At 42.2% G+C, this 288,358-nt stretch overlaps 11 protein-coding genes and 3 long non-coding RNA genes across 32 annotated transcripts in view; 6 read left to right on the top strand and 8 right to left on the bottom strand.

The window, feature by feature from the left end:
• Positions 1-18,431, top strand: part of LOC138357388 (uncharacterized) — a gene marked incomplete at its 5' end in the record, with an annotated part of 19,409 nt that extends 978 nt beyond the window's left edge. The window contains 4 exon segments of the mRNA XM_069314145.1: positions 1-1,122; positions 1,281-1,576; positions 6,000-6,197; positions 16,661-18,431. The exon segment at positions 1-1,122 is cut by the window's left edge and continues 978 nt beyond it.
• A 38,092-nt stretch (positions 18,432-56,523) lies between these two features.
• LOC123746069 (vascular endothelial growth factor A) lies at positions 56,524-71,087 on the bottom strand. 6 transcript variants are annotated; one of them, XR_006771448.2, is made up of 10 exons: positions 70,851-71,087; positions 68,916-69,078; positions 66,449-66,571; positions 64,773-64,935; positions 63,833-64,044; positions 61,084-61,182; positions 59,181-59,279; positions 58,829-58,914; positions 58,230-58,543; positions 56,524-57,755 (listed from the first exon to the last, which is right to left on the bottom strand). XR_006771448.2 is itself a non-coding variant. In XM_045727310.2 (9 exons), exons 1-9 carry the CDS (start codon positions 70,874-70,876, stop codon positions 58,522-58,524), a joined length of 993 nt encoding a protein of 330 aa, XP_045583266.2. In that variant the 5' UTR covers positions 70,877-71,087; the 3' UTR covers positions 56,524-58,521. The 6 variants fall into 6 exon arrangements, 4 of the variants coding, with proteins under 4 accessions (XP_045583266.2, XP_045583267.2, XP_069170238.1 ...); XR_011224974.1 differs by having other exon boundaries at positions 64,842-64,935; positions 70,851-71,086; XM_045727310.2 differs by having other exon boundaries at positions 56,524-58,543.
• On the top strand, positions 69,099-132,441 carry LOC123746070 (uncharacterized). 6 transcript variants are annotated; one of them, XM_069314140.1, is made up of 6 exons: positions 69,099-69,489; positions 102,986-104,822; positions 126,308-126,466; positions 127,641-127,779; positions 128,849-128,938; positions 130,668-132,441. In XM_069314140.1, the coding sequence occupies exons 2-6, from the start codon at positions 104,664-104,666 to the stop codon at positions 130,883-130,885; spliced, it is 765 nt and encodes a 254-aa protein (XP_069170241.1). In that variant the 5' UTR covers positions 69,099-69,489; positions 102,986-104,663; the 3' UTR covers positions 130,886-132,441. The 6 variants fall into 6 exon arrangements, with proteins under 6 accessions (XP_069170241.1, XP_069170244.1, XP_069170245.1 ...); XM_069314143.1 differs by lacking the exon at positions 69,099-69,489 and adding an exon at positions 79,732-80,352; XM_069314144.1 differs by lacking the exon at positions 69,099-69,489 and adding an exon at positions 89,172-89,827 and having other exon boundaries at positions 126,308-126,439.
• On the bottom strand, positions 89,038-119,824 carry LOC123746071 (uncharacterized). Its single transcript, XR_006771449.2, has 3 exons — positions 119,458-119,824; positions 118,242-118,310; positions 89,038-89,175 (listed from the first exon to the last, which is right to left on the bottom strand). It is a non-coding gene; the product is annotated as an uncharacterized lncRNA (long non-coding RNA).
• Positions 132,442-135,595: 3,154 nt separating the features above from the next.
• Uch-L5 (ubiquitin carboxy-terminal hydrolase L5) lies at positions 135,596-149,076 on the bottom strand. Of its 2 annotated transcripts, none has more exons than XM_045727316.2 (7): positions 148,921-149,076; positions 144,465-144,528; positions 142,566-142,671; positions 139,807-139,994; positions 138,475-138,672; positions 137,378-137,477; positions 135,596-137,183 (listed from the first exon to the last, which is right to left on the bottom strand). In XM_045727316.2, the coding sequence occupies exons 1-7, from the start codon at positions 148,997-148,999 to the stop codon at positions 136,923-136,925; spliced, it is 996 nt and encodes a 331-aa protein (XP_045583272.1). In that variant the 5' UTR covers positions 149,000-149,076; the 3' UTR covers positions 135,596-136,922. The 2 variants fall into 2 exon arrangements, with proteins under 2 accessions (XP_045583272.1, XP_069170237.1); XM_069314136.1 differs by lacking the exon at positions 148,921-149,076 and adding an exon at positions 148,787-148,838.
• Positions 149,077-151,470: 2,394 nt separating this feature from the next.
• On the bottom strand, positions 151,471-162,642 carry LOC123746077 (uncharacterized). The gene is made up of 10 exons (XM_045727320.2): positions 162,505-162,642; positions 160,371-160,504; positions 159,533-159,751; positions 158,205-158,319; positions 157,862-158,025; positions 157,408-157,483; positions 155,485-155,623; positions 154,261-154,420; positions 153,926-154,044; positions 151,471-152,011 (listed from the first exon to the last, which is right to left on the bottom strand). Exons 2-10 carry the CDS (start codon positions 160,440-160,442, stop codon positions 151,951-151,953), a joined length of 1,125 nt encoding a protein of 374 aa, XP_045583276.1. The 5' UTR covers positions 160,443-160,504; positions 162,505-162,642; the 3' UTR covers positions 151,471-151,950.
• LOC123746075 (uncharacterized) lies at positions 162,021-167,364 on the top strand. Of its 2 annotated transcripts, none has more exons than XM_045727317.2 (4): positions 162,021-162,273; positions 162,532-162,786; positions 163,465-163,655; positions 164,026-167,364. In XM_045727317.2, exons 2-4 carry the CDS (start codon positions 162,553-162,555, stop codon positions 165,755-165,757), a joined length of 2,157 nt encoding a protein of 718 aa, XP_045583273.1. In that variant the 5' UTR covers positions 162,021-162,273; positions 162,532-162,552; the 3' UTR covers positions 165,758-167,364. The 2 variants fall into 2 exon arrangements, with proteins under 2 accessions (XP_045583273.1, XP_069170235.1); XM_069314134.1 differs by having other exon boundaries at positions 162,021-162,277.
• A 1,565-nt stretch (positions 167,365-168,929) lies between these two features.
• On the bottom strand, positions 168,930-174,061 carry LOC123746076 (kalirin). Its single transcript, XM_045727318.2, has 4 exons — positions 173,830-174,061; positions 172,283-172,542; positions 171,631-171,836; positions 168,930-171,162 (listed from the first exon to the last, which is right to left on the bottom strand). The coding sequence occupies exons 2-4, from the start codon at positions 172,523-172,525 to the stop codon at positions 169,740-169,742; spliced, it is 1,872 nt and encodes a 623-aa protein (XP_045583274.2). The 5' UTR covers positions 172,526-172,542; positions 173,830-174,061; the 3' UTR covers positions 168,930-169,739.
• A 2,060-nt stretch (positions 174,062-176,121) lies between these two features.
• On the top strand, positions 176,122-185,074 carry LOC123746074 (uncharacterized). Of its 3 annotated transcripts, none has more exons than XM_069314132.1 (4): positions 176,131-176,271; positions 178,921-179,039; positions 180,207-180,678; positions 181,297-185,074. In XM_069314132.1, the coding sequence occupies exons 3-4, from the start codon at positions 180,209-180,211 to the stop codon at positions 183,905-183,907; spliced, it is 3,081 nt and encodes a 1,026-aa protein (XP_069170233.1). In that variant the 5' UTR covers positions 176,131-176,271; positions 178,921-179,039; positions 180,207-180,208; the 3' UTR covers positions 183,908-185,074. The 3 variants fall into 3 exon arrangements, with proteins under 3 accessions (XP_069170234.1, XP_069170233.1, XP_069170232.1); XM_069314131.1 differs by having other exon boundaries at positions 178,921-179,043; XM_069314133.1 differs by lacking the exon at positions 178,921-179,039 and having other exon boundaries at positions 176,122-176,271.
• Positions 185,075-197,315: 12,241 nt separating this feature from the next.
• Positions 197,316-222,792, top strand: AGBE (1,4-alpha-glucan-branching enzyme). 3 transcript variants are annotated; one of them, XM_045727322.2, is made up of 16 exons: positions 197,316-197,680; positions 198,855-199,024; positions 199,983-200,098; positions 201,868-201,894; positions 205,043-205,171; positions 205,457-205,601; positions 207,352-207,442; positions 209,211-209,420; positions 210,069-210,140; positions 211,271-211,442; positions 211,587-211,796; positions 212,433-212,604; positions 213,962-214,146; positions 215,131-215,238; positions 216,160-216,300; positions 220,417-222,792. In XM_045727322.2, the coding sequence occupies exons 1-16, from the start codon at positions 197,577-197,579 to the stop codon at positions 220,456-220,458; spliced, it is 2,094 nt and encodes a 697-aa protein (XP_045583278.1). In that variant the 5' UTR covers positions 197,316-197,576; the 3' UTR covers positions 220,459-222,792. The 3 variants fall into 3 exon arrangements, with proteins under 3 accessions (XP_045583278.1, XP_045583277.1, XP_045583279.1); XM_045727321.2 differs by having other exon boundaries at positions 217,545-222,792; XM_045727323.2 differs by lacking the exon at positions 201,868-201,894 and having other exon boundaries at positions 197,317-197,680; positions 217,545-222,792.
• LOC123746079 (uncharacterized) lies at positions 221,991-237,683 on the bottom strand. The gene is made up of 19 exons (XM_069314380.1): positions 237,236-237,683; positions 236,253-236,466; positions 235,772-235,906; positions 234,865-235,022; positions 234,642-234,775; positions 234,262-234,432; positions 233,906-234,094; positions 233,437-233,559; positions 232,913-233,012; positions 232,430-232,632; positions 231,958-232,123; positions 230,733-231,022; positions 229,013-229,106; positions 226,980-227,218; positions 226,419-226,607; positions 225,821-225,943; positions 224,948-225,042; positions 224,578-224,731; positions 221,991-224,299 (listed from the first exon to the last, which is right to left on the bottom strand). The coding sequence occupies exons 1-19, from the start codon at positions 237,237-237,239 to the stop codon at positions 224,192-224,194; spliced, it is 2,889 nt and encodes a 962-aa protein (XP_069170481.1). The 5' UTR covers positions 237,240-237,683; the 3' UTR covers positions 221,991-224,191.
• A 7,987-nt stretch (positions 237,684-245,670) lies between these two features.
• LOC138357386 (uncharacterized) lies at positions 245,671-253,240 on the top strand. Its single transcript, XR_011224972.1, has 4 exons — positions 245,671-245,856; positions 248,737-248,900; positions 250,149-250,247; positions 253,142-253,240. It is a non-coding gene; the product is annotated as an uncharacterized lncRNA (long non-coding RNA).
• Positions 253,063-256,510, bottom strand: LOC138357387 (uncharacterized). The gene is made up of 5 exons (XR_011224973.1): positions 256,226-256,510; positions 254,950-255,146; positions 254,648-254,701; positions 253,770-253,835; positions 253,063-253,209 (listed from the first exon to the last, which is right to left on the bottom strand). It is a non-coding gene; the product is annotated as an uncharacterized lncRNA (long non-coding RNA).
• Positions 256,511-262,005: 5,495 nt separating this feature from the next.
• The window catches only part of dlp (glypican dally-like), a 160,935-nt gene continuing 134,582 nt past the window's right edge, over positions 262,006-288,358 (bottom strand). For 2 of the 3 annotated variants that reach the window (XM_045727330.2, XM_069314129.1), the window contains exons 2-10: positions 275,837-275,998; positions 275,218-275,452; positions 273,273-273,429; positions 271,214-271,379; positions 270,291-270,421; positions 268,612-268,788; positions 267,722-267,825; positions 266,845-266,984; positions 263,731-264,432 (exon numbers count right to left, since the gene is read on the bottom strand). In XM_045727330.2, the coding sequence (XP_045583286.1) occupies positions 263,876-264,432; positions 266,845-266,984; positions 267,722-267,825; positions 268,612-268,788; positions 270,291-270,421; positions 271,214-271,379; positions 273,273-273,429; positions 275,218-275,452; positions 275,837-275,998 (1,829 nt within the window). In that variant the 3' untranslated portion in view covers positions 263,731-263,875. Of the gene's footprint in view, positions 264,433-266,844; positions 266,985-267,721; positions 267,826-268,611; positions 268,789-270,290; positions 270,422-271,213; positions 271,380-273,272; positions 273,430-275,217; positions 275,453-275,836; positions 275,999-276,436; positions 276,544-288,358 lie in introns of those variants that run through there. The other variant, XM_069314128.1, reaches the window with a different exon arrangement.

Genomic DNA, 288,358 nt, shown 5'->3' with positions numbered 1-288,358 from the left:
GGAAAGCGCAGAGAACCCAGTGCTATAGGTCACAGTTACAGTTACAGTCATCTTGCCCCTGGCCCAGCTCAGAATACATCTCCAGTTCATAACCACAGTCATTTACATCATCACCACTTCCACAATCATGCTGCATGGTTCACCAACAACAGACAAATGTTCAGTGGCCACCCACAAATGAATGGCCATGGACAAGTTCATCAAAATGGTCACATGGTGTCAAATGGAAATCCTGAAGAGCCATTAGACATCAGCCGTGAAGAAAATGATAGAAATTCTACTGGTGAAACTGAAACAAATATGAAGGGTTCACAAACCTCAATTTCTCAGCTGTCTAATGTAGCATCCTCAGGATACCAAAGTTTTGCATATAGTCAGTCCTCTAGCCCAGTGGATCCATCAATAACTCACCACGATGCTGCAAATAATAATAATACTAATGTAGCAGGGAACAGTAGTAGTACTAGTAGTAACAACAGTGGTGGAATGCACGTATCACCTCATATGACTCCACAGTTGACAGCTCCTTTGGCTTTTAACAACCCTATGTATCACCTCAATGCTGCGACTAGCTCTCCACGACCTGTCCCACATCGCGGAGTTCGTCTGTCTCACCATCACCACCATCATTTACACCAAAGTGCACAGCAGCAGCAAAGCCCAGTGAGCTCTTCTCTCAGTTCTACACACAGTGTTGAGGATTTGCAGTCTGCCCCAATGATGGCTCCTAGTTTGTCCTCGGCACGTGCTCCCCAGCGTACCCATTCATCATCGAGTGAAGATAGCACATCACTGGCATGCACACCACCGCTAGAGCACAGGGCATTCAAATCGGGTGCTCCTCGAACCAACCCTCGATGCTTACCTCCTGGATGGGGTCAGCCGACTGTGGTACCTGGTGTAGCTCCTGATCACCACCATTCTACATCAGATCTGCTAGGAGGGGCACAATGTCGAAGATCAAAAGTGAATCGTCGCCAGTCTGCAGAAGTTGGCAGTGGGAGGCGACAACGGTATCAGTATGACAGTGACTCGTCCAGTGATGAACAACCACCCCCACCTGCTCGAGTTCGTCCCACTCGCACAAACCATAGGGTATCTGAGACCAAAACTCTTGATGAGGTTAGTATTACTGTACATATAAAATTTATATAAAATGCATATCAAATTGCATATAAAATGACAAAAGTTCAGTATAATGTTTAGAGTTCATTTTAGTGGTACAGTATTTTAGTCATTGCTGTACACTGTATTCTGTAAAAATAATTATATTATTCCAGTATGAGCAAGAAATCCTTGCACTTCGCACTGCCATGGAGGAAATGCATCATAAGTTGGTTGCTGCTGATGAGCACATACAGGTTCGTTCTGGTGGCCCTGAAGCCTCTTCTGAGATTGTTACATCTGCCCTACCCCACGATTCCCATGCTCTTCACCATTCTGGTAACCCGAGCAGTAGTCCAGTTCAGACATCAGCCCACCTTCAACATAATAGACACAATCACCAATACCCACAACCTCAGCAGGTGATTGATTCGGAGGGTCAGGGAACTCAGATGAGAGAGCTGCTTCAAAAGTAAGTTGCACTCAGAATTGTTGTTATGCATCTGTGAATGAAGAGGATTTGTTTAATGATTCTGATTTTGGACCACGTCCTCAAATTCTAGTGCATTTTCTAGTTAAATGTAAAAGCACTTTATTTACTATATCTTGCATTTAAGTTATTAAAGAGTCACATTGCAGCATAATACATAATGTAGTACAGTAAAGCCTTATTTTAACAACAAATTGTAATAAAAAATACTCAGTCAAGAAACTTGTTGGAAACAGGATTGTAGTAACCTCGGTGTGGGGCATTCAACCTCATATCCCCTGCATTATCCAAGGGGACCTTTGATAAGCCACCGGCTTCTTGTCCTCAGTGCTACATAGCCTTCCCAGCTTGGTACCCATTTGATAATTACTTCCTGTCCTCATCGAGGCCAGTGGTATTAGTTGCCCTCAGGTATATTATAGTGGGCTGGGTACTAATGAACAAATCCACAAGGGCCATGAGGAGGCTTCAAACCTACGCACGTGATGTTCCCAGAAGTGCCTTAGTCAACTGTCCCACAACATGGTTAAAAGAATTGGAACCTGCAGTGCTACTGACCTCACGAGGATTCCGAAACTTCTCCGAAGCACAATCGAGGTTTCACACAGTCGTCCCCCCATGCACTTGGGCTCTGTCAACCAGATATTCTACCTCTATGCCCTTACTTCAATACACACACAAATCACAATAGAGTGATATAGCGTGCATGGGGGGAGAAATTGTGTGAAACCCTGATTGTGCTTCGGAATCCTTGTGAGGGCAGTAGTACTCCAAGTTGCAGTTCTTTTAACTATGTCGTGGCACAGTTGACTAAGGTGCATCTGGGAACATCCTGTCTGTAGGTTCGAACTCTCATCATGGCCCTTATGAATTTGTTCATGTGATATATCACCCTATTGTGATTTGTGTGTGTATGGCTGGGTACTACAGTTGTTTTCCAAAAGTTTCTTTCCAATAAAGTTTGAATTAGTCTTGACTGGGGCCTCCTACTGCCCAGACATCAAAGCCAGGTTTGTATAGCTGTGTAAAATATAAAAAATAAATTGGCCCAATGACTGAGCTTTCCGAGGATGCAACCCACAACAGTTGCCTAATTTTCATCTACCCTATTTATTGCAAGGTGAAGAGCGTCATCAGGTCTGGGGTCCCAAGCTGTCGGTGTCAGAGGGCTTGACGACCGAGTGGACAGCGCTTGGGGTTCGATCCCTGGCGGAAGGCGGAAACAAATGGGCAGAGTTTCTTTCACCCTGATGCCCCTGTTACCTAGCAGTAAATAGGCACCCAGGGAGTTACAGCTGCTTCCCGGGGCTGGATGTGTGTGTAAAAGTTAGGATTAAGGACTTGCCCAAAATTCTATGCGTGCTAGTGGCTGTACACGAATGTAAGAACTCTTGTATATATAAATAAATAAATATATAAAAAGGTGTAAGGAGAGGTGTCAACACAATTTGTTTTACTGTGGGATTGAATCTGGAACCTTTCAGTTATGAGCAAGCCATGCAGCCAACTGTAGTATAGGTCACCACACATGTACAGTGTGGTGATAGAAGTGACAATGAGATTGGCATGATACCCAGGAGTTGTAGAATAATTGTAATGGGGTGGGGGGGGGGAGTAGGGTATTATCAAGGGGAAAGTGCCAAGCCGTAGTGCTATATGGCCGTATATATACGGCTATATAGCACTTGGAAGGGGTCAGGATAAGGATTTGGGATGAGATGGAGGGGTAAGAATGGTGCCTAGTCACTTGGACGGTCGGGGATTGAACGCCGACCCGCATGAAAAGTGATTTCACTACCGTCCAGTCAAAGTGGTTGGGGAGGGGGGGGGGGGAAGGGTAGGTGGTTGAACAAATAGCCTTGTTATCATATTGGACATGTAAAGTTGACTTGACATACTAGTGGATGTTTAAAAAGCAATAATTTTTGTTTTTACTTGATATTTAATCTTTCATAGAATCAGATAGCAGGGAAACAAAAAGGCAGCAACAATGGATATATATATATTTTCTCATTAGAGCAGTGATACATATAAATTACATAAGACATGGCCACACTGTATGAAACGTACTGCTTTGTTAAACGGGGAGGGGAGGAGGAAGAGAGGGTGGGGGGAGGAGAAGAGGGGGGGGGGAGAGGAGAAGGGGGGGGGGGGAGAAGAGAGAGAGAGAGGGGGGAGAAGAGAAGAGAGAGAGGGGGGGGAGAGGATGTTTGATTACAAAGATTGAATAAATTAAACATTTTCCGAATTTGTTCAATTGAACATTTTCCAAAATTTGTACCTAATTTTCCAAATTTGTTTAATTGAACATTTTCCGAATTTGTTCAATTGAACATTTTCCGAATTTGTTCAATTGAACATTTTCCAAATTTGTTCAATTGAACATTTTTCAAATTTGTTCAATTGAACATTTTCCAAAAATTTTACCTCTTTCAAATTTGTTCAATTGAACACATTTGGAAAATTTGAGGTAAATTTTGGAAAAAGTTCAATAGAACAAATTTGGAAAATGAGGTAAAAATTTTGGAAAATGTTCAATTGAACATTTTCCAAAATTTTCACAATTTAAAAAATGTTCAATTGAACAAATTGTGAAAATGTTGGAGAGGGGGGTGGGGAAGGAAGGTGGTAAGGTAGGGAATGATCAAGGGAAAGTGCCAAGCCATTACGACTATACAGCACTGGGAAGGGGTCATGATAAGGATTTGGGATGGCAGACGGGAATGTTGCCCAACCACTTGGATGGTCAGGGATTGAGCACTGATCTGCTTCATACCTGCATGAAGCAAGACCATCGCTTTCATGTCCAGTCCAAGTGGTTGAAGGAGAGGAGGGGGGGGGGAGGAGGATTATCAAGGGAAAGCGCCAAGCCATAACGACTATATAGCACTTGAAGGGATCAGAATAAGGATAAGACGAGGGGAAATGAATGGTGCCCAACCACTTTTTTTTTTTTTTCCCCCTACCACAGTCGTGGCCACACATTTACAATACTAACCAGTATACAATTTCTTCTGTCCTCCATGGACAGGGTTAGAGATTTGTTAAACATATAGTTCAGGGGTTTATTGAACAATCAACCACAGGTGATTCGGTGCTTTTAAAATGCTAAGCTAACCAACATACTGTTACATAAATACATACAGAGTTACGTCTGCCTTACATAAAGTATTCGATGTGTCTTTTACATGGTGTCATTAATGTGCATTTACAAAGGTGAAATGTAATTCTGATCAGCTTCCATATATACTTTATACACACACATGAATTCACATACATTTGTCTCTCTTACTCTGACAGGGTGAGATAGCTGATAGAGAAACTAGCGTGCAATTAAGCACTTAATCACTGAAGGTGATTAAGGTGCTTTTACAAGCTCAGGTTATATAGCTACATCACATACATTGTATAATTCATACATGGTCAATCTTGGGTACAAGTCCCAAGTACAACAATCTTGGGTACAAGTTACAAGTCCATTATCATCAAGTGTTCCAGTACTCTTAGTAATTACAGAGTTCAGCAAACCTTAGCCCAGGAGGGCAAAAAGTCAGTCAGTATGAGACATTCTATAATATAATGTTCAAGAGAGTTATCTTGAGGTTATCTTGAGATGATTTCGGGGCTTTAGTGTCCCCGCGGCCCGGTCCTCGACCAGGCCTCCACCCCCAGGAAGCAGCCCGTGACAGCTGACTAACACCCAGGTACCTATTTTACTGCTAGGTAACAGGGGCATAGGGTGAAAGAAACTTTGCCCATTGTTTCTCGCCGGCGCCTGGGATCGAACCCAGGACCACAGGATCACAAGTCCAGTGTGCTGTCCGCTCGGCCGACCGGCTCTAGAGTGCATGTTTACTCTTTCACAAAGTTGACACATTGTGTACTCGACATTTGGGTAACCAACCACACAACCCAACCACTTGGACGGTCGGGGTATTGAATGACGACCTGCATGAAGCGAGACTGTCGCTCTACCGTCCAGCCCAAGGGGGGGGGGGGGAGAGAATGAAGGTGAAGGTGGCTGCCTTACGATGGTTCTGGGTTCAAGGCCCGATCTCTGACAAGGCCTCTGTTGGTGGCAGCGCCTTCATGTACCTGCAAAAAATAAAATATTAAAATATTTTTAAAATAAATTTAAATATTAAATAACTTTGTTAAAGTCTCACTTGAGTGCGAGGCCATGAGATGAAAGTTTGTTAAAATGAAGTTTTACTACACTATGGTAATGCTAAATTTATTATTTCTCAAGTTAAATTGTATGATACATGGACACAGTATTTCCTCACATCAGTATCACACACACACACACACATAGTAATCAGTCCTATTTCCAGATGTATAACCATATATTACTATTATAAATCATAAAAATGAGAAATGTAACAAGTAGTTTTCCTTATTCCAGGCTACAAGAGCAGTTTCGAAAAGAGCAAATGAAAATGACAGAACTAATGTCAGAAAAGGATGCAGTAATTCAAGCACAGGAAGACAGAATCAATGCACTGGATCGCACGAATACACAACTTCTTATGGCTCTCGAGCAGATCAGAGAGTTGTAAGTCAACCCACAACGCAGAGTTCCCAAGACTTCATTAACTCACCAGTAGGCATTGCTAATTGTTGCTTTGAAAGCATGGCTCACTTATTCCTATGTAGTTTGGAATTTCTTTTCATGCCAGTCTAAAAATGATTTGGGAGCAATTCTCAAAGATCCATTTTCAACCCGATTGGATATAGCACAAGTACCGATAATTTTTTTTTCCAGTAAGAAGTTAAATTTGAAAATACTGTACCTGTATGTACTGTTAATTTGTATAAATTAAGCTTTACACAAATATATACTTTAATTTAAAACAAATTTCAATTTTTTCCATTCCAACTGCTTGTTACCAATATTGCAGGTAGTAAGCAACAATCACTTCCTAAATTTTGCTCATGTTAGTTGCTTATCGCCAAGTTCAAAAAGCATGGCATATGTGTAGCACACTTCAAATGAAGTACTGCACTGTTTTCTACTGGGACTCTGGTACAAGAGACTGGTGCTTGCATGTTTTGTGTATGTGTAGGTCTTTAATGCTGACTTTTTATTTATATTAAACTGATAGAAATCAAGCTTTTGGGTGCATATGAAGTGCATTTCTGAGCAGTACACTTGGTTGCTTCTTGAAATATTAATCTACTAACCCAAAGTAAGCCAACATGCAGTCAGTGCAGGTAGTCTTTCCAGCCAAATAGTGAACCTTTCAAATTGTCTGAATCAACAGCTACAGTAAGCCAGCTGCAGAACTGTATCGGGTAGCAGAAACCAACCGCCTGGCCAAGAAGACGTAGGTCATGGGGTGGCTTTTGCAATATCCCATCTGGGAAGTGCCTCCTTTCTCTAACAGAAAGTAAGAGGAAAGCTTCAGTATATTGTTACAACCCCTTTACCTAAGGATATACCAAGGTTTTATAAACTTTACACCTTCACTGTAATAGCATATAGTACTAGGTGTTCAATGCAGTAGCAGCCCAAGTGCTCAAATTCAGGATTCAAGTAAAGATTCACCTGTGCCCCAGGTGAATGCCCCAGTACACGTGGAAAATATTAGAGGGGCTGGTCCCAAACCTGCACACAGAAATAACATCACATGAGACCAGAAGACATGGCAGGATGTGCAGAATACCCCCGTTGAAAAGCAGAGGTGCAACAGGTACTCAGAGAGAACTCTATCAACATCAGAGGTCCGAGACTGTTCAACACGCTTCCACTACACATAAGGGGCATAACTGGCTGACCTCTCACAGTGTTCAAGAGAGAACTGGATAAGCACCTCTAAACGATACCTGATCAACCAGGCTGTGACTCATACGTCAGGCTGCGAGCAGCCGCGTCCAACAGCCTGGTTGATCAGTCCGGCAACCAGGAGGTCTGGTCGACGACCGGGCCGCGGGGATCGCTAAGCCCCGGAAGCACCTCAAGGTAACCTCAAGGTAGCCCCTCTGAATCTGACGTCAATAAATGCAAAGCAGAGAAGCAAGGCCTTAAGATCAAAACAAGGTCATTGCATAAGCTTGTTATAGAGCAACCGCTTCAAAAGCCAGGTGCAAGCAGTGGTTTAAGCACAACAAACATCACACACAGGTTCATCAAACATCTGGATCAGAGGAGCTCCAGGATAATTCAAATGCCTAAACAATTCGTCTAATTACCCAAAGCTTCCTAGCATTACATAAGTAATGAAGAAATATGTTTGGAGGGTCTGGGTAATATGTGACCTTGCCTAAGTATTTTACAATAGGTTGATAGACAGTGAGTGGTGTCCGAAAACTAAATGTGTACTGTAGTGGATTTAAAAAAATAGCTAGGATACTGTAACAAATGTGCAAGGGGGGAGCAAAAAAGTTGGATGACAAAAAGTTGCCAGTCTAAACAGTGCAGACGACAAAATCCAAGATGGCTGCCGGCAGGAGGAAGAATATAACAAGAGCTGGATTTTGGTGGCTTTTCATGATGACAGTATTAGTGCGAGTTGTCTGCACAAGTTGGCAAAATTAGAGATTGTTGTAATTGTACATCAATTACAATTGTTGTAATATGATATGGGAATAATCGGGAATTCGAGGGGGTCGTAATGACCACTACAGTAGTAGTAAAGTCTTAGCTCTTGAGAGACAATTATGCAAGGACAAAAATCTCTGGGAAGCCAAAAGTAAAGTTCGAGGAAAATAGTCTTGAAAATTGCTTTTGAAAAAGTTAAAGCAAATCAAAACATAAGTAAATACAGTAAGTTAAGCAAGGAATTAACAGGAAAAAAGAGCTTTTGTCAGTACAGATGGCGGAAGTTCCAGGGGGAATAGAATAGTGCAATGATACGCAACTTACCTATGCACAAGTGGCCAGGGAGGAAGAAATAATAGAAGTGGTAAAGGTAGCAGAAACTGTAGCAGCCAGAAAGCACAGACATTAGGCAAGTTAGAAAGGAATAGGCATCAACCTGAAACTGGTGCAAAACAAAGTTGATCGAAGTCCCTAATAATTTTTGGTTGCAAAGAAAAGGAAACAACATCTAGGTCAGAAAGAGTCACCGATGAAAACAATAGTAGATAAAATTGTTGGGCTAGTGGAAGGTTTTACAACCTAAGATAATGTCTGTGACTACAGGAGGATTGGCAGGTACGAAAAAGGGAAAGATAAACCATTGAGGATCACCCTAAATGGACCTAAGCAGATGGAAGAAGTACAGGACTTAGGAATGTTAGGAATTACAAAGTGATAAGGAGGAGAAATTATGGTCATTAAGGAGAGATCTTTCAAAGGAAGACAGAGAAACTGAACTTAACACCGCTGAAGCAAAATGTCTAAATGAAAGCAGGAACGAAGAAGTAATCTTTTTTTTTTTTCCTTCAAGCAGATAGGTACAAAAAGGCAAACCAACAAAATCATTAGAGGGGGAGTGATGAACAAGGGGACAGGGAACATGTTCCTGAAAATTGTATATACAATAAAATTGTATGATGGTGTAAGAATAAACACTGGAGCTAAGTGATATAATAAACTGAAGATGTCACAGACATTGGCATTGTTGTCAATTAACAGAGATTGTTGCACTAACAGAGACGAAACTCGATTATACTGTATTTTAAATGAGGTTGTATTTCCAAGGGACTTCTCAATTTGGAGACGGGATAGAAAAGGTAGGGAAGGTGGGAGGCATTGCCGTGCTGGTTAAAGAACATCTATAGGTAAACAAATTAATGATTGCCAACCTATGAGAAGTTGACATAATGGCACTGGAGGTTTATAATTCAGCTGATAAACATAAATGCCTACAGACCGCCAGCATCCAGCACATGGACAAAGGAGGAGCTGGACAACAAACGAGAGGGTCTCATAATGATCAAGAGAGATTATAGTAAGAGTGGATAAAGACAGATTATGACTGTTGCCACTCATGGATTTCAAGTTGAGGTCCATAGACTGGGAGGCCTATAAAGCAAGAACAGAGGATTTTTGGACTGGTAGATTAGTAAACCTCATTCTGGAGACATGTATCAACACATTAAACAAGTTATGGGAACAAGGGAAGGGAAGGTTCCTGCAATGTTGGATTTGATATTCACTAGGAAAGGAAACAGATTTGACATTCAGTACCTTTTTCCCCTTAGGCAGAACTATGTCCTTTTGGAAAATAAAGTATGCAATGCATTATAATCTAGAAGAGAATGAAGTTGAAAAACTATTTCAGGAGAGGTCACTGAAAAACTTAGAAGTACTTAATGAATTTGACTGGAAAGACTTGCCGTTAGACAAGGAAGTAAATAAATGTATGTCAAGTTTTGTGAAATGTATGATTAAGGCACAAACAAAATTTACACGAGATACAGAACTAGGAAACAGAGGTTCAGCAGAAATTGCAAGAGGACAGAGACTAGACATAATGGAATCAATATAGCAAGAGGCTAAACCCTCAAACATACCAGCAGTACAAAGAAGAAACAGCTACACAATAGTGAGAAGTGACAAATAAATTGAGGAAGGGATTGCAAACCAAATGTAAAACAGAACTAGGCCTATTCTATAAATTCATTAAAAGCAATTGCAGGAACAGGAAAAAATTTCAGAGGTTGAAAATATGAAATAGATTCACTGAAAATGAAAAGGAAATGAGTGAAACATTAAATGCGCGCACACAGTTCCAAAGTGTGTTTGTGCAAAATTAAATTTTCAGAGAAACAGACACAATAAAACTTCCAGACAACAGAACACGCACAGATGTTTAGAGATGAAGTGGAAAAAATGTTCAAGGAATTAGGAACAAAGCAGTTGGCTGAGATGGAGTTTCACCATGGGTTCCGAGAGCATGCCACACATGAGTGCAGCATACCACTTCAATTGATTTTTAGTCATCTGTGTACAGGATTCCTGGCAGATATATAGATATATCTGATATATAGAAAAAGGTTAACATGGTACCAATCTACAAAATTGGCAGAAGGGAAGACCCCTCTTAATTATAGACCTGGCTACTACAAGTGTAGTCAGAATATTGGAAAAATAATTAAAACCAAAAGGGTAGAACACAGAAAAATTATATAACAGTATGGTTTTTTGATCTGGAAGATTCTGTGTAATGATCTACTTAATTTCTATGATAGCCACAGAGATTTTACATGAAAGAGAGGGTTGTGTTGACCACATTTATCTGGGCCTTAAAAAAAAAAAAAAAAAAAAAAAAAAAAAAAAAAAATAATGACAATCACACATTAAAGACTGTTCTGGAAACTGGAACATATTCAAGGAGTGACAGGGAGGCTTCTAACAGGGACAAAAATTTTCTAACCGACAGAAAATGAAGGCAGTAAACAGAGGCAATGTGTCGGACTGGAGTAATGTCATTTCTCACAAATGGAGTACTGTACTACAGGGTTTAGTTCTTTTATTATCGTAATGTTCAGCATCTACATAAACAACCTAAAAAAAGGAACACAGAATTATATGAACATGTTTGCTGATGATGCTAAGATACTAAGTAAGATGCGAAACTTAAACTATTGTCATGCCCTTTTAGCAGACCTGGACAAAGTGTCTACAGCGCCACTTGGCAAATGGAATTTAACCCTTAAACTGCGCATGGCATATGAGTAAAATGTCCCACGGTGCACATGGCATATATATATATACACCACAGAATGTCAGGCACGATTCAAATGACCCACGGCTACACGGGGTTCACATTAGCTTCCTCAGGGCTCTTGTAAACAGACGCCATTTTTTTTTAAACCGTGGGCAATATTTTCCGGTGTGAGAGCCACAGTACTGTGGGAGGAGTGATGCTGAGGGACGGAGGGAGATTGCATTGTTTACCGACTGTGTACTCGCCTAGTTGTACTCACCTAGTTGTGTTTGCGAGGGTTGAGCTCTGGCTCTTTGGTCCACCTGTTATTGTCTGCATTCACCATACCAGTTTATTGATTCTCTATGGTGAACACAAATGTAGATACTTATATATAATGTGTGTATTAGTGTAATAACAGCAAAAGGATTATGATGGGAGGATACATTTGGGTGACGGAGGTGAAGTCGTCTTCATGATTTGTCTGGCTGTGTAGACAGAGGCCACTATGCTCTTTGGGCACCCTACAAGCTTAGGTGTACAGTTACGGTGCATACAACATGTTGATACTTATATATAATGTGTGTATATAGTGTAATAACACTGCACACACAGTTTTGTTGGGGGACAAAGTTTAGTGCGTGTGACTTTGAATGAGTGAGGGAGCCGCCAGCTGTGTGTAGCGACAACTCTTAGTGCCTGAACTAACTATCAGGTTAGTTGTACAGTTGTGGTGAACAAAACATATACATACTTATATATAATGTCTGTATATAGTGTAATAACACCACAAACGGTATTGTTCGGGGAGAAAGTTTAGTGCGTGTGACCTTGAATGAGTGAGGGAGCTGCCAGCTGACTGTGTAGCGACGTCTCTTAGTGCCTGAACTAACTATATCAGCTTAGTTGTACAGTTATGGTGAACAAAACATGTAGATACTTATATATAATGTCTGTATATTGTGAATAAAATATAAAACAGGATGGTGGGAGGAGAAAGTGGGCGAGTGAGGCGTTGTTGAGGGAGTGGCAACGAGTGGCTGGCTGGTGTGTGGCGGTCACTCCTCGTTGCTTTTCGACTCAATACCAACTTAGTGGTTTGTTATGGTGAACAAAACATGCACACACTTACAGTATATATAACCTGTGTGTAGAATGTAATAACAGCAAAACTATTTGTTTATTGTTTTATGAACATAATAATTGAATTCCCATTATTGTAGTAATGGGAATCAATTATCATTTTCCTTATCAAAATTGATAAGGAAAAATTCTTTAGACCTGGAAATTCAAATGGTCATAGATTTAAGCTAACTAAACAAAGCTGCTGAAGAAATATAAGAAAATTCCCTTTCAGGAACAGTGTTAGACGAGTGGAAAAAGTGAGAATGTTGTAGAGGTCAAAACCATCAGTACAGTAGTTTCAAAGCGTTATATGACAGTGCCAGGAAGACCGGACACTACAAGCGTAGCTTTCATCCTATAACTACACTGAGGTAATTACAGATCAGTCACTCCCAAAGGTGGAGGCAGCAACTTTGAAATTAAATGGAATATTGAAGGCTGAAATTTATTTAGCAAATTACCAATTAAGACAATATAGTTTCTACCAGGATGGAGTAAAGTGTCTACCTAGACACTTTACTCTATCCCAAGGTGGCCACAGTAGAAATTTCCCCAGGAGATTCCATAACTCCACAAATCTTTTATTCTTGGTACGGTACCCCTATCTATCTCTTCCTTCACACCCTGCCACTGCATATATTGTTGCATTCTTCCAAGATGTTGGTAGTCTGCTGCTACTGTATGACTTTTTTAAATCCTTGTTCACCCTCCTTGTCAATGATTCTCTGGCATCCCACTAACATAATAGTAGCACCTATATTTCAGTCACTCTCCCTTTCCACTTGTATCACCTCTCGCAAATAGAGTACTTCATTACTACAGCCATACCACATACACCATCTGCTTTTCTTAACCACTGCACTGCGTAACGCGCCTTGAGGCTCTCAATGGGTGGTGCGCAACGTGCCTCAGGGATCTCATAGGTATAGCATATCATTCATAACTCCCGCGGCTACATGGGGTTCACACATCAGCTTCCTCAGGACTCTCCTGAACAGAAACCATACCTTGAGGTTACCTTGAGGTGCTTCCGGGGCTTAGCGTCCCCGCTGCCCGGTCGTCGACCAGGCCTCCTGGTTGCTGGACTGATCAACCAGGCTGTTGGACGCGGCTGCTCGCAGCCTGACGTACGAGTCACAGCCTGGTTGATCAGGTATCCTTTGGAGGTACCATTTATACAAAAAAATCGTGAGCAACATTCCCGGGTGTGAAGGCCTCAGTACTGAGTGAGTAACCAAGGCTGGCACATGCATCATGAGCTAACAGCATTGCTATTCAGCTTGTACCACAGCATCGCCTAAAAATGTTCAAATACATATGTATCTGGTATTATTTAGCCATGATAATAGTACAGAAGAGTCTGACTGTGATAAAGACTGTGTACAATGTTCGGATATCAGTGAATAAATGCTGTTCAAGATGTTCACAGTGCTAGCCACAGCACACTGTCATTATTTCGTCCATCTAAAATTCTTCAAATGACTTCTGATGTTCCATTACAAAATAAACATGGGTAAATTATTCACTTACATGATTTAGTGACCAGGATTGTGGTGAGAATTAGCGATATGGGAGTTGTAGTAGTGTTGGGGAGGGAGGGAGGGAGGATAGCGTTGTCTGTTAGCTGGCATGTGGCAACATGTTACCCGATACCTGGTTGATGGGGTTCTGGGAGTTGTTCTACTCCCCAAGCCCGGCCCGAGGCCAGGCTTGACTTGTGAGAGTTTGGTCAACTAGGCTGTTGCTTGGAGCGGCCCGCAGGCCCACATATCCACCACAGCCCGGTTAGTCCGGCACTCCTTGGAGGAAACAATCTAGTTTCCTCTTGAAAATGTCCACAGTTGTTCCAGCAATATTTCTTATGCTCGCTGGGAGGGTGGTTAACAACCGCGGACCTCTGAATTTTATACAGTGTTCTCTGATTGTGCCTATGGCACTCCTGCTCTTCACTGGTTCTATTCTGCATTTTCTTCCATATCGTTCACTCCAGTATGTTGTTATTTTACTGTATAGATTTGGTACTTGGCCCTCCAAACAATGTTATTGTCTGGAATCACGATACCAGCTTAGTGGTTCGCTATAGTGAATACAAATATAGATACTTATATATAACGTGTGTATAGTTATATATAGAGGGGAAGGGAGATACCCACAAGGCTGGAATACAAAACAACAAGAAGCACACAGGTACTACACCACACAACCGCACTACTACCAAAACTGGACGAACCACTACCAAAACAATACACCCTGGACATGGGTTGAGAGGGGGGAGAACTACCAAAGCCCACAAGAAGTGACCCGCAATATGGGAAATCATTCATATTTGCAAACATATGAGGTCTAAAATCAAAGTCAAGAAATAAAGTTCATAAATGGCCTTCTAATAGAATCAAACTCAATATTTGGTGCATTTACAGAAACCCACACAAAAGACTACATGGATAGTGAAATCTGGATCCCAAATTATAATCTATATAGATGTGACAGTAATTAGGTCAAGTGGAGGAGTGGGTCTGTATATTAAAGCGTTGGCATGCACAGAGCTCTTTAACTCTACAAATAAGGTGGTCGAGTTACTTGGAATCAAGGTAGATGTAGTGTAGTGTCAATGTAGTGTAATAACAGCAAAAACAGTTTGATTGATCGTAGAATATATTACATATATCACATATATGAGCCCCATAATTTTCAGCATAGCGATATTCCACACATTGAACTATATAAATTCCACAAATTACACACTTTTGAATATTACAGCAAAACACCAGAGAAGAAACAAATGAGAAACATCAAAATAATTGTGAAACATCATATTCACTGCAACTGCCGCCCCACAGGGTGGCGGCGCCTAAGGGCCTTGAGCGCTCCATCGCTCAGCGCCCATAATTTGCTCAAATTTCCCAGCTCCATCACGGCTTAAGTATGTCACATACATTATTTTTTTAGTTACCCATGATCAAAGACTATTTTAACAATATAAGAAGAGAGAATACTATTTTGGAAAGAATTTATTTTCTGTGCACCAGGGGTTTGTCATATTTTAATGTAGAGCAGTGCAGTGGTTAACCTAATTTTTACTGCTTGTACTCTTGAGCACTATGCCCCCCCCCCATCCTTATTCATGCACAAGTTTCACTTCCATATGTCAGTGATAGGACTAATATACTGTTGTACCTGTCGTCTTAACTCCATACTGACATTCTTTCCTTTCATTATATTATTAACCTCTCTCCATTTACACCGTCCATACTCACATTTTTATTTAACATGCCCCTACACACACACACACACACACACACACACACATACATACATATAAGAGTAACAATTTTCGTCATGTAGAGCCAACAAGTTGCAAATCGAGTGGAAAGCTCCAGAGCAGATAGTAACCTGAACCAGGAGCAAGGAAGATAACTCTAGGTATCAATCGACTCTTAGGACAATCTCCTTGATAATGGTCCAGGATGGACCGAAATGTCGTTGTCTCTTCAATTTCTAGTGTGTGGTTTGGTCAACATTTGTCAGCAATATTATTGTGACTTCATCTGCATAACTCTAGGTAATCGAACAGTTCAGGAGACAGACTTGTTGAAGCAAATCAAAATGCTATAGCCTATGCTAAGCAATTAGAACCAATGACCAGCAGCAAAGTATAAAGAAGCCACCCAGTAGAAGTTCCTAACCAGTGGTCAGTAGATATCGTCTTGACAAGGAGCCACCAAGTGGGATAGTTCAAAAATGTAATCTTAAGAGATTGAAAAGCAAATCTGAATTTTCTGGGAAGTAGATAAAACAATATATATTCACATTTCAGTGTTTTTGTTGGAGGGGGGGGGGAGGAGAATTTCTCTCATTTCAGTGCCTTTTACAGTGAATATGTTGAATCTTTATTTTTCTCTGTAGCGCTCTAGTTTTGCTGCTGCTGTGCTTTACTTGCTAAGCCAATAGTCAATCTTGTGTGTGTGTACTGTACTGTATATGCAAGTAGCAACTGCTCGCTTATCTAACCCAACTTGAAGATATAGAATCCTTGTAATGTGTTATGGTAGCCCCTGAAGAATGGGAACTTTTGAGGGGACAACCAGGCAACAAATAAAGGGAAAATGGTTGACAAAATATTGGTCAAGAACTTGTTTATTTTTAAGCAGCACTCATGTCTTGTGATGTTTCCCAAATACTGTACAGCTGTATTATGTTGGCAAACATTTAATTCCTCCCTCACTAACTTTCCCTCAATTTTTTCTCCCTCCCACACTAACTGAATAATAAAATTGTTAATCTACTCAAATATCTGTTATGCTCGAGACATTTGTAAAATCTTTCAAGACAATTTCTATTGCAGGAAACTAAGAGAACAAGTGAACTCACAGCAGCTGGGGCCTCAGGAAGTTTGTCAGTTGTCCGATACAAGTGACTACAAGAGTAGCTCCTGTTGAACATCCCCGAGAAGATCAGCTGCATTGAATATCCTCGAGAAGATCAGCTGCATTGAACATCCTCGCGAAGATTAGTTCCAATGAACACCCTGGAAAAGAGTAGCTCCATTAAACATCCTGTTGATCACCAAGACTCAGTCATATTGTAGTGGAAACATAGGACTACATTAACAGTGAATACCTATATTTTACATAAAAAGGAATATCTTACAAAATACTAGTTCTGGGTACAGAAAATATTAACCAATTATAAGGTGTACTATACTGGCATACCCACAAGATATTATTTGTATCAGTCCACCACTGCTGACACTGAATAATGGTGAATGCTGTAAACTTGTCTCCTGACGATAAATGTTCCCCCGTTTCCTTCACATCACATGCTGCCTCAACTTGTGTATGCTGTGTGGACCTTTCTAGTTTTGTATTCAGCCCTGTGCATCATCTAGTTTCTTAGATTATGTAGGAAAGTCAGTAAAGCTATATAAGCTATATTATGTATATGTTGAATTATTTGAATAGTTATTAAAGTTTATAAATTTCAATTTGACTTCATTCATCTCAATTTATTTTAAGCTAATAAGACCAGACAAGTCATAAGGCTTTACAGCATGAAACTTACTTTCTTGTATTAAAAGAGAACCATTACTTTTAAAAAGAGTGCTATACCAGATCTGAAATTGTGCAGGAGCTGGCTTTGTAGTTTGTTATCCAGAATACTAAATTTAACATTGGTAAATATATGTAAATATGTATTAGTCTGGACAACTAGTTTCTCAACCAGCTATTCAGGACCTGCACGATCCAGGAGCTGGTGCATTTCTTTGGTATGTATCAGTTACCAAGTCCCATAGCCAATGCTGCCTTAATGTTGGTATTATTATTAACGTCATCACAGAGAATGGTACCCAAAAATTAAGAGAATTGGGAAAACAATGAATTAAAAAAAAATAAGATGCTAACTCTGCAGGCATTTTCAAAGAAAAAACAAATGTAGCTGTCTCTAGTTCCACGAGATCTTGTCCCCTCCCGATGGATTTGACCAATTCCATTCTGTGTGGTTACCCATATTTTGCCTTGTTCACTATTTTTCCTGTGCACAAATATCATGCAAGGCTGATATTTTCTATTGATATATCAACTTCACCTCATACCTTCCCATTATTTGTTTTGTTGTCTATACCTTTATACAGTAATATAATCATTGCCTCATTATGGGAGGCATTTCTAACCAAAGATTCACATTTATATGTTTGGATATAGATATATAATTTTTATTATTGGTAGCAGTTCAACTATGTCACATCAAGGGCTTTACAAAATACTGAAACTATATTTCAAGTCATAATAGCAAATCATTATGTCATGGATTGAGGCAGTACATGGCAATTACTATTGTCAATGCCCCTGATGCCATGAGTATGCATTAGCCCATTCCAAAGTGTTAATTATGTCTTGTATATGGCAGATGTACTCTTATTTGTTTCAGAGTGTATTTATTTGATTTACTATTTGAATGACAGAAGACAGTTCTGTAAAATGTATATAATGTAAATTTTATAAATTATGTACACTGTTTGGTACCTGTTTCATGATCCTCGTGCACATTATGTTGTCTCATTTAGACATGACTTAGGTTATCCTGTAAATAAAGGTGTGAAAATAAATCTGTGCTAATTTCATGTTTATTTTATACTTTCCAGTCAGAACTGAAGAAAAGTCATTTCAAACCTAAATATGACAATTTTCTAGTACCCCCATAAAATTAGTGATTTAATTTCACAAAAAAAACAATTACAGACTGATAGCACTAGTATCACACATCATAAAAAATCTTTGAGTGCCAAGAAGTGGCTTTAGGCATTGTATGTACTAGCTCTACCTATAAGTCAAACAATCCTTGTAAATATTTATTGTATGTATGTACCTTACCTAAATAAAATTGTATTGTATTGTATTGTTGTTGTAAGTAAGATCACAAAATACATGGAATCGCAGCATCTCCAGGACCCTGGACAACATGGTTTCAGAACAGGGCGCTCTTGCCTGTCACAGTTGCTGGACCACTGTGACATGGCATTAGATGTCATGGAAGACAAACAAAATGCTGATGTAATTTACACAGATTTTGCAAAAACCTTCGACAAATGTGACCATGGTTTTATTACACACAAAATGAGTTCAAAAGGAATTACCGGAAAAATAGGCAGATGGATCTACAATTCCCTGACTGACAGAACCCTATGTGTAAATCAACAAAATAAAATCCGGTCCATCAACCGTGAAGAGCTCAGTCCACCAGGGTACTATTCTTGCTCCAGTACTTTTTCTCATCCTCATATCGGACATAGACAAGGACAACCTTCAGTACTGTATCATCCTTTGCAGATGACACTAGGATTTTTATAAGAGTAAACATCATAGGGGATACGGCAAACCTCCAATCAGATGTAAATCAGGTCTTTCTATGGCTACAAAAAATAATATGGTGTTTAACGATGATAAGTTCCAGCTCATGCGCTATGGAAAAAATGAAAATATAAACGGAAACCACATATAAACCTCTGTCAAATCATAACATAGAACGAAAAGGCAATGTAAAGGATTTGGTTGTACTCATGACAGAAGACTTTACCTTTAACGAACACAATAAAGTAGCCGGCATATATGCAAGAAAAATGACAGGTTGGATAACAAGAACCTTTCACACTAGAGATACTGTACTGATGATGATACATTTCAAGATGGTAGTGCTCTCTAGAGTGAAATACTGTTGTACAATGACAGCCCCTTTCAAAGCTGGAGAAATTGCTGACCTGAAGAGCATGCAGAGATCCGTTACTGCTGAATCCACTCAGTAAAACATCTAAATCATTGGGACTGACTAAAGAGCCATTTTAGTTTCGGAGGGCCTAAATCGGTATTCTCTTGAGCGCAAGCGAGAGAGATACATAATAATTTACATGTGGGAAAAACAGTAGAGAGGCTGGTCCTAAACCTGCACACAGAAATAACATCACCTGAGACCAGAAGGCATGGCAGGATGTGCAGAATACTGTACCCACATTGAAGAGCAGAGGTGCAATAGGTACTCAGAGAAAAGTACCAACATCAGAGGCCTGAGACTATTCAACTCACTTCTACTACAGTACACACTAGGGCCATAACTGGCCGACTCCTCACAGTGTTCAAGAGAGAACTCGTTAAGTACCTCCAAAGGATACCTGATCAACCAGGCTGTGATTCATACGTCAGGCTGCGAGCAGCCGCATCTAGCAGCCTGGTTGACCAGCCCAGCAACGAGGAGGTCTGGTCGACGACCAGGCCGATGGGACGCCGAACCCCGAAAACGCCTCAAAGTAACCACCCCACAACACAACCCATCACCACCACCCACAACACAGCCCATCATTAGTGGGGTGGTTATGGTGGGTTTTGTTTACTTGATTTACCCAAGGGCCACTAACCCTTACCTTACCTTGATGTTACCTTGAGGTGATTCCGGGGCTCAGCGACTCCCCGGTCGTCGCCCAGGCATCCTCGTTGCTGGACTGATCAACCAGGCTGTTGGACGCGGCTGCTCGCAGCCTGACGTATGAGTCACAGCCTGGTTGATCAGGTATCCTTTGGAGATGTTTGTCAAGTTCTCTCTTGACCACTGTGAGGGGTCGGCCAGTTATGCTCCTTATGTGTAGCGGAAGCGTGTTGAACAGTCTCTGGCCTCTAATGTTGATAGAGTTCTCTCTAAAGAATACCTGTTGCACCTCTGCTCTTCAAAGGGGGTATTCTGCACATCCTGTCATGCCTTCTGGTCTCATGTTATGTTATTTCTGTGTGCAGGTTTGAGACCAGCCCCTCTACTATTTTCCATGTGTAAATTATTATGTATCTCTCCCGTCTGCACTCGAGAATACAGGTTTAGGCTCTTTAGTCGGTCCCAATAGTTTAAATGTTTTACTGAGTGGATTCTAGCAGTAAAGGATCTCTGCATGCTCTCCAGGTCAGCAATTTCTCCAGCTTTGAAAGGGGCTCTCATTGTGCAGCAGTATTCCACTCTAGAGAGCACTTGTGTCTTGAAAAGTATCATCATCAGTATAGCGTCTCTAGTGTGAAGGTTCTTGTTATCAAACCTGTCATTTTTCCTGCAGTTATGACGGCTACTTTATTGTGTTCTTTAAATGTAAGGTCTTCCGACATCAGTACACACAAATCCTTTACATTGCCTTTCCGTTCAATGTTATGATTTGACAGTTTTGTACGTGGTTTCCGTTTTAATATTTTCATTTTTTCCGTAGCGCATGAGCTGGAACTTATCTTCGTTAAACACCATGTTATTTTTTGTAGCCCATAGAAAGACCTAATTTACATCTGATTGGAGGTTTGCCGTGTCCTCTATGTTGTCTACTCTCATAAAAATCCTAGTGTCATCTGCAAAGGATGATACAGTACTATAGGTTGTGTCCTTGTCTATGTCCGATATGAGGATGAGAAAAAGTACTGGAGCAAGCACAGTACCCTGGGGGACCGAGCTCTTTACGGATGATGGTCCGGATTTTATTTTGTTGACTATTACACATTGGGTTCTATTAGTCAGGAAATTGTAGATCCATCTACCTATTTTTCCAGTAACTCCTTTTGAACATATTTTATGTGCAATAACACCATGGTCACATTTGTCAACGGCTTTTGCAAAATCTGTGTAAATTACATCACCCTACTTGGATCTTATCTGGAGAGGGTTCTTGGATTAGTTCTACTCCCAGAACCCGGCCTCAGGCTCGACTTATGATAATATGGCTGTTATCTATAACACTCCAAGCAACAGGCTGTTGCTTGGAGTGGCCTGCAGGTCCACATATCCACTACAACCTGGTGGGTCTTGCATTTCTTGCAAGAATTTATCTAATTACTTCTTGAATACATCCATCTTTGTTTTGTTCCAGCAATATTTCTAATGCTTGCTGGAAGGGTGTTGAACAGCTGTGGGCCCTTGATGTTCATGTTCTCTGATTGTGCCTATGGTACCTACCTCTACTCTTCATTGGTTATATTCTGCATTCCCTTCCGTATCTTTAGTTCCAGCATGTTTTTATTGTTGAAAATTTGGTACCTGGCCTTCAAGTATCTTCCATGTATATATTATTTGATACTTTTCTTGTCTCCTTTTCAAAGAGCACATTTTGAGAGCTTTGAGACGGTCCCAATAATTTAGATATTTTATCATTTCTATGCTTGCCATGGATGTTCTGTATTCTTTCTAATTCAGAGATCTCTAGTGCTCTGGAAGGGGGAAGTGAGTACCAAGCAATACTCAAGACGTGACAGCACCAGTGATTTATTAAATAATATTAGCATTGCTGTGGGGGTCTCTGGATTTGAAAATTCTCATAATCCATTCTGTCATTTTCCTGGCCGCCACTATATTTGCTCGGTTATGTTCACTAAATGTCAGGTCGTCAGACAACATAATTCCCAGATCTTTTGCATGTTGCTTTCCTTCTATGATTGTGTCCAATTGTCCTGTGTACCCTGTGTTTCGTTTAACATCCTCATTTCCACCATACCTAAGTACCTGGAACTAGTCACAATAAAACATGTAATTTTCAGTTGCCCAATTGCAAACTTTATTAATATCTGCCTGCAGTTTCAGTGTCTTCTACAGAGGAAATTTTCATGCTGATTTTTTATCATCTGCAAAGGATGATTTGAAGCTGTGATTAGTATTTTTTATTATATCTGAGATAAGAATGATAAATAGCAGCAGTGCAAGGACTGTATCCTAGAGTACAGGACTTTTCTCTACACTGACTTTATCTTATTTAATTGACTATCACTCTCTGCTTATTAAGTTGAAAATTCAATGCCTCACTTTACTCTTTATTCCTATTGCTCTCATTTTATGGCTATCACTCCATGGTCACATTTGTCGAATGCCTTTGCAAAATTCTGTGTATGCAACATTTTCATTTTTTTTTCTTCTAAGGCTTCTGTGATTTTGTCATGGTGGTTGAGTAACTGTGACAGACAGGATTTTCCCGCTCTAAATCCATGTTGTCCCGAGTTGTGTGGTTCATTATTTTCCATAAACTAGAGATTTTATTCCTAATCACTCTTTTAAAAACTTTTGTGTGTGATGCTAGTGCAACTGATCAATAATTTTTCCCAAAGCTTTACTACCTCTCCTTGTGCAGAGGAGCTATATCTGCAGATTTAGGTGTTGCTGGTATCTCCCCTGTATTCAAACTCTTTCTACTTATTACACTGAGTGCCTGTGCTACTGGTACTTTACATTTCTTTATGAATATTGAATTCTGTGAGTCAGGGCCAGGGGCTGAGTGCATGGGCATGTTGTCAATTTCTCTTTCAAAGTCTTCTGAATTCGTGTTAATATCCGTTATATTACCTGCAGCTTGGATGTCATTCATAAAGAAGCTGTCTGGATCTTCAGCTTTCATATTGTTTATTGGCGTGCTAAACATAGTCTCATACTGGCTTCTTAGAATTTCACCAGTTTCCTTGTTGTCCACTGTGTACGTACATACAATTGTAATTAAAGGTCCAGTACTGGTGGAGGTTTTTGTTTTTGCATGTGTGAAAAAATACTTTGGATTTTTCTTTATCTTTTGTATAGCTTTCTGTTCCAATTCCATTTTCTCAGATTCTTATGATCGCTTCAACGTTTGCTTTGTTGAAAGCAAATATCTTTCTTCGATATCCCTGTTTAGGTTAATTCCCTTTTTTGTGATAGTCATGTCATTAAGTTATTAATAGTCATTAAACATTTCTGTTATTTTTATTCCTTCTCCTGTACAATCGTCTGCATTCTCTTTCTTGAGTGGTCCTTTTTCTGACCCTCCCCACAGGCACATGATTCAAGCAGATCTTGTAAGCTTCAGCTGTCAGTTGAGCTATTCCCTGTGTGGGAGTTTTGTCGCTTAAGACCATCTCCCATTGAATGTTTGCAAGGTCTATATTTATTTTTTCCCCAGTTGATCCTCTTATTGAATTGACAATACCCCTTCTTGCGTGTTGGTCCTCTTGGACATACTACCATTATTAATGTTAGTTTGCACTTCAATGAGCCTATGGTCTGAGTATATAGTATCTGAGATTGTAATATGTCTAATTAGTTCATCGCTGTTTGTGAATAACAGGTCTAGTGTGTTTTCGTTCCTAGTTAGTTCTGTAATCTGTTGACTGAGTGAGAATTTGTCACAGAATCTCAAAAGTTCTCTGACCTGTGGTTGATTATTTCCAGGTTGGTTCCCTGTTATGATATTTTTGTTTGCCATTCTCCATCTTAGACTTGGTAGATTGAAATCTCCAAGGAAGATAATATTGAAATGGGTTTGCAAGGTCCTCAAGGATGTTCTCTATTTTGTGCATCTGCTCTGTGAATTTCACAACCATTGTATCTGATAGTTTATGTATTAGAATAATAATTCTAAAGCCAATTTCATCCCCTGGGAGGGGGGGGGGAGTTATGTAGTGAGTATATTAACTTATACTGTTAATTGTATGTTACTGTATGTTAATTGGGAATATATTTCCCAATTAACATACAGCACAAACTTAATGACACACGCCCCAACAGACAACGAACCATCAATCTTGCCTGTACAGATATCGACGTGTCGGACCTTAATGATGTAACTGAATGGGAATTAAATCATGCACTAAAGATGGGCAAATCAACTGCTCCTGGAGAGGACGGTATTACTTACAGTCTACTGAGATTAGTCTCACAAGTACCAGGTAATCCACTTTTAATGTTGTACAGAATGAGTTTAAGTGAAGGAGTATTACCTGATGCTTGGACAAAGAATGTCATTGTTCCTATCCTCAAACCACACTCAGATAATTATAGACCCATATCTCTAACATCGTGTGTTTGTAAAGTGCTTGAACGTATTGTTCTTAACTGACTTATGTATCGTGTACAGGGGCACCTGTCACCCCAACTGTTTGGATTTATGCCTGGGCTCAGTACACAACACTGTTTTGCTGAATACTTCCCTTCCTGATAGTTCCCTTCCCTTCCCATCTCCCTTCCTCCCTATGATCTATCTAAAATTTCATAAAATACCAAAAAAATATTCAACAAAATAAAAAATTAATAATGCTTACCTTAATTTTATAATTTGGAGTACTATATAATTGGGGGATTGGTTTGGTGTGTGCAGTGTTGTTTATGTGCTAATAGTTTTTTTTTTTTTTTTTTTGGGGGGGGGGGGGGGGGAGTAGAGAGGCAAAGGTGAAGCGAAGTATTTTTTTTTTGGGGGGGGGGGGGAGTAAAGAGGCAAAGGTGAAGGGAAGTAATTGTTTTTTTTTTTTTGGGGGGGGGGGGGAGTAAAGAGGCAAAGGTGAAGGGAAGTAATTGTTTTTTTTTTTTTGGGGGGGGGGGGGAGTAAAGAGGCAAAGGTGAAGGGAAGTAATTGTTTTTTTTTTTTGGGGGGGGGGGAGTAAAGAGGCAAAGGTGAAGGGAAGTAATTGTTTTTTTTTTGGGGGGGGAGGGGGGAGCAAAGAGGCAAAGGTGAAGCGGAGTAATTTTTTTTTTTTTTTTGGAGGGGGGGGGGGAGTAAAGAGGCAAAGGTGAAGCGGAGTAATTTTTTTTTTTTTGGAGGGGGGGGGGGGGGGGGAGTAAAGAGGCAAAGGTGAAGCGGAGTAATTTTTTTTTTTTTTTTGGAGGGGGGGGGGAGTAAAGAGGCAAAGGTGAAGCGGAGTAATTTTTTTTTTTTTGGAGGGGGGGGGGAGTAAAGAGGCAAAGGTGAAGCGAAGTATTTTGTTTTTTTTGGGGGGGGGAGGGGGGAGCAAAGAGGCAAAGGTGAAGCGGAGTAATTTTTTTTTTTTGGTGGGGGGAGTAAAGAGGCAAAGGTGAAGGGAAGTAATTGTTTTTTTTTTGGGGGGGGAGGGGGGAGCAAAGAGGCAAAGGTGAAGCGGAGTAATTTTTTTTTTGGGGGGGGGGAGTAAAGAGGCAAAGGTGAAGGGAAGTATTTTTTTTTTGGGGGGGGGAGTAAAGAGGCAAAGGTGAAGCGGAGTAATTTTTTTTTTTTTGGGGGGGGGGGAGTAAAGAGGCAAAGGTGAAGGGAAGTATTTTTTTTTGGGGGGGGGAGTAAAGAGGCAAAGGTGAAGGGAAGTAATTTTTTTTTTTTGGGGGGGGGGGGAGTAAAGAGGCAAAGGTGAAGCGGAGTAATTTTTTTTTTGGGGGGGGGGAGTAAAGAGGAGGGAGGTTACCTTGAGGTGCTTCCGGGGCTTAGCGTCCCCGCGGCCCGGTCGTCGACCAGGCCTCCTGGTTGCTGGACTGATCAACCAGGCTGTTGGATGCGGCTGCTGGAGAGGCAAAGGTGAAGGGAAGTAATTTTTTTTTTGGAGGGGGGGAGTAAAGAGGAGGGAGAGGCAAAGGTGAAGGGAAGTATAGAAGTGGGAAATACAGTGAGAGGTATGAAAGCAGGCGGCCTGTCCGCCTTGCTGACACGATGGTAAGGAGGGTGGGGCACTCAGCGCGTCAGCTGTGCCTGACGGCTCTGGAGGCTGGTGACCATAGGGATGTGTACTCACAATCAGCTTAATGCTATAATTAAAGACACCAGAGTTATAAATTGAGTGGCCATTCCATTGGAGACTTTCAGCGCCGTGGAGAGGGGGGGACCTGCTGCCTGGGTAACAGCTTCTCCCCCAAATCAACCTACCCTGGCTTTGCGCCCTGGTGAGGCCACTCCAGACCGACAACCAGAACGCAACTACATAGTCTCCTGAGACTGATGGATGCCTACTATATAAAATGTATGTATATATAATACATACTTGGGCTGCCAGCAACCCCCAACTTGCACTACAAGTGTGCACTTGACATATGGTAAGTAGCTGCTGGCAGCCCTAGACTTGGGGATCGGTCTGACCCCACGTTCTTGTCTGGGGGTCACTTTGTAATTAAACCTAATCTCCATAATAGTAAATCATCAGCAGAGATCATCTAATTACAGAATAGTGCTTAGATACCTTGCCTTCCCAGCTAATTTATCGGCCTGGTCGTGAAGATTAATTCCAATATGGGAAGGAAGCCATACCAAATTAACATCCATATTTTAATCTTTTAACATTTCAATAAGCAAATGACATTTTTCTAATAAATTTGAATGATTCTTGTCGCCCCTCTGGATGATGCCGTTCACTGCTAAATCGATTGCATAAATTGCACGTAAGCAATCGCAATATATATTAATTTGCCCAAGGTAATATTGAGCCACTTTAAGGGCGCATGCACAACCATAGAGTTCTGCGTCTACCGAGCTTGTATTGTTTGGGAGTCGGTATTTTAACTCAATAAACCTATTCGATACCTACGGTTTTTTGACGATTATACCGCATCCGGCAGCTCCATTTTCACTCACCGAGCCATCAGTGTATATTTCAACCACGTTGGGCACTTTCAGAGACCTGATTAGTGAATAGAAGATGCTTCTCAACTATTGGGGTTGATATTATAATTTACTTTGGCCTAGATCGCGAACCACGATGTTAAATTTTCCTCGCTATTTTGTACACCCATCATGGACCGAGTTATATACGCCAGTGGCAGCTGGTGGTGCGGTCTGGGCATCCTCAGAGGACTAGTGGTCCGGCAGGCAGGTCTGGAGGAGTTCCTCGCCCTGGGGCCTCTCCTCGGGGGCGGAACACGGCAGGCAGGTCTGGAGGAGTTCCTCGCCCTGGGGCCTCTCCTCGGGGGCGGAACACGGCAGGCAGGTCTGGAGGAGTTCCTCGCCCTGGGCCCTCTCCTCCGGGGCGGAAGACAACTGCAGGTCATTGTTGACCTCATCCCCGAGGTCGGTTGTGTGGCGCTGCGAGGACACGCCAGCCGCGGCTGGTGGTGCGGTCTGGGCATCCTCAGAGGACTAGTGGTCCGGCAGGCAGGTCTGGAGGAGTTCCTCGCCCTGGGGCCTCTCCTCGGGGGCGGAACACGGCAGGCAGGTCTGGAGGAGTTCCTCGCCCTGGGGCCTCTCCTCGGGGGCGGAACACGGCAGGCAGGTCTGGAGGAGTTCCTCGCCCTGGGCCCTCTCCTCCGGGGCGGAAGACAACTGCAGGTCATTGTTGACCTCATCCCCGAGGTCGGTTGTGTGGCGCTGCGAGGACACGCCAGCCGCGGCTGGTGGTGCGGTCTGGGCATCCTCTGAGGACTAGTGGTCCGGCAGGCAGGTCTGGAGGAGTTCCTCGCCCTGGGGCCTCTCCTCGGGGGCGGAACACGGCAGGCAGGTCTGGAGGAGTTCCTCGCCCTGGGGCCTCTCCTCCGGGGCGGAACACGGCAGGCAGGTCTGGAGGAGTTCCTCGCCCTGGGGCCTCTCCTCGGGGGCGGAACACGGCAGGCAGGTCTGGAGGAGTTCCTCGCCCTGGGGCCTCTCCTCCGGGGCGGAACACGGCAGGCAGGTCTGGAGGAGTTCCTCGCCCTGGGGCCTCTCCTCGGGGGCGGAACACGGCAGGCAGGTCTGGAGGAGTTCCTCGCCCTGGGGCCTCTCCTCCGGGGCGGAACACGGCAGGCAGGTCTGGAGGAGTTCCTCGCCCTGGGGCCTCTCCTCGGGGGCGGAACACGGCAGGCAGGTCTGGAGGAGTTCCTCGCCCTGGGGCCTCTCCTCCGGGGCGGAACACGGCAGGCAGGTCTGGAGGAGTTCCTCGCCCTGGGGCCTCTCCTCGGGGGCGGAACACGGCAGGCAGGTCTGGAGGAGTTCCTCGCCCTGGGGCCTCTCCTCCGGGGCGGAACACGGCAGGCAGGTCTGGAGGAGTTCCTCGCCCTGGGGCCTCTCCTCCGGGGCGGAACACGGCAGGCAGGTCTGGAGGAGTTCCTCGCCCTGGGGCCTCTCCTCCGGGGCGGAAGACGACTGCCGCCCGCGCCACCATTGCTTGAAACAGATAACCAACTTGATACCCAGGTGACTTAGCAATATACACAACGCCAAGTACTGCCCGTAGGCTTTCAGTACCTAGTATATTGCAGCAACCTGCTCCACAACCATTATAGAAAATCTCCGTCCTTGGTCTAAATATTGATTAGGAATCATAATAATAAACTTATTTTTATTTTTATTTTTATTTAAAAATTATTGTATTACATTGTACCTAGATATGAAGTAAAAGGGTCTGGCGAGGATGAGGGAAGAAGGGACTCGCCAGCGGAGACCTTCGAGAGCTCCCAGGACCTCTGCATCCCTACGGAATGGATTATACATCAACGAGTGCTTGACCAGGAACAGACAGCAACTCCTATACCCCTGCGTCAAATCCGTCAACATGTAACGGGGGGTGGGGGAAATAGCTCTATCTTGTCCATTATTCCACCCCCCCAGTTAACTAACGAGGCCGGGGGAAACAGCTCTCTCTAGTCCGTTATCCTTACCTTGAGGCTACCTTGAGGTGCTTCCGGGGCTTAGTGTCCCCGCGGCCCGGTCGTCGACCAGGCCTCCTGGTTGCTGGACTGATCAACCAGGCTGTTAGACGCGGCTGCTCGCAGCCTGACGTATGAGTCACAGCCTGGTTGATCAGGTATCCTTTGGAGGTGCTTATCCAGTTCTCTCTTGAACACTGTGAGGGGTTTGCCAGTTATGCCCCTTATGTGTAGTGGAAGCGTGTTGAACAGTCTCGGACCTCTGATGTTGATAGAGTTCTCTCTAAGAGTACCTGTTGCACCTCTGCTTTTCAACGGGGGTATTCTGCACATCCTGCCATGTCTTCTGGTCTCATGTGGTGTTATTTCTGTGTGCAGGTTTGGGACCAGCCCCTCAATTATTTTCCACGTGTAAATTATTATGTATCTCTCCCGCCTGCGCTCAAGGGAGTACAGATTTAGGCTCTTTAGTCGGTCCCAGTAATTTAGATGTTTTACTGAGTGGATTCTAGCAGTAAAGGATCTCTGCACGCTCTCTAGGTCAGCAATTTCTCCAGCTTTGAAAGGGGCTGTCATTGTGCAGCAGTACTCCACTCTAGATAGCACAAGCGTTTTGAAAAGTATCATCATCGGTATAGCATCTCTAGTGTGAAAAGTTCTTGTTATCCAACCTGTCATTTTTCTTGCAGTTGTGACGGCTACTTTATTGTGTTCTTTAAAGGTAAGGTCTTCCGACATGAGTACACCCAGGTCCTTTACATTGCCTTTTCGTTCTATGTTATGATTTGCCTGCGTTTTGTACGTGGTTTCTGTTTTTATATTTTCAATTTTTCCGTAGCGCATGAGCTGAAACTTATCCTCGTTGAATACCATATTATTTTCTGTAGCCCATAGAAAGACCTGATCAACATCTGATTGGAGGTTTGCCGTGTCCTCTATGTTGCCAACTCTCATGAAAATCCTAGTGTCATCTGCAAAGGATGATACAGTGCTATAGGTTGTGTTCTGGTCTATGTCCGATATGAGGATGAGAAAAAGTACTGGAGCAAGCACAGTACCCTGGGGGACTGAGCTCTTCACGGTTGATGGGCTGGATTTTATTTTGTTGACTATTACACATTGGGTTCTGTCAGTCAGGAAATTGTAGATCCATCTGCCTATTTTCCCGGTAATTCCTTTTGAACGCATTTTATGTGCAATAACACCATGGTCACATTTATCAAAAGCTTTTGCGAAATCTGTGTAAATTACATCAGCGTTTTGTTTGTCTTCCATAGCATCTAATGCCATATCATAGTGGTCCAGCAACAGCGACAGGCAAGAGCGCCCTGTTCTGAAACCATGTTGTCCGGGGTTATGGAGATGCTGTGATTCCATGTATTTTGTGATCTTACTTCTTAGCACTCTCTCAAAAATTTTTATGATGTGCGATGTTAGTGCTATCGGTCTGTAATTTTTTGCCTCTGCCTTATTTCCTCCTTTATGGAGTGGTGCTATCTCTGCTGTTTTTAGTATGTCAGGGATAATGCCAGTATCTAGGCTTTGTCTCCACAGAATGTGAAGGGCCTGCGATAGTGGTTTTTTACAGTTCTTGATGAATATGGAGTTCCAAGAATCCGGGCCTGGTGCAGAGTGCATAGGCATACTGTTTATGGCTTCTTCAAAATCTAGTAGGGATAGGGCGACGTCTGATATGTGATTTGATGTTGGTATCATATCCATGAAAAATTCATTTGGGTTATCAATCTTTAGTGCATTTAATGGCTCACTGAAAACAGAGTCGTACTGCTTCCTCAGTAACTCGCTCATTTCTTTGTTGTCATCTGTGAAAGTTCCATCTCCCTTTCGCAGGGGCCCGATACTAGATGTGGTTTTTGATCTTGATTTTGCATAGGAGAAAAAATATTTCGGATTTCTCTCTATTTCACTGATGGCCTTTTGCTCTCTTTGCCTCTCCTGGGTTTTGTATGATTCTTGTAGCTTGAGTTCAATTGTTTCTATTTCTCTACCTAACCTTCTTCGCCGTTCTTGAGATAGGGTGCGACTCTCAAGTTGTTCCGCGATTCGTTTTCTTCGCCTATATAAGGAACGACGTTCCCGTTCCAATCTGCATCTCTTTCTCTTTTTTCTTAGGGGTATGCGGTTTGAACATATTTCTAGAACATATCATATCTAGAACATATCCCGTCCCCAGTTAGCTAACTATTCTAGAGCACTCCCAGAGATCCTAAGGCAACCTCTCTCGTTCAACACCTTGTAACCTAGGTATTTGACTACCTAGGTGCTAAGACTACAAGGCGCCGTCACTTGATCAGTTACCCGAAACTCTAGAGAGAACTCTAGAATACAGAATCATTGCCACAAACGTATAAGAGAAAACGAGAGGAAAGAAATGAATAGTGAAGCAATTAGTGAGGGTTTGGGGTGAGAGGCAGAGAGGTGGGAGGAGCGAGGAGGGTCATTAGTTGAAAGTGAGAGTTCAGAGAGGGGTGGAGGGAGAGGAGTAGATAGGTAGAAGTAGAAGAGCAGATAGTAGAAGAGTAGATAGTAGAAGACGAAATGCTGCCACCATCCATTCATGATTATTACATACAAGACAAGGAATGGAACTTGCCTGTATCACAAAATTCTCAAAGGATGTTATCATGAGTTCATTATTAGTATGTTCCCTCTGTACCATGTATCAACTCCAAACATGTACTCATTAATATCTTGAATCTAGTAACCACCGAGGCTTTCTCACCTCAACTCAAAGCTCTAAGGAACAAAGACGATTTAAATAATAAGTTCATATATTTCACATACTAAGTATCATAATATAAGCAATCCACTTAAAATGTTAAAGATTAATATTCAAAGTGAGTCATCCTCCAAGAATCTGAGAACACTACAATTGACTGCCCCTGATCTTCACACAACACTTGTAAAACACGACCAAGTCACCTTAATGCTCAACTCACCAAGTGTGTGCCTATAGCTGGATAGAGAGGGGGGGGGGGTCTGTAGTTGACGGAGACTCCCGCCCTGCCGGCCGACAGCCTCCCTGCTAGGGCCGTCTGCTCTGCTGGCTCGTCTGTTGTTCTCTTAATGCTTAATGCTCGATAGCTCTCTGAGTTTATATTGGGGAACCTAGTAGCTAACTCCGCCCACAAGTAGATAGCCTCCGGCTCTCTACCAAGCCACTCCTTGAACGTCGGCCTGTTTGAAGGCTAACAGGCTACCATTATAAGCTTAGCGGAAGCAAGGTGAAATTCTCATGATCTGACCTCAGGTCACTTGAGGTCATTAACGCTTTGAGGTGTGAGATCTCAGGCAGACAACTGGCGCCTTCTCTAATCCCTGTCTGTGACTCATGTACTCTATGTATGTATTAAACTAAACCAAACACTTTTACAGTGTTACAAACAAAACCCAGATGCGATTCATCAGTGCTTTGTTAGAGATGGACTGATAAAGGTGAGAAAAACCGCAGAGGGCAAAATGTTCACAATTACTAAAGAAGAGAACCTCAACACTTTCCTCTCCCAATGTGGTCTGTCTCACCACATTATCACTCCCAGTGAATTAACTTAATTAACCCCCTGTCAACTAGTGGGGCTAGGTTTCCTAAGTCTCCTTGTTTCATTTTCTGACTTAATTTTTAACTTACTCTTAACTAGTCATTTACTGAAATTATTTAATTGAGTGCATTAATAGTTCTTCAGGTCTTATTAATTATACAGTCATAACTGAACTATTTATAGTTAATAATCATTAGCTTAAATTTGCCTATGCTTATTATTCAACTTTTCTTTGATTTCATTTATTACCTAGGTTGCCTAGCCTCGCCATGCTCCCTTACTCCATTGTACCCCTGGCTTTGCCTGCATCTCAAATTGCAAATTGTTACTTACAGTGTACCTGAGAGTACTTGTAAGCAATCTACCTCATTTTTCATTTTTGCTCAATTTGTTTTTGTATTGCTTAGTCTTGTTTATATTTTTGTTTTGTATTTCTATATCTTGTGTTTTGTATAGTCCATGTTTATATGTTTTTTCTTTAATCTCATTTATTACCTAGGTTGCCTAGCCTAGCCATACTCCCTTACTCCATTGTACCCCTGTAAGCCCCTTTTGTGTTTGTTTTGTACAGTATTGTGTACATTTTTTTCCCTATTTTATAGCTTATTTCTACCTTGTAATTTGCCTTTCTTTCCTTGTTTTTCCTGCATTCAGCTTTTTTTATGCAGACAAGTATAGACCCAGAACTTAACCTCTTATCCACTATCTATGACAATAATCACTTTAATGATCTAAATTGCAGATATTTTGCAGCACATGATGTAAACAATGTATTAACTCATAATCACAATATCTCTGTAATCAATTTGAACGTTAGATCCCTAGGTAAACACTTCGATGATGTTAGTGCCTTGATTGAAACTATTGACAACAAATTCTCTTTTATTATACTTACTGAAACATGGTTGAAAGAGGATACTACTCAACTCTTTAACATGCCTAACTACTCAGCAATTCACAACTGTCGTCAACTTCAGAGAGGTGGTGGCACTGCTCTTTACTACCACCAAGAACTAACATGCTTAAAAGAAATTAGAACTAGAGACTGCTATGGGGAGTATATCTTCGCCAGCTTCAGAGTCAAGGGTGCCGAGTCTGTCCTGTCTGTGGGTGCAGTTTATAGAATTCCTAACACTGATGTGTCCGAATTCAACTCAAACCTTAGAAATCTAATACTTGATAACAGACTGAACAAAAACCACCTAATTATCGCAGGGGACTTTAATATTGACCTCTGCGAGCCAGAACACCCTACTGCTGTTAGCTTCCTCAACTGTATGAATTCCTGCTTCCCCATACCCTTAATCACTAGACCTACTAGAATCACTGATAGCACTGCCACGACTCTAGATCACATCTGGACAAACATAAACTCTCCGCTTACTTCAGGTATAATCACCGATAGCACTACAGACCATTACCCCACATTTCTCTTAACTAACATTAGTAAACCACCTCTTGAGTCAAGAGAGATACGTTTTAGACTACACAATGAAACTGCTATAGACAATTTTATAACTGCTGCTGATAATGTCAACTGGGAGTCCGAGTTAGGTAACATAGAGGACATCAACCTAGCAGTGCAATCTTTTCTTCAAAAAACTCTTAGCCTTTATAATACCCACTGTCCTATGCTTACAAAACAAGTCACAACCAAAAGGCTTAACAATCCCTGGCTTACAAAGGGAATACTTAAATCTATTAATAAAAAACATGACCTTGAGAAGAAGTATAGGTTAGGAATTGTCTCCAAAGAATTCTCAAAGAATTACTCATTATTGCTATCTAAGATAATTAGACGAGCCAAAACTAAATACTACGAAGATAAATTTACCCAAATAAAGAGCAACATTAAACAAACTTGGAGAACAATTTCACAAATATTGGGATCAAAGAAGTCTTTAAATAACAAACCGACTCTCCTGTCTAATAACGATGGTCAGCTTTCAGCCTCTGATTCTGCTATTGAGTTCAATAGGTTCTTCTCTTCCATTGGTTCATCCCTTGCAAATGATATTCCATCTTCCAGTACTGACATTAAGGACTATCTTACAGGTAACTATCCACAGTCTCTGTACCTAAAGCCTATTAATTCCACTGACGTCAATGAGATAATCCTTTCCCTTAAAACCAAGTCTGGTGCCCTTGAGGAGATACCAACTTTAATTTACAAAAAAGCCTCCAGATCTTTAGCCCCTGCTATTGCTTTGCTCTTCAACAAGTCACTTGAACTCCAAACCTTTCCAGATATTCTAAAAAAGCGAGAGTAACGCCTGTCCACAAATGTGGTGATCTCACAGATGTTAACAACTACAGACCTATATCAATCCTGCCAAACTTGTCAAAAATTTTTGAAAAACTATTCTATAAGCAGCTTTACTCATATCTAGCCAAATTCAATATACTTAGCCCTTGCCAATATGGCTTCAGACCCAAAAAAAGCACTAACGATGCACTTATTAGTATGCTTAACTCGATTCATACAGCTCTTGATAAAAATGAGTTCCCTGTTGGGTTATTTGTGGACCTGCGTAAAGCTTTTGATACTGTCAACCACCAAAACCTTCTTCTTAAATTACATCATTATGGAGTCAGAGGACACTCCCTACAATACCTCAAATCCTACCTTACTGACAGGCTCCAGTATGTTTCTGTGAATAATACAATTTCTCCCACTCTACCCATCAACATTGGTGTTCCCCAGGGCAGCATACTTGGTCCTCTCCTCTTTCTCATCTACATTAATGACCTTCCAAATGCCTCCCAACACCTTAAACCAATTCTATTTGCTGACGACACAACCTTCATTTACTCCAGTCCTGATCCCCTTGCTCTAAATGCCACAGTAAATACTGAGCTAAATAAAGTCCATCTGTGGCTAACTGCCAACAAACTCACCCTTAACATTGACAAAACTTTCTATATTCTGTTTGGCAATAAATCCTCTAATCAAATAAATCTCAAAATAAACAATACCCAAATTTGTAACAAATTAGATGGCAAATTCCTTGGCATTCTCATTGACCACAAGCTGAATTTCCAGGGGCACATTCTAAACATATCAAAAAAAGTTTCAAAAACTGTGGGCATTCTTTCTAAGATCAGATATTATGTACCACGCCCTGCCCTGGTGACTCTCTATTACTCCCTTATCTATCCATATCTCAACTATGGTATTTGTGCTTGGGGCTCTACTACCCAAAATCACTTACGTCCTCTAATTACTCAACACAAAGCTGCTATTAGGACAATATCCAATTCTGGCCCCAGACATCACTCGGTACCCCTACTTAAATCTCTGAATATATTAGACATTAAGTCACTGCACATTCTCTCCTGTGTATTATACATATATAAAACGCTAAACTATAATGCCAATCCTGATCTCAAAAGCTTCATAGAAGGTTGTAACAGAACCCATGAGCACCACACCAGAAATAAATACAGTTTTGATATTCCTAGAGTACGACTTAATCAAACTAGAAATGCTCTACAAATCAAGGGGCCCAGAATGTGGAATGACCTTCCCAACCATGTTAAAGACTGTACCTCTCTCAACCAGTTTAAGTTAAAAACGAAGCTATACCTAATAAATTCCCTGTAACCTACCTTACCCTTCTATTGTCAACCAATGTCTGTTTTTCTTTAAAGAGCGCTGTTTGTCGACATAATTGTATTTGTGCTGCTTTTTCATCTATGTTTTCATTTCTTGTTTTCATTCTACTCAGTATGCTCAATTAGTATTAAGCTTATCATTTAAGTTTATCATGCCCGAAACGCTTTGCGTAATAGTGGCTTTAGGCATTGTATGTACTAGCTCTACCTATAAGTCAACCAATCTTTGTAAAAATTTATTGTATGTATGTACCTTACCTAAATAAATTTATTAATATATTTATATTATTTATATCTCCGCCTCTCCTCCAGCGACGAATCCGAATCCGAAAATACAGGAGAAGATGCCCGTAGGGTCGAGCCTTGAACTGGGGACAGAAGAAGACAAGGGGGGGGTGAGAGAAAAAAGATTTGCAGGAGAAATAGTGCCAGGGCTAAACCCAGCTGCGTGTCGTTTGGTTGCGGTAGGGTCAGGAATGTATAGGATGTAGAGTGTTGGGGCAAGAACAGAACCTTGGGGAACCCCCGCATGTAAGTTGAGTAGTCAGAGTGTTGTCGGAGGAACTTAATTCTCATTGTCCTATTGTCTAAGTAGTTAGAAAGAAGTTTGGTGGTGATAAGCCTTCCCGGTTTGGTGCCTTCTTTTGATAATTACTTACTTGGTGGTGATAAGAGGAAGAGTAAAGTTGTTGCATAGTTTGAATTTTAGGCCGTCATGCCAAACTGTGTCAAAGGCCTTCTCATCGTCCTTAGTGATGAGTGCAGTCTTAAGTCTTTGGTGCTGATTGATACTGAGGTAGTTGGTCATGATGTTTAAGGCGTCGTGAGTGGACCGGTGAGGCCGAAATCCAAACTGTTTGTTAGTAAGTCATTGTCTTCTAGGTGGGTTCTAAGTCTCTGGTTGATCAGCCTTTCAAAGACTTTGCCAAGTGTCTCTAGAAGGCTGATGGGTCTGTAGTTCTTTGGGTCAGTGTGGGGTTTCCCTGGTTTTGGAATAAGAACGGCTGTGGCAGACTTAAAGTTGAGAGGGAAGTATCCAGAGGCAAGGGAGGCGTTGAATAGGGTAGTGATAGCAGTAATGATAGAAGCAGGGAGTTGTCTAAGAAGGATATGTCCAATGCCAGACGCACCAGGGGCTCTACGATGAGTGCCCATGAGAGCTGTCTTGACATCAGCTAGAGTTAGGGGAGTCTGTAGTTCAGTGTTTGAATTGAGATTGCCAAGGTGGATGAGGTCGTCTGGTGTAGTTGCGTGTCTATTTTGGTGTATCCAGTCTTCGACTGCTTCAATGTTGGGGCGGGCAAATGGTTCAGGAGGATGTGGGTGAAAGATTTGTTCCCAGTGGTGTTTAAAAATGTTGAGTACTTCATCAGTATCAGTGATTTTGTTGTTATTATGAAGAAGGTATTTAAACGGTGTGTGAGTTGATCCTTGTAAGCGTTTGATTTGTTTCCAGAATTCTAAAGGTGTCAGTTTTCTGTGTTGTTCTGCTTGTTCTATAAGGTGTTTCCAATGTTTTGTGTGATCTTCATCTAGGCTGTTAAGGATGTGGTTTTTTTAATGCTGTTAGGTCCCATAGTATTTGTCCATGACGATGCATGTTTTGTAAGAATCTAGTGTGATAGCAAGCTAAGAGGCGTTTTGAGCGAATGGAGGGGGTGAAAGTGAAATGTGGTTTGTGTGTTGTTTTAGGAATGGAGATGTTTGCTGCATGAATGATGGTGTCTTGTATGTTGCGTGCTTGTGAGTCGATGTCAGTGTGATGTTTGTCATTGTATTCATAAGTGAGATCGGTATCATCAATGTGTTGTTTGAACATGTCCCAGTTTGTCCTAAGGTATGAGAATTGAGGAGTGCTGGGGATGAGAATAGGATTTGTGGAGACTGTGAGAATTAAGGGAATATGATCAGAACCCGTAATGGGCCCTGGTGAAATGAAGTGTTGCAAGTTGCTGCCTTGTCTGTTGGTGAATATGAGATCAGGCCTGCCAGAACCTGCGTGTGTGAAACAAGTGGGGAAGTCAGGGCCAAGAAAGAATAGATGTTTTTGGGTGTGTATTTGGTGAAGCTGTCTGTCATGCTGATTTGTGGTATTGTGGTGGAATGTAGGATGTTGTGCATTGAGGTCTGCAAGCAGAAAAACAGGCAAGTGAGTGTGGTTGAAAAGAGTTGTGAACTCTTGCATGGGAATGCCGGTGTTAGGACGGGTGTAGGTTGTGCAGATGATGAGAGACCCCATTTGTGTGTGAACTTTGATGGCTAGGAAATGTTTGTGAAGCCAATGAGTGTGTAAGAATTCGTGTTTGTATGAAGAGCGGATGAGTATTGCAACTCCTTCATATGCTTCATCTGGTGACTGGTAAGAAGAGTACCCATAATGTTTAATTTTATATGAGTTCGTAATGTATGTGCTATTTAATAATAGCACATCAGGTCTCTCGATCTCAATAAAATCTGACACCATGTGTTTAATGGAGAAATATGCCCGCACATTAAACTGGATGATCTTTATGAATTTTTAGGTTTTGATGGGGTGCTGGTGGGGTTTTGTGCATGTACAGGAGCATGAGGGTTGCGTGATTCAATGACCTGGGCAGTTATTGAGGAGGGTGCATCTTGGAGGAGGGTGGTAGGAATTGTAGGATATTTACAGCGGGAGGTGGGAGTAAGACAACGGGTTGCTGAACGGGCTCGGGACGAGACGAGATGAGTTACAGAAGAAATGACTGAAGTTGTTGGGGGATAGAGGGAGGCAGAAGGCTTGTTGGCAGGGACCGGGTGAGAGGTATCAGAGGTTGTAGTGTTTGAAGTCAGATTGGAAGTGGAGGGGACAATGTTGGGAGAAGAGGTTGAAAGTGCCTTTGACATGGATGCTTCAGTTTGGGATAGTCCAGGATGTGCTGTTTGGTCAGTGGTACCGTTTTCTGTAGCAGTCAGGAGTGGGTTGGGAGGACGTTGTGGGGAAACTGTAGTATTTTCTTCAGCTGAAGTCATGGTGTTTTGTGGAATGAGGACTGTAGGCGAGAATGGAGCAGAGCGCAATAGTTGAGTAGTAGGAACAGAGATACTAGGAAGGCCGTTATGAGTGAGAAAGATAGGAAGATAGTCAGCAAAGTCACGGCCATCATCCTTGGCCTTCAAGTAAGCAGCTTGTACACAGGCAGTTACTCGTTCATATGAAAGGTTCTGAAGAGGAGAATAAGGTGGAGGTGGTGGGTGAGGGAAGAGAGGTGGAGAAGTAAGTAAGTAATTATCAAAAGAAGGCACCAAACCGGGAAGGCTATGTAGCACCATCAAATACGCAAAATAATCAGAGGGCGCTAAATATCACCAAGGATGCCAATACGAGAACAAAAACGCATAAGGCGAACGATATCAAAAGTATCCGAGTCACCAAGAATTCTATCGAGGGACAGGTGACCGCGAGGGGCGGTCGGAAAGCAAGACACACGCTCGTCCTGGAAGTCAGGACATTCAAGAAGGACATGCACGACCGTAAGAGGGACAATGCAACTAGGACAATAAGGAGCAGGGCGGCGCTCCATCAAGTGACCATGGGTTAAGCGAGTATGGCCAATACGCAACCTCGCCAGAGCTGTTTCCCACCGCCGGTTACGGTGGAAGGAGGACGGCCACGAGGAAACACAACATTTAAGAGTACGTAGCTTGTTACCAGTAACAGACAACCAAGAAGCCTGCCAACGGGTAAGGACTGAGGAATGGATAACCGGGTAAAAGTCGGAATACGGAATGCCTTTACGAGAGATGGGACAAGAGCGGACAGCTTCCTTAGCGGCAGCATCCGCACGCTCATTTAAAGACACGCCAATATGGCTGGGAACCCAACAAAACTCAACCGACTTAAATTTACTGTGAACGAGAAACAGCCAATGCTGGATCTCGACAACTACCGGATGAACTGGATTAAAGCACCCGAGAGCCATGAGGGCACTACGAGAGTCAACAACAACCACAAAGGAAGACTGACAACGAGAAAGCAGGAGACGAAGAGCATAGAGAATAGCATAAAGTTCTGCTGTAAAGATGCTAGTCTCCGGAGGCAAGCGACACATATAAGTGCGATCAGGAAAAACAACAGAGTAGCCAACACCGTCCGCTGACTTAGACCCATCGGTGAAGACAGAAACGGAGCGGGAGTGAGAAGAAAAGTGCTCGAGGAAAAGGCGTTTTAGAACTGTAGGAGGGGTAAAAGCTTTAGTGATACGAGTCAAGGATGTACAAAACCGCGGAAGAGGGACCCTCCACGGGGGCAAAGAAGGAACAACACGAGGAGAAACATCAGAAATACGAATGGAAAGAGAATCCTGGAGGCGAGATAACCGGACAGAAAGAGGGAGGTGGTGAAGAGGAACAGGAACCGCAGGAGGGGTAAAAGTTAAAGCACGACAGAGGCGAGAGGAAGGATGTTGCAAGGACCGCGCAAGATAGCGAAGACAGTAGCGATCACGGCGGTCCTGGAGAGACAGGAAGCCAGTGTCAACATACAAGCTAAGGACGGGAGTCGAACGAAAGGCACCAGAACTGAGGCGCAACCCAGTATGGTGCAAAGCATCAAGACGGCGAAGAGTAGAAGGAGAAGCAGACGAGTAAGCAGGGCAACCATAATCGAGCTTAGACAGGACGAGAGAGGAATGTAAAGCAAGGAGAGTGCGCCTATCTGCCCCCCAAGAAGTATGGGACAAGACCCGAAGGAGGGTAAGGGACTTAGAGCACTCAACACGGAGGTAAGAGATATGGGGAGACCAAGACAAACGAGTGTCAAGGAATAACCCCAAAAGCTTCGCGGAATCTTTGTATTCAAGGGGATGACCAGAGAGGTGGAGAAGACTTAGTTTGTTGTGCAGTATTGTGGAGATGATGTTGCTGGTGAGGTGAAGCATTAAGGACACTGGCATAGGACATGGAGGAGGCTGATGCTGCTTGGTGATGAGATAAGTTATGGGAGGTTGAAGAAGAATGAGGGTGCGCTTGAGTGCGAGGTTGGTTATTGCGAAGAGGTTTTAGGGTTTGTTTTCTCAAAGGGCAAGATTTGTCAACTGCTGAATGATCTCCTTGGCAATTAATGCATTTTAAAGTATTGGCAGAGCACTGAGTATAAAAATGGCCTTCTGCAGAACATTTAGAACAAATTTGTGGGCTTTTACATTTTCGGGTTTCATGACTGTATTTGTAGCATTTAAAACATTGCAGCAAAGGAAGATAGTCAACTGGACTAATGAGATAGGGAGGAGTGCTGGTGTTGAGGATTTTTATACCATGATGCAAGAGTTTTTGAGCTTCTGTAGGGGAGGAACACTGGATCTTGAGGTGTTTTGTATTGGGCACTGGATATATTTCCATTACAGTAATAGCATTCCTGTGTGAGATGTCTTGAGAGAGATTAATAGTGTTAGGTGCTGATAGGACAGAGCTGTCGACATTTCTTACAAGGACGGAGCATTTAGTTTTTTGTTCAATTGTGAGGACAGGAGTCAGTGAAGCTTGTGTGAGTTTCGATAAAGCAGGTTCCCTGAAACAGGCAAAAAGGTCGTCTTCTGAGGCAATGAGAAATTTGATGGTGTTTGTGTAGTAGGGCTCCTTGTTCCTGGTCGGGAAACTACTTTGGCGGGGACTGTTAACGGCCAGTGACCCCGCCATTTCAAACACTACACTGCTCTACATATCTGACATCATAACCAAACGCCGTTTCCTCGTTGACACAGGTGCAGCGGCTAGTGTGTTGCCTCCCCCACTGGTCAAACCATCCCGTACTCCTGGTTTGGACTTACGTGCCGCCAATGGTACGTCCGTCCGTACATATGGGACCCGCGCCCTGGTTCTCGAGTTCGCCTCTCTGGATCGCTTTACGTGGACTTTCCTCATAGTGGATGTGGAACAACCCATTCTTGGATGGGATTTCCTGCAACACCATCGACTTATTGTGGATCCCGCAGGTGCAGTACTTCGAGCCTCTCATAGTACCTCTACACAAGTTAACATCGTCACCCCAGTCGCATCTACGGAACTTCAAGCACTCCTGGATGAATTCAAAGATGTGACCCAACCCGCCAGCCCTCGACCAGAGGTGCAACATACGATTACGCATCACATTACTACAACGGGAGCACCTACCTTCGCCAGACCACGCCGCCTGGCACCGGAACGACTGGCGGTAGCACGTGCTGAATTCAATAAGCTACAGGAGGCAGGAATAATCCGCCCTTCGAACAGTCCATGGGCTTCACCTCTCCATATGGTCCCGAAAACAGCCCCAGGGGAATGGCGCCCTTGCGGAGACTACAGGGCTCTCAACGTTCGTACTCTGGCGGATCGCTACCCAATACCACACATCCAGGATTTCTCACAGGGATTGAGCAACGCAACCGTTTTTTTCGAAAATTAACCTTGTGCGGGCATTTCACCAGATCCCTGTGGAACCGGCAGACATTCCGAAAACAGCGATCACAACACCTTTTGGACTGTTTGAATTCGTCCGGATGCCTTTTGGTCTACGGAATGCAGCCCAGACATTCCAACGCTTCATCGACCAAGTAGTTAAGGACCTTCCTTTTTGCTACGCCTACATTGACGATCTGCTGGTGGCTAGTACATCACCAACAGAACATCTGCTACACCTCCGACTCCTTCTCACCCGTCTGCGCAACTTCGGCTTGCAGCTCAACTCCGAGAAGTGTATTTTCCATGTTCCAGAGCTGGATTTCTTGGGACACCGTGTGTCAGCAGCAGGGGTCCAACCACTAGAGAAGAAAATCGAGGCAATCAAGGAATTCCCGCGCCCATCTACTCCAAAGAAGTTGCAAGAATTTCTTGGTGTAGTGAATTTTTATCATCGATTCATCCCACATTGTTCGGACATCTTGCGACACTTATACGACCTCTTACGTGGTCGGAAACTCACGTCCCGTCTTCCGTTGGAGTGGACTCCCCAGACAGAGACAGCATTCACTGACATAAAACACAAGCTGGCGGAATTCACCTTACTCGCACACCCAGTGTCTGACGCTCCCACTAATCTATCTACCGACGCTTCAAACACAGCAATTGGTGCTGTACTACAACAGCTCATTGAAGGAGAATGGCGCCCAATTGCATTCTTTTCAGCGCGCCTGTCACCCACTGAAGAGAAATACAGCACTTTTGATAGGGAACTGCTCGCCATCTACTCAGCCATACAACATTTCCGGCACTTTCTCGAGGGGCTGAACTTCCACATCCTCACAGACCACAAACCTCTCACTTATGCGCTGGCGGCCAAGGGTGATGCTCACGCTCCTCGAGTAGCCAACCACCTGGGATTTATTTCCCAATTTACCTCGGATATCCGTCATGTCAAGGAACTAATAATGTCATAGCCGATGCACTGTCTCGACCCACCATAAACCACGTCGTGACAAACCCAGCTCAGGTGGACTATTGTGTAATCAGTAAGGCCCAACGGGAAGACCCTGATCTGCAGCGATTACGAACATCTGACACAGCTCTCCGGTTCATCGAGATTCCCATGGAAGGTGGCGGAAGTATAATCTGTGACACCTCACGGACGGGAGCACTTAGGCCCTACATTCCTGCCCAGTTTCGCTGGAAAACGTTCTCAGTATTTCACTCCCTAGCACACCCAGGAGTACGTGCTTCCCAGAAACTACTAACGGAGCGTGTTGTATGGCCAGGAATCAATGCCGATGTTCGACGATGGACTCGCTCATGTCTCCAGTGCCAGCGAGCGAAAACACATCGTCACACAAAGAGCCCTCTTCAACAGTTCCCGTTACCTTCTGACCGTTTCGAGGTGGTGCATGTAGACATCGTTGGACCATTACCGTCGGCAAGAGGATATTCTTATCTACTCACCTGCATCAATCGATTCTCCAGATGGCCGGAAGCAATCCCATTAATCAACATCTCAGCTGAGTCAGTGGTCCAGGCTTTCCTCTCTGGATGGGTCGCCCGTTTTGGCAGCCCCTGTCATCATCACCGACCAAGGACGACAGTTCGAATCATATCTATGGAAGGAACTTATGGAATTCCTCGGCACCACACATAACCGAACCACAGCATACCACCCTGAGTCGAACGGAATGGTAGAACGCTTTCATAGACAACTAAAAGCTGCCCTAAGAGCTCAAGCACGCCCTGATGATTGGATCGACAACCTTCCATTAGTCTTGCTTGGCATCCGTTCGGCCACGAAGGAGGGCAGTGGATTCTCGGCAGCAGACTTAGTATACGGATCTAGCCTGCGGCTTCCGGGTGAATTCTTAACCCCAACGCCACTTATCACACCCCCAGACCCCACTTTTGTCCAGAAATTACGGGTGGCCATGACAAACATTCGGCCTACACCACCACGCCAACCGACAACTCGTGCTACATATGTGCCTCATGAGCTCCACACAACTGAACACGTGTTTGTAAGAGTCGACGCTGTTCGACGCCCTCTACAGTCACCTTACGAAGGACCATTTAAAGTGGTTTCTCGAACACCGAAGTTCTTCACCACTGAACGCCGAGGACAGCGGGTAAACATCTCCATCGATCGCCTTAAACCAGCACACTGTGACGCTGCCCCAGACATCCCTCTAGAGACACATCCGCCGACTACGCAGTTCACTTTTCGCCCACAGTTACAAGCGGCACCGCCACCTACGACAACGGACGACCCTGTACGACCTCCCACTCTACAACCCCAGTTACCAGCCGCACCACCACCTGATCCTACGACGACGGACGATCCTGTGCGACCTCCTACCCTAAGAACCCAGTTAGATGACATCAGCGAAGAGGAGGAAGTTAACTTTGATGGTTATGTAACGCGAGCAGGGCGTACAATTCACCGACCAGCTAAGTTCCTTGATCAAGTATTTTTCCTTTCATCCCCTGGGAGGGGGAGTTCTGTAGCGAGTAGATTATAGCGAGTAGATTATCCCAATAATATACTCGCTCCAAATGCATTGTTAATATTCCTGTCAACCTTTGGAGATGAATGAGGTGAGGCGTTGCCCGGGCAACACGGTGAGGTGTTGCCCGAGCATATAAGCAGCAGAATAGCAAACATTAACTCACCATTTGGTCACCACTTGGTCCGGGAGACATCTCCCGTCACGCAGGGTGCAGTTGCGCCTCCACAGATCTCCAGTATCATCTTTTGATACTGGTAATGGCTCGAAAGGGCCACCACTTACGGGCTATTCATGCCCGTGCCACCTCTTGGGTGGCTTAATCTTCATCAATCAATCAAACATTAACTGACGGGAGACATCTCCCGTCACGCAGGGTAGTCGCACCTCCACAGATCTCCAGTATCATCTATTGATACTGGAAAGGGCTCAAAAGGGCCACCACTTATGGGCTATTCATGCCCAAGCCACCTTTTGGGTGGCTTAATCTTCTCTCTCTCGTGTTTGTCCACCATCTGGTCACCATTTGGTCCGGGAGACATCTCCCGTCACGCAGGGTGCAGTCGCACCTCCACAGATCTCCAGTATCATCTATTGATACTGGTGATGGCTCAAAAGGGCCACCACTTACGAGCTATTCATGCCCGTGCCACCTTTTGGGTTGCTTCATCTTCATCTTAACACATTCATAAGGGAGACATCTCCCGTCATGCAGGGTGCATTCGCACCTCCACAGATCTCCAGTATCAGCTCTTGATACTGGTAATGGCTTAAAGGGGCCACCACTTACGGGCTATTCATGCCCGTGCCACCTTTTGGGTGGCTTAATCTTCATCAATCAATCAATCAAACATTAACAAGTCTACTTTCAAGTGTGGTCTCGAGCAGACACTTGCGAGATACTGTACCGACGCTCAGTGCGCTCAACTCACACCAAAGTATCACCTGTGTACTTCTGTATATTCGAACAAATATATATATAGTCTCTTAGTGTCTGTGTTTATTGTCACCATACTTTACGTAACAATAGAACCGTTACACCACGGAGACTGTGAAATTGACGCTTTCTCCTGATCGTTCTCTTCCCATCCCCTTTCCGCCCTATGGTTATATCGGAAATTGCCTAAAATTAACGAAAAAACTACATTAAAAAAAAATCCTAAACATTTAACTTAGAATCTTTTCCGATGGCTTCTTCCAAGATCATCTTGGGGATAGAGTTGGGGTTTATCTTCAGGGCGGTCATTGATAGTCTGTAGCTGAGTGATGTACAGAGTGTAGTGCTGGGATTAGTGATGGGTGCAGTAATGGGTTTACTGGCTATACGGATGGATGAATGGGGGCGGCAGTTGTCTTCCGCCCCGGAGGAGAGGGCCCAGGGCGAGGAACTCCTCCAGACCTGCCTGCTGGACCACAAGTCCTCAGAGGATGCCCAGACCGCACCACCAGCCGCGGCTGGCGTGTCCTCGCAGCGCCACACAACCGACCTCGGGGATGAGGTCAACAATGACCTGCAGCAGTGTTCCGCCCCCGAGGAGAGGGCCCAGGGCGAGGAACTCCTCCAGACCTGCCTGCCGTGTTCCGCCCCCGAGGAGAGGCCCCAGGGCGAGGAACTCCTCCAGACCTGCCTGCCGTGTTCCGCCCCCGAGGAGAGGCCCCAGGCCGAGGAACTCCTCCAGACCTGCCTGCCGTGTTCCGCCCCCGAGGAGAGGCCCCAGGGCGAGGAACTCCTCCAGACCTGCCTGCCGGACCACTAGTCCTCTGAGGATGCCCAGACCGCACCACCAGCCGCGGCTGGCGTGTCCTCGCAGCGGCACACGACCGACCTCGGGGATGAGGTCAACAATGACCTGCAGCAGCCTTCCGCCCCCGAGGAGAGGCCCCAGGGCGAGGTACGCTTTCATTACTGGTTGATAGGCAACGTTGACGATGACTCGGAATCCGACTATGAGTAGGACCCTGACTTCGATCTTGACTTCGACAGTGACATGTAAGCGGACATGTACCCGGACATCTCCGTGCCCGTTGCGACGGGACGTGCAACAACGATGTACCGGGACCTACCCCTAATAATCCCGATCCTTTTCCAGTGATATATAAGCGTAATAGCTTGCTGCTTTCCCCTAATAATGCCCTCCATTTGGATTGAATGGTGGTTATCAGTGGTGTTGTGGTGGTGGTGATCGAGGGTGTTGTGGTGGTGGTGGTGATCGAGGGTGTTGTGGTGGTGGTGGTGATCGAGGGTGTTGTGGTGGTGGTGGTGATCGAGGGTGTTGTGGTGGTGGTGGTGATCGAGGGTGTTGTGGTGGTGGTGGTGATCGAGGGTGTTGTGGTGGTGGTGGTGATCGAGGGTGTTGTGGTGGTGGTGGTGATCGAGGGTGTTGTGGTGGTGGTGGTGATCGAGGGTGTTGTGGTGGTGGTGGTGATCGAGGGTGTTGTGGTGGTGGTGGTGATCGAGGGTGTTGTGGTGGTGGTGATCGAGGGTGTTGTGGTGGTGGTGGTGATCGAGGGTGTTGTGGTGGTGGTGGTGATCGAGGGTGTTGTGGTGGTGGTGGTGATCGAGGGTGTTGTGGTGGTGGTGGTGATCGAGGGTGTTGTGGTGGTGGTGGTGATCGAGGGTGTTGTGGTGGTGGTGGTGATCGAGGGTGTTGTGGTGGTGGTGGTGATCGAGGGTGTTGTGGTGGTGGTGGTGATCGAGGGTGTTGTGGTGGTGGTGGTGATCGAGGGTGTTGTGGTGGTGGTGGTGATCGAGGGTGTTGTGGTGGTCGTGGTGATCGAGGGTGTTGTGGTGGTGGTGGTGATCGAGGGTGTTGTGGTGGTGGTGATCGAGGGTGTTGTGGTGGTGGTGGTGATCGAGGGTGTTGTGGTGGTGGTGGTGATCGAGGGTGTTGTGGTGGTGGTGATCGAGGGTGTTGTGGTGGTGGTGATGGTGATCAGTGGTGCTGTTGGATGGTGATCGGTGGTGCTGTTGGATAGTGATCGGTGGTGCTGTTGGGTGGTGATCGGTGGTGATCAGTGGTGCTGTTGGATGGTGATCAGTGGTGCTGTTGGGTGGTGATCAGTGGTGCTGTCACAACACTACCCATAACTACCACCACCCCACAATACAACACAGCACCCCCGGTCACCACCCAACAGCACCCCCGGTCACCACCCAACAGGACCACCGATCACCACCCAACAGCACCACTGATCACCACCCAACAGCACCACCGATCACCACCCAACAGCACCACTGATCACCACCCAACAGCACCCCTGGTCACCACCCAACAGCACCACTGATCACCACCCAACAGCACCACTGGTCACCACCCAACAGCACCACTCATCACCACCCAACAGCACCCCCGGTCACCACCCAACAGCACCACCGATCACCACCCAACTGTACCACCGATCACCTCCCAATGGCACCCCCGGTCACCACCCAACAGCACCCCCGGTCACCACCCAACAGCACCTCCGGTCACCACCCAACAGCACCCCCGTTCACCACCCAACAGCACCCCCGATCACCACCCAACAGCACCCCCGGTCACCACCCAACAGCACCCCCGATCACCACCCAACAGCACCCCCCGGTCACCACCCAACAGCACCACCGATCACCACCCAACAGCACCACCGATCACCACCCAACATCTGTTGGGTGGTGATCGGTGGTGTTGTGGGGTGGTGATGATGGGTTGTATTGTGGGGTGGTGGTAGTTATGGGTAGTGTTGTTATCCAGGCTGCTGTTCACCACGGGTGAAGGCCGCTGTTCACCACGGGTGAAGGCCGCTGTTCACCACGGGTGAAGGCCGCTGTTCACCACGGGTGAAGGCCGCTGTTCACCGCGGGTGAAGGTTGCTGTTCACCACGGGTGAAGGCCGCTGTTCACCGCGGGTGAAGGTTGCTGTTCACCACGGGTGAAGGCCGCTGTTCACCGCGGGTGAAAGCCGCTGTTCACCGCGGGTGAAAGCCGCTGTTCACCACGGGTGAAGGCCGCTGTTCACCGCGGGTGAAGGTTGCTGTTCACCACGGGTGAAGGCCGCTGTTCACCGCGGGTGAAAGCCGCTGTTCACCGCGGGTGAAAGCTGCTGTTCACCACGGGTGAAGGCCGCTGTTCACCGCGGGTGAAAGCTGCTGTTCACCACGGGTGAAGGCCGCTGTTCACCACGGGTGAAGGCCGCTGTTCACCACGGGTGAAAGCTGCTGTTCACCACGGGTGAAGGCCGCTGTTCACCCGCGGTGAACAGCAGCCTGGATCACAACACTACCCATAACTACCACCACCCCACAATACAACCCATCATCACCACCCCACAACACCGCCGGTCACCACCCAACAGCACCACTGATCACCACCCAACAGCACCACCGATCACCACCCAATAGCACCACCGATCACCACCCAACAGCACCGCCGATCACCACCCAACAGCACCCCCGATCACCACCCAACAGCACTACCGATCACCATCCAACAGCACCACCGATCACCATCCAACAGCACCACCGATCACCACCCAACAGCGCCACCGATCACCACCCAACAGCACCACCGATCACCACCCAACAGCGCCACCGATCACCACCCAACAGCACCACCGATCACAACCCAACATCTGTTGGGTGGTGATCGGTGGTGTTGTGGGGTGGTGATGATGGGTTGTATTGTGGGGTGGTGGTAGTTATGGGTAGTGTTGTTATCCAGGCTGCTGTTCACCGCGGGTGAAGGCCGCTGTTCACCACGGGTGAAGGCCGCTGTTCACCGCGGGTGAAGGTTGCTGTTCACCACGGGTGAAGGCCGCTGTTCATCGCGGGTGAAGGCCGCTGTTCACCGCGGGTGAAGGTTGCTGTTCACCACGGGTGAAGGCCGCTGTTCACCGCGGGTGAAGGCCGCTGTTCACCGCGGGTGAAAGCCGCTGTTCACCGCGGGTGAAAGCTGCTGTTCACCACGGGTGAAGGCCGCTGTTCACCGCGGGTGAAGGTTGCTGTTCACCACGGGTGAAGGCCGCTGTTCACCGCGGGTGAAAGCTGCTGTTCACCACGGGTGAAGGCCGCTGTTCACCACGGGTGAAGGCCGCTGTTCACCGCGGGTGAAAGCTGCTGTTCACCGCGGGTGAAGGCCGCTGTTCACCGCGGGTGAAAGCCGCTGTTCACCGCGGGTGAAAGCTGCTGTTCACCACGGGTGAAGGCCGCTGTTCACCGCGGGTGAAAGCTGCTGTTCACCACGGGTGAAGGCCGCTGTTCACCACGGGTGAAGGCCGCTGTTCACCACGGGTGAAAGCTGCTGTTCACCACGGGTGAAGGCCGCTGTTCACCCGCGGTGAACAGCAGCCTGGATCACAACACTACCCATAACTACCACCACCCCACAATACAACCCATCATCACCACCCCACAACACCGCCGGTCACCACCCAACAGCACCACTGATCACCACCCAACAGCACCACCGATCACCACCCAACAGCACCGCCGATCACCACCCAACAGCACCACTGATCACCACCCAATAGCACCACCGATCACCACCCAACAGCACCGCCGATCACCATCCAACAGCACCACCGATCACCATCCAACAGCACCACCGATCACCATCCAACAGCACCACCGATCACCACCCAACAGCGCCACCGATCACCACCCAACAGCGCCACCGATCACCACCCAACAGCACCACCGATCACCACCCAACAGCGCCACCGATCACCACCCAACAGCACCACCGATCAGAACCCAACAGCACCACCGATCACCACCCAACAGCACCACCGATCACCACCCAACATCTGTTGGGTGGTGATCGGTGGTGTTGTGGGGTGGTGATGATGGGTTGTATTGTGGGGTGGTGGTAGTTATGGGTAGTATTGTTATCCAGGCTGCTGTTCACCATGGGTGAAGGCCGCTGTTCACCACGGGTGAAGGCCGCTGTTCACCACGGGTGAAGGCCGCTGTTCACCGCGGGTGAAAGCCGCTGTTCACCGCGGGTGAAGGTTGCTGTTCACCACGGGTGAAGGCCGCTGTTCACCGCGGGTGAAGGCCGCTGTTCACCGCGGGTGAAAGCCGCTGTTCACCGCGGGTGAAAGCTGCTGTTCACCACGGGTGAAGGCCGCTGTTCACCGCGGGTGAAAGCTGCTGTTCACCGCGGGTGAAGGCCGCTGTTCACCGCGGGTGAAGGCCGCTGTTCACCGCGGGTGAAGGCCGCTGTTCACCGCGGGTGAAAGCCGCTGTTCACCGCGGGTGAAGGCCGCTGTTCACCGCGGGTGAAAGCTGCTGTTCACCGCGGGTGAAAGCTGCTGTTCACCACGGGTGAAGGCCGCTGTTCACCGCGGGTGAAAGCTGCTGTTCACCACGGGTGAAGGCCGCTGTTCACCACGGGTGAAGGCCGCTGTTCACCACGGGTGAAAGCTGCTGTTCACCACGGGTGAAGGCCGCTGTTCACCCGCGGTGAACAGCAGCCTGGATCACAACACTACCCATAACTACCACCACCCCACAATACAACCCATCATCACCACCCCACAACACCGCCGGTCACCACCCAACAGCACCACCGATCACCACCCAATAGCACCACCGATCACCACCCAACAGCGCCGCTGATCACCACCCAACATCACCACCGATCACCACCCAACAGCGCCACCGATCACCACCCAACAGCGCCACCGATCACCACCCAACAGCACCATTGATCACCACCCAACAGCACCGCCGATCACCACCCAACAGCACCGCCGATCACCACCCAACAGCACCACTGATCACCACCCAACAGCACCACTGATCACCACCCAACAGCACCACCGGTCACCACCCAACAGCACCACCGATCACCACCCAACAGCACCACTGATCACCACCCAACAGCACCACTGATCACCACCCAACAGCACCACTGATCACCACCCATCAGCACCACTGATCACCACCCAACAGCACCCCCGGTCACCACCCAACAGCACCACTGATCTCCATCCAACAGCACCACTGATCACCACCCAACAGCACCACTGATCACCATCCAACAGCGCCACTGATCACCACCCAACAGCACCATCGATCACCACCCAACAGCACCATCGATCACCACCCAACAGCACCACTGATCACCACCCAACAGCACCGCCGATCACCACCCAACAGCACCGCCGATCACCATCCAACAGCACCGATGATCACCACCCAACAGCACCGCCGATCACCATCCAACAGCACCGATGATCACCACCCAACAGCACCACCGATCACCACCCAACAGCACCACCGATCACCACCCAACAGCACCACTGATCACCACCCAACAGCACCACTGATCACCACCCAACAGCACCACCGATCACCACCCAACAGCACCACTGATCACCACCCAACAGCACCACTGATCACCATCCAACAGCACCACTGATCACCACCCAACAGCACCACTGATCACCACCCAACAGCACCACTGATCACCATCCAACAGCGCCACTGATCACCACCCAACAGCACCATCGATCACCACCCAACAGCACCATCGATCACCACCCAACAGCACCACTGATCACCACCCAACAGCGCCGCTGATCACCACCGATCACCACCCAACAGCACCACTGATCACCACCCAACAGCACCGCCGATCACCACCCAACAGCACCACCGCCGATCACCACCCAACAGCACCACCGCCAATCACCACCCAACAGCACCGCCGATCACCACCCAACAGCACCACCGCCGATCACCACCCAACAGCACCACCGATCACCACCCAACAGCACCACCGCCGATCACCACTCAACAGCACCGCCGATCACCACCCAACATCACCACCGCCGATCACCACCCAACAGCACCGCCGATCACCACCCAACAGCACCACCGATCACCACCCAATAGCACCAACGATCACCACCCAACAGCACCGCCGATCACCATCCAACAGCACCACCGATCACCATCCAACAGCACCACCGATCACCATCCAACATCCAACCACCACCCAACAGCACCACCGATCACCACCCAACAGCACCACCGCCGATCACCACTCAACAGCACCGCCGATCACCACCCAACAGCACCACCGCCGATCACCACCCAACAGCACCACCGCCGATCACCACCCAACAGCACCACCGCCAATCACCACCCAACAGCACCGCCGATCACCACCCAACAGCACCACCGCCGATCACCACCCAACAGCACCACTGATCACCACCCAACAGCACCACTGATCACCACCCAACAGCACCACTGATCACCACCCAACAGCACCACTGATCACCATCCAACAGCACCACTGATCACCACCCAACAGCACCACTGATCACCACCCAACAGCACCACTGATCACCATCCAACAGCGCCACTGATCACCACCCAACAGCACCATCGATCACCACCCAACAGCACCATCGATCACCACCCAACAGCACCACCCAACAGCACCACCCAACAGCACCACTGATCACCACCCAACAGCGCCGCTGATCACCACCCAACAGCACCACTGATCACCACCCAACAGCACCGCCGATCACCACCCAACAGCACCACCGCCGATCACCACCCAACAGCACCACCGATCACCACCCAACAGCACCACCGCCGATCACCACTCAACAGCACCGCCGATCACCACCCAACAGCACCACCGCCGATCACCACCCAACAGCACCACCGATCACGACCCAACAGCACCGCCGATCACCACCCAACAGCACCACTGATCACCACCCAATAGCACCAACGATCACCACCCAACAGCACCGCCGATCACCATCCAACAGCACCACCGATCACCATCCAACAGCACCACCCAACAGCACCACCGCCGATCACCACTCAACAGCACCGCCGATCACCACCCAACAGCACCACCGCCGATCACCACCCAACAGCACCACCGCCGATCACCACCCAACAGCACCACCGCCAATCACCACCCAACAGCACCGCCGATCGCCACCCAACAGCACCACCGCCGATCACCACCCAACAGCACCACCGCCGATCACCACCCAACAGCACCACCGCCGATCACCACTCAACAGCACCGCCGATCACCACCCAACAGCACCACCGCCGATCACCACCCAACAGCACCACCGATCACCACCCAACAGCACCACCGATCACCACCCAACAGCACCACCACCGATCACCACCCAACAGCACCGCCGATCACCACCCAACAGCACCACCGCCGATCACCACCCAACAGCACCACCGATCACCACCCAACAGCACCACCGATCACCATAGAACAGCACTCCACACCCTACCAATCACCACAGTACCACGTTAAACGCTTCGGACAACACGAACTCCAAGAATTGTAGTTCGTGTTGTCCCCACTTCACACATATATATAAATAGATAAGAATCCCCCATTACTCAAGACTGTTTCTGGTGCTCATTAAGTATTACGTCTTCCTTCACTCGATGTGGTCTCATCTACGACGTGTGCCGGGGGAAGAAGAGATGATTCACCTTTAAATACTGTAGTCACGCTTTTTGTAACGTAAATATTATATTCAATATGTCTTTAGTGTTAAGCCAAGTTTTTATTTTATTTTGCGTTTTTTTTCTTTAATGTGAATGAGACACACACCACCTCACCTTTAATGTGAATGAGACACACACCACCTCACCTTTAATGTGAATGAGACACACACCACTTCACCTTTAATGTGAATGAGACACACACCACCTCACCTTTAATGTGAATGAGACACACACCACCTCACCTTTAATGTGAATGAGACACACACCACCTCACCTTTAATGTGAATGAGACACACACCACCTCACCTTTAATGTGAATGAGACACACACCACCTCACCTTTAATGTGAATGAGACACACACCACCTCACCTTTAATGTGAATGAGACACACACCACTTCACCTTTAATGTGAATGAGACACACACCACCTCACCTTTAATGTGAATGAGACACACACCACCTCACCTTTAATGTGAATGAGACACACACCACCTCACCTTTAATGTGAATGAGACACACACCACCTCACCTTTAATGTGAATGAGACACACACCACCTCACCTTTAATGTGAATGAGACACACACCACCTCACCTTTAATGTGAATGAGACACACACACCACCTCACCTTTAATGTGAATGAGACACACACCACCTCACCTTTAATGTGAATGAGACACACACCACCTCACCTTTAATGTGAATGAGACACACACCACCTCACCTTTAATGTGAATGAGACACACACCACCTCACCTTTAATGTGAATGAGACACACACCACCTCACCTTTAATGTGAATGAGACACACACCACCTCACCTTTAATGTGAATGAGACACACACCACCTCACCTTTAATGTGAATGAGACACACACCACCTCACCTTTAATGTGAATGAGACACACACCACCTGCAGGGATAGTAGCTGCGGTATCTCTCAACACGTCACTAATAATACCTACCTAGTCGGAATTATCCCCATTATTCCCTTTATCTACTTGCTACACAGTTTGTTAGACACTTATGTAAGGAAACATAAGTGTGGAAAAAATAAAGTGACCAGGCCGACACCAGAGCGCAACTCCATAGTCTCCTGAGACTGATGGATGCCTGCTACTCCTACTACTACCATGTAAGGAATATAACAATATAACATATAATATAACAGGAATATATAATATATTCCTTACTATGTAAGGAATATAACTACCTCACTAGATTTATACATAATAACCAACAACCATTTGACAGGTTTGCAGTTACCTAACAATGGACTGGACTTACAAGCACAAGTCTTTGCTGTTTCCGTGTAACTAGATGTATATATGTACAAGTATATATGAGAATGTGTACATGTATATATAACATTAATAATTTTGTAACTAGTGTAAAAAAAAATGTTATTTGCTTGGCTAAACGAACTAGAGGGTTCAGTTCCTAAACCGAATATGTGCCTCTGTAATCCTTTACACCACCGCCCACGGGATGAGTATGGGGTGCATAATAAAGAAATCACGATTCCACGAGCGCTATGTCATGGATTCGTATCCTGGCCGGGGCGGATTTACTGGGCGCAAATCCTTAAGTGTAGCCTCTGTTTAACTCAACAGTAAAATGTGTACTTGGTTGTAACAACGATTCTTCGTAGGGGTCGTATTCCAGGGACCTGCCCGAAACGCTACGCGTACTAGTGGCTGTACAAGAATGTAACAACTCTTGTATATATCTCAAAAAAGAAAAAAAAAGAAAAAAAAAAAAAAAAAAAGAATTCCTGTGTAACTCTTAAACATAGAAGGCAACAAAACTCTTCAATCATCCTTTATAATATTTAATATGGCTTCATTTGAAATATGTGTGCATTAATCTCAAATTATTACCTGTATCCTACTGACTAGCAACACAACACTTTCCCTCTCCAAGATATCTCTATTCTTCACTCATACATACATTAATACACCTTCAAATTGATTGATGGTAGAGAGGCGGGACCAAGGAGCAGATCCTGCTTTGCAAGCTCAACAAATCCACAAGGGCCGTGACGAGGATTCGAACTTGCGTCCGGGAGCATCCCAGACACTGCGAATACTCGTCAACTAGGTGAGTATTGGCCCCCGCCTCCCTCACTTGCACATATATATTCCCACGTTATACATCTCGATCCATCAGTTACACATCTAAGATTCCTCACTCAAGTTTTAGCTTGAACAAAATTTCTACATATAAAAATACATTACAATAAATATATTTAAATACTACTATAAAAGATTCACTTACACTTATTCAGTTTAGTAATCAATTTGTGTTCAGCAATAAATACTTTATTGATGGCCAGGCGAAAGTGGAGGAGAAGTCCGTATACACACATGGGTGGAGGCTTGTGGCAGTGAGCAAGTCCGAACTAGTATGCAGGCGAAGAGTCACAATAACGTGGCTAAAGTATGTTGACCAGACCACACACTAGAAGGTGAAGAGACGACGACGTTTCGGTCCGTCCTGAAGCATTCTCAAGTCGATTGTGGTCTCCGAACTAGTACTTGTAACAGTGAGAGAGTCAGTTACTACATGTTCATTGGCCCCCATCTGCCACAACCTTTACCCAGTTGTTAATGAAAACTAAAGAAAATTACAAGTTTTAGGGAAAAAAATAAATGATTCAACACACAAAAGTAATGTACTTTACAGCTTTCCCGCCGAGCAAGCGGGCTCTTCTTATAACTTAAAATAACCTATTACCTAATTAATCACAGCTGTAAGGAATATAATAGTGCAATACACAAGACATACTAACATTTTAATCAATATTTATAGATTCCAATATCTTCCATATTTTCCACAGTAGGGACATTAGTTTAATATAATTCCATCGAGGGGTCATCCTGTGGTTTCGGGGTTGTTTCTCACACTAAAAGTTCTCTTAAGTTATGGTTTAAAACAAATGTGGCTCATCTTCTGTGGGTAGTAGTGTTGTGGCCATGGAAGAGAGCGACGAGATCTGGAGGTTCATCCACACGGAGGTCTGGAATACGATTCAATTCCTCAGACATCTGCAAGTGGACAAGGACAGCTGTGGGTCAAGAGCTGAGCATCAGGGCAGTCCTGAGCCCTGTTGAGCCATGCAAGACACACTGGACGCAGACGGCACCACACGAGGTACTCTTGCATTACCTCACGTTCATACACACAAGAGTGACACAATACAAACACCAGCATACTTTCTCTTTCACAGGTGTACGATGAACAACCAGTCGCTATAATGTTGTGAGACAGATGCTAGTCAATAGTCTGAGAGGTGTACTGTACTGGAACTTAAAAAAAATAACACTACTTATTCAAAGTTTAAAGTTAAATATAGTTTTCTATCGTAAGACATCAACATTTCAGAAGATGCAAACAAGAAAACACATCTTTACAAAATGTATACATCGTCTTTTAATAAAAGTAAAGTTTTAACTCTCACAGAGAGCGAAACAAATTCACGACTCAAAATCTGGTCGTTTTTACACATCCGTCTTGCTTACCGAACACGAGAAAGTGGAACAAGATACAACACTTGGAAGAACTCTTTCCAGAGTGTCCATGTTCACTGGAATGTTTTGCCGGCGAAGATAGTACTGTGAGATTCTGTCAAGTCCGTTACTGAAGAAGTCTGAGGCAGAAGTTTTTGTTGAGGGTTCTCCAGTCGTCAATTAGCACTGACAAAACAGTCGAATGAGTGAGTGAGTTAGTGAGTGAGTGAGTGTGTCAATTGCGGCTGAGTCACTGAGAGCTGTCTCACTGTCTTTGACTCTGGGTTAGAAGTGGCAAAGGTCTTTATACGCGAGGATCTGCACACCTAGAAGAACAGGACAAGAGAGTGCTGTTAGATAAGTGTGCGACACTCAAGTCTGCTGGCAAGATACGAAATGGATATAGGAAGGTATATCAATGTACTTAAAAGCAATGATTAATAGCATTTTTCCTCCAGTCTTTTAAAAATATGAAAAACATATAATCCACAAGTGTCATAAACAACTTCAAACAACATATATAATCAGTTCAACGATTCATTTTTACTTCCAATGTAATAATCGTGTTCCGTTTTGTCATTTGTTGCTTAATGGAGAGCGTTGGGTCTTACCTGCAGGTGCTGTGGTCGAAGACCCTGCCAGTGGTACAGTCAGACACATCACTGCACACACACCCACACTGCTTCTCGTCCCACACCTGTAAAACACCTTACTATAATTACTATGATACACAAAGTACCTTTGCTCTATTACTAAAAAAAAAAGAGTAACCTTTTATTGCTTATAAGAACTGTAAAATCGAAATAAATTAGTATCTATACCTGCTTTAGATAAACTACCAGCAAGTAATTGTAAAAGTACAAAGTAGTTAGTAGTTCTTGCTCAGTCTAACTACAGTGAAGAAAATTACAATTGCCTATAAACCATTTACTTTCGCATTAAATATTACCGTAAACTACGTACCTTGCCACTGGGACAATTCATGCGTTTCTCAGGAGGGCAATAGCAGCTACAGGCGTTTGCATCATACTTCTGGTTCTCTGTGCAGTGTTCAGCACGGACCTGTTCAATAAAAAAAATTGTTCATGTGACTGGGTCATACCTCCTAGCAAGTCTCTCTCTCTCTATCCACATGTATTGTGGTATATGGTGCTTTGTGCCATAAACAGCGGCAACAAAAGTCCAAGCAATAATCAAACACTTTTCGGGGCCAGTCTCGTCCAAATTTGCACCAACATTACCATGGGGTACGTGCCCAACATGGTTGGTGATGTCACAATTTAAGAGAGAACAGTGTGCTTCGATCACATTCTGACCCCACCACGATTTTGACACTGGCTGCCAGCTAATGTCTGGCTAAATACTTTGAAAACACAAATTTCAAAATTATTTTTCTTGTAGTATTATAAAACATTAGGCATAGAGTGCCAGAAATCATCCTCTCAATTTATGGGCTATTCATGCCCGTGCCACCACCTCTTGGGTGGCTTAATCTTCATCAATCAATCTTTTCAATGTTCTTTGCCCATCATTACAAAAAGACATGACTTAAAGATGTCAAGACTAAGACTGGACCAATCCGTATAGCTCCCCTTCTTCCCCAGACCCGTCCACCAGAATAGTCTGTAGGGTGGGGGGGGGGGGGGTAGGAGAGACCTGGGCAATGCCGGGTACCCCTAGTATATAACACGACTAGAAACTATCATTCAACCCATCCTCCTGCAATGATAGTATGTAGACCAGACCACACACTAGAATGTGAAGGAACGACGACGTTTCGACTTGAGAATGGTCCAGGACGGACCGAAACGTCGTCGTCCCTTCACCTTCTAGTGTGTGTGGTCTGGTCATCATACTTTAGCCACGTTATTGTGACTCATCGCCTGCTGATAGTATGTACAGTAATTATTTGATCGAAAGTACCAATATGTAGTGATGGGTCTAAACCACTTTTGTACTATTCAATATATATTGCCAGGACAAAAATAAAGGTAAAATCCAAACTTATATATTCCTAAGTCTAGTGTAGCACGTGTATGTACTTGCTAGGAGGGGTTAGGTCTTATATTTCCGTTCCACTTACAAAAAAAAAAGTTTCTGATTTGACCAAAATCAATAACACAACAAGTCAACTTTCTGGCGGTTCATCGCTACATAATGAGACACTTTCCATTGAAACGTTACTATAAGCATTTTCGTTTTAGGAGGATGGGCTGCATATTCCGTGTAACCGGTACAGACCTTAATTTCAGCACTGTGATAGATTTATGCAGGCTTATGACGTGCATAATTGACATGTAAAAGTTTCAGTGGAAACATTCATATGAATTATAGAGTCATCTTCAAAATAAATAAAACGGACATATACATAGGAACACACGCAACCATATATTCCCAGAGCCATATATATATATATATACGTAGCCATATACATATAGATACTTTATATGTACCTCTATGTATATCTAGGTAACACACACACGTATAAAGAGGAAGCTACACAGAAAATATCGTACCTTACACTCACAGAAAATATCGTACCTTACACTCACAGAAAATATCGTACCTTACACTCACAGAAAATATCGTACCTTACACTCACAGAAAATATCGTACCTTACACTCACAGAAAATATCGTACCTTACACTCACAGAAAATATCGTACCTTACACTCACAGAAAACACCGTACCTTACACTCACAGAAAATATCGTACCTTACACTCACAGAAAATATCGCACCTTACACTCACAGAAAATACCGTACCTTACACTCACAGAAAATATCGTACCTTACACTCACAGAAAATACCGTACCTTACACTCACAGAAAATACCGTACCTTACACTCACAGAAAATATCGTACCTTACACTCACAGCTACACTTCTTATGTTCCTGGACAGTAATGGTTCGGAAAATCTGGGGTCCTGCCAGAGCGCTCGTCCGCTTCTCTATCGCCAATACCTGCCCAGGCAAAGGAAAGAAATTATTTGTTGCAGATACAAGTTAAAACTAAATATTTCCATCTAGTAGATGGACTTACAACTACGTCAGTAACTACTGAAACATAAGACAATATGTGAACAGAGATTTTGTTCTTCTTTACAGAGAAGTTGAGAAGTTGCAGAGAAGTTAAGAAGAAGTTGCAGAGAAGTAAAATTACAGAGAAGTTGAGTAGCTTTAGTGTTTGTATAAGTACATTGAACTAAGTACTACATTATCATTTGACTGATTCCTCATTTTCTCCCTTTTCTTAAATGGGTTAACGTGCAGTATGATCTGCATTTACACATAATTAAATTAATTGCAGAATGCCTATTGGCTAATAAGAGACGGCTCCTATTTATATCCCCCTAAGGTCATTCATATACATGTCTAAACTACGCTTGAAACAACTAGTCTGCCATACATCAACACAATTGCATGATAATCGTCATCAATCCATGACGATGGACTAAGTTATGCCCCAGCTCGAACAATAACAGTCTCCGTGGTGTAGTGGTAAGACACTCTCCTGGCGTTCCGCGAGCGCTATGTCATGGGTTCGTATCCTGGCCGGGGAGGATTTACTGGGCGCAATTCCTTAACTGTAGCCTCTGTTTAACGCAACAGTAAAATGTGTACTTGGATGAAAAAACGATTCTTCGCGGCAGGGGATCGTATTCCAGGGACCATAGGATTAAGGACTTGCCCGAAACGCTACGCGTACTAGTGGCTGTACAAGAATGTAACAACTCTTGTATATATCTCAAAATAAGGAGCAGGGCGGTGTTCCGTCATAATTTAAGGATGGGCGGCCAAACGTAACCGAGGCAGAGCTGTTTCCCTCACCATCTATTACGGTGATAGGAGGAAGGCCAAGAGGACAGGTTACCTTTAAGAGTGCACAGGTTGCTACCTGTAAGGCCAGACCAATGACCCTGCCAATGGTTGCGGATTGAGGAAAGAATGATTGGGCAAGTAAGTAATTATCACATCTTTACCACTGTGATCATTGCTGTCTTATATGTGCTGTCAATCTGCTGTATGGTGTCTATAAATCTTGTTTAAATTACTAATCAAGCTGTCAATGTAATCAATCAGAGCTTTAATATAACAATGTGCTTTAATATACTTACTAAGCTCTCTCATCTCATTTTTCTCTTGCAATGTATCTTTATCATTTATCAATTCTGATAGAAATTACCTACTTAAAATTATCTGTTAAGATTAAGGACCTGCCCGAAACGCTGCACGTACTAGTGGCTTTACAAGAGTGTAAATACTGTACTATCCAATGTATTCTCACAAACCCAATGTACCTTCTTGTATATATATAAATAAATAAATAAATCAAATCAGGTACCAAGCCGGGAAGGCTTGAAGGAAGACTACTAATAAACATCAGCTTTTCTATGATCTTCTTGAGGTTATCTTGAGATGATTTCGGGGCTTTAGTGTCCCCGCGGCCCGGTCCTCGACCAGGCCTCCACCCCCAGGAAGCAGCCCGTGACAGCTGACTAACACCCAGGTACCTATTTTACTGTTAGGTAACAGGGGGCATAGGGTGAAAGAAACTCTGCCCATTGTTTCTCGCCGGCGCCTGGGATCGAACCCGGGACCACAGGATCACAAGTCCAGTGTGCTGTCAGCTCGGCCAACCGGTTCCCCTTGATCATGTAATATCCCCCATATTTAACATTTGATGTGATATCTAAAAGACCTATCAATGTATAATAAAATATATCAATACATAGACATTAAGATTTTTTTGTTAACTTGCTGACATTATAATTATAAGTTGTGTATCATAGATGTAATTGTTAATGTAAAAATCTCCATCTAGGTCTGTTTAAGACCTAGATGGAGAGTTTTTGTGCCATCTGTAATTCTTTTTTCCACTACCGTTCACAGGATGACTATGGGGTGCACAATAAACTAGTTGCCCTAGCAACAATCAACTAGAAAGGAAACTCGACAGGTATCAGTGGTAAGGACGAGCATGAAAGTACAGCACTAATTCTTCAAGTGTCAATAGCAAGAAAAACAACGTGCAGGTAATTCTACACAGACCCCATATTACGAGCATGGCTGATAAAAGATAAAAATAAAGCTCACAGGTAGTTAAAAGATGTCAACAATTTTAAGGAAGAGCATGTACACAACAGACTGCGCCAGGCTCCGGCCCTGAGTACAGCACCAGACTGCGCCAGGCTCCGGACCCTGAGTACAGCACCAGACTGCGCCAGGCTCCGGACCCTGAGTACAGCACCAGACTGCGCCAGGCTCCGGGCCCTGAGTACAGCACCAGACTGCGCCAGGCTCCGGACCCCGAGTACAGCACCAGACTGTGCCAGGCTCCGGACCCCGAGTACAGCACCAGACTGCGCCAGGCTCCGGGCCCTGAGTACAACACCAGACTGCGCCAGGCTCCGGACCCTGAGTACAGCACCAGACTGCGCCAGGCTCCGGACCCTGAGTACAGCACCAGACTGCGCCAGGCTCCGGGCCCTGAGTACAGCACCAGACTGCGCCAGGCTCCGGACCCCGAGTACAGCACCAGACTGCGCCAGGCTCCGGGCCCTGAGTACAACACCAGACTGCGCCAGGCTCCGAGTACAGCATTAACCAGTACCTTGAACCTCTTGTTCTTGGTTTGCGTGGGACGGCACTCCAGGTAGTGAGAGTCGCAGCACCCGCCACACTGCTTGATGTACACACACGACGGCTTGAGTGTGACCGCGTGGGGCTCACTGTTGGGCAGCTCCACCACCACCTTCTTCGGGTTGCACTGAACCTTTTTGTCCCTCAGCAGGGCTTGCAGTTTCTTCTGATCGTTAGCTGACACTATGTGAGAGGAAATGGTATATTTTAGACCCCCAGTTCGAGCCCCTTCCCCCCCTGTAACATTTTTTTGAATGAGGATATTAAACTCAAGCTTGACAAAGCTCACTATTAAAGCTTGGAAAGCAACAATATTCAAACAGACTTTGTATGTAAATATACAAAAGGAGCAAAAGCAAGATGAATGGTGATAATCTTTTAGTACCATATATAGCAACTTTTGGATAACAAAAGATACAGTTACAGACAAAACATGACAGGTATCGTTCAGACCCTTACCATGACCCGTCAAGTTAGCCATGGTGTTGGTGTCACTGTACGAGACAGCCCAGTAATAATGGGGGGTTCATCTTCATATTAACATAGAATAAATAATATATATGAATATATATTATATATAAAAGGGTACCCCCACTCTAGTGCAATGGGGTGGAAAGGGGGTACTCATAGATGATAAAAAGACATTCGGAGATCTTACTCTCTTCCTGAACATTTGTTAAAAATTCTCCCTTACCCCTTATTCCCTCCCAAGAATATTTAGCAAAAAAAAAAAGGGGCCTTGTGTGGTAATACGAGAATGAGACGGAGCCAAAACAGTGATCTCACAACTTTACAGAAGCAGTCGGTCAATCTTCGTATCTTGGAAGACTTGAGAGAGGTATTTTGTGGGGGATGTCTTAGCACTAATTCTACCTGATGGACACTACGTGCAGCTGTGACACGCGACTTACGGTCCGAGTTTCTCTTGCGTTTCGGACCCGAACGGTCTGAACTTTTGCGACGGTATCTTAGCAACGTACTTTCTGTCCGTGTGGCTGGAGGTTGATTGACAGTTTTCCCGCGGCGTCCATTGCATCTTCTACTCCACCACAAAATGGCCTTGGTGCTCGTCTCCTGTAACAACGGAACACCAATAAAGCATAAATAATACTTTTCTTCAAACTTCCATCTGGGTATAAAAGACATATCCCGCCAAACACACATACCGAAACTACGACGTTGGTACAACGTTTCAACAAGTTTTAACACCTTCTAACCAGGTTGTACAAGTTTTAACACCTTCTAACCAGGTTGTACAAGTTTTAACACCTTCTAACCAGGTTGTACAAGTTTTAACACCTTCTAACCAGGTTGTACAAGTTTTAACACCTTCTAACCAGGTTGTACAAGTTTTAACACCTTCTAACCAGGTTGTACAAGTTTTAACACCTTCTAACCAGGTTGTACAAGTTTTAACACCTTCTAACCAGGTTGTACAAGTTTTAACACCTTCTAACCAGGTTGTACAAGTTTTAACACCTTCTAACCAGGTTGTACAAGTTTTAACACCTTCTAACCAGGTTGTACAAGTTTTAACACCTTCTAACCAGGTTGTACAAGTTTTAACACCTCCTAACCAGGTTGTACAAGTTTTAACACCTAACCAGTTATAACAACTAATATAACAAGTTGTAACAACGTTCTAATACGTCATAAACACGTTAAGCCAAGATGTAACAACTTTATTACAAGTTGTAACAACCGGAAAATAGAGACAGTTTCGGTTTGTGTTTCCAGGGATGGGGCCACGATTCATTGAGCACTTACGAAACTTCTCCATCTTTCCTTAATCATGTCGGCTTTCTTTACATTTCTTAAGCAGTTTATGAGGTCCGAAGCACTACGAGTTTTTTTTATAACAATAAGAACATTGGGATTTGAAGTTTAAGTTTGTAAACTGTTTACATGTAAACAAAGCCGTTGTGATTAATGAAAAATGGTTTCGTAAATGGACATGTAAATGAAGAATCCTGGCAAAAGTTTACAGACCTGCTACTTCAAGCAATGTGCCGCCAACTCCACAACTAGTCTATATATTCTTAGCCCCTTACCTTAAACTTTTATTCCTAAATATTTTTCGTAAACATTTTCTGTTGTTTATAGCTTATAGTGGAAACAAAATGACCCTTAAATTCTGTTTTTCTGAATTAGTTAATTGATATTAGCAATAAAATTATTAGACTAAGTGATTAAGGGTTAAAGCCTACCCAGGGAGCCTATAGGCTTAAAGCCTATCCAAGAGGAATATCAATTCAAAGTTGAATCAACACCATCAATGCTGAATCGAACTTCGAACCGAAGCCATTCTTTGATATGGTGACTCCTGAGAGCCTCCAGGAGTGTATTCACATCTCTATGAACGATACCCATACCGCTAGTATTATGACAGCTTAGTCACTATTTACTAAACAGTCTGCGTGCTACAAAGAATCTCAAGGTTGTCCTTAACAATAACACCCACAGCTTAAGGACGACCTCGAAGCACTGCGCGAACAGTTTAGTAAATACCGACTTAGCCGCCATTATGGAAATAAGAGGCACATACCTCTTAAGTTGAGACGTAATTGCTGGAAGGTTTGATATTTACCTGGCCCGTGAAGAGGTCTCGTAGGGACTGGTACTCGCAGATCGTCTTATCCTTGGCGTAAGCCATTATCAACTCCGTCAAGTCGGTCATCTGGGACATGTTGAGAACCGCAGCCTTGGAGAACTGTCAATAAAAGGTTATACTAATATTACCGCAGGTAACCACATTCAAAATATTTATACCCATAATAATTATTAGACTACTAGCTAATATTTTAGGCCAAGAGGACCTGGTCCCTATGCCAGGGAAAAAAATGCCTACAATATGTTTACATTAAATCATACCAAAAGTAAAAATTATGCACAATTTTTTTTGCCAATAGGCTACAATATTAAAATTTAATTTATTCGTAAATATTCAGCCAATCCTCCTGTTTTGGCAGTACTTATAGTAACGATGAGGACCATAGTATATATATATATATATATATATATATATATATATATATATATATATATATATATATATATATATATATATACCGACGTACAATGAAATTAGAACGTAGAAATCTTAACTATTGAATTGGACAAACCAGAAAACTATTTTTTACTTGTATTACTTTGACACACTAAACTAACCTACCCTCCCTATCTTGAGGTTATCTTGAGATGATTTCGGGGCTTTTAGTGTCCCCGCGGCCCGGTCCTCGACCAGGCCTCCACCCCCTAGGAAGCAGCCCGTCACAGTTGACTAACACCCAGGTACCTATTTTACTGCTAGGTAACAGGGGCATAGGGTGAAAGAAACTCTGCTCATTGTTTCTCGCCGGCGCCTGGGATCGAACCCAGGACCACAGGATCACAAGTCCAGCGTGCTGTACGCTCGGCCGACCGGCTCCCTGGGCCTAATACACGATATCCGGGGCCTAATATAGTATATATATGTGTGTGTGGTATTCTAGGCCTAGGAATATTTGCGTTTTAACTTCATTTTAAAAGAATTCCTTATTAGTCAGTATACTACTATCTAAAAGCTAAGAACGTACACATTCTGACTATTGACGATCGTCACAATAGGTCCTATCTAAACAGGAGAATGGGTTGCACTATTTGTACACTTATAGCTTGGTTAGTTTTCACAAATTTAAATTAAATTATCTACCAAAGTCACAATAAGATAAGATGTAACACCTATAATTATTTACTGTATACTCATGACCTAGATTCAGAAAGCTACAATTATCCGCGACTTTAAAAATAATTATGGATTAAATTAAATTTAGAATCACTTTAAAATTTTAGATTATGTTAAATTTAGAATCACAATGTGTTATACAAATTACAATAATGATTGAACCATACAGGTGTACAGCAGTCTAAACCAATGAACAATAGATATGATTTTTCTTAAGTATTGCAAATGTCAAAAAAATAACTCAATATCATAGGTAAATTAATTAAAAATGAACCTTTTTGATAAATGTTGATAAAATGAATTGATAAATGTTGCAGGAGCTATATTTATTTTAATAAGAATGTTTTTTTTTGTTCAAACTGATGTATGTCAAGCTTCAAGTCAATATGATGAAGTATATATACTAAAGCCTAATCTGAGACACGAGACATTCTCATCTATCACTGATACAAGTGCACTGATATGTATGTATGTATATATGTGTGTGTGTGTGTGTATATGTATAAAGTATATGTGGCAGCTGATCAGAGTTACGTTTCGCCTTTGTAAATGCACATTAATGAAAATATGTAAAAGACACATCGAACACTTTATGTAGCATACATAAAGCAGTGTATCTATGTACTTACGTATGTAGCATTTTAGCTACATCTTAGCCTAGCATTTTAAAAGCACTACAAACACCTTCTGTGGTTGATTGTTCAATAAATCCCTGAACTATATGTTTTAACAAATCTCTCACCCTGTCCATGAAGAACAGAAGAAAATGTATATATGCTGGTTAGCATTGTAAATGTCTGGCCACGTCTGTGGTAGAAAATAATAATAATAATAATTAAAAAACTGACACAAGACAAGGTCACAACACTACCACCAACCATCATCATTGTATGAACCCAACGCAAACTATGAACAATCTCTGACAATACAATTTTTAAATGGCACTAAAAGCATTAGTAGTCAAGGTCTGAACCATCTTAAATCTCTAAGAACTACGAAGGGAAGGGAACTATCAGGGGGGGAAAGTGCCAAGCCATCACGACTATATAGCACTGGGAAGGGGGTCAGGATAAGGATTTGGAATGGGACGGGGGGGGGGGAGGAATGGTTCCCAACCACTTGTGGACGGTCGGGGATTGAACGCCGACCTGCATGAAGGGAGACCGTCGCTCTACCGTCCAGCCCAAGTGGTTGGACTAAGAACTACGAGCCACAGTACACAATCTTTAGTGAAATGTTAAACACTGCCTACAGTCTCCTTTGGATGCTGAACTAACAAGGCTTAAACGGTGCAATAAAAATCATCAGCGATAAAGACTAGAAACCTCACCTTTGGCTGTTCAGGATCGGAGTAGACATATTCGTTTGGGTAGACGTCGTTAGTCGAGTACGGGCGAGAGATGGAGAAGCCATCACCGTCGTAGAGCTTAGGGACAGCCAGGGCCCAGGGTGCGCCCCACACCAGTACCGCGGCCACCACCACTGGCCACCACCTGGGAAAACACCACCACATACATGAAGCTACACACGGATCGCGATAAATGATACACACACACGCCAGTATAACGTGCTGTTAACTCACAGGTGCTGTTAACTCACACACAAGACTGTTCGACCTCTTTTCACATTGTCAACAGCGTTTCGTTAGGTAAGGGGGTGTTACCCTGTACCATAAATGGTTGTATTTAATATTTCATACAACGAGTCAGACACAGGATATTGGCGACGCCAGACTGTCGGCCCTAAGCATTTATAAAGTCACACTTTTCAAGTGTTAATGTTCACAGGTTGAGTAAAGGTCCGGTCCTCTATTGTAACATATTTGCAGACGGGTAACTGTGTGCGTTCAATCAAACAAGCCGCTGTCTAGGTGTTGGAGGAAGACCGCCAGAGGAGATCTCATGGTACGCGGTGTCTTTAATTTTGATCTCCAGATCTTAGTGTGGAAAGCACTGAAATTTACCTAAAGAATTCTTTACTGCATGATTTACATGCTTACAGTGGTTACTTGCTACCATCGGATAATATTGTGGTACAGACAAGTTCCATTCCTAGGAAATGTATATGTTTATCTCTCAGAATGTTTGGTAATATGTTTATTGTTTGTGATGTGTGTCTATGTATGTATTAACACGATGTACTGAACGGGGTGAGAATAGCTTGAGCTACCTCATCCCTTTGTGTGTATTTTACCTCAGTAAACTTATTTCAATTTCAGTTCCATTCCTTTTCTTACAAATAACTCTTGAATGGATGGTGGCAGCATTTTCTACCTTCTTTCAACACTTTCCTATCCCATCCCATTTTCTCTCATTCTAAACTTTCCCTTTCTCCTCACCACTATTCCTCACTCCTCCCTTCCACCTTCCTCACGGAGTTTTCTGCCTCCTTTTCTCCAATTTCAGACACGTTACAATGGAGATGTTACAACCTTCAGTTGTGTTACGTGTGTGTACTTATTCAGCCACTTCAGCACTGTTGTTGCGTCTCAAAACTCGTCCTGTCAGTGGTAATTTATTGTGTACCCTCATACTCACACTCACAGTAGATATGATAAAGCCAAATAGGCTCAGGAACCTGTACACCTGTTGATTGACGGTTGAGAGGCGGGACCAAAGAGCCAGAGCTCAACCCCCGCAAGCACAACTAGGTGAGTACTGAACAGTAGTTTGTGCAACCCATCTTGAGGTTATCTTGAGATGATTTCGGGGCTTTTAGTGTCCCCGCGGCCCGGTCCTCGACCAGGCCACCACCCCCAGGAAGCAGCCCGTGACAGCTGACTAACACCCAGCTACCTATTTTACTGCTAGGTAACAGGGGGCATAGGATGAATAAAACTCTGCCCATTGTTTCTCGCCGGCGCCCGGGATCGAACCCGGGACCACAGGATCACAAGTCCTGTCCGCTCGGCCGACCGGCTCCCTCAGAACTCAATGTATGCGAGGTAGTTTACCATGTGAGCGGTAGTTTATTGTGCATACTCATCCTGTGAGCGGTAGTTTATTGTGCATACTCATCCTGTGAGCGGTAGTTTATTGTGCATCCCCATACTCATCCTGTGAGCGGTAGTTTATTGTGCATACTCATCCTGTGAGCGGTAGTTTATTGTGCATACTCATCCTGTGAGCGGTAGTTTATTGTGCATACTCATCCTGTGAGCGGTAGTTTATTGTGCATCCCCATACTCATCCTGTGAGCGGTAGCACAAGTGATCTCGAGGGTACAAAAAGCCGATATTCAATATTAATCCAAAATTCGTACTCACCCGCTTATATCACAAAGTTTCCTCATTCCCGGCTGGCTGACTCGCTCAATTGGCACTGGTGTATATATATATATATATATATTTTCAAACGTTCACAAAACACCCAAAAAAACTCCAATAAATGTTTCTGAATGATTTTTTTTCCCTCGATACAACTTAGTTAACGCGATCGCCAGTCTGTTAACACAAGCACCAGGGTACGAGAGTAGCACCTCCACCGGCCGCAGAGTTAAGATAAGCTGCCGCAGCGTCCGGCTCGGGGCTTATATACTGTTTAAACACCCCCCTGTCCGAATATGGTCACGCGTGATACCTGGCTTCCTTGTGTACAGTCTACTGTGGAGGCAAACGACCGTCGTGGCTTTTAGAGGGGGATATGGCTTGTAAGTTTACTTTGATGTAATTGGTAATGTAATCGGTAAGCGTAATTTGGTTAGTAATGTTTCTGATTTTGCGAGGAAGTCACTGCCGCAACCTCGTGGTTTCGGACGAGCTCGAAACGTCAACAAAGCAGGGAACCGCGAGTAACCCAGTTCACTGGAAGAGGCATTGCCTACTTTCGGACGAATTGGTTTGCCTTATATTCGGAACATGTTTATCATTGTATCCAGCATTTTCCAACGTGTGCTTTGTGATTACTAACGATCTGAGGGCAAGTGATTAGAGGCATCGCCTACAGCCTGCTGTTAAATACATACCCGCACGCCACTGCCAACATTTCTCAGAATTGTGGCCAACAAATTTTAACCCTTGTGCCCAGATTTTTATTATCTAGATTTTAATTATGAGGAAGTGTAAATACACTACCTACGTCCTAGTGGATAATGAAGAACAGGCAAAGATGACATTCAAGACGTATTTGGTTTGCTTAGAAGTATCCGTTTGGAAAACTATAGGCTACTCAAATGATCCAATCACGCCTCTGATAACATGATATCTTTTTTTGTATACACTCAAACAATTGCACCATGACACTAATGACGTTGGCAGGGGACATGGTTCATGCCCCCCTTAAGAGACGTCCTTATGTCATGCACACACCCCTAAGAGTGAGACGTCCTCTGTGGATTAATTAGGCTTTCTAGTTTGATGTTAGTATTCGAATGGTGTTGTGTGGTGGGAAAATAATCTACCGAGCAGGATTCACCAAGCATTTACGCATTCACTTACGAAACCTGTTCATCTATCGCCATCATTGTTCAACAATGATGGCGCCTCTACTTACATTTATTAAACAGATTACGAGCATGGAAACTTCACAACCCAAGATTATTATTGTTATAAACAACCTCGTAGTGCTTCGGAGTTCATAAATTGTTTAATTAATGTAAACAAAGCCGCTATAAATGATGAAAGATGTACAGGTTTCGTAAGAGAACGAGTATATGTTTGACGAAACCTGATCCTGAACTCAGTTTAACTACAGATTATATATCTCGCGCAACAAATGCAAAGAACCATAAACTCTTCATTAGAAGGTTTAAGAATTCGTGGAGTCTCATATAAACACATTCCTTAACCACTGTAATGTGCACCTGTTTGGGCAAAAAAATCATAGTGCAAGTATTAAGGAGGTATTTTTGTTGTTTTGATAAACGTTCAGGTAAAGTTAATGTCAAAATGTTTCCAAACTCAACTATTTTCATTTCAAAACACAGTGATGAAAACATTAAAAACATAACAATTTAGCCTAATTAAAAAAAAAACGCAAGCACAACTAGGTGAAAATACACGCGCGCGCGCACACACACACACACCTAGCACAACTAGGTGAGTACACACACACACACACACACACACACACACACACACACACACACACACACACACACACACACACACACACACACACACACACACACACACGCACACACACACACACACACACACACACACACACACACACGCACACACACACACACACACCAGAGGTTAATATAACAATAAACATGTCTCCTGCAACACAGTGCTATAAAGGAGCCCAGGTGGGTAGTCTGGGGGGAGGTTCTGAGGCACTTCCTCTTACATCAGCAACGAGACAAAACGACGTCGATGAAGAAAGGTTTGTGTAGAAACAGGAAGGAGCTCACAGCGAAGTATTTTTTTGAGTAACGTCAGAGTTGTTCCCTTAGCCATTTATGGTATTACAATTCCTTCTCACTTCGCTGCAGGAGTTCGATGTGGGCCACGCCAAGGTATGACTCCAGGTGCACAGAGATGCACAGGAGTCAAGACTAGCCGCCAAGGGAATAGACTCGTTCTTTACACACAGAAATCACAATCGCGTGATGCATCAAATGAACAAATCCATAAGGGTCGTGACGAGGATTCGAACCTGAGTCCGAGATCAACCCAGACGCTGCCTTAATCGACTGAGCTACGATACGGTCAAAAGGAGTTGAAACCGAAGTTCTATTGAACTTGCTGGATCCTGCAGCCTCTCCGAGGCACAAACCAGGGTTTTACACAACTCCCCCCATCGAATCCTCGTCACGGCCCTTGTGGATTTGTTCATTAGACTCGTTCTTCTCAATACTTGCTGACGATGCAAAAGTTATGAGGAGGATTAAGACAGAGGATGATAGTGTGAGGCTACAAGATGACCTAGACAAACTGAAGGAATGGTCAAACAAATGAATACTAAAGTTCAACCCAAGTAAATGTAAGGTAATGAACCTAGGTAGAGGAAATAGGCCAGACACAGGATACTGAATGGGAGATGAAGTCCTTCACAAAACGGACAAGGAGAAAGATCTAGGAGTTAATATCATGCCAAATCTGTCTCCTGAAGCCCACATCAAAAGAATAACATCGGCGGCGTATGCGAGGCTGGCTAATATCAAAACTGCCTTCAGAAACTTGTGAAGGGAATCTTTCAGAACCTTGTATAGCACGTATGTAAGGCCAATCCTGGAGTATGGGGCCCCAACATGGAGCCCGTACCTTGTCAAGCACAAGACGAAGCTGGAAAAGTTCAGAGGTATGCCACTAGGCTAGTCCCAGAACTAAGAGGCATGAGTTACGAGGAAAGACTGCGTGAAATGCACCTTACGTCGCTGGAAGACAGAAGAGCTCGGGGAAACATGATCACCACTTACAAAATTCTCAGGGGGAATTGACAGGGTAGACAAGGATGGCTTATTACCATGGGTGGTACACGCACAAGGGAACACAGGTGGAAACTGAGTACCCAAATGAGCCACAGAGACATTAGAAATAACTTTTTCAGTGTAAGAGTAGTTAGTAAATGGAATGCATTAGGCAGTGATGTGGTGGAGGATGACTTCATACACAGTTTCAAATGTAGATATGATAGAGCCTAATAGGCTCAGAAATTTGTACACCAGTTGATTGACGGCTGAGAGACGGGACCAAAGAGCTAAAGCTCAACCCCCGCAAGCACAACTAGGTAAACACATACACACACATATAGGAGCCTTTCGGCTGAGTAGACAGCGCTCTGGGGTCGTAGTCCTAAGGGCCCGGGTTCGATTCCCGGCAGAGGCATAAGCGAATGGGTAGTTTCTTTGACCCTGGTGTACCTGTTCACCTAGCAGTAAATAGGTACCTGGGAGTTACACAACTGTTACGGGCTGCTTCCTGGGAATGTATATGTGTGCGCGCGTTTAAGAGAAATATATGTAGTAGACATAATAGTGGAAACATAAATTGGTTAGAAAGGCGGGGTCCAAGAGCTAATACCTCGAGAAAATTGATAGAATTATTTATTTTCCGGTTGACTGTACAGGCAGAGTGACGGTGTCCGGTGCCGGCTTGGCCGAGAGGTGCCGAGGGAGTTGGTGGGTATTGGTGAGTACTCCCCTGAGGTCGTGGTGCATCCGTTGTCTCGTTAACGAATGCATTATTATGGTCCTCAACGAACTAATTACACAATCGACTTGAGAATGGTCCAGGACGGACCGAAACGTCGTCGTCCCTTCATTTTCTAATGTGTGGATTGGTCAACCTACTTCAGCCACGTTATTGTGACTTATCGCCTGCATATGGCACACATAAATCAACGTTTTCTGTACATCGATGGATTAGGTTAGGTGGGCGGCTTGGGTCCGCACGTTTCTGGTTATGCCAGGAGCTTCTACGTTGTACATTGTGCGAGATCAAGAGAACGGGGTACCTGGTGTGTCTTCGGGATGGGTGGTGGGCGTGCGGCTCCTGCTCCGCCGGACGTCACTACATCACTACATCAGGGAGCCGGTCGGCCGAGCGGACAGCACGCGGGGCTTGTGATCCTGTGGTCCTGGGTTCGATCCCAGGCGCCGGCGAGAAACAATGGGCAGAGTTTCTTTCACCCTATGCCCCTGTTACCTAGCAGTAAAATAGGTACCTGGGTGTTAGCCAGATGTCACGGGCTGCTTCCTGGGGGTGGAGGCCTGGTCGAGGACTGGGCCGCGGGGACACTAAAAAGCCCCGAAATCATCTCAAGATAACCTCAAGATAACCATCACGCCTCACCAATTTTGTCCGCCTGGGCTCGAGTTCAGGGGGCTGGAACTATCCGGACTCTGCTCTTTGGCTGCTTCTGTGTTCGACTCCCTAGAATTCCCAGGACACCTTGGGCCTCATAGGTGTCCATAGTCTCTGGGTGTCCATAGTCTCCCGTCGATCAGGTTTCATCCCCTTCATCCTTGTGTTAACAATGACGAATAGAAATTAAACCTCGAAATACTTCGGTGCTTCTCCTTGGAAGATTTTAAATCTCAGTTGGGTACCAGTTAGCTACCCCTGTGATCCTTCTTTTTTGGAGAGCATTCATGATGAAGTCAGTAGATCGACGGTCTACGAACTCCGATGATGCGATTGACTGATGAAGATTAAGCCACCCAAAAGGTGGCACGGGCATGAATAACCCGTAATCTGATGATCCTGAATGGTAAATATATATACTTGCTGGGACCTATACGGGGGGATGGGGCAAGGGTACCTACCTACCTTGAGGTGCTTCCGGGGCTTAGTGTCCCCGCGGCCCGGTCGTCGACCAGGCCTCCTCAAGGGTGAGTGTTGGAAGCACACAGATGAGTCAGATGTTATTACTGAAAACTAGTCTTAGGTGAGTGATGCCCAGCTGGGCATGGAGGCTTGGTGCCCACGTCGCCATTCATGGCTCCATGAGGATGTGTGATGAAGGTCAGCTACGCCACTCGACAGATAAACGAAAGGCAGGACCGGGAGCTGAGGCTCGATCACCGAAATGTATATAGCTAGATATGTATAAATGTTTAAATATACAAATTCCCTCAATTTAAATTAAAACTCTCCATCATCTTCCCCCCTCCCATCAATTCCCCCCATCCCATCAACTCCCCCATCCCATCAACTCCCCCATCCCATCATCTTCCCCCTCCCATCAACTCCCCCCTCCCATCAACTCCCCCCTCCCATCAACTCCCCCCCTCCCATCAACTCCCCCCCTCCCATCAACTTTCCCCCCCTCCCATCAACTCCCCCCTCCCATCAACTTCCCCCATCACGTGGAGTGCTTCATAGTCTACTGCTCCGCCAATATCACCCCACGTTCTCATCACGCGAAATTTCTATATATAAAAGAATGTATGTATGATGAAGCTTGTGTCAACCCTTACCATACTTTGCAAGGTGACTGGTGATTGTATGCCGACTGTCATAGGAGGGTGTTAGGGATCGATTACTATGATAATAGTAGCCAATTCTACTTTAAGTAGGATTGGCTTTTATTGTGACAAGCCGAAGACGCTTATGATGTCTGAAATGTGGGTTTAGTTGTCCATAGTGATAATTTTTTTATTCAACTTCATCTTTGTTATACGCTAATTTGGCTGCAATGTCTGTGATATAACCCATCATAATGACACAGACATGCAGCCAAATTAGCGTGTAACAAAGATAAAGTTGAATTAGATCTAGGTATCCCCATTTCTGCTGTCAACACTATATATTGTTCCAAACACTCAGGTCTGATAGGAGAGAAATTACTGACTCCCAACGACCTGAAAGCACCAGTATAAAAAGCTATGATTTGTTCAGATCTGAAACTTATGTATATGGGCAGCACAAAACGTGGACCAGACTGTGCGACACAGTGGTTGCCAGGATCAGGTTGGGTTACCTGTGGCAGGTGGCTACAGGTGACGGATCGAACAATCCTGAGCACTCCAGATGCAAACTCTGGGAGCAGGAACTGGGGCATGATCTTGCACACTACATCACCGAATGCCCAGTTATCAGACCATTCAGACCAGTTGGCATGAGGTACCTGGAGCTTTGCAATTACTTTATTCACTCTCGTGTTCTTGAGGATATCCTCATATTGCACCCAAAATTTGCCAGTGCCGGCTACTGAACATATGGCCCTGTGCCAACAAATAAACTTACAAGATAAATATTTGTTGATGCACTTGGAGAGATGTGTGTGTAAGGTTTTGTTGGGGTGATGTATCTTAGCACCAGCAGACTCCCGCCCAGTACCCCCCAACTCCCAGTACCCCCTTGGCACAAGCAGGGGGGAGAGGGAGGGGGGGACAGGAGCAGCAGTAGGAAAGTTTGGACAAGGGGCAAGAGAACACAGCCCTCCATCTCTCTGTCTTCAACCACCTCACCACTTGACCGCACTTGAGATCTGGAGGATTATCTTACGTGTAACTTCTCGAGCCTGTCCTCGGGGTAGGCTCGGTCCAACCGGCTGTCAACCCACATTCATTAATATTAACGTCTCGAGTATTCAACATTTACATTTTCTCAAACATCAATGAATGTCATTTCATATTCATCCTTCACCTTCATAATTACATACTAAAATATTTTGAATAGTTAGACCTAACTCAGGCTAGGAGAGGTGGTTAGGTTGTGTTGGCAGTATGTGTAAAATGTATGTATATGTTGACTAATCTACAATTGTTACGGGCTCGCCATAGACCGTGCTACATGGACACCTCGTTCTGAGTAGCTAAATCTGAAACAACAACAACAACAATCCACACACTAGAAAGTGAAGGGGCGACGACGTTTAGGTCCGTCCTGGACCATTCTCACAATCGACTTGAGAATGGTCCAGGACGGACCGAAACGTCGTCTTCCCTGCACCTTCTAGTGTGTGGTCTGGTCAACATATTTCAGCCACGTTATTGTGACTCCTCGTCTGCTGATGTAATATGCACAGACTTCACGAAAGCTTCCGACAAGTGTGACTCTTAAATGAGGCAAGTGCAATGTTTGCAACTTTAACTAAACTCACACAAAGGACCCATGATAACAGTGAGATAGAGATACCAGAATTCAATGTTTTCAGATGTGATAGGAAACACAGGCTACAGGATGGGGTCAGCCTGTACACCAAAGACACACTCATCTGCACTGAGCTGCTAAACACCACAAACTATATGGTGGAAGTGCTGATAATAATAATAAAAAATTAGAAATTCTAAATGTAGAAATTCGAAATTTTAGAATTCTAAAATTTAGAATTTCTAAATCTGGTGATTGTCCTTGTATACAAATCACAAGATGCAAATCCACGGCAGTTTAAAGGCGAATTTATGGAAACGAACGTATTGCTAACACCGCGTGGACCTCGCGGTGTATGGCAGGCCGTACAGAGCGCGGCTGCGGATAATTTACAGTCTCCGTGGTGTAGTGGTAAGACACTCGCCTGGCGTTCCGCGAGCGCTATGTCATGGGTTCGTATCCTGGCCGGGGAGGATTTACTGGGCGCAATTCCTTAACTGTAGCCTCTGTTTAACGCAACAGTAAAATGTGTACTTGGATGAAAAAACTATTCTTCGCGGCAGGGGATCGTATTCCAGGGACCTGCCCGAAACGCTACGCGTACTAGTGGCTGTACAAGAATGTGACAACTCTTGTATATATCTCAAAAAAAAAAAAAAAAAAAAAAAAATTGAGAGTGGCGCTGGAGTCGCGTTTGGCGATGTTCAGTGTTTGTCTCAGGTATACACAGGTCCTGTGAAAACAAACTGTGACCACGCACCGTCAGCAGGTACTTATTGCTCCCTAATACATGCCCTGATATCCGCAATGGGTAGAGTTTCTCTCACCCTATGCCCCTGTTACCTAGCAGTAAAATAGGTACCTGGGTGTTAGTCAGCTGTCACGGGCTGCTTCCTGGGGGTGGAGGCCTGGTCGAGGACCGGGCCGCGGGGACACTAAAAGCCCCGAAATCATCTCAAGATAACCTCAAGAAGATACCAAGGCAGGCTCTGCTATTGAACTGGGTGTGTGTTTATACTTTGTGCCTGAAGGATCGAGCATTTAGCTCTTGGACCCCGCCTTTCTAACCGTCAATTGTGTAATGTACTGACTCTCAACCTATTTTCCTAATAGGAAAATCATATCCACTACATTTCTCTCTAACACACACACTTATCCCCAAGATGCAGCTCGCAACATCTGACTAACTCCCAGGTACCTATTTACTGCTAGGTGAACAAGGGCACCAGTTGAAAGAAACGCGGTACATTTTGTTTCTGCCAAAGCCGGGAATCGAACCCTGGCCTTCAGGAATCGATCCACGAGCACTGGCTGCTTGGCCGCGAAGACCTCTTTTGTGAGTGAGTGAGTGAGTGAGTGAGTCCCAGCGACGCCAAGACCTGTACAAGATGAGCCCCCCTCCTCTCGCCCCCCCTTGTCTCTCACCCCCTTCAAATCCCCCCCTCAACTCCCCCTCCCCCTTCAAATCCCCCCCTCCACCCCACCATCAAATGCATTTGTTGACAAGTGCCTCTCATTCCCCCTCCCCTCCACACCTGTTTCCTCGGCAGGTGCATTTCTCCAGGGCTGCTGCAGGCGTACGCCCCCCTTGTTGACAGGTGTGCCGTCCCACACCCCCCTCGTTGACAGGTGTGCCTTCCCACACCACACCTGCAGCTACCAGCGCAGTCGTCCATACGTCCCCACACCAGCCGGAGAGGACAATGGCTGTGGTTCCTCGAAGTGTGTGTGTTCGCCGGTCTCTTTGATCGCTCTGACGCCCGCAAACCCAAATATTAGCCTCGATCCGGCCTGTGTTTGTGTGTTCCTCCCTCTCTCCCTCTCTCACCTACCTACCTCTCCCTCACCCCCCTTCTACCTCCCTACCTCTCCCTCTCTCCCCCCTCCCTCTTCATCCTGTCCCCCACTTTCACTCGTTATGTCCTTCGTCACCTTCTTCAAGTCTGTCATTAACTTTGCAAATCGACTTTTTTGTTTTTATTTTGCCCCGAGGGGCGAGTTTACTGGGCAGCGTCGCTCGTCCTAGGAGTGGACACACCGCCATAGTGACAGTATTGGGCAGCGTCGCTCGTCCTGTGAGTGGACACACCGCCATAGTGACAGTATTGGGCAGCGTCGCTCGTCCTGTGAGTGGACACACCGCCATAGTGACAGTATTGGGCAGCGTCGCTCGTCCTAGGAGTGGACACACCGCCACAGCAGCATGTACAACACTCCCCAATAGGAAGAAAACCCGTTGGATTGTTCATCCTGCCACTTGTACCAAGACACAGATAGGACACAGGTAAACAGACGGTTAAACAAGAGATTAACATCTTACAACCCTCCTCACGTTTTCGTTATCTTACGGGTGCAAAGTGGGAGAAGCTGTTAAGCACAGTTTCTATACTTGATAAAAGCGCTTTCTTAACTCAAACAATGTGGGAGGTTTATTTCACTTCACTTATTTTTAATATCTTAGATGGGCTTAATTTCTCAGGTAGTCAAAGAGTTACAGCCCCGCTCCTGTGCCAGGTAAGTCCACTACGGGCTCACCATAGCCCGTGCTACTTGTTCCGCTCCTGTGCCAGGTAAGTCCACTACGGGCTCACCATAGCCCGTGCTACTTGGAACTTGTTTCAGAGTTGCTGAATCTATAATGGGATGGAAACGAGAACTGTGATGTTCAGCTGTCGTTCCCACCCCTAGTCTCCATGGGTTCGTGTATCCAAGACGAAATCTTACACTTACGGATTTCCTCTTTCTGCTACCTCCTATTCCTCTATAATGACTGAGGTTGTCGGCAGCGACTGCATTGTACCAGCGTGACATGTTCTGACATGATCTGACATGTTCTGACATGTTCTGACATGATCTGACATGTTCTGACATGTTCTGACATGATCTGACATGTTCTGACATGATCTGACATGTTCTGACATGATCTGACATGTTCTGACATGTTCTGACATGTTCTGACATGTTCTGACATGTTCTGACATGATCTGACATGTTCTGACATGTTCTGACATGTTCTGACATGTTCTGACATGTTCTGACATGATCTGACATGTTCTGACATGTTCTGACATGTTCTGACATGTTCTGACATGTTCTGACATGATCTGACATGTTCTGACATGATCTGACATGTTCTGACATGTTCTGACATGTTCTGACATGTTCTGACATGTTCTGACATGATCTGACATGTTCTGACATGTTCTGACATGTTCTGACATGTTCTGACATGTTCTGACATGATCTGACATGTTCTGACATGATCTGACATGTTCTGACATGATCTGACATGTTCTGACATGATCTGACATGTTCTGACATGTTCTGACATGATCTGACATGTTCTGACATGTTCTTCTATTCTTTCCTCGGCTGCCTTGTTTTGGCAATAAGTTGATATGATGCCTCTGATTTGTTTGAGTGGTCTTGGGGATTAAGTATTCAATATGGTCGCCTGTAGCATCCTCAGCAGCAAGCTGTTGTTGTTATTGTTGTATTAGATGCAGCTACTCGGAACAAAATGTTCCAAAGTAGCACGGGCTATGGTGAGCCCGTTATGAACTTACCTGCCACAGGAGCGGGGCTGTAACTTTATGGAGCCGCAAGCACATCTTCTCGTTCGTTTGAACAGATTCCAGCATGAGAGGGAATCCCTAGGGACTTGATCATCCTCCCCCCTTGGCTTGATAGCAACTTCACAGATCACTTCCTTTTCAGCTGCTGTCACTCTGTTTCCTATCTGGTTTCTTCTGAGACTTCTCAGTGCCGCTCTTGAGTGGATGATCAACACTTGTGCTCACTTGTGCTCACACTTGTGCTCCTTGCTAGACATCTTAGCATCCCAACAGTGGCGGTGAGCATCAAGTTATCCCAGTATCTGAGCATCTAGATGCTCCCCCACTGGAGCATCGCAATGCTAGCCATGACAGCCATCTATAAACATGCTTCAAACACCATTTAAATTACAGCCAAGTCTATATCTAATTAGTGAATATACGAAACATAATGACCAAACAATTTACTTTTTTTGGCCCTAATTTTATCCTGATAAATATAGATATGATTTGTTCAAATGTGTACCATCAAGCAAAGGTAATCATAGAACCTAATTCTGTAAATGTGTTCTCTCTTTGTTCACAGCTGTGTTATCAGAGTTCTACCCGTTCTCGCACTTGCTTATAGTCAATATTGACTTATTTAATAAGTGCATATGTGACATACTAATTGATTGTGAATATTTTAGTTTACCTTGAAAAGCTTCATAAAAAACACCGACCTGACCTAACCTTCTTAGTATGTTAAGATAGCATCTTATTGCTTCGTAATTACAATTATTACTTAACCTAGCTAGTTGTACGCACTCCCGCCACTCTCTCAACGCTAAATAAGAGGCAATGTGAGAGCGGAGGTGGAAGAGTTATAGCTATAAAAGAGCTATTATACACAATGAGTTTATTTATAGACGTACCGAGAAAGCAGTCAATGTCACTACTATTAAGTTATTAAAAGAAAATCGGTACATTTTAAAGCACTTGGCGATACAAGTGCTACATTTACATCCAAAGTTGCGGTATGATGAATCATAACTTTTATAATTGTAGACATTATAGAATTATACCTTTTTCTTTTCGTGAGGTAAATGAGATAACCTTATCAAGACGTGGAAACACTTACCGTATGGATCACTTAGCGTATGTATGGACACACACACACACACACTGTCACACTCTCACACGCACACGCACACACACTCACACACGCACACGGACACGCACACACACACACACAATGAGCCATAGAGACGTTTAAAAAGATTTTTTTCAGTGTCAGAGTAGTAGACAAATGGAATGCATTAGGAAGTGATGTGGTGGAGGCTGACTCCATACACAGCTTTAAGTGTAGATATGATAAGAGCCCAATAGGCTCAGGAACCTGTACACCAGTTGATTGACGCTTGAGAGGCGGGACCAAAGAGACAGAGCTCAACCCCCGCAAGCCCAACTAGGTAAGTACACACACACACACACACACACACACACACACACACACACACACACACACACACACACACACACACACACACACGCACACAGCGGTTAATAAAATCAATAGTACCAATACTAACTCGATCACACCAGTGTGTAAGTGGTGGTGATGGTGATGGTAGTAGTGGTGGTGGTGGTGATGGTGATGGTAGTAGTGGTGGTGGTGGTGGTGGTGATGGTGATGGTAGTAGTGGTGGTGGTGATGGTGATGGTAGTAGTGGTGGTGGTGGTGATGGTGATGGTAGTAGTAGTGGTGGTGGTGGTGATGCTAGTAGTGGTGGTGGTGGTGGTGATGGTAGTAGTGGTGGTGGTAGTAGTGGCACCTACCTCACCGTACTCCCAACACAGACTACAGAGACTGTAGCTCTCCAGGCCCGGCTCCTAGCCTTGTTATGCCTAATGCTGCTGGAATTTTCCTGATGCCGGAAATTTTTCCTGGTATCTGGCCTGGGAGATGTGGATGGAGGTGGCTTCCATAGCTTCTACTTTCAGTGGGTTCCACTTGCTGGCCACCATACAGGGTGCGATTATTTCCTTATAACCCTTGCTCATTTTATAGCTGTACACCTTGTATATTCCTCCTTGGTATTTTGTATGTAACGAGCATGTTCCCTCTGTTCCTTCTCCTGCCTCTCTGTCTTCCTTAACTTACACTTGTTAGGCTTGAACTCTAACAGACATCTGTCTTTCCTAGTTCCCCATTCTCTCTCTTCTCCATTCCCACTACTCATCTCCCTCTTCCATCCAAACACCATTCCACCCTTCCCTTGCACCTCTTTCTTCCCCTCCCTCCCTCCCCCCCCCTCCCACTCTCCCTCCCTCCCTCCCTCGTCACAACAGTAACCCCACAGCACCACTCGCTGTCTCTGTTATTACGGGCTCACCATAGCCCGTGCTACATGGACACTTCATTCTGAGTAGGTAAATCTAAAAACAACGTGTCTCTGTTGGTTTAAGCAAGTGAAAGCGAGGCCCCAACAGGGAATTCCTCAACGGTAATCAATTATTGGTCTTTTGCAAGCGTGGTGATGTTGCCTGATTGATTGTTGAGTCTTGGGGACGCAGGTGTTATGTTGCTAATGGGTTCACCTTGCTGGGCTTGACAATATCAGGCTTCAGCTCTTGGGACCATCGTGTCAATCTTCGTTCGTCTACAGTACAGGTTCTTGTATCTGTTGGTTTTGTTGCGTATACATTTTAATTCACGTCTACCTTGTGATGGTTCCGGGATAGTGAAGTAGTCTTTTGTGGGATATCGTGTCAGAGACATTCTGTCAAACTCAACATATCAATGTATCTCACCTTTTGGGTCCTGATTTATGTCAATCTGTCTTAAAATTATATATGGTTTGTGAGAGAAGGGATTTGCTTCTCTCCTGAACTCGGATTCAATCCCCGGGGCAGAACACAAACTGTTGTTGATCTAGGAGGTAAATAGGTACTGGATAAGCACCTCCAAAGGATACCTGATCAACCAGGCTGTGACTCATACGTCAGGCTGCGAGCAGCCGCGTCCAACAGCCTGGTTGACCAGTCCAGCAACCAGGAGGCCTGGTCGACGACCGGGCCGCGGGGACGCTAAGCTCCGGAAGCACCTCAAGGTAACCTCAAGGTAAGGTAACCCCAGGAGTTAGGCAGCTGTTGTGGGTTGCAGCCTGGGGAGAGTCATGAATAGGTGGTCTAGGAGGTCGGGGCTTCGATTAGCCTGAGTTTATAGTTACTGCTATATCCACCAGTCTTAGAATAGTCGTTCCTCCGGCCGACCTTCCCTCGTTTACCTGCAGACGATGTTAACCGATCAATACATAGGAGAAGTTTATTGTAAAGGTCCGGGGAGTTGATAGATTATGCGTGCCGCTGTGTGTGTGTGTGTGTGTGTGTGTGTGTGTGTGTGTGTGTGTGTGTGTGTGTGTGTGTGTGTGTACACTCACCGTGTTGTGCTTGCGGGGGTTGAACTTCAGCTCTTCATGCCGCTTTCCCTTTTTCAGTTTATTGATGTGCTTCTTGAGATTTGGGCACCATACAACTGCTGCATATTCCAGTTTTGGTCTCACAAAAGTCATGAACAGTTTTTTAGCATTTCATCATCCATGTAATTAAAAGCAAGTCTGAAGTTGGTAAGCGACACATACGCTCTTCTTACAATGTTCTTTATGTGTTCCTCTGGCGACAGTTTACTATCCAAAACCACCCCCCCCCCCCCCCCCCAGGTCTCCTTCTTTATTAGAGTTCTGTAATTCCTTTCCACATAATTTGTAAGTTGTGTGTGGTCTATTTTCTCCAGTTCCACATTCCATAACATGGCATTTATTCACATTGAATTTCATTTGCCACTTGACGCTCCAAGCACTTATTTCATCAATTTGAAGGGCATTACAATCGTCTGCGTCTCCTGTCTTTCCCAGTATCTTAGCAGCATCCGCAAACATGTTCATATAATTCTGTATTCCTTCTGGTGGATGGTTTATGTAGACGATGAACATTACTGGTGCAAGAACTGAACCCTGTGGTACCCCGCTAGTAACACTCCTCCAGTCAGATACAGTGTCTCTGATTACTGCCATCATCTGTCTGTCAATTAGAAAGTTTTTCATCCATGTCACAAGTCTCCCTGTCACCCCCTCTAGCATGTTCCAATTTCCAGAACAGCCTCTTGTATTAGACTCTATCAAAAGCCTTTTTTTTAGATCCAGTTAGACACAGTTAACCCAACCACCTCTTTCCTGTAGTATCTCTGCGGCTCTATCATAAGAGCTAAGTAGATGTGTTATCTACTCGCCTTAATATCGTTATGGCTGAGGCCACGTTAAACAGTTGCACGGCTCTAATAGCTCAAGAGATCAATAAACTCAAGAGGTCACTAGGTGTCAGGGGGTCAAGAGGTCACTTGACTACTTAAATCACCAGTGCACGCTGTTACTAGGTTACACATAGTCACCTAGAACACGTTCACAACCTCACTCTGTTGTCCAGACCACACACTAGAAGGTGAAGGGACGACGACGTTTCGGTCCGTCCTGGACCATTCTCAAGTCGATTGAGAATGGTCCAGGACGGACCGAAACGTCGTCGTCGTCCCTTCACCTTCTAGTGTGTGGTCTGGTCAACATACTTTAGCCACGTTATTGTGACTCAACGCCAACCACACACTGTTGACAGGTCCGTCGGCACAAGGTCATCCAGTTGACAGGTATAATCACTAAATCACTCAGCTGACAGGTGCGTATAATCACTAGGTCACCAGGTCACAGCATCACCAAGGTCCTGTGAGGCGGAAATCGCGTGACTTTGGATGATAAACTGCAGTTAAACACTTTCTTTTCCCTTTGGACGGGCAAGCCAGCCGCCCCACACCCAAAGGTGGGCCAAGCGTTCTCCTCTGAGCGCGATGTTTATATTTTTTCACTTTTCCCGCCACAATTTTCGCGCCACGTCGTTCATTTTGGTATCAAATTGTTCGCAATAGAATGATGTACGTATATATAGTTGCATATAAGAACATACTAGTCTCACTTTCCTATACTTTCGACGAACACTTGATAACTTTTCTCTCTCTCAAACGTGTTTCTTTCAATGCTTTCGTCATGGATTGGTTCTTGGTCACTACTGACGAGTCAGGTCATGAGTCAGGTCATGAGTCAGGCCATGAGTCAGGTCATGAGTCAGGCCATGAGTCAGGTCATGAGTCAGGTCATGAGTCAGGCCATGAGTCAGGCCATGAGTCAGGTCATGAGTCAGGCCATGAGTCAGGTCACTAGCCAGGCTTCTGTGTCTCAAGCTTCTATCCGTGTTGTCGCGTTCTGCTGCTGGACCTACTACAACATTTGTCTATATCTGCTCTGTCGACACCCTTTAGGATCTTATATGTCGTGAGTATGTCTCCTTTTTTGCTGTCTTATCTAATGTGGTTCAATCCGGCTCCCCTCGTTATTTTCTCGTACTCCAAATCCTCTGTTGGAGTACGAGATCAGTCTTGCGGTGAGTCTCTTGAAACTTTCTCGCGTTTCATCTTGGGCTTCTTTAACACGGGGTTGCCATACCAGGGCTGCCTACTGCAGCACTGGTCTGACATAGGTGTGTGAGGTGTCGAATGTCTACTTATGTAAGTACCCGAGAGTCACATAGATGTTGAATAGCTTTGCAACATGTTCCTGATGTATTTCTCACGTCATTTTGACCTTTGGAAACATAGTTTGTGTTATGTGTTCTTCTAGATCATTTTCTGATAGAAAATAGGAATTCTATTTATTTATCATGAGGAATTCTATTTTTTCATCCTGAGGAATAGGCTTAACTGAGAGTCTATTCTCCAGGAATAGACTTTCTCTACACACAGAAATCACAATAGCGTGATGCATCAAATGAACAAATCCACAAGGGCCGTGACGAGGATTCGAACCTGCGTCCGGGAGCATCCCAGACACTGCCATAATCGATTAAGACAGCGTCTGGGATGCTCTCGGACGCAGGTTCGAATCCTCGTCACGGCCCTTGTGGATTTGTTCAGACTTACTCTCCCTTGGTGTTGGAAACAAACCAACATTTAATTACCATTGTGTGCTAGGCATAGTATATACTAATCCTACTAATTTGTAGAATTAACATAAATTAATACTTTCCTATCTGCGCTGGTAATTAAATGTCGCTTTATTTCCAACACTTGGAGACTACTGGGAATCGAACCTGGGACCAATCAGCTGCGAGCCAAATGCGTTAACTTGATGTATTGAGACGTAGGGCAAAAAGTGCTCGTCAAATGAGACGAGTCTGATAAACGTACCGAGGGAAACATTTCTAACGTCAGCCAATTCAATTTCTTTCTTTATTATGCACCCCATACCCATCCCGTGGGCGGTGGTGTAAAGGATTATAGAGACACATAATCGGTTCAGGAACTGAACCCTCTAGTTCGTTTCGCTAAGCAAATAACAATCTTTTGACGCTAGTTACAAAATTATCAATGTTGTATACACATGTACACACCCTCATACATACATGTATATATATATATATACTAGTATATTTTGGTAGCAGTCTTTCCTGTAGACATATATTATTAAATATGACCGAAAAAGTAAGATTAATAATTCTAACACGAATTTTCTCAATCTTTCGTACATTACGCTTCACTGTTGGAGGTAAATCAAAAATCAATTCTCCAAAATAAAAATGAATTTTGGAGAATTGATTTTTGATTTACCTCCAACAGTGAAGCGTAATGTACGAAAGATTGAGAAAATTCGTGTTAGAATTATTAATCTTACTTTTTCGGTCATATTTAATAACATATATATATACGTATACACATATACATACACATACATATCTAATCAGCCAAGCTGTGTGAAAAGTCGAGTTTGATTTTTTAGGTTTATGTGATACATTTTATGTGTGAGATGTACTCTTAAAATTTCATAGTACTCCTTTTTAATTGATCATTTATGTACTCCAAATTGTAACAACCTGTTTGTAAAAGTTGTAGTTGTTGTATGTTGTTTCAGATTTAGCTACTCAGAACGAAGTGTCCATGTAGCACCGGCTATGGTGAGCCCGTGTAAAGTTGGTAGTTCTTTTATATTATATATATATATATATGTTTACCGAGTGATGTGTGGGGGGAAGAGGGGGGGGGGGAGGGATGGGGGAGAGGGGGGTGGGTGGGGGGGTAGAGCAAGGCTACCAACTACATCGACAAGAGAATCGATGAATCGGGCAGGTTGGCACCACTGAGCCTCGTCGGGGGGGAGAGGAGGGGGAGGAACAGGAAACAGTTACCAACAACCCATTAACGAAACCACATTTAAGAACAACAAAAAAGAATTACAAGCCACGACATCACAGAAGAACAGAACACACACACACACACGGCGCCGCCCGACATAACACCCCAAGAAGAACATTTCACCGGAGGCAGAACAAATAACAGCGAGATGTAAAGTCTGGTTTGCGCAGGGGCCCCGGCAACGACCCTCAAATTCCACCTGTTCACTTGGAGAAGCGGTAAGTCGTCCCGTCCGTCCTCGTCCCTATCGTCCCTGGCTCCGTCCGGTCCCTATCCGTCGCTAGAATTAAAAAAAACAAACTTCAAATATATATAAATAAAACTCAATTCTCTGCCATGTTGATAACTTGAAACAAGGAAATTTCATGGGAGAGAAAATCAACAAGAATGCTTTGAAAGTTTTGTAAGTTGTGTTTACAAGTCGCGACGTGACGTAGTTTGCGGTTGTGGATTGAACAGCGGTCTTATCGCGCGTTGCGTGACGCACGCGGTGATAAGTGTGCGTGAAGCAAACTGATGGTTCTAGGGACGCGTGAAGCAAACTGATGGTTCTAGGGACGCGTGAAGCAAACTGATGGTTCTAGGGACGCGTGAAGCAAACTGATGGTTCTAGGGACGCGTGAAGCAAACTGATGGTTCTAGGGACGCGTGAAGCAAACTGATGGTTCTAGGGACGCGTGAAGCAAACTGATGGTTCTAGGGACGCGTGAAGCAAACTGATGGTTCTAGGGACGCGTGAAGCAAACTGATGGTTCTAGGGACGCGTGAAGCAAACTGATGGTTCTAGGGACGCGTGAAGCAAACTGATGGTTCTAGGGACGCGTGAAGCAAACTGATGGTTCTAGGGACGCGTGAAGCAAACTGATGGTTCTAGGGACGCGTGAAGCAAACTGATGGTTCTAGGGACGCGTGAAGCAAACCAGTAAATAAAAGTGAGTCTAAGAAACGGGTTATTCTAAGAGTGCGGTTTAATAAAGCTGGTTTTAAGAGTGCGTTTAACAAATAGATGTTTATATAGTGTGTTTATAAGCACAAGGGTCTGAGAGTGCGAGTGAGAAACAGATAGATTTAAGAGTGCGTCCAACAAAGTGATGACTCAAGTGTGTGCGTGTGTCGAGGACAAGTGTGTTGATCAACAGTGACAAAGAGTGTTTGGTAAGTCACGCAACACTCTTGGGTCTGTCTTGATAAGTCCGCCTGGTCTTAGCAAGTCCAACTAGTCGTAGCAAGTCCAACTGATCGTAACAAGTCCACTAATCTGATGACACCAACTGGTAGTCAGATATTATTTATTTGATTTATACTGTATTTACATTTGCATATATATTTCATATACATCTCAAGGTCCTCTTTTAAACTTAAGTGCTCCAGCTGGGGTCAGGATTCACCAACCTGGGCCCCACCTAACACCCTCACTATCTACCTCTACCATCTACCCCCACTACCAAAAGTATCTACTTTCGCCAATTCACTATCTCCCCCTTTATCTCCATCCCCCCCTTCCCTACCCCCACTCCCTGCTCCCTAGCGCTCACCTGTCCACACCGGATCCACACACACACCCCAGGTCCCCAAGTGCGACGTTTAAATTCCAAATATCATCATTTATATTTCAGCAGTGACACGGTGCCATCTTGGCGGTGAGGTGCCAGCGGTGAGGTGCCATATGTGTGTAGCACGGCCTATGTGTTGCCACGAGAGGGGGGGGGGGAGGGGGGGAGGGGGGAGGGGAGAGTAAATATTATTATTTATTCTGTGGTTATGGTTATTTTTTTATTGTTGGGTTATTTATATAAACGTATGTATGTATGTATGTATGTATGTATGTATTCTCAATTCCCTTGAGAATCTTGTATGTGGAGATCATGTCCCCTCTAACTCTTCTGTCTTCCAGCGACGTGAGGTTTAATTCCCGTAGTCTCTCCTCGTAGCTCATACCCCTCAGTATGTATGTATGTATGTATGCATGTATGTATGTATGTATGTATGTATGTATGTATGTATGTATGTATGTATGTATGTATGTATGTATTCTCAATTTCCTTTGAGAATCTTGTATGTGGAGATCATGTCCCCTCTAACTCTTCTGTCTTCCAGCGACGTGAGGTTTAATTCCCGTAGTCTCTCCTCGTAGCTCATACCCCTCAGTATGTATGTATGTATGTATGTATGTATGTATGTATGTATGTATGCATGCATGTATGTATGTATGTATGTATGTATGTATGTATGTATGTATGTATTCTCAATTTCCTTTGAGAATCTTGTATGTGGAGATCATGTCCCCTCTAACTCTTCTATCTTCCAGCGACGTGAGGTTTAATTCCCGTAGTCTCTCCTCGTAGCTCATACCTCTCAGTTCGGGCACTAGTCTGGTGGCAAACCTTTGAAGTTTCTTCAATTTGGTTTTATGCTTGACGACACATGGCCTCCATGCTGGGGCTGCATATTCCAGGATTGGTCTGACTTATGTAGTATACAAGGTTCTGAAGGCAGTTCTGATGTTAGCCAGCCTCGCATACACCGCTGATGTTATTCACCTAGTTGTACTCACCTAGTTGTGCTTGCGGGGGCTGAGCTCTGGCTCTTTGATCCCGCCTCTCAACCGTCAATCAACTGGTGTACAGGTTCCTGAGCCTATTGGGCTCTATCATATCTACACTTGAAACTGTATATGGAGTCAGCCTCCATCACATTGCTTCCTAATGCATTCCATTTGTCAACCACTCTGACACTAAAAAAGTTCTTTCTAATATCTCTGTGGCTCATTTGGGCACTCAGTTTCCACCTGTGTCCCCTTGTGCGTGTGCCCCTTGTGTTAAATAGACTGTCTTTATCAACCCTGTCGATTCCCTTGAGAATCTTGAATGTGGTGATCATGTCCCCCCTAACTCTTCTGTCTTCCAACGAAGTGAGGTTCAATTCCCGTAGTCTCTCCTCGTAGCTCATACCTCTCAGCTCGGGTACTAGTCTGGTGGCAAACCTTTGAACCTTTTCCAGTTTAGTCTTATGCTTGACTAGCATAAGACTATTATGTTATGATGTTATTGTGTGTGTGTGCGCGCGCGTGTGGGTGCTCATAAGCGTGTGAGTGTGACCAGTGGCGGGAATGATGCGCGGGGAATTCATGTTGGTTGAGTGTAAACATAGACTCTAAGAAAGGGTTGGTTCACATCCGTTATAAAGTATGGTCCGAGACTGATTTAATGACCTTATATAGATGTGTGCGGGTGTATGTGCACTCACCTACTTGTTCTTAGATATTTGTGCGTGTAGCCTCTAGCTTTAGCTCTTGGACCCCTGCATTTCTGGCCACCGGTTGACTAATATAATCCATCTTTATCTAATCATATTCACTTTAAAATTTATGATTAGAGTTTTCCTTCTATAATCGTCTTGGACTATTCTCAAGTCGATTGTGAGAATGGTCCAGAACGGACCGAAACGTCGTCGTCCCTTCACCTTCTAGTGTGTGGTCTGGTCAACATTCCTTCTAAAGTGCTGGAGAAAGTAATCAGGTCGAGCGTTGTTGTTGTTGTTTAAGATTTGCTACTTGGAACAATAAGTTCCAAGTAGCACGGGCTATGGTGAGCCCGTAGAAGACCGTCTTGAGGGGGGCCAACTATGTATCAAAAGATCAGTATGGATTTAGAAACGGAAAGTCGTGCCTGACAAACTTGAGTGAGTTTTATGACAAGGTTACTAAAATAAGACAAGAAAAGGAAGTCTAGGTTGACTGTATTTTCCTACACTCCCAGAGAGCATTTGACACTGCATGAAAGATCCGTTGCTGTTGTACAAGATAAAGAAACGGGCTGGAATAAATGTAGAAGTTATCACTTTTGACAAACTGCAAAGTGATCAAACAATCGGTTGCTAGAATTCAATCTGAATTAGTGTAAAGTAATGAAGATAGGAAAGGGAGAGATGACACCAGAAGGCATCTACTCTATAAGGGGGAAGGCAACTTCAGGAAGGTTACGGGATCACCATAGCCCGTGCTACATGGACATTTTGTTCCGAGTAGCTGAATCTAAAACAACAACAACTACAGGAATCAGAAAGAGCGAAGAATCACTCTGATCCTCCACCCAGCCACTCTTATGCTTCAATCAGACACTTGTACTTCAGTCAGCCACTCAGATACTGTACTCAGCCACTAAGATCCTCCAGTCAGCCACTCAGATACTCAGCCACTAAGATCCTCCAGCCAGCCACTCAGATACCCAACCACTCTGACCATCCACCCAGCCACTCCGATCCTTCACTTATCCACTCTGATCCCCCCCAATCAGATCCTGCACCCATCCCCCAAACCCCGTCCCCAATCAATCAATTCTCCACCCCGCCCCTAATCAATCAATCCTCCACCCAGCAAAATCCAGATCCTGCCTTGCTTTGATTTTCTAAAAGCATTTGACATTACTTACAAAATCTACATATAATACGTAAATTATCTGTATCGGAATTCGCTAATCCCCCTTTATCTATATAATCAGCGGATGTTATACATTTGCTGGAGCGTATTTTATTGGGGAATTAGTGCAGGTGATTAGATATCATGACTGCAAGGTGATCACGCTGGTGGTATTAGAGAGAGAGAGAGAGAGAGAGAGAGAGAGAGAGAGAGAGAGAGAGAGAGAGAGAGAGAGAGAGAGAGAGAGAGAGAGAGAGAGAGAGAGAGAGTGAGAGACAGAGAGAGTGAGAGACAGAGAGAGTGAGAGACAGAGAGAGAGAGAGAGAGAGAGAGAGAGAGAGAGAGAGAGAGAGAGAGAGAGAGAGAGAGAGAGAGAGAGAGAGAGAGAGAGAGAGAGAGAGAGAGATGTATCGTGAGACCAGTGAAGACGCTAAACTTAGCTGACTCTCCCGGCTAACTTAGCGTTATTGATTGCTCACTTGTGGTATGTTCGGCTGGAGTCACGCTACATTCTAGCTGACGTCCCCTGGTGGCTGAGTGGATGGCTAAGTGGCTGAGTTTGTAACTAGGTGATTGGTTGAGTGGGTGATGGCTGAGTGGCTTTGGCTGGACGGTGGGTTGAGTGGTTGGTTGCTGCATTACAAGGTGGGCTAGTGGGTTATCTGAAAGATTGGTTGGTTGTGTGGGTGGATGATTGGACGATTGAATAGTCTGATGTTCCCATGGCTGGTTGCCCGTACGATCGTGTGGTTGATTGGCTAGACTCATGTCGGACGAGGTAATTGTATACGAGGTTGTGTAGTTAAGAGAGAGAGAGAGAGAGAGAGAGAGAGAGAGAGAGAGAGAGAGAGAGAGAGAGTAATCGGTGCATAATTAGCTAAGAGCTTGCATAGCATATTTGCAAGCTACAATTCTCGTCCCATGTTGAGGTGGTAACCTAGTTTCAGACATTACCGTCGGAGGTCGCCAGGTAACCTACTCTTTGTCGATATATCCTTTTACCTTCCAGTAATTCTTCTATTACTGTGTCTCTTACTAACATATTCTTAAGTCCCTTTCTAGTTTAACTTTCTTAATGTTGAATTACGAATATATCCGAGTTGTAATTATTATAATTTTAAAATAATTATTTGTCTTATTCTTTATTTTGATAAGGGGGTTAAACGCAAGCTTAATTTACGATAAAGTTTACGCGTCGTAAACTTATTCGTTTCTGACTTTAGCAATGTGTTTCTATGTATCAATTTGTTTCTATGTATCAATTTGTTTGAGACTATGTATCAAGTTGCTAAGGTATCCAGGGAGGGGGGGGGGGGTAATTCTGCAAGCCAGTGTGTATATTGGTTGCTAAAACAACAATATGGACGTTAGGTTGGTACTATTGATCTCCCAAACATGTCCTCTACTGATCCACCACCCTCCCTGGGCTTGCAAGCAGTTGGAGTTGTTGCTCGAGATTACTAAACTCAAGGAGTGCGTTTCTCTCGAGTGTCAGTTCATTTCCTCAAGGCTAAGGTCTTCAGGTCCCTGTGAGCACCTCTACATTCCTTGTTGTGTGGAATCGTGGATGAGTTTCGAGTTTTTTACGAAAAAGTGAAATTGATAGAGAGAGAGAGAGAGAGAGAGAGAGAGAGAGAGAGAGAGAGAGAGAGAGAGAGAGAGAGAGAGAGAGAGAGAGAGAGAGAGAGAGAGAGAGAGAGAGAAAGAGAGACCTTGAGTACGTGATGAATCTGTGATGAGTGCTTGAGTGATGACTGTTGCGTGACCCTTAAAACCCTTGTACCATGTTGTCTAGCGACCCTGAAAAAACGCGTGCACGCACACACACACCCACACCAAGATTAACACACACACACACACACACACACACACACACACACACACACACACACACACACACACACACACACACACACACACACATGTGAATACTGCACGTTTCTCAAAATCCATCACTGGTCAAAGAATGTCTCAAGACCCATAAAGAAACAGTTGAGAGCGCGACAGGGGTAGAGTTGACCTAACTTGCCCCCCGAGGTCAAGAATGACCCGTAATGGTCAGGAACCACCCCCCATCGCCTGCCCTAATAACCTCACCGTACGCCTGTCGCATAAAGGCCCTCAGATTGCTAGAAATTCTAAGAAGGTTGAGGCTCCTTATAGCAAGCTGTGAAGGAGTGCCTGTAGCTCTTCCTAGAAGGTTAGTTTGCCTCCAACAGCCTCATTAATGAGACCCACTGTGTCTCCTCCTCCCACGACGATAGCTCCCAGGGGCTCCCACGACGATAGCTCCCAGGGTCTCCCACGATAGCTCCCAGGGTCTCCCACGACGATAGCTCCCAGCGTCTCCCACGACGATAGCTCTCAGGGTCTTCCACGACGATAGCTCCCAGGGGCTCCCACGACGATAGCTCCCAGGGTCTCCCACGACGATAGCTCCCAGGGTCTCCCACGACGATAGCTCCCAGGGGCTCCCACGACGATAGCTCCCAGGGTCTCCCACGACGATAGCTCCCAGGGTCTCCCACGACGATAGCTCTCAGGGTCTTCCACGACGATAGCTCTCAGGGTCTTCCACGACGATAGCTCTCAGGGTCTTCCACGACGATAGCTCCCAGGGTCTCCCACGACGATAGCTCCCAGGGTCTCCCACGACGATAGCTCCCAGGGTCTCCCACGACGATAGCTCCCAGGGTCTTCCACGACGATAGCTCTCAGGGTCTTCCACGACGATAGCTCCCAGGGTCTCCCACGACGATAGCTCTCAGGGTCTTCCACGACGATAGCTCCCAGGGTCTCCCACGATGATAGCTCCCAGGGTCTCCCACGACGATAGCTCCCAGGGTCTCCCACGACGATAGCTCCCAGGGTCTCCCACGACGATAGCTCTCTCCACTTCGTTATAACGAGTCTTTCTACATTATTTCCTGTTGATATCTTACGAGGATCTTCCGTAATGAAGCCACGTTCTTAGCTCTGATCTTTGTGGAGCGCAAATCTTTAACTTATCTTTAGTACAAGGAATTGTTCAAATACCTCGTCTGAGTATCCCCAAGCTCTTCCTTACACTTTAGTGCTCTTATCGAAGACAACTGAGACATAAGTGTTGGGTCGTTGGATTGTTTCAAGCGTAGGGGCAACAGGCCTTCTGAAGATTTGTAGAGGCGGCTAGTTTATTGGGCACCCCATACTCATCCTGTGAGCGGTGGTTTATTGTGCCCCCCATACTCATCCTGTGAGCGGTGGTTTATTGTGCCCCCCATACACATCCTGTGAGCGGTGGTTTATTGTGCCCCCCATACTCATCCTGTGAGCGGTGGTTTATTGTGCACCCCATACTCATCCTGTGAGCGGTAGCGCAAAAAAGGATTACAGAGGGCACAAAATAGCTTTATCAGACCTCAGCGGAGATTACATTAACAACTACATCTCTCCTACACACTTTATAATTATAACGTCAGCTGGTTACAGAGATTGTTCCATTTCAATAGCTATGTATTTACAGTTAATCATTATACATTAATAGTAGGCCCTTTCGCTAATACATAGTTGACTTGATCTATGGATATATTACAGTCATAGGGGAGCTGCTGTTTATTATTATTAGTCTTCACAAAACACTACTTGCTTCTTAATCTCATATGTCGTTTATCTACTGGAAGTGAAACATGGATACACTGCAAGGATTTCAGATATTTTATCCTTAGTAATAAGATGGTTCGCCATTGCATACAACGTGAGTTTAGATTTATCTGTAAATGGCTCAATTTTACTACAATACAAGATACAGTGTTCGAGTGTGTGTCCCTGTCTTCGTCCACACACTTTACACTTTACTTCATCCAGAACACTGTACAAGCCCAACTGCCAGAGACACTTGTAGCCAAGTGTTACTCGGGCTGTGACAACGTCTGTTAGTCTGCTGATGTTGTCACTTGCAGACGAGGAGTCACAATAACGTGGCTGAAAAATGTTGACCAAACCACACACTAGAAAGTGAAGGGACGACGATATTTCGGTCCGTCCTGGACCATTCTCACAATCGACTTGAGAATGGTCCAGGACGGACCGAAATGTCGTCGTCCCTTCACCTTCTAGTGTGTGGTCTGGTCAACATATCGTCACTTGTCTGGTATTTTGTTACAGAAACTCAAGAGTGTCCACATACAAGGCAAACAACATAAACTCTAGCAAACAGAAAGAAACAGGACCGTACACAATTCTGAAGCGAGAGAGAAGTCAGCAATTTTCCCAAGGCCGAGTGACATCTGGTGTTGACAGGATGCTACAGTTATCTTAAGTCAGGATGCTGGTCCCCCCTACATAGCTCCCCCTCCCCCCCTTCCCCCCCTACATAGCTCCCCCTCCCCCCTTCCCCCCACCAGGGGTGGTGATGATGTTACTGGGGATTTCCAGGCTGGCCAAAAAGTAGAACAGCAGAGCAAGAAGGAGTATTGTGTGACCCAGGGAAACAGTCCAAGCATCTTCCAGGGGTGTCCCCGAGACGTATTGATTGGCAGTCTTGTGAAAATAAGGAAAGTTACGGAACACCAGGAACACTCTAGGAACAGTGAGAACTCTCACGGAGCATAAACCAAATAAATGCTACTTCGTAAGTAAGAGAGAGAGAGAGAGAGAGAGAGAGAGCCAGGAAGCAGTTCCTGGCCCTATATATATATATATATATATATATATATATATATATATATATATATATATATATATATATGTGTGTGTGTGTGTGTGTGTGTGTGTGTGTGTGTGTGTGTGTGTGTGTGTGTGTGTGTGTGTGTGTGTGTGTGTGTGTGTGTGTGTCGTTAGATTAGGATGCCCTAACTTAGATTAGGCCGCGTTAAGCTCAGTTTTAAGTTAGCTTAGATTAGCCTAGGCTACTTTGCGTAAGGTTATATGCACGTGTTTTAAAAACCTATCAGCGAACCGCCGCGTGTACGACACGACCTGCATCACTCTGGGAACCCCCAAGCAACATTCCCGCCATAACCTTATCACAACAAGACCAGTCGACTAGCCTGCTGGATCCCTGGGAACTCCAGTCTCACGTCCTGAGCTGAATCGCTATCTCCGCTAGGCTTCCGCTCCTCCTTGGGCCGGGAGCAAAGAGCCAAAGGCGCGTCTGGGAGCTTCTCGGATGTAGGTTCGAACCCTCGTCACGGCTCTTGTGGATTTGTTCGTTTTAAGAGCCAAAGCGCAACCCCCGCAAGCACAACTAGATGAGTACACACACGCGGGGCATCGCGGCTGAGTGACTGAGAGAGAGAGAGACTGACAGACAGGCAGACAGACAGAGAGAGAGGAGAGAGAGACTGACAGACAGGCAGACAGACAGAGAGAGAGGAGAGAGAGACTGACAGACAGGCAGACAGAAATAGATATATAGAAAGAGAGATAAGATATAAAGAGATAGAGAGATAGATACAGAGATAGAGAGAGAACTTATATTTATAATGTTTCTTTCGTTTACCTTCTAGCATAAAACAGGACGCTTCAAAAGCATGATTCACACCATCTCTCTGTATACTCTCCCCAATCATACCTTTCCACGTGCGTCCAAAGAACGTTTTTCAACACTGTTAATGAATCAGAAGTTATCTCTGCAGTTCCCGCTCCCCCTGCACCACTAAACAGGGCGTTACACAGACATGCGTCACAGCATCTATGTTTACATTTCTCCATCATATCCGCCACAATACGTCAAGCGGACCTCAAAATAGCGCGGGTTCTGATGAGTCTAGCCGCACTTCTGTCGATCTCTCCTAATAAAAGTCTGGGGCGTTACGGGATCGTGCGTCAGGCAAGCATCTTTGTTTACATTCCTCGTTCATATCTGCCAGAGGTCGCGCTCGGTAGCTGGGGGGAATAGGTCTGAGCAACCGCGCCGTATCTCTGTCTATTTTGCATAATTTTGACGACACAGTTTGGCAGATATTTTTGGTAGATAACTCGCTCTCTCTACACGAGAGAGAGCAAGTTAGAGCCGCACCTCACCACAGCTGAGTTGTATAAATCACATCTTCCACAATGTATACACGAAGGTCCGCAATGATCTTATCGCTTCTAAACACCTTGAATGGAAGGTGAATGGAAGTAATTCCATTCACTTGGGCTCCAGGAGATTCGAACCCTGGAACCCACGCGTGTGAGGCCAAAGCTCAATCCACTGGGTTATGAGTGGTCTTTATAAGGAAGATTTTAAAGACTTTTATAAGCCAAGTAAGTCACTCGGGCTACCAATTCCTCAGTAAACTATAGATACAACAAATAGATACTTTGATAATAAACAGGGAAAAGCAGGATGTGTGAAGAGACGAAGTGGTGACTAACCAAAGAAAAATTGTCCTTTTACAATCCTTTTACAATCTTTTTACAATCCTTTTACAATCCTTTTCTTTGTTTCCTTGTGAGAGGATTGATGTTGATTGTTGCCTCAGAGGCAACTAATTTATTGTGCACCCGCTGTGAAAGAAATATTCAATAAAACAAAAAAAATAAAATAGAGGACATGTTCCATATATACAAAATACACAGACACAGTGCTAACATAAAGATGGGAGGTAAAAGATTAGTTAGCCAGGCGTGTGAGCTAACGGGGATGCGAGGAACCAACTAGCAGGATTTACAGAGAATTCCTTTATACAGGACACCAAGAAGAACAAGAGATTGGGAGTCATGGTATTAGCCAATCCACTTGTAAAGCCGAGTCCCAGGAGATTAAGACAGGAGGAGGTCTCCTTCTGTCCTCCTTACAGGAGGAAAGTTTACAGGACCTCTTACAGGAAGAGTTTACAGGACCTCTTACAGGAGAGCTTACAGGACCTCTTACAGGAGGACAGTTTACAGGACCTCTTACAGGAGGAGAGTTTACAGGACCTCTTACAGGAGGACAGTTTACAGGACCTCTTACAGGAGGAGAGTTTACAGGACCTCTTACAGGAGAGTTTACAGGACCTCTTACAGGAGAGTTTACAGGACCTCTTACAGGAGGAGAGTTTACAGGACCTCTTACAGGAGGAGAGTTTACAGGACCTCTTACAGGAGGAGAGTTTACAGGACCTCTTACAGGAGGAGAGCTTACAGGACCTCTTACAGGAGGAGAGTTTACAGGACCTCTTACAGGAGAGCTTACAGGACCTCTTACAGGAGGACAGTTTACAGGACCTCTTACAGGAGGAGAGTTTACAGGACCTCTTACAGGAGGAGAGTTTACAGGACCTCTTACAGGAGGAGAGTTTACAGGACCTCTTACAGGAGGAGAGTTTACAGGACCTCTTACAGGAGGACAGTTTACAGGACCTCTTACAGGAGAGCTTACAGGACCTCTTACAGGAGAGCTTACAGGACCTCTTACAGGAGAGCTCACAGGACCTCTTACAGGAGAGCTTACAGGACCTCTTACAGGAGAGTTTACAGGACCTCTTACAGGAGGAGAGCTTACAGGACCTCTTACAGGAGGACAGTTTACAGGACCTCTTACAGGAGGAGAGTTTACAGGACCTCTTACAGGAGGACAGTTTACAGGACCTCTTACAGGAGGAGAGTTTACAGGACCTCTTACAGGAGGACAGTTTACAGGACCTCTTACAGGAGGAGAGTCAACAGGACCTCTTACAGGAGGAGAGCTTACAGGACCTCTTACAGGAGAGCTTACAGGACCTCTTACAGGAGGAGAGTCAACAGGACCTCTTACAGGAGGAGAGCTTACAGGACCTCTTACAGGAGAGCTTACAGGACCTCTTACAGGAGGAGAGCTTACAGGACCTCTTACAGGAGGAGAGTTTACAGGACCTCTTACAGGAGGACAGTTTACAGGACCTCTTACAGGAGGAGAGCTTACAGGACCTCTTACAGGAGAGTTTACAGGACCTCTTACAGGAGGAGAGTTTACAGGACCTCTTACAGGAGGACAGTTTACAGGACCTCTTACAGGAGGACAGTTTACAGGACCTCTTACAGGAGGAGAGTCAACAGGACCTCTTACAGGAGGAGAGCTTACAGGACCTCTTACAGGAGGAGAGTCAACAGGACCTCTTACAGGAGGAGTCAACAGGACCTCTTACAGGAGGAGTTTACAGGACCTCTTACAGGAGGTCATGTAAACTCTAATAGCCAAGACCTCCTAGTACCCTAGAACACCCACACACACACACACACACACACACACACACACACACACACTTTACTCCTCTTCAATTCTCCAAACAAAAGGTTTACACGTTGTAATCAATACTGTGTACTGTGGTATACCTTCTGTGATCAATAACACTGTGCTGACCCACGGGGGTTTTCCCACAGTGTCGGTATGCGATGAATTATTGAGTGTCTAAGCGTTTAACCGAACACGAAGGGCCAGTGGGGCTTGTGTGGGTTTTGTTCTACAACAGACGTGGCCAGACATTTACAATGCTAACCAGCATATACACATTTTCTTCTGTCCTCCATGGACAGGGTTAGAGATGTGTTAAAACATATAGTTCAGGGGTTTATTAAACACTCAACCACAGAAGGTGATTCGGTGCTTTTATAATGCTAAGTTAACCTACATACGTAAATACATAGATACACAGATTTACGTATGGCCTACATAAAGTGTTCGATGTGTCTTTTACATAGTGTCATTAATGTGCATTTACAAAGGTGAAAACACACACACATCTCTCACACACTATATGTAAAAAAAACAATATTTTAGCTCTTGATTTTCGTCAGGTTCGGATAGTAGATACCTGGTTGATACCTGGTTGATGGGGTTCTGGGAGTTCTTCAACTCCCCAAGCCCGGCCCGAGGCCAGGCTTGACTTGTGAGAGTTTGGTCCACCAGGCTGTTGCTTGCTGGATGATGATGATCACAAGATAACATGTTGTAAATGTGTATACAGTACAGCAGTACAAAATATGTACTACAGTACATGTTACAGTAATCATATCAAACTTCCCACATTGCAATAAGCCAATATAAAATGAGCTATAAGCTTGACCAGGGGGGGTTACACTGCCTAATCTTATAAGAAAGCTCTAGGCCAAACATTGTTTGGCCAAACGTTGTTTCTTTCAATATTAAATGGCATTCGAGTGTAAACAGTCACATCTTTTCCTTTACTCGACCGCAGCAACTGCAAAACTATTTAGACAGAACCAATTTGCTCACGCCTATCGACCTCTGGACAAAGTAAAGAACCGTGCAAGGCAATTCCCCTCAACTCTACAAGACGGAGAGTTGTCAGAGCCCTTGACGGTTAAGTAGAAGCCCAACGTTATCAAGGTTCCCCACGGAGCTCAATTTGGTAAGAAAAATCAATGATTGGCATTTACAACTCGAGATGCTCAGTCGCCAGCAGCTTCACACTGTGTCATCACTTTAACAGTGATCGTTCAGTCCTCAGATGACTCACACTTGGAACACATTGTCTCTATATATTAGTCGATAAACCACGTTATCTTACTAAATGAAGGCTCAGGGCCAGAGATGCTGATGATGATGAGAGAGAGAGAGAGAGAGAGAGAGAGAGAGAGAGAGAGAGAGAGAGAGAGAGAGAGAGAGAGAGAGAGAGAGAGAGAGAGAGAGAGAGAGAGAGAGAATGAATTTATACCCCATTAAAAAAACTCAATTTAACACAGACGTTAAAATGATCTAACCATTTCTTTCTTGTTTCTGCAGGTAGCAGCAGCTCCAGACCCCACCATCACTACCACCACCACCTGCAAGTCCAGACCCTACCACCACCACCACCAACAACTAGCAGCAGCTGGCTCTACCACCAGCAGCAGCAGGTGGCACACACCTTGCCTCCCACCTCAAGAGATGGTGATTGTGTACGTCACCCACTTGATAAACTTATGCCAGGAACTACGCAGGAATGACTTACGGGCTCACCATAGCCCGTGCTACATGGACACTTCGTTCTGAGTAGCTAAATCTGAAATAATAGCAACAGCAGAAATGACTACAATATTATTCACAGCCTTCTGAAGGAGCGCTCTGGGAATTGAAGTGAATAATTTACTCTCATGTTTCACGCCAAAGGCCTTCCTCTCGCGCAAGATGGCCGTGTCCTCGGCGCTCTTAGCCTACTCGGAAAAGGAGACATATAGAATGAAATTTCCACTGTCTGAATCTCTCGGTTCTCCGAGGCAGCCTACATAACTTCAGCATATCTTGCCTACAGCTAGCGAATTTCAGGACCTTTCATGCAACCAGCAAGTGTCTGGGTACTGCCTTCAGCGATCAAGTTTTAGGATCAAGCCTGTAAGGTCTCAAGAGCCCTAGACCAAGCCTGTAAGGTCTCGGAGCTGTAGACCAAGCCTGTAAGGTCTCGGAGCTGTAGACCAAGCCTGTAAGGTCTCAGAGCCCTAGATTAAGCCTGTAAGGTCTCAGGGGCCCTAGACCAAGCCTGTAAGGTCTCAGGGGCCCTAGACCAAGTCTGTAAGGTCTCATGAGCCCTAGACCAAGCCTATAAGGTTTCAGAGCCCTAGACCAAGCCTGTAAGATCTCAAAAGCCCTAGACCAAGCCTATAAGGTTTCAGAGCCCTAGACCAAGCCTGTAAGATCTCAAAAGCCCTAGACCAAGCCTGTAAGGTCTCAAAAGCCCTAGACCAAGCCTGTAAGGTCTCAGAGCCCTGTCTAAAATCATGACGTCCCAAAACTAAGCCAGACTCCTGTCATCAGCCATCTTACGGTGACAGTTTCAACGAATAAAAATACCATAGAGGGCAAAATTTAAATACAAAAAAGCAGCACCTCGGGACGGGATATGACACAGTTCAAGACCATCCTCACTATCCTTCAAGACGCTGAGAATCTTGAAGCACTCGACAGAGTCATTGATCACCTTGCAACGGTCAATATCGCTGTACAAACTTCTACAGCTATCTAGAAACTCCTACTACAACTGTAAGTGTATCCTGCAGCATTTAGGAATATCCTACGCGATTCATGAGTATCCAAGTATACCATGAAGTGTCCTAGATCCTCCAACAAAATCTACGATATCCTACGATATCCATGAACACCAAAGAACCACCTTAAGATCCTCCTACAGAACGTAGAAGCATTCTACAATATCCCGAAAGTATCCTGCAGCATTTAGGAATATCCTACGCGATTTATGAGTATCCAAGTATACCATGAAGTGTGCTAGATCCTCCAGGAAAATCTACGATATCCTACGACATCCATGAACACCAAAGAGCACCCTGGAACCATCTTAAGAACCTCCTACAGAACGTAGAAGCATTCTACAATATCCGGAAAGCGCCTGAAACTATCGTAGAGGACCGCGGAGCGCCTGGAACTATCGTAGAAGACCGTGGAGCGCCTTCGGGGTGGGTTTTCCAGGATGAGGATGGACGGAGCTGAGGACATCAGCACGCTGGCACAGCGGCGCCAGGCGGGAAGGCACGTCCCTCGAGCTCACTATCCCAGCGATCTCACACTCCACATCGACAACTTCACCTCCGGGAACCCCTCTCCAACGCACTCGCCTCCCATACCTCGGGTGAGCACCACCTTCTCGACACTGACAAACGTGAATTTCTCTGTCTATCTCCCTCTGTATCTCTCTCCCTTTCTGCCTGTCTAGGTCCCTTTCTCTTTCTTTCTACCTCGGGTGAACACCACCTTCTCGACACTGACAAACGTGAATTTCTCTGTCTATCTCCCTCTGTATCTCTCTCCCTTTCTGCCTGTCTATGTCTCTTTCTTTCTGTCTCTTTCTCAGTAATCACATTATGCAGCTCGTGTGGTTAACGTCTTGGCGTCGTGTTTAGCTTGTTAGATAAAGTACCGTCGGTCTGAAAGGCTTTGTAAAGAAGCCTTTGATGGATTAACATGTTCCTTTTTTCCCGCTTCTGGAATGGTTCGCTAGGAATTTCAATATGGCCGCCTAATGACGTCAGTCACGATCTAATTTGACGGAGATAAACGCTCTCCGGCATTTGTACACCTGGGGGTCAGACCCCAGACCCCCCAGACCCTACACACACCTGGGGGTCAGACCCCAGACCCCCCAGACCCTACACACACCTGGGGGTCAGACCCCAGACCCCCCAGACCCTACACACACCTGGGGGTCAGACCCCAACTCTACACACACATCTGGACCGCACGCAAGCACACTCCCAGGGGTTAAGACCCCAGACTAACACATCGGGGGGTCAGACCCCAGCCTAACCCCACACCCGGGGAAGGGCAGCGCCAGACCCCAGCCCCTCACATATCCGGGGTCAGACCCCGGCCCCCAAAAAAAGCCACGGGTCCGACCCCAGCTGCGATTCACTGTAACATCTCTGGCGATGGTGGGAAAATTTTGAACCAAGAAATAAACATGTTTCGACTCTTATAGGAAGATCTGGACCCGTGACAAACATTCCTAGTTAGTAAGGTTTACCTAAGGAGGAGGGGGGAGGGGGGAGGGAGAGAGAGAGAGAGAGAGAGAGAGAGAGAGAGAGAGAGAGAGAGAGAGAGAGAGAGAGAGAGAGAGAGAGAGAGAGAGAGAGAGAGAGAGAGAGAGAGAGAGAGAGAGAGAGAGAGAGTGTGTGACAGCGAGTGACCAACAAGGGGGTCACTCCTTGTGACCCTGTGACCAAGGGTGTCACTCCTTGTGACCCTGTGACCAAGGGGGGTCCGACCTTGTGCCACAGGAAGCCACACCATCACCCACAGCCCCGACACCATAAACCTTGAAACATGTTTAAACATCCGAGATACAGTAGGTATGAGGCGGAGACCGAGAGCTATGTACTTCCCAGTCCCTCTATGCTGGGTAACCTCCCTCCCCCCCAATAGTTGTGGGTAGTTGAGTGGCCGGGGTGGTGGTAGTTGGAGAGGAATTATCAGGCGAAAACGCCAAGTCATTACGACTTTATAGCACTCTGGAAGGGATCAGGAAAAGGATTACGGGTTATTCATGCCCGTGCCACCTCTCGGGTGGCTTAATCTTCATCAGGATAAGGATTTGGGATGGGATGGGGTAAAGGAATAGTGCCCAACCACTTCTAGAGGGTCGGGGATTGAACGCCGACCTCCATGAAGCTAGACCGCCGCCCTACCGTCCAACCCAAATGATTGAGCAACTGAAACAAAGCGAGAGAAGACACCTACGCCACGGAGGACCTCCTGACGTCACCACTAGGAAGGACGTTGTGGGGGTGTTTACAACTTACATCAGCTCCCGCGGGACTCCCGTTTACAAGACTTCAGTCACAGGCTCGTTGAGGCACCTCGAACAACGCCCCCACAATTGTCCTCTCCCTCTGTGTCGTCAATATTCTTGACCACACTCCCCGCAGAAGGCAGCCTTGGCTGTGACGCAAGCTCCTTCCTGGAGGGTGAGGCTCCTCGCTGGAGGGTGAGGAGCCTCGCTGGAGGGTGAGGCTCCTCGCTGGAGGGTGAGGAGCCTCGCTGGAGGGTGAGGCTCCTCGCTGGAGGGTGAGGCTCCTCGCTGGAGGGTGAGGAGCCTCGCTGGAGGGTGAGGCTCCTCGCTGGAGGGTGAGGAGCCTCGCTGGAGGGTGAGGAGCCTCGCTGGAGGGTGAGAAGCCTCGCTGGAGGGTGAGGAGCCTCGCTGGAGGGTGAGGCTCCTCGCTGGAGGGTGAGGCTCCTCGCTGGAGGGTGAGGAGCCTCGCTGGAGGGTGAGGCTCCTCGCTGGAGGGTGAGGAGCCTCGCTGGAGGGTGAGGCTCCTCGCTGGAGGGTGAGGCTCCTCGCTGGAGGGTGAGGAGCCTCGCTGGAGGCTGAGGCTCCCTGTTGGAGGACGAGGCTTCCTGTTAGAGGACGAGGTTCAAACGCCAAGTTACGCATGACAGATGAAAGTCTGAATTGTCAGACGTTTGCAAGACGAATATTAGCTTTCGCGACGCTATCACGAAGCTCGTCGGAGACGCCAACAGGGACAGATGGCGATGACTGTGGCGTCAGCAACAGCAGGAGCCGCAACAGCAGCAGCAGCAGCAGCAGCAGCAGCAGGAGCAGCAGCAGGAGCAGTAGCAGCAGCAGCAGCAGCAGGAGCAGGAGCAGCAGGAGCAGTAGCAGGAACAATGGAAGGTCTTAATACACAATAATCTGAGTGTGAGCACTAACCAACATTTACCCTGGGGGGGGGGGGAAGCAAACTATATAGACGAGGATAGATATAGAACACCCCGCTTTACTCACCCATGACACAACGTGGGTGTATATATGCTCACATTAGACAAACAAACCCATGTTCCGCGCGGATTTTGTCCATGCAGTCTGCACAGCTTCGTATATAATAGGATTACACACACCAAACTGCCGCGAGGGATTTAACTTCGGGATTGCAAATAAACCGAAATTATAGTTGGAAATTAAGGTTTCGGGGATTTTTGCCAATAATCCCTCAGAGATCCCTACACAAATTACTAGCTTGGACTTGAACTGGACGGTAGAGCGACGGTCTCTCTCTGTTCATGCAGGTCGGCGTTCAATCCCCGACCGTCTACAAGTGGTTGGGCATCATTCCTTTATCTCCTTCCCACCCCGTCACATCTCGAAACCTTATCCTGACCCCTTCCAAGTGCTATGTATAGTCGTAATGGCTTGGCGCTTTTCTGATAATTCCCTCTCTCCCTCCCTCCTCACAGTACAGTGTATTGGTTTGAATACAACTCGTTAGTGAGAAGATTAGCCACTACCACCACCTACATAACTACCCACTTACACACAATCAACCACCACCACTTACACACAATCAACCACCACCACCATTTACATACAATCAACCACCACCACCACCACCACCACTTACATAACCACCACACACACACACAAGCACCACAACTGGACAACCACCACCACCACCACCACTTACATAACCACCACACACACACACAAGCACCACAACTGGACAACCACCACCACTTACACACAAGCCACCACCACCACCACTTACACACAAGCCACCACCACCACCACTTACATAACCACCCCACACACACACAAGCACCACAACTGGACAACCACCACCACCACCACCACTTACATAACCACCACACACACACACACACAAGCACCACAACTGGATAAACACCCAGCCTTAAATATTATGCCTTCACCAAAGGTCACAGGCTAAAATTCACGCACAATTCTTCAGGCAATTTCTCACGATATTCTGCCCCTAAACGTTGGTGCGCTGTTCACTGTAATTGCCTCCCTCTAACTACGGCGAATTAAGAGAGGTCTAATTCTTTATGACCCGCCTCCTATAGCCTCTTTCACTGGAGACATCTCCCGTCACGCAGGGTGCAGCCGCACCTCCACAGATCTCCAGTATCAGCTCTTGATACTGGTAATGGCTCAAAAGGGCCACCACTTACGGGCTATTCATGCCCGTGCCACCTCTTGGGTGGTTTAATCTTCTTCAATCATTAACACATTTCACTGGAGACATCTCCCGTCACGCAGGGTGCAGCCGCACCTCCACAGATCTCCAGTATCAGTCTCTTGATACTGGTAATGGCTTAAAAGGGCCACCACTTACGGGCTATTCATGCCCGTGCCACCTCTTGGATGGTTTAATCTTCTTCAATCATTAACACATTTCACTGGAGACATCTCCCGTCACGCAGGGTGCAGCCGCACCTCCACAGATCTCCAGTATCAGTCTCTTGATACTGGTAATGGCTCAAAAGGGCCACCACTTACGGGCTATTCATGCCCGTGCCACCTCTTGGGTGGTTTAATCTTCTTCAATCATTAACACATTTCACTGGAGACATCTCCCGTCACGCAGGGTGCAGTCGCACCTCCACAGATCTCCAGTATCAGTCCCTTGATACTGGGTAATGGCTCAAAAGGGCAACCACTCACGGGCTATTCATGCCCGTGCCACCTTTTGGGGTGGCTTAATCTTCATCAATCAATCATAGCCTTGTTGTACCAGTTGCGTTAAAGCTTCCACTATTCAAGCAATCACTTTGTCGAACCTTTCCTTAGAGTAGTGGATGGAGGTGGCTTCCTCAACTTCTTCTTCTCAGTGCATTCCACTTGTTGAGAGACAACGTGCCTGTATAGGAAAGGAATATTTCCGTACATTTCTACCACTCATTTCCGATTCCAGCTTCCACTTGTGTCCTCTTATCACACTGTCTCTCACCTTAAAGAGGCTGTCCTTGTCCAACGTGTATATTCCTCTCGGTATCGTGTACGTTGTTATCATATCTCTTTTATTTCTTCTGTCCTCCAAGGTTGTGATATTTTTTACGACCCCGCCCCCAACAGGCAGCAGCCCGTAGCAGCTGTCTAACTCCCAGGTACCTATTTACTGCTAGGTATTAGGGGCATTAGGGTGAAAGAAACTCTGCCCATCTGTTTCCGCCGGTGCCGGGAATCGAACCCCGGACCTCAGGACTACTTATGCAGCGTGGTGTCCACTCAGCCACCAGCGCCCTCAGCCACTGTGTGTGTGTGTGTGTGTGTACTCACCTAGTTGTACTCACCTAGTTGTGTTTGCGGGGGTTGAGCTCTGGCTCTTTGGTCCCGCCTCTCAACCGTCAATCAACAGGTGTACAGATTCCTGAGCCTATCGGGCTCTGTCATATCTACACTTGAAACTGTGTATGGAGTCAGCCTCCACACAGCGTGTGTGTGTGTGTGTGTGTGTGTGTGTGTGTGTGTGTGTGTGTGTGTGTGTGTGTGTGTGTGTGTGTGTGTGTGTGTGTGTGTGTGTGTGTGAAGAGGTGCGATAATCAACGAGTAATCGTGTATATTGTGTATATTTGCCTTTTATGAATATATAAGTTACGCTAGAAGTATGCTAACATTAGCGACATTATTATTATTTTATAAACAATGTACACGTCGTACGGGAGGCCCGTTCTGTAGTATGCCGTCCCGGCGTGGAACCCCGGCCTAACAGTTAGAGCCTGGACGTCCCCACATTTGAAGAGGAGTGGAATCGAGGAGACATGACAACGACATACGCGATTACACTAAAAAAATGTTGTGGGTCTTGAGGGTGTTATTTTTGTAATTGCTTATGCCTCTACAGTATACAGAATTCAGGTTAAGAAACTTTGACAATTAGGTAACACACACACACACACACACACACACACACACACACACACACACACACACACACACACATATATATATATATATATATATATATATATATATATATATATATATATATATATATACATATGCGAACAAGCCTGAATGGTCTACGTCAACGGTATACTGTTGACGTAGAGTAGTTGTTGTTAAACATTTGCTACCTGGAACAAAAAGTTTCAAGTAGCACGGGCTATGGTGAGCCCGTATTTGTATTGTATTGATGTAGAGAGAAGCAGCTCTATATAAGGCAAGTGGTGAAGAAGAGCGGCCCCCGGTGAAGGCGTCTCAAGGATATGTTGTGAAAACACGACTAACTAAGCAATAGGTGCGGCCAGTCACGCTGATGTAGCTATGACCCAGACATGGAGCAAGCCAGGAGGGCTGAGTCACTCAACAAGAAATTGAAATTGAAGTAAGTTTATTGAGGTAAAATACACACAAAGGGATGAGGTAGCTCAAGCTATTCTCACCCCGTTCAGTACATCGTGTTAATACATACATAGACACACATCACAAACAATAAACATATTGCCAAACATTCTGAGAGATAAACATCTACATTTCCTCATTTCCACCCAACAAGATGACATTCACAACGAACCATAGCGACGACTGGTTATCTTGAGGTTATCTTGAGATGTTTTCGGGGCTTTAGTGTCCCCACGGCCCGGTCCTCTACCAGGCCTCCACCCCTAGGAAGCAGCCCGTGACAGCTGACTAACACCCAGGTACCTATTTTACTGCTAGCTAACAGGGGCATAGAGTGAAAGAAACTCTGCCCATCGTTTCTCGCCGGCGCCCGAGATCGAACCCGGGACCGCAGGATCACGTGTCCAGCGTGCTGTCCGCTCGGCCCCAAAACGAGGTCGTTGAATACCGACTAACAATCGTACGAGAACCAAAATTCTTCCTCAACTCAACCACAACTTTCCCTTGTGAATTAAATAAGTAAAGCACCAATGCTAGACACAGACTACACAATGCATTTAACGGAATTCTACATACAGGATGTGGTGGGTGTTCGATGCCCAGCGAGTCATATTCGAGGGGGTTCGGACCCCGCAGCGTCAAGTCGGATTTCCGGAGTTTAGCCACCGCCAGGTTAACAAACTTGGCCCTTCTTGCCAGCGGCTGACAGCTGGGTGGACAGCGCTTCGGATTCGCAGTCCTCAGGTTCCGGGTTCGATCCCCGGTGGAGGCGGAGACAAATGGGCAAAATGTTTCTTTCACCCTGATGCCCCTGTTGCTTAGAAGTAAATAGGTACCTGGGAGTTAGACAGCTGCTACCTGCTGCTTCCTGGGGGGTGGAGGCCTGGTCGAGGACCGGGCCGTGGGGACACTAAGCCCCGAAATCATCTCAAGATAACCTCAAGAAGATAACCGTCCCCAACGTCAAGAAACTGTCGTACTGAAGTGCCCTTACCCTAACCTACCAAAGGACCCACCAATAGAAAACGGGAAATTATGTCAAATCCTAATGGGACGTGCTATTACGAGGAGAGGATGACGGATGCTGCTTCTGGCGTGGGTAGGTTATCTTGAGGTTATCTTGAGATGATTTCGGGACTCAACAGTCCCCGCGGCCCGGTCCTCGACCAGGCCTCCTATTTTGTTACACATCCCCAGGAAGCAGGCTGTAGCAGCTGTCTAACTCCCAGGTACCTATTTACTGCTAGGTGAACAGGGGGGGGGGCATCAGGGTGTAATAAACTCTTAGCCATTTCTTTCCGCCTCCGCCGGGGATCGAACCCGGAACCCTTAGGACTACGAATGCCGAGCGCTGTGCACTCAGCCGTCAGGCCCTCCTCCTGGGTAGCGACCACTGTCCGCGGAGCGAGAGTAAACTGTACTATATTCAGTACTGCTCATGTAACGTCTATCCCTCGGGGGCTAGGCCAATGACTGTTGTTGTTGTTGTTGATGAAAGTAGATGAAGGTAGATGAGGAGAAGGTATCGACTTGAGAATGGTCCAGGACGGACCGAAACGTCGTGGTCCGTCCTGGTCCATCACCTTCTAGTGTGTGGTCTGGTCAACATTCTTCAGCCACGTTATTGTGACTCCTCGTCTGCACAAGGCCGAGGTAGTTGTAGAGGAAGTGTAGTGGCAGAGGTTGTAGTAGTAGTAGTAGTTTACACACTACCACACAACCGTAGGTATCCCTAGTATAGTAAACATTCCACCTGGTGGCCCCCACTCCGTCGGCACCTCTATACCCTCAACCCCACTTACACCAGCACGAAGACTGAGAGGTAAACACATCATTATATAACACGGAGAGAGAGAGAGAGAGAGAGAGAGAGAGAGAGAGAGAGAGAGAGAGAGAGAGAGAGAGAGAGAGAGAGAGAGAGAGAGAGAGAGAGAGAGAGAGAGAGAGGGAGAGAGAGAGAGGGAGAGAGAGAGAGAGAGAGAGAGAGAGAGAGAGAGAGAGAGAGAGAGAGAGAGAGAGAGAGAGAGAGAGAGAGAGAGAGAGAGAGAGAGAGAGATAGAGCTACCACCCTCTCCCACAAGTGCCTACCACCAGGACTGAACGAGGAGGAACAAGGAATGTATATACACCCCTAAGACTCCTGCTGCCTCTCAGCCCTCCCTGCTTCCTGGAGTGCTTGAAATAGACCTCCTCGGGGCGTCTTCAGTCGCCTGCTTGCATTGCTAACCTTTCCACAACTTTCTTTTTCTCTTACACTCTCATCTTCCTCGCCACAACAAAGCCGCCAAGCCTGCTATCTTCCCCCTGTCAACATTTGCCCTCTTCGCAAGCACGTATCAACAGGCCTCGTGGACAACTGCGCTTCCACACGCCTCTCAACACAATTACCAATTGCCTAATACCGGGCACCTATTTTACTGCTTGGTGAATAGAGCCATCAGGTGATAGGAAACGCACCTAACCGTTTCGTTGGCTGGTAGTTAGGGCGTTGCTTTGTAACTAGCGGCGTTGGCTGGTAACTAGCGGCGTTGCCTGGTAACTAGCGAGGCTGGCTAGTGAGTAGTTAGTGAATTGGGTCAGAATAATGATACAGCCCCTCTGATACTGTATATACACCAGGTACAGGAGAGTGTATATGTGTATGTGGAGAGAGAGAGAGAGAGAGAGAGAGAGAGAGAGAGAGAGAGAGAGAGAGAGAGAGAGAGAGAGAGAGAGAGAGAGAGAGAGGGAGAGAGAGAAAGAGAGAGAGAGAGAGCCCAGACTGTGTATCAACCTAATTTAACTCTGTAAATGGCCCGTGTGTGTGTTTGCGTGTGGTCGACGCCTGCCCAGCATCCTCTTAACCACAGTAGACTAAACAACTGCAATATTTAAAACAAGTTTTTTTTATATATCTTGGCTGGAGATTAGCAGCCTTCTCCCCTGTTGTCGACCCCCGACCACACTCACACACCTTCACTACACCCCAGCGGTACTTTTGGCACCTTGTGGCACCTTGTGGCTCCTTGTGGCACTCTGCAACATTGCCGGCACTATCAACACTACACTCTCAGCAAAAAAAGTTCCCTTGCAATTACCGTGGCATAGTGGTCTTCCTCCTCGACTCACACTCGAGGGGACCCGAATTTTAATTCCCATTCGCGGGACTGGTTAGGTGTTTCCATCCACAAATTCCTTCATACTTTCTAAATTACACACTTTCAAAATTTAACATTTTTTGTGTGTTGATAGGAAGCATACTTTCTTATGTTCACACTTTCTAAAGTTATTCACACTTCCTAAAGTTTCCACACTTTCTAAATTACACACTTCCAATATTCCACACTTTTTGTATGTTGATAGGAAGCACACTTACTAATGTCCACACTTTCTAAAGTTTCCACACTTTCCCAAAGTTTCAGGAATGGAATTCTAGGTTTCAAAACCTCATTTCAAGCAATTTTCTGCGTTAATCTAGTCAATAAAATCATCTCTGTTAATACTTTTTACTTCTAGTTCAATCATCAAATTTTTTTATCTCCAAATTGGATCACTCTGCAAATCAATTGCATCTCAAAATTATCCAAATCAATCAACAGCAACATTTCCAACTTTAATTTGTCTAATGCTACATCTTTCTAATGTCTAATGTCTAATGGCGTCTGTCTAATGGCGTCTGTCTAATAACGCCATCTGTCTAATGGCGCCTGGGTTCGATCCCAGGCGCCGGCGAGAAACAATGGGCAGAGTTTCTTTCACCCTATGCCCCTGTTACCTAGCAGTAAAATAGGTACCTGGGTGTTAGTCAGCTGTCACGGGCTGCTTCCTGGGGGTGGAGGCTTGGTCGAGGACCGGGCCGCGGGGACACTAAAAAAAGCCCCGAAATCATCTCAAGATAACCTCAAGATAACCTTATGAGTTTTGCAGTTTCTTCAAATGACCCGAATTTTCTATATCTTAAACTTGTTAGAAAGTGAATTAACGATCATTGAAAATTGTATTTTGAAGGCTCTGATTCTCTGCTTTCTCACTTGTATTTGGCAGTAATGATAAGGAATCTTTGTAATGTCTGTGTACTCAAATGGGCAGACGTTTCTTTCACCATGATTCTCTGTTCACTTACCAGTAAATAGGTACCTGGGAGTTATATATATATATATATATATATATATATATATATATATATATATATATATATATATATATATATATATATAAATTCAGACGTTGAATACACATGTTGAAAGTTCTCAATAAAGATTGATTTATGATTTATGCGTGATTGTATTAAAATTAGATAACATGAATTTGATAGGTTTCTAATAGATTAGCCCAATTTCATAGAAATAGATAGATAATTCTGGGACACCTTTCATACAATGACAAACACACACACACACAGACACACACCCACAAAGACAGACACAGACTCTCCGACAGACACAGACTTTCCGACAGACAGCCAAAATGAAGAATTATTTCACAGCATAAAACCAACCCCCCCCCCAAGAGTGTGAGGAAATTTACCAGATCTGGACTGGTGCAAATAATTTACTGTGAGCGTCTAAGTTTAGAATGGAGTGTGGATTGTGGAGGTATGTGTAAGGGGTGTGTGTGTGTGGAGGGTGTGGAGGAATGTGGAGTGTGTGTGTGTGTGTGGGAGAGAGAAGTTTGATGACAGAGTATTTTGTGTATGTGTATTCACATACAATGAGGCCTGGTCGAGGACCGGGCCGCGGGGACACTAAAAAGCCCCGAAATCATCTCAAGATATATCTGTGAATTATACACGACTGCTACGGGCTATACATAACAGAGATGTGTATGTATGTGTGTATGAAAGAGAAATGTATGTAGCAAATCGGGAGTCAGTACATTAGACAACCGACGATTAGAAAGGCGGAGTCCAAGAGCTAAGCAGCTCGATTCTGCAAGCCACGGTGAGGTTAAGATATAGGTGTAACCATGTATAGTGCTATATATATTATAACTATAAGGTTTATATAGTGTAACAAGGATGTAGTTAGGGGGATGTAATAATGGCCTTCCCTAATGACGGATGATTAGTGTAGTTACGATACTCTGCCTCACACTACCGTTACCCACCCAACTCTTGGATGAACTCTTGGATGAACACTGAACTCTTGGATGAACACTGAACTCTTGGATGAACTCTTGGATGAACACTGAACTCTTGGATGAACACTGAACTCTTGGATGAACACTGAACTCTTGGATGAACAATGAACTCTTGGATGAACACTGAACTCTTGGATGAACTCTTGGATGAACACTGAACTCTTGGATGAACTCTTGGATGAACACTGAACTCTTGGATGAACTCTTGGATGAACACTGAACTCTTGGATGAACACTGAACTCTTGGATGAACACTGAACTCTTGGATGAACAATGAACTCTTGGATGAACACTGAACTCTTGGATGAACTCTTGGATGAACACTGAACTCTTGGATGAACTCTTGGATGAACAATGAACTCTTGGATGAACACTGAACTCTTGGATGAACACTGAACTCTTGGATGAACCCTCGGATGAACACTGAACTCTTGGATGAACTCTTGGATGAACAATGAACTCTTGGATGAACACTGAACTCTTGGATGAACACTGAACTCTTGGATGAACCCTCGGATGAACACTGAACTCTTGGATGAACTCTTGGATAAACACTGAACTCTTGGATGAACACTAAGTTCTTGGATGAACACTGAACTCTTGGATGAACACTAAGTTTTTGGATGAACACTGAACTCTTGGATGAACACTAAGTTCTTGGATGAACTCTTAGATGAATATTGAACTCTTGGATGAACTCTTGGATGAACACTGAACTCTTGGATGAACCCTTGGGTGAACACTGAACTCTTGGATGAACCCTTGGGTGAACACTGAACTCTTGGATGAACCCTTGGGTGAACACTGAACTCTTGGATGAACACTGAACTCTTGGATGAACACTGAACTCTAGCCACGTGGTGCTAACTTCACCTTTATTTAACTTTAATTAGAACTTTATTTAACTTAATTTAGGACTGTATTAAAGTTATTTTGACAGTGTAATTAGTATCATAATTATTGTAAACAGCTTCACCGTACATAGTAAACAGCCCTGTTGTTGTTGTTGTTTAAGATTCAGATTCGCTACTTGGAACATAGAGTTCCAAGCAGCACGGGCTATGGCGAGCCCCGTAGTGTAAGCAGCCCTCTTGACAAAGAACTTTAATGTGTTCTGCAAATTGTTATCGACGTTTATATAATTGAAATAATGGAGGTGCAAGAGGTTTTACACACGTGACTCTGTAGTTATGCCAAGTTATGTGGAAACGATCTTAGGACAATTGTCCAGCATAAGAGGCTATCAAGAAGGACAAAGGTTTATATTCGCTAGGGAAATATCATTATTAAGACTAGATATATATGTATATTACTTTATTCTACCCGTTAATTCCCTCCACTATTTCTCTGTCTTTCTCTGTGTATTATATTTTTTTCTCCGTCTGTCCGCTTTGGTGGTACTGCTCTCTATTTCTCTCTCTTTAGTGCTTAGTCTTTATATTGTTCTGCCTTATAGGTGTCTGTCTGTCTGTCTGTCTGTCTGTCTGTCTGTCTGTCTGTCTGTCTGTCTGTCTGTCTGTCTGTCTGTCTCTGTCTCTTTATCGACAGTCAAACAGGTTGGTCAATAATCTATAGGTTGGTCATAAACAACCTTCAATTGACCTCGTTTTCATGGATTAGAAATACATTGATTTGCTGCACCTTCTTGGTTCCCCTCAGCGCCGGCTCCAGTTTTGGAGCAAACCCCTGGATTTTCTCTAGCTTTTTTATGTGAAGCTTGAGTCGGCCGTTCTAGACTGAGAATAAGTATTTTAGAACTGGTGTAATACAAGTGATTTACAACGTCATGTCCAACGGGAACGCCCTCTTAGGTGGCGGGCAGCTCACACACACCCAGCCTACACTCTGAGGTTAGGTCACTCAGTCACTCACAGGAGCAGCACCACACTCACAGGAGCAGCACCACACTCACAGGAGCAGCACCACACTCACAGGAGCAGCACCACACTCACAGGAGCAGCACCACACTCACAGAATCACCACCACACTCACAGGAGCAGCACCACACTCACAGGAGCAGCACCACACTCACAGGAGCAGCACCACACTCACAGGAGCAGCACCACACTCACAGAATCACCACCACACTCACAGGAGCAGCACCACACTCACAGAATCAATACCACAATCCCAGAATCACCACCACACTCACAGGAGCAGCACCACACTCCCAGAATCACCACCACTCACAGGAGCAGCACCACACTCCCAGAATCACCACCACACTCACAGGAGCAGCACCACACAACCGCTTCCATCCACACTACACCTTGTAGTAACACATCGGACACTTACCTCTTGGGGAGAGGCAGCGAGGGGCAGCTACTGATCCCTGCTCCGTCTTGACAACCACCAATCACCACTCTGGAGAAATATAAAACAAACCATTCAGGCCAACTGTACTGTTACATAATATTGTAAATATGTTACAATTCATCATTTACCTGCCTTGAGTGGCCCGCTTACAGCAAGTCCAATACACAAAGTTTCGAAGCGTTATACGACAAAGAGTACTGGGAAGACGGGACACCATGAGCGTAGCTCTCATTCTGTAACTACAATTGATAAACAGGTCCTACATGTGGTCCAGGCCTCTTGACGACATACGAGCACTGGCGATCCAGGTGATCAAGGGAGATACAATGTGATCACAGGTAAACACCCGAGGTCACTGGCGATCCAGGTGATCAAGGGAGATACAATGTGATCACAGGTAAACACCCGAGGTCACTGGAGGTCAAGGTTGATCACAGGTGGTGATAGAGGGAGAGTGGGGAGAGAGCCGGTGGTGGTGGTGGTGGGGAGAGAGAGGGAGAGGACGGGAGAGAGGGTGATAAACAACAGTACATCACCCTCACACAAACACAGACGCAGCCAACCTGAGGCAGCCCGCCGACGCCACAACAGATAAACGCTTAAGGGGGCGGCAAACCTCCAACCTTCAGTCTGTTTACATCCATCAGCTGTTTACCCGCGCCTCCCAAATGTCAGAGGTCAGACTGGCCGTCGCAGCACCGGGCCACCATGTAACATGTGTCGTGTACAGGTTATGTACTACCTGTACACATGTACTACCTGTACATATACTACTTATCACGTGTGTGATATTTTACAGTTCAGAACTCTCGGCCTCTTTCGTTTCATATTAATCGTATTAACCTAATGTTTTCTATACTTCCTCCACAATTACTCCTTCAGTGCCTGCTACACCCCCACCACCTGCAGTCAATCCTACCCGCTTCCCCTCCTGTAGCACGGGCTACAGGAGGTGGAAGCGGGTTGCGGGTTGAAGTGTATCTTCCTTCACCTCCTCCTACACCCAACCACTTGGGCTGGACAGTAGAGCGACGGTCTCACTTCATGCAGGTCGGCGTTCAATCCCCGACCGTCCAAGTGGTTGGGGCACCATTCCTTCCACCCGTCCCATCCCCAAATCCTTATCCTGACCCCTTCCCAGTGCTATATAGTCGTAATGGCTTGGCGCTTTCCTCTGAAAACTCCCTCCCTTCACCTCCTCCCACAGTGGGGTCCTCGTCAGGTGGCGGTGAATGACGCGGCAGCCCGCGGTGGCTGCCACATGTGGACGTAACTGTGTCACAACCTCATGTAAGATGTTTACCTTCACGTGTCCACATCTCTGTAACCGAGACGCTAATGTGGTGATTTTACCGCCGGGGGTGTGTGTGCGTCACGAAGGCTACTCGTGCACGGGGCACCCAGGCATGGTTTGTTTTCAGTTACCCTTGGATATGTGTCCGTAGTTACCCTTGGATATGTGTCCGTAGTTACCCTTGGATATGTGTCCGTGGTTACCCTTGGATATGTGTCCGGAGTTACCCTTGGATATGTGTCCGGAGTTACCCTTGGATATGTGTCCGGAGTTACCCTTGGATATGTGTCCGTAGTTATCCCTGGATATGTGTCCGTAGTTACCCTAGGATATGTGTCCGTAGTTATCCCTGGATATGTGTCCGTAGTTACCCTAGGATATGTGTCCGTAGTTATCCTTGGATATGTGTCCTGAGTTACCCTTGGATATGTGTCCGTAGTTATCCCTGGATATGTGTCCGTAGTTACCCTAGGATATGTGTCCGTAGTTATCCCTGGATATGTGTCCGGAGTTACCCTTGGATATGTGTCCGTAGTTACCCTTGGATATGTGTCCGGAGTTACCCTTGGATATGTGTCCGGAGTTACCCTTGGATATGTGTACGTAGTTACCCTTGGATATGTGTCCGGAGTTACCCTTTGATATGTGTCCGTAGTTATCCCTGGATATGTGTCCGTAGTTATCCCTGGATATGTGTCCGGAGTTACCCTTGGATATGTGTCCGGAGTTACCCTTGGATATGTGTCCTGAGTGGTTTACCAATCAGGCTTACAATACTCTTGACTCTTATTACCTCAAGAATGTTAAAATCTCCTTCCTTAACCACCCACTTGGAGTGGTTGATTGGGTGTCTGTCTCGCTTCTTCCAGAGTCGTCGTTCGATTACCTATTATCCAAGTCCTTGGGCACCGTTCCTTCACCCCCGTCCTCATAACCTATATTCTCCGTGTCCTCATATCGTTTCAAATGCTATGTAGTCAAATTGGCTTAGAACTTTCACCCGGTGATTACCTCACCTAACTACCCTAATTTGGGTAAAAGCTTTAATTGACTCAAGCTCTTAACAGCCGTACCATTACGGGCTATTCATACCCGTGCCACCTCTTGGGTGGCTTAATCTGCATCAATCAATCAATCAACTGGATTGTACATACAGGTTCGTGATAGAAAACCAGCCATCGATTTTTACCTCATATCTGACGCCCTCAACCACCCTATTGAACGTGTTAATGGCTCATTACGCTGAGACAACGTCACTTTTCGTTTGTGTGGGTTGGGGGAGTGTCTATAATCGTAAAGTCCACACCCGCCACACATCAACTAACCTCTATACTGTTAGATATCTTTAACGTAGTGATCATGTGCTCTAACATCTTCACATTTACACACACAGCCTTGTCTTGAGTTGTCTTGTTACCAAAGGGACTTGTTAACAAGGCAGTTGCATGATCATAACCAGCAGCTGTGACTGATAATTAGTGTAACATTATCATTCTTTGTAAATTAAGATTCTCATCTTTATGTTTTCTGATGATCATAATATTATCAGTGTCGATAATGACGCATATAAATTATGATAACAGCAGCACTAATAATAGCAATACGAACGATAATAACAGCAATAATAAACGATAATAATAATATATTTTATAAACATACTCGGGTACATGGACATTTATGCAGTCACCTTAGACTATATGAAGGGACGATCCATCTCTGTCGCGGGCCGATCCGCGACAAAGGTGGAGCAAGCCCCTAGCACTACATGTGAAGGCAGGCAGTTTCAAGTCTAGGGTGGTCGCGCGTACCATTTCACTTACTCCCGGGTGTTTATTTATGCTGCGGTAGTGTGTGGATGTTTAACACTGTGTTCTTGATTCACCACAAGCTGCGGCCAGGGTGGGGAGGGGGGGGCAGGGGTGGAAGGGGGAGTTGAAAAGGTGGGTTGGGGAGGAGGGGTGATGGGTGGGGTGGACAGAAGGGGGTGAAGGATGGATTGGAAAGGTGGAGCTACCAAAATCACACACTTCGTGTCAGCAAGGCGGGCAGCCCGCCTGCTATCATAACATGGTGTCAGGAAGACGGGCAGCCCGCCTGCTATCATAACATCATGTCAACAAGGCCGGCAGCCCACCTGCTATCATAACATGGAGTCAGCCAGACGGGCAGCCCGCCTGCTATCATAACTCTCATTATACTCCACATGTCAACATTTTCTTCACCTGTACTTCTCCATCATGTCTACTCTCCCTTTGTTGTGACCCAAAGAGATGTGAATAAATTATTATACTCTCAGAGTACGATGCCGGCAGAAGCGTTTATGGGTGTATGTATGAATGGCCTGAGTATGGAAACGGGTTTATTTATGCTCAAGCTGAGTGGACAGCGCTTCGGATTCGTAGTTCTAAGGTTCCGGGTTCGATCCCCGTTGGAGGCGGAAACAAATGGGTAGTTTCTTTCACCCTGATGACCCTCTTCACCTAGCAGTAAATAGGTACCTGGGAGTTAGACAGCTGCTACAGGCTGCTTCCTGGGTGAGTGTAACAAAAAGGAGGCCTGGTCGAGGACTGGGCCGCGGGGACGCTAAGCCTCGAAACCATCTCAAGATAACCTCAAGAAGATGCTCTCTCCATACATGAGAGAGCATGAATATAATTCACATCCATTTGAGTCACAAACACCTCAGTCACAAACACCTCACCCACCCCCACCCCCCAAAATGAACGCAACATCAGGCTAGGGTGATACGTGTAACGGGATAGACATATGATGCCTGCGTAGGAAAGACAGGATAGACAGGATAGACATATGATGCCTGCGTTGGCAAGACAGGATAGACACACATATCAGACTTCTCGGAGGAGGAATTAGAACAAAGGCTTTGGGGTGAAGCCTTCTGAGCTTAGGCTTCTTTAGGAGCAACAAGGTCCTGGGCTTGGTAGGTGGGGGGGGGGGGGATTGGGCAGGGGGAAGGATTAGGGTGTAAGAGGGAGAGTTGGGGGAGGGGGAAGAACACGTTGGGAGAGTGAAAGGTAAGAGAGCGCAGGGGGAGGGGAGGGGATAGGGCCAGATGGAAGGAGTTGAGGGTGAGATAGATGGGTTGAGATGGTTCAGGGAGGGATGGAAGAGAAGGAGAACGGAAGAGGTGGAGGAACTAACGGACTGGAGGAGTGGATGGACCGGAGGGACGGACGGAAGGAAGAGATATGTAGGGAGGGAAAGAGGGAGAGGATAGGGATGGATGAAGGGATAGGGAGGGATGGAGGGAGGGAGGGGGGATAGGAATGGAGGGAAGGGATATTGATGGAGGGAGAAAAGGAGGCGATAGGGATGGAGGGAGGGGATAGGGAGGGGATAGGGAGGGAGGGATGCAGGATAAACAAGGCAGGGACGTAGTAAGCAGACTCTGGCCAGCGTAAACAAGAGTCTCTGGGAGTCTAGTCTAACCGTCGGCGCCACACTATCCCCCCCCCCTCTCTCTCTCTCTCTATCCTTCCGTCTCTACAACTATCCTCCTCCTTCCTTTCCCACCTTCCTACACCTCGCTTTCTATCCTCTGTCCCTTCCCTCTATTAACACAAATACACACACACATACACAGGGTTGTCCTTGGACCTATTCTCTTTACCTAACTTTGAAGCTATAATCAGCGGCATATGCAATGTTAAATGACCAATTCGTAACAAATACTACGTTTTAATACAAATTTATGGCATTATGGGAAGCCGGTCGGCCGAGCGGACAGCACGCTGGCTTTGTGACCCTGTGGTCTCGGGTTCGATCCCGGGCGCCGGCGAGAAACCATGAGCAGAGTTTCTTTCACCCTATGCCCCTGTTACCTAGCAGTAAAATAGGTACCTGGGTGTTAGTCAGCTGTCACGGGCTGCTTCCTGGGGGTGGAGGCCTGGTCGAGGACCTGGCCGCGGGGACACTAAAGCCCCGAAATCATCTCAAGATAACCTCTCAAGATTGTCCTCTTGACGTTTTCTATGCATCATCTGAGGAGCCTCTTTAAGCAAACTGTCGTAATAAAACGTCACATTTTGACGTATACTCTAAGGCCAAAAAATTATTCTTGAAAATGAAAGCGCCTCGCAAAACTGATATAGTCCGTTTTCTGTTTTGGGTCCTCTGGTAGGTTAAAATAAAGGCCCTTTAGTACGACAGTTTCTTGACGTTGGAAAATCTTAGGAGGACGCTGTTGTTGTTGTTTAAAATTAGCTGCTTGGAACAAAAAATACAAAGCAGCACGGGCTATGGTGAGCCCGTAGTGTGTATTTAGGAGGACGGGCTGCCTTACTACGGAAAGAGAGCAGAGACTGGGATCTGGGGCCAGATTCACGAAAGCACTTACGAAAGTGTACATCTTTCCTCAATCTTTGACGGCTTTGGTTACATTTATTAAACAGTTTACAAGCATGAAAACATCCCATTCAACTGTTGTTATAGTTATAAACAGCCTCCTGGTGCTTCGGAGCTCATTAACTGTTTAATAATTGGAAACAAAGCCGCCAAAGATTGAGAAAAGATGTACAGGTTCGTAAGTGTTTACGTAAGTGCTTTCGTGAATCTGGCCTCTGACCTCTTAGTGCAGGTCCGTGTAGACTGAGGAAACAAACGCTTACTAGCGAACGTTTGAGTGAGCAAGATGGATCCCATATGATCGTCTCCCCAGGAGCCTAACTTCGAATTTCAATACTCAAATCTCAACGCTATGTTAGTACTCAGCACAACCAATGGGCGTTAATGGTGCAACTCACACTCTAATTCATCAAATATGAAAACTAGTAAAAGTGTAAGGTATTTAATAGTTAGAATTATTTCATTCATATCTAGTGAGTGATGTTTGTATAGGATTTTATTCCATATCGGTTTGTGAATATGAAAAACATGAATGCCTTAGTTAATAATTTAGCTACGGGTTTTTTACGTTGATCAGCATATGTTTATATTATGTTTGTTATAACTGTTAAAATCTTAAGCAGTCCTAGTTATCTCCTTGAGGCCACCCCACACTCCAGCCTACGGCTCAATATGTGCTACCTGTTATCTAGGTATATGTTGACAGAAATAAGGAGAATTAAGAATACTTTTAACAAGATAACAATCTACTAAATTACAGAAAAACCAAACCTAATACCACAATAATTTTTCAGCACAGGTTTTCTACAAAGATGCCAGCAAATTCTCAGTTCCAGCATATAGGAACGGATGGGTTGAACTGCACCTGAAACTTATTAACTTGACAACTAATCATCAATACTGTCTAAATTAACAAATGATTAACTGGTGGCAACACCTAAACACAAAACTCACTGTGAAAATGACTACGCTTGAAGCACTGCACATAAATGATAAATAAATAAATAAATAAATTTTGTATTCAAGTAAGGTACATACATACATGGTAAGATACAAAAGTTGATGGATTTATAGATAGAGCTAGTACATACAATGCCTAAAGCCACTATTACGCAAAGCGTTTCAGGCAGTATGCAGATTTTATATGATTAAAGAGGGCCTTTTCTCATCTTTTAACTCAGCGTCAACCATCTTAACTAAACGTAGGGTAATATCTTCACGCAAAAAATAAACAATGAGTGGGACGGCGCTTGTGTCCGGCCTCTTGAGTCCAACATACCGAAACTCACCCAAAGATGATATTTACGGCGCTCTCCCTTCCACTTGTTGAAAAAATTTACATAACCGGCGATTTCCAGCAAGTTTACGATTTAACGAAACCTTTTACCTATCCAGTGACTTAGTAACGATCAATTACCTCCAAGCATAAGCATTCTTATGACACTGGATAATTATCTAGATATACTAGGCTTGAAACTACATTTCTTTAAAATAACAACTGAAGCTGTGGCAGCAATTGATTACTTACTAATATAACTGTTAAATTATCTAGATGATATTATATCTTAATACACAACTTCTTGAAAGCGTTTATGCAGATTATCACAACTTAGCTAAAGATTACTGTACATCCTCTTACACACTTCTAATTCCTTATAAATATATGCACATAGGCCTACCTTGAATTGGATATTACATAGTAATCACTGAATTCTTCAATGCAAATTATTATAAGAAGTGCTAAATTGTTAACATTACAGAAACATTTTTTTGTATTTAAATTCAACTACAAGCCTAGCCTGTTATCATTGCTGACATGATATCCTAGCTGCTTGTGTACATTACTCAATGTGCTTCAGGCATGCCACCTCAAAAATTTATGTATTTATTAATTTATTTATAAACAAGAAGATACATTGGGTTTGTGAGAGAACGTAATATTCATGTTTACATTCTGGCAAAGCCACTGACACGCATAACGTTTCGTAATAACATCTTTCATTAATCACTAACACACTAGTATGCACACAAAGATTAACTCAGTTATGGCTAGCTTAGTCCATAACAGTGTTGAAACATGTAATATTCCCAGTGGAGTATTGGCTGATATGAAATATTTAAATTTCGACATGAAAGCCTAGTGTATTTAGTATAGTTTGTGCAATATGTTATAAAATGTTATTCAGTGGTGCCCTTTGCTATATATTTTGACACTGTAATGGATACAAGGCTAAAGTATTTATAAACTGGCTTCCGTTCCCCAAACAAAACAAATTATTACACACATCCACAAGCCTATTTATATAAAATCTCACTCACAAGAGGCTCTTTGACCGCAAACAGCCACGTTCCATGACCTATAGTCTTCTTTCTCTCCTTGTTAAACCAGAAGTACGAGCCGAAGGGGTTCCTGGCGGAGGTGGTGAACGACCGGCGGAGGGAGGTGAAGGTGTCCTTGCCACTCTTCCTGGAGGAGGTACCCTACAATCGTATCTACCTACCGCCGCTCGTCCCTGTAGAAGTAAGGACTCCCACCACCGCTTTTGCTGTTAGTAGGCGTCTTGTGCGTGTATTTACTATTTATATTTTACTGTGCCTACAGAATCGAGAAATTAGCTCTTGGACCCCGCCTTTCTAACCAATCTATTTTTCTTCTGTTATGTCTACTACATATATTTCTCTAAACACACACACACACACAGGAAACATCCCGTAGCTGCTGTGTAACTCTCAGGTACCTATTTACTATGTGAACAGGGGCACCTGGGTGAAAGAAATTCAACCCGTTTGTTTCTGCCTCCGCCGGGGATCGAACTCGGGTCCTTAGGACTACGACCCCAGAGCGCTGTCCACTCAAGCCGTGAGGCCCTGCGCGCGCGCGCGTGTGTGTGTGTGTGTGTGTGTGTGTGTGTGTGTGTGTGTGTGTGTGTGTGTGTGTGTGTGTGTGTGTGTGTGTGTGTGCGTGCGCTTCAGAGGTATCCCTGGCCATCAGATATGTATTAGGGGTCCATGGTGCTGCTTTCAATATTATTTCACTACCTCTAAGTTTGTTATAGCCCCTGCCTGTTGTTACTGCCTCTTCCTCAGTTGTTACCTCTCTTACTGTTACTGCTCTCTATAACTCACCATGCTGACTCACCCTGTACCTGACAGTACTACTGACTCACCCTGTACCATCATTTACGTCAAAAATAAGTAAATTATGTAATGAAGTGGAAAGGAAGTTATGAAGTGAAAGTACTAAGGCAATATTGCACGTGGGATGGACACGAGGACAGGACAGGTTGGGACAGGAGGTTGGGACAGGAGCTGGGACAGGAGGACCGGGGAAAGGGACAGTGCCCAACCACTTGGACCACCGGGGAGCGATATCTAATGAATATCTGCAAATTTAAAAGAAAAAAAATAATAATAGTTCACTTTTGTAATACTAAATACATAAAAAGCTACAACTAATCACTATTACCAGAACTGTCTGAAGCGCAGATCTTTTGTAGCTAGAGAAGCCTACATTTCTCAATGCTTTTATCACCATCTATAAAAGCAAATGTACATGGTTTTTTTTTTGGCTGTGTGTTCGAGGTTGGAGGATAGATATTTGGAGGTAGCCTCACCCAAATGCTCACTCGATACATGGTGGGGTGGGGAATAGGGGGGGATAGGTGGGTTCGGTTCTAGTATGGTGGCGGTGGAGCTAACCCATATATCTACTGTTCCTTCAGGTGCATGGTACGGAGGTGGCTGCTCTCATCCACACCGCCAGCCACATCTCTCTCGTCTCCTCCACCCTCGTGCAGGACATGGGGGTCAGGCAGGACGTCCTACCCGACACCTCCGTCCCTCCGTCACCCCTTGGTACAGGTCAGAGACGTCCATCTTGTAAACTCTGCAGGCTAAAACTCTGTCTTTTGTCATTGATGAATAGATACTATCTTCCCCCGTCTAATTATCATAAAAGGCAGCTGCTATTTATATCCACCCAAAATCATTAATATATGTCTAACCTGCGCCTGAAACAATCCTTCGATCCCACTTCTATTGGCATGGGAGACTCATGCTATAATTTCATACATCCATGTATATATTTATTTAGGAACAATTTCCTAGTCAGTGCTATATCTAACTAGTGTTAATTGATGCTATATGCTTAAAGTATCACAGATGTTCATATATAGGGTCAACATCAGCATAGGTGTTTCGTAATGCTATATATTAATTTCATCAGCTCTCTTTGTGTCCATATATTTTCATAGACATCAGTAAATGTTTCTTGATTTTACGTTATCACGTAATCACAAATATTAGTTTTGTATGTAATATCTGTACTTACTGAGGTTTCATAAAACTAGCTGAAGCTAGATACATGTAATAACTGATGTTTCATAAAGCTAGCTGAAGTTAGATACATGTAATTACTGATGTCTATAAAGCTAGCTGAAGCTAGATACATGCAATTACTGATGTTTCATAAAGCTAGCTGAAGCTAGATACATGTAATTACTGATGTCTATAAAGCTAGCTGAAGCTAGATACATGCAATTACTGATGTTTCATAAAGCTAGCTGAAGCTAGATACATGTAATTACCGATGTTTCATAAAGCTAGCTGAAGCTAAATACATGAAACTACTGATGTTTCATAAAGCTAGCTGAAGCTAGACACATGAAATTACCCTCCATATAAATAAATAAATAAATAAATAAATAAGTAAATAAATAAATGTTTCATAATGCTACCTGAAGCTAGATACATGCAATTACTGATGTTTCATAAAGCTAGCTGAAGCTAGATACATGTAATTACCGATGTTTCATAATGCTACCTGAAGCTAGATACATGTAATTACCGATGCTTCATAAAGCTAGCTGAAGCTAGATACACGCATTTTTGTATCCCATCCTGTACTAGCACAGATGTCCTACAATTACAGGTACAGCATCACCGTGGCTGGTGGAAGGAAAACTGAGATACGTGGAACTCTCCATTAAAGGCTCCAAGCATGTCACACAGCTCCATGTTGGTCAGTATCTTACTGGGAGGTGCCCGGGGCCTCAGTAGGCTGTAGTGTCTCTCCATACATAGATTCTGGTCGCCTTCATATGTCCCGGGTTTCAAATCCAATTTGAAAATATGAGGGTAGGATCTCCTATCCTGTCCTGTACGGGGGCAGGATCTCCTATCCTGTCCTTCTAGACGGGGGCCGGATAGCAGGATCTATACGGGGGCCGGATAGCAGGATCTCCTATACGAGGGCAGGATAGCAGGATCTCCTATACGGAGGTAGGATCTCCTATACGGAGGCAGGATCTCCTATACGGAGGCATGATAGCAGGATCTCCTATACAGAGGCAGGATCTCCTATACGGAGGCATGATAGCAGGATCCCCTATACGGGGGCAGGATAGCAGGATCTCCTATACGGGGACAGGATAGCAGGATCTCCTATACGGGGACAGGATTTCCTATACGGGGACAGGATAGCAGAATCTCCTATACGGGGACAGGATAGCAGGATCTATCCTGTCCTATACGGGGGCAGGATAGCAGGATTTCCTATCTTGTCCTTCTATACGGGGGCAGAATAGCAGGATCTATACGGAGGCAGGATCTATCCTTTCCTCCTATACGGGGACAGGATAGCAGATCTCCTATCCTGTCCTGCTATAAGAGGGCAGGATACGAACAGGGATATAACTAAATAACTAGCAATGCACTTGAAATAATTACCGTGATAACACAAGGGCAATTAGCATAGTTTCTATAGTCATTAAAACTCATAAACAGAGAGTTTATATATACTCTCAAAGAACACATTATTGCAATTGTTAAAAATTGTCGCTAAACAGAATGCAACATACGTGGTTAGGTTAGATAGGAGGAGGAACTCCGGCACAGCACGTCTGCCTCCGGTGACAGTCAGCCATCAACTGATGCTCCAATTTCCTTGCAAGATAATTTCGGTGCAGTTCTGCTCTCGTTTCCAAATTACATTAAAACCATAAAGTGTATCTGCTCAAACATTTCTTCAATTAATCTATGATACAAAATGAGCCATCTGAGCAAAAATGATAATGAAACAATAGTGAAATACTTATTAATGATCGTTATTATAAATGGGATTTAGTTTGTTGAGAGGAGGAATTAAGGTGTCAAGCGGCTGCCTGACTTTGCAGCACCAAATGCCAATTCTCCAAATTTATTTTTTGTTGATATTTTACATTTCTCCCTCATTTTATGCTATCTCACTGAACTACTTATATAAAAAAATAACGAAATAATTAATATACATGTATTAAAATAAGAAGTGAACTTTAAAAGAGTTTTATGCCGAGTTTAAAGTAATTTCTTTGGAAAGCATCCGCAATGGTCTCTCACCCCCCACCCCCCCACCCCTACCCCAGACAAGCAGGATAGGATACGATTTTTAAACTCTAGTCAAAATCCAATTCCATCACTTTACCACTAAATACTGCACAAGCACAAGCCCCTGACATATATATAATTCCTTCAAAATTTTATAAAACGCCAATATATATATATAGCATAATCCCAGTTTGCTAGCACAAGTGAAAGTTACTAATACAAGTCAGCACACGTAAAATCCAGTCCACTATGGGCTCACCATAGCCCGTGCTACTTGGAGCTTTTTGTTCCAGGTAGCGAATCTTAAACAATAAAACGTAGAAGCTTACTAATACAAGTCACCACACGTGAAAGCTTACTAATACAAGTATTGCCCTCCCCCACAGCGCGTGACCTGCCAGCCGACCTGGTGCTGGGCGTGGACTTCCTCAAGAAGGCTCAAGTTCGTTTGAGTTTCCCCGAGAACGCCATCAGTCTGCCCCACGGCAAAGGGGAGGTCAAGGTGGCTTTCCTCAGCAGCAAGGAGATGAACCAGCACCAGCGGCGCCCAAACAATCCCTCCACCTCCATCAACAAGACAAGAGCCTACTCCTCCAACTACTGACAGAACACCCAGGTGCCCTCTCTCGATCGTGTATAACAATATATAACAAGAAATTTGCAATAAATGTATCAAGAAATGCATAAACTGGAGAATACTGTGGAAGGACACCCCTATGGGCGCCATTCGCCGCGTACTAATAAAATTAGACTTTAACAATTCTCTCTCGAATTGCTTCAAAGTCAATCATACTGACAAATACGCAGATAACCAGAGAGTAAATAAATAAATAAATAAACCTCTCTGGTTTAGCCAGAGAGTGCATCTGAAAGTGATATTACGAGAAAAGTGTTACGATATTATGAAAGAGAAGTTAATAACTTGTACAAGATGTCTGTGGATATTATTTGAAATATATGAAGCAGATGTAACTTCTCCGGTGAAACTGAAGAGCGTATAACTGTGGAAGGTTTGTGTGTGGAGAGCGGTGATAGGAAGCCATTCTGCAAGAGTACAGATATTGCTGATGATACGTGCACATTGCAACTTATCCTTCAAAAATTACAGTACTTATTTCGTAATTATTGATGGAACGTACATAAATACTGTGGTATTAAAACGAATAATACGTTTGATATTATTGCCATATCATAATGGGCATACCACTGGAACAGTAACTATTTAGGCAATCTAATCTACTCATGGCCTAAATAAGCCTAACCATACGCCATCTTAGGTCTATTTCAATAAATACAAGTGCTATACTGGGCCTAGAAAAGTTTAGGTTTGTTTGTTGCCTTGTTTTTCGTGCCCCTCTACAAAGAATACAAAACATGTAGTTTTGGAGATGCAACAGTTAATTGTTTACGTTCCATCAATATTTGTTTTAAGTACTATCATTTTTTGGATGACAGGTTGCTGAACACTTCTAGTGTGAATGATGCAGTGTTATCACTTCAGAAGCGCTCTAGAAGATATTGATGATATTGGCAAATATGTTAGTGGAGAGACCCAAAGGCACTCAGAAGCCTCCCTTAACCTAGAGGCACTCTGAAGCCTCGCCCAACCTAGAGGCACTCTAAAGCCTCACCCAACCTAGAGGCACTCAGAAGCCTCGCCCAACCCAGAGGCACTCAAAAGCCTCGCCCAACCCAGAGGCACTCTGAAGCCTCGCCCAACCCAGAGGCACTGAGAAGCCTCGCCCAACCCAGAGGCAATCAGAAGCCTCGCCCAACCCAGAGGCACTCAAAAGCCTCTCCCAACCCAGAGGCACTCAAAAGCCTCACCCAACCCAGAGGCACTCAAAAGCCTCGCCCAGGACAGCTGGTGAGTGTCTTTGTCATGATCGTCTAAGTTTTCAGTTCTGAAAATGATCAACCATAACATGAAGACATGACGAATGTGGTGATAAATATGATGCCAATACTACTATTTACACTAGACATTGAATTAGTAGTAATTTAGATGGATATGAGGTTGTACAGGTCTGTAAATAGAAGATGTACGTCTTTGTGAGAAATGTATAAATATTTCATTATAACCCACAATATATATATATATTTATGTGAGTTGTCTGCAGCATTTTATGTTGACTAACATTAATAAAAAGACCTTCCTAATTATCTTTTAATTCACAGCTTGGACGAACAGTATGTATACAATATAGTGAAACGTTGAATATATTTCAAATATATTGTGTGTTAAACGAAGCAAACTTTCCCATTCTATGTATTTTGATACAAAGAAAATGCACATTGCGCTCCCCCAAAGGCACATTCAACAATTTTAACGGAACGTGCGTCAGAATCTGCATTTTCTCATATAAATTAACATTATTGCATGTTAAAATTTGGTGTATGGTCTGGCCTAAATCAAGTTAGGTTTGCTGTTTAAGGTACGTTGGCAATTATTTAAATCTCTCCTCAGGCCAGAAAGCAATGGCCCCCCAAGACGCATTCGTCATTTTTATGTGTTGTGCGTTAAAAATAAACATGTTCTCATATATAAATAAATATTCTTAGATATTAAGTTTCTATAGATAGTTAGGCGCAGATTAGGTTAGGCGTTTAGGTTCTGTTCGCGGTTATTTGCATTTGCAGTACATAGGTAACCATGTAAATACAGAGATGTGATTCGAAAAGAGGTTGTCAGTGAAGCACTGTTCGAACATCATTAATTGTGAGTCGTATGTAAACCGTGTTTTCACTTATAAACGGGGGTTGGTGACTGGATTAGCGAGCATTTGGCTTTTGTTGATGAGAACGAGCTGAATCATTTATATGTGCAGTATGTGGGTGAAGCATTTACAGTGGGCTGTTTACAAAGGTGCGATTTGCACAGAAGACGTCAGCGAAGCACTGTTCGAGAAATGTTCTAACGTCATCAGTTGTAAGTCGTGTGTAATATAGTGTTTTACACTTCCTAAGGGTCTGCTGCAGCTCGACGAGTCAATTTTACCACTGCCAATGCCCTCACCATGTTATTGATGCTAAGGCAGTCATTTACTGGCAGATAACGTTGCAAGTAAGTAATTATCAATAGAAGGCACCAAACCGGGAAGAGATAACGTTGCAAACGAAGAATGTCACGAGATCAAGATGGCAGAAGTGGAGGCTAAAATGTATAATGTTGGTAAATTGATAATGTACAATGCTGGTTTCAGAGATAAGTATCTTATGCTGCGTTGAAGTCTCAGTGTTCTGGGGAGAGAGAGACTGCACAAATGTAATAGTGACCAACTAACAATTACAGTCAAAACAATGTTTTAGTCTGATTACTCAGCTCGTCCTCCTAAGGTTTCCCAACGTCAAAAAAACGGTCAATTTAAAGTGTCCTCTCCTAACCAACCAGAGGACCCAAAACAGAAAACGGGACAGTACGTCACTTCCGCCAGCCCATATTCATCCTGTGAATGCTTTTGCGCTACCGCTCACGGGATGAGTATGGGGTGCACAATAAACTAGCCGCCTTCGGCGGCAACAATCAATTTCGCCAGCCGCTTCCATTTTCTAGTACAATTTTTGGTCTGTGTAACGCATACGGGCGAAATGCGACGTTCTTTGTAATAGGACAGGTTGGATTACTAACGTTCATAAGTTCCTCATTTCCACCATACCAAAGTACTGTACCTGGAATTTATCACTGTTAAACATCATGTTTTTCCCCTTGCCCAATCGAAAACTATTAATATCAGCTAGTAGTTTTTCAGTGTCTTCTACAGAGAAAATTTTCATGCTGATTTTTGGATCATCTGCAAATAATGACACGAAGTTGTAACATAGTATGTTTGTCTATACCAGAGATAAGAAAGAGAGAGCAGTGGTGCAAGGACTGTGCCCTGAGGTACAGAGCTTTTCACTGCACTTGGACTTTTATCATATTTGATTGACTGTTACATTCTGTTTGACAAAGTTCAAAATCCAATGCCCCACTTTACCCGTTATTCCTATTGATCTCATTTTATGGGCTATCACTCCATGGTCACACTCATACGAATGCCTTTGCAAATTTTGTGTGTATATCAATTGCATTTTTAGTTTTTCTTCTAATGCGTCTGTGATTTTGTCATTAGTGGTCAAGTAACTGTGAAAAGACAAGATCATCCTACTCTCAATCCACCTTAACCTGGGTTGTAAAGTTCATTGTTTTCCATAAAACTGGAGATTTGATTCCTAGTCAAATTGAAGGATTGAACTTGGGTTCAATCCTCGGGAAGGACAGAAACGGTCAGAGACGTTTCTTTTACCTGATGCCTCTGTTCACTAAGCAGTAAAACAGGTACCAAGGCATTAGGAAACTGTTGTGCATTCCATCTTGAGGAAGGTCAGTAGTTGGCCAAGGGGAACTTCGATAAGCCTGAAAAACGTCCTGTTGCAGACATAGAAAATAATAGTCTGGTGGAACCAAATACAGGATTTAAAAGTATAAAATGCTTATAAGTACAGGTATGTACTGTGTATGTATAAATTAGATAAAGATAGTGTACCAAGTAAACAAAAGTTGAAAATGAAGCCAAAGGTAGAAATAAGATATTCAGATGAGCCACAGGAATTCAAGGAAAAAATGCATTGTGAGTAGTGAATACTTAAAATGAACTAGATAAGGTGGTGGAGGTAAATAAAATTCACAACCTCCAGATATAAAAAATCCTAAGTTACGAGGAAAGATTACCTGATGCTCAGTTATTAAGAGGTGGGTCCCAAGAGCTATGCCTCCCTGCCTGTAGGTTTCTTTTTGCATGGATATTCCAGAGCAGGTCTCAAGCCTCTGGCTGGCCCACTAATTCCTGTTGGTGCTATTAGAATAACCATCATTAGGGAACCACACACACACACACGTATGGCAAGTGAACCATTAATGTCTCAAAGCGTTTTGTAAGGAGAAACCTAAATTTTTACCTGGATCAAGGAGTACTAAGAAAACATCCTGCCTTTGTAAAAGGAACAATGAAATATAAGTGACTCCAGAAGGAAGCAGCTAAAAGAATCTATTGCAGATTCAGACAAGATTTCACTGCAGATACCAAAGAGGCAGTTTATGCATTGTGCAGACTACTTTCTATAGTATTTAACTCCTCACTGGAAAAGGGGGAGAACCACCAAACTATTGGAAAGTGGCTAATATGGCACCAATACAAAAGAAAATATGTGCAAATGAACTACATACCTAATATCATTAAAAGCATTCTCTGCAAGGTACAAGACTCACAAAACACTCTGAGCACATGAACTTTTGTCACCACTGCATAATTGAGTAGTAAAAGGACACACACTGGAGAATTTTGCAGTTTATTTATTAAATATCAATATGGATAACATTAAGGAGCTGCACCACAGCACTGGGCCTCGACACAAGCCGCTGGTGTCCTGGAGCAAGAGGTGTTGTCAGTCTGACCATGTAGCTAAAGTACAAGTTCTGCATTGCATCTCATGCATATTCAAATAAACAGAGGAATGTGGCTACATCTCTTTGATGTATACAATGCTGCAGTTACAATTATCCCACACCAGGAAATGTAAAAGAACACTGTTAAGAGGTTTCTTGTGAAGCCAATAATGATGAATTAAAGCAAGACCTAATAAATGTATTGTGGATTTTCTTCAAGATATGATGACTCCGGGAGCAGATGATTTGGCATTGAAATAGATTCTACAAAATAATCACTTGGTTTTACAGACAATATTATTGTTTTATTTGTAATTTCCTTATAAATTAATTGAAAGACATGCTGAATTTTGGTTTGATACAATGTATGGTAAGATTGCAGAAATTATTAAAAATCCCTGTTCACACAATGTTAACTTTTAAGATCCCAAACTGGTAGGGTAACAGATGGTCAGTGATTTCATGAAAAATCAAGTAAAATGAGCAAAATCTAAAGACTTCTTCTTTGGAGAGAAGTTCTGAAGTAAACAAGGAATCAGATACAAACAGAAAAATTAACGTGGGAAATACTTAATTGGGGCTGAATAACATTAAAATACTGTGCTGTATACCTAGACAACAGTCGAGATTCTTTCATTAGTCTCGTATGTGCCATTAAATGCAAAAACACCACAGACAATTTTTCTGGATAGAATAATACAATATTGCTATGCACAAATGTAATAATAAATAACACAAATTTGGTACACTTGCCACATCATAAGACTTTATTGAGGAAATGGTACACATTGTATGCAGCAAGATCAAAATATATTTGTAAAATATCATACATTCGTATGTTTAAAAAGGAAGCGAATAAAACCCACCTAAATTGCTCAAAATTCCATAACAATTTAAGCTGCCAATTACAGATGTCAAAAACATACAATTAACTCCAAACATCTTTTAGATTTTAACATCTAACACTGCTTTTTAATGCAAATAACTAACAATCCTTAAAGATTAAAATCTATAAGCATTTGATATAAATTTTAGTAAGATACCTTTGCAAAAAAGTTTTTTTTCAGCACAAACGTGACCATTCCAGTTTCCAACGCTCAACACTCGACGGATTGTATAGATTGGTACTCAACACCGATACTTCCTTCTTGATAATTACCAACTGCACCAAAGTTTGTTTCCAGTTTGTAACTTTTATAGTTTGTGTTGTTCCCTGTCAAGCACTGCTCTTTTCTTTGGACTTTTCTTTAGATTTCTCATGGCGTGCGCGTGCCTTTTCCCGAGCATTCTGATAGATTGGCAATAACTTTCCTTCCTCTGCCAGAATCTTCATCATGTTGACAATGAGTGGAAGGTAATTGTGTTTACGGCGAATATTCTCAACTTGCCAACGAGCTCGCTTGTTTTCCTCAGACTCCAATGTTGCTCGTAGACGTGCCAATTCCTCCTCTTGAATGGATGTGTCCATTTCACTCTCCTAAGAAGACAAATATTATCCATTATCATAAACATATACAACTCATTTTTTCCCCATTTGACAAAAAAAAATTATCACATCTCCAATTATTACTTCCCATAAATATTAAAACTTGTTTTGAAAAAAAATATTACAATCACAATTTTATACAATATACTGTATATGCAAAAACAATGTCAAATACAAAAACTTACCTCAATTTCTCTCTGCAACTGTGTAATATTCCTCTCAATAACCATTTTACGATCGCTGACAAGAGCCATAAGGTTAAAGTGAATTTCACCTTCACTGTATCTGTAAAAATATTACACATTTAACAAAAATTAAGAGTACAGTATTATGAAGAGCTTGTAAGCACCCAAGAGGTACCAATGAGAAAAGAATTTCAGTTTTTGTTAAAGAGCACACACATATGGACTACACAGGATTCAAAGGCATTAAATGAACCTGAGGATAGGGTTGAATAACCCAAGAATAAGGTTCATGGGAAAATGCATGACCTGAGAATAGGGTTCATGGGTATCAAATGACCCGAGAACAGGAGTACTGCATGACATGAGAGGTGAGTACCAAAGTGTCTTACTGTACTGGTTTGGCTGGGCTACTTTGTTACATGTTTTAAGGAAATCTTTCTAATAGCATGAGATGTTTAGTATTTTACATTGGGCATTCAGATGAATTGCTTCAGATGAACTTACACCAATGACCAATATATTACATGCATTGTTATTTGGAAATTAATATTGGACAATAAATTCTAAAATTCAATATGTATCAGGCATCTCTGACTTGTGCAGTATTAGAAAAAGAGGATTTGGTGAAACAATGTTATTTATTTTCATATACATTGAGAAAAGCCAGTGATTTTTTACTTTACATGTTTCAATCTAGGTCTCGAGTAGCGGAGCTAGCTGTTGCTAGTAGCCCCTACAAGCACCATTTCATCCATGTGAAATGTTAAAAATTCCTTGTGTTGTAGGATTTTTATGATTACAAATCCTACAACAACTCCTGTTGCATCCCAAGATGCAGTAACAAAGTGACCTCAGCATGCAAAGTTTAATAAGGAAATTGCATTAAAGGTATCGTTAGCCACTTTATCAGTGTCTCTCACTACCAGATACATACACTGCACTTGGCTACAACAAATATTTCTTTTGATATGAATAAACTTATTTTGTCTGTAAATATGTAAACTAAACCAAAATATGTAAGAATTAATAACATTTACTTATACATCTTTTTTGTAAGTAAACCAAAAAAAAAAGTAACACAAGGAAAAATACACTACTTTTGAATTCTTCGCTGAATAACTGGCTGTACGACTGTGAGCCAATCTGTACCAGGAGATATGGGTCCCAAATCTATTGGACCATCCTTGAGGCCATCCAGTTCATACAGACGGCCTTCGATGGGAATATAACCCACAAAGTGGAACACATCGTCATCTTCTGAAGGTTGTTGCTTGTCAAACTCGAAGAGAGTCTGCCTGTGGGAAGATGATTCAGTTTTAACAACGTATTTGTCTAATACAATAGATATTATTTCTTCTAATTAACAAATAATGTGAATAAAATTTAAGTTGACCAGACCACACACTAGAAAGTGAAGGGACGATGACGTTTCGGTCCGTCCTGGACCATTCTCAAGTCGATTCCAATCGACTTGAGGATTGTCCAGGATGGACCGAAACGTCGTCGTCCCATCATTTTCTAGGGTGTGGTTGGGTAAAGATATTTCAGCCACTTTATTGTCTCCTCGTCTGCAATAAAATTTAACTTATTTTCATTACAAATGATATTAATGTCAATATTACAATTATTGTACAGTAAGGTATATTTTAAATAAAGCCTTGAATTCTATAGACACTAATGTCAACTCTGGAAATTCACAGCTGCACTACAAAAAGTCTGAACATAACTTTCCCAAGATACTTCCATATCTGGAACAATTTACATTTCTTACAAATCTTACACAAACTTGGTGAAACCACACGGGGGTGGGAGAAATGCATGTGCATTTAACATTAGCCCTCGGTATATTTAACAGTCTAAGGGTGTGCTGTCATCAACATTACCCTGGTTTCCCACTTACATGGAATGCAGAGGCTTCAGCCCAGGAGAAAAAATTGACTAATATAATTAAAGAAGGTTATATAAATTAGGATAAAAACATCACTCGTCCATTAATTACATCATTCACACTACACTATATAGCTTAAACATGAACCACCACACTCCTGATATAGATGACTATGGGACTATACAACCTTATCACAATAAAGCAGCAGTTTCTGGGTGAGCCCCAGAGGCTCCCTGACAGCTTCAGGGAGCCGACGGGGCTGCCCACAAAAAGACCTCTAAATATAAATAGATTACAATAAAAAAGTTTATGTAAAACAATTTATCACAAATATAACAAAAATGTTAAAATGAAGCAAAAAAAAAAAAAAAAAAAAAACCAGCGTTGAATGTAATGAAACACCATTTTTTGGGTGTCCCGGAGATATCCAGGCTGATATGGATATCCCTAACTTTGGCACTATCAATGATAGTAGTTTCAGGGAGTCACAAGGGACTCCCCCCAGAAAATCATATTTCATCAGAATAATATGCTAAGTTACCTGGCAAATGAGTTGTGGACGTTGCGAATGGTATCTGAATTGGAGAGTGCTAACCCCTTCATGTGAGCATCAAATGTCTGTGTAAACTCCTTAAACTCAGAAAGAGTAGATCCAAGCTGTAGGTCCACGTGTTTTGTGTTAAGCAATATCGATAGGATTGCTTGGGTGGCACAAGCATTGTTTATCATCTGAAAAATTAAGGTTTAAATGAATACAAAAAGTAACTTGGTTATTCTCTAGGTTAAGAACCTGTTATCATAGACAGAATTCATGAAGAGTCAAGCAAGCCAACATTTATTCACCAGCACTATAATAATCTTTTCAAAGGTCCCTGCAGTCATAAAAAGTTCTGAGAAGACACTGGGTAAAAGCTATATCATAATAATAATAATAATAATAATTAGTGATGGTAATGTTTTCTCACAGACATAATAACATAAGATAAAATCCCACACTTGTATGAATGTGAAATTTATGTAAGGAATTTCCACTAAGTCTTTTGCACTCGGCCTGAGTGCTTTATCAAGGTCTGAGTGTGTGATTAGGACGAGACTTACATCTCTGCGTCTAATGGGGCTGCTATCCTGGATCCAGTCTTCTTAGCCTTCTTGACCGCCTGACCATGTCACCTCTAATCCCGACTGGCGATGTACCTGCAGTAATGCCTTCCACGGAAATATAGTCATGTATCTTTTTCTGTAATCTTGCTATTCTGGGAAGTGGAGTTGTTATTAATCGAGGTCTTCATCTGGATGATAGCCATTGTAACCTTTTCTATACCCAAAAGAGTGTGGCTAATGGGACTGCTTTCATTCATCCATTTATTGAGATTTCATTTGAATTCACTCAATCATTTTCCTAGTAAAGCTATCCTCTCGAGTAAAGCTTTTGTTACCAACAAAAGTACAGTATTCAGAGTATTTATTAGAACCCCTTCCACTACCTTCCTAGTTTTAATATTACTACTTTTATAGATTATGTCACATTTCTTATAATCAATATTGTGATCTTTTTCCCAACTACGGTTAGCTACAACACTGTTACCAGCCATAATTCTAAACTCTTTCTTATGTTCTTCAATTCTGATCTCCAGTTTACCCGCTGTTTGGTTCCCCACATAGACTTCACTACAATCTCTACAAGGTAACATATATAAACTTCCTCCCGGATTACTATCCTTTCCCACTCTATTCTTACTAATCCTTTTGCTATTTGTATTAGGGTAATTGAAAACGATTTTGTTTTGTATCTGCTACGTTACGGGTCAGTTTACTTAAAAGAGGGTGATAAGGCAATTTCAAAACCATTTATTTCTCAGGATTCCAATTTCTCTTTTAAATAAACTGACCCGTAAGGTAGCGGATACAAAACATAAAATTGTTTTCAATTACAGGAGAGTGCGAAAGACGGAGTAAATTCCTTACATAAATTTCACATATACACAAGTGTGGGTTTTTATCCTAAATAATAATAATAATTATAAACACAAACTTTTACCAAATCTTCATTTGGTGTCACAAGAGACTGCCAACGAGACTTCATTACTGTTCACTTTTCAGGCTGGTCAAACCTGCAAGCCCACCATCACATTTTGTTACATTCTTCATGATCAAAAATAGAAAAGCTGCATGCAGGAGAGAATGGGAAGTAAGGAGTAGGACAAGAACTAGCTGAATGGTTCTACAAAGAATAACGTTTTTTATATAAACTCAAAGCCTAACTTCTTGGCTATTAACAACTGTCTCTGGCTGTTCAAGATTGCCAGGTTGGTAATTGTTACACGAGCCAGTTGTCTAGATAGGCCAGGGCAGGACACCTTAGAGCCAAAGCTAGCACCCTGAAGTAATATATCACAGTACTCAAGTACATGTTTTGTCATACAACAATGAAGTACCATGCCACAGCATCAAAGCAGACATGTTGTGATTATTACTTTAGAGTGAAGTTTCTCATACTGGGAAATGATAGAATATTTTTATAATAAAAGACAGGTAACCATATTCAAGAACCATCAAACTACCTTCCATACTGTGGCAACATCACAGGAAAATAATAACACCACACATACCTGGGAAAATATCCACAAAATACAGTATGAAAAAAAAACTATTTGTCAAACTGTCATACATATCTAGTTATGATCCCTCCCCTACTTCCTTTTTTTTTAAATTCAAGAGTTTAATTTTTGTCACCACTTACTACCAGATCACCTCACATGACCATACCCCTTGCAGCACTCATACCATTACATACTAACTCCTTATTCTCTATTTAATACATTAAAGCCAAAGTCCTTAATTCTATTCTCATAACAGCAGACATGCTCCTCACATTGTCCAGCACTACTGTTCTAACAATAGTTCGCCGGCCTATTCTCATACATTATAACTGGAAACAATAAATCATTTTGTAACACTACATGCATCACTCTGCTCCCTCTTGTTTTCTTCCTATTCATGGTATCCATTGCACTCTACTCCTTTTTTCTGATATTACTCCCACGTTCCTTCTATAAGTTACATATCACAGGTACTTAAGCTCAAGGAAACTTTTCACTGCTCATTAATAAATGGCTGATATCTCATAAGAATTTCAGACCCTTGAGTGAAGGAGTTATTTGCTCCTAAAAATAAAAGTAAAAGTTATTTGCTCCTAAAAAAAAATAAGCACTAAAAATTCTATTATTTTATCAGAGGTGGTTATTACTAAACAAAATTTTTACATCCACATATCGTTCAACTCAAGTGCTATGCTGTTACCTGTTTTGCGAAGAATATCTTATCCAGCCGATTATCCTGCACCACTGTACCAGACGGCTGTTCCTCTTGCTGCCATTTGAACAAGAAAATGAGACCATGCACAGGCCTGAGGAACAAAGTTTTATAATTAAATTTACCTGCAACAATGGCATTGTAAACCATTTTCTAAACTACCCACCTAGTGTAATAGCTGCCATTTTTAATCACTTAAATTTTGTATTTGAATTTTAATGTCAGTGAGAAGTGAAGTTTAAATGTAATTCTCTTACGAGTTGTGTAGGGGAGAGGGAGAGTAGAGTGTCTCTGTATCCAGTGCCTGTGTTTACAAGAGTGGTGTGTATTATGATATGGCACTGTAGCTTCCATTCCCCTTGTGTCGCATTTCTACGAACTTCACGACTCCTCAGAGGCCTATATCTTGTTGAGGATGGAGGTCTGTTTGTGTGTGAGGCACCCACAACCTTCAGCTCTAAGTTGTGGAGAGCTCTACTCTACACATGTGCACGAATTCGTCTGCCAGCCATCCGATGAAATTACTGCACTAATACTACCAACACATCAAGTTAACTCAATTAGCATTACTCACTAAATCAACAACCATTCCAGAATGCCGATTGGACATAATTTGGAGTTGAAGCTGCATTGTAAACTTAGAAACAGACACATTCAAGTGTGCCAAGAATCTAGTGATATCTGAATAATGTTACAATAACTATTGGGAAGGGATATCACTACCGCCTTGCTTAACTCAGGGAAGACTGCATTTATTGTCAAGGGAGGGAATTGTTCACCACAACTTTGCCAGGGGAATTGACTTTACCACTTTACTAAGTAAATGTGCTCTTACTGCCATTTCCAGCCATCATTGCCTATATCATCATCCATTCATCCTCTATCTCTCGCCAGTCGATATCTTGCACAGTCCACATGTGGAAGTGAGTAGATTATAATGATGAAAATTAGCACAGCAGCCTATGGTTCCACGATATACATTTATCAAATAAACTCCAAATATCCTTAGATGTTCTTGATAAAACTGAAAATCAGACACATAATTGCACATAATGCAAAACTTCCAATTTTTGTTTTTCCCGTGGTCAGGGAACACAAATGAACACTTTTATAAGACGAAAAATGTTTTTTTATATTTTTTATTTCTTGCGCACAGCGGTGTTGACAACTTTTAAGGCTGTAGCAGCTTAAGGGTTAATTTAAAACAGGCATAAATTCTGCCACCAGGAGTTTACGAGGGTCAATAACAAAATTTGCCCTTGCTCCAACATATATGTCTTAAAAATGTCATGCTGATACATAAAGGCATTCTCTAGGTATCCCAAGGACACCACAATTTTGTTTTCTTAAACTATTATATAAGGTATACTTTCTGTGGATATCTAGTAATGAGAACTGCTTTTGGACTGTGAAACTAGAATTGAACATGTATGCAATTTATCAGCAAGATCTACTTAGGCCAACCCCAACCTACTGTATGTTCTATACTTATTTATTTATTTATTTATTTATATACAAGAAGGTACATTGGGTTTGTGAGAATACATAGCATAGTATTTACAATCTTGTAAAGCCACTAGTACGCGCAGCGTTTCGGGCAGGTCAAATTAATACAATAAGATATATAAAACAAAATTAATAAAACTATATACAGTGGCGCCTCGATTAACGAGTTTAATCCGTTCCGGCACCAAGCTCGTCACGTGGAAAACTCGTCTTGCGAAACAACAACAAAACTGTCGTAAAAGGTGTCCGAGAACCAGCGGAAACGCTCGTTAGTAGAGACAAATGTTCTGCGAGTGGCTCGCTCGTTACTCAAAATGCTCGTAGATAGAGCCGCTCGTTAATCGAGGTGCCACTGTACTAGTATGAAATTACAACACTTACTTAAGATTTATGAAGGAATCATCATCTAAGCTCCAGATTTCTTCCACTTGAACACCTTTAACCCCTGAAAATATATTTGATCATAAAGCCTTTTGTCTAATGATATTTCTCAGTTTTATTGATTTTTGCTAAGAATAAAACCTGGCATTACAGAGGCATCTTCACAAAGCATTTTTAAAACTAGAGGTGTCCTAATACCAAAATTTTGACTAATACCATACTAACAATGATTTATTATTCAAAACAATGATTTATTATTCAATACTAATATTCCAACACTTCCATACTGATATAAAATATTTTTTGTTTATATGTTAGAATTTATTAAAACGACAAGCTTCTCGTAATCTCAGGCTTTGTAAACACGACATTGTAAATTACTGTAGTAGCACTCAATAATATAATACAATAATAATAATATTAATAACTATTCCTGCAAAGATAATTAAATGAAACTATTGTAAATAGATTCCCAGCATGATTACCAATTATGAACACTCAGATAAAATACCATTGTTATTTTGCAGGGCTACTTAGTCTTGGAGTGATTTGACCCAAGTTGCCATTCATTTCCTACTATATTGAGGGGGGGTATCATCACAACTACACCCAAGTCTAACAAAACAGCTAGAAGAAGAGGCGTAGCAGGCATAACCTGTAAAACCTGAAGACACCATGCACCCGAGAATGGGAAACAGGCCAAGGAAAAAATGCACAGCCAACTCCCAGCACACTGGAAAAGGAGTGCTAGCAGCAAAACAAGGGGTGACGACACAAAAAACCAGCATTGAATGTAATGAAATGCCATTTTCTGGGTAGAAAATGAATTTTGGAGATTTAATTTTTCAACTTTCCTCGACAGTGACGAAAACATAAGAAATATTGAGAAGATTTGTGTTAGAATCATTAATCAGGTATTTAGCTCCCTGGAGCTAACTACCCAAAGAGCAGGAAAATAGGGACTTACCCAGGAATAAGCTGCACTACACCACTCTGAACGAAGACGAGATAACTGGCTGCAACCACCGACCCAAGGCGACACAAGACCGCTGAGGGTCCAACACATTAACAAGATATCGGACAGCTAGGACCCTGTTCAATCTCCAAAACCCCCATGCCTGAATGTCTACCCAAGACATATGTATTGCCAAACACAGCAGCCAAAGCTGCAAACTTACGAACATCATGGGTGTGAGGGTAGATTGCATGCTGGCAACACCTGATAACCCTGCGGATGACTTGAGAGACCCGAGCCCTGGAACAGGGGACAAGAGAAAAAGGGTCAACCCAAAGAGCATCCCTGGACACAGAAGCCGAGGCGCGCAGGTAGCGGTGTAAAGCCGCAACCGGACACAAAACATGATGGACCCCCGGCATGACCAACCAAGTATCCATGACCCATGGGACCCTCTGGAAGCCCTCCATCTCGTTCTTCGCCAGAAAAGGAGATGACTGCAACCAAACAAAACATCCACCCAACCCAAAAGAGTAAAAGCCTCTGCATCAGAGGAGCGAGTAAAACTCTCTGACCCGACACCCAGAAGCCAAAGCCAACAAGAACAAAGCTTTCTGGAAACAGTCTTGGACTGAAGGGGCCAACACAAACTGAGAAGAAAAAAGGAGAGCACCCAGTCCAAAGACCAGGATGGCTCAGCATTGCATGTAATGAAAACAAATAAATCAGCGTTGAATGTAATGAAACACCATTTTCTGGGCGAGACCCGTAGGTTCCCCGAAGCTATCCAGGCTGATGAATGGCCTATAGAAACCCCTATGTGGTTGAAAGTATTCTATGTCTGCCATCGACCGGGTCAGGCACCCAGAAAGGTAGGCACCCCAAAACAAACCCTATCTGGTTAAAAAATTGCTAATGAAAACCGAACTGTGGAACGGAATTCCCCAACTGAAACGAGCAGACTAGCATGATGTCACACCCGTCACCGTGCCGATGCCTGCACAGCTTCCCCCTCCCCAAGATAGCGGAAGGAGGAGCTCCAGACCCCTTTTTCATCCAGCATTTCAGGATGACTGACCACTTATCCGAACACAACATGTTATCCGTTCAGTCTCAGTCCCAAAGAGTTCAGATAGCACATGGCTCACTGTACATAGACTGTCAATACTGTATAAGGCATCTACATTCGTACTTGACACTGAAAACATGAAATTGCACATTACTTTTGTTTTCCACATTATGCCTGAAATGCTCTGCATATTAGTGGCTATAGGCATTATACTTGTCTTACCTAGGAATCCTCCACTGTTCCTGTATCCCATGTACGTACAGTATGTACTTTTGTCTAAATAAATTATTATTATTATTATTGAAAGTGCAGTAATTTCTTAGAAGCAATTTAAGAATTACCTGAATTATGAATCTATACGTAACCTATGATGTATGGTTAAGTTGTACTCAGGCATTTCCCACATACTGTTGCTCATTTTCTGTTACAACTATATATAGATAGGTTAGACTGGATTAGGTTATGCTAGGTTAGGTAAAATTATAGTTATGTATATAAAAAATAAAGTACATTTGCGAGCTGTCTTCTATACAAATTGTCATATTTGTCCATGCTGGATATAAAAGCCAATTGGGCACAATGATATATTAATACACACCAACATCCTGGAACAGACCAAGCAGTACAAATTTTGTTTCATTAATGATAATAATTCATTTTGTCTGGGACAGAAAGCCAGTGTATATGCAGTACATACTTTTGGCCTGTATCAAGGTCCCCCCCCCTCCCCAATGTCGAACTACTGGCCCTCCCCCCAATGCAACACCAGAAAAGCTGTCTAACCCCTATATCTATTTACTGCTGGGTGAACAGCTGCATTAGGCAAAAGGAAATGACAGTAACAATGCCAATGTTTATTCAAAAGAATGTGTGTACATAGAACATAGAAGTAATGTACAAATGTACAAATGGTAGGAAAAGGAGTTACACAATCTACGAAGCCATTATTATGCAAAGAATTTCGGGCAAAAACATAAAATAACTAGAAAACTAATTTAACGAAGGTTTGAAAGGGGGGGGGGGGGGTTAAACACTTAATATTAAAAGAAGAAAAACTAACAAAAGAGAACGTCCACGGAAAATAAGTCTCTTGTGCTCTTTCATTCTCTGAGCTAGTGAAATGTGTCCAATCACTTCAGCCTGCCCAGGAATCGAATGTGGGACCCTGAATGTGAGTCGAGAATGAAACCAAAAATATATAGTGTACAGACTGGCTGTATATAATATACAGTATACATAACTCCATAATTTAGGTGATTAGGGGCCTGACAGCTGAGTGGACAGCACTTCAGATTCGTAGTCCTGAGGTTCTGGGTTCAATTCCCGGTGGAGGCGGAAACAAATGGGGAGTTTCTTTCACCCTGATGCCTCCCTGTTCACCTAGCAGTAACTAGGTACCTGCGAGTTAGACAGCTGCTACGGGCTATTTCCTGGGGGGGGGTGTAATAAAAAGTAGGCCTGGTCGAGGACCGGGCCGCGGGGACGCTAAGCCCTGAAATCATCTCAAGATAACCTCAAGAAGATAGGTAAACATTCCGTGCTAATATCAATAGTGAATTAACCTATTCCTGCGACCTACATGTTAATTCACCTGCCATTTTAATTTTGTACGAGACCGATGAGTATGTACTACGCAGAATGGGGGGTTGAAATAACCTAAGCTACAGTACTCTATCCCTTTGAGATGTATTTTTTTTTTCTCAATAAATAACTGGGGCGGTGTGCAGGACAAACATATCAATTGTGACACTAGCTCTCCACATATGTCAGTTGCTTAATTTAGAAACTGTACTTGTGGTCGGTCTCGAACCCATTGTTGATGTGACGACTTATACTGAATTTTGTAACTAGCTCATCATGATTGTAACTTGCTTAGCTAAATGAATTGTGGGGTTCAGTCCCTGAGCCCATTATGTGCCTCTGTAACCCTTTCCACTACCGCCCACAAGATGGGTATGGGGTGCATAATAAATGAACTAAACTAACTCAATAAACATACTTGAACTATACAGTCTGTGACTCATCCCAAAACACTCACTTAAGAGCTCCACAACTCTACAGGTAATTATGCTTCCACTGAGCTAGTGAAAATCTCTCAGTTTACCTTAGGGTAGACCAAAGGTAAACTTGAAGCACAGACTCTACACAGTTTACATCTGTCTTGTGTTTCATCTCGTGTAGAGACCATGACGCCTCCAAAACGCTTATACATTCATCATTATTGACCTTCAAGACACGAGAGACCCCAATACACATCAATATCCTACAAACACAGTATGAAATATATATATTTATTACAGATTATAACCCCCAGTGAGTGAGTGAGAGCCGCCATGCCCGAGTGGTAGTGAGGGTGTGTGAGTGGCCTCCTCTCACCCCTCTCAGGCAGCCCTCACCACCTCACAGGTCACCCCTGGCCCCTCACGCCTCACCAAACTTGTGTATGAGGTCGGTGAAGACCCCGGGGTCACTCTCGATGAGGCACCAGTTGCCAGCGTCAGACACCACCATGATGATGCTGCTCTTGTCTTGTCAACACTGGCGGCGGCGGCGGCTAGGCTGCTGCTGCTCCCCTGCCTCCCCTGGCCGGCCCTCCACCCCCTGCAGCCCCCCTCACCATCCCTGTACACCCCCTGCAGCCCCCCTCACCACCCCCTGCAGCCCCCTCACTTCCCTCTCCACCCCCTGCAGCCCCTTCACTTCCCTCTCCACCCCCTGCAGCCCCCTCACTTCCCTCTCCACCCCCTCACCATCCCTCTTCACTCCCTGCAGCCCCTCACCATCCCTCTCCACCCCCTGGACCCCCTCACTATCCCTAGGCTGCCCTCTCCACCCCCTGGGCCCCCTCACCATCCTTCTCCACCCCCTGGACCCCCTCACTATCCCTAGGCTGCCCTCTCCACCCCCTGGGCCCCCTCACCATCCTTCTCCACCCCCTGGAGCCCCTCACTATCCCTAGGCTGTCCTCTCCACCCCCCTCGACCCCCTCACCATCCTTTTCCACCCCCTGGAGCCCCTCACTATCCCTCTCCACCCCCTGGAACCCCTCACCATCCCTCTCCACCCCCAGGAACCCCTCACCATCCCTCTCCACCCCCAGGAACCCCTCACCATCCCTCTCCACCCCCTGGAACCCCTCACCATCCCTCTCCACCCCCTGGACCCCTTCACCATCCCTAGGCTGTCCTCTCCACCCCCTGAAACCCTCATGAAAAAACATAGAATTGGCCTAGTTACAAAAGAAGTTAAGATATACTCGTCAGTGCTTACCAATATAATACGAAGAACCAAAGCTTCTTTTTTATGAGAATAGATTTAAAGAAGCAAAATGAAATATGAAAAGTACACGGAAAGCCATCTCTAACATCCTAGGGTTTAAACAACAATCACATAACAAGCAGATAAAACTCTCCAAAGATGGTTACACACTTGCAACAGATTTAGATATTGCAACTGAATTCAATAGCTTCTTTTCATCAATTGGTTCAAACCTTGCCAGAAAAATTCCAGAGACCCAGATACATGTTACTACATATCTCACAGGCAGCTGTCCTAACACTCTACTCCTTTTACCAGTCAGCCCGACGGACCTTATATCCAAAATTCAATCACTTAAAACCAAAGCTTGGAACATTAATGAAATACCATCTATGATATAAAAAAAAGAGTGCTGCCCCTGCTCTTGCACCACCCATAGCTCTGCTATACAACAAATCTCTAGTGTCATACATTTCCTGATATCCTTAAAAAGCAAGAGTGACGCCAGTTCATAAAGGAGGCGAGGCAGCTGACACAAAAATTACAGACCCATATCAAATCTACCTATACTTTCAAAAATATTTGAAAAAAATATTTACAAACAGCTATATTCCTATTTTATAAAACTCTAACATACTAAGTCCCTACCAGTTTGGCTTCCGTTCCCAACAGAGTACCAATGATGCCATTTTTAGTTTGTTTGATATAATATACTCAGCCCTTGACAAATATGAGTTCCCAATTGGCCTCTTCATTGACCTGAGGAAGGCCTTTGATACTGTAAACCATAATTACCTCTTACATAAACTTCACCACTATGGTATCCGAGGCATTGTTATGGACTACATTCGTTCCTATCTCAGTGACAGACACCAATATGTAGTCATCAACTCACTCCACACATTCTAATGTGCCATCAACATGTACAAAACCTTGTTAAAAATACTACTCTTGATCTGAAACTTTTCCTTGATAGATGTAATAGAACCCATGAGCAGCACACCAGAAATAAATATCTCCTTGATATCCCCAGTCAGAATAAATCTGTGCCAACACTCCATGCAAATAAAAGGGCCCAGTCTTTAGAACTCACTCCCTAATGAATTAAAAAAAAAAATCCAACCCATGCCCTGCTCAAAAGTAAAACCAAAAAGCACCTAATTTCATCCTCAGTTTCCTACCTTGTGCTTCAAACTCACACTGTATCCTGTACTACCCACTTCCCCAATATTAGTACTTAAGACATATATATAATTACCAGTGTAATCACCTCTGTCAACTTATGTTGTAGAACTTTCTTGATATTAAGAACCTTACTACAATGTACCCTTTCATCTTACCTGATATGTTAGATTAAGGATCTGCCCGAAACGCTATGCGTGTTAATGACTTTTACACGAATGTAAAAATACCAATCTTATGGAATCTCTCCAACCAATTGTACCTTCTTGCAAATAAATTATTATTATTATTATCCCCAGGCAGCTTACTCTACCCACAGTCAACTCTCTCCACCAGCAGGCAACCGTTTCAACCCCCAAGGAAGCCTTCTCCACCTCTAAACAACCCGCTTTACTCACAAGTAGCCCTTTTTACCACTACACAAGCTTCAAAATCCCCAGGCAGCCCTCTCCAGATGATGAATAAGTATTTTAGGGGCTTTCTCATTAAATTTTAGTTGTTTATGGTAATTTCCTTCAAAAAGAGACTAGGATAAACACCGATAACTTTTGCTTATTTTATTTAAAGACATTAAAATCATGGAAAATGAAGCAACACTATAGCATTTCCTTCTCTTCATTGTTGAAACAATTCTGGAAACCAAGAAATTACGTATTTGAGATAACAGACATCGTCAGCTTTTTACAGTTTAGAATGCAAATGTTACGCTTATAAATTATGAAGTACACGAATAGCATTTGGAACATCGCGTTACTTTATTTCAAGCTGTCGAGTTAAAACTGAAGTTAAAACTCGAATTTGTCGAGGGAGAAAAGATGTATTTTATAATTTCGGTTATTGGTGGGGTTTCCTATAGTTACACTTTTATTTATTTATTATTTGTCTTCTATTTAAGGTATGTTTTATGATTGTTACTAAACGAGGATCCTGGACGCCTTGGTCTAAACCGTCTTTTGGATTTATGTCCCATAAAAGTCGATATATTGATGCCTTGAGTCTTGAGGTCGTGTTGTACGCTCTCTTCATCCGTCACGGTGCTTGCTCTTCACAAAGCAGAATGGCCACAGTGGATCCATCTTCTCCCTGGGGGAACAAATGAGAGCTTGTTTGTTATGTAATGCAAAATAAAAGCTAATGAACACACACATATTCGCGTACCGCATGAGAGGTACGCGAACAAGGGGACACAGGTGGAAACTTAGTACCCAAATGAGCCACAGGGACTTTAGAAAGAACCTTTTTCATGTCAGAGTAGTTATCAGATGGAATGCATTAGACAGTGAAACATGGTAACATCGATAGCATATGGAAAACTGGCAAACATTAGAACGTCATTTAAAACCCCAAATAATCAACCCTTTCAAGGCAATCTACACAGCCTGTTAGATCGATACCGGAATACATCCTGGAAACCGTACCTTCTGAAGAACAAAACAAAAATAAGAAAAATACATAGGTTTGCACATTTTAATGTCAGAACTAAGAGGATTAAGCTACGAGAATAAGTTAAGGGAAATAAATCTCACAACCCTAGTTACTGAAAACAGGAGACCGGATATACTCGCTCGTACCATTCCTGGAATCAGAAAGCTAAAAAAACTTGCAGGTTGACATAGTTCACCGAAGTTCACAACGAAGTATATGTACTGGTAACCCTGGTAAATAGTAGCCATAAAATACAGCTTATGCCATCTGTTGGAATAAAATTACACTATCAACACCCCCAGCCATCAAAATACAGCTAACGCCATCTGTTGCCTCTCCCATGTACTATCAATAGCCAAACAGCAGCCCATAAGGCGGGTCGTTGTGCTCAAGTAAGAATTCCCAAGCTTCCATGTCATTGGTAGAAACTCTGTTGACATTCACCACAACAGCCAATCACAGGAAGGGATCAGGTGTAGGTGCTACCCATTTAATAAATCATCATTGTTCAGCACACCAGTCCTGCTTATGACATTCTGTTTCGACTTTAATCTACCTATAAAGTGAAGTGTTATTTATTTAAAAGTATTAATAAAGTGATAATTAAATATTGCAGGATATAACAGGTGTTATAGAACAATGGCCTGGCTACCTAACTTCTGACGTCTTCAGAGCGAGTTGCCTCACATAAATAATAATAAGTATAATTTATTTATTTATTTATATATATACAAGAAAGTGCATTGGATTTATGAGAGTACATAGCATTGATGTTTTTAAATTCGTGTAAAGCCACTAACACACATAGCTATGCTATGCTAACATAGCATAGCAGCAACCTAAATCAAAGGAGTATCATCAGCTGCATATGGAAAGTTGGCTAAACTGCCTTTAGGAATCTGAACAAATAATTATTGAGGATCTTGTATTCCATTTACGACAAACCAATTCAGCAATATGCAGCACCTGTGAAGAGTTCTTATCTCGTTGCCTCAGATTAGGCAAAATTGTAATTAATTTTGTCAATAAAGATATTAATAATAATAAGTTAAATGGAAAACTAGGCTGGAGAGAGTTCTGAAGTATGCCACCAGACTAGTCTATCTGGAGCTGAGAGGTTTAAGTTACCAGGAAAGACTATAGGAGTTAAATCTCACGTCACTGGAAGAGAGAGTAGAAGCAGAGGAGACATTATCACTGTAAGGACAGGATATTTAGCATGAATTACTACACGAACAAAGATATGTATCCAAATGAGCCACAGAGATATAAATAATTTCTTCACTGCCAGAAATTAAAATTCAAAATTCAAATGTTTATTCAGGTAAAGTACATACATACAGGGTGTGATACAAATATTGATGAATTTATTGAGCTAGTACATACAATGCCTAAAGCCACTATTACACAAAGCGTTTACAGTAAACAGTAAACAAATGCAATATGCTAAAAAGTAAAATGGTGGGGGCAAACTCCACCCATATCTTTAAATGTAGATATAACAGAACCCACTAGGCTCTGGAATTTATACATCTATACACAGACATGCTCACGACCACACAACCAGCTTACTTTGCCTCATCAGACGGTGTTTCCGAGAGTTCCTGTCTTCCCGGCACATCTTGGTTGAAATCACCGAGTCTTGCCAGACAACTCATCCGGAACTCCGTCACCTTAATATTCGGGACGTGCTGAAGAAAAGAAAACATCAGTTATGATGAAAATTATATCATACTTAAAATTAGATCAAATATTGCTGTGTAAACAGAGGCATCAGGTGAAACCGTCTCCATCCCACGTGGGAATCGAACCCCAGCAGAGCCCTAGGTTATGAGCTGAGAACATACAGCAGCACTACCCTACAGGACACAAATGCATATTTAGAATAACAAAATACATGGTCATACCTGTAACATCCAGCCAATCCCGATCATTCTGTCGTTATCCAGGACGAAGGGAATCTTGGAGTAGAAGAGGAAGGTGAGGAGCAATATCTTGGGGTCAATGTCGAAGTAGTCTGCCACCTTCTTCACCACACTGTTGTCCGGAAGAGCTGTCTTGTACACACTGCCACACGCGTGCACGCGCGCGCACACACGCCAGAGAGAAGGAAGGAAGGAATTATCAAGGGAAAGTGCCAAGCCATTACAACTATATATCACTGGGAAGGGGTCAGGATAAGGATTAGGGATGGGACGGGGGGGGGGCGGGGAAAGGAATGGTGCCCAACCACTTGCACGGTCGAGGATTGAACGCCGACCTGCATGAAGCGAGACCGTTGCTCTACCGTCCAGCCCAAGTGGTTGGGCACCATTCCCAAGATAAAATATTGTAAGAACAATATTTTCTTTGAGCTTACAATTTGCATGTATCAGTCTGATCAACCTATTCACCATAAATAATAGTACTTACAGCAGGTCGATTGCACAAAAAAACTTGTTTACCCCCAAAAAGTTTTATAATTCACATTATTAATTTTGTAGAGGGCGCGATCAAGAAGGTAACAACCAAACAAACTTTCTAAGGCCTAGTATAGTACATATACATACTAAATAAAGCCTAAAATGACATATATTAGACCTAGGATAGCATATTTAGGCCTAAGACACATTAGGTTAGGTTGTATAGTGACCCACTCTGTTGGTTTTCTATGTGCAGTATTCCAATAATATAAAATGTGAACTTTTCGTAGGAGAGTGCAAAGGATGGGTGGATAGTGGAAGGTTGGTGAGGGGGAGAGGGTAAAAATAGTTAATTGTTGTACTTTCGACCATTAGTTGCTATAAGTACTATCATTTATGCAAAATGGGTTGAAACGAGATTGATATAGGTTGTCAATTCTTGTGGTCTCCCAGTTAGTCCACCAGGTCCTCCAGTCTATCAGTTAATAAGCTTATCAACAAGTTTCCTCCGATTGTGCTGCCAGTTTATTTAGTGTTTAGTTTATGATTTTTTTTTATTTTATCAAATCTTTCGGACTTTTCAGAGAGTTGTAAGGTCTTGTAAGCTAATTTGTTGGTCCAGATCTCCCGTCTCACCTCCACAGCCTAGCAACCTTCCCCCTCCCTCACACTCAACCAACCTTCCCTCGCGCGCACTCTATAGCAACACCCTAACTCCTCCTGCCTCACCTGGGAACACAGAGGGGGTTACCAAAGGGGTGGATGGCACAGACAACAATGTTCCGCTGGGCACACATCTGGCGCAGCTCTTCCCTCAGACAGTAGGGGTTCAACTCCACCTGCACCACCCGCGGGAAACACTCACACTCTGCAACTCACGACATGACGACAGATTAAAAGCTGATTGATTGATTGATGAAGATTAAGCCACCCAAAAGGTGGCACGGGCATGAATAGCCCGTAAGTGGTGGTGGCCCTTTTGAGCCATTACCAATATCAGTAGATGATACTGGAGATCTGTGGAGGTACGACTGCACCCTGCGTGACGGGAGATGTCTCCCGTGGATTAAGAACTGGGATATGATGACAGTAGGAGCTGGGGTGTAATGACAGACTAAAAAGCTGGAATATGAGGACAGACTAAGAGCTAGGATTATTAGAACTGATTAAGAGCTGGGATATGAGGACAGATTAAGAGGTGGGCCATGAGCACAGACTAGATCTGCGATACGGGGACATATCACACGAAATGAGAAGACTAGGAGCTGGGATACAATGGTACTCAGTGCGGGGATATGAGGACGGCTATATTGGTGTAAATTGCCGTCTAGACAAATACTGTAAGGCCTGTGCAATATCATTAATTTATAACTAGAAACTCTCCTATGGACAGTGAAATGTGTGCTGTTTTTGGAGTGCGTTTGCCTCTGCGTTAGAATCTACGATTGGTAGGGTCTGTGTGTGTTGAAACTGCTCGAAGATAGAGGTATGAGATTGTATTTAGGGGGACAGGAAGGTAACAAAAGCGTATGATGGCAGGGGGGGAAAAATTGTAAACATGACAGTGATGCCTGGAAAGGGAATGAAAAATGTTGAGTTAAGTGAGAAAAATAAGTGAGGCTTTAATAATTCAAGATTGATATCTGAGGCTATTGATAACAGAGGGGAACACCGGTATAAACATAACAATATAAATAACAGAAACTTTATAAATAAATTGGATGAATTAAGTGCAACTGTGTGTATAAAAACAATAGACTGGCTAGAAAGAAACTATTGGCAGAATACAAAATTAAGAGATAAAGTTACTTCTCACTAATAGATTAGACAAGGAGGGAAAGAGGCAATACTTTTCAGAGGAAAATATAAAATGTAGTGTTAAACAAGGGATCATAAATTGGACTGCACTCATAAAAATTATTTGAATCGACTGAAATGAAGATAAAGATAGGCCAATAATATCTATACATAGACCACCAAACCTCGGTAGAATGGAAGGAAGGCGTATCTGATAAGAAATATCTGCTAATCTTGGCCTAACACACTTCGCTTTATTGGTGATTAATCATCCTGGGTTGTCCTAGATCTGTCAGAATTGTTAACACGAAAAAGGAACTAAGACCACCCTCTGCCGACGAGAAGTCACAATAACGTGGCAGAAATATGTTGACCAAACCACACACTAGAAAGTGAAGGGACGACGACGTTTCGGTCCGTCCTGGACCATTCTCAAGTCATAGTCGTCGATTGTCGTCAAGTCGAAACGTCGTCGTCCCTTCACTTTCTAGTGTGCGGTTTGGTCAACAAGACCACCTTCTATTTATGCGAGAATAATTCTACTTAATACTATGTTTCCTGCACAAAAAAAATAATGGGCCCTCAAACATTATTCAAATTATTTTTTTCTCTTACATATATTGCTATTCCACCTAATAGTCAGAGTGGAATCTGAGTCGTTTCACTATCAGAGTGAAACGACTTGTATCCTTAAATTTAATATTCTATCAACAGTTTTCTACATTCATTCTTCTTGGGATAGCGAGGCCCTCGATCCACCGACCAAGTGAAGTGAACCAGTTCACAAAACTAACTACAAAAAATTATAAAATACTTCAACATGTCTCAAAGAACTAATGACAAATCTGTTCTTACCTTGCAAGAGTTTCTCGATTTGAGGCTGCGAGAAATTCTTGAGTCCGAGATTAAGGGCCAGCTTTCCTCTTATGACCTGGCAGGAAGACTATACGTATACAACAGTGGTATAACATACATGCTAAATACCCATATAAAGACATCCAAACATACATAAAGGCTAAACTATTCATACATATCTATAATAGAGCATGGCTATACATGACTTGAAAACATTGGTGTACATTACTCGCAAACATACATGCATGAATATATATATGATTACATATTCATTACATGCGCGCGCACTTTAAACCATCGAAGCCCTATTAGTGCCGCGCTCTGATAAGGGTCAATGGCTTGGCTCCCTTATTATTGGTCAAACTACGCATGTCTCCCGTTAGTGCCACTCAAAGTCTGGTTCTGGAGGTGGAAGTAGCAGCGACTGACAGCACAGCCAACCAGAGTAACTCACGTAGTCTGTCAACCACTGCCAGACTGCCCACAAGTTCTGGAGTATGTCAGGAGTGATCAGCAAAGACCCGTAATATTCTTCACGCATAAATATGTCCCTCTCGACTTCCATCCGTGTGTATGGGTTCTCTCTAGCCCTCTGAAAGATTCCTTTGGGATCCGAACCTGCGGAAAATTGCATAAAGTTTGTTTAGGAATGTCATTTCAGCAAAGGAAATAAGGAGTACATTTTGTTTACAAATGTATGTATACTTATACTGTATATAAACACAATAACTGATGAGTGTGTGTTCTGATTGTCAGGAAAAACTGAATTTAAAAAGTAGGGTATCATCCCCCCGCACCTTCAAGTCCCACAGGATTTTCTAGATAAAGAACATCCACCGGTTTCTTATCAAGGCGCTCGTAAAGATCGCGAATAAGCTTCAGATCAGCGTCTAAGTTTTTTGGCACCGGTATCTGAGAGAGACAAGTGGGAGAGGGTTTTTGTTAGCTTTTTCTGTTGCTGAAATCTGAGAGGGGGATTCAATCCATAAGGAAATTTTATTTTATAAAATTAATTTTTTTCCAGGGAATAAATGTAATAAATAATTTCATAACAGGAAAAACACTGTAAATGATTTTCAGATTTCCAAAATTAGTGTCCATTGTCGAGAATCTTAAGATAAAGAGGTGATTAAAATATATATATATATATATATATATGTCGTACCTAGTAGCCAGAACTCACTTCTCAGCCTACTATTCAAGGCCCGATTTGCCTAATAAGCCAAGTTTTCCTGAATTAATATATTTACTATAATTTTTTTCTTATGAAATGATAAAGCAACCCTTTTCTCTATGTATGACGTCAATTTTTTTTTATTGGAGTTAAAATTAACGTAGATATATGACCGAACCTAACCAACCCTACCTAACCTAACCTAACCTATATTTATAAGTAAGGTTAGGTTAGGTAGCCAAAAAAAGCTAGGTTAGGTTAGGTTAGGTAGGTTAGGTAGACGAAAAAACATTAATTCATGAAAACTTGGCTTATTAGGCAAATCGGGCCTTGAATAGTAGGCTGAGAAGTGCGTTCTGGCTATTAGGTACGACATATATATATATATATATATATATATATATATATATATATATATGTCGTACCTAGTAGCCAGAACTCACTTTTTGGCCTACTATTCAAGGCCCGATTTGCCTAATAAGCCAAGTTTTCCTGAATTAATATATTTTTTCTAATTTTTTTCTCATGAAATGATAAAGCTACCCATTTCATTATGTATTAGGTCAATTTTTTTTTATTGGAGTTAAAATTAACGTAGATATATGACCGAACCTAACCAACCCTACCTAACCTAACCTAACCTATCTTTATAGGTTAGGTTTGGTTAGGTAGCCGAAAAAGTTAGGTTAGGTTAGGTTAGGTAGGTTAGGTAGTCGAAAAACAATTAATTCATGAAAACTTGGCTTATTAGGCAAATCGGGCCTTGCATAGTAGGCTGAGAAGTGCGTTCTGGCTACTAGGTACGACATATATATATATATATATATATATATATATATATATATATATATATATATATATATATATATATATATATATATATATATATATATATATATATATATTACACTGTACATAATTTTAAAGAAAGAGTTAGCTTACAAACCTTACCGAAGTAGTTATAAAAAAATAGTCCATTGTATAGTAGTGTTTGGAGCAGAACTTGCGCAGTCGGCTAACAACGATGTCTGACACCTCTCCTGCAATAGGGATCTCCAAGTGACACAGCTGTTTCTCCACCTTAAAATCTTTGTCTGGGTCAGGGTTATCCACGTAATAATTTCTAAACCTAATGGCGTTCTTTATCTGCTTAGTGAGTTCGCAATGATTCTGGAAGAGGAAATATCATCATATTGGTTTATATATTTATATATATATATATTGTATTTATATTTATATCTGGTTTTTAATAATTAATTAAAATTGGGCAACATACCATCCATGTTTCATGTTGAAAAGTCAGGTGAAGCCAGCCCAAAACGTATGGCCAACATCCTAGTCTAACAGCCATAGATTTCTTTGCAGAAATTGTTTATATTTTTTACTATTCACAAATATATATACAGAAGAAACTATCGGTTTTAACATTAGCATGATATACAATTCCTGTGAAGCCAAGGGTGGGCATTGGCGCAAGACCACAAAGTCATTGGCAACATTTCGTTTATGTTTTAAACATAAAACAATACAGCACTTTGTTTACCCGCAAACAGTTGATTTGTTTACACTCATCAGCTGACTCGGTCAGCTGATGAGTCCCTATGCTTGACGACATTGTGATTACCTGTCGTGGTTGGTCTGACAGCACTCTAGGAACCTGTCATGGTCAGCCTGACAGCATTCGGGGGACCTGTCATGGTTGGCCTGACAGTACTCGGGGGACCTGTCATGATCAGCCTGACAGCACTCTAGGAACCTGTCATGACAACACACACGTGCTAAAACTCACCTTGGTGAAGTTGATGCCGATTGGGGGCATGTTTAGCATCTTCTTCGAAGATTGCTTGTGTTTATCCCCCATAACTCACAAGAGACGCAACACTGACAGGAGAAACACTAGCAGTGTTGGCCCCAGCTCCCAGCCTTGACAGACACCACAACACAAAATTGAAATTGAATCTCATCATATATTTACATTTTTTACCTGCACCCCGCGGCAGTATAACACAAGATAGATTAAAACGTGGCTATTTTACTTAAATTAAAAAGCAAAAATAATGCAACATTTAGAGTTGTTTAAAGAATATATATATTGCCAAACTTGCAGCTTTACAAAGTCAGCGACAAAGTTAATTATCCCTCACATTTGTCCACTGCATCAAGAAAACTCTTTAGGTAAACTTAATCATAATACTTTCGGGTCTATCACATCGTGATGAAGCATTAGTTAGCTGCGAATACGTTATATTGTAAATGTATTAAATGTTAAAAGGTGACCTGCCTTAGCGTGAACATTAATAGGGGAAGCCTCACCACATCATGTAAATAACTTATTTACAAGTAAATAACTTATTTACTGGTATTGTTGACTGCCTGAAATGGTCATAACTCGCTGCCAACTTGATAGATCAGTGAAAACTGTATATATTTATTCATATTAACTGGTATATCTGGCAAGCTTCGATTAGTCTTTCAGTAATTGTATAACGGCTAGCCTATCGTGTATATACTTAAGTATATTTTTGTATATTTTGTATATTTAAAGTATATTTTGTATATTTAAAGTATTAAGAATAGTTTGTATATTTAGAGTATATCAAATATTAAGTATATTTAAGTATATTAAGTATATATACCCTTAAGTATAATTTAGCATTAGCATATGTATTTAAACGCTTCTTATGAGCCTTAATACACTTATGTATTCTAATGACGTAAATTAACACGACGCTGACGTATTTAATATTTTTACCCGGCTGAATGTTACGTTTGCGGTTTGTGTAGGTTAAACAGGTGCGTTTTCCTGCTTGTTATGTGCCCTTGTAGTTATGTGTTTTTGAAACACATTTCAATGTACATCTTAAGTTATTAGTTTCGGATGTACTACAGTCGGGTTCATTCTCGACTCACAATCGGGAATTCCGGGTTCGAATCTCAGGCTGGATATAAATGGTCTGGTTCGTTTGCTATCACTTAATGCATCTGTTCACCTAGCAGTAAATAGGTCCCCATAAGTTAATCAGCTTCTTGTGGGGTTACATCCTGTCGGTAGGTTGACCATCGGATGAACCTCGAAATAAGCTTAATATGTATATATATATATACACTGGATGCCTGTATCCCGACAAAATGAATTATAATTATTATACGAAAATAGATAAAGCCAACATGGTTATCTTGAAGTGCACCAGGTATCTTATCAGAGCAACATAAATTAGGGTGCCACAGGTATTTCCTGCTTATAATACCGTACATCATTACGTGAAATTCGGCTTTTGGTACCATTTAAACTTCAGAAAGGTTTGATAACAAATTTATATGTTACTTGTCCAGTCATTTTAAATATGAGCATCTCTTTGATAGGTAACGCATGTGAAAGATACTATACTAAGTATAACTGATAACGTAATCATCTGACGGTCCGTTGTCACTCGTTCAGGTAGAGTCCAGTAGCGTTCAGTGCAACCACTCCATACCTTATTAAGAAAACATATAAAAGATCACGGAGAACGAACCATTGTTAGGTGGCGACACCCGCCCATAGTCAAGACTGAGACGAGGCTACCTACATCCCTTCAGTGACTGGAGACCAGAGAACATGCCTGGGTGCAGGTTTTCCTGTTCGCTATTCAACTCCAACGAGAGACAAGACTTCAGAGTGACGTATTAGGAGCTCCAGTGACGTTTATAACGTAGGTACAAGACGCAGAAGTAACAAAGTATCAAGGGTCGATTAGAATCAGTGCCGATGTGACTTTTTCGTTCGCATAAATAGATGTTGAGGAGACCCTTCACTTTCTAGTGTGTGGTTTGATCAACATATTAAAACATATTGTAGGCATTTGAGAAGATCTGAGATGATTCGTTATAAGAAAAAAAATTGTCTTAAAGTAAGTTGACAAACATATCTGATGTTAGCATACCTTAGTTCCACCCTGTGTTTTCGCCAGAGGGGCGTGTGTTGAGAGAGTATGGCGGGTCAGCGAGAGTGGAACGCCCTCTTGCTAGGCCTGGTGGAGGTGACCCAGGGCCTGGGTACCCTCAACAGGGAGCAGAGAGTCGACGTGGCCCGCCAGTGTCATGATGTCGTGTGTGGTGTGGGCGAGGCTTCCTCGGTGAACCTGCGGCTCCTTGCGACTGGTACTCTGGCAGTGGTGGTACACCTGGAGGAAGGTACCGTCCAGGTGATCAACGACGACGACCTGGTGAGTGTGACATAACGGCGACCTAGTGAGTGACGCGACAACCACCTGGTGAGTGCAACATGTGAGTTACGATGAATCCTTCCCCTGCTTCTCACAACAAGAGCATTGCAACAATGCTTCTTGTCTATGGGATCACTGAAGGGATACCTAAACCGGATTATATACAGCAAGTGGGTGATTTAGTGTCCCATATAATACTCGTCGTGATCTGGGAGAGCAGTCCCCAACAAACTCATTCTTTGTACGTTGTAATTTGTCAATTCACCCGTTGTCCAAATTTTCTCTCTCTCCCAGAGGGACATGAAGGAGAGGAAGAGTGCTGGAGGAGAGGGAAGGACAGCAGGGAGGAGAAAGGTGGAGAGGAGGATAAGAGGGGGTGAGAAGTAAGAGAGAGAGAGAGAGATTAAGAGAAAGTGTGGAGAGATGAAAAGAAAGGGGAGGAGATGAGGGAGAGAGGAAAAAGGTGAAGTGGGTGGGAGAAGGGGCGAGGGGAGGGAACAGGGTGGAGAAGAGAGAAGAGGGTGAGCATAGGGGAAGAGAGGTGAGAGAGGGAATAGAGGGGAAGAAAAAAGTAAGGGGAAGAGAGAGGTTGCGATTTTATTCAGTAACTGCCAGAAATAGTCAAGATTAGTGCTGGTAGAACTTAAAAAATAAAGATGTATTTGATGATGCCTTCAGGTATGTTCCCACAAGATGAAGGCAGTGAGCGTGATGGCGGCCATACGCAAGACTTCAGGCCATGTAGTCTATATTGGCTGGTGTCAGGAGAAGGCCCAGCGACTGGCTGTGGTGTTGGACATGTGGTCTGAGCAGGAGGCAGACTCGCTCATTCAGGGATACAAGGCCGCCAGACAGGCGACACTTCCAAGGTGAGGGTTACAACCTTTTCATCCTCCTCTCGACTGCAAACACAATAGATTCTTACAGTGTTTAGTGCCGGCACAATAGATTCTTACAGTGTTTAGTGCCGGCACAATAGATTCTTACAGTGTTTAGTGCCGGCACAATAGATTCTTAGTGTTTAGTGCAGGCAGCTCACAATCGATTGTTTTGAGTTCGATTCTCAGGCAGAATTTGAAGCCTAACGTAAAGTCTCATCCAAAAGTGATGTTTTATGGCTGGTAAATTATTATATTATGTGTTGAAACTAAAACTTTGTTTAATATCGAATATTTATATAGAATTACGGTATTATGTTTGCAAAAAAATATTTACAGATAAATACTAATCGTCCAACAGTTTGATACTTTCAGGGTCTCCGGTAGCTCAGGCACCGTCCCCTGGCGGCGACCCTGACAGACGGACACGTCCTCTTCGCTCGTCGATATATTCAGAAAACACAGTTCCTTTGCCTCAAGCCGGCCTGACCTTAACATCACCGCCGTTGCCTCCTCGTAAGCCTCCCATCAACCCTCCATATAATGAGAATGTAGCCACCCCACCACTACCACCTAGACCTCCTGCTCAGTCCAAGCCTTCCTTGGAGACCAAGCCGTCTTACGAAGCCAAGCCATCCCTGGAGATCAAACCGCCACCGCAGAACGTCATTAGAGATAAATTTGATAATACTGCAAAGCTAATGAAGGGAAAGTTCAAACAGTTTGTCGGTGCAGGTAAAGGCGCCGCTTCACATTACGTGAATAACATTACCAGCGTCGATGAAGAGAAGAGCATTTATAACGTGACTTCTCCAATGGTGTCTTCAGCGCCGGTAGCTTTTTCCCCCGGGGGCTCAGGAGGATTCAGTGCTCCTCCACGAGAGCGGAAGTCAAGTGAGCCGCCTGAAGAGAAGAAAATTTATAACGTGACTTCTCCAGTGCATGCAGCGTCTTTTCCCGGGAGCTCAGGAGCACCCAGAGCCCCTCCACGAGAGCGCAAGTCAAGTGAGCCGCCTCTCACGCCTCGCTTAGTGCCTTCCGACAGTGACTTTCAATGGCCTTCTGACGATGAAGACGATTTCAACTACGAGAACGACGAAACGTACTACTCGTTTTTAGGGATTAGCGTAAAGGAAACTGAAAGAATCTACATGAAATCTCAAATGGTAGAGTTGATAGAGTCAGAAGCAACTGATTCGACGCTAGAAGAACATATTTCATATTTTCTACAAAATGAATACGATTACCTGAGTTGCCTCGAAAGACTAAAACAAGCAAGAAAAATGCTAAATCCTGAGCTACAGAACCTCCTCAGAGTCACAGAAGCCTTGGCTACCACTCACAATGATATGTACATAGATTTACACGAAGGCTACACATCATGTTCTAAAATAGCTAATGCCTTTATAGAACGAAAAGATAAGCTGGACCATTATATCTATTATTTGATGAATGCCCCCAAGATAAACACCTATATAAAGAATATGCCGGAGGAGAATACACTGCTTCTCCCAACACTACAGGAGGACCTGAGGACCTCTTGGAAGAGGCTCCACTTCTACTTCATGAGTCTGGAGAAGATACTCGGTAGTGCCCCACAGGGAGACAAGGCAGCACTTAAAGTAGTAGTGGAGATGCTCCGAGATATGAACCTTCAAGCAGACTCCTGTATCCTTTTAGATGGTGTCAAAGAATGTCCCTTTGAACTCCTTCTCTATTGCCCTCTGATTCTCCACAATGCCTTCAAAATCAAAGGCCCTCTAACAATCAGGACTAGACCAAACTACCGCGTCCTCTTGTTTGCCGAGATCATCGTGGTGACGGTGCCGAAGAACGACCAATACGAGTATCAAGAACACATACCCATGAACCAGGTCAAGTTCATCGCCGCCAGCTACTTCACCAACACAGATTTTGATCTTGAGATAATGTCTGGAGGGCAAAAGAGGAACAAAAGATACACGTTCCGGGCGCCGAGCCCCGAGGCCAGGGACGTGTGGGTGGAAGCCATCACGCGTCTCCTCCATGCCAACGCAGAGAAAATAAAAAATTTGGTCACAAAACGCTACGGTTCGGCAGATAAGAACGAATGAAAATTAAAACAGAAAATTGGACCTATGTTACTTTTGTGTTTCCTGAAGGAAAATGCGGGAAAAAACGTGAAATTCATTGATTTTGGAAATCGTAAATAATATTTGTAATCATATTTTAAGGGGTTACTCCAGTACTTATCAAGACATGTAAACATTGTTCACCTTGTAAGTTAATATTTGCAAGGATCACCATGGATGCCCAACAACTGCAAGGATCAGCTTGAATGTCCCACACCTGCAAGGATTATCACATATGCTCCACAGCTGCAAGGATCACCATGAAAATTCCACACACCTATAAGGACCATCATGGATATCCCACACCTGCGAGGAACCATGCACTAGTGACCAGATGCTGTACAGATGCACTGTGAGAAGATAACCGGAACCATTGTGCATTATGACTCTCCTCAAATCTCTTAAGAGACAAAATTATGTTATATAAGGATTTACAAACCATCTGTAATTATTGGCATCAATTCTCCGGGTCTGTTGAGGCTGCTTCAGAGGCTATTAGCGCCTAGATAATGTCCCTAAATATATAATTTATGGAGAAACCTACCTTTATATAATTTTTCTTTATTTAATTTTATCTTTATGTAACTGATACACCTTTATATATATATATATATCCTTCATTTTTATGTAATTTATTTTAGTTATATTAATATACATGAACAAAATATGCAAACTATGTGTTAGAAATATAGACAAAATGTTGTATATATATATATATATATATATATATATATATATATATATATATATATATATATATATATATATATATATATATATATATATATATATAATAATGTTGTAACCATTGCCTTAGTAGGGATATAGAGGCAGGATGTCTAAAATTAACAAATAAATTGATAAGCGTGAGCTATCCTGAACTTGGAGTATTAACTGCAACCCTATTTTGCATACTGCTATGTTTGCCAATCCTAGTTTCCTTTCCTTGTTTCATGGTCTGCTTTAACTGTCAAATCACCCTCCCCGAGTCCTATCCTGCTGATCCAAGATGACTGAGGTAATGAGCCTTGCCGTGAGTGTTCAGGGACTAGGCTTGAGGGTGTGCCTCTGCTCTGTCAGTGGAGGCAAGTGGTAAGGTGACAGATAAAGAAAGAAATTGAATTGTTAAATGAGTGTTGAAGTCAGGACACCTGCATAATTAATATCAGGTCCCCCGAGCTTACTGACAAAGTGGATAAAGGTTCCCCATTGTTCCGCAGGATATATATATATATTTTTTTTCCCCAACTGTATTTTGAACTAAAGTAATATGTTCACATTTACGGCTTCGGCGATGTCACATTTACGGCTTCGGCGATGGGTATAGGTCCACTACCACTCAATGTATATATGCTGGTTAGCATTGTAAATGTGTCGCCACGTCTGTGGTAGAAAATAATAAACAAAAAATAAACAAAAACTCACAGGATTGGTATGGGGTGTAAAATAAACGAATAAAAAGGTTAATTAGTTAATTAGCCGTTAAGATGTAAGTCTCGTTCTAACCACACACTCAGACAATGATAAAACACTCAGCAGAGTGCGAAAGATTCAGTATAAATCTTTACATAAAATACACAAATACATAAGTGTGTGAGTTTTTATCCTATGTAATTTGTACTAAAGCAAATTTGCCAGAAATGTCTCACTTAATTGATTGGTAGCAGTCTTCTTCAATCACAAATTATAAAAGGTTGCCATATGATGATACGTATCCACAAGAATGAATAAAGTAAAGACAGAGCTCAAGGAATGTTGATAAAAAATACTTAATACCAGCAGGTTAACCTTACTTATCTTAGGATACGGAGTTTGTATTTCAGCTTTGACGGGAATTTTGGAGGTAAATAATACAGCCAATGCCATCTATCTAGAGAAAATTGCACTATCAACAGGTTAGGTTAACAGAGCCCATAAGATACAGCTGATGCCATCTATTGCCATAAAATTACACTATCAACAGGCCAATGTTCAACAATACGTAAAAATACAGCTGATACCATCTATTGGAAGAACATTGCACTATCAACAGGTTAGGTTAGCAGCAGCTCATAAGATACAGCTGATGCCATTTATTGCCATAAAATTACACTATCAACAGGCCAAATGTTCAACACGTAAAAATACAGCTGGCGCCATCTATTGGAAAAACATTGCACTATCAACAGGTTAGGTTAGCAGAGCCCATAAGACACAGCTGATGCCATCTATTGCCATAAAATTACACCATCAACAGGCCAAATGTTCAACAACACGTAAAAAAATACAGCTGGCGCCATCTATTGGAAGAACATTGCACTATCAACAGGCGAACAGCACCCCATGAGGCGGGTTGTTACGCTGAAGGTAGCATTCTCGCGCTTCCGTTTCATTGGCAGAAATTCTTTGTTGACATTCACCACAACAGCCAATCACAGCAAGAGATCAGCTAAGTGCTCCACCACTTAATAATGTAATCTCCCGTGTACACAAACCCTCGTTTATGACATTATGTTGCAAATTTAATCTACCTCAAATGCGAACTTTTCAAACATTTAATTTGTCAAGTTAGTGATAATTATATATTGGAGGAATTATATATTGGTTCAACTGCTTTATTTCTTCGTAGCCTCTTGAGTAATTTTTCCACTTCGTCTTGAGACACCTCTATGTATTCTGTGGCGTGCTCTGGAATTGGCATTAGGTCCGGATCTATGAAATGCTCATTTTGTACAAATACACTTTGGAACTGTGTGTGTGTGTTCCCATAACAAAAAATAGATATCCCAGGAGTTAGGCAACTGTTGTGAGTTGAATCCTGAGGAAGGTCAGTAGTTATAATACATAAGCCTACCTCGATAAGCCTACTGTAAATACAGGCTTCCTGTCACCAACGAAGGGAATTATATCTCATTATAACTTAAGTCACAACCCGTCCTCTAGATCACTACATCGTATTTTGACGTCAAAATGTCCAACGTTATTAAAATATGATGCATTATAAATCACAACGGCTCGCCAAATTAACGTGATGTCCGGTTTTCTATTCGTGGGTCCTCGGTTAGGTTAGGTTCGGGCAATTTAGTCCATCACTTTCATGACGTTGTGACAAGTGGAGAGGACGGGTTGTAGAAGTGTCATGGCCGTCTTGGTGGGGCTGAAATAACATCAGGTCTTATGCGTTACCACATTTATTTACAAATGAGTTACAACAAAGCAGCCTTTCGTTAATACAAAGAACAAGATGGGACCCAAAATCGCCACTTCAAGTCATTTACCACGTGAAAAGTTTTTTTCACGTCATATAACAACATAATTGCAAAACTGGGTATTAACATTACTTGTATCTAGAAATATCTCACAAGCTTTCATTTGATTCATACGGCAGCATATACAATGAAGTCTCCACACAGTACATAATGATATTATCATGCAATAATGCAACTCCATGTTCAGCATTCGTCAACTCAAGCCTAGTCCAAAGTTTTCTCTGGATTGGTTACACTAACATTAAGTATATTTATAGTGCAAATAATGTATAGTTATCACATCATTACAAAGGGAATCAATATATTATAGATTTTATGTTATTGCTTAGTTAATATTATCCAAATTAGTATATAACTTGAATTTTGTACATATAAATTCACGTTTCGCTATCCACATGTCAGAAAATATACTTAGGCTTCATGTATATAAATGTAGATATGGTCTCATATTGTGTACCAGAAGACAGATGTGCTGCCACATGTGCCACAAAACAAATACATGTTGCCAGATATATCAAAAAACACATACCTAAACATTCTTCCATGATGACACCATCTAACACTAACATTCTCCGGCAAATGGTGAAATTATCGTCACTTTGAATTCATTATTCTAAAAATCACTTGAATGTTTCATTAAAGCTCATCCTAGTCTCAGATTTTTTGTAGACAGACCCTTGCATTACTCTCAGTATCTACAAAACGACATGACAAATCTATTTGCGTAAGCCTGATATTTTTCTGTGATCATACATACCCTTGTGTTCCCTTAGTATGTGTTTCATCATCTTTATCCATACCTGCTTAGATTCCACGCTGGGAGCGCGTAACCCGTAGCTTCTTGGCTCCCTTTCCCCTGGATACATTGTCTCGAGCACAAATGCTCTTTCGTCCTTCGTAGGCAGAACTCTTAACCTTCTAGTGGGAATAAAGTCTACGTACTCGTATTTATCCACTCTGGGCACCGTCACTACCAGCAACTCCGCGAAGAGCAGCACGCGGTAGTCCGTCTTTCGCTTTTCCAAGGATGAGCTCTTTATGTGGAAAGAACTGTGAAGAAACAGGGGAGCAAGATCGTGGAGGTTGAAGGGGGCTCCCTTGACTGCGTCCATCAAAATACCCGAGTCTGCCTGACGGGTTAGGTCTCTAAGCATGTGGAGTGCTTCCTGGATGATTGGTGCGTCTTGAGGAGGAGCAGTAGCCAGCATCTTCTCCATGCTCTTGGAGTAGAAATATAACCTTTTCCAGGAACTTCTTACATCTTCCTGTAACCTAGGGAACATCTGCTTCACTCCCTCAGGCTGTGCTTCTATGAGTCTGCTGATCTTCGGGGAGTTCAATAAGTAGTATTTGTACCGTTCCAATTGAGCTTTCCGGGAAATGAATACCTGGGCGATTCTGGAAGGTGACTTACAACCCTCATGCAGCTCCACATACATGTCGTTCTGGATGTCAGCCAGCATTTCCGTCCCTCGAAGGAGAATCTGTAGTTCACGTGAGAGCGAAAATATTGCTTCTCTAATCCTCCAAAAAGTGCTTTTGAATTTATACTCGTCTCTGAGAAAAGAGTCAATATCCTCTTCCAAAGTCGTCTCTGGCTCCTCTTCTTCCACCTCTGCCTGCTTTTTCTTCTCTTGCTTCTGCTCTTCCTGGTGGGGCTTTTCACAAGGAGCTTGTTGTTGCGGCTCGTCTTCCTCCTCTTTAATCAATGATGTACTCATATAGATTTGCTCAGCATCCTTTACGTCAATCCCTATCGATTCATAATACTGTTCACCAACTTCCTCATAGCTGAGCTCGTCCTCTGACCAGTTATACACATCAACGTTGGGGTCAGCGAAGGATCTGAAACGCGTTGGAGGCAATGACTTCACTAGTTCTTCTGGATTCTCGTATCGTTCTGGGATAGGAGGAGGAGGACTCCTGTAGGGAGCTTCGTACTTCGGAGCTGGTGGTGGCGGTCGTGGTATCTCCGGCAGGGGTCTCTTGGCCATCGAGTGACTCGGAGGTCGTGATGGCGGTGAATCAACGTCTTCGTAGATCTGTCCAATAGGCGCTGCAGGTATAATTTCCTCGTAATCTGGTGGAGGGATGGCAGGCTTCTTTCCCGGCGGTCTCGGCAGCGGACGAATAGGTTGGCTGTTGACAAGAAAACATATTCCTTTAATGTAGCTTCGGCACAGATGATGCTGAAGATCTGAAACCCCCTGGAGGGTTATTAAGGCCACCACATTACCCTACTGACCAACCAGCGAGTATACATCAGTCCTGAACATAGTCCAGTGCTCAAGTAAACCATGTTTACGTTCCAGTGTTTATACTATACGTATTATAGTATGATACATATTAGGTATTATACTATACCTAATGCCTAACAACATTCCGATTATCAAGAGCAGCCGACGACACAGAACTCAAACGTACTAAGCACTGTGCCATATTAGGAGACGGGGCCCCAACAGCTAACAACCACTGCCCTAAAACCCTGACAGGTGAGCACAAACACCAGGTGAACTGAAATAGATCAAGTGGATACCACTAGCACCAGTATCAGGTGGACGCCATTAGCACCAAGTGGACACCACTACCACCAGCCCCACTACTCACCTGTTGGGGGGCAAAGTCTCGACTGAGTTAGCCTTCACCATTTGGTAATTCTGAATGAACTCTTGTGCCTGTTTCTCCGAGACGAAGTTGAGCACCACGGCCAGACGCTGCTTGGCCAGCTGGCATCGGCCGATGAAGACTAGTTGGCCCTGGGTCCCCCGGATGGCGTTCAGCACACTGATGCTCACCACTTTGTGCTTAGTGATCTGTCGAGAGACCCAGCAGTCAGAGTTCTTCTTTCACGGGAAAAAAAGTCAGAATACACCACATCAAGGGATAAAGATGCATACTCAGTAAGGCTTCATCACTTGATATAGAAAGGAATATCAGAGTCCAACTGATGGACTCTTGTTTTAAAAGTGTCTCGAATGATTGAAGAGGAGGATAACTACCCATGGAACACTAACGTTATATTTTTGATGTCATATATAGTACACAGATATCTTGCTTGTCGTTACAAACTTAGTAACTCTTAACAGAAAGCGGCTAATTTTCCTATCGTTTTCGAAAGCATTTTAAAAAAAGTCATTTTCGTGCTGCCTATTTCTAAACTCAATATTTATTACAAAACATGACTGCGGAATAAATTTTGAAAGAGGAATCTGTTAAAGAGTTCGGATGCCAGACAGGCAAAGTGAGACAATTAACCCACCAATATTTTGCCAATGAAAACCTGAATGGTCTCCTTATCCAAGAAAATTTCCACGCTGGCGTTGTTCTTCTCTACTTGTCCCAGCACGCCGTGGCCAGCCGCCTTCACCCGGTCACGGCTGCAGATAACATCGTGACACATCTTGGTCAGGTCCAGTCTCTGCTCCCTGCTCAGGTCTGCCATGGTGCACTTCACCTCCACCAGCCCCAGGAGCAGCCCCACGTAGGAGGACGGACTTTCCATGCTCCCTCACGCTCCTCCTGACCAAGGCATCGCTGATATTAAGAGTTTTGGTGGATGAAGGTCAGGCATAACTAGTTTAATTAATGCAAATTGCTTACGCTATACAACTTTGAGGATTCAGTTCAGGAACCCATTATTTTGACTAACCTTTTCCATCGCTCGCAGGACGGATATGAGGTACTCAATAAATTAATTATTATGATCGAGATTGACGGGCTTCCCATAGCCTGTGCTACTTGGAACTTTTTGTTCCAAGTAGCTGAATCTGAAACTACAATAACAGCAATAATCGAGATTAGTAAAGCTAGTAGGTATTTGCGAATTTAAAGTAAGCCTCGTAACGTTCATAGCCTATAGTAAGTGTATTAAGTACACGATTCGTGCTTTAATCCTTGCATTAGCTTTATGGCGTCATGATCCCCTCTAGACTGTACATGCTCAAGGGATAACGTGCCATCAATGCAAACGCAGTGTAAAGTAAAATGTTTGCATTTCACTTATTATTTATACTGTATGCCACATACATACTAGTGCAATCCAAAGACTTCGAATATGTTCAAATCTGTATAACGTTACAAAATCATGGCAAACGTTACAAAAACCTTTCGGGTACTGAGAGTACGATAGATTAACTAAAGGAATGAGTGTGTACATGGGTAACCACCAGGCACTGTACTGTTGGGAGGGGGGGGGGGTAGAAATAGCCTAAGCTACTCTATCCCTTTGAGATGTATTTCTTTCTTGACTCAATAAGCATACTTGAACTGTACTGTGGCTGTTTACAACCCAGCTACAGTCATTGCTTCACACTGCATGGTCAGTAACAAGAATGTACAGATCTTTTAAATAATACTGTGTTCGTTTAAATCATTTGCAACTATGTGAACAAGATCTGGGACATTCTCTTCACCACTATATCTGTAATTGCCCTGTTATCATTGATTTCAGACCAAATGGTATGAGATATTTTGAGCTTTGTAAGTACCTCATACACTCAGGAATATTGGAAGATATTCTTGTGCTGTACCCAGAGTGTTTTTACAGTATTTATAAATGTAAACAAGTATATACATATTTGTTTACATTTATTAAACAGTTTATGAGTTCCGAAACACTACGAGGTTTTTTATATCGATTATAACCTTGGATTATGATGCTTAGAAGTTCGTAAAACTGCTTAATAAATGTAAACAAACCAGCCATGATTAAGCAAAGTTGTACAGGTTTGTGGCTGGAAAAATGGTTAGTTGTCCCTGGCCCCTGGAAGGGAACGGGGTGAGATTATACCCAAGGGTTTGACCGACCTTGCACCAGTAGAAGTGGTAGTGTGAGTGGGCTAGGCTGGTAGTGCCAGGACTACTGCTGGGGTCTTCCGTGTAAACAGCTTGGATAATCCTCAGGGCTGACTGTGGGCTTGTCGGTTCTTGGAGCTCCTCCTGTAGCCTTATGCTCCGCTTCCATCAAATGCTTACTGGACAACCCAGTTTGTCTTAGACCTTCGTTCATTATTTGGGTTGAATATCACTGCTTGCCCGAACATTGTAATGAGTAACTGAGCGATAGGAAAGATTAGATATTGCAAGTAGGTTGTAATCTATAGCGATTTGAGAGGGAGGTGATTATGCCAGTTGCCTTTCAAATTATCAATACTGTAGAATTTAGTTGCCGCTGTCGTCTGGCCCTCTAGTTCAGTTAGGCGCAAGATTCCATATTAGTCATTTTTGGCATCTTTGATGCATTCATTCATCTTAGTACATTCATGTACTGCATGCGAGGGATGCCTTAGCTGCAACTCCCCGCTGTTATCACATAGTTTTACCTGATAAGATATCCACTCCGCTAGGTGTTCCACAGTAAGAGAAGGATATCTGAGCTCGGGTTTAAATTCATCAAAACAAATAACATATAAGCCATCTATATTCCATCTACAGTATGCTCTAACAACTTATATGTATATTTAATATGTATGAACTGATGATGTTCGCCTGCATCAGATTAAAAATACACCGTCATTCAGTGTGCCAAATTGAGATTAACTCAATTTGGCATATTTTAGATAAGAACTCAGAGCTCACTGAGAGAACTCACGTTCTCTCAGTGAGCGAGAACGTAAGTTCTCTCAGTTCTCTCTCTTATGTGTGATATGTGAATACCATATATAGATAGATATTTGCACGAGCGGGGCAATTTTGACGATCGTATTTCCCGAAATAGGTCAAATTATGGACAGCATTTTGGCATCTGACTACCCAAAATACATGTCTTCACTTCAACAATTGAAAAGCCTTATAAATATATGGCCAGCACCACACATGAATATTCAATACCAGTTGAGAATCTAGAGAATTCCCCGCATTGCTACAGTTAACAGAAAATACAGTTCTAGCTTTAAAACTTCTACGTAAACTCCGCCTAGTGAAGTGTAAATTTAATTAGACAAATTGGTATTATTATTATTATTATTATTGCTGCTATCATCATCATCACAGCAGTCATATGAGATACCCCAGTTCATGGACTTAGTACTCACGCCTATCATTAAAAAACATAGCCTCTTCTCGTATAATTAATATATTGTCATTTGTAAATATCCAGCTTGCTTACCCGTATTGCGTTGTAATTGCATAAATAAAATAGGTCGTATTACTCTTCTCGTATAATTAATATACTGTCATTTGTAAATATCCAGCTTGCTTACCCGTATTGCGTTGTAATTGCATAAATAAAATAGGTCGTATTACTCTTCTCGTATAATTAATATATTGTCATTTGTAAATATCCAGCTTGCTTACCCGTATTGCGTTGTAATTGTATAAATAAAATAGGTCGTATTAATTAAATTTAAATTTAATTCAAAGATTGACATAAGTTATTTCAAGATACGTAGGAGAGATCCTTCAAATTTCCCGGCGAAGATAATAGGTAGAATAAGCATTGTAACCTGTGATAATATGATGCAGGGCTTTCTTCTTGGTTCAGAATCCATATTTGTTTTCCGTCTCCGAGAGGTTCCTATATTTCTTGCTAGTTTTGTTTATATATAACATCTCCTGCAGCACATTAGTCTTGAAAAATAATATAATGGAAGCTTTGGTGTCACGTCCATTGAGTAAGGGCCGTACATAGACAAGCCAGTTGTCATTCTACTGAAGGTCAGGTAAATTGTATACTGTACTAGGCTTTATTGTGTTGATAGATACATAGTTCACGAATTTTCTTTTGTATTATTGTACGCTCTGTATGGTGCTAACACTGCTGTACACTTATAAGAATTAAGGCGCGTTTGTCCATATCTTTTTCCTTATCTAATCGTTGATTTATGTACTTCATTTACAAACTTTACACCGTCACTTAATGCCGCTTATGTTCACCGAGTCTTGGCTTTCCAAATTATGGGCTAAAGTTTTGATAACAATTCAGGCAAATCATATAATACTAAAATAAAACAATTTGCGGCGAAATTGTACGCGATATTCGGGTCTGAAACCATCTTTGTGAGAGCTCTCGCCAGCCTCAACACTCGCCATGTGGATATTGCACAGTGATAAGGGACGAAACGTTAGGAAACTTCCGCGACGAGAATTTATGGCCGCCATAATTGTGATTACGGAGGATAAGGCAGTCCTTTGGTCGAGCAAGTGGCGGCCATGTTGCTCTACGCTCCTGGCTTTGTAAAGTGCTAATTACTAGTGTCAAATACACCGTCTAGAGGATAATGGTCACAGACTGAATCATTGGAGCGTTTGGTAAGTTTGTACAGTGAGGTTATTGTATATTTAAACCCCTCATAAACCCTCTGTCATCGACATATCTATCTGCTTGCGAGTGAAGGTGTCTTTGTGAGTGACCCACTTACTGTGTTCTTCACTAATTGCAAGTTTTTTGTTGATGTAAAACCCACGTCCCGTGAAATAGTGTATAACCGGATAACTTGCTATATACATATATATGTATAACGTTGTGAAACAATATAATAGTGAACTACGATGCAATCGGGCAACACATATAAGGTAAATGTCTTTTTAGTTTTCATCTGGTTAGTCCTCGATATTAATTTAGTGAATGATCGTGGATATCATATATATATATATATATATATATATATATATATATATATATATATATATATATATATATATATATATATATATATATATGTCAACAGGGTGTTGTTTGGAACACCCTGCTGACATATGGGGGTTCTGAACAAACATAGAAGACCTCCTTCACACACGGAACATAATATATAACAATGTTTACAAAGTGGCAGCAGTCCAGATTTTCCTGGATGGCTCAAGTCCCAAGTAACGTGAGGTGAATCACTGGTTATCGCTGTATAGTACAGAAAAGGTGTTTAGCAGTTGCTGTCTACGTTCCTCAAGCGTTTCCAAGATAATTAGGGTTTCTCTCGTCTCTGGCCTGACAGCTGAGTGAACAGCGCTTCGAATTCGTAATCCTGAGGTTCCGGGTCTTTATCCCCGGTGGAGGCGGAAACAAATGGGCAGAGTTTCTTTCACCCTAATGCGCCTGTTACCTAGCAGTAAAATAGGTACCTGGGAGTTAGATAGCTGCTACAGGCTGCTTCCTGGGGATGTGTAACAAAAAGGAGGCCTGATCGGGGACCGAGCCTCGGGGACGCTAAGCCCCGAAATCATCACAAGATAACCACAAGAAGATGGACGACGGCTCACAAATCAGTCATATTTATCTGAGGGCCACCATCTCTAGTGGCCTCGACGGGGACAAGAGGTCGGTGGTTAGTTACAGGTCCCCTTATAATGTCTGAGGATTTTGTCCAGCTTACTTTTAAACTGAGGTATTGTCTTGGAATTTTTAGCTTCGGCAGGTAGGCGATTCGAAAGGTATATTACCCTATGGGTGAAAAACCATTTCTTGTTTTCTGTCCTACATTATGGCTTGTTGAACCTGAAGCTGTTGCCCTTTGAGTGCGTTACAGTATGGTATCAGCCTCTGTGGCAGTGCGTGATCCAGTGTTTTGTCTGAGTGAGTGTCTTGATCAGCAACTCTATACAAAATACAATTTCAGCACTTCCCACTTGTGGAAGACAGGAACGAACCCCGTGTGGCACGGGTATCGGTACAAGTCTTCGACGGATATCGGTCCACCGCACCAAGTAAATGTTCCTATCTAGCTCTCAGAGTCATCGTTCCTCCCATGAACACAGACCTGGTTATATACGTCGTTACATGTCGTCCTATGTACTTTACTGGTTCCTACAATATTAAGTACCGTAGTGTACACTAAGATTAGCTATCTCAAACAGTAGCACCTTGATCCCGTAGCACCACCTGGCTACAAGGTCAAGGACATTAAATGATGCTTCCACAAAGGTTGAAAACCTTTCACACCTCAAAAGAACTTCAGCGGTCCCAGAAAAAAAGAATATTGAGAGGTGTGCACCAATTAGCTGTTGGTAGATCTGTGTCGCGAGGACCTGGGAAACAGTACAAGGCGCTCAGATCTGTCAACAGTAAAGCTTGGTGCAAGAACAAGGACTAGCACCCGATAACTCTACCACCCCCTGATGCCTCTATAGCCACTACAGCTGTTGAAGAGGCAGCACTTCCTGCTTCTCACTGCGTATGCAAATTATTCTGTTATTCTGTTATAGCAAAAGGAGACAATTCGCCAGTGATTAAGAAACAATGTGTCAGACTTGAGCCAGTCAGCAAGGCGCCAACGACTCATCAATGTAAATGACTCGATTTACTACATGTTTGATTATAAGGACATTCTTTGTATCATATAATACATTTCAATAGCTTTTTGCAATTATATTTGAAAAGATTTGCTTTGTTGAAAGGAAACATTAACCATAGCCTCACGCACAACTTAATAAATGGATAATTAATTGAAACTACGCCTGCGATTGACTAGGCTCCCAGCATGCATTGATGCAGCCCGGCAACCTCCATTTAAACTCACAGTGAGACCATTTCAAATAGGACAATCAGGTAGTACAATTCAATACAGAGTTACGAAAGAAAATATGACAAGAAAAAATGAGTGAAAAGGAGTCATTGTATTGAACTGTCAATGGTCGAATGACAGAGATAAACAGCAGACGCTCGACCCCCATATGGGTGATCTATGTGAGTAAATCTAGGTTAGTACACACACACACAGTTGGTGACCTTGGGCCCTAGTGGTGACCTTGGGCCCTAGTGGTGACCTTGGGCCCTAGTGGTGACCTTGGGCCCTAGTGGTGACCTTAGGGACGCCACCACCAGTTTCCTGATCAACCAGCAAGTACACACAAGCCCTGAACCCTCCCGAGGTCCATAGACCTCAAGCCCAACACCCAGCTGCCGGGTGACCAGACCTCGTGACCTTTGCGACCTATTAATGGCATTCTTGTCTATTTTTACAACAGTCTCGAGGAGCTATGGCGGCGCCTGGCAGCGTTCCCGCCTTTTCCCTCGAGTGACGTCACTACTGACGTCATCAGTTATACGCCCAATTGCGTAACGTCTCCGACATCCGCCTAGACCAGTAGGTACGGTTAGCGTTCGTTGTGACGTCACGCCCGGCGTCATTAGTGACTTTATTAAACAGAGTTTTGTGCCTATTATAGGTAACCACTGTATGATTCTTATCTTAGAAATAGGATATTATTTATGATTATTATTTGCATTCGGTCAGACTGACGGGTAAAGTAACTACGTTTTAACGGCGACTTTGATAGTTCATAGTTAATTGCTCAATATCCCGCTATATAATTTCCGTTGTCGGGTGACAGGAAGCCTGTACTTAGTCTCATCGAGCTCCTCCCCATGATGCATGCCACAACAGTTGCCTAACTCCCGTGTACCTATTTAATGCTAGGTGAAGAGAGGCATCAGGTGTAAGGAAATATACCCAAACGAGACGTCACACCAATGCCAGGAATCGAACCCGGGACTATTCGGTTGTGCAGCCCGTCCTCGTATACTAAGACCCAAGCTCGTTAATCCAGCCTCCAAACCCCCTGCATGTAGCGAGACCGTCGCTCTACCGTCCAGTCCAAGTGGTTGGGCATACTTTTCTCAGGTCTTAGGTTCTATCCTGTATATCCTATAACGTCATCTCTGGCGGAATATTTGTGTCATTTATTTTACAATTGGAGCACTGTATTATGTGAATGTATTACGTTGTATTGTGGAGCTGATGTAGTATTTCCGTGTGCAATAAGCCTGGAAAAGATAGACTTAATAATGGCCTTTACAGTAGACCTAGTAAGCCTGGGAAAAATAGACTTAATAATGGCCTTTACAGTAGACCTAGTAAGCCTGGGAAAAATAGACTTAATAATGGCCTTTACAGTAGACCTAGTAAGCCTGGGAAAAATAGACTTAATAATGGCCTTTACAGTAGACCTAGTAAGCCTGGGAAAAATAGACTTAATAATGGCCTTTACAGTAGACCTAGTAAGCCTGGGAAAAATAGACTTAATAATGGCCTTTACAGTAGACCTAGTAAGCCTGGGAAAAATAGACTTAATAATGGCCTTTACAGTAGACCTAGTAAGCCTGGGAAAAATAGACTTAATAATGGCCTTTACAGTAGGCCTGGGAAAGGTTAACAGAGAGAGAATTAGAGAGACACACAGACGGAACATAGCACAATATTTGATGCTCTACTGTTTATTTTACTTCACACGTGATGACTGACTTGTTACAGGTATGGCCAGCGTGACGTGTGTACTGATGGGGGTGGCCGAGGTGAAGCTGCCACTCCGGCGCCTCCCCCATGAGGTCCGTGTACACATCGCCAACGTCTCCCACTGGGCCGTCTTGCACAGCGGCCACACTGACGACGACGACACCTCAGAACTGCTGATACAGCGGAGAAAATGCATCGGCGAGGTGGACAACTTCTACGCGCTCCGGGAGGTGGTGGTGAAGGTGGAGGACGGGGAGTGCCAGGTGCTGCAGGGCGCTGAGGTCGTCCTCAAGCACCGCACCAGCGATGTCATCATCGCCACGCCCGTCGAGGAGAGCCCCCTGAGGGTCGTCTACATCAGCCGCAGCGACAGCTTCGGACGGGCGGCCGTCGTCCTGCAAATGAGGACGACCAGAGAGGTCAACCAGTTAATGGCATTTTTCCCTGGCATTCTGCCATGCAAACTCCCCACAGCATCACCACAACACAGGTAATACTGTGTGTCGCATAGACCTCACACAGTTGGCTACATACGGTGATACATAGCCTCTCTACACCACTGTGTCAATAATACCGTGAAATGTCACTCATTTCACGCCTAAAGAAATCGCATTAACGTACCGTATCTATGAGAACATCAGTAGGAACCGTGAGGAGGATTCGAACCTGTAATTGGGAGCACCCAGAGCATATAGGTACGAATCTTTCTCATGGCTCTTAATGATTTTCTGGCTACGGGAAACACGTCGTACATTTGTACATAAACATTTCCTTCTTCCGTACTATGTTGTAGTTTTCGAACACAGTGTACATGGGACTGATAGATATATATAATTCTGATGTTGTACTTGTACATTTAAAACTCATTACTTCTTAGCAAATATTTAACGTGGGCGATGAGTCACAATAACGTGGCTGAAGTATGTTAACCAGACCACACACTAGAAAGTGAAGGGACGATGACGTTTCGGTCCGTCCTGGACCATTCTCGACTTGAGAATGGTCCAGAACGGACCGAAACGTCGTCGTCCCTTCACCTTCTAGTGTGTGGTCTGGTCAATATATAGCGTGTATAACGTTAATGTAATCCAGCGCATTATATTTGCAGTAACGAGCTTCAGACAGTATGCACCAAGGAACCCAAGGCGTCGTGGAGTCGTGGCATGGGCAAGAAGTTCACGGCCATGTTGGCGTCGCTAGCTGGAACCCCCGGCACCGCTACCACCACCACCACCACCACAACCACCACTACTACCACCACTGCCATCGCCGCCATCACTACCACAGAAACTACCACCGTTTGTTCAAACGATAGACTCGTCTCTACTCCGATTCTTAATGACTCTTTAGAACCCAGCACGGACTCTGAAGACGAAGACGACCAGGTTAGCGACGATACGGACAGCAAGTCCGCACAGGCGTATTACGAGGACATGGGCTTCGACGCTAACGTACAGGAGCGACTGTACGATGACGGAGCGGCCGACACCATATCCAGATCCAGTGACTCCTCCCTCGAGTCTAACGCCGCCATCATAGAAGCGGAACTCAAGTACTTTCTAGAAACGGATGAGGAATTTGTCAAGGCCATTCGGAGCCTTGAAGACGACAGGGAACGTTTGGCAGACGCGGAAACACCACAGTTTATTCGCGAAAACTTGATTCTTCTGTTCGTGCAAGTGAAGGCTCTGACGCAGCTGCACACGGAGCTGCACGCTGAGTTTGAGAAGAGCAACAGTAACCTGCAGTGTCTGAGTGATGCCATTGTGCGCCATCAAAACGAATATGAGAATTATGTCTACTTTATGGAAAACATTCCGACCGTGGATCGCATTCTCCTCCTCCACAGGGACTACTTTATAACTCACATGCCCGAGCTGCCAGAGAAGCTAAGGAAACCCAGAATGCGTCTTCACTACTACGTCCTCACTCTCGAGACTCTTCACAAAAAGTGTTCCTCCTCTGAAGAAAAGGCGGCGCTCCAGAAAGCTATAGATGTCCTCAAAGTTCCTCTGAAGAAAGCTGATTCGAAGCTATTTCTTGGCGCCGTTACTGGATCACCTTTTGACTTGACCAACTTTGGTAATTTGATTCGCCACAGTGACCTCACACTGCGTCAAGGGGGAGACCTGCCTCGTCGGGTGTACCATGTCCTCGTCTTGAAGACTCTCATATTGCTCACCATACCCGAAGGAAGGTACTACCGCTATTTTACAAGTTTCCGAATGGACCAAGTCGGGTTGGGGAAGCAAGAGCGGGGAGTCTTATTCAATCTCGATGTCAGAAACGGTCCAAGAGGACAAGTAATCCACTACACATTCAAAGCAAAAAATATTAACATGCAACAGCAATGGATTAATGATTTGAAATGTATTCTTAATGAAAAACCTCAGTCTACTACTCAGAGGAACAGCTATATCGAAGGTGAATCAGACTCTAGACAACCCGGCAAGCGTAGCAAGATGCGACGAGGACAGTCTTTAGAGAAGGCGTCTCACAGCGACTCTGATATCCTGGATGACGTTAGCGTGCGAGACGGAAGGAGCGAGACCAACGTATCTTGGAATAATCGTCGTGCAGCTATAAAGAAGAACTCTAGTTTATCAGGCAAGACTCGGCCAGTGGTAAGGCAGCAGAGCGGGTACGCGTCCGACAGTGAGAGTAACTACATCAAGGGCGGCAACTACTTGCCTCCATTGGCTGTATGGACGGTCTTCCCACAATTAGAAGACCTTTACAAAAGTAAGATTCGCGCAAATGGGACGAAGGACAACCAGCATGTTGTGTTAACTGCTTTATTGGACGAGGAAAACAAATATGTCTCGAGCATACTTGAGCAACTTGCTTCTTTCTTGGATGACAAGTTACTGAAGCCACCGGCGTGTTTGGTCTCACACTTGCGTCACATCTATGAATTCCACTCCAGTATCTTTCATCCTCTATTAAAAAAGGCTGTAAGTTCCAAGACAACTGAAGAAATCGCTCAGTGTTTCATTGATTGTTCCGAAAAGCTAAAAGAGTTGTACTCTAACTACTTAGCAGATCGCGCCCGCTTTGAAGGACTGATGAAGACTATGGACTTACATAGTCGTTATGTGAGTCCAGTGCTTCATTTTGAGCTGTACATGAAGTATCTTTCGAGACTCCACATCGCAGGTGAACCAGAAAACCCTTTAGTAAATGCGGCGTTGTCCGTTTTGCGAGACTGCATAGGCAACGCCAACACCATTCTCGTGACGGAGGTCATAGAAGGAGAGCCCTTCGATCTGCACGAGTGTGGTCCCGTCCAGTTGGAAGGGAAGGCGAGAGTGCGATGGACAGGTCACATGATTAAACAAGAGTTCCATATAGTCCTCCTGAACACCATGATTCTTTTACTGGAGCCCCATCCCCCCTTCTATAACTACGTAGAAGCCATCCGCATGGACACTGTGGGTCTTGGACCCACTTCGGACGACTATTCTTTCCAGCTGGAGGTGCGCACAGCGGCCACCAAAACCCTCACGTATCATTTCCGAACAAGCAACAAAGATATGAAGAAACAATGGATGAATGAAATTATAGCTATACTCAATTTGCAGGCAGAGAAATTGAAGGAAAAACAAATGAGGAGATTAGGGAACGAGACGTTGAGGATGAAGACCCTGGAGACTGGTGGGGACTGCGAGCTGTACAAGGTGTCCCCGCGAAGTAGGACTCTCATGGAAACTGACTTGTGAGTGCTGGGTGTCGCAGCCTCACGCACGCTCCACAGACCAAAGTGTTTAACGGAACTAGCTCGAGTACTGTGTGTAAAGTGAGACTCGCAAACGCAACTTTGTGCAAATATTTTATAAAATGTAAATAATTATGTAATAATATAACTGTATATGTTTCGTATTGGCAACTTGCATAGTAAGTGACAAGTGTACAGTAATTAAGGCTTTTATGCACACATACACACACACACACACACACACACACACTCACACACACACACCTAGGTGAGTACAACTAGGTGGGTACACACACAATAAAGGTTGCATTAATGCACAAGCCATAGATCACTAAATGACCCGACCAGGATTCAAACCCATGGCGTTCAGGATTACCCCAAAACGTGCACAGTACTGTGACCATCTCATCAATGATTGTGTTGATAATGTGGTGTCTAGCTGCATGGGTACAGGTGACTGGTTATCAGCAGGAGTGACTGCATGCTTAGCTGGCTGACTTTGTACCTATCTAGCTGACTTTGTAGCTATCAGAAGCTCTCATAACAACTATGGTTTCAATTCTAGCTTGACTGAAGAGGTGTACAGAAGATTTACAACAAACTTACATTTTTTAGACACTGGGTTACGAAGTGGCTGTCTGCAACAAGGTGGTGACTGTGTGGCCAGATGTCAGGCTTTTGGCCTGACATCTGGCCTGCCCGCAGTGGACTTATCCGGTTAAGCATAAAATATAATTTTTAAGAGAACTGACTGAACTCTCCACGTTGCCAGCTATGAATGTCATCAATCACTTATACATAGTTTGATATAAAGTGTTAATTAAATAATTCTCTGTTTACTGTGTTGCTACCTTCCATTCTTTTAAGCCTAGTAGATCAAAACAACTTTTGATTATATGGACAATTATTGTAAGCAAATTTAGAACATTTGAAAATTAAACATTAGCTTCATATGAGGCTTTAAAATTGATAAAATCACAGAGAAGGTCTATTGAATTACTTTAGGACAGGTCGGGTCATGATAGAGAAATTGATAGAAGGGGCCGATATATATATATATATATATATATATATATATATATATATATATATATATATATATATATATATATATATATATATATATTTATATATTTTTTCTTTGAGAAAATACATTGTAAGAAAAAACAAATTATATTTTTATTTACTTCCAAATTTTTAGCTATACATATATTTAGATTATATATTACATATTAGATTATGTATTATAGATTATATATTAGATTATATATTATAGATTATAGATTATGTACCTCAATGTCGATCCTGCGAGCGGCAGTGAAAAAAAGTTATAGACAACACAGGCGCAGAATTTGTCCAGGAAATAAACTCCAAAATTAGTTTAGCCAAGAAAGTTACAGCATTTATGAACCGGTTACAGAACTTTTAATATAAATCAATTAACAGTTTCATAGTTTATCAAGCTAATATCCCCGTGACCTCAAAGAGAAGAAGAAACCAAAACTGATATAGCATTTTATTCCATTATACGTGATAGATATACATTGGTATACATAATTTTATAGATATACGTTATAGAAATAAACATAACATGTTTATTTAATAAACCTAAATGTCTGACCTTACTGACCTTTCTCCACGATGCAATTCCTTAACAGCTGCCTAACTCCCGTGTACATATACGGCTAAGTGAAAGAAGCATTAGATGAAAGGAAACGTTCTCAAACGTATCTGTCCCAGCCAGGGGGGGATTGAACCCGGCAGGATCCTGAGCCGAGAACGTAGACCACTGTATTTGTAGGGGGTACAAATAGCCTAAGCTACTCTATCCCTTTGAGATGTATTTCTTTCTTGTCTCAATAAACGTACTTGAACTTGAACCACTGTACCACAATTAGCAACCTCCCAACCCTCTGATCTTGAACTTTGAGGGTAAGCAAGGACTTGGACCCAGGGCCGCGTATAGGACATGTAGAGGGGGGGAAAGCAGTTTACTATATTTTTCCTTTTTAAGCGAAATACGTTTTTTGAAAACAAAATCATTGCAAAATGGAGAGCCGTTTGCATGTTGGCTGTATCTGCCCAAGTCAGACAGAGACGATGGCAACCTTGGTCAAAATATTTTATATTTGCTCCATTGATGGCACAGTTACATGGGGTTTTTGGCACCATGTTTCGTACGATCTTCTATAAGTGTCTGTGCGTGGAAATAAAGTCGTGTATAGATGCCTCGTTGATTTGTACAAAGCGATAACTTTCAAATACGATGAAGCATCTAATTAATTTTGTTTTGACAATCTAAATTTAGGTAGGTAGTTACTAAGAGAGTGTGTAGCTATATTGACCTTGAAGCACGTGACACTGTGATGCCTCTATGGTGCCATGATCTGCCACACGTGACGTCATCCTGCTCCCAAGAACAACCCTCCTGCAATACATCCTTCACAGCCTCTTCTGAGTATATCTACCTCTTAAAGTTACCACAATAGTTTTCCTAGAAAATCGTAGATATTTTATGAACATCATGGTAGTGGTTTGATTAGTTATATGAGGAGTATGATCGTATGGTTGGCAGGGAGGTGGCGGGCGCCGGCAGCCAGTGTTGCCAGATTGGGCTACAAGTAGCGAATTGGGCTACTTTTGAGAGCCCCGCGCTCCCAAATATTTAATTTCGCTACTTGCAACTTTTTGGGCTAATTTAAAAGCAAGATGTGCTAATTTGGGCTATTAATGTTAAGAATGTACAATTGCGAGTTACATGAAAGTAACTAAGCTATAAATAATTGTAATTAATAATAACTGTAAATATTAATTAATACTAAATAATATTATTTAATAAATTAGTCCCAATTCAATGCAATGCGCCCGCCACCTCCCTGCCAACCATACGATCATACTCCTCATCTATTCTTCCGAGCACAGAAACTTGTAAATATAAATACAAGATAATAGATAGATCGATAAATAAATAGACAACTTTCAAATATTGCACCAAGTAATGGCGAGAGGAAAAAAACTAGACATTACATTTTAGTTTAATAATGGATGAATGGTAATAAATTGGTGTATGTTTGTATGTATACCAGACAGTCTATTTAATGGCAGAATTTAGCTATTTCGTGTAAAATCTTTTATATCTCATATTATTAATTATAACAGTAATCGAAAAAAGTCATAGTTTGTATATACAAGAGATGAAACAGAGAGCCATGAGCTAGAGCGATGTGCTGAGTCCATAAGGAGGCCGAGCTTCCAGAAATACCTTCCTGTGATTGGCTGTTGCGGGGAATACCAACACTCTTTTATGAATAAAATTTAAACTAAGAAATAGGTCCTTGTGCACAACAACAAGGTTCTTGTGAAAAAGAATAACAATTTCTGTTTTGCACCTGACAGAAATCTCCATCTAACTGAATAATTTACTCGCATAAGAGGGCAGAGCAGCGTATCATTATTTGTGTCAAGGCAAACCCCAATAATAACGTCACAAGTTAGGTAGCCAGCCCATGTTTCTGTAACACCCGTTACATCCTGCATTATTTAATTACACTATATTAATACTTTTAAATACTTAACATTTCACTTTTTAGTTAGATTACAGTTGAGGCAGAAAGTCATAAGCAAGGATGGTGTGCTGAATAAAGATGATTTATTAACATACTTGAAATGGGCTTTAATGTTTTTTTCGGCAGCTTTATTTCCTTAGTTTCCGAGCTGTTTTCTTTACCGTGTATGTTGTAATAAACTATTCCTATATTACCAGTTGTTTCTCCCTGTGAAGATTATTAAACAATGGTGATTATAAGGGCGCGGAAGTTCAGCCAGGCCAGGGCCGCCAGCAGCCCTTGGGCCCGCGCCGGCAGCTCCCAGTCTTTAATTTGGCACCTTTGTGGCACCTTTGTGAGACCTTGGTATAAGCCTAACATATATATATATATATATATATATATATATATATATATATATATATATATGTATATATATATATATATATACATATATATATATATATATATATAAAAACCCAGCCGAAAAAGTTGGGTTAGGTTAGGTTAGGTAGGTTAGGTAGTCGAAAAACAATTAATTCATGAAAACTTGGCTTATTAGGCAAATCGGGCCTTGCATAGTAGGCTGAGAAGTGCGTTCTGGCTACTAGGTACGACATTATATATATATATATATATATATATATATATGTCGTACCTAGTAGCCAGAACGCACTTCTCAGCCTACTATGCAAGGCCCGATTTGCCTAATAAGCCAAGTTTTCATGAATTAATTGTTTTTCGACTACCTAACCTACCTAACCTAACCTAACCCAACTTTTTCGGCTACCTAACCTAACCTAACCTATAAAGATAGGTTAGGTTAGGTTAGGTAGGGTTGGTTAGGTTCGGTCATATATCTACGTTAATTTTAACTCCAATTAAAAAAAATTGACCTCATACATAATGAAATGGGTAGCTTTATCATTTCATCAGAAAAAAATTAGAGAAAATATATTAATACAGGAAAACTTGGCTTATTAGGCAAATCGGGCCTTGCATAGTAGGCTGAGAAGTGCGTTCTGGCTACTAGGTACGACATATATATATATATATGTCGTACCTAGTAGCCAGAACGCACATTTTGGCCTACTATGCAAGGCCCAATTTGCCTAATAGGCCAAGTTTTCCTGAATTAATATATTTTCTCTAATTTTTTTCTTATGAAATGATAAAGCTACCCATTTCATTATGTATGAGTTAAATTTTTTGTTATTGGAGTTAAAAGTAACGTAGATATATGACCGAACCTAACCAACCCTACCTAACCTAACCTAACCTATCTTTATAGGTTAGGTTAGATTAGGTAGCCGAAAAAGTTAGGTTAGGTTAGGTTAGGTAGGTTAGGTAGTCGAAAAACAATTAATTCATGAAAACTTGGCTTATTAGGCAAATCGGGCCTTGCATAGTAGGCTGAGAAGTGCGTTCTGGCTACTAGGTACGACATATATATATATATATATACACTGGCTGCCTGTCCCCCTACACAATGATTTATTATTACCTATTATTTTATCATTTAATTTAAATAATAAATAAAATATTTTATTTAATTATTATAGTAATTAATTAATAATTTAATAATAAGTAGTAAGTACATAAAAATGATTAAAAAGTACAGTTTAGTCATAGGAGATTCCTAGATTGGAATTCACTACCAAATTTCGATATATCCAAGTATTTTTAGTGTGAAATGCTGTTATTATATGCATAAATTGTTGTTTTAATAATATTACGCTTAACCACTTGGGCTGGACGGTAGAGCGACGGTCTCGTTTCCTACACGTCCGCGTTCAATCCCCGACCGCCCAAGAGGTTGGGCACTATTCCTTTCCCCCGTTCCATCCCAAATCCGTATCCTGATCCCTTCCGAGTGCTATATAGTCGTAATGGCTTTGCACTTTCACTTGATAGTTCCCCCACCCCCCTGGATAATATTACGAGAGCAGTATTTACGGGCTATTCATGCCCGTGCCACCTCTTGGGTGGCTTAATCTTCATCAATCGAGAGCAGTACGTCCTAACCAGACGTTATATGATGATATCCTGAACAGTTGATAAATACAAGCAATTGCGGAACTCCAGTTATCTAATACTTATCATAAATGGTATAAAACCTTATCATAAGCCAAGGGATTTGTAGATCAGTGTTTAAAAGGGAATTCGGAAGTAATAATAATACAGCTGATGCCATCTGTCGGCAGAAGAGAACACTATTAACTGGCTGGTCAATAGTAGCCATAAGATACAGCTTACGCCATCTGTTGACATCAAATTGCACTTATAACAAATTACCCCACAAAATACAACTAGCGCCATCTCTTTTTTTTCCAACGCACTATAAATAGCCAAACAGCAACCCATAAGGCGGGTTGTTGTGCTCGGGTAGGAGGTTCCAAGCTCCGCCCACAGATGGTATGAGGTGCATAATGTTGACATTCACACAACAGCCAATCACAGGAAGGGATCAGCTAAAGGCTCCATCCACTTAATAAATCATCTTTATTCAGCACACCATCCTTGCTTATGACATTTTGCTTCAACTTTAATCTACCTAAAAAGTGAAATGTTAATTATTTAAAAGTATTAATATAGTGATAATTAAAAATACTGCAGGACGTAACGAGTGTTACAGAAACATGGGCTGGCTACCTGACTTGTGACGTCATCAGTGGGAGTTGCCTCACACAAATAATATCGGCGATACAATGCCTGATCCGCCCTCTTATTGGTCTACATTATTCAGTTAGATGGAAATTTCTGTTTTGTATAAAATAGAAATTGTTGTTCTTTTGTACAACAACACCAAGGTTATTGATTAAAAGGACGTATTTCTTATTTTACATTTTATTCATATAAGCGTTGGCATTCCCCGCAACAGCCAATCACAGGAAAGTATTTGCTGGAAGCTCTGTCTTCAACAAAGTTGATTCCTAATGAACGCTAACAATAAATTCGTTTAATAAACGAGTATTTAGGGTCAAGCTATAGATGAACATTATAGGATAACAGTGTTTTAGCTTGCAGCCTCGTTAGACAGAATCCCTGGTCTTAATCTTAAAAATAAAGAACTAGAAAGCGCATTTTATTGCTAACTTTTCGAGAAATAAATCCCAGCCTCATATTTGCGAACATTTATGCATTGATTTTTTGGCTTAAGTTCTAATTATAATCCCTTTTGCAATCTCAACACCATCGGGCTCATATCTTGTAACTATCTTCGTTACTTAGCCTCAAAACCTTATATTTGTCTTACATATCCTCAACAGTAGATAAAAAAAAGTGATTGCAGAATTCTAGTTACCTAATACCAGCATGGTATAAAACCTTATTATAAGCTACCAGACGTATAAATCAGTGTTTAAAGTAATAATAATACATTATTATTAATGTAATAATATTATTAAAATAATAATAATACAGCTGATGTATTATTACATCAGCTTACATTATTACATCTCTTCTGTCGGCAGAAGAGAACACTATTAACTTTTTTTTTTTCTTTCTTTTTTGCAGGGATAATCCTGCGCGGGCCCTAAGCCTCTGGCTGGCCCACTAAGTGTTGCTTGTTTCTGTTTTACTTGGGCGGAGGATGAGTATGTATGACTCGTATGGTCGCTTCAGTAAGATTTTGCCATATGTGTTTAACAACTTCCTCTGCTCTGTTGAATCTAAGTTGAAATCTTAACGGGTTTGTAACTGTGCATTTTATTCAATTAGAAGATCTCTGCAAACTCTGCATTGAATTAGAAGATCTCTAATTCAATGCAGAGTTTTCTTCCAAGCACAGAAACTTGTAAATATAAATACAAGATAATAGATAGGTCGATAAATAAATAGACAACTTTCAAATATTGCACCAAGTAATGGCGAGAGGAAAAAAACTAGACAGTATACATTACATTTGAAATTAATAATGGATGAATGATAATAAATTGGTGTATGTTTGTAAGTATACCAGACAAAGTCCAATGTCAGAATTTAGCCATTTTGTGTAAAAAAAATTTATATCTCATATTATTAATTATGACAATAATCGAAAAAAGTCATAGTTTGTATATACAAGAGATGAAACAGAGAGCCATGAGCTAGAGCGATGTGCTGAGTCCATAAGGAGGCCGAGCTTCCAGAAATACCTTCCTGTGATTGGCTGTTGCGGGGAATACCAACACTCTTTTATGAATAAAATTTAAACTAAGAAATAGGTCCTTGTGCACAACAACAAGGTTCTTATGAAAAAGAACAACAATTTCTGTTTTGCACTTGACAGAAATCTCCATGTAACTGAATAATTTACTCGAATAAGAGGGCAGAGCAGCGTATCATTATTTGAGTCAAGGCAAACCCCAATAATAACGTCACAAGTTCGGTAGCCAGCCCATTTTTATATAACATCTGTTATATCCTGCAATATTTAATTATCACTATATTAATACTTTTAAATACTTAACATTTGACTTTTTAGTTAGATTAAAGTTGAAGCAGAATGTCATAAGCAAGGATGGTGTGCTGAATAAAGATGATTTATTAAGTGGATGGAGCCTTTAGCTGATCCCTTCCTGTGATTGGCTGTTGTGTGAATGTCAACGCTTATATGAATAAAATGCAAAATAAGAAATACGTCCTTTTAATCAATAACCTTGGTGTTGTTGTACAAAAGAACAACAATTTCTGTTTTATACAAGACAGAAATTTCCATCTAACTGAATAATGTAGACCAATAAGAGGGCGGATCAGGCATTGTATCACCGATATTATTTGTGTGAGGCAACTCCCACTGATGACGTCACAAGTTAGGTAGCCAGCCCATGTTTCTGTAACACTCGTTACATCATGCAGTATTTTTAATTATCACTATATTAATACTTTTAAATAATTAACATTTCACTTTTTAGGTAGATTAAAATTGAGGCACAATATCATAAGCAAGGATGGTGTGCTGAATAAAGATGATTTATTAAGTGGATGGAGCCTTTAGCTGATCCCTTCCTGTGATTGGCTGTTGTGTGAATGTCAACATTATGCACCCTATACCATCTGTGGGCGGAGCTTGGAACCTCCTACCCGAACACAACAACCCGCCTTATGGGTTGCTGTTTGGCTATTTATAGTGCGTTGGAAAAAAAAGAGATGGCGCTAGTTGTATTTTGTAGGGTAATTTGTTATAAGTGTAATTTGATGTCAACAGATGGCGTAAGCTGTACCTTATGGCCACTATTGACCAGCCAGTTAATAGTGTTCTCTTCTGCCGACAGATGGCATCAGCTGTATCATTATTACTTCCGAATTCCCTTTTAAACACTGATCTACAAATTCCTTGGCTTATGATAAGGTTTTATACCATTTATGATAAGTATTAGATAACTGGAGTTCCGCAATTACTTTTCTTTATCAACTGTTCAGGATATCATCATATAACGTCTGGTTAGGACGTACTGCTCTCGATTGATGAAGATTAAGCCACCCAAGAGGTGGCACGGGCATGAATAGCCCGTAAATACTGCTCTCGTAATATTATTCAGGGGGGGGGGGGGAACTATCAAGTGAAAGCGCCAAGCCATTACGACTATATAGCACTCGGAAGGGATCAGGATACGGATTTGGGATGGAACGGGGGAAAGGAATGGTGCCCAACCTCTTGGGCGGTCGGGGATTGAACGCGGACCTGTAGGAAACGAGACCGTCGCTCTACCGTCCAGCCCAAGTGGTTAAGCATAATATTATTAAAACAACAATTTATGCATATAATAACAGCTTTTCACACTAAAAATACTTGGATATATCGAAATTTGGTAGTGAATTCCAATCTAGGAATCTCCTATGACTAAACTGTACTTTTAATCATTTTTATGTACTTACTACTTATTATTAAATTATTAATTACTTACTATAATAATTAAATAAATTATTTTATTTAATATTTAAATTAAATGATAAAATAATAGGTAATAATAAATCATTGTGTAGGGGGACAGGCAGCCAGTGTATATATATATATATATATATATATATATATATATATATATATATATATATATATATATATATATATATATATATATATATATATATATATATATATGTATATATGTGTGTGTATATCACGAAAATAAACACGTGATTAAGAATGTGACAATGTCAGACCACGGAGGAAAAATGAAACAGGAATTTCCTTAAGTACTTTCGTATATTAAATACATCTTCAGGTCATTTTACAGATCGAGTGATGGGTATAAATAGGCAGGAGAGAGTGGTGAAGTAAGGTGAGGTACAATACTTGGACAACGCAGACGGCCCATTGGCCCATCAGATGCACCCAATTGGCCCATCCGATGTAGCCCAATGGCCCATCTGATTCAGCAGACATACAAGCATAATACATAGGTAATTTATAACATAAAGAGGTAAATATATACAATAAATTAGTGAGACAAATGTTTTTCCTTGATCCTACTTAAATCGCCCTTTAGCTGATCTATTAGAAATGGATCTAAGTTATATAGACCACTGCTAATATTCAAATTACTTTCTTTGGTGATCTGTATCAAAGCAGATTCAATTATGTTTCTGTTATAGGTGCTTTTACAATTTGTTATAGAAGAAGCACTCTCCCAATCAATTTGGTGAGCTTTTTCTGACAAATGCACAAACAAAGCATTAGACAATTGGCCATGTCTTACAGAGTATTTATGTTGCGATATTCTACATTTTAAATCTTTAGATGTTTGCCCGACATAGAACTTATTACATTCCTTACAAGGTATTTATTTATGACGCAATTATCACTACGAGGGCTGTTCCTAACTAATAGCTTACCAATAGTGTTTTCGTAACTAAACAATACATCTATATTCAAAAGTTTCAAGGCCTTGACAATATTCTCAAACCCAGAGAAATATGGTAAACATAACACATTCTTTGGGCGAATCCTTTCACTGCATACATTATTATAATATGTACGACGAGCTTTGTTACGACAAACTTCCAAAAAATTCAGTGGGTAACAAAGCTTAAGACCAATCGAATCAATATTCTTAAATTCTTCGTCTAAGAATTCTGGACTCACAACTCGAAGAGCTCTTAGATACATTGAAGAAAAAATTGACTTTTTTACATTGTATTTATGCCCTGAAAAATAATGAACATAAGATAAATTGTTCGTAGGTTTTCTGTAAATACTAAACTTTAATGATATATATATCATTATATATATTTATATATATTTAATATATATATATATATATATATATATATATATATATATATATATATATATATATATATATATATATATATATATATATATATATATATATATATATATATGTTAGGCTTATACCAAGGTCTCACAAAGGTGCCACAAAGGTGCCAAATTAAAGACTGGGAGCTGCCGGCGCGGGCCCAAGGGCTGCTGGCGGCCCTGGCCAGGCTGAACTTCCGCGCCCTTATAATCACCATTGTTTAATAATCTTCACAGGGAGAAACAACTGGTAATATAGGAATAGTTTATTACAACATACACGGTAAAGAAAACAGCTCGGAAACTAAGGAAATAAAGCTGCCGAAATAAGAATAAAGTCCACTTCAAGTTCACGTATGTTTATTGAGACAATAAAAAAATACATCTCAAAGGGATAGAGTAGCTTAGGCTATTTCTACCCCCTCTACTTCAAGTCCCTCAAGGGGCGCACAAATTCAGTGAGTACAAATACACAAATCACATTACAAGAATCCCATTTAACATAGCAGGTTAAAATAGGAAGTACAGCATATAAGTGTTACAAGTGAGTTACAAGTTACAAGGGAACAAGTGAGAAGGCGGTGGAGGCCAAAACCGGAATTGCACACTGATTTTAATGCAGATATGTCGTTATTATCATATTATAAAGATGTTAAGGCACGAAAACCTTTTTATTCGTTAAATTGTATAAGGCAATTAAAAGAACCTAACTCACAGCCCCTCTGTTCTAGTCCCTCAACATGCTAAACATATACTCACTCTACACATTCTCGTGTGCTATCTACATGTACAAAACCCTTGTTCCTAAATGCTTATCTTGATCTGAAACTTTTCCTTGATAGGTGTAATAGAACTCATGAGTACCACACCAGAAATAAATATCTATTTGATATCCCCAGAGTCAGGCAAAATCTGTGTAAACACTCCATGCAAATTAAAGGGGCCCAGTCTTTGAAACTCACTCCCTGATGAATTAAAAAATTGTCCAACCTCTGCCTTGTTCAAAAGTAAAACCAAAAGGTACCTAATTTCATCCTCATAGTTTCCTACCTTGTGCTTCAAACTCACACTATCTTGTACTTCCCCAATATTAGTAAAGACTAATTAAGTACTTAATCTTTACCAGTATAATCACCCCTTTCAATTTATATTGTTGATATAAACCTTACCACAATGTACTTTTTCACATTACCATATATGTTAGATAAGGACCTGCCCGAAACGCTATACGTGTTAGTGACTTTACAAGAATGTAAAAATATCATTAATGTAATATCACCAACCCATTGTAACTTGTAAATAAAATTAATTATTATTATTATTATTATTAAATATTATTTGAATTCATGTGCTAATTATATGATAATGTGCCATCTGTTTATTCATATTCTTAACTTATTATCAACTTCTGTTGCCTCGATTTTGGTCGGGGTTCGGGGTGCACAACAAACTACCACTCACTGGTTGAATAGGGGATGCTTAATGAACTATCCACCTCTGGCGCAAAAAATCAATATATATATACTATATCAATAATCAATATATATACTATAATAAAATAATCAATATATACTTTTTTTTAACCTAGAAGGGGTACCACCTCCGGTGCAATTGTAGGGACCCATAGCCTCGGAGAAGAAAATAAAGAGTACTCAGAGAAGACCTTGTGGGTCCTCACTGAACACTTTGATATTTTCTTCTCCTACCACCCCTATTCTTTTGGTATGTGTGTATATTTATCTAACTTTATTTGAAAATGTCATTACACAAAAAAAAGTTACAATATTGATTACATGCAGGGTACAAGGCTGCTTGTCACAAGTTGAACAGCTCCTCCAGCTCCTCAGATGGCGGGCAGGAACCATGGATGCAGTGAGCATTTCCTCTCTGGATTGCCACACTAAGGCGCTGAAAAAGTATATATATATATATGTCGTACCTAATAGCCAGAACACACTTCTCAGCCTACTATGCAAGGCCCGATTTGCCTAATAAGCCAAGTTTTCATGAATTAATTGTTTTTCGACTACCTAACCTACCTAACCTAACCTAACCTAACTTTTTCGGCTAGCTAACCTAACCTAACCTATAAAGATAGGTTAGGTTAGGTAGGGTTGGTTAGGTTCGGTCATATATCTACGTTAATTTTAACGCCAATAAAAAAAATTGACCTCATACATAATGAAATGGATAGCTTTATCATTTCAACAGAAAAAAATGTGTGAAAATATATTAATTCTGGAAAACTTGGCTTATTATTCAAATCGGGCCTTGCATAGTAGGCCGAGAAGTGCGTTCTGGCTACTAGGTACGACATATATATATATATATATATATACATATATATATATATATATATATATATATATATATATATATATATATATATATATATATATATATATATATATGTGTGTATGTGTGTGTGTGTGTGTGTGTGTGCTTGTGCAGAAATAATAATAATAAAACAATTAACATCGTGTAGTGTACTCTATATATCAAAATATATTACTTTGAAACCCATATATCATTCACTAAAAAAAAAAAAAAAAACATTGGGCTACTCTTATGACAAATTCGCTACTTTTAGACAGTCAGCTCGCTACTTTCAGCATTTGAGATCTGGCAACCCTGCGGTGGCAGCGACGTATAACCGAGCTCGACAAACGCCTCATCTCCTCCTCTCTTATTTTTACCCTTCCGAGGAGCACCACCCGGCTGTGTCACCCCATCCCAACCCTGCCCCTCGGCTCTCTGCAGGTCGGAACAGGTTCCCGAGTGAGTGACACGCAGACAGCGGCGCTAAAGGGCAGGATAAACCAGTAGTAGTGTGACTAGAAGCGACCAGGACGACCGGTGGTAGAGGGACTAGAAGCGACCACAACAACATGTTGGACGTCGGCGACCCCATGAAGGTGGAAGTTCCTAGGCTAGACACCTTGCTGGCCAGGGACCCTTACCTCAAGGACCACGAGAGGGAGATAAGACGCAGGTGAGGAGCCTCTGACACCTGTGACGGTCTCTCTCCCTGCTGGTCAGCGTTCAATCCCCCCCCCGGGCACCATTCCTTTCCCTCCGTCCTATCCCAAATTCTTATCCTCGTACCCCTTTTCCAGGGTTGTCATGGCTTGGTGCTTTCTCCTGGTGGTTACCCCACAGTCGTGCAACACCTGTCGCCTCCAGGAACTATGGCAGGTGTTGCCGTGGTGACCTTGAGCGGGTGTTGCCGTGGTGACCCTGAGCGGGTGTTGTCGTAGTGACCCTGAGCGGGTGTTGCCGTAGTGACCTTGAGCGGGTGTTGCTGTGTTGACCCTGAGCGGGTGTTGCCGTGGTGACCCTGAGTGGGTGTTGCCGTGGTGACCCTGAGCGGGTGTTGTCGTGGTCACCCTGAGTGGGTGTTGTCGTGGTGACCTTGAGTGGGTGTTGCCATAGTGACCTTGAGCAGGTGTTGCCGTGTTGACCCTGAGCGGGTGTTGCCGTGGTGACCTTGAGCGGGTGTTGCCATGGTGACCTTGAACGGGTGTTGCCATGGTGACCTTGAACGGGTGTTGCCATGGTGACCTTGAACGGGTGTTGCCATGGTGACCTTGAACGGGTGTTGTCATAGTGACCCTGAGCGGGTGTTGTCGTGACCTTGAACAGGTGTTGTCATGGTGACCCCCGAGCGGGTGTTGCCCTGGTGACCCCGAGCGTGTGTTGCCGTGGTGACCCCGAGTGGGTGTTGCCGTGGTGACCCCGAGTGGGTGTTGCCATGGTGACCCCGAGCGGGTGTTGCATCATTTTCACATTAACTTCCTGAATTTACTTGAATTTACCTAAGGGCCACCATCTCTGTAGTGGCCTTGATGCAGAGAGGAAGCTGGCAGCTTGTCAAAAGTCTCCATTTGTTCTGATGGTTTTATTGCTTAAATTGCAGCAGTATTTTGAGATTTGTAGCTTTGGCAGGTAGGCAGTGCCATGGGGTTGTAACCTTACGGGAGATCTGGATTAGGGAGGCTGCTCTGTACCTAGTAGCTATTTTTCTCCATTAATGTATAAGGAGCAAGGTGCTGAATGGTTTTCCAATCTCAGGGCTTTAAAATATTACTTATTACCTCTAATCTTGTTTATGCCCTCAGATTCATATATTTATGTACAGGTTATTACTATTTTTTCCCTCCCATAAGGTATGGATGCTTCAAAATGTTGCTGGATAAGATTGACGAAACAGAAGATGGGCTCGAGAAATTTTCCCGTGGGTACGAAAAGTTTGGTCTACATGTGAATCCAGACAACAGTGTGACCTGCGTCGAATGGGCTCCCATGGCACAAGGACTTTTCCTCAAAGGAGATTTTAGTAAGGCACAGATGAAATGTGTGTGAAATTAATATTTTGCTTTGTAATATCATTACAGTACCAATAAACAGGAAATAAAGTTTACTAATATTACTGTTGAAGTTTGCTGGGATTTTACATAGGTAATACATGCAACTCTCTATTTGCTGGATCGTTGATAATTATCACTACACAATAATATTCAATATACTTTGAATATTCAGAGGTGCATTGAATCGTTCACAAAAAAGAGCACCATTTCTCTATCATTTGAGAATGACAGGAGCAGTTTAAAATCACTTCTATGGAAGTGATTTTATCCTTCTGGAAATTATTTTTCATGTGTCGGGGCAGAAGTAATATTTGTAAATATTAAGGGATACAATATTAAATTTACAGTTCTTATTCCCTCACGTTTAGCACCATTGGGTCTGTCAAGTAACTGAATGTATACAATTTTGTCCTTGGTTAGGGAAACCTCGGCTGGCCAATTATAGGCTTCTTTTCTCTTGGTGTGTATTTACTCGTCTATTTTACCATTTCTCGCATTGAGTGAAACCTTTCCCACATTAGAAATTTGTAAAAAGTTATAGTTGGTACAGCAGGATCAGTTAAACACATTCATAACTACTTTAAATAAGATGATTTAGCTGTTAAATTTCTGAGAAAAATTATGGAAAGCTAAAATCTCAGAAACAGTACTTCTCTGCTTTGAAATAGAGTATAGTATGTCAATAGATTTTATACAGGTGATGAGTCACAATAACGTGGCTGAAGTATGTTGACCAGACCACACACTAGAAAGTGAAGGGACGACGACGTTTCAGTCCGTTCTGGACCATTCTCAAGTCGATGAGAATAAAATCTATAGATTTTATCTTGCATTTAAGAAAGTATTTTTGACAGAGGTATAAAATATTTATTTGTTCAATGCTACAAATTCTTTGCATTATGTACTTAACTATTCTGTGGTCTGCAGATAGCTGGAATAAATTGAGTCATCCGTTTAAAAAACTGGAATATGGTAAATGGGAAATAAACATACCAGCCAATCCAGACGGTTCGTGCCCCATTAAACATGCGTCACGAGTGAAGGTAAGTGTTCTAGAAATTGTGTACAAGGTACAGCATTCATGAGTGTTGCAGTGAATCTACTGTTAAAGAGGCAGAAAAATTAATTAAATATTTTGCTAACTCAGTTGCAGCTTGTACTATGTATTAACTACATGCACTTTCCCTGTTAGAAAAGTGAGACGTTTATGTTTAATCATCTTGTGCACATGCTTTAATAAGAAAATGTTTATTAGTGTGATAGTTTATAATTTGATTTACTGTACAACCTCAATTCAGCAAACTGTATGGGACCAAACCCAAGTCATTGCAGCGGGGGATTTTTTGCAACCGGAGATGCTGCAAGGATGCATTTCCCATACTCTATGGGCTAATTTTACTTAGCAAAATTTTCACTTTAACCTGTAATATAATAGACAACTACCAAATGCAGACTTCTACAAAAAAGTTAACCACATCTAGCACATTTCTCATGTCCTCAGTTTCAAAATTAATTTTCAAAAGATAGTAGGGCCATACCCAAGTGAATGACAACCTTGCCAACTCAGAATGAAAACAAACCATAAAATTTGGTGTTAAATATTCTCAATAGCTTTCCCAAGGCTCCAACTGCCGCTTAAAATGTTGGAATTCATCTACAAAAATCATCAAAAACATGATTGGAGCCACATTATCAGTGTTACCATGTATACCCTAATATTTCCTGTGCACTATTGGCCAATTTCACTGGCAAAATTTTCTCCAAATGAGTGAGAAAATACAACGCCTAATGTTGTATTTATTTTATGCGAAGCGCATCAATTTCTGCTAACAGGCAATGTTATAGCCGTAAGGCTTTGTGTTTTACCCTCCTAGGAACACTGAGGCATATCTGACACCATTGCTACTGTGGCCTGTAAATCAATGATACATAACATAAAATCCTGGTCCCCACCTGCCCACAACCTGCAAACAAAGCCAGACAGGTTTTGAATGTATGGCTATAGGGCTAGATAAATTTGTGGTGGTATCAGTGTTGTTATATGGGGTAATTGGTAGTAACCTAGATGGTGGTTCAACATTTAGACAAGGTGTGATTTGCTGATCTCTCTCTCTCCTACGTTATGCTTGGAAAGGATGTAGAGCTTAGGTAACACTTTTGTCTTCATTCTGGGCTAAGTTGAGCGTTCCCAAACTCCTTTACACCAAAACTAAACTTGGTGGGACATACTTAAAAATTCACACACTGCACTGGTGTGGAATGTCAACCTGGCATGACTGAGCCAGATCCCAACAGAGGTTGGTAGAATCCCAGTTTGGGAAACAACCTAATGAGGATAACTTAGAAACAATTCATGTATCTGTGATGCAAAGTACAGGTATCACCATTTCAGTTTATACGACCGGTATATTTTTTGAGAATAGTGTTACAACTAGACTTGACAGGTTTAAAGATGCAGGTACACTTGCAATGCATGTTAACAATTGTTATTTTTATTGCTTCTTAATAGATCATATTTTGCACATTACTATTAAGTTGGTGCTGTGTACATATTATTTGCTTGTAAAATGGATCATTCTTTTCTCAAAGTACTTCTATATAGCTTTAGTCATACATTTTATGCTTAGAATTGTAAATATTGAATGTATTATAACCACATTTGCTAAAGAATGTAATAATGCCATCATCATTTGCCAGCATTTTTTTAATACCTGTATAAAATAATTTGGTAAGCTCAGACGTATCTTACTGTTGAGTTATCTACTAGAAATAGCAAGGAATTCTAATCATACAAGCCAATTTTATTTTCTAGATTGGCGTGATGAACACAGGCGATCAGGTAACCAGAGGTCTTGTTGCTTGGGTCTGTGGTACATAAGACACTAAATTTTTCTTCAAAGTACTGTATTTATATAGTAGCTATTAGAATGTCAATATAATTTGTTGGTTTAATGTCTGGCTTAATGTAAGTCCTTGTAATGTATTATCCTACTACAGTATCATTAAAAAGGGATTTGTTAACGTGTTATAAAAAAAATTTGCAAATGATTTCAGATTATCAAACTCCATCACTTAATGTTATAGCCAACACCAAGCCAAAAAATTATTTTACAACTAACAGTAAAGTTAACACGAAGGACACTGCCACTCTAGTGCAGATTAACTTTGGGGATTAACTTCCTGCATCCTTGATTCTCGCTCGAGGATCCCAGGTTTGATCCTTGGGTAGGACTGAAGTGGTTGGGCAAATTTCCTTTCACCTAATACCTCTGTTGTTCACCTAGGAGTAACTAGGTACCCATAAGATGGGCAACTGTTGTGGGTTGCATTCTGAAGGTGGTCAGTAGTTGATCTTAGGGATTTCGATAAATCTAAGTACAGGCTTCCTGTCCCTGACAGTGGGAATTATGAATTCTTTATTGAATTATAAATTGAATGTGGAGTCCCACCAATTCTGTTGATGAAGTGCAAATTTTTGTATACCTTTTGTTTACAATTTCTTCAAACATGCTTTGGGTATAATTTTGGGGACACTGCTGTTGAAGAGTTGCATCTTTTGAGGTAAGGAATATATATTCAGAAACTTGTACTGTACATAGTTTATTTAAACTCGCCCAAGTTGTATGAATCATTAATTTACATTTTATTAACTTTGCTCTTGTACCCAGCTGTATATTTTGTGGTTTATTCACTCTTGCAGGCATGCTAATGCTACTTGCTTGTCCTTCATTGTATGGCAGAACTTTAACTTGTCATTTCATTACATGTCCTTCTTATCTTTCTGAATTTTCTGTTTTATTAAGATATGTAAGTGTTCAATATCGTTGAAGCTATAGTTGTACTTTCCCATTTCCTTGATGGCACTTCAACTCATATCTGTTTTGCTTTTTCATAGTTTCTTCTGGTTATATGATGCTCTCGTTTTCTGTGGTATTTTTGGGAAATGTGGTAGTTACTGTCTGTGAAATGATGTGCTTCACTTGTGGCTTGGTTTACTTGAGTAAAATTAAATTTCTTTAATACCTTCAACTCTACTGCATCGGTATTCTCTGAAGATGTGAGCTGCATGTAAGAAATTTCAGATTCTAGTACTATAATAGCATGTGAAAAGTCAATATCATGTTTAGCTTATAAATAGGGTGCAAAGTATTCAGGGTGAAGGGAAGTTCTTAAAGATACTTTTGCAAATGTCGTAAAAAACGATTCTTCGCGGCAGGGGATCGTATTCCAGGGACCATAGGATTAAGGACCTGCCCGAAACGCTACGCGTACTAGTGGCTGTACAAGAATGTAACAACTCTTGTATATATCTCAAAAAAAAAATTTTCTCTTGCTAAAACCATCTTCAATTTTTGTTCTGGTGTTTATATTCGTCTTGCAAACTACCCTGAGATATTGGGAGAAATGGAAAACAGAGCCTCCATAACCTCCAGTTTGTGCCTGTATGATGGTGGATCATTGTTGCTTAGAACTTCGAGAAATTAGAAGGGGTTGTAGAAACAAAAGCCTGATGGCCAAGACATTGGCTACCAAGGTGCTTGATCAACTGGCTAGATATTTTGAAAGACAAAAGACTTGTTACGCCCACAAAAAGCACCCAAACTACATGGCACAAAACCACTGAAGTGAAATAAATATATCTAAAAAGTTAAATGAAGCACTTGATCAAGTTTGGTCTTGCGCCTGCACAATCATCATTTGCAACTGGCAGAAAGTTGTGCCGACCTAATGCCAATTATAGAGAAGAAAGGTCTTGGCGCACTATGCATGGCGGCTGCCATCTGGTGGCAGTCAGAGGAAGCAGTCTGGTGGACAAACTGACTATGGGAGTGCTACTTTGCATTCCTTGTGATGAAAGGTAGAACCTGGAAATTTGTAGTGAAATTTTAGTAATTACCCTGAGCTGGATTTGACTTTACTATAGTGCCTTCCTAACACCAGTGTGAATGACTCTTCAGGGACATTTGGAAACATACCTATGCCAGTGTCACCCTGCCTTGACTGTCATAACCATGTTCGTTAATACCTTCAGTGATCTTCCTTTAGGGAACATTGAAATAGAGCAACTTGTAAAACTTGTGCTAAATTTTGTAATAAGCATGTAAAAGCAAGCTTCATAAGCAAATGCTGTCTGACAGACAGTGTCACTGCTCTAAGCAATAAAAATATTTTTTTCTCAGTTTAAGAAGGTGAATATAAAATTTCAGTAGGAATATTTGATAGGTTTTAAATGGCAATTTGCAAGCAGGCCTTTACACCTGGTTTTATGAAGTGGTGGTTTGACGTTGCTGGAGCATGAGGTGCTGGTTTTATGTGAAGCTGCAGCATGATGCCTCCCCACCTCATAAAAAATGGGAACTGGAATAATATATAATGTCATCATATACTGCACTTAAAAAAAATTTTTATGAAGGCATATTTCATGGGAGTTTATTTTTTTAGGGTCATATTAGTAGTCCAGTGATCATCACCTGACATATCCAGCTATGAACACCTTTTTTAATAGAGCATTCTGAATTAGATTTGCTTTACAGAGATTGTGTTGTCAAATGGCTGCTTCAAGAAGGATGTTTTTCCGTCATTATTACTGGGAGCACCGATATAATTTATTGTATTCATAATTGGCACTTTGAAGTTGGTATGGATTCTGTGGCAGTTGATTCCCACAGTTCAGTGTTAGTATAAGATAGGTTTTCACATCAGTGCATGGATCTAGTGATTGGTCATACTGCTCGGGGTGTTTGCATTTACGAGAAAACAAATTGCAAATCGCATAGTATCTCGATCTCGATGGTGAGAAAAGTTTTTGTCAAGTACTGTTCAGTAGTTGTTTATAGGGGAAAAGGGCCAGTTGACCAGCACTGGCATTGCATCTCTTAATTGATTCATCCAATAATTGTTTAAAAATTCCAATTTAAAGTTATTTAAAATTATTTTTTGTATTTCTGCTTATACTGTTTAAACAAGTAGCAGTATTCATTTCTCAGATGGGCCTGCTAACTCCAAAGGACAGGATGGAGGACAGATTATGCCCCTGGGCATCGTATGTGGTCCAGCCCCCCAAGTCAGAGGGCACAGCATTTCAGCACCACTTCTGGAACCCCCCACCTCAAGAGGTAGGCATTGGTTTTCTTATTCTTACTACGTAACTATGATGCCAAGAATTGGGAGAAGCTGCTGGTCATTAGCCACTTGACAAAATTATTGGATATCCCAGTGAAGAAAACATTAACTTCTTGGCAAAATCTATACTGTGAACTGAGAGATGTTAATTATAAGATAACGTACTATAATCTAGTTTGTAGCCGTAGTGCCTACCGCTGAATTAATAAAAATGTCGGTGGCTGATGTTATACATTCTACTTTATAGCATTGTTGTTAAATATTATCCTTTATTACAGCGATATTCATTTAAACACCCTCGACCTCACAAACCAATGAGCTTAAAAGTGTACGAGTGTCATGTTGGTATTGGCACGGACCAGCTTAAAGTTGGAACCTACAAGGAGTTTTCCAAGAATGTTCTTCCTAGGATTGTGAAACTGGGTTAGTTTTATTGTGTTTTTGTTTACATTTTAGCAATTCAACTGTTTCACATCAGCAAGCCTATATGCTGTGTATAGTTCAAGATAATCTTTGAAAGATGCTGTCCTGCTCTCTTCCACCCTCATATTCCTGCTTCCTTCCAAAAGATATAAATATGTTATGGTGTTTTTGTAACCCTTAATCTTTGGGCATCATAATATAGAAGCAGCACGTTATTTAGCTCTTGGTCTCCCGACGTCGTTGTGTTGACGGGTGAGCACTTCTCGAGGCTTACTCGAAGGTAGATATTTTGTACTTCTTCTTGAATGCTGGTTACAATTGGAGCATTTATGTTGCAAAATAAGTGGTTTTTGATAAAGTTTCCATTTGTTAAATATCTGGCTTAACTGGCAGGTATGATTTTGGACCAGAATTCATCTGCCACTTGTTTTGATACCAGCTATGTATTGAAGACAAAATATAACCAGACACAAGACACACAAGATGTACATTACATTACTACACTGTGTATGTGAATAAATAATGTTCGATGGAGGATGTTGGGCTTAATGTAGGTGCCAAAAATACTCCTTGGAAAATGGTCGAGGTCATTGATTGGGATCTGGTTCCTACAATACACTATTTCATAAAATATCCGAGTATAAGAAGGTTTTGTGTGGGGAAAATTCGATGGATATGTTTTGAAAAAAGAGCGTATGACTTTTTTTTTTTTTTTTTTTAGATATAGTGGCAGATTTTGCTGTGATCATTACTAAATATTGGCAAATATTATATTAAGTATGGGTTTCATTGAGAAAGAATGTTCCTTGACAATCATTGATGCCAAGTAGGGTTTATAACGTCCTAAGTTGAATGAACCTTCTTGATACAATTTTAGGCTGGTTTGAGTAACTTCTAATGCCTTCCTTGCACCAGTATCACCTAACGGACATATAAAGACCCATGTTGCAATGTTTCCAATGTCGATCTGCTTGATGTAAGGTAGGGGCTTAAGATGCATTCTCGTTCATATGGCATAAGCGTTGCTTGTTGCATTCATGAAAGGACCAGCTGAGCATTTGTTAGTGAAAACATGTGCACAAATGATGATAGACACATTTGAAATGTGCTGCCAAGGTAACAGCTAGTGTGTGCATGTGAAAAAGATGCATTATAGGACCCCTTTTCACAGTCCTCGGTCTTCCTGCCTACTGTTCCATTGTTACTGAGATTCATAGTATTTTATCATACATCCTTATTCCATTTGATTGGGTTCTGTCCTGTATTTCAACATTTAACACCCATTTCTGGTCATAGAATATACTTAGACATATTTATCTTTTAAATTGGACATTGTTCTTCATTAATTTTAGAAGGCACCTTTCACATTGGTTACGCATCTTTCATGTATACCAACGAAATAACAGCTTTCTCATCCTTTGTTGTCATTGTGGCACAAGTGTGCATTAATGCAATCATTGTCTGTACTAATATTTTGATCAATGTTTTGTTTCTGAAATGCCTGAATTTGTGAGCAAGTTTATTAACATGCATCAAAACAAAATTTAGAATGGGTTCTCACTATGCAAATCAAAGACAAATTAGAGAGCCTAATTCAAATAAATTATTTTTTTTTATGTTCACTTCTTATGCAAATTTAATGAAATAGGTATAGGCATGGGAACTCAAAATTACAAAAATATAAAAATTGACTTTAAATTTATACAGAAATAATTATGCATAAAATATTATCATTAACATGAATTTTCAGGTTATAATGCCATCCAGGTGATGGCAATCATGGAGCACGCATACTATGCCAGTTTTGGTTACCAAGTCACCAGCTTCTTTGCTGCTTCAAGGTGAGCCCCACTACATAAGAGTACATACACTGGCAAAAACATACTACAAGGTAAACAAATCCACAAAGGCCGTGATGAGGGTTCAAACTTACGCCCGGGATGATCCCAGACGCTTCCTTAGTCGACTAGGCCACGACCTGGTTAAAAGAATTACGTACTCTTGCATACTACAAGGTACTGTACATGTATGAAGAATGATTAAGGAAATGTTTTGTCTTCAAAGAGCACAGGTATTTGGTGTCATGATCTCTTATCATCTTTGGCATCTTATATTTTGTCTTGTAACATGTTGCAGTCTCTACTTTTGAGAGAATAGTACATAGTAAGTTCTGTAGGTCTTTCTTTCTGTCTATTGTTAGTGCCTATTAAGAAGACAATGCTTTACAAAGTAAAGAGTAGTGTAGCGTAATCTCTCTAACAGACTTGATTAGGACTCAAGATTGTCTATTTTCACCAAGGATTCCAGCCCATCAAGCATTTTGTTATTGCATTTTTCTAAACCCAAATTATAGAATTCATCTTTGTGCATTGTGCACAACTGCTAAATGTTATATAAGCAGCACATTTTAAATATACTAGGGGTAAATAGATGAAAATTTTGCAAAACATAAGAGGGGGGTTGCAGGGGTCTTTTTAACTTGGTTTAGAGATGAGCGAGTTACCCCTTTTAACCCTCTGTAGGCATCGGGCAGATGTATGCGGGAGAGTTGCATACCTTCTGAGACAAGTAGGATAAAAGGGTGGGGGTCAGGAGAATCCGGGTGATCCTACTCAGACAGTTGCTTTTCATATTGACTCAAAAGCAGTATTTCTGAGCTATCTGCTTCCTGAGGAAGCCCAGGTGATTGGTGTAGGTGGCAAGGTATGTCAAACAGTTGTTAGCGAATGCCCTCATTTTCCAGTCACATGCAGTGCCAAGAGAATGTACAAAACAGTTATGAATTAATGTCATTATGGACTTCATTGAAATATTCAACAACTTTCTTACATTGCTAATGTCTGTACTGGAACTGTTTAGAAAGTTCCCTGTTTTGGCAATGCTAGTTAGTGGCACTATCCTGATTAGCATGATGTTATCCAAGACAAAGGAGACTTCTTGCCAGGGAACATAGGAATGATATGAACATCACCTTTCATACCAATTCAGAGTTTTTGTTCTAGTATGTTTTTGGATGCCTAATTCTAAATGTGAAAGATGTGTTCAGCTCATGTTAGTCAGTATAAGGAATGATGCATGATTAATAAAAGTTGTGTACTTATTAGGTGAATACAATACTACAAATTTGTACATGCCAAAATTATGATGAGACGGGAAGGGAACTATCAGAAAGAAGTGCCAAGCTGTTATGACTACTTAGAATTTGAAAGGGATCAGGATAAGGACCTTCCCACATCCTTATCCTGCAGTTACAAACAGATACAAACTAATTATGTAATTATAAACTAATTGCAATTACTAATCACATTAATTGCAACCTTGCTTGAAGAAAACTACTGCAGTATTGGTTTATTTGCAGTATGTATAGAAGAGCCGCTGGAGGACATAAAGGCTGGTAGTATTGAAACCAGATGAAGTAATGCCACAATAGTGTACAGTAGAAAGTAATGCTCGTCGATACATTCTCTCATTTGGTAGAGAGAGGCATTGAAACCAAAAACAACTTGCAAGTTCCCACATATTATTTCTCTCTTTTCATTACTGTATTATCATACATAATGTCTCATAACTCGATTTCATGATAAAAACTATGCAAACCATATTTTTCAGCCGTTATGGTACACCAGAGGAGCTGAAGGAAATGGTTGATACAGCACACTCCATGGGTCTGTTCGTCCTTCTGGATGTTGTGCACTCGCATGCCTCCAAAAATGTGCTCGACGGACTTAATGAGTTTGATGGCTCGGACTCGTGCTATTTCCATAGTGGTTCACGGGGAACTCACTCTCTCTGGGACTCGAGACTCTTCAATTATTCCAAGTAAATAATATTTATACGAGCATGGTAATCAGCGAGGAATTAATATTTTAAGTTTGCATCCAATGATTAATTATAGTGTACATCATTTTTGTAATATAGTGCAGAGTATTTGTAATGGTTTACCTTAGTAAGAGGCAGTACTTTGGCAAAAGTGAGATAAAGCAAGATATAGTTGAGTAAAAAGTTATATTGCCAGGATTTTAAATGTGTTGAAAAGCAGTGTTCTCTATTTTAATCTGTTATATTGTTTTGACTAACACTCATTAGTAGGAAGTGGCTCATGCCTGAAACTAAACCTTAAAGAAAATAATAATATTTTAATTTTAAAGTGAATATTTATTAGATCTATCTATACTGATGTATTAATGTAGCTTTTTACATCACATTATATTCTGCATACATAAAATTACAATATACATTAACTGCAAATGAAAAGTCACAATAGCATGGCTGAAAAATGTTGATCTAACCAAACACTAGAAATTGTAGACGACGACAACATTTTGGTCCGTCCTGGACCATTATCAGTTGACTTGATAGTGGTCCAGGATGGACCGAAATGTCGTCGTCTCTCTACAATTTCTAGTGTGGGGTTTGGTCCACGTTAACTGATTTCCAGTCATTAAACTTTTTATTTAATTTTGACAGTTGGGAAGTGCTGCGTTTTCTGCTGTCCAATCTGCGATGGTATCTTGAAGAATACAAATTTGATGGTTTTAGGTAAGTGTAGTAGATGTTTATTTCAATATCTGAGGTGTCTGGCAGCATGAATGTTGGAAAAGCATTGGGGAAAAAGGACTTTCATTTTGTGGTAAATTGCAGACTAAAAGGCCATTCGCAATAGAGGATGCTGTTATTTATTGTTCTTTGAAGCCCTCTATCTTGTTTTCCCTGTATACTTCTATTTCTCTTATATATAATGTATGATGCAGTCCTCTTGTCATTTTGTATATTTTTTTTAAATTACATTTGTATAATTTACATAAATTTCTTCATCGAATGTTTCGGTACTTCTTTTAAATCTCCTATACAGTATTTAGGGGTGATTCATGAAGATTAAAATCACTAAGAAGCACAAAACTAACATTCCTTCGGAATTAAATTATGTATAAAGAGAAGAATATTTAAGAGTGCTTGGAACCTGGAATAGTTTGCAGTTTGTATACAATACTTTGGCGATCTTTTGTATAAAATATAATTTGGTATCTCACAGGGAACTCACCTTATAAGTTTAACCAATTTTTTTTTATTTTTTGTGAGATCACACACACTCTTCGAGGTAATAAGTACCTCTTATGTCATCAGATAGGATGCATACACAGTCTGGCACGACCACATTTCAAGGTGTTTGTGCCACAGGGAACTTTTTGAACATCCCTGCAGTCATTAATCACTGGAGTGTGCACCTGTTTAATATGACAACTCTGTGACGTGCACAATTTTTTGAGACTCCAATCACGTTCTTAGCCATTTTCTTAGATGACGTAAAATTTGAAGAAACGGTTAAAATCTTGGGAAAAGGTATTTAGCATATTTTAAAACTACTATGGTTCATACTCATTTCATTTAACATTGAAAAATATAGTGTCTGGCAATAAATAGGCAAAAATAAGCCAAATTACTGGATCTGTATTGGGTTCAAAACAATATAATCTTGTTTTAGAGGGTGTACCTATACTGGTAATAATCATGTAAATGAACATTATTTTAGCTATTATGCAGTTCAGCATTATAGTAGTATTAACCATGCAACTTGATATGAGTGATGATATATAGATACAGTTATGTATAGAAATATCATATAAGCATTTCTCATCTATACTAAATATACTTTTATATTTTGACCACAGATTTGATGGCGTGACATCCATGTTGTACCATTCTCATGGTATTGGAGAAGGTTTCAGTGGACATTATAACGAGTATTTTGGGTTAAATGTTGACACGGAAGCTCTTGTTTACCTTATGCTAGCTAACTACATGCTGCACAAGCTGCACCCTGAGGTCATCACTGTTGCTGAGGTAGGTTTGTCATAAGTATCCTTAGCACAGTTTTCTTTGCAGTACAGTATCACCAAATTCATTTACACTATATTTAGCATTTTTTTTTTTTAACAAATGTTGGTTTTGTTAAAGGTGAGAAATTATTTCTCTCTATTTTTACAGGACGTGTCTGGAATGCCAGCCTTGTGTCGGCCAGTTGAAGAAGGTGGCACTGGCTTTGATTATCGCTTGGGAATGGCAATCCCTGATCACTGGATCAAACTGCTCAAAGAAAAGGCTGATGATGACTGGGACATGGGAAACCTCTGCCATACCCTGGAGAATCGACGTTACATGGAGAAAACCATTGCTTACGCTGAATCTCACGATCAAGTAGGTTGTGGCTATCCATTTTAACACGCATTAAAGTACAAATTATTGAGACGTGTCATTGTTGTAAGTAACGGATCATTGGCAGCGATATCGGTTAACCACCGTTGATTTAAATGGCTCAAGCAGTTGGCTGTTATATGGTGGAGAGGTGAGCATAAATATCAGGTGGTCTGTTTAGAAACCCTGTGCAGTACTTGATTTAATTGTACTAAATATTTAGCAGTATTTTCGTATACAAATTTATTTAAATTGTTCAATTACGTTTTTCCATAAATTGTCATCTAGCAATATAGTAAGTAATATTAATACATCATTTTTAGTCAGTATTTTGTACACTGAAGTAGGGAAGAAGTTTAGAAGGATATGCAAATTTGAGTTGGATATAAAATGCAAATATTTTTACTTTAGCGATTGTTAGAAATTTTTTTATTGGCTCGGTAACTCCACAATACTTGGACATTATACGTATTGACACATTATATTGGTAGTTTTCCTTAAGAATTAGTTTTCTTAAGTTGCCAGTATAATATATTTTGTATATTTGTGTTTGTGTATCTATGGCAGTGAAAGTGCTCCAGTCAAAGCATTAACCATGTCTTGTCATATTTGTTTACATTACAGTAACATGTATTACAGGCTCTTGTGGGGGACAAAACGATCGCTTTCTGGCTTATGGACAAGGAGATGTATACAAGCATGTCTAAGTTGTCTCCTCCTAACCTGATCATTGACCGAGGTATTGCCCTTCACAAGATGATCCGGCTCATCACACACGGTCTTGGTGGTGAAGGCTATCTCAACTTTATGGGTAATTATGTCAACTTACTGTCTTCTCATTTTATCAGTGGAGTTTTGTTCCTTAGCTGGGTATTTGTTAATATTGGGAGTTATGTTTTTGAGGGAAGTTACTTCCCTGGAAACACAAACAGAAATTCTCTCTATTTTCCGCTTGTTACAACTTGTAATAAGTTGTTACATCTTGACTTAATGTGTTTATGACGTATTAGAATGTTGTTACAACTTGCTATATTGGTTGTTATAACTGGTTAGGTGTTAATACTTGTTCGAACGTTGTACGAACAATGTCGTAGTTTCGGTGTGTGTTTGGCGGGTTAACTCTTTAAGCGTGGGTTATCATCATACATTGATCCCCAAGGTAATGCAGCTATCATATGTTGATATTAATTATCATATAGTTTATATATATATAAATATGGTTATATTACTTGCGTAAGATGTAATGTAGTTAACCAAGACCAATTAAAAAAATCTGCTTATGTTTTTGTTTGCTATGTGATGTGGTTATCATGTACAAGTGGCTTGCAGTTATTGTCAAATCACACTTTGGTGTTTCCTGGCAGTGTTTGATTCCATTTCTGGGTAACTACCTGACAACATAGCAGCAGAGGAGTGGGTTGCACGATACTTCCTTTGAGCCAGGAACAAATTAGCATGCAATACAAGTGGACTTATTACTTTTCAGGGTTATGTACAGTACTCGGGCACTATTTTGTCAGTTACTTGTAGATAAATAGTAGTTGATGGTACCATCTACATAAAATACTTTGTGTACTATATAATCTAATTTTGTATACATGGAGCCATAAATTTTATTTATTGAGTTGTTTGTGACTTTAGGAGTTGCAAGTCATGACCTTACAAATAATCATTTTCTTCTCTGTTTAACAATAATAAAACAAAGTGTATAATATATCCCAGCAAGTTATGTTTAATGTCACATGTCTTCTCAGTAGTTAATTGTAGATTGACAGTGATAAAGTATGCATTATATTAGGAACACATTTCTATCACAATACTAGTATGTGAATACTGTATGGTATTGTGCTTACTTGTGATTACATTACTTTATCACTCTCTATACAGTATATGTTTGAAGCCAGAAATCCTCAAATAAATTATCAAAAGTATGAAGTTAAATTGAAAATGAAGCGGTATTCTGACGTTAAACATTTCTAGTGTATGTAAGGCATATATATACTCTACAATATTAAGAAACCAAGGATCTCGGACACTAATGTGTTATTGTATTCCTTGTCTTTATACAGATAATGTTCTGAAGCAGTTAATATATTTTACAATGTGTGACTTGACTACTGTATATAATCTTATATATACAGTATATTAAAAATATTATCCATCCACAGGCAATGAGTTTGGCCACCCAGAGTGGCTGGACTTTCCTCGAATTGGTAATAATGAGAGTTATCACTATGCACGGAGACAATGGAATGTGGTCGATAACGATCTGCTCAAGTACCAGTTCCTGAATAATTTTGATGCTGCGATGAACAAGCTTGAGGACAAGTATGGCTGGCTTCATGCTGAACCAGTAAGCATTCCTGGATCACAATTATGCTTTAGCTTTCTTGTATGGATTGTGTGGGCTGGGTGGCATATTGTTTGGGGCACGTGTATTTGCAGATTAACCTGGAATAATACTAGTTGATTTGGATTAAATGTTGGAATATTGTCCTAGTGGCACAAGGTAAATTATTTGGTTTTATCAGTTGCCAATTCAAAACTGTGCTGTGCTACAGAATCCAAAGTAAGAGGGCAGGTGGAAGATGTAGGATATATATCCAGATTTACAAAACTAGCTAACAGAGGAGACACTTGAAAGTAGTAACTTCAAAACTAAAAAAACCAGACAAGAAATTAGTAAATATGAGATATTATTTACACACAGAAATCACAATAGTGTGATGCATCAAATGAACAAATCCACAAGGGCCACAAGGTTCAAACCGTCACGGCCCTTGTGGATTTGTTCATGAGATGTTATTAATTAATCGATAGCCATTTACTAACTTTGTGTTAAAACTGCTGTAAGTCATAGTTGGAAGGTAAAGATTTAAGGATAAAGGAATTGTCATTATCATACAATGAATAATACTGATACTGTATCAAATGTGTTATAAACATTAAAATAAAAAAACGAAATAGGAGACAAACTAAGCCCCCTCCCACTGTGGTGTATTGCATATGATCATGAATGTGAAAGTGGAGCTCTCAAGAACAAGATGATTGATCAATTATAAAGATTGATAATATTGTTAATTCGATCAATTTTTCCATGGGTGATAGTTTTCTTTATACAAATTAATCAATTAAACATTGAAAGTGCATGTGTTGCTGTCTTTGATGATTATTAATACAGTATTGGTAATGTTTTCTTTTTAAAAGGTTGAGAGGGAAATAAATAACACATGGCATTATAAATATCAATAGTTAAAATAAAAATTAAAGCACTCCTGAAAATGCTTCAGCTTGACAAATACTATAAGGCAGTTCTTTTTCATTTTGCTCGCGCCAGGGATACACGAGCACCAAGCATCAAGGGGATAAAGTGATAGTATTTGAGCGTGGAGCCTGCGTCTTCGTCTTCAACTTCCACCCCAGTCAGAGCTATAGTGATTACAAGGTAAGGTGTTCGGCACATTGCATTTAAATTTGTTTCCGTTGTCACTTGGCTTTCATTCGTGTGTCTTTGCTACAGTATTCTTTAATATAAAAAGCTTTATAGAGTAAACCCTTGTACCATTTTAGTCAAAAGATAAATAATTAGTTTCCCATAAACAAAAACTTAAAATATTTCTTTTTAAAGAAATATCTTTTTTACATGATTAGATCTTGAAAAATCATACTAGATTTTCATAATACAGTACATATCTTATACTAAAGGCACAATTCTTTACATTGTAATAGTCGCGTTTAGTTGGAATTGCTTCGTTTCACCATAATCATCACCGTCAACTCCCCTTTAACAACTTTGAACTGACATCTCCCAAATCATTAAGAGAACAGAGATTGGAGCAATATAGTAAAAGGAGGATATAGCTCTTTAAACATAAATTCTCTCTGCCCAGCCTTTTTCTTTACCATGTCCCTTGTATTGTTTTACTCAATCTTTGTCTTCTCACATATTCACCATGTCTGCCAATTTTCTGGCATTCCTCTTCCTACCTTCAATTCATCTATACACTCTACCAGTCTATCATCCGAGGGGTCAGTCTCAGATTTTCATACAACTGGCAGAGGAATTAAGGAAGATTATGATTGTATAGATTGTGTAACATTAAAACAGTAAATGGATAAATGACAAGTCTTTGTTGTTAAGACTTTTCATTTATGTGGATTATTAGCCAAAAATGACAGTTTCATTTTACTGCATTTTTTTTTTTTTTTTTTTTTCATGAAAATAATTACCAATATCTGTGTTTAATTTAGGTGGGAATATAGTTAAATTACTAGAAACATTGGAAATAAACATGAAAGCGTTCTACAGCAGTTAAATTTGTCTTTTACTGTTGCTAACTATTCAGCATGTTTGCCATTTTGACAGATTGGTGTGGGTGCTAGTGGAAAATACAAGATTGTTTTAGATTCTGACGATGAAGCATTTGGTGGACACAAGCTTATAGATCATAGCACTGATTTCTTCACTAAAGAAGAACAATTCAATAATCGACCACGCTGCCTTATGGTGAGTATCGCGCGTGTTTGCTGCTTTTGTTGAATCCTGTATATACTTAATAAAGTTTTGGTGCACAGTAACTATTCCTGGGTGACAGACCAGTTGATCTTGGTCACCCATACCTTGTAGTTACTGTGTGATGGTTTTGGGGCTTATCCTGAAGAGAGGGCTTATTCTACTCTAGAGAGCTAGAGAGAATCAATGACACACTTGCTGAAATGTGTCATTGATTCCTCAGAATTTCGCTCATTTCTTAGTTGTCATCTGTGAAAGTTCCCTCTCCCTTTCGCAGGGGCCCGATACTAGATGTTTTTAATCCTGATTTTGCATAGGAGAAAAAATATTTCGGATCTCTCTCCTATTTCACTCATGGCCTTTTGACTAAGTTGGAAGGTTTGTATGAATTACCTCCATTGTTGTGATAGTGGAGGAGACCAGGAGAGTCGTCTGGTATTCAGCATGAACACTCAATTCGCAACTACTTGCTATGCCAAGGGGAGCTTGGAAGGGTTTCAAGATTTTATGGCTTACTGCAGCCCAAAATTACCACCAGAAGATTGAGTGTTCTTCAGTATTACCTTAGAACTAGTATAACCCTGCAGGGATATTTTTAAGGGCTCTTTGTGGATCCAGTACCAGAATATTGATGTACCTGACTGTTTATGATTCTGTCCTAGTAAATCTCTGAAAGCAGTGGAATTGTTTGGGTGTGCAGCTTTAGTTTGGTGGTTGATCTTTAAATTGGGAGGCCGGGTTGGAGACCTGGCCTTGGGGCTGTTGATCCCCGGAAGCTACACAAATGTAGGTAGTTGACTGGAATCTATCAAAGATTTGGTTTTCCTGGAATTGGCTGGTGGTCAGCAGCTTACCTTATAGATTGACTTTGATGGATGAACAAACTACTACTAGTAGATACAGTAAACTTACTGCAGGTTGCAGCCACATACAGTATTGCTGTTAGGCATTGTAACTGCCTTTTATCTCTTTTGTTCTTGATCATCTTAACACCTTAGCTGTTTTGCTTAGTTAGGAATATTGTATTCTGTTTACACCTTTTCATTTATTATACAGGTCAGGTTATTATTTATTATATAATGTTTCAGAACTGAATTAAGTTGTAGAATTGTATACTATTCTAACAATTTTCACAACAAAATATTGCACTCGGTATAGGAAATGTACTTATCAGTCTTTCTTTAAGTACAAAATGTGGCGCTTTACCCAATATCAAGAAACACTTTTTTTTATTGCAGGTGTACATTCCAAGTCGTGTTGCTATCGTACTGGCAAAAGTTGACTGAAGGTAATAACCACGATGTAAATGTAATGTGACAAATGATGCACATACAGCGTCTACAGAGATGTAACAATAATGGAATCTCTTCGCAATTCAAAATTTAAATAAAATTGTCACTACTTTTGTCACGGGGGTAAATAACAAAAATGTTCTCTAGTATTCAGTATGATAGATGTAAACATGTATTGTAAGTGTTTTGTTGATCACAAACACTTGAGATTGTGTTCAGTTTGGCTAGGTTAGGTTAGATCAGGGTCGGCTCGGCTCGACTGTTATTTCCGCCTCGTGAAAATAGCAACTGGTGCTCTTTCACAGTACCCTGATCAACCATAAAATTGGGTATACTTTGTATTCTCAGATTTCATTCTTTGCTTAACAGTATGTTTTCAGTTGTGGTTTGTACTTTCATCTGTTTGTTATTGTATGTGCCAACAGGTCTGTTGTGGTGCTTCCCAATTTGTATGTTTCTCTTTTCATTAATTTAGAGCATCTTGTATATTTTTGTCAAATATGATTTATTTTTTCATGTATATTTAATTTTAGGAGTTGTGCGATTGTTGCTTGTGTGGTATTTGACACAAAATGTTGGGCATGGTACATACTCTTTATTTTACTTGAACTGAACAAATATAATGTGGGTATTGACTAAAATACATGACATCAAGAAGTTATTTGTTGACATAATGCACAGTTGTTTAGAACATTGTGAATGGTTTGTAAGCAAGTGAATGTAATAAGGAAAATATTTGTACTGTATTTTCAAATTTGTTACTGTTGAGTCTTAGTAGCAGCTAAGCTGCAATGTTATACAGGTATGTTAATATAAACGGTTTGGCCAAATGTTTTCTAGTCGTTTTTTTCTTTTCGTCATTGTTACTAGAAGATGTATGCGTAGATGTTGCATGTTAGTTTATGGTAATCGCTCTGGACTAGGTGCACCGAGTATTACCATGTTTAGTAAATTGTAATATTCGTAATCTCCTGATTACTTTTTTTTTTAGACTGCACTGAACAGATTTGTTTTATTTTAACATGTTAATCAAAAGTAGGTACTATGAGCAGCTTAACATAAGAGTTGCCTCAGTGTATTCACCTAATTATATTCACCTAGTTATGCTTGCGGGGGTTGAGCTCTGCTCTTTCGGCTTGCCTCTCAACTGTCAATCAACAATTTTGAAGAGGGCACTTCCTTTGATTCAAAAATGGTATTTTGCATTTTTGTATTTGTGCAATAGATGCAATACACAAGACATTTTATTTTATTTAAAAAATTTAAAATATTATGATGCTGTATTAAATTCTTACTTAGATGCACTTTGATAAGGAATTGTCATATAAATTAAAGCATCAACGGCAAAAAAAAAAAGTTAGTTTCTTATTGTTGGAGACAGGAAACCTGTTTATTATCAAGGTCTGCCTCGCTAATTAATTATTCCTCAAGGTTGTGACAGTGAACAGTTGGCAGATTTCCATGCATTGTACCCATTACTGTAAGGTGAACAGAGGCATTGTGCACAAAAAAAAATGTATCAAACACATTTTCCTGCCTAGTAGGGAAATCCAGGATCAATCAGTTGTAAGTCAAGGGAGCTAAACTTGTGAAGCATCCCACATTCGGATAAACAAACCCCATCCCTGAAATGGATACATTTGTTGTTAAATTCCATAGCCTTCGGGCTTGGTGCCTTCTTTTTGATAATTGTTGTTAAATGGGTCTAGAACAGGACGAAATTTGTTCAGACAAACCAGAGATTCATTCCATTACAGTTCATTCAAGTGAAGTTGCACTTCACTTCATGTTTGAACTTGGGATAAGCCAAAGTATGTCATTTCTTTAACACTTTCTTGGAAAAATGTGCACTTGTTGCATCCACAAATAATAGGCAAGTTTCAGTTTTGTGCTTTGCATAAGGAAAGAGTGTACCTTGTAAAATGTCGTAAATCTCTCTATCATGGTGGTGTTCTGTTATCTGAATTATGGAAAGTTTGACATATTTAAGAAGTTAAATCTGCAGAAATTAGTCGATTATTAAACCATCATTTGAAGAGATTTTTCCAGAACCTGGAAATTTGTAATTTTTTAAAGTTGTATTTTTCAGTCCTTTGAAAATGCAAGGCATGATGCATTATTATCCTGTACTGTGTGGAACTGTTTGAAAACAACAGTAATTCGGGGCATAGATGACTACTGAAATAGAAACATAAAAATGTAAATTTATATATCATACCAAGAATGTATTCGAAAGCATTTTGTTTTGTTTTGGGCTTGTAAACTCCTTTTGGTTAGGTTTAGGTTAAATTTTAAATTAGACGTTTGGTTTGATTTAATGATTTTATGGCTACGTTGCCGCCACAATTTTTGTTTCTTGGCCCATCCCCCCCCCCCCCCCAAACAAAATAATTATGCATCTAAATAAGTTGTGGGTGAATCTTTTAACCCTAAGGTTAAAATTGTAAATTTTAAAAATTGCCTCAAACTATATAATCAACCATAATTATGGTCTGATCTTAAGCCTTAATTTTATTAAGGAAACAGCAGTAACGATTATAACTAGATAATAATTGTAAAAATATCCTTAGCCATTTGCAGACTTTGGGCATCAACATATTGAGTAACTTTATCAAAGGTCATTAGCAAAGTTCCACTTGCTGCCAAAATATGGTTGTTTTATGAAAGCCAAATATTTTGACAAACCCTGGTTATTTGCTAGCAAATGCCAGGTGAAAACATAATTGTTAAATGTATTTTGTTGAATTATGTAAATGAGTTATATAAAAACATAAATACTGTATAGCATTCTATGAGCAATTCTGATATTTCTAAATAGGGCCATCGCTTCCTTCATGTCCGAACTGCATCGTCCCTCTAACGGTCATGCATATCGCTGTTGGGTGCCCTGACTTCCAGGACATGCGTGTGTCTTGCTTCCCGACTGTTCCTCGCCGTCACTTGTCTCTCGATAGAAACCTTGGTGAATCGGATCCCTACAATATCATTTGCTTTGTACACTTTTGTTCTCGTATTGGCATCCTTAGTGATATTTAGCACCTTTGATGGTGCTACATAGTATTTCTGACTTGGTGACTTCTTTTGATAACTACTTAATTGAATTAATTTGGAATAGTAAGATAGTCTTTTGATAACTACTTAATTGAATTAATTTTGAATAGTAAGATAGCCAATTTTCTGTATGTTAACTACCAACTACTGTATACTGATTGGTGATAACACCAAACTCCACAACAAAAGTCAAAGGAGCATTAAACCAACACTTAAAGTCTAGGTGTAACAATAACAAGGATGCAAATTGGGGGGCAACCGTGTGGCCACAATAGTGTTGCATATTAATTGATGCCCTATTTTTTTAACAAGGCCCCATCAGTTATTTCTTGAGTTGTCTCCCCAAGGTATTGTCTTCCTTCCATAAGGAAAACTATATGGAAGTAGAACCTTGCATAAGGAAGTACAGTAGAACATTTTGAGAATTGAGCAAGAAGAGAGTTGCTAAGGAAAAGTGAACCTTGCAAGAAAGCACCCAAAAGCTTCCTGCAGCTAGTACTGTTGGAGACCAGGGACCAGATTCACAAAGCAGTTACGCAAGCACTTACATACCTGTACACCTTTTCTCAATCTTTGGGGGCTTTGTTTACAATTATTAAACAGTTAATGAGCTCCGAAGCACCAGGAGGCTATTTATAACAATAACAACAGTTGATTGGGAAGTTTTTAAAAAAAAAATGGAAAAATAGAGAGAATTAAGTGATGAAAAATATGGTGCATCAGAAAGACCTTGAAACACTCATTCTATTCAAGCATGAATTCACTGTATGCTTTTAGTGGCTAGTGATGTAACCATAGAAGCTAATTGACATTATAGCACAGGTTTAATAGTTGCAGTAATGCCACAGTATTGTATTCAGGTAATCCAGTCATCAGAAAAGTTTTGCTCTAGTAGACTTATCTTCTGTCAACTTTGTTTACTGGATTGTGGTTTTGTGTTCAGCATAATGGTAGTTTAAACAAAGATGTTATTTTACACTGTTTTGTAAATATGAAATTAATCGTTAAATTCCATTCACCTGGGCTCAAGGAAACTCAAACCGAGGACCTCACACATGAGGCTGAAGCTCTATCAACCGAGCTACTTTGTATTAACTTGAGTTACCTTGAGTTAGGAATAAAGGAATGTATCTTTCCACGGAAATGTGGATGATAATTTTACTTGTTAAACTTGACAAAATGTTCCATATTGTTAAGGCAAATGCTTTAAGTTTGTATATACTGTAATATACAGTATTTAACAATGTAACATAGATTACAAAGTTCCTTTTGTGCAGTTTAAAGCACTAGGGATTTTTTTATGTACAATTTGGAGATGGGTAGGGTTCATGAAACAATTCATAATTTGTATTAACTTGAGTTGGTGTTTAAATAGTTTATAATTACTATACTGTAATCTATTTGTAGATAGAACTCCAGAACGACACTGTGACAACCTTAGTAATGTGGCCTAAGAGACCACTGTCACCTAGAAGGGATCATTTCTTACCTTCAACCTGTTTGCATTTTATTTTTGTAACAATAGATGCTTCCATTATCTGCCAATTGCCTAATATTAGAATATATATTGAGAGGAAGTTATGTGCTGTAATGAACCATCATAGTATCATTTAAACATGTCAACATCGCTATTTCCCCATGTAAGGTATATTTTATTAGCAAGTTATTTTATTTATAAACAGTACTGTATTGAGAAGTTAGCAAAGCTGCACTGAAAAAGCCGATGTAAAAAATTTGTCAATGTATTCTAGGATGCGGCAATTTAAAATAATTGTTAAGATTCAAAGATGTAAGCTTTCTAAAGCTAACATTTCTTCTAGTAGAAGAAGCGTGTAGGATTTGACACATTTCCTTTTGTATGTGATGGGAATCTCAAGGTTTCAAAGATGAAATTGAAATGGAATATTGAAGCTGCAGGTTTGAAGGTACTGTATGCATTATTTATATATAAAGTGGACCATTCTTTTAAAAAATTCCAATTTATGCTCAAATGTAAATAACAAAATTAACATTCTATGATGAACAAATATATATATGAAGTGTAAAGCATATTCTTGTAGCATAAAATTTAACAAATGATGTAAATGTACTGTATATAAAAAAGGCATAAGAAATATATGAGAAACTGTATATCAGTAAATCATTGGATGTGTTTGTATCCTTGTTTGGAAATGTTTATTAATTTTTCTATGAGAACATTCTTGAAAAAATAAACTAGTAAAGGTTCCTAATTTCTCTGTAACCACAGGTATTTTGTACTTTAGGCAAAGTATCCTGATTTGTCTCTCCAGTTATCTTTCTGTATAATCTTAAAATTATTTCCCATGTCCCATCTCAACAAGCACCTGATACAGGAATTTCACTACATAAGGTTCACGAGTCTTCCCAGCTTTGTGTAAAGAAACCACGTAGGGTGCACATTCAAATCATCACACAACCCACCGAAGGGGCCGTTCTCGAGTAGGTTTGAGTGTCCAGGCTGGGACAAGAGGAAGAAAGGTCTGTGGACCAGTGTTGGAGAATGTTCAATACAGTAGGACTCTCCTGGTGGAGAAGGGGAGCACTGCTTGGGATGATGTACCCTTTCTTGGACCAGCCAGAGCGCGCCCTCCCTCGCTGCCCTGGTAGGTGGTATCCTTTACTCCAGTGTCCTAATCTTAATCAACAGAATGCATATGGTAAACAAACTTTTTCCTCAGGCTCGTAGGGGCAGGCAATCGGACCTCTTGAGTAGGACTTGGATGGAACATCAGGCTCTGTTGCTCCCACTTTGGTGGGTCCAGACCCAACTTGATCTTTTTTTTAACCCTGCTGATTCTCCCCATTTCCCAGCCATTTCCTTGGGGTCAACCCACTTCCCCACCCCGAAGTCCCCACAGGTAACTACCTTGTCGCCTGTTGTGACTCCAACTTCGGTCGTTACAATTGCACCTTTTGCTCCACCCCATCTTTCCGCACTGGGGGAGCATGGTGTTATCTTCTTACTTGTAACAATGACATAAGTACTTTTAATATCCACCCACTCTGTGCACCCAGTTCCATGTTAATATATCATCGTTGGTCGTCAACCTGTCCTCTCGAATAGTATGGTACATCGCAGTTTGATGTCTTAAATTCCCAATGGCTAAAATATGTACCAAAAATTAGAGTGGCTCGGAAAATTGACACTGTCAATTTTTTTTTCCGTCTGTTCTCGGTAGGTTAGGTTCAGGCTATTTAGCACATCATTTTTATAATGCTGTGACAACTCTTAGAAGACAGGTTAATTATCCAACGTCTTGGCCTAAGTCACATGCGGAATAAGTTGAATCATAACTTCACCAATGACATCTTGCTCCCACTACCGAAACATGCTTGTAGGGTATGAAGTGTCCTGGCAGTGGTATCTCAGAGATTCACAAGGACATGAGAGCAGAGTTGCTAAGTTTAAGAGTTCAAGTATTGATCGTAGGAGCAGTAGGAATGAGTTGTAAGCATATCATTGTGGGATCGCAAGCGTAGATCATGTGGTCGTAGTCGTTGTAATGAGAGGTGCCCAGAGTTTACTTCTTGGCCAGGAACATGCCCCAGGCTTGGTCTCCGGCATTGCAACGAACCAGCTTTCTCTTCCAGCCACTGACAATGTCGTTGTAGTCGTCTTCGTTAAAGTCCTACAAGATACATCGGTGTTATTACACAGCAGAGTGGGACATATTTAACAGAAGGAAAACTATAACAGCTTTTGGTTTATTACTATTTTTTTTAGAATATTCGGTTGGTATACTGTTTCCACATAATATTTAGTAAATCTATTCAGTATGTGTTTGGAAAGTGTGACATATAATGCTTTTGGGTATGCTGGTCAGTGTTCCTTGGTGGTGTTTGGGGCAATATATTGGTATATGTAGTTATGGTATGATTTAGATGTAAGTTAAGCTGTTCAACTAACCTGGATAAAGGCCTCCCTAGTAGGCTCAAAATACTTGAGCTCAGTAGTAAGGATGGAGATGAAGGTCTGGGTGAGGTCTTCAGCCTGTACATGGATGAAGCCAGCCTCTCGCAGCACCTGGCCGTACTCTCGCACTGTCCGGAGGTCATAACCTACACAATAGGAACTTCCGTTATTGTACAGCAATGTGGATGTGGTGTTGCAGAATATCTTAATGTTTATTATGTGTATTAGCTTCCCCATTTGTTATGCTTGCCCACCTTTATATATATATATATATATATATATATATATATATATATATATATACACATGATATTCATTCTTCTTTGTATGTGATATCATCAGTGTTAGTCAAGTTGATGTATCTCTTTGTTTGACGTAGTCAAGAAACTCCTGTGAGTGCTGGCGGTCACCCCGGCAGTAGTCGGTAATGAAGAGGGTTCCTCCGGGTTTAAGCCATGCCTATAGGATTGATTAATTAATTAATTTTTTTTATTTTTTAACTTTCACTGTAGTGTAACAGGGCTTGAATGGGGGTTCCATAGTGTAGGTATGTCTGTGGAGGGAATTTGACGACTTATACACACACATGTAATTAAGTACTTGGGGCTAGCTTCACCCAATTTTACAGGTTAAATAGTCTGGAGCGCTACGGGCATATGCTACTCTCGGTCGGTCCTATTAGAGGGGGCATAGTAATGACAACACCCCCCACCCCCGAAAAAAAATAGTGACATGTGGCTGGCCAAGTCCCTAGATTTCTTGTATATTTATAAATGTAAATGTCTGTTCGTGATTGCAGACTAGATGGGAAAGAGGCGAAGGAGATGGGAGAGACAGGTGGGTATGCTTCTAGTGTATGAACCGTCGACCCCACGAGCGTGAGGCCAATGCTCTATCCACTCTAGTTCGAGTCTCCTAGTGCCCAGGTTAATGAAATAATGAAATAATGATTTACACGGTAGTGTGGTTGAGAATTTAGAAGGCATGGGCATGGATCCCCAATTCTTCTGTACTTAGTAGCATCCCGAGGGAAAAGTATACAAATTCCAGTTGGACAGCGGTTAGTTATCTCTGGAATCTTTACTATTAAGGTTGTCTTGCAATTCTTAGCATATTTAGAATATTTACAATTCACTGATAATTTTACTACTGATGTTAACATTATCTCAAGCCTTGGAGGCAGTCCTGCCAACAATTAGCCTGCTTCCCAGTGGGTAAGTCTGCCCCAAAGACTTACATGAAGGGTTTTGAAGAGTCTCTCCTTGTCAGGAATGTGGAGGATAGTGTCCCGAGAATAGATGACGTCGTAACTGGCGTTGTCGAACTGCACCTTAGTGATGTCTGCTACCTCGAACTTCACCTGTGTCAACAAGATTCATAGTCACGTTACTTTGGCTTAAACACTAGTTTTCACCTGTATATGTAGCCTCGTTCGGGATTAATTCACCTGGATACAAAAGCAGAATATCACTGATGCTGTTGTTAGTGTCTGACTAACTTGGTTAATGGACTGAATTAATGCCTCACCAGGTTCTTACTATTTATGCTTCACTTCAGTATTAACTGTGGAATATTGACTTAACTATATTAACACACTCGAAAGTAATTGAGTTGGCAATCGACTTGAGAATGGTCCAGGACGGACCGAAAACTATATTAACACACTAGAAAGTAATTGAGTTGCAATCGACTTGAGAATGATGCAGGACGGACCGAAAACTATTTTAACACTAGAAAGTAATTGACTTGGCAATCAACTTGAGAATGGTCCAGGACGGACCGAAACGTCGTCGTCCCTTCACTTTCTAGTGTGTGGTTTGGTCAACGCCCCTTACCATCTCGCGCAGTTTGGCGTCCTCCCGAGCCCAGCGTTCCTGTGCCAAGTTGATCATGTTGGAGGAGAGGTCGACGCCGTGGACGCGGACGCCATAGTGTCTGGCCATGAAGAAGGCCGACCCGCCCGACCCGCAGCCCACGTCCAGCACCCGCTGACCCGGACGTAACCCAAGCTTCATCACAAAGTCCTAATCAAGACAGAGAGAAGAAGGGGAGGAGGATCAAGTGAATATGATTTAAAATATTGTTATTGTGCATGTCAATGAGAGACTGATTTAGATTCTATTATTAAGGTACCAGGGAAGCCAAGAAGGAAGCACTTTGATCGTTAAAGACACCTACACTTAAAATAAATAAAATAAATAAATAAATATGTTTATTCAGGTAAGGTACATACATACAAGTGATGTTACATTAATGGATTGATATCCATATGTAATACTTAGGGTATTACATATCAGGGGAGAATAAATGTGATGATAATATTACACACGCACCTTGGTGGTATACTCACGCACCTTGGTGGTATACTCACGCACCTTGGTGGTATACTCACGCACCTTGGTGGTAGATTCGCCGCCCGTAGATACCCAGGTGTAGCCGAAGATTCTCTCGTAGCGTAGTATTTGCTGGCGGGAATACTGGTTGCTGTCCAGGAACTCTTGGGTGGGGCCTACACTCTTCTGGTCCATGACGGAGTGAGTTGACCAGCACTTGCTGACCCTACGCTGACCTGTGATAACCGATATGTTGATCCTTGGTGCACTCTGGAGGGCGTACCAGACTCCCACGGGAGAATCTGAACGTTGGTACGAGGCAGAAACAAAAAGAGACAGGTAATTGATTACATTTCTTCCTTAGGAATGGGTTCATCCCGTCATGGACAGGAAGACTATCCATGATGTAATTGGTGGTCAAGTCAACTCCACACAACTAACTGTTTTTTAAATTCTAAATTCTCTAGTTTGTATCACACCTTTTTGATAACGTACAAATGACAAAACTAAGAATAGCAGCAATGCAAGGAGTAATAATTCTTATGTTTTGGAAACAGACATACTCAGACATGATCAATTTATCTGTCGCAGTATTAATGAACCATATAATATAGAAAGAAAGACTTTGCAGTAACAGTTATTAACGTTACTTAAATAGTCTAACATACCAGAAATTTTTGGTGTTTTCGAAATAATATCAGCAGCAGCTGCTTGTCCAGACGATGTATATCTTAGCACAAGACCAAACTTTTGTCTCTTGACTTACAGGCTGCGGTATGACAAATGCTGCCGGAGCCTCGTGCGCCTGGCAGCGAAGTACAGTAGCTACTACCGCACAGTTGGTCGACTTCATTACGTTTATAACCATAGGGTCTGATTCATACTTTCCTATCAGTACTTGACTATCAGTGTCGACCGAGGAGTGAGGTCCAGCTCTTATGCCCCGCCTACGACCCTCGTTGCTCCCATTGCGTTATAATTTAACTAGTCTGGAATACATTTTTTTTCGAAACTAATTATGAATGGAGGTGGCTTTCACAGCTTGCTTAATGCATAAGTAATGATATTATACATATTTTAAATTTACTGCACTTCTGTTAACTCATAAATCACTACAAATTCACAAATTCTACAACTATTTTTTTAGCTTTAAGACTAGCCTAACACGCTGTGCATCCTAGTGACTACCATTTGCACAGCAAAATTGTTACACAAAATCAATTGTATTTTCTGTAAATAAACAAATATAGACACAAATAAGTCAACATAGCTAATTATGTGATCGTTATCATTCCCAGACACGATCGAGCATTGATCAGATTAGTGAAAAAATACAGTTTGGATGTGTAGTTGAAGATCTGCGAACTACGCAATTCCACTGCTCCATTTGAAACGATATCTGCTGATGATTAGGATCTGCTGACCTTCAGTCTGTCCACATCACGTAACCTGTTTCTGGTACTGCAATGACCACAAACAATTCTTACTTCCACCACTATTGTTTATGGTATTACCATGATAACAAATGCTCCTTCCACCACTATAGCTTATGGTACTATCATGATAACAAATGCTCCTGCCACCACTATTGTTTCTGGTACTACCATGATAACAAATGCTCCTTCCACCACTACCAATAGCTAGTGTTGACTGAGGAAGCATTTTTAAGAAAACGAAAGACAAAAATATGGATCTTAGTCTCTTAGGGCCAGACGGTGACACCATCACCTGTTCAAGTGCCATGTCTTGGCGCCAGCTGTCTGCTGAAGGTGGTTCCACTCTGGGTACTTGACCTTCAACCGCTGTCACGCATGACATGTGCTGGCAGAATCAGCTGGTGGACAGTGTATAGTATATATGTAGTATTTAATTGACGTTTTCTGCTAAACAAAATGTAGAAGATAAACTTGAAGTTTAAGAAACACTCGAGTTGGTAAAAAATCTCAGTGTTCTTGAATCTAAGTAATTCACATTTGTGGTGAACTAGTTTACTACCCCATCCAGTGGGCGATGGTGGAGGGGAGTACTTAAGTATCAGTGACTACGGAAAATGTGAGATCCAGCTCTGCATACCCAGCCTACTGGCCTTGTTGTACCTGTTGCCTTACAATTATTCTGACGCTCCAATTCTTTGTTGAATCTGGTTTTAAGTTGTGGATAAGAGATGGCTTCCGCCGTCACGGGCATTGTCTATGGTGATCAGCCAAGGTAAGCACCTTTATATGCTGTAAGCGCCAGCTGTCTGCTGAAGGTGGTTCCACTCTGGGTACTTGACCTTCAACCGCTGTCACGCATGACATGTGCTGGCAGAATCAGCTGGTGGACAGTGTATAGTATATATGTAGTATTTAATTGACGTTTTCTGCTAAACAAAATGTAGAAGATAAACTTGAAGTTTAAGAAACACTCGAGTTGGTAAAAAATCTCAGTGTTCTTGAATCTAAGTAATTCACATTTGTGGTGAACTAGTTTACTACCCCATCCAGTGGGCGATGGTGGAGGGGAGTACTTAAGTATCAGTGACTACGGAAAATGTGAGATCCAGCTCTGCATACCCAGCCTACTGGCCTTGTTGTACCTGTTGCCTTACAATTATTCTGACGCTCCAATTCTTTGTTGAATCTGGTTTTAAGTTGTGGATAAGAGATGGCTTCCGCCGTCACGGGCATTGTCTATGGTGATCAGCCAAGGTAAGCACCTTTATATCGGCCCAGCAACTGGATGGATGAGCATGTCGATAAAGCCTAGTTCTGTGATTACGCGGACCTCTATAGTTGAGTGGAAGAAACACGGGAGAAACTATAGCATGAGAGATCAAGGGTCGAGATGATATCTTCAAGTGTGAGAGATATATAACTGGGTGAGGGAACACTTAGTGATAAAGCACTGGTACCATACTGTATGTGTAAAGGAAGAAATGTATGTGTGTATCACTGAGAATGATCGGTATATGATTATTGTTTGTGGTATGTATATGTATATGTATATATATATATATAAGCACGTTGTACTGAACGGGGTGAAAATAGCTTGAGCTACCTCATCCCTTTGTGTGTATATATACCTCAATAAACTTACTTCAATTCGAATGATAAAAGCTTGTACTTGCCTGAACCAGACTACGCACAGAAAAGGAGTTTCACCCTTTGTAGTAAAAGTGTTATTATATTATTGTAATACCCGGATGGATGCTCACTTGACTGTTTCGTTTGGATGCTCGCTTGACTGTTTTGTTGTCAGATCAGCTGTGTCGTGCCTGTGTACAGGTTAGTTAGTTTTTTAGTTTAAAACTTTTGTTGCAGACTCCATGCTTGAGTCAGTGTACACATGACTTGCAGAAGTTATGCATGATGATGTTAGGCATCTGTGCTTGACCAGACAGGAAGATGTCTGGTGTCGATAACGATAGCACTATCGTATAATGACTCACGTTAATGGTGACATCCATCAAGGTATTACATCAGGGCGTGCTAAAGTCTCCTTACAAGACAGGTTCAGGTGAGAAGGAAATTATTTTAATTTAGATTAACTTTCGGAACGGACTGTGTACCTCTGATCTTTATACAAGATATTTCTGGTTAAAATGCGAGGGTCTTAATTATAAAACGGCTTAGCAAGTCTCAAGGTTGTTTAGACAGAGTTCATGCAGCCGGCTTCGCCAGACAGGTTTCTCAGCCTAGCCTTATGGCAAGTAGCGTAGCCTCATAATAATGACTCTCCACAGGTGGAGAACCGCCTCCACAGGTGGAGAACCACCTCCACAGGTGGAGAACCGCCTCCACAGGTGGAGAACCACCTCCACAGGTGGAGAACCACCTCCACAGGTGGAGAACCACCTCCACAGGTGTAGAACCACCTCCGCAGGTGGAGAACCACCTCCACAGGTGGAGAACCACCTCCGCAGGTGGAGAACCACCTCCACAGGTGGAGAACCACCTCCACAGGTGGAGAACCACCTCCACAGGTGGAGAACCACCTCCGCAGGTGGAGAACCACCTCCACAGGTGGAGAACCACCTCCGCAGGTGGAGAACCACCTCCACAGGTGGAGAACCACCTCCACAGGTGGAGAACCACCTCTACAGGTGGCTAAGCGTATAAATGTTCCTGTGGCAGTCATAAAAGTTAAAGGTTTTTATACATAAGCTACAGTATAACATAAAATGACGCTTCTTATTGAATTAGAGCATTGTAGTTCCTCTAGAAGTATTGTAGAGGCAGTCCATCGCAAGAACCATTTAGTAGAGCCGGGTTAGCTGGACTGTCTTTGATTCTTAGTGTCCCCTATCTACTAAGTGTTCACGACGTACATTTGAACACAAGTGTACATTTGTGTTCAAGATTCACTGCAGGCAACTGCAGTCTTTTGTTGATATGATCAAGGAAATGCGATGAAAATATTTGACGAAGAGGTTGATAGACTGAGCCAGAGATGGGGAGATTGACTGACCCAAACACACACTCTTTGTTATTAAATTCCTTATTTATCCGTAGTAGGAATACATTATGTTAGAGTTTTGTGTTGTATCCTGGTGCTTGCTCAGGGAACACTTAATAGCTTCGCCCAGGAGCTAACAGCATTGTGTGTGTTCACATCACGGAGCTAAATTTGAAATGGGAAGTGTTTTGACCAGTTTTGATGGAGTTTGTATAGCATTTCATTTGTCATATATAGAAAATGTTTACGAGGGGGAGATAATCAACAAAGAATTTATTAATAATTCGATTTTATTTCATGTGAAAGGTAACAAATTAATATATGAGGCTTGACTCATTTACGTAACTCACATGCATACATATATACATGCATGCATACATACATACATACATACATACATACATACATACATACATACATACATACATACATACATACATACATACACCGAAAAGTATATTCTTGGTGTATGAATCCGTTGTCGGGGACAGGAGGCGTATTAGGCTTATCCATGCCTCAAACAATGATGAAAGCAACGTTGAGGAGGCGTCGGGTGTTCGCTGCTAAACTAGCTGGTAGGTGATTGGTCGTGGCCCGGGGCCACCTTGCGGGCCTTGAAGGCGCCCCACGATAGCTGACCCTCGCGGGCCCAGTGGATCTGAAGAAAGAAGGAAACGAATGTTTAATGGACTTAAAAGCTTGTGTCTAACTAAATTTAAGACGATAAGGTTAGGATGACTCTTCTGTTGCTTTGAGGCAGTACAGGCGCACTGCAATATACCAAACCAAGTCAGACGTTAAAAACCGATTTCTCACAGTCGTTGGCTAAGACTGTCGTTGGCTAAGTCAGTCGTTGGCTAAGTCAGTCGTTGGCTAAGACTGTCGTTGGCTAAGACTGTCGTTGGCTAAGTCAGTCGTTCGCTAAGTTAGTCGTTGACTTGGATCTCGATAAGCCAAACAATCAATCTATCTCCGCCAATGGAAAATTACTACGGTGTTCCTCTCAGGGGAAGTAAATAATGCAGAATTGAGGATAGAGATGAGAGAAGAAAGGAAATAGTGGAAGAGATGTTTACCTTGTCTCTCCAACTTGCAGAGATATCATCGAACACCTCTTGGGAGAAGTCCTTGACGAAAGCCTCGCGCGTGGCGGTAAAGGCGTCCAGTTCTGTCCCGAGAATCTTGATCAATTCGTGCCCCAGGTCCTGAAACCTCACGTCCACGAAGCCTGCCTCTCCGAGCGTCTCGCCGTATGACTTGCCCGTCAAGAGGGAGTAATCTGTACATGACGTCTTCATTACTGGGAATACTTACACTTAATATCATGAGGTTATAGTTACACTCGATTTCTTGAAGGTAAACTCACATAGTGTGGGAATAGCCTCACCTTTGTTATGAAATTCAATTCACTTAGTGTTATTTGGGTATACTCACACTTATTATAGGCGTGCATACTCCTTAGTGTCAGAGGTATGGTTATATTTAGTGTCATGAGGATATACTCGGGCTCAGTGGCATGAGGGGTAAAGATACACTTCGTGTCAATAGGGTATACTCACACTTGACATTGTTGACATGGTGGAGGAAGGTGTAGGGAGGGTGTGAGCTGGCCGTGTAGAAGTCAGTGATGAAGAGGGTCCCTCCCGGCTTCAACCATCGCTGCCATATCAACACACTTCAGAATATTTTTCCGTCACCACCATTAAGAATATCTTCAACTTATTCGGTTATTTTTTAGTGGGAAATATTTTTGCGTCTTTAAAATAAAAATATATTGCATTCACAAATCAATTACGAGATCTCCGTCTCTTATCTCGATCATGGTGACTTAGTACGTATTTACTAAATAGTTTATGAGCTCTGGAACTTGCGAGGTCGTCCATAACCATTTGGGGGGGGGGGGTGAGTTGATGACGACTTCGAAGCCCTCCGGAGATCGTAAACTCAATCGTAAATACAAGACTAAGGACTGTATGACAAGAGATAAGTAGTATAGATCTAGTAAGGAAACGCGTAATTGTTTTCCGAATCTCGCCCGTGCCTTCTGGAATATTATAACTAGTTATTTAAATAAACAACTTACGTAAAGCTTTTTAAAGAGTGCCAGCTTGTCGGCGATGTAGAGTATACTGTCTCTGCTGTATACCAGGTCATAGGAGTCAGCTTCATACTCTACCTGGAGAATATCGCTGATCTCAAACTGAATCTGTAAACAGTAATCATAAACAAAATGTAAATTTTACTAAATTTTGAACATAAAAAAAATGTTTGAATTAGGTCACACTTTTCAACTTTATATGTTCATGGTAATGAATTGAACCAGAAGTCAGATTTCTCAAGCAAGTTTCAGATGTGGAAGGTCTAGCCTAGCTAGGCTTGGTGTGGGAAAATAACAAGAATTGAAAAACTGTATAAAAAAATTAGATATAAAATATATTTATATATTTTATATTTATATATAAAATTATATCTGTTCACTGTTTATATTTATATTATATTTCCACAGTAAATTAATTCTACTGAGCTAATCCCTCAGTCTGCCTGATGCTGACCTTTTTCCTGACCTCCGGTTCGAGTTTGCCTTGTCTCTCAATGCCCAGATGAATCATGTTGGAGGATAGGTCGACGCCGTGGACGTGGACGCCATAGTGTCTAGCCATGAAGAAGGCCGACCCGCCCGTCCCACACCCCACGTCCAGCACCCTCCATCCTGGCCTCAGTCCAAGACCAGCGCACAAGTCCTGCTCACCACAAAGCTTATTGTAAGAATAAAAGCTCAATTGAACACAAAAAGTCCCAGTAAACATAATTTGAGACGTGTTAATTCCTCTACTTGGAAATTTATCAAACTCAATGAGAGGACCTTGGAAATAGATTACATCGTAGTTCATACAGCTATAATACGTACCCTGGTGGTGTATTCTCCTCCGGTTGAGAACCAGTTGTATCCATATATTCTCTCCCTGGATTTGATACTTTCGACAGCAAAGTGAGATTCGAGGTACTGCGTCTGGGGGTCGAGGCCCTTGTTCTCCACCCGCCTGACCAGGAAGCACAGCTGATTGGGGTTTCCGTGATACTGTTGGCAAAATATTAGTGGATCATTGTATTGTAAACGAGAACTCGGTCATTACCTATATTCATTTGAATTATTTTTCCAGGCTTGTACTCTCTCACTCTGACTTGAATTGTGGATTGATACACAAGTTGACTCTGCGTATGCAGGTCTCGAACCTAAACAGAAATTGCTGGTTGGGGTAGCGAGCGTGCTACCAATCTGTCACTCACTTGGACATACGCGAGGATATTCTTGCCTCTAATGATCTTGTAGCCTATGTTGTCACTGGAGACATCCTGCAGCATACTGAAGTACTGAAGCGGCGTGCGGTAGAGTGTGGGGTTCTCCTTGCGCTTTATATTACCTGTTGAAGGAGTCGCATGTTATCATCATTTATATATAGATATTGCTCTGTTTATCTGCGCATTTATCTCTTAATCCATCTCCTCTGACCTGATTGGTGGTAGCAGGACTCTCTGAGGAAGAAGTGTCCTCCAGGGGTGAGCCAGGAGAGGATTTTCCTGAACACCCGAGAGCTCTCTACGTCACTCAGGTACATGAAGAGCCAGTTGCTGAAGACTAAGTCGAACGACCCGGCAGGGAAGTCCAGCCTGTGGAGGGAGTATGAGCGCCTTACACATGAGTTGCAAGATTAAGATAATCATCAGGGAAAAACCGCTAAGACAATATTGCTAATGTGCCATTTGGAAGCGATGTAAGAGCTGGGATACGAGGACAGACTGAGAGCTGAGATGTGAGGACGGACTGAGAGCTGTGTGGTCCCAGCACAGAATAAAGGACCTGTGCCCAACCACTTGGAACATCGGGAATCGAACATAGACCTGCAAGATGCGATGCCGTCGATGAACCATCGATAAACTCATCTATCCAAATGAATAGATAGGAAAGTCAAAATATTTTAACCCTCTTTGTGTAGGTAGATCCCATACTGTAGATATTTTAACTATGGCGACCACTTCCTGTGGTAGTAACCCCTGGATTGTAATTTCTATGGAGATACAGTTGTTGTGGCAACTATACAGTTTGCTTAACTTTTGATTAAATAGTTTTTGATGAATTTTGAGGAGTCGTTCATTGTATGGAGGTCAGAAAGAGCGCGTATGTAGACAGAAAGTCACAATACCGGGGCTGAAAATAAGACAGCCAACCTATTCATCTGAAGACCAAGGAGGTGGCCACGTTTCGGTCCCTACCTGGACCATTATCCGTGAGATAATGGTCCACGATGGACCGAAACGTCCGTACTTCTATTATTTTCAGAGGTGTGTGTGTGTACATTTAGTTGAGAATGTGAATCTCACAATTCTTTACTCAGGCATGAATGAGTGTATATACTCACTTAGTGACGTCATCACACCTGAAGGTAACATTATCCAGGTGTTGGTTCTGCTTTCGGTTCTCAGCGATATATTGTTCCATGAAGTCCACCGCGGTCACGTGACCTGCTACCGTTGCCAGGCTGGCCGTGAACCTCCTGTTGATGGTAGCAACGGTTGTTACTGTTTATTGGAAGATTAGAGACCGTTAGTACGTGCCCTAGACCTGTCAGTGAGGGCCTACTCAGTATATATAGAATCCTACTCTGGCTAGACCGACTTCCCCAATACCTGCTCCCAGTACGAGGACGAGGCTAGGCCGACTTCCCCAATACCTGCTCCCAGTACGAGGACGAGGCTAGACCGACTTACCCAATACCTGCTCCCAGTTCGAAGACGAGGCTAGGCCGACTTACCCAATACCTGCTCCCAGTTCGAGAACGAGGCTAGGCCGACTTACCCAATACCTGCTCGCAGTACGAGAACGAGGCTAGACCGACTTACCCAATACCTGCTCCCAGTTCGAGGACGTTCTTGCCGTGATAGTCAGGAAGGTAGGAGAGGACCTCGTTCTGTTCGTTCTGGGCGAGGTACTTAGCGTCTTGGGAGAGCATCATGGACTCTAGGGTCGGGTTGTACGCCTGCCAGTAGCACGTCATCTTCTGCCGCAGGAACTCCTCCTCCTCCTCCTCGTCTCCCTTCTTGCTGACCAATTGTGCTGGACACCAAGACAAATATGTAACAGTGTGTCAGATACTGAGGGTCAGAGGTCACTGTCTCCGATTGTGTTAGTTCCGTGGCCTCATATCCCACTGTTTCTACTGTGTCAGTTCCGTGTCCTCATATCCCACTGTTTCTACTGTGTCAGTTCCGTGTCCTCATATCCCACTGTTTCTACTGTGTTAGTTCCGTGTCCTCATATCCCACTGTTTCTACTGTGTTAGTTCCGTGTCCTCATATCCCACTGTTTCTACTGTGTTAGTTCCGTGTCCTCATATCCCACTGTTTCTACTGTGTTAGTTCCGTGTCCTCATATCCCACTGTTTCTACTGTGTTAGTTCCGTGTCCTCATATCCCACTGTTTCTACTGTGTTAGTTCCGTGGCCTCATATCCCACTGTTTCTACTGTGTCAGTTCCGTGGCCTCATATCCCACTGTTTCTATTGTGTTAGTTCCGTGGCCTCATATCCCACTGTTTCTACTGTGTTAGTTCCGTGTCCTCATATCCCACTGTTTCTATTGTGTTAGTTCCGTGGCCTCATATCCCACTGTTTCTACTGTGTTAGTTCCGTGTCCTCATATCCCACTGTTTCTACTGTGTTAGTTCCGTGTCCTCATATCCCAGCTGTGATTGCATGTGGTGGTATTTAATGTTGATATAATATATAGTGAACATACCGTCTGCTTTTTTAGTCAACGGCGTTAATTCTTATTAAAACAAAACAGTTGTCGTGAAGGATTCAGATGGAAATAGGAAGACATCTTACCCATGATATGTAGTGACCGAAGATCAACACTCTGCTGGTGCTCCACACACACACAAGTAAAGAAGTTCTTGTTCTCCCTTGTTCACACACTTCTCATAAAGAAGTTCTTGTTCTCCCTTGTTCACACACTTCTCATAAAGAAGTTCTTGTTCTCCCTTGTTCACACACTTCTCATAAAGAAGTGGTGAACGTCAATTCATATACGTTACCCCAACACGTTTCTGATTCAGCAAATAGTGACTTTTTATCAGCAAAATTTCACAATAGTAGGAAACTTGTTCGCATCTAGTGATGATAAAATATATACTTAGGACTCCTGATAACCATAAGTGGTAATTTGTATTCCCTGTTCTGATGGGAGGCTGTGACAGGCAGCCTGATGGCGACGGAGGCCGAGTGAGGAGTGGATACATGACCACGATATCCCAGCATTTCATCAAAACCAGGTTTAGTAATTAACTACACTTGCCAACCCACTGATAAGAGCCCTCGTACATCTGGCCCTCGCTGTGAGGACGAATGCGGCCCGGAGAGGCGCTATCACTGAAGGTTATACACTCGCATGACCAAATAACATGCTTCAATTGGTGGATCGAGTAAGACTAGGTAAAGGCAGAGTGCATTTAGCTCCTCCCTTTTAAGCTTGTGTCGAAAGCCTTCCATTCTTAACCCACGTCAGGGGCCTGTCCGTGTAAACCACGTCAGTGGCCTGCTCTTGTAACACACGTCGGAGGCCTGTCCTTGTGAACAAGGTCCGGGGCATCCCTTGTAACCCACGTCGGGGGCCTGTCCTTGTAACCCACGTCGGGGGCCTGTCCTTGTAAACCACGTCAGGGGTTTACTGTCTGGCTCTGGGCGTCTGAGGTGGAGGTTATGATAAGACAGTTATAAGCTTATAAATCTCAAGGTAAACATACAGCTCTAACAGGCAGAACTGAAGAGGCTGGAGCTGTAGAGGGCGTGTAAGAAGGAGCTGGGACCCGCCTGATGTCCTGTAAGACTCGTCTTGAGACTTATACTCCAGACGCTCGAGGAGCACCGAGGACCCGTCCGGCATCACTTGGTGATCGTCGAGGACGACACTTGTGTAGAAAGATATTCTGGACAATGTTATCTTGGACGTTAATAGTTATTATGAAGCATAAATGTTCACACTTCAATAAGTTAAAATCACTTAGTTTGTCATTAACGAGCAATATCTTAAGTCAGTTGAAAGCAAATATTTAACATCATCCAATGTTGTGTCAGGAACTTTGGGTTGTTGGGTTTGTTATTTTGTTATTGCATATATTGTATATTGTAGTTGTGGAGCGGTCATTAACAGTTCTTGACTGACGGACGATTACTACTTCACTGCCGACCAAATCCCAAATGTTGCTCTGTTGTACCTGTTGTTCTGTTGCAACATTTACAATAGATTGTTGTATTTGGTTTGTGAACTAGATTTTGAAATTAACAACTTCAAACATTCAAGCTGGGCATCATTATTGGTTTATTAGAGACACGTTCGTATTTGTGGAAGTGCAGGGGTGGCTGTTGACCATTGTTAACTGACACTTCACACTCGCAAAATGTTAACCAATGGGAGTGAGGTTTAGGGTGAATGTCGACCAATCAGCGGCCGGGTTTGGTTGGCTGCTGGGTATAAAAGTGACGATGAGACACACAACACTTCAGTGTTGTTTTACCTCACTTTTGGTATACAGTTCAGCTTCGTCTCTTGAAGTTGAGCTGTATGTGGGGGGGGACCAACCTCCCTTTCCCGCATGTTGCGTCCCCCCTCCTCCCCCCTTCCCTTTGCTGCGCCCCCCTCCCTCCCCTTGCCCTTTGCTGCGCCCCCCCTCCCTCCCCTTGCCCTTTGCTGCGCCCCCCTCCCTCCCCTTGCCCTTTGCTGCGTCTCCCCCCCCCCTCCTCCTCCCCTGCCTTTTGCTCCGTCCCCCCTCCTCCCCTGCCCTTTGCTGCGGCCCCTCCCTCCTTTCGCTGCGTCCCCTCCCTCCTCCTTCCTTGCCGTTTGCTGCGGCCCCCACCCCCTTCCCTTTCCCACTTGTGCATCCCGCCCTCCCCATCCCCCCTGCTCTTTGCTGCGTCCCCCGCTTCCTTTTTCTGGGGGAAAACAAATATTTCAGATTTGTCTTAACGAATCGGGGGAAGTGCGGATAATGGTGCGTGTGGCACTATAGCAGACTCATCCTGGCTCCTGACGCGCTCACCTGGATCATGCGAGAGGTTAGCTCTTAACGTCTGGCTTCAATCGGTTTTATATAAAAAATTTCTGTAATTCAGTGGGGTTACTAGTTAAAAAAATTAAGTTTTAATAGTATAAATACTTGGCAAGCTAGATATAACTAGTAAAATTTTCTACAAACCTTAACCAGGATATGTTAAACTTAAGGATGTCAATATTTTTTTAACCATCAACGGTAATGAGACGTCCTGTCGTATATTTTAAGGCTTAATAAGATTTGAAGTCGTCAGCCAAGATGACAAATATTGATAGATAAATGCCCTTTGCTGAAATAATTAAAAAAAAAATTATCCAGTTTGTATTGGCTAATGTTTCAACCCATGATTTAAACGGCTATTCTACAGTACATCCTGTTACAGGTTAGCACTTGGGAGACATCTTAGTACTTCTCAGTAAATTATATGCAATCAAAGTTGTTACATAAGTGGTACCTTCGCCAAACATTATATAGTTTATACAACCGCCTGTTTGATGGGGTATGGGGTCCACTACCGCCTATTAGTTGTTTAAAGTAACTGTCATGAGTCTCCCAATATTTATACCCCATAAATGTCACAAGATGTAGGTTAAAGCGTTAAGGTTAGATGGGTCAACTACAGGCTGGGGAGTTGTCAGGTGACGAATGTTAGGCGTTTACCCCCCCCCCCACCCCACCCCCTCCACATTGACCACAGAACGTCAAAGTTAATTGGCGGGCGTGCATGTATGTACTATACCATTTTGTTACTAGTTTCCCTTGTTTAAACAATGCATTTAAAAATTGTCGATCGGTTTCATAAATTGTTAATTTATAATTTTCTCGCTTAAATATTTGCACATTAATGTTTCCTACTTTGGTCTTGTTAAAATATTCCAACATTCAAGTCTAAAGCTTTTGTACATCTGCGTAAGTCCTTTGTTCATATTTATATTGCGGTAGTGGACCCCATAACAATCATATGGGGGGGGGTAGTTGACCCCCCCCCATACACCTCTTGCCTAGTTGTACACCCTACATAAATCCTGTAGGCGCTAGTGAAGGTTGCTAGTGTCTAACGTAGGCTTAACAAACTGCATTCACGTAAAGATAAAAAAATGGAATAGTAACGGTTTTAAACCTGACATTGCTAATGTTGACTTGCTCTCGTACCCAGGTCAGGCCAACTACAGCCAGACAAGGGACGGCAACGAAGATAGTCTCTGGAACATTTACGACGGAATGAAACGACCCACTATAAAGAAGCCGGAAATTACTTGGATCAAATGTACACCATTTGGTCATCAAATCCTGTCAATAGCATGGATGGAGCAGCATACTCTAATTAGGAATGCGTTTCAACGCGAATATGGAAAAAGCCCTTATTGATAACTACGCCTCTTCAACGCAGAGCTAACTGCAATTATTAGGGCGTTTAAGAGTCCTTGCCCGAAACGCTAATGAAGATTCACAAGCAGCGCTACAGTCTTGGTAAAAATCGGGCAGAAAATCTTGATAATCGCTCAAATCAAGTTCACCAATAAGGGAAGTCTTTAAATTTCTGTGGATCCCTTTCCATGTTGGAAGTGAGCGCCCAGATGTGCTGAGCGCTGAAGGAAACAGTATTGAATACTTCATACCCAAGACTCTTCCACAAATTAGTGGCGTTATCAGGCAATATCATCGTGAAACGGTAACAAAGACAAATCAATGAATCTATACGATGATACAGTATGGTTGCTGCTGGCACTCCCAATAAATATGGAAGAAGAGGTGGCCGCAGGCACATCGGCAATAGCAATAATCCCTCTTGGATACAAATATCCATGGAGATTCACAATGGAAACAATTTAGAAGACTTGCAGAGTCTTGAGTGACACCGCCTTGACCGCTACCAGTGTGTGAAAATCGGTAATTAGAAATGTTGCATAACAAACCCCATATTGTTTGAGTTGGGAAAACAATATTTGTCGAATCTCTTAATCTTGCGGGTGCAAAATGGGGGGGAATTTTGTGTAAGATTTTAAGGGTTGACAAAATTATTGTTCAAGGGAAGCTTCATTGACAGTCCCAGCTGTGCCTGGGTAAAAGTGACAGGATGAACAACCCAGCGGGTTTTCTTCCTATTGGAATATTGTAAATGCTGCTATGGCGGTGTGTTCACTCACAGGATGAGTGGCGCTGCCCAATAAACTCGCCCTTCGGGGCAAAACCGAAATTTAAGTATGCACTGCCAGTCACCATTTGGTCTCTTTATTTACATACACACATACAAGGTATATTGGGTTTAAGAGTACATAGCATTGATGGTTTTTTAATTCTTGTAAAGCCACTAGCTCGCATAGCATTCCGGGCAAGTCCTTAATGTAACGGGTAAGTAATTTCTAGCAAAAGTTGAAAAAAAGTTAACGGGTACATTGAAGAAAATAGGATTAATTCAAGGTATATTGTAGTAAAAATATGCGTTCAATATAACCATGATTAGAAATTGTACGGCTTGAGTACATGTATTGGGAGTTGGGTAGCACAATATAATTCTGACGGAAGAGCTCGCTTTTTTACTTGCTTGGCAATTTAATATTGAAAGTAGACATCACTGGCAACATAATCATCCAACCTTCCTTATTGAATAAAACGTGATTTACACTACTGGGCGCAATGTTCTCGCGGCCCAGTCTCTTAAGTTGGATGATGCTATCCTGAACCCACAACCTGGATGGTCTGGTATAGTTTGGTGTTCATAGACTAGAATCTAGTTCCAAGCTAGACTGACTTACCCTTCCTCCAATCTTTAGTAACGCCACTGGAGCTTTAAATTTATCATGGGTGCTACATAGCCTTCCCGGCTTGGTGCTTTCTTTGATACTTATCTTTTTTTGATAATTTCTTTATGGGTGTTAAAGGCACTAGGTTAACTCTTGGCAAGACATGACGGTACGAAGTCTGTTCCTCGGTGGGACAGCCCTACTGCAATGACCCTAGTTTTCTTTCACATAAAAGGGGCTATAAAACCACCCATTACCTCCACAAGTAGACAACCTAAGAGGTTGCACTGGTCTGCAGAGAAGCCGGAGGCTGAGGCCTCGTTTCCGGTTATACCGTAATGACATTGGTGTTGAATATTCAGCTACTGGGAACAAAATGTTCAAGTAGCACTGGCTATGGTGAGCCCGTAGTGAACTTACAGCCCCGCTCCTGTGCCACGTAACTTGGTAATTACATTTGATGGTGCTACACAGCCTTCCCGGTTTGGTGCCTTCTTTTGAGGATAACCTTACCTTCTGTATCAATGATTGGAAAATATTTCTTCAGTCTCACAAATTGGTTGATAGTTCCCACGTTTGAGCCACATGATTGATATTTTCCTTCAACTTCAGTATTTTACAAACTTCAAGGTCCAATGTAATGACGCATAAACGGGGGACAACTGCTTGAAGCAAGGGACTTTACCCCATAGGGTTTAAACGCATGGAACCGCCTACCCGCCGAAGCTGTCGGCACAATTTATACTATATTCCCGATTACTTGTATAATAAACAGAGGGAACTAAGTTGCATCAACGGAGACCTGAAACCAGCGCGGCGAGGTGGTGGTCCTCTTGGTAATCCTAAACTAGCATACATGCTGGTTAGGATTACCAAGAGGGCCTAATATATCCACCAGAAGGGGGGCCAAGTAATTATCCAAGGCACTAAGTGCCGTGTTCTCTTCCCGGCTCTCTGGATATTCAAAGGGAACGATGCCAATATAGGGACATGAGCTACAAACTCATCAGAATGATGAATGTGACCGTGGGGGGGGGGGTAATGGTCCCCCAACCACTTGGAGATTTCATGCAGGTCTGCGTTCAGAGTGACCGTCGCTCTACCGTCCACCCCAAGTGGTTGGGCGAGCCACCATATTGTAAAGATTTCAGTGTCAGTAGTTATCGGAGTGCATTAGGCAGTGATGTGGAGGAGGCTGACTCTGTACCGTTTGAAATGTAGATATGATAAAGAGCCCAATAGGCTCAAGCATCTTTACACCAGTCGAGAGGCGGGACCAAAGAGCTGTCCTTGTTAAATACTTGGTTGTGGGAAGGTGCGTGAGGGTTCCACAGGATCTTATTCTGTGGTCATCACCCTCGGGATTGTGTACTCGCCTAGTTGACCTTGTGGAGGTTAAGCTGGCCAGCATCTTTAAGCTTAACCTCATTCATCTCCAAAGGTTGACAGGAATATTAACAATGCATTTGGAGCGAGTATATTATTGGGATAATCTACTCGCTACAAGATCTTAGTGAGATAGGAAAGATATTCATATTTTAAAGGAGGATTTTTGAACCATCGCTCTCCCTATCGATAGAAACTAACTTTTTTTTTGTTATTATTAACAAGCTTAGGTATACACAGTAATGTGCTGCTACCCTATTCTATATGAAAGATTACACAGTGTATATCAAAAACTAGCTATAAGTTCATTAAATATTCCCATCTCACAGGATGGTTAGTTATACATGGAATCAGGGGATAAAATACCAGCCTCAATAAAAAAAAAATCAACTGTGACTAACAAGAACACCACTTACGGGCTATTCATGCCCGTGCTACCTTTTGGGTGGCTTAATCCTCATCAATCAATCACAAGAAACAAGGGATACATCTCCCGTCACGCAGGGTCCAGTCGCACCTCCACAGATCTCCAGTATCATCTATTGATACTGTTAATGGTTCAAGAGGACTACCACTTACGGGCCTACCTTAAGGTAACAATCAGGTGAGAACATAAAATATAAGGCTGATCTATTAGCCTCCGTTAGCAAAATCCGGGTACAGCATAAGAATATCTTCCAATATTCCTAAGTGTATGAAGTAATTACAGAGTTCAAAGTACCTTATACCATTTGGTCTGAAGTCACTTATAACAGGGCAATCACAGATATAGTGTTGGTGAGTATGTCCCAGCTCTTGTTCACATAGTTTACAATTGGAATATTCACCATTGGGGGCTATTCATTACCTGCAGCCACCTGCGATACATATCAATATCCTAGCCTAATTCTGGCAATTACAATGTCACACTGTCATTGTGACACTAGTGGAAGTTTTATGCTGTCCGTTCATATAATTCTCGATTCTAAACATGTTTACCTAGTTTAGTTCATTAATTATGCACCCCATATATCATCTTGTGGGCGGTAGTGGAAAAGGTTACAGAGGCACATAAACATGTCATAGCTCTATATACTCTTGCTTTCTGGCTTTTGTGTGTCAGTGACTGCTCTTCTGTCTTCCCTAATTTCCTAAAATATTGCGGCTTTGACAGAAGAGATTGGAATGCCCATATCCCACTCAACTTCAGGCTTATCACATTCAGTTTTAGCTGCCTTGTTTGTGTCATCATGCTGGACAACACCTATATGAGAAGGTATCCATACAAATGAGACTTTGAAACTCCTACTGTTTGCAATAATAATGTTGTTTATAATGGAAGTTACAACTACAACCTTTTGAAGATCAATGCTAATTTTATCTAGATAATGTAATAAACGAAAGTTTTCTATGTCAACAGAAAGGCAGAAATATAAGCTACACTTTAAATACTTGTCATAAATATAACTGAAGTGAAAGCGAAGATATATGCATTTGATACTGTACAGTTTCTTGATGGCTTGCTCTAAAAGTGTGAAGCCCTTCACACCAGCCTATAAATTGTGTAATTTATTTCCATATATGCTAATTAACCTTAAAATCTATATGTCAGAAAGAAGGAAGATGTAGACGTTAATGTGACAACATTTCAAGAAATATCTCTCTCTTTAAAGTTAAATAATACAATCCTATCGCCGGTGTCCGGACACATGAAAGCTACTTAGGTATCAGTGGCCAGCCAGGTGGAGATCACAGGCTGTACAATACTGATAAATTATGTAATTCACATAGATACGTTGATAAATATTAATGTTTTATATTTTATTAAAAATACAGATATATACTTTGTTTCATACGTTAAATGTAACAATATTTCAGTATATATTATATAAGCATAGTATATATAATTCAGTATATACAATATATAATAAGAGTGTCAGACCACGGAGGAAGAATTGAAACAGGAATTTCCTTTAGTACTTTCTTATATTAATACATCTTCAGAGCGAACCATTCCTTCTGAAGATGTATTAATATACGAAAGTACTTAGAGCATTCTATTGTGGTTTTAATATTGAACAATTATACATATACGAAAGAGACAAATCTGGTGTCCGAAATAGTAAAAATATTAGTGTGCGATGTGATCAATGTAAGGGGGATATTGGGTGTGCCTCGTATCCCCTACAACAACAAGAAGGTCGAGAGCGATGAGGCCGCCACCTACTAGCTTCAGGATGTCGTCGAATCTAAATCAACAATATACTACCGCCGCTACTTTCTCGGAAACGTAAGTACCTGCCGCTTTACTTCTCTCACCCTGCCTAGCCTGGCCTGGCCTGACCTGGCCTAGCCAGACCTGACCAGACCTGACCTGGCCAGACCTGACCTGGCCTAGCTTTACCTAGCCTAGTCTGACCTGGCCTAGCCTTACCCAACACTAATCACCACACGTGACAGCCCAAACGAATCGCAAATAAGTACACGTAACAAGTCATATGCCCGGACACTCTTTCACCTTGGGGACTGAGTGGTAACTATTGTATAGAAGAGCCGGCTCCCTGAGAGTGGTAAGAGGGCGTGATCAAGAGGCTAACGTGTGGTCTTGAAGGAAGTCGATAAAGCAGAGAATTTTCAAAAGGAAGGGCAGCATAACGAGCAGACAGGAATGGACAGACAGTCAGTTATCCCATAATGTGTAATACGCCCCACACAGCATGGGTGGAGTGGGGGTGGTGTTGTAGCAGGGCACAGTATGATGATGGTGCGGGTGAAGTACACACCCACTGAATTCCTGCCATCAAAAATTGTTTTCATAACCATTAGAACAATGGCATCCCTCCAGCCACCATCCTTCCACTGACCCCCTCCTCTGGTCCTCCACCTCAGACAATAACCCCCACACCCCCTCTCCCTTCCAGACATCAGCATGTCAAAATCAGTACCATAATGTGTTTAAACTATTTAAACTAAGTCATTGTGTATCTCAAGGTATCTTAATTCATTTGAAAGTGTACATGTGCATTCGTTCATATACTCGCCTAATTGTGCTTGCTGGGGTTGAGCTCTGGCTCTTTAGTTCCACCTCTCGACCGTCAATCAACAGGTGTACAGGTTTCTGAGCCTATTGGGCTCTATCATATCTACACTTGAACCTGTGTATGGAGTCAGCCTCCACCACATCACTTACTAATGCATTCCATTAGATATAATCATATATGATTACACATAATCATAATCATTCTATACACATAATCATATATGTGTACATCAACGTATACATACATGCGTATATATACCTCGTATTAAAATACTGATAAACGAATGACCACGAACAAATTAATTTATAATTGTAGCATTATATATAATTTTAATAGACTAATTACGTGTTTATACATTTGAATGGTCCAGACAGGTGGCCAGCCTTGGACATATACACTTCTGGTAGGCACAATGACCTCATGTTAGACCCTTGATAGATTATGTGAGAGAGAGAGAGAGCTGGGGCAGGGAGGTGCGTGCCCCAGGGAGATAATCCATGCCCATGCCCCGCCTCGAGGTCAGTTCTCGAGTCACACCAAGAATAACAATCGAGCAAGTTGTCCTGACCAGGATGTGGCATATTAGGGAGGGTTGAGGAATAGGAAGCCTGTCTGATAGAGCTCTTGGCAAGCAGCTCTCCCTCAGTCTACCTATCTATATGGAAGAAATGTATCTAGGCCCTCCTCCCCCCTACCTATTCTCTCTCCCCCACCTTTCTTCCTTCATTTCCTCCCTCCCTCTCTCCCCCTCACTGGTGAGAGAGTAGGAGTGTGAGAGTAGTTAGAGAACTCGTAGTTCTCACGCTCGTGAAATTGTCTGCGACCCTGGAGGAGTAGAGCGGAGGGGGGGGTGAAAGTAGGTGACGATGGAGGAGTAGAGGGGGAGCATTATATGCAGTGAACGTAGGTGTCTATGGAAGAGTACATCATAGAGGAGGGTGAAAGGAAGGTGACGATGGAGGAGAAGGGAGGGGGTGTGAAGGTAGGTGATGATGGAGGAGTAGAGGGGAGGAGGGGGGCAAAGGTAAATGTCTATGGAAGAGTACATCATAGAGGGGGGTGAAGGTAGGTGGCGATGGAGTAGAGCAAAAAGGGTGGGGGTTGAAAGTAATCCTGAGTTTAATTTTTTAGTTATATATAGTGACACCTCGGCTTACAAATCAATATTTATGAACTTTTCGGGTTACGAGCCTAATTTCTTCGAAAAATTTGAATCGGGTTACAAACTTTGCCTCGGGAAAGGAGTTTGTTGATATACGTGTGGGCTGACCTAGCGCGTGGTGGCATGGTGATAGCGCCTCAGTTTACCAGTGTCTCCTGCCTAGTAAGTATCGCGCCTGAATTCTTTGTAAAGCATTACATTTGTTTTGGGATTTTTGGCTATTTGAACATAAAATTTGTTATGATATATCTTGCCATGAGTCCCAAGAAAGCCAGTGGTAAGGTTCAAGCCAAGAAAACACATGTGAGAATGACCATAGAGGAAAAACAAGAGAGCATTCATAAACATCAAAATGGTGCACAGGTTGTTGAACTAGCTAGGCAGTACAACAAATCTATGTCAACAATATGCACTGTACTTGCTAAGAAAAAGGACATTATGAACATTAAAGTGGCAAAAGGCATATCAACAATCCCGAAACAAAGAACACAAACACTTGAGGATGTTAAAAAGTTTTTATTAATTTGGATACACAACAAAGAGTTAGCAGGTGATAGCATTTCAGAGGCCATCATTTGTGAGAAACCAAGGCATTTGCATGAAGACCTTTTAAAGAAAACCCCTGGAACGAGGGGGAAAAAGATGAATCAAGTTTGAAAATGTGAAAAGTTTGTGTGACAATAGAGCCTCGTGGAAAACTTTTGCTGTGGTCATTACCTGGTGGAATGCACCAAGGATGGAGTATTAGGGCTATACATCTTTTAAATCATAAAAGTAATAAACATTTCCCATCAACCTTACAAACCATATTAACCTATTTTCATGTATTTCCCCCATGTGCATTTTAACAAAGTTACTAAATTGCCTTTATCATTCTGTAAAATTTCAATTACAGTATACTGTATATAATTTTGTTAGTATAAATGGACTGAATATTCTGAAATCACTATTAATTTTACAATTTCAGATTCAAAGGTGGTCTGGACACCCAATTTGGTCAGACAGGTGAAGAGAGCATTTAGGATAGTTCGAAGAGATGAAGATGGTCACAATTGTGTTTGAAGAGGCAAATGCCCCCCTTTGCTCCTGACATTATGTTCAGCCTATTGACCCCTGCACACCTAACACAAGGTAGGTTGAAAACTCCTCCTTCATGTCATTGGTTCATTAGCCAGAAACTTAGGGCCCATGCAGGAATATCCCTAAAAAAAAAAAAGTGGCCCCAACAATGCATCCTCCAAGTCTGGAGGATGAGCAGGAGCATTGTCGAGAAGCAGGCCCTTTAGTGTCAAACTTTTCTCTTGCAGATATTTTTTGATGGCAGGGCAAACCACTCTACATCACAGTTTTTCTGCACGTTATATATTTTTTAAAACTCTTGGATTTTCGGAATGATACATGAGCAAGGGTTTAATTTTCAAATCGCCACACAACACAAGAGTTAGCCTATCCTGACACAAGTTAGCCCAAGTTAGCTTGTGTCCGGGCAGTGACGTCTCCTCTTGGGTAATGTATGTCCTCTTCGGCAATTTTTTCCAGAATAGCCATGTCTCCTCACAATTAAACTCTTGTTGTGGAATATATCCATCAATACAGTATCTACAAAATCTTTAAAATCACGAACAAATCTTTCAGCCCCTACTTTGTCTGAGCTGGCACCCTCACCATGCCTCACAACACTATGAATACCACGTCTCTTTTCAAAATTTCTCAAACCATCCCCTACTCACCTTAAACTCTTTCGTATCTGCAAAACTTGTTCTAGGGGTTTTCTTTATAAGATCTTGCATGAAGATTTCATTGTTGACCAAACCACACACTGGAAATTGAATAGACGACAACATTTCGATCCGTCCTGGACCATTATAAAGTCGATTGTGATGAGATGAGGGAAGCAAGAGCATTAAGTAGGCAAGAGAGAGAGAGGTGAGGAGATGGCAAGTATGTACGTATGTACATGAATAAAACATGTACATACTTATACATAACCTGTGTAAATAGTGTAATAAACACAATAACAGTATTTTGGGAGGAGGAATGTTGGCGAGTAATGTGTTGGAGGAGGGAGGGAGGACTGGCAGGGTGTGGCAGCTCACTCATGTTTTTTTGGCTCACCATACCAACATAGTGGATCATTATGGTGAATACATATGTAGATGGGTATATACAATGTGTGTATATAGTGTAATAACAGCAAAAACAGTTTGATTGTAGAATATGTCGCATATATGAGGCCCATAATTTTGAGCATAGCGATGTTCTATACTTTGAATTATATAAATTCCACAAATTACACACTTTTAAATAATATTACAGCAAAAAAAAAAAGAAGAAATGAATGAGAAACTTCAAAATAATTGCACAACATTTTATTCGCAGCAACTGCCGTCGCACGGGGTGGCAGGGCCGACAGACCCCCATCGCTCCAACGCTCAGCGCCCATAATTTGCTCAACTTCCCAGCTCCATCGCAGCTAAAGTAAGTCACATACAATATTTTTTGTTTAGTTTCCCCGTGATCAGACTCTGCATTTTAACAATATAAGAAGAGAAAAAAAAATTTTGGAAAGAATTTATTTCTTGTGCACCAGGGTGTTATTTGGAGACAGAGCAGTTCAGTGGTTAACTACTAAATTTTTTTTCTCCCACACACGCACCCCCCTAGGAAGCAGCCTGTAACAGCTAACTCCCAGATACCTATTTACTGTTAGGTAACAGGGGTCATCCCCTTTTGTACAAAGAATCTGCTAAAGCTTTTAGGGCTAATCTTTGACACTCGTTTGTCTTTGTCGCCCCATATTTTTTACGTCCGAGTTGAATGCTCTAAGGCCCTTAACTAACTTTAGGTCATGTCCCATTCTTCTTGGGGAGCTAATCGACACTGCTCCTCTCTTTACATTCCTCTCTCGTTCTGTCTAAACTCGATTAAGGCCCTGTTTACTCGTCTGCTTCTCCTTCTACCCTTCACCATCTGGACACACTGCATCATACTGGGTTACGGCTCAGCTCTGGTACCTTTCCTTCGACACCTACCCTAAGCCTGTATGTTGAAACTGGCGTCCTGTTTCTACAGGATCGCCATGATCGCTACTGTCTTCTCCACCTTGCACGGTCCTTACAGCACCCTCACTCTTGCTTATGTCATGCCTTGACCTTTACCCATCCTGTGGTTCCTGTTCCCCTTCACCACCTATCTCTTTCTGTATGGTTGTCTCTCTTACAAAATGCTCTTTCAGTTTGTGTTACCAATATTTCCCCTCGTGTCATTCCGTCTTTGCCCCTATGGAGGGGTCCCCGTTCCTAAATTCTGTAAGCCTTGACCCACTTGACTAAAACTTTTACCCCTCCTACAGTTCTAAATCACCTTTTCCTTGAACACTTTTCTTCACACTTCCACTCTATTTCCGTCTTCACCAATGGGTCTTAAGTCTGCGGATGGTGTGGGCTACTCTGTTGTTTTTCCTGACCGTACTTACATGTGTCGCCTCCCTTCGGAGGCTAGCGTCTTTACGGCAGAACTTTATGCTATTCTCTATGCTCTTCGTCTCTTGCTTTCTCATTCTCATTCCTCCTTTGTGGTTGTAGTTGATTCTCGTAGTGCCCTCATGGCTCTAGGGTCCTTTAATCCTGTCCATCCGGTGGTCATTGAGATTCAACATTGGCTGTTTCTTATTTCTAGTAAATTTAAATCAGTAGAGTTTTGCTGGGTTCCCAGCCATATTGGTGTTTCAATGAGCGTGCGGATGCTGCCGCTAAGGAAGCTATCCGTTCTTGTCCCATCTCCCGTAAAGGTATTCCTTATTCCAACTTTTATCCTGTTATTCATTCTTCCCCGTTGGCAGGGTTGTTGGGCCTCTGTGGTTGGTAACAAGCTGCGTACTCTCAAACTTAGTGTGTCCCCGTGGCCTTCCTCCTACCACCGTAACCGGCAGTGGGACACTGCTTTGGCACGGCTGTGGGTTGGTCATTCCCGCTTAACCCACGGTCACTTAATGGAGCGCCGCCCTGCTCCTTATTGTCCAAATTGCGTTGTCCCTCTTACAGTTGTGCATATCCTTGTTGAATGTCCTGACTTCCAGGACGAGCGTGTGTCTTGCTTTCCGACCGTCCCTCGATAGAATTCTAGGTGAATCGGATACTTTTGATATTGTTCGCCTTATGCGTTTTTGTTCTCGTATTGGCATTCTTGGCGATATTTAGCGCCCACTGATTATTTCGCACTTTGGTGCCTTCTTTTGGTAATTACCTTACCTTCATTGTTGTTTCATTTTAATGTGGTAGTTGTGATATGGATTGTTCTGGCTCATGTGCAAGGTCTTGGATTTTTTTCTGTTTTATATTAAGAAATTGCCAGTCTTGTTACTATTTGTAGAGTTAGAGATCTGCATTAAGGCCTCAATATTATATTCTTTATTTTTTTTTATAACATCAGCAATTTTTGTGGTTGGTAATATTTAGATTAATGTCAGTGATGTATATGACAAGGGTTAAGACCCCTTGTGGTATGACAGCATTTTTCCCAGTCATTTCTTTGGTTATGAGGACCCTTTCATTTGTTATTCTTTTGTTCTTTCTACCATGTACCTGTTTGTTGCTTCTTGGTCTTTCATTTGGTACTTTGGCTATTAAAACAATGGCCTTTGGTAATGTTGCAATTACCATTTCTAAAAAAAATGAGCAGGTTCATTAGGCAGGGTTTGTTTTTAGCAGTTTTAAAAAAAAAAAAAATCCATTCCTTCAGGACCTTGCAGATGTTAGGTCAAACTAATTGACAGTAATCTGTTTTGCCCTTTCAAACAATGATGGTTTTAATCTAGGTAAAATATTTCAGAATATCTGAAGTTTGGCAGACAAATCATTTAAGAACTTTGATTAAATTAAGTTACCAAAGACTTTGTGAAAACCATGTTGTATAGATGCTTCAGTGTCACTTTTCTAATGTTTTGTAAATTTAACTATGATCTTTAGTTAATTTAATTATAATTTGTGCAAAGCTTGTGTTGCATAGCTTTAAATTTACTTTCAAATATGAAAGCTAAAATATTGACTAAAGTGTCTTCCACTTTAATATTTCAGACTAATTTGCAATATTTGTTAGTTTATGTAAATTGAATAGGTAGTCCACTTTTACATCTTTTCAATGCATTTTGCATGCACCTATGTAACAAGTTACAAATAGGTGTAAATTTTACCAAGTATTTATTTTCAAAGTAAAAAATTTCAGATGTTTAAACATTGCATCAATAGTAGTAAATAATTTCCAGCATAATTTCAGGATAAGGTATATAAAGTAGTTTCATTAATTGTTTTATTTAATAAGTTTTACATATAGTATTTATAATACAGTACATCTAATATTTATTACTGTTTCAGGTTGTGGGACAGATGCTCCTAGATGAACAGAAGATCCAAAAGGCCAAGACAACTCCAGAGACAATCACCTGTAAAAGAAAAATAAACATTAAACAGGGACACTACTTTTATTATCACCAATGCCCAATAATAAGCAAAAAAATCCTAACAGCCTATCTTTCAACATAGGCTCAGCAAGGCCTATCCCTTCCTCTGATTTTACTGCAGAGCTTGTTCCCTGAATGGGAACATTACATCCACCACTTTAGTGCCATCAACACATTGTACATATGCTTTACTGAAAGCACTGTACAATGCATGCCAGGCACTAAAGTTTTAGATGCATCCACCCATTCAGCAAACAAGCCCTGTGAGAATTAACAATGTAACCATTGTTAAGGGTCCCTAAACCTATGCAAATCTAGTCCATCTATTAGATGGGTAGTAGAGCAAAGCTCTGAAAAAGCCAAGCCAGGGAAATCTGCAGGACTGCCTGGTCCCCTTTTATGAAATGGGGTAGGATCAGTACAAACTGAATCATCCCCTGTGGGTTGTAACAGTAGGACATGGTTACACACCTATAAATGGACTAGATAAGAGAATTAAGATTAGGTCATTGATATAGCTAAAACATCAAATTCAAACTCACCCACTTTTGTAGATTTCCTTTTGCAGAGTAAAGGAGCCCCAGTCCATGCATCATAATCACTTTCACCTGAAAAATATTTCAACAAATTAATTTCAGATTTAAAGCCAATCTTGCTTTACTTTTCAAATTAGCATTCAGTACTTTACAAATTCAGATAGAAAAAATTTCTTTTAAGGAATTTACCTTTCCTACATATTCTAGTAGCAGTAGCAAAGATCTAATTTAGCAATATAAATATATATGGCATCAATTTGCCAAGTTTCAGTAAATGTCATTTGAGAAACTATCCACAACTGCACTTCAATGGCAATTTACATTTATCTTTAGCCATTGCTATATTGTTTAAGTTATTACTATTTTTTTAGTTTTATGCAAATCTATTCAGATTAACCTTTACATTAACTCTTCCAACTGACAGAGGGACTTCTGGACTTTCCAAACCACATTCTGGAAAACTATAAATTTAAAACCAAGCTAAAGTAAACATTGAATTTTTTTTTACTTTCAAGGGAAAAATACCATCACTTAGAACAAAACTTTTCCTGCCATTAACTTTATTTGACTCATGATTACCCTTTAGTGTTATACATTTATAGATTAAAGCTTATTTAACAAACATTTAATGTTAACTAAACAAGATTTATATTTCATTAAAATTATTAATAAAACACCCTCAACTATGCTGTTTAAGATCTAATGCCCCACATTACAATTTTCACAATTTCAACATAACATTCTATTCAATACATTCCTGAAAGGAATGAACTTGCAGATATGGTACCCACTAGCCTAAGCCTAGACTTCCATACCCTAATATTTAATAGGTTTTTAGCAATTAACTTCTACCCTCTAATTCCAATGTACACAACACTACTTACTGTAGATCTGCAAGTATTTTCCTGCAGCTCTTTGTTGCCAGGACCTTCCACAACCTGTCATGTGAACAGTAAATATTACTAAAAAGTTATTTGCATAGCGATGTTATTTTGTTCATACCTGTACCACCAGTTTAATTAACTATGTAAGGGAGAGATTCTGAATAGCAAGTGCCAGTAGGCACTGCCACTGGCTTATGGCAAAAGATTCTGTAGCAATAAAAATATAAGCCACACTTTCTTCCTCCAAACTGTTCAGTGTCAAAAGGGAGGGGGGGGGGGTGTCCATTTACTGTACCACTTACATTTTAGTGTGGGCTTCATCCACTATTCTGACGTTAGCTGGAACATTTGTGCCAGCTGCTGGTTTGAAAGGGAGGCATACCATGTTCCTCACTGCATGTCAGCTCAGGACCTCACTACCATGTTGGGAGGCAGTTGAAGACTAACCAATCAACATCCCAGGCTGGAGAGCAGTGCCAGCTCAGGGAGAATTTACCACCTGCAAAAAATTTAATACTCTTAACAATCTAGCTACACCATCTATCTCATCTTTACCTAGCCCCCAAACCTTACATTAGTCAGCATTAAACTGCATCTGGTAGTCTTAACCATTTCAAAACTATATAGGGCATCGGTATTTTTTATTTGCCAATTCTGCAACTATTGCAGTCTAAACCATAATCTTGGTAATAACCGAGGTCCAAGGAGAGCTTTTAGGCACTATTTACAACACTTCTTCCAACTTAACCCCATTTATACTAATTTCCTTTGGTATAGCCATGACCTAATCAACTTCAGTCATCATTCCCAATGATCCGAGCCCCTATCAATTTTGCGCCACTATCAAAATCTCTGCTGAAGTCAAGGTACACAAAATCACAAACCTTATCACCATTTCCTCAACTATGCAACCTAATCCATGAACATTTAGTAATAAAACTATGCGATTCATGTATCTAGTCTTGTTTCTCAAAAAGAGTAGAGAAATGGCACTTGCAATGTTAGATTCTAGTAACTTTCCTCACAATAGACTAAGCTAATTGGTCACTAACTTAAGCGTTAAAGTTAACTCAAACGTTTCCTTTAAAACTTGCTATATTAGGAACTTTCCACGACCGGCCTTTACCCGACATAATTAAATAGGGTAAAAACGGTATATTAAATGCAGTAAAACTACGGTAAATTCAATATGATAAAACTTGCATTCTTTAAGCATGGGCTGCGTAGTAAGTGAACTAAACTAAATGTTAAGCACCCTGGCAAACCACTTCGTTCTATTCAATTTCTTTATTTAATCACTTTTGTCCGGCTAGAATTTTTAGATTAGATTAAAGGAACACCCTCCCTGGTAACGGCTGAACTAGTTAACCAAATACAAATATTTAGGTAAAATACTTTCATAAAACCCGTCTACTTCCCCCACCAGTAGACTTGTTCAGCTAAAGGCATAATGTAATGTTCCACTTTAGTAAATAAAGACTTAAAAAAACACTACCCCATCTGTGTAGTTACCGGTTACCTGACATTCTACGCTTAAAATAACCCATCTATTCCCCATAATTGTTCGCTATAACTTACCTCTCACCCGCTGGTCGAGTACACAGCAGTATATATCCTCCTCCATCACTCACCGCGTGGATACTATTTCACTCTGCCCGCAAATTGCCTCAAATCACCTACGTTGTCCATAAACATATATAGAAGAGCAACTGACCGTAACACCCGTATAGCGATTATCACATAACGTGGGAACATTAGTAGTACTGCTGTCAAAACATAGATGGCGCCAGGACAAACGGTAATTCCTATGGACTCGCCTAGTTATGCGTAGGGAATTGAGCTTCAGCTGTTTGGTCCCGCCCCTCAGCTGTATTCACCTAGTTGTACTCACCTAATTTGAGCTTGCAGGGGTTGAGCTTTGGTTCTTTGGTCCCGACTCTCAACCGTCAATGTACAGGTTCCTGAGCCTATTGGGCTCTATCACATCTACATTTGAAATTGTGTATGGAGTCAGCCTCCACCACATCACTGCTTAATATATTCCATTTGTTAACTACTCTGACACTGAAAAAATTCTTTCTAATATCTCTGTGGCTCATTTGGGTACTAAGTTCCCCTTGTTCGTGTTCCACCCGTGTTAAAGAGCTGTCTTTGTAACTATCAAAATGCATTTATCTTTGCTTTCACTTCAGTTATATTTATGACAAGGGATTTAAAATTTGCCTATATTTCTGCTTCTCTGATGACATTAAAAACTTTCGTTTATTACAGTATCTACATAAAATTAACATTTATCTTCATTAGGTTGTAGTTCTCATCAATAGAGAGAGCGTCGGTAAAAAAAAAATTGTTTAAATATAAATATCTTTCCTCTCTCAATAATATGCCCGAAACGCTATGCGTACTAGTGGCTTTAGGTATTGTATGTACTAGCTCTATCTATAAATCCAATATTATGTTTGTAAATCGACTATTTATGTACTTTCCTGAATAAAATGAACTTTACTAATATCTAATCTCTGTGACTAAAACGTAAGAACGACTTTATCTATGCCTTTTTGATAACATATACAATTATAAGCTTTATTAGTGAATCTCTATTAATTAAACAATATATCAGAGATTGTGTAAGGTTCGGTGTTCCATGTGCAAAGAGACATGGGAGATTTTACATCAGTACAGTAAATGTTTTAAGTAGCGAACGCATACTAACGAATAACGATTAGTATAGCCCAACACTATTGTTCTATGAAGTCGATTTAACTTCCAGACATGTATTTTTCAATAAGTCTTAAATATTTTCTGGCTAGTTATGTTAGATATTATTAGAAATACGTATTCTACTTGTTAATATAATAAACTAAATTTGCGATCATTTAAGGAGAGAAGTGCGACGACTGGATCACTGTGTACAGAAGGTTGATATGCCAACAAACACTTTCCAGACAACAATATATCTTGGATAAGTCGCTCCACAACATTGACACCTGGACCGTTGACTTCCTATGAGGCCACATATTTACTTATTTCATAATGGAAGTATATTATTTTATAGTAAATATATGTTTTCTCGTGTTCTGCATTAAGCACCAACATTATAGTGAATAAATATACCATATTTCTTCATTATTTAAGTAATGCTAGGAGGCTTTGAGTAGCTCAGATTCAGATTCAGATTCAGATGTTTATTCAGGTAAGGTATATACATACAAGTGATGTTACATTAATGGATTGATTAATGTAACTTAATGGAGCTTTGGGTCATTAGGTGAACAGAATCTCCAATAGATGGGGCGAGAGTCGCGCTATCTCTCGCCCGAGCGAGAGTCGAAACTTATTTTAGAATTGATATATCTTTGTCCTCCAACAAGATATATTTCCTTTGGTGCACTCACAATAACGAGCATATCTCTGTCTTTCTGAAGGCATATAATATTTTAGGCTTTATAAGCGTATCTTTGTTAATTACACACTATATTGGCAAGTGCGTAGGCTTCTGCATTCCATGACCGACAAGCTACTGAATGCCACTATAAAAACGTATGTATCTTCACTTGAGCTTTATATATGTCTATGTTAAAGTATTTAAAATGAAGCTTATATTTCTATCTTTTTTGAGACATATAAAACATATGTGTTTATTAATGAATTTACGTGAAATAAGCATTGTTCTGAGAGAGAGTTGCTCTGTCGATCAGTCTGTGCGGGGTCGGAGCTCGGCGATTATTAAAACACATGTATCTTCATTAGAACTTTATATATATCTATGGTAAAGTATTTAAAATGAAGCTTATATTTCTATCTTTCTCAACACATATAAAAACATTTGCGTTTATTAACGAATTTACGTGAAATAAGCATTGTTCTGAGAGTTACTCCGTTGCTGGATCTGTGCGGGATCGGAGCTCGCCGATTGGAAAAATACACGTATCTTCGCTTTAAATACAAATATGCCCATGGTAAAGCATTTAAAATGAAGATTATGTTTCTATCTTTCTTGAGACGTATAAAAATCTTACGCTTATTAACGATTCTGCGTGAAATAAGCATTGTTCTGAGATGAATATTGCGGATTTCCGGTTCTACGATCGATGAAAAATGCAACTTTTATACAACTACAAATATCTTTAGTTTTACTTTAAATTTTGTCCTGAAAGAGTTTTCATATATAGATCCAGTTTCTGCCGTTCTTCTGACATGAAAAGACCTTTGGTTTAATAAGTTAAGATGTTTTCAACAATATTACTAGGGCGTTCACCGATTCTAACATGGGCGACCCTTTTGGAAACGCAACACATGGGTTGACCTGATTGATATATGGGTCAGATTCCATTAAGGTTCAGAACATAGGCACCTTCCTGCTTCCTTGGTGTTTAGCAACTAGCGGGGTTTTTGTTGAGCTTTTGTCGTTTCATTTTGGCTTCACAGGGTTTGCATGTTGACCTACCTTGATGCAGCCCGCCTTCATAAACAAATAGCAGTCTCCGTGGTGTAGTGGTAAGACACTCGCCTGGCGTTCCGCGAGCGCTATGTCATGGGTTCGTATCCTGGCCGGGGAGGATTTACTGGGCGCAATTCCTTAACTGTAGCCTCTGTTTAACGCAACAGTAAAATGTGTACTTGGATGAAAAAACGATTCTTCGCGGCAGGGGATCGTATTCCAGGAACCATAGGATTAAGGACTTGCCCGAAACGCTACGCGTACTAGTGGCTGTACAAGAATGTAACAACTCTTGTATATATCTCAAAAAAAAAAAAAAAAAAAAAGACCAACGTCCAGTCCATGCACCCGCCAAACCCCCTGTTTATGAATAGAAAACAGTTTACATATGATGTTTGAACACTTATTGAACAAGGGCTTTGCTGACGACTTTTGTTCGAACCACAACGCTGTAAATGCTTCACTCATGTACTACAAATTCAAATAATTGCTAACAGAACATAAACACCTAACCTAACCATATCTTGCCCTGCCTAAATATGCACAGTATGCTAATATATAATAATATTAATTTATATTTGAGAAAATTCCTGTTTTCAATGAACAGTATGTTAAAATTGATGAATGTACCTTTGGGGTCAACCGCTGGATGGAATGGACTTGGGCCAAGGACAGGTTGCTTGATGGCCAGCTAGTTTGGGCTCCCAGCCAGTCTGGCTGTCTGCTGGCCAGGGTTTATGTTCTTTCTTGGTTTCAAGTCACCCAGCAAAACATACCTGTTGGTTTTGTTGGGCATTCAGACCTGGCTGAGTCTGTGACTAGGACACAGGAACGACATCTGTTTTCCACTAGCATGTATACTGCTCCAGGCATCAATGTCAATGGTTGTTTACATAAAATGTTGCAGTGTAATCAATGTACTTATCTGTTTTGGTGGACTAAACCTAACTTTTTTTATCTCTGGTTACTGAAGTGTTCCTAGACCTTCCCCTCCCACCCCTCACTCCTCCTTTTTCTCTGCTGAGAAGACCAATTCTAGAATTGGTCTCCAATAGGCACTCATGACTTGTTAGAGCCTGGTGTGGTACTGAAGGTTTGAAAGGTATAGCAAGATAGCTCATGACCCAGTAGAAAGATGCATTTTATTGCATGTTTTTTTGTGTGTATCTTTGTTGGCACTTTGTGCCATTCAGCCAGTTGTATAAAACAGTACAGTAGTACATTTCTTGCCATAATAGGAAAAACAATTGCAAAAGTTATCCTTTCAAATAAAAAACAATTGTATACTGTAACAATAATTACTGTATTATATGTTTATAATGTATGAATACAATACAATACTAAATACTTTATATGCATGCTTCAGAGTGCAGTATGTGGCCCTAACAATCAGCTTCCATTATTTCTAATGGCAGAAAGACAGTCAGTATTCATTTGAGAAAAATAAAACTATATAGATTTTTCACATTATGTATTATTTACAATAAAATAACAAAATATCTCTGTACAGACGTCTTCCCTACAGAGCGGAATTTCGTTCAGTGCCAGATGAATGGTAGAGGCAACTATAAATGCACATACCATGACATATGCTGACAATATAATTAAATGCAATGTCTCTTCTCCAGTGAATCAGCAACTGACTAATGTGGTTTCATTACCATGTTAGTACTTGTTAATATGTTCACTATTCACTATTAAATTCACTAATTTCTATTATGCTAATTAGTCCATCATCACTAATTAAATTTCTTGCCATTAATGAGCTGGGGCATACTTAGATTTAATAATAAATTGTTGAACATAATTTGTACAAGTAAAAGGTGTGTGATTGTCCAAGATGATTATTTGGTAGGATCTAAGAATTCTTTTTCTACAGTATTAAATTAACACGTGTAGTGTGAAAAAAAAATAAAGAGGATTGTTGATTCTTTCAATTAGACTAAAAAATAAAATGTACTCTCATAAGATACTGCAAATCTCTACTATACATCAGTATGCTATACAGGGTCATTATCTCCACATTAAGGTACTACAGTATAATAATTGTTACCAAATTTAATTCAGTACTAGCATGAAGTTGAAACCACCTAAGTCAAATCATACTATTGTTCAAAATATGGCAATTCTGCATAAATTAAACGTTTCCTCAAGAAACTAAAAGTTATGCATCCCAGTATATGAGAAAATGAAAAATCTCAGACTCTAACCTAATCTGAAAATTACCGGTATTTATGGTGGGGGTGGGGGGGGGGGAGGGGGGTTTATAGCACATTAAAGGACAAGTGACTGATCATAAACACATATTTGATTTAAATTAAAAAAGGTAACTATATACCAGTTACCTACAGGCAAATTTTACCTTGCATAAAACATGCAGCAAATGCATGTCAAAACAAATTGAGAATGGACAGTTTTCCAAATAGTAACTGAAAAATGTAATTGTTCTAATTTTTGATGGGAATGTAACAAGCACCTCGGTCCTTTATACAGACTGAATGCTCTCAGGAAAACCTCAGCAGTATTATGCGCTAACTTCAGCGATTGGAGCAACAAATGGCTGCGTGTGTTACAGCATCGCCACAAGATGCCCATTATAAAGATGTGATAGCTGCCAGTCAATCCAAAACTTAAAATCTTTAGCATTGTTAAAGCCTAAATATAATTAGGATGTAAAATATCTTTAGAAAACATTCTGTGTATAAAGACCAAAAATAAAACTTGTTGACTATCTGGATATGGTAAGGAGGTAGAGATATCTAAGCTCTTGAGATCAGCATCTGTGTACTCTTACAAATTAAACAGAATTCTGTAACATCATGACCTGAATATCAAGTGTAATTAACTAAATCAAAATGGTCAGGATGCAATACGTAATATTTACTAAAACACCCCATAGGGCAATGGAAAAAAAATATATATTTTGAAAATGTAATCTAATTTTCTTCTTATACTCCATTACATTGTACACAGTTTTATTGCTGTTCCTTGCCAAATTCTGCTGAATATAACAGCATACCTTGTACACTCATAATACCAGCAGCAGAACAACTATACTATTGCCCGTATTGCTTACTGCCGATATCAAAAGCCAAACACGAAGATAGCAGCAGATGCCACTGCGCATCTGGCAATTTATAGAACATTAACGGTATCAGTTCGTGCTATCCATTGTGATACAAAATGTATAACACTGGAGAACAGCCTGCAGTGTAGGCAATCACCAGGTGAACATCAAGAAAAACAGTCTGTAGTGTAATCTTCTACCTGCAGCAGAATACCTAGGATAAGAGGTCGACTTGTTGGGCTACATTATGCATTCAAAACATGACTATATGCAATTATAATGAGTACCATATACCACATACAATCACTTTCCCACAATGACAATGATGAAAGAAACACTTACATGGACAAAACTTAACACATGACAAATGGTAATGATTAAGATGACTCTATCAATACTTTCTTCACTCTTGAAAAAGGATACATATACAGCAAAATTAATAAGTGATACATTCATACCAAGATGGGGTACATACATTTCTTTAATACATGAAAGCTACTTAATTTATAAAATAAGGATTAGCAAGCAGATTTTATGCCTGGACGGCCAAGTTTTGATTAGAGAGACCAAGGTAACTTTTGATATTTTCACCTATCACAGCAACAAAAAAAAAGAAAAAAACGAAAAAAAAAGAAAAAAAAAAGAAAGTGCATTTAATTTGGTTGAATATTAAATTTTTGTATAGAGCTAACTTTTGAAATTTGAATAATTATTTATATCTTCATGAAATAAGACTAAGAATTTAACTTTTGCGTCCCTTCCGAGAAATGGCTAACCAATTAAACCAAAACTACCATAAAATAGTAGTATTAGTAAAGCTGAATAATAAACAGTGATTAAATATAGATGTCAAGCTGTAATACAACTACTGTACATTAATAAATAAAATTGAGTGAGAAGTGCTACACAGGTCCAGACTCGTGGCGTACACGTTTTGCACAGAAGAGCAAGCATCTCTTCATTCTTGTGGCCTAGTAAATGGCTATAAGAACCATCAGTTTATTTTTTCAGCTACCTAATGTGAAATCTCCATGTATCTCCCAAAGAATAATAAAAAAAACTTATTGTGGAGAAGACCTCCAGACTCTAGCACATTATGTAAGAGGGGATATTATCATAATCCTCCTCTCTAATTATGTTAATGACTAACCACATTATAACCCCTCACAATCACACGCATCTTGGTAAGGCTCCTCAAGACACTGCTTTTATGTAACAGTGGTATGTCTCTAAATGGAGCATCTCCAACTTGAACACATCAAAGTTCATTTCTTATCTTCCGTTATAACTGAACTCTTGAACACTTCAATATTTCCACATCGTATAATCACTTATTCACTTTTTATATATGAACATCATAAATGTTCAACACAAACTTTTGTGACATATCAAAACTTATGAGCTGCTTTCTTTATGCTATATGTGCAATATACTAAGTCTTTCTGAGCATGATATATTAACTACTATAGGTATGCTTCCTCATTCAGGTAATCATTTGGAGTCTAATGCATTTACAATACACTACTCCAAACCTCAGTCCTTACCCTGCGTCAATTACTGGTGCATATATATGGCTTCACAGCCACCAATAACAATGACACTTGGTATTTATTACCAAATAAATGATGGTGCTTACAGTTTGTTCTAAAATCCAGGAAACATCTTGATCCTGATTCTTCACTAGATTCTGCCCAGGGGCTGAGCCAAACATTGTATGGACTTAGGCTAGTGATCCAAGGAACATGATGAAAGCCGGCAACATGTAAATAGTAATGGCACGATTGAGAGACATGGTTTTTTTAGCAGCAGCAGAAGGTGGCTGGTCTACTTCATGTTTAGGAACACTGTGATCAGTTGGTTGACGGGGAATGCTTGGGGGTTCGTATGACTCGTAGGGAGATTCTTTATCCAAATTGGGAGCTTGTGGTTTATCATAGTTGCCAGATCCCTCTAAATCACCATCCATCCCATCCCAATCAGCACCAGAGCCATCATACCTCTTGTCATATTCGCTGTATGTATTCCCTGAGCCAACTTGACTGTTTCCTGTATCTTGATGATTGAATTCATAATTATCTTCATCATCGCCATACACATCTTCATTGCTTTGCTTTTTCAAATAAGTTTTGTCCTTTTTCTTGACATATGCATCTTCATCATCAGGCGGATAATTGACATTGAGTGAGCCATCACCACTGCCACTACCCTCATAACGTAAGGCTCCATCATCACTCACGGCCTCCTCATCTTGTTTTCCTCCATTGGTCAACCATGAATCTACAAAAGATTATAGATTTAATTTCATAAATAAAATGTGTGTATTAATGAATGGAAAAATGGCTAAGTGTTCTAAATATCAAATATATACTATTTTTCCATCTTTTCGGGTTGCCTACCACCAACATGTTTAACCACTGCACTGCGCCAAACAACAAATGTCGTTTTGAGAGTTGTGCATTTTTTTTATTAGGCTATATTTTAATGTTTTTAACCCTTTAACTGCGTGGCCTATAAATATGACACCCTCCAGTGCGCAAGAAATAAATTCTCGGGAAAAAATTCTTTTTAGTTCTGAAAGTGTCAAAAACCCCTCCCTGTATTTGGGTATAGCAACGGAATTTCGAAATTGTACTTACTTTGGCTGCTATGGGGTCCATAAGGTGGCGTGTGACTTCATCATTCCCTGTGCGCCCGTGCAGTAAGCTCCCGGGGCCGGTGGGGCGCCCGGGGCGGGGCACGCGAGTTGCCGCGAATATGTTTTTGTTCATTTTTTGCGCACAGTTCCAAATACATTTTATTTGTTTTTATGCGCTAATCCTATGTATAATAAACACGTACACTATATTATGGCAGTAAAACATCCGTACTGTCCAAGGACACTGTGTTACGTGCATGACACTTGTGTACACATATGTTATCTTGAGATGATTTCGGGCTTTTAGTGTCCCCGCGGCCCGGCCCTCGACCAGGCCTCCACCCCCAGGAAGCAGCCCGTGACAGCTGACTAACACCCAGGTACCTATTTTACTGCTAGGTAACAGGGGCATAGAGTGAAAGAAACTCTGCCCATTGTTTCTCGCCGGCGCCTGGGATCGAACCCAGGACCACAGGATCACAAGTCCAGCGTGCTGTCCGCTCGGCCGACCGGCTCCCGGTAAATATGTTGCACATATTTACCATGTATCATGCTAATTTATGTATATATACAATCTATTTACAGACTATAAACTGTCACACACTATATATATTCACCATCAACACATTCAGAACACCGCGAGTGAGAGCTGTCACACCCAGCCAGCCCTCCCTCTCTCACTTCTCCAACATTGTATTCGCCAACTTTGCCCCTCCCATCATACAGTTATTGACACCAATGTTTCATGTTCATTTATGTATATTTACAACATATGTACACACTATACAATGTCACACACTATATACATTTACCATCAACACATTCAGAACATCGCGTAGCAGCTGCCTCATATGGGCCAATAGGCCTTCTGCAGTTACCTTTGTTCTTATGTTCTTAGCTCCTCTCAACATACTCCTATTGCTGTTATTACACTATATACATACACACACTGTATATACCCATGTACATGTGTGTTCCCCATAGCGAACCACGAAGCTAGTATGATGAGCAAAACAAGAGTGGCTGCCACACAGTGAGGGTACCTCAATTTTCTCCCTCCCTCACCACAATTCCTCCTTCCACAATACTACACTCAAAAAATGCTAATTATAATCACAATCTTGATCACTAATTCCTGTAAATGAATAATTGACCACAAATTTATTTTGAAAAGGAACCTAAAAAGTCGTTTGAAGATTCCTAGATGAACGAAATAATGCTGTGGTGCTGTGGCTAGCTCTGTGAACATCGTGAACAGCATTGAATCACTGATATTTGAACATAGTACCCAGTCATTATCACACTCAGGCTCTTCTATAATACTATCATGGCTAAATAATACAAGTTATATATATATTATGACATTATTAGGCGATGCTGTGGTCACACGCTGAACAGCAGTGCTGTGCGCTCATGCTGCGAGCGCCAACCTTGGTTGCTCACTCACTACTGAGGTTCCCACACCTGAGAATGTGGACCACGATTTTTTTTAAAGATGGCGTCTGTTTACAAGAGCCCTGAGGAAGCTGATGTGAACCCCATGTAGCCGCGGGAGTTTTGAATGGAACGTGAAAAATACAAATACCCGGAGGTGCGTTGCGCACCTGAAGCCTGGGCCTGCAGGCGCATTGCGCAGTTAAAGGGTTAATGTTTTCTTTGTGTTTTGAAATGAAAATAGTTGAGTTTGGAAACATTTTAATATTACCTTCACCTGAATATTTATAAAAACAACAAAAATATGTCCTTAACAATTGCACTATGAAGTTTTTGCCAAAAACAGGTGTGCAGTGCAGGGGTTAAACTGGAAATAGGGTAAGGATTGCTATACCAAGTTGATTCTGATATTTGACAATTGCATCAACTAATCCAGATCTTCATCTGAATTATGAAGAACTAGTCTGTTAACAAAATATGTCTGCTACTTGTGATATTTCATTATTTGAAGGTTGTACTGCACATCTTTACAAAGTTGGTTTGGCATTACAGTACATAACTATACTCGATTAATACCAGGCAATATCACTTCTTATTTAGGGTTCCAATACTGTATTTACCTTCATCAATCCAAGACACATCACGGCCCTTGTAAGCCTCTTGCAGTTTGCTGGTAATCACTTTGAGCCGCATAATTTGTTCATCCATGGCAGAACTGTGCTGTGGCTCGCTAACATTCAAGGGACTCTTACCCTCGTATCTGGAAAAACAGTTGCTTTAATGTAGCATCTTCAAATGGTTTATAAAAAACACATTCTTAATTATTATATAACATTGCAATACGATAAACTCTTCTCTTTTTTTCAAAAGCTATATATTTCTGCTTAGTTTAGCAAACTTTGTTTTTAGTGCATATACAGTAATTTTAAATGTAGGTTGATACTGAGGTCTAAATAACTAAAGTATATTACAAAATATTTCTAGCTTGGCTACTCGGGTATGAACTGCTTCAGTTGACTAACTCGTAAGCAGTACGGTAAAGGAAAATGTGTACGGGTGGAAAAGACAAGGGAGTAAATAAATGTATGAAATTATACAGTACCTAAACATTACATATATATAATGTATGCTTAAATGGTCAATTTAATCTTTGTTCCCCGTGTACTAAGAGTGAGGGTTAACGACACAAGCATCTAGCACAACTGCCTATGAAACTAGTGGAAACATAAGCTTGAGTATTTATGTAGTCTAGATACCAGTAAAAAAGATTACACAAACCCACATGAACACCCAAGTTATAAGCTACTGTATATAACAAAAATGTGCAACGTGCAGAGAGAGAAAAGCCAGAGCTATAACTTTAAAAATGCAATTACAGTAATTTAATATTGGAAAAATATTTATTCAGTAAATATAAGATATTAAGGATTATACAAAAGGAATTCAGATTGAAATTTAACAGAACAAATATTCAGAATAAGAGTAACATGTACGCACTTGCCCATCTTGTTGCCTGTCCAGCAATTTGAGACACCAGTGCGATCAGCATCTTTACACATCTTGGTTGGTAACTCACTCCAGAACTCCCGGGCATTCTTGATCTGTTAAGTAATTCAATTTGTAATACAATTACTACTGGTAATATTTACTATTTTTGGAGTGCGAAGACGAACTGAGAGAAGTAGTCATGAATAACGAAATCAATAAAGTAATATTGGTATGTGTACATATACAGTATAGTAGGCCTATGGCTTCACATTAGATGTGTCTACATTTAAGCCAACTATATCTTTAATCATTCAATCTTTACTTGAATAAACACATACATTGGATAGTTTTGATAAAGTTATATAGTACTGGTAGTTAAACAAATGTTGACCCCCACTAATTATGCAGTGCTTTAGTAGTGTCTAGTTAGTATGTACCTTTGAGTTCATCCATATAGGGGTCATCCTTAGGGGTCGCTAAGCTCTGAAATCACTTCAAGATATATATAGGTTATAACAATAAGACCCTATATTTGTATCTTACAAATTACAATGGGTCTTCACTATCTGTCATTTTGGTATTCACAAATTACAGTACAGTACGTGGTGTTCTTGAGTTAACAGCATTAGTGTGTTTAATAGTCTTTTCACGAGGGTTCTCTCGGTGTCTTCAACTCTTGCACCACCAAACCTTAGCTCAACACACCAGGCCTCTCTACAGGGAGCCAGGAGCTGACTGGCTCACCCTTTAAGGTGAGAGGATCAAAGATTAACCACAAAACTGAGGAAACTCAGCAGAAAGCATAGGCACAACAAAACAAGTTTTAAGTTTTTTAACAAGTAATACATTACCAAATTGACTTTAAATCTAGAATAATACCAACCATATTCTATACTAACCTTTATTTTTATTTCATGGACGTGTTTACTGACAGAAATGTTCTCCATTTCCTTATCGCGTTTTTTGTCTTGGCGATTATTAGCACTAAAGTCTAAAAATTCTTGCGTTAATTCTCCATTCACCGGCGCCTGTCTCTTACTGCGCCCCAGACGGGGTGGTCCGCACCCTTGAAACACCTGGTAAATTATAATAAAATCAGTGACAAGACATCATATTTATGTAAATAATGTAGTATGAGATGGGTTCAATATAAATATACATGTACTTGATATAGTACCTCACGACTTAATGGTTCAGAATGGACCAAAATGTCAATTCCTTTTTCAAATTTGTGGGTTGGGTGTCCATACAAGTACTGTATCTGCTGATATATCTAATATATGTGATCTTTAAGTTAAAAGAGAGTGGCCTATGTAGGACTTGCAACCACCTTCATTGCAGTTTATTAATTTTAGCTTGAGATCCTTCTTTTGTTACTTACAGTACTTTGAAATAAAACAAGTTAATCTCTTTATAAAAGCATTCAAAATCCTTTAAGAAATATATCTCATTTTATATAATTCTCAGTAATTTTGAGAAAGCAAATGGAGAGTCATTCTGAAGAGTTAAAATTTACAAGTGAAAATTCAACTCTGCAATCTTGCCTCCCTTGAATGGGAGACATAAGAATCAAACAATATGTCATACAAGGTAGCACCAGTGCTTAGGAGAGCACTGAACATTTCTTCAGCCACGTTATTGTGACTCATCAACTGCACAAGAGCACTATCATCGATGTGGCATCCCGTATTTTGAAGGTTCTCATTATTCACCCTACCGTTGCCCTGGATGTTGCAATGTTTGCTTCATTATAATCTCTGAACATTAGGTCATATAACATTATATGAAATCACTCCTTTAACTCTTGATCTCTGTTTGGTATCCTGCACTTCTTTTACAGTGAGTGGTTTTTGCATACTGAAGTAAGTGGAATTTGTCACGGTTGAACTTCATATTATTTTATGTTGCCCATTGGAAGATTTTTCCAATTTCAAATTGTAATTTTTCTGCATCTTCCCCTGTGGCAATTTTCATACATATTTTAGTGTCACCAGTGAAGGATGACATAAAACTAAGGCTTGCATTCCTGTCTCTGTTCTCTATGAGGATGAGGGAAGCTCCAGTGCAAGGACACTACCGTGTGGAACCGAGCTTAGTATTGTACTCAGGCTGAATTGACTCTAGATTACCGCCACACGCCTTGTAAAACGCTCAGTACCAATATAAAATTCACCCTCCTTCAAATAAAGGAAGATTCAAATATAAAAAGCATTGCAGGATATCAAATGGTTTGTTAGTAAAATTAACACCAATCGTATTGGTGTGCCTTTCCATTGGAGACTTTCAGCGCCGTGGAGAAGGAGGGACCTGCTGCCTGGGTAACAGCTTCTCCCCCGAATCAACCTACCCTGGCTTTGCGCCCTTGTGAGGCCACTCCAGACCAGGCCGATGCCAGTGCGCGAGTCCATAGTCTCCTGAGACTGATGGATGCCTACTATTATTATTGCTAGTAAAATTTCTATACAGTATTTCAAGCATAACTAATGCAATTCAAACCTATGTGTTAACTAGCTTATAACTTCCAGGAGCTTATTCGCATTGTCGAGACCCAACAGACATAATAGAGTAAATTCCTTACCTTGTTAGATATATCATGGCCAGCTTCTTGGAAGTTCATAACAGCATCAGACACCTTGTAGTTGACCGGCTGAACCACGTTTTCTATGTTAAAGGGGTTCTCTAACCTTTCTGCCACACTCACCATTGCATCTGAAAATAACCTTTAATCTAGCTAAAACAATTTTTCATTTATTTATAACTTTAACACTATTATGAATATTTAAAGCACACACACACTTGTTTGCTGTCATATATATCTACTCAGGAAGAATCAGAGACTCGCCAGAGATGCTGTGATTCCATCTGGCATGAAACTTGGCAGATTATCTTTATAATGTATGATGTTAAAATATCAAACTCCAGCAACTTTTTTTTTATAAATATAATATATATAGGAGGTACCACCTCTGGTTGCTGGTAGGGACACTCAAGCCTTGAAGAAGACGATAGGCAGCACCCGGGGGAGCCATGTCAGGCTCTCACGTGCACTGGCACATATTGTCTTCTCCTACCACCACCCTTATATATATACCTGTATATATATAGGGAACTTTATTGTACAAGATTACATGATTACAAAATGTGGCCTTGATACATACACAACACAACCAATACAAGCAACTTGTATAAATTGCTAATTCTAAGCATACTTAGAACATACACACAGCAAAGCTCATTCTACATTTCACATGAATAATGAATTGTTTTATCAAGGCAATTTTTAAAGCTTTTATTTTGGAAAGGATGGCACTAAACTCCTTGGTATCAGCTAACATGACTGGCCTGAGGTTCCTCAGCCCATGAAGGTGAGAAATGGAGGGTAGTAGTAACAATAATGATACTATGAGAGAATGTCTGGGTTACCTCTATACATACAACAACAAAACTTCTATCACAAGTGAACAACATATATATTTAATTAATAACTATGGAAACACATACCAACATAAGCAATCCAGTCTGTTATGAGGGGCTGGTGATGAGCCAGGCAGAGATTGATAACTTCTTGGCAGTACTGGAAGCACGGCACTACCCCCTGATGGCCCGCGCACGTGGCACAGTGAGTCATCCTCATGAGTTCATGGACGCAACTCACACTTGGGTTCACCTGTGCCACATTAACAACCACATAATAGAGGAGAAGCGTTTTTATCAGTCACAAGTTATGAGCAGTTTATCCTACACTATAAGAAATTACTGACTTGGGTTGACAAACTGAATCATCTATCCATCAACCTATCTCTTATATACCAACATCTTTAATCCTGGTCATTGTTCAAGATGTTTAATCCTGGTCAATGTTGCCTTAATTATCCTTGCAGTCAATAGGCCTCAAAGCTTACAAACCTACCTACATATAGCTCTGCTATGTCTACTTATAAACTGATATTTTTCTACATTTCATTATCTATCTTTGAGTATATATCTACTCACCTATCTGCATCTACCTATCTGTTTATATTTATATTTATAGAAGGGTTGAAACGTCTTTATTTATAAAATGTGTACATGTATAACAAAAGAAATTTATTTAAATTTGTAGCAATAACTATTTTACTGCACGAAAGCTTCATCTTAATGTGACAGTCAATGTCACATTAAGATGAAGCTTTCCCATCTGTGGTGTCAACCTGACTCCATGCTCAATACACAAAGATTAGTCACTGTATACTAACAACACTAAACACAGTATACTAACAGCACTAACTATAGTAAACTAACAGCACTAACCACAGTATACTAATGACACTAACCACAGTATACTAACAACTAAGTTAATATTTATCATCACAAGATTTACCATGTGCCTAGAATGTGTAATGTGATAACTCTGCTTGTCATTTTTAACAGAACCCAATAATGTGGTCCAGTATAGTTCAACAACAAAATATGAAAGGCATAAAAGTGGCAGATTTAACACTCCGAAAATCATGATACTCAAGCTAAGGTAAGAAATTCATTTAGTTTTAACCCTTGGAATGTAGAAGAGTTACACCGTGTATCATCTATATGAGAAAACATTTTGTTTTCTTATATATTGTTAAAACCCTGCCCTGAGATTACGAGACATGCCTAGTAAATCGTGTCAATTTTCAAGATGACAAATATTTACTGGAGGCCCTCAAATATTGATTGATAACACCATTACCAGCACGAGTTTCAAATGTTACCAAGTACCTAAAATGTCTTGGGATGATATGAACAACTTGGTCAAACATCTTAAGATGCTATAAGCAGTACAAGGGTTAATCAGTCACCCCCCTCCCCTCCCTTGAAGAAAAATTATAGATCTGCCACTGTCTCCTTATTTTTCTTGGATGTGCTCATGCTGGCCTTTCTTACTGATACATTGCATGCTTCTGCATTTATCTTTGCTAACTATTAACCTCGGGTTTGTGTGCTTAAGGCAATTTCTAGAGAACATAATAGGGTTCCTATCTGATTCCATCCCTCTTCCATAACCCTATTACTCAAGTTCAGTTTACTAAACTCTCCTTCACATTTGGCATTTCTTTGGAAAGCAGAAAATATAAAACCTATCCCATCTAGATAAAAAGCCTAACATGTATGAATACACTCTGGCTTCCTGTCCCCCAACACAGTGAATTAAATTAAATATCCCAGGATGTGGACATGTACTGTATACACATGCTTTACTATACAGTACGTTTTCATATTTGTCAATACTTGTACAGTATTTTCCTAACATAACATTTTAACATCTTTTCCTAACATTCAGGCAAAAAAAAAAGGCACATAAACACACACATTGATATGATCAAAATTCTGATTCGTTCAATAATGCTTTACATGTACGTATATTCTCTGTTCTCAATAAACATTAATTAACATCATCTAAGTAATATATAAATATTTTTTAACTTCTGCAAATCATAATTGCAAATTCAATTTTACTTTTATTTTAGAATAATTGAAACATTAATATTATAAATATGAACTAAAACAAAACTCAAGTACTGTACTATACTGCATTTCATACCTTTAGGACATTCCGCACGACATCTCGTCCTGTTGCCAACCCCTGAACAAATGTGCGTAGAGCAACAAAACTACGCTTAATTTGAGTCGTTAACTTTTTGGGGACATCGCCGAATGGTTTGAGTTGCTCCATATGACGGGTCACACACCGCAAGTATCTGAAAGAAGAATTTGATAAGCAAAATACAAGTAAATGATTAAATCTAATCATTAAGAAGCAAAGGTTCCTTTTACACAGTTTATAGGAAGCATCAATTTACACAAAATGTTTGATAAAAACAAAACACTTTACTGACTGTATGGTACTATAAGTGTATCATTTATACCTGCTTTCCCGGAGGTACACCTCTTCCTGGAGGGAGCAGCAACATGCATGAGCGTTGTCAGACATTTTGGATGCCTTCAAGTGTCTTGAAGGAGCAATTGCTCTATGTTAAAAGAATGAGGACTTGCCCTCAGCTGGAGCATGCAAGTGGGGGAAGAGAAAGAAAGTGACACAAAAGATAGACAGGCACAAGAAAGAAAAAGAAAAAATAGCTGGAAGAAGAGTATGCTGTAGAATAAACACCCAAGCCACAAATCTAAAAATAAAGAATTGTTTACATTTTGGTCCATCCTAGACCATTATTAAGTCATGTAATGAATAAATAAAGAGTGAAAAAAGTAAATTTAGAAGGCAAGGCAAGAGTAAAATGATAGGCAAGGTGGTTAAAGAATTAGATTAAGGTAAGAAGTACAGGAATAGATATAGGAAAGAAAACAAGTACTGTATCAGAATAAGGTAAAATATAGTGTTATATGTAAGGTGGAAAACCACTCATCTTGATCACATGTTTATTGTAAACATGAGACCCCCCCTAACCAGTAGAAGCTTGGACAACATACAGTACAGTACTATAAATATTAGGTAAAACAATAGTTTCTAATCCTAATACAGTACAATAATGTGAACCTAATCCTGAGTAATACTTGCAGACTAAACCAAACACTAGAAATTGAAGAGATGGAGACGTTTCGGTCAGTCCTGGATCATCATCAAGTCAATTGTGGTCCAGGACAGTAATGGTCCAGGACAATAATTGTCCAGGACGGACCAAAACGTCGTCGTCTCTTCAATTTCTAGTGTGTGGTTTGGTCTACATTTTCAGCCACGTTATTGTGACTTCATCTGCTGGGTAATACTTAATCCCACAAATCGTACTCAATCCTAACATTCCTCCCCTTTTAAATAAAATCGATAATATGGCATCTGTGAAGATTAGAGGTAGGAAAGAATATTTTAAAAGACCAAGCTATATGAGTAGAGTCCCTAATATGACAAAAAGAGAGCATTGTTTGTGTCAGTAGGCTAAACAGTTGTTTTGTTCTTTTAGTCTGTCATTCAGTGTATGACCACTTTCACTAACGTATTGATAAGGTCAAGAACAACATAAAACAGTGTAAACACCAGCAGCACTTGAAGCAGGAAAAGCAGTCTTTCCTCTTTCTTTCCATTTCATAACTTGATAATGGTCCAGGATGGACTGAAACGTTGTCAATACTTTTATTTTCAGATTAATTCCCACAATGATTCTTCCAGGGTAACCAAAGCCAACAAACTTGTCTACTTCTTAACATTCAAGATAAGCAACTTTACTATATATAATATTAATTTTTATAGGACATTATTTTCATTAGATTTAAATGAAAACCATCTAATCTGTTAATTTGTGTGCCAACTAACAGTGTCCCTCCAATAATGTCTAACCTTCTAGAAATAATACAGTACCACCTTAAACATACAGGGTTTTACACTCAAAACAAAGTATTTATGACATAAAATTACAATCTGTACAGTACTTTCATGCATACAGTGTGGACTTAATATATTGTACAGTACCTGCAACTGCCAATATGGTTAAATCATCACTCCAGCATGTGCACAGAAGCCACTGTTTACCACTTACCTCGCATTAAAAGCGTACTGTTGATTGAAGACTGTAAACATGCGTTGATAAAGTCGTTTGAAAAAGTCGTCCATAGTTTCTAGCAGGTCGAGCTCACCAGAACTGAAGTACTTCTCCAAGTCATCATACAGTTTAGTGAAGACATAGGCATTTTGCTGATAAATAATTCCATAGGTCTTGCTGAACATCTCATCAAAGCTTTTCCTGCTGTAATTTAGCAGCTTAGCAAACACCTCTGGAAAATAAAATTCATTTACAATGTATTACGTAAATTAAGCCATTGGAACTAATGTTGTAGCTTGCAATACTGGCATTCAAAATACACCTTCAGCATAAATATACAGTATATCGGGTAACATTTTCTGGGCGTAAAATAAGTACTAATTATCATAATGAGCTGTTTTTCAGCTATCATGTATAATTTGACATTTGTGAATATACTCTAAATAATATACAGATTAACATAGGCCAAAAAAGAATGAGAGACAGAGAAGAGGAAGAGCGAAAGAGCAGTGAACAGCTCTTAAGTTATATAATTCATATAGGAACATCAATGGTGATCCAGTTGAACCCTAGCCTTAATTTTAGGAGAGCGAGAAGCCAAGCACAGAGAACCTACCATTAAGTTTAGTATTCTTCTTTCCCAGAAGTCCAGCCATGGGGTTGAGGAGGTTCCTGAGGTTGGTATCGAACTCCTGGCGGCTCTCGACACTCAGCTTGCGCTCCATCACCTCTGTACAGCACGTCAACTCCCCACTGCTGCACATCTTCAGGTGCTCGCCTGAAACATTTACACATATCATTAGTTATCGCATAAATACTCAGAACAGAGTGCAAAGAATTTAACCAGCAATGTGCCAGTCATTTAACATGTTTTTTTAATATGTGCACTCAAAACACATGTATTCCATATTAATTAATTGCTATTGCCAGTGTTAGGAATATCTAAAAACTAGTTTACAAGGCACATATACTTATTGTTTAAATATGCTTAGAGATGCATGAGGGAGGAGAGAAGCATGTGCAGTTCCTTTTTAACGCAGCAATTTGCATTTCGTTTGGGTGGTATAGTTTTTGTGTATTATTATTATTGAAATTTATAAAATGTAACCTGGATCAGATTTAGTTTTAACTTGAATTTGAGTCATTTCATTAACAAAGGGATTCAAACCTCCTAAGCAAGAGACCCTAACCTAATTAGCAGTCCTTGTGTACTCACCTAGTTGTGGTTGCAGGGGTTGAGCTCTGGCTCTTTGGTCCCTCCTCTCAACTGTCAATCAACTGGTGGGTGTGTCTACTGACCTTTCCCCATCCTCTGTCTCCTAATTCCTGCTGCATATATTATATTCCTTTCACCATTTTCTCCCCTTCCACGTTTCTTCCCTATCAATTAATTATTCCATTCCCCTTCCTTCCGTCTCTAACCCCCCCCCACTCCTCCTCTCCCCTCCTCCTTTCCCTTCCCTAAACACCTCCTTTCCCTTCTACTCATGCCCAACAGAATAGTATAAACGCCCAACAGAAAAGTGACAAACGCCCAACAACAACAACAATTTTGTGGGGCTTTTGGGAGTTTTCCCTTCCCTCTCTTCTTGTCCTTCCCCTCCTCCTCCTCCCCTCCTCTCCCTCGTTCAACCTCCCCCTCCCTTCCACTCTCTCTCTTTCTCTCACCCTTCGCATCTAACCCCAACACAGTGCACAACTCCCCTGACTCTTGGCAGGAAAAACACCAATAATACACGCCTCACAAATACACGAATCCCAGTGTTTGCCCTTCAAGCACAGGGGGGGGGGGTGCTTTGGGGGACGGACGGACGGACGGACGGACGGACGCGCGCACACGCGCGCGCGCACACACACACACACACACACACACACACACACACACACACACACACACACACACACACACACACACACACACACACACACACACACACACACACACACGCACGCACGCACGCACGCACGCACGTACACGTACACGTACATCTGTCAAGTTAAGGAAACAAAGGTGCCGATCAAAATATTAGAACGTTTTCTTTTACAAACAGTGGTAGACGATTGGAACAAGTGAGATGGTGGTGGAGGCCAAATCCGTCAGTACTGTAGTTTCAAAGCTTTAAACGACAAAGAGTACTGGGAAGACGGGACACCAGGAGCGTAGCTCTTATCCTGCAACTACACTGAGTTGCAGTGTAGTATTGTGTGTGTGTTGCACACTCACACAGAATAAATGAGACCTGGAGAATTCGCACCGCAGACTTAATGATGTACAGTCTTACGATCATTCACTGTACTCCACTTCATATAGTCTAGGGTAGCTGCACAAATGCAGATGTACCTCATGTATTAATAATAAAAAAAATCATTCCAATCATCTGCTACATTATTCACTCTTTGTGATGATGATATCCTCATAATGCATCTTATTCCAAGTATAAGATTTGTCCCACAGTATGTAGGCCTATTGCCTATGTGGTGACAGTTGAGAGACGGGCATAACCCAAATCGTTTGGGTTATGATATCCTCATAATGCACCCAGAGTCTGCCAGTGCAGACTACTTATCACGTGCCTCTGTATGACTGACCATCCTGTGTGATGGGAATTTTTTAGCATCACGTAGCTAGTTCTTCACACACACTGTACTACCCTTCATATTTTATTTTTTATAGAGTTCTTACAAGACAAGTTCTTACATTCTTGTACAGCCACTAATACGCATAGCTTTTCGGGCAAGTACTTAATACTTGGAATCCATTTTCCCTGGAATACGACCCGCCAAATCGTTTAACAACCAGGTACCCATTCACTGCTGGGTGAACAGAGGCTACAGTTAAGGACCGGCGCCTAGGCAATCCTCCCCGGCCAGGATTCGAACCCAAACCAAATCGCTGGCGAAGCGCAGGGCGAGTGACTTACCACTGCGCCACGGGCACTGTCTAAGGCAGCCGCACAAATACACACGTACCTAAATGAGTTAATAACAAAAAATCCTTTGTGATTTATAGTTTGGTTTTCAAGCACTTGAAAACTTTTCCTGTGATCAACACATCAACAACTTCACAATAACAATTTTAAATGAGTTGCACAGAATAAAGTGTTTAGTATCTCTTGCGTATGTACCAACCACTTGGGCTGGACGGTAGAGCGACGGTCTCGCTTCATGCAGGTCGGCGTTCAATCCCCCGACCGTCCATAAGTGGTTGGGCACCATTCCTTTTTCCCCCGGTCCCATCCCAAATCCTTGTCCTGATTGATTGATAAAGATTAAGCCACTCAAGAGGTGGCACGGGCATGAATAGCCCGTAAACCCTTATCCTGACCCCCTTCCCAGTGCTATATAGTCGTAACGGCTTGGCGCACTCTCCTGATAATTCCCTCCCTCTTGCGTATGCACCCCATACTCACAGAAGTATTACTCACCGTGATGACACAACAGCCAAATTTGCAAGCCAAAACGATGAAGTTGAACTAGACCTGGGAGATACATATGCATATATACATATACATATAAAACACATATGCTCCAGGGTGCATATGTATTTTAAGTCTGCAAAATAGCACAGTAGTCCTTTTCTACATTTCAGACCCGTTGAGAAAGATATTAGCAAAGGGAAGGTTAGGTGTCCCGCCTGTCAGTTGAGAGGCGGGACCAAAGAGCCAGAGCTCAACCCCCGCAACCACAATTAGGTGAGTACAGTGAGCTAACCCTGGGCGGGCCTGGGTTAGGCCTAGTTACACTGGACTGACAAAAGCAATAGGCCTACATACTGTGGGACAAGTGGCTTCTGACTTTATTTATTCTGACACCTCAAATACCTGTCTCTGAGCCCAAGCGGCTCAGGATAATACACTCAAAGCCTTCCACGGGCTGGAAGTAAACCAGGAAAAGCAGAGAAAGAGGAAACTAACTCCAGGTATTACTGCCAAAAAAGCACTAATGGCCGACTAAGTGCAGTGAGGGGAGGAGACCACCGGAGCTGACCACTGAGAAAAAGAAAGCTATGTGAAGGAGGGTCCAGGAGACTCCGTCAGGCTGGCAGACAGGCAGTAGGTAGGGAGCTTTACGGGCAGACAACAGGCAGACTCAGCCAGGTGGAAGGTAGGTAGGAAGGCCGCTTTAACAGGAGCAACATGAGGCTGTCAATGTTGGGGTAGCAGGGAGGATGGAGGGAAGGGTCAACACGCAGGAACTGCTTGATACCTGCTTGATGGGGTTCTGGGAGTTCTTCTACTCCCCAAAGGAAGGTTGCTGAGTTGTGCAAGTCAAGCGATAGCAAGTATGGAAACAAACAACATGACTACAGGGACTACCCCAAAATTATTCCACCACATCCCCACCACCACCATCCTACGACGACGACCACCACCATCCCACGACCACCACCACCACCACACGACCACCACCACCACCACCTGCCAAACACCACCACACCACCACCATCCCACGACGACGACCACCACCATCCCACGACCACCACCACCACCACACGACCACCACCACCACCACACCTCGCCAACATCACCCTGGATTACCCTAGGGCAAAGTGACCCCACCAATACCACCTACAAAGGCTGGCAGCCGCCCCAGGTCGTGCTACAGGACTGAGAGCAAACTCAATTTAAAGCCTCCATTTATACACGCAGGGCACCAAAAATGGCGGGAAAAAACTATCCACATACAATAGACACAAACGTATATTGGTTACAAAAAAAATCCTTTGAAACAGAAAAAAGAAATGGGAACAAATTTACATTTACAATGAACAAAACCTTCACATACAAAAGCTTACAATTACCCGTAAAAAGAGGAACAGTTTCAATCAACAGGAAAAACCACATGACTTTGGCGGGGGAGAAGTGTGTTGGTGGTGGACCAGAGGCGGGGCCCAGGAGGGTGAGGTGACCGTGGGAGAGGACAGGAGGGAGAGGACAGGTGGGAGAGGTAGCCCTGGGAGAGGACAGGAGGGACAGGTGTAAGTGGGAAGGGGGAGGGGGGAGGGAGGCGAAAGGAAAGTGAGAGAGAGAGAGATTGAAGAGGGAGAAGAGGAGGGAGAACGGAAGAGGGGTAACACTAAGGTAAAAAAGATGGGGGGGAAGCTCTTACCCACGTCCTTCCCTCCTGCAAACTGACTACTCTTACCCTTCCTTCCTTCCCTCACTTTTATCCAGCCCTCCCCTCGAGCCTGCGAGAGAAGGGAAATGAAGGGAAGGAGAGAGAGAGAGAGGTAGAGAAGGGTAGGTGAATGAGCGGGAGAAAATGTCACTAGTACAAGATGTCCACTCACCTAGTTGTGCTTGCGGGGGTTGAGCTCTGGCTCTTTGGTCCCGCCATTTAACCGTCAATCTACTGGTGTACAGATATGTTTAGACCATCAGCCACTGAAGGAAACACCTTACCCACAGGTACAACTCTCAGCCCAAACTGTATTATCAAAATCCGAGGAAGTTATGTCCGTACCACAGTCAACCAATAGGTTAAGCAAATGGGGCTGCAAGTAACTGGCAGTGTGTGGCAGTCAGGGCCACTACCGTGAGCTCCAGTGCCACTATAAGAGCCGTAACCTGTGTATCAGTGCCGGTGGCACTCTGGCCCTCACGAGAGACCATAACAGTAAAGGTAAGCGACTCCTGAACACACAACCACTAAACACCAGACTACAGCACCAAGCCACCAGGGTGTGGAACACCATCCTAATGTTAGAGGACCCAATGTTAGAAACATTACTCCAAGATGAGACGCCCCACTCCCACAGCTGGTGGCCCAAGATGAGACGCCCCACTCCCACAGCTGGTGGCCCAAGATGAGACGCCCCACTCCCACAGCTGGTGGCCCAAGATGAGACGCCCCACTCCCACAGCTGGTGGCCCAAGATGAGACGCCCCACTCCCACAGCTGGTGGCCCAAGATGAGACGCCCCACTCCCACAGCTGGTGGCCCAAGATGAGACGCCCCACTCCCACAGCTGGTGGCCCAAGATGAGACGCCCCACTCCCACAGCTGGTGGCCCAAGATGAGACGCCCCACTCCCACAGCTGGTGGCCCAAGATGAGACGCCCCACTCCCACAGTTGGTGGCCCAAGAGCTTGAATTAATTCGATCGGAACCAAGCCCCCATAACACATAATTCCTAGAGGTAATACTGACCAAAACTCCTCTCCCCTTAAAATAGGGTTAATAATAATGTTTAATTATTATTAATAATAATAAATAAGACCCTAAAACAGGGCATCTGAGTATGTAAGTACACAGGACTCATCTATAGACATATATGGTGAAACACATGTGAAGAACCTCTCACACACTCACAGCTCCCTGACAAAAGGGAGCCAGCTTAGCTGCCAACACACCATTTGTGTGTTCATTTGTGTGTCAGTTCAGCAATAGGAACTCCCAGAACCCCATCAAGCAGGTATTTACAAATTATATGCTGACATGGTGTCAGCAAGGCGGACAGCCCGCCTGCTGTCATACCTCTCACTATCACACTATATTCTACATTTCTACAACTTTTCCTCTTTACTCCTCCCCCCACCACCACCAACCCCAGAAAGGTCTAGTGCCATGGCGGTGAGTTCTTTGATGAGTATCGATCTGCAGTGGGCAAGGGTCCTTCCACCTCCCTTCCTACCACAACATCTACTGGGTACTAGTACTCACCTAGTTGTGCTTGTGGAGATTGAGCTTCGGCTCTTTGGTCCCGCCTCTCAACCGTCAATCAACTGGTGTACAGGTTCCTGAGCCTACTGGGCTCTTATCATATCTACACTTGAAGCTGTGTATGGAGTCAGCCTCCACCACATCACTGCCTAATGCATTCCATTTGTTAACTACTCTGACTCCTAACAAGTCTTTCTAAGGCCTCTATGGCTCATCTGGGTACTAAGTTTCCACCTGTGTCCCCTTGTTCGTGTACCACCCGTGCTAACTAGTCTGTCTTTATCCTGCCAATTCCTCTGATAATTTTATAGGTGGTAATCATGTCTCCCCTCTAACCCTCTCTATCCTCCAGTAACGTGTAGGAGAAGTAAAGGGCCATCCCATCCACTCAAGCAGCGTTGACAGATAATCAAAGGGACGTGTATCTTGTGATGTTTCCTTGGATCAACGTCCCCGTGGCCCGGTCTCTGCTGAAGCTTTCTGGTTGGTAGTCAAGTCAAATAGGCTGTTAGAAGCCACTGTTCGCAGTCTGACTTATAAGTCACAGCCGGTCGGCTGAGTGGACAGCACGCTGGACTTGTGATCCTGTGGTCCCGGGTTCAATCCCGGGCGTCGGCGAGAAACAATGGGTAGAGTTTCTTTCACCCTAAGCCCCTGTTACTTAGCAGTAAAATAGGTACCTGGGTGTTAGTCAGCTGTCACGGGCTGCTTCCTGGGGGTGGAGGCCTGGTCGAGGAGCGGGCCGCGGGGACACTAAACCCCGAAATCTTCTCAAGAATCTCAAGATAACAACCCAGTTGATCGACCATAAGAAGCTGATCAGGCTGATAAAGTGGGGGGGGGGATTTTAATTTATTTATCAGGGGAAAGCGCCAAGCCATTACGACTATATAGCACTTGGAGCGCTCAGGATAAGGATTTGGGATGGGACGAGGAGGGAATGAATGGTACCCACCCTCTTGGACGGTCGGGGATTGAACGCCGACCTGCATGAAGCGAGACCGTCACTCTACCGTCCAACCCAAGTGGTTGGTAGGAGGAGGGGAGGAAGATGAAAGGTTCACAGGATAGGACGAGAAGGAAAGAGTGGGAAAGGCATGAAGGGAGAGATACCGCTAAAGGAACAGAGGAGAGGAAGGAAGACTGGAGGAGGGGTCGAGGCGACAAAGAAACGTACTCACCAAGTTGTGTTTGCGGGGGTTGAGCTCTGGCTCTTTGGTCCCGCCTCTCAACGTGGAAGGGCTGCCCGGGGAGCCAGAGTTTGAGGTACCAAACACACTAAAGAGTATGATACCTGGTTGATACCTGGTTGATGGGGTTCTGGGAGTTCTTCTACTCCCCAAGCCCGGCCCGAGGCCAGGCTCGACTTGTGAGAGTTTGGTCCACTAGGCTGTTGCTTGGAGCGGCCCGCAGGCCCACATACCCACCACAGCCCGGTTGGTCCGGAACTCCTTGGAGGAAACAATCTAGTTTCCTCTTGAAGATGTCCACGGGAATAAGAAGGTGGAGAGAAACAATGAGCAGAGAGGAGCAAGAAGAGTTAAAAACACCACACACGAGGAAAGGGAAGATAAACAAACCAAACTGAACTATGGAAGATAGTGAGAATATGGAACGGGGGGACATGAGGGAAAGGAAGGGGAAATAATAGGGGATGCCACGTCAAAAAGGAAGAGGCAAAAACTGCAGGAAGGGGAAAGGTTAATGAACCGCCTGTCCTCTAATGAACAAGATTCCCCTCTACAGCAGTACAGACGTGATGCTACTTGGAGGGTACATTACTACTTGGAGGGCTACTTGGAGGTAGCTACTTGGAGGGCTACCTGATGGGTGCATGCTGTAATGTATCTGGCCAGGGCACATACCCCGCCTCCCCCCCCCCCCCTCCAAGCATCACACCACCAGCCGGAGAGAAACTGGCCATTAAGACAACCTAACTCCCGCGCCTTATGTCTGAACCAGCAACAAGAAGGGCTACAAGACCCTAACAGCTCAACCACCGCAAGACCTGGTCAGGAAGCGGGCCTCCAAGTAGCACCTCCAACACTAGGGAGGAGGAAGAGCAAGAAGAGAGAGAGAGAGAGAGAGAGAGAGAGAGAGAGAGAGAGAGAGAGAGAGAGAGAGAGAGAGAGAGAGAGAGAGAGAGAGAGAGAGAGAGAGAGAGAGAGAGAGAGAGAGAGAGGCAGAGAGAGAGAGAGAGAGAGAGAGAGGCAGAGAGAGAGAGAGAGAGAGAGAGAGGCAGAGAGAGAGAGAGAGAGAGAGGCAGAGAGAGAGAGAGAGAGAGAGAGAGAGAGAGAGAGAGAGAGAGAGAGAGAGAGAGAGAGAGAGAGAGAGAGAGAGAGAGAGAGAGAGAGAGAGAGGGAGAGGGAGAGAGAGAGAGAGACAGAGACAGAGAGAGAGACAGACAGACAGAGAGACAGACAGAGAGACAGAGACAGACAGAGACTGAGACAGAGAGACAGAGACAGAGATAGAGAGAGAGATTTGAGAGTAGATATCAATGGCATGTACTAACCTAAATACATCGATAGACTACACTAAGCAACAGAGTGGGAAAAATAACTGGTGGCTCCTGCAGCCATAAACAGATGACGACACACACAAACACTCACGCAAACACACACACGCGCGTGCGCTGGAAAAGCCTCCTTCTGATTATTTCCTCTCAATTTCCGGCTTGGATGGCAAAACAGACCTCGCGGCTATTGAAGAAAAATCTCCATCTTCCTGAGAAGAGTGGAGAGGCTGATGGAGGGAGAGAGGGAGGGAGGGGTGATGGAGAGAGGGAGAGGGAGGGAGGGAGACAAAATACATAACGACACATGGATACATCACAGCCCGTGATACATGAACATTCTGTTCCAATAGCCACCTCCAAAGGATACCTGATCAACCAGGCTGTGACTCATACGTCAGGCTGCGAGCAGCCGCGTCTAACAGCCTGATTGACCAGTCCAGCAACCAGGAGGCCTGGTCGAGGACCGGGCCGCGGGGACGCTAAGCCCCGAAATCATCGCAAGGTAACCCGAATCTATAACAACAATAAGGGAGGTAATAGGTAGGGAAGGTAACAGGAAATAAAGTTTGGGAAAGGAAAGAAGGGAAGAGAAGGAGGAAGTGAGAAAAAAAGTAATGAAGGAAGTGTCTGAGGAGACGAACAAGATGGGGGGTTTGGGGAGGGGGGTGTAGGGATGATGGGGTGGGGGTGTAGGGGGGGGGGGGCTGGATTAGGGATAATCCCTGGCATGGGGCTGGTGTCACATCCACCACACATGCTCCACCACCGCCAACCTTAACTAAGTCCCTTTGCGGGGTTCATTCGGGATCACCATAGACCGTGCTACTTACAACGTGTTGTTCCAAACAGCTAGCTAACTCTACAACAACAACAGCAAGGGTTGAGCTTCAACTCTTTCCTCCCACCTCTCAATTTTCAATCCACCGGAGCGCAAGTTTCCAAGCCTATTGGGCTGTATCGTGTCTATCTGGGCTGTATCGTGTCTATCTGGGCTGTATCGTGTCTATCTGGGCTGTATCGTGTCTATCTGGGCTGTATCGTGTCTATCTGGGCTGTATCGTGTCTATCTGGCATGTATCGTGTCTATCTGGGCTGTATCGTGTCTATCTGGCATGTATCGTGTCTATCTGGGCTGTATCGTGTCTATCTGGGCTGTATCGTGTCTATCTGGGCTGTATCGTGTCTATCTGGGCTGTATCGTGTCTATCTGGGCTGTATCGTGTCTATCTGGGCTGTATCGTGTCTATCTGGGCTGTATCGTGTCTATCTGGGCTGTATCGTGTCTATCTGGGCTGTATCGTGTCTATCTATTGTAACTGTCTACGATGTCTACTTCCGTCAAGTCCATTAGTGTGTGTCTGTAGCCGTCTCCACTACCGTCCGCACGATGGGTATGGGGTGCATAATGAGTGAAAGTAACTAACTTTGGTTTACGGGGGTCCTCAGTCCTCCTATCCCGTGGCTCCGTCCCACTCTGAGAATTGTATCTTAAATGTTGACAGTATACTCTCTCTCTACTACAGGAGCTACGGTACAGGAGCTACGGTACAGGAGCTAGGGTACAGGAGCTACGGTACAGGAGCTACGGTACAGGAGCTACGGTACAGGAGCTACGGTACAGGAGCAACGGTACAGGAGCTACGGTACAGGAGCTACGGTACAGGAGCTACGGTACAGGAGCTACGGTACAGGAGCTACGGTACAGGAGCTACGGTACAGGAGCTACGGTACAGGAGCTACGGTACAGGAGCTACGGTACAGGAGCAACGGTACAGGAGCTACGGTACAGGAGCTACGGTACAGGAGCTACGGTACAGGAGCTACTGTACAGGAGCTACGGTACAGGAGCTACGGTACAGGAGCTACGGTACAATGTACAGCGTACATCATAGCTAGGGCGATCAGTCCTCGTGCACAGGAGGTGGTCATTTACCTGTGCGGGCAGGTAAGAGCGCACAAGGTACATGTGCCTTCATGCGTGTCCGGTGCGTCCGGCTAGTAACACACACACACACACTCGTGCGTAATAAACGCACACGGTGATGTGCGTATGTGATGAGGCGTGATGAGCGCGTAGAGATTCGTGTCTGTACAAGCGCGCGACGCATTATCCTTCACAACATGCGGCCGAGTAAGCCGCACGCTTCTTTTGCGGTGCTCCGACCCTCTCTCATCCGCCCTGCATGGCTCTGGGGCGCTCTGCATGGCCCTGGGGCGCTCTGCATGGCCCTGGGGCGCTCTGCATGGCCCTGGGGCGCTCTGCATGGCCCTGTGGCGCCCTAAATGACCCTGAGACGCTCTACATGGCCCTGGGGGCGATCGTTTGAATATACATCATTTTATATCCGTTGGGGCATCTGGAACGGACGGACCGGGTCCAACAACTTCGCCGCTCACAGGTAAGTCTTTGCTAACGTAATATTCAGGAGGAAGCGACTCCCGGTGATTACATGACCGTGACAATTCCTTCTAGCGCTACCCAATGACAGAAGCCTCTGAGCATCATGAGGGCTCCCGTGAGAGACTTCCCCGGAGATGAAAGATGCTTCTCAGTCACGCCAAGGAGGAGGGGAAGGAGGGCGCTAAGATTTCCTGTCCGGCAGGAAACGGGCCCCTGAACCCACTCCTGCAAGCAGGGCAGCGTGGTTGAGTAGGACAACATGCACTCGTGTGTGTGTGTGTGTGTGTGTGTGTGTGTGTGTGTGTGTGTGTGTGTGTGTGTGTGTGTGTGTGTGTGTGTGTGTGTGTGTGTGTCAACTCCCTGACAAGAGAGGGACAGCTTAACTTAGCTGCTAAACACACACACACCCCTATTGTAATCAAAAGGAAATACCTCCTTAGGAGGTGTCTTCAGTCAATCTAACAGTGATTCCTCGGACAGAGTGCGCGTATGTGTGTCCCCCAACAGTGTGATGGATCAGACCGTGATGGAGGCAGCGTGGCTGGGACACTCCCGAAGCAAGACAAGGCAGTCACAAGATAAGACAACCTAGACACTGTAAGTGTCTAGGTTGACAAGATAAGACACTGTAAGACAGGAACGCCCTGTAAGGCAGAGACAGTATTGGCTAACTTCCTCAACACACACACAAAGCCAGGTCATAAAAGCAATACAGAAATACAGTCGATATCTATATCTAGAGGTTATCTAGAGATGATTTCGGGGGCTTTTTTTTTTAGCGTCCCCGCGGCCCGGTCCTCGACCAGGCCTCCACCCCCAGGAAGCAGCCCGTGACAGCTGACTAACACCCAGGTACCTATTTTACTGCTAGGTAACAGGGGGCATAGGGTGAAAGAAACAGTGCCCATTGTTTCTCGCTGGCGCCTGGGATCGAACCCAGGACCACAGGATCACAAGTCCAGCGTGCTGTCCGCTCGGTCGACCGGCTCCCATAGTCACTGTTAAGCAACTAGTATCACCACATTAACCACCAAACTACCAAATCACCACCACCAGTCAGTAACAACCGTAGGACGATAACATAAATATATTTCATGACAGGCAAATGCAATACATATACGAGCCTGTAATTGCCTGCTTTACATACAAACTCTAACTAACATTTGAGTCCTCCGGCGAATTCAAATTTAAAGTTCTTGAATGTCGCTCAAAAGTTTAAACTCAGGGACGTTATTTGACGTTTCAATTAAAAGTTGAAATGACAGGCATGCACACAAGCGCTCGTCCAGCGACAACAGTCGGACACTACTCACTTTTCTGGAGTTATAAGTGGAAATAACTCAAACGTGACCAAATAACTGATGACTTAACAGTTAAAAGTTATAACGGTCACTTCCGTCAACGGTCACGCTGAAGAGAAAGAGGCTCGCCCGCTAGCTCATTATACAGATTACATTATATACAGACTATTTTCTAAGAGGAAAACGAGTATATATGTAAGTCTGATTGGCGTAGGGACGTGACAGCTGAGTGGACAGCGCTTCGGATTCGTAGTC

The sequence above is a fragment of the Procambarus clarkii genome, chromosome 78 (genome assembly GCF_040958095.1).
Source record: "Procambarus clarkii isolate CNS0578487 chromosome 78, FALCON_Pclarkii_2.0, whole genome shotgun sequence".
Taxonomy (NCBI): Eukaryota; Metazoa; Arthropoda; class Malacostraca; order Decapoda; family Cambaridae; genus Procambarus; species Procambarus clarkii.
This window is presented reverse-complemented; position numbering and strand designations above follow the sequence as displayed.

What these genes read in the sequence shown, in the direction of transcription:
- LOC123746075 (XM_045727317.2), top strand. Translation starts at nt 162,553, where the DNA reads ATGGCGGGTCAGCGAGAGTGGAACGCCCTCTTGCTAGGCCTGGTGGAG. An exon ending in TGATCAACGACGACGACCTG is followed by an intron (nt 162,787 to 163,464) that starts GTGAGTGTGACA and finishes TGATGCCTTCAG; the next exon opens with GTATGTTCCCACAAGATGAA. An exon ending in AGACAGGCGACACTTCCAAG is followed by an intron (nt 163,656 to 164,025) that starts GTGAGGGTTACA and finishes ATCGTCCAACAG; the next exon opens with TTTGATACTTTCAGGGTCTC.
- LOC123746079 (XM_069314380.1), bottom strand. An exon ending in GCGCCTTCAAGGCCCGCAAG is followed by an intron (nt 231,023 to 231,957) that starts GTGGCCCCGGGC and finishes TGACTGCCACAG; the next exon opens with GAACATTTATACGCTTAGCC. An exon ending in GACTCTTCAAAACCCTTCAT is followed by an intron (nt 225,043 to 225,820) that starts GTAAGTCTTTGG and finishes TCAATCCTATAG; the next exon opens with GCATGGCTTAAACCCGGAGG.
- LOC123746074 (XM_069314133.1), top strand. Translation starts at nt 180,209, where the DNA reads ATGGCCAGCGTGACGTGTGTACTGATGGGGGTGGCCGAGGTGAAGCTG. An exon ending in ACAGCATCACCACAACACAG is followed by an intron (nt 180,679 to 181,296) that starts GTAATACTGTGT and finishes TTATATTTGCAG; the next exon opens with TAACGAGCTTCAGACAGTAT.
- LOC123746077 (XM_045727320.2), bottom strand. Translation starts at nt 160,442, where the DNA reads ATGGGGGATAAACACAAGCAATCTTCGAAGAAGATGCTAAACATGCCC. An exon ending in AATCGAGAAACTCTTGCAAG is followed by an intron (nt 155,624 to 157,407) that starts GTAAGAACAGAT and finishes CGTGAGTTGCAG; the next exon opens with AGTGTGAGTGTTTCCCGCGG. An exon ending in AACCCCCTCTGTGTTCCCAG is followed by an intron (nt 154,421 to 155,484) that starts GTGAGGCAGGAG and finishes CGCGTGTGGCAG; the next exon opens with TGTGTACAAGACAGCTCTTC.
- LOC123746070 (XM_069314140.1), top strand. Translation starts at nt 104,664, where the DNA reads ATGAGGATGGACGGAGCTGAGGACATCAGCACGCTGGCACAGCGGCGC. An exon ending in ACTCGCCTCCCATACCTCGG is followed by an intron (nt 104,823 to 126,307) that starts GTGAGCACCACC and finishes TTGTTAAACCAG; the next exon opens with AAGTACGAGCCGAAGGGGTT. An exon ending in TGTCACACAGCTCCATGTTG is followed by an intron (nt 128,939 to 130,667) that starts GTCAGTATCTTA and finishes CCTCCCCCACAG; the next exon opens with CGCGTGACCTGCCAGCCGAC.
- LOC123746076 (XM_045727318.2), bottom strand. Translation starts at nt 172,525, where the DNA reads ATGGAAAGTCCGTCCTCCTACGTGGGGCTGCTCCTGGGGCTGGTGGAG. An exon ending in TTTTCATTGGCAAAATATTG is followed by an intron (nt 171,837 to 172,282) that starts GTGGGTTAATTG and finishes GTCTCTCGACAG; the next exon opens with ATCACTAAGCACAAAGTGGT. An exon ending in GAGACTTTGCCCCCCAACAG is followed by an intron (nt 171,163 to 171,630) that starts GTGAGTAGTGGG and finishes TCTTGTCAACAG; the next exon opens with CCAACCTATTCGTCCGCTGC.
- LOC123746069 (XM_045727310.2), bottom strand. Translation starts at nt 70,876, where the DNA reads ATGAGGAAACTTTGTGATATAAGCGG. An exon ending in ACGCAAGAGAAACTCGGACC is followed by an intron (nt 64,045 to 64,772) that starts GTAAGTCGCGTG and finishes CCTCTCACATAG; the next exon opens with TGTCAGCTAACGATCAGAAG. An exon ending in TTCGACCACAGCACCTGCAG is followed by an intron (nt 58,544 to 58,828) that starts GTAAGACCCAAC and finishes CTGTTCTTCTAG; the next exon opens with GTGTGCAGATCCTCGCGTAT.
- AGBE (XM_045727321.2), top strand. Translation starts at nt 197,577, where the DNA reads ATGTTGGACGTCGGCGACCCCATGAAGGTGGAAGTTCCTAGGCTAGAC. An exon ending in AACATGCGTCACGAGTGAAG is followed by an intron (nt 200,099 to 201,867) that starts GTAAGTGTTCTA and finishes TTTATTTTCTAG; the next exon opens with ATTGGCGTGATGAACACAGG. An exon ending in AGAGCTATAGTGATTACAAG is followed by an intron (nt 215,239 to 216,159) that starts GTAAGGTGTTCG and finishes CCATTTTGACAG; the next exon opens with ATTGGTGTGGGTGCTAGTGG.
- Uch-L5 (XM_045727316.2), bottom strand. Translation starts at nt 148,999, where the DNA reads ATGGTGGTGTCTGACGCTGGCAACTGGTGCCTCATCGAGAGTGACCCC. An exon ending in AGATATTCTTCGCAAAACAG is followed by an intron (nt 139,995 to 142,565) that starts GTAACAGCATAG and finishes TTAATTTTTCAG; the next exon opens with ATGATAAACAATGCTTGTGC. An exon ending in ATTCAGCGAAGAATTCAAAA is followed by an intron (nt 137,478 to 138,474) that starts GTAGTGTATTTT and finishes ATATTTTTACAG; the next exon opens with ATACAGTGAAGGTGAAATTC.